The following is a 288,358-nucleotide window of genomic DNA, read 5'->3' as shown; positions in this document are numbered from 1 at the left end:
GTAGTTTAAAGGAAATCTGTCACCCTATTTTTGCCCCATAAGTTGCGGCCACCGCCATCAGGGGCTTATCTACAGCATTCTGTAATGCTATAGATAAGCCGCCGATGAAACCTGAAAGATAACACGTTAGATTATACTCCCCGGGGTGGGGCGGGTGTGGTGGGTGTCGCGGTCTCGTCCGGCACCTCCCATCTTCATACGATGATGTCCTCCGCCGTGCTTCTCCCTTGGCTCCTGCGCATGCGTACTTTATCTGCCCTGTTGAGGGCAAAGTAAAGTACTGCAGTGCGCAGGCGCCGGGAAAGGTCAGAGAGGTCCGGCGCCTGTGCACTGCAGTACTCTGCTCTGCCCTCAACAGGGCCGATAAAGTACGTGTGCGCAGGAGTAAAGGGAGAAGCAAGGAGGAGGACGTCATCATATGAAGATGGGAGGCACCGGACGGGATGGGGACACCCATCGGACTGGACTGAATGCCGGGGTGAGTATAATCTAACTCTTTTTTCTTATCTTTCAGGTTTCATTTGGGGCTTACCTACAGCATTACAGAATGCTGTAGATAAGCCCCTGATGGAGGTGGCTGCTTCCGCACCAATTTGCGGCCGGACTGCGCCTGTTGCTGATTGGTCGCGCCCGGCCAGCCGCAACCAATCAGCGACGCAGGATTTCCGCTACAGAGAGACAGACAGACAGAATTAAGGCCCCGTCACACATAGCGATCTCGCTAGCGAGATCGCTGTGTGTGACAGCGATCAGCGACCGGCCCCCCTGCCGGTATCACTGATCGCTGCAGGAAAGGCCAGGACTTTTATTTTGGTCGCTGGTCTCCCGCTGGCCACCACGCATCGCTGCGTGTGACAGGCGGGAGACCAGCGATCTGCTGGTAACTAATGTACACATCGGGTATCCAAGGGACGTGCGTCCCTTAGATACCCGATGTGTACGTTAGTTACCAGTGCGCTGATGCAGGGAGCTGGTAACTAACGTACACATCGGGTATCTAGGGACGCACGTCCCTTGGATACCTGATGTGTACGTTAGTTACCAGCTTCCTGCATCAGCGCGCTGTTACTAATGTGCACAGCGACGCTGGGCGTCGCTGTGCTGATCGCTGGTGAAGCTGTCTGTTTGACAGCTCACCAGCGATCACATAGTGATTCACAAGCGATCCTGACACATTGATATCGTTGTCAGGGTCGCTGGGGAGTCGCTATGTGTGACTCCAGCCTTAGACGATTATATAGTAGATTATTTTCAGACACTTCCAACGCCTTGACAGATAAGGGGGGTGGTACCTCTATAGGGAAATGTGTTTTCATAGTAAAGACTGCACCGAAACATGAAAGACCATGCAGGAAAAATTTTGCTGCAAATTTCTAGCAGAATGTAAAGCAATAGTCATGAGCGAATGTGCTCGGATGACGTCTGTTAGACAGCCTCAACACATGCTGGGATTGCCTGTTTGTTACTGAATTCCCACATGGGTTCAGGCTGTCTAACAGCAGCAAACCATGAAGCCACAGGAACTCAAGCATAATATACAAGCACGCCCATATAACACCTGAGCATGCTTGAATAAGACATTATCTGAGCACTTTCGCTCATCAATATAAAACAGCTAAAATGGGTTGTAAACTTTGACGATACAGTCAAAATATGCATAAAATTTATCAAACATCATGAACCTGTGTAATCAGGCACATTTGAAAAAATCTAGTATATGCTCCATTATGATACTACAAAAGTGTGTATGAATTTTCTTGCGCAAAATCAAGTTTTCAATAATTGTTTACAGGCTGTAATGTCAATGACTATAGCGCATATCAGAGCTGCAGCCGATCATCAAGCTCAGGTGATGATCAGGTCTTGATCAAAGTGTTTGGCCCCCATAAATTAATAAAGGTTATACTCACCTCCAAGGCTGGTGCAGTTGATGCGGTGCCAGCACTTGCTCTCCCGGGGATCCTGTCTGGTTGTTGTGACATGTGACGCCAGCGCCCAATCTGCACTGGCGTCATTGTCCCTACCTTTGGACAATTCAAACATGAAGATGTCCAGGCTGCAGCTGATCTCGGACTTGCTCTTCATGTTCAGTTCGATAGGAGGTGGGGACAGTGACACCGGCGCTGATTGGGCACTGGTGTCACAACAACAGCACAGGAGCCCAGGGAGAGCAAGTGCCTACACCGTGGGAATGGTGCAAGCATGGGAGGTGAGTATCAGATTTATTATTTTATGGGAGCCAAGAGAGTGGTATGACAAGAAGTTGTCAAAGTAGTGGACAACTTCTTTAATGACCAGGCCAATTTTTTTTTAAAATCTGACCAGCGGCTCTTTATGAGGTAATAACTATGGAATGCTTCAACGGATCCCATTGATTCCGAGATTGTCTTTTTGTGACATATTGAACTTCATGATAGTGGTAACATTTGTTCGTTATGACTTGTAAAAATGTTAAAATTTGGCATTTTTCAAACTTTTCATTTTTATATCCTTAAACCAGAGTGTTATGTCACACAAAATAATATATAACATTTACCACATTTCTACTTTATGAAACATAATTTTTTTTTGCGACAAGGGTTAAAAGTTGATCAGCAATTTCTAATTTTTCCAACAAAATTTACAAATTCATTTATTTAGGTACCACATGACATTTAAAGTGACTACAAGGGGCCTATGTGACAGAAAATACCCCAAAGTGACACCATTCTAAAAACTGCACATCTCGAAGTCCTCAAAACCACATTCAATAAATTTATTAACTTTTTAGGTGTTTCAGAGGAGCTAAAGCAATGTGGAAGGAAAAAATGAACATTTTACTCTTTCACAAAAATTTTACTTTCCACTTTCCCGTCCCTTACCACACACCTTAAGCATTTCCTAATCACTAGATCTCTGGAACTCAAGTTTATTTTTAATTGATAAAAAATTGGCCACCTGCAGCAGGCAAAGCGTTATTTTTTTTAATTTAATGACACCAAAATGTAACACAAAGCACGTAGTACTTTATGGATAACAAATTGAGTCAAGAAAAAATTTTGAAAGCTTTTTTGGAGTGTTACATACCAACGAAATGTGACACACAGTACCTAACACTCTATGAGTGTTATATGCCACCAAAATGTAACACAAAGCATGTAATACTCTATGGATGACAAATTGAATACATAAAAAGTATGTTTTTTTTCAAGTGTTATATGCCACCAAAATGTAACATAAACCACGTCATAGTCTATGGATAAATTCAATCCACAAAATTTTTTGAACTCTTTTTCGGAGTGTTATATACAGCGTCGGACTGGCCCACCGGGGAACCGGTGGATTCTCCGGTGGGCCCTGGCATCTGGTGGGCCCTGGCACCTGCTGGCATACAGGGCCAGCAGTTGCCTAGGGCCCCCACTGCTCCAGGGGCCCCCAGCCAGTGGTGTGTCGCACACCATGCAGCTGCTATGGGGGCCCCTGCCAGCGGAGCAGCAGCGGGTGTCAGGAGGCAGGAGCCCCTGTCCCCGCTGCTAAAGAGAAATGAATATTCACTGCGAAGCAGTGAATATCATTTCAGGTCTCCACCCCCAGAGGCCCCGCCCCCCAGCCCAGTAAGCCGCTCTGCAGACTACAGATGTAAATCAGGGCCGGCGCCGCCCTCAGTCCCCTCTGCTCCTGACTCACAGCCAGTGCGCGATGACATCACTACATCGCGCACCCGCTGTGTGTCTGGCAGAGAGGGCAGCTCCTGACACTGAAGCCGGGATCAGCGTGGGCGCGAGGAGGAGAGGTGAGTATTGTGTTTTGTTTTTTTTTTATATCTCTCTCGCTCTCTCTATCTGTCTCTCTCTATCTATCTATCTCTATATCTCTATATATCTCTATATATCTCTCTCTCTATCTCTCTAATATCTATCTTTCTATCTCTATCTATTATCTATATCTATCTATCTCTATATCTATCTCTATCTATTATCTATATCTATCTATCTCTATATCTATCTCTATCTATCGCTCTATCTTTATATCTATCTTTCTATCTCTACATCTATCTCTATATCTTTCTATATATATCTCTATATCTATTATGTCTATCTACCTATCTCTATATCTATCTATCTTACTCTATCTATCTCTATATCTATTATCTCTATATTTATTATCTATCTAGCTACCATCTATATCTATCTATCTTTATCTATATATATCTCTATCTAATATCTATATCTATCTCTATACCTATCTATCTATTTATCTATCCGTTATCTATCTCTATATCTTTTCTCTGTATCTATCTATCTCTATATCTATATCTCTCGCTATCTATCGCTCTATCTCTATATCTATATCTATCTCTATATCTATCTTTATATCTATATATCTATCTCTATATCTATCTCTATATCTATATCTATTTCTCTCTATATCTATCTCTATAGCTATCTATCTATATATCTCTATCTATCTCTATATCTATCTCTCTGTATATCTATCTATCTTTCTATCTCTATATCTATATATCTATCTTTCTCTATCTATTTATCTCTATATCTTTTCTCTGTATCTATCTCTCTCTATATCTATATCTATCTATCTATCTCTATATATATCTATTATCTCTATATCTATATCTATTTCTCTCTATATCTCTCTCTATATCTATCTATCTATTTATCTCTATCTCTATATCTATCTCTCTGTATATCTATCTATCTTTCTATCTCTATATCTATCTCTATATCTATCTATCTTTATCTATCTATCTCTATCTATTATATATATATCTATCTCTGTATATCTATCTTTCTATCTCTACATCTATCTCTATATCTATCTTTCTATCTATCTCTATATCTATCTATATCTATATCTATCTATTATGTCTATCTATCTAGCTATCTCTATTATCTATATCTACCTATCTCTATATCTTTCTATCTTACTCTATCTCTATATCTATCTGTTATCTCTATATTTATTATCTATCTTTATCTATCTGTCTCTATCTATTATCTATATCTATATCTATCTCTCTATCTATTTATCGATCTCTGTATCTATCTCTCTCTATATCTATCTCTCTCTATCTACCGCTCTCTCTGTCTCTATCTATCTTTATATCTATATCTATCTATTATCTCTATATCTATCTACCTATCTATCTCTATATCTATCTCTATATCTATATCTGTTTCTCTCTATATCTATCTCTATATCTCTCTCTCTATAGCTATCTATATATTATCTCTATATCTATCTAATCTATATATTATCTCTATATCTATCTATCTATCTATCTATCTCTATATCTATCTATCTATCTCTATATCTGTTATCTCTATATCCATATCTATCTCTATATCTATCTCTATATCTATCTTTCTATCTAACACTATATCTCTATATCTATCTCTATATCTCATTATCTATCTCTATCTCCATCTCTCTCTTTATCTATCTATCTATTGATCTATCCATCCATCTCTATATCTATCTATTATATCTATCTATTATCTCTATTATCTATATCTATCTATCCATCTATCTATCTAGCTATCTCTATCTATCTTTCTAACTCTATATCTATCTATCTCTATACATATCTCTATATCTAGCTATTATCTCTATATCTATCTCTATATCTATCTTTCTATATCTATCTGTCTCTATATCTATCTCTATATCTATCTATCTCTATATCTATTATCTCTATATCTATCTATCTCTATATATATCTCTATATCTATTTTTATTTATAGCCATCTATCTATATATATTTATCTCTATATCTATATATGTCTATATTATTATTATTATTATTATTATTATTATTATTATTATTATTATTATTATTATTATATCTGTATATCTCTATCTATTATCTATCTCTATCTATATATCTATCTATCTCTATATCTTTCTATCTATAGCTATCTATCTCTATATCTATCTATCTATCTATCTATCCATTATCTATTTTCTATCTATCTCTATATCTATCTACCTATCGATCTATCTATCTATCTTTCTTTCTATATCTATCTTTATATCTATCTCTATCTATCTCTATCTATCTCTATGAATCTTTCTATCTATATCTATCCATTATCTACTTTCTATCCATTATCTACTATCTATCTCTATATCTATCTATTTCTACATCTATCTTTCTATCTATATCTATCTAACTCTATATCTATATATCTATATAGCATTATACCCTATGATGGGGCAGCGTTATACCCTATGAGGGGGGCAGCATTATACCCTATGAGGGGGCAGCATTATACCCTATGAGGGGGCAGCATTATACCCTATGAGGAGGGCAGCATTATTCCCTATGAGGGGGTGCATTATTCCCTGTGAGGGGGGCAGTATTATACCCTATGAGGGGGGCAGTATTATACCCTATGAGGGGGCAGCATTATTCCCTATGAGGGGGTGCATTATTCCCTATGAGGGGGTGCATTATACCCTATGACCTATGAGGGGGGCAGTATTATACCCTATGAGGGGGGCAGTATTATACCCTATGAGGGGGGCAGTATTATACCCTATGAGGGGGGCAGTATTATACCCTATGAGGGGGTGCATTATACCCTATGAGGGGGTGCATTATACCCTATGAGGGGGTGCATTATTCCCTATGAGGGGGGCAGTATTATACCCTATGAGGGGGCAGTATTATACCCTATGAGGGGGGCAGTATTATATTCTATGAGATGGCTGCATTATACTATGTGAGGGGGCTGCTTTATATTCTATGAGGGGGCTACCCCAACTCCTGCTACATAATTAAGACATGTACAACCTTATATTATACCCGGATATTAGCATGTTTTACCGCATAATTGGTGGTCTGGTATTTAACTCTATGCAGCTACATAGTGGGCCCCAAGAATGATTTTCTCTGGTGGACCCAAGGTGTTCCAGTCCGACGCTGGTTATATACCACCAAAATGTAAAACAAAACATGTAATACTCTATTGATGAAAGCACAAGATTAGCCCTTTGAAGGACTGTTAGTCTGATGGTTCATTATCAGCACCAGTATTAACACTAGAGGACTCTGATTAGTTAAACAGGGCACACACGGGTCTGGATAACTGCTCTCTACCTCCGATGAAAACTGTCCCTGTGCAATGGCGTCAGTGAGCCAAGCAAGGTGGCACCTGTCCTTTTATAACCTCTAATGAGGTAATGCGCCCAGCCAATCACAGTAATGCCACTACCAAGATGACTATGGCATTGCAGTGACTGGCAGGCAATCCCTGTACGCTTATTGGCTGTGTAACAGACGCCAAACATGCAGGGCAGGGATTCAAGCTTCAACTCCTAGCATCAGCCAATGCTCGTTGAGTGCAGAGCACATTTGTGCACCCACACACGTCAGTGATATCCGAGTATCACCGAGCATGTTTGCTCATCCCTATCTAACACCATTATATAATTCTCAGTATTTATAGTGAATTTCAAGATTTGTAAGCTACTCATGCCATAGGCACTAATGGAGGTCTATACCATCAGGGACGCAGGATTTTCACTTTGCGCTGATAAAAAGCTAGATGGTCCCTCTCCCCTCAAGTCTGCAGGACATCAAAACAAGGTGTAACCCTTGCACCATTCTATATCTAGTGCAGACTTGGTACAGCCCCTCTACTAGGTTGTAAAAATGGCACGTACTCCAAGTGCACATGGATTTCTCTTGAATTTCTAAATCTTTTGATGTTATTATATACTGTAGAAAGTGGCAAATCCACAATCTTTGCAGTTTTGTGTTGATAAACATTTTGCTGAAATTGTTCCACAATTTTTAGATGCCATTGTTCATAGATTAGGGAACCTCTAACCATCTTTGCCTCTTTGCCTCTCTACCATGGTCTTTTTATAGAAACTTGGAAATGGAAGTGGATATAAAACCCGTGCTGCTGAGGGTCCATAACACAATGGGAGACCAAATGTGGTATGGATGCAGTTTTATTTGTTAACACGTTTCAAGGTGATCACATCTCTTCATCAGGACAAACCACAATGATCATAATAAAAAATAAAACCATACCGCATCTGTATTTTGGATCCTCGGCAGCATGTGTTTTCTCTCCACTTCCATCTCCAAGTTTGTATACTGTCTGTTTTGGTGGATCTGCAGCATCCACCTTTGCATAAAAGCGAACAAAAGTGTTGTGACTTTTACAACCCCTCCAGGTGACAAATCCTATTATACGCTTTTCTTTGTAATCCAGATTCTTACCCTTTTGCACTATGTGTCATTAATTATGGTTTTTGTGAACCTGTCCTGTCTGAACCTGTACTTGCATTATTTACCAGTGATTCAGAAATTGTCTTGCCTAAACCCTGAGTCTGAAGTGGTTGGTGATCCTGTTCTGTCTGATCCAGCTCTGATATCTGTTCTACCAGTTATCTGAATCCTATCTTGCCTGTGACTCCGAGTTCGTGACTGCCATCCTGACCCTTGGGGTCAGCTGCCTCAGTTCCAGGGACTGCCCTAGAGAGGGAATAGGCGGCTACCTGCCACTCAAACCTAACTCTACCATCTAGTGAAAACCTGGTAGCCGCTTAGCCATGCCCCTCTATGGTAAGCCTGGCCTGTGGCTCAGTGTGTCCTGTCCACATTCCACCAGCATGACATATGGTAAACTCTTGGTAGGATGAAACTTGCAGTTAGGTGGGAGGGTGCTTGATGCAAGAATACTGATTGGGAGTAGAGTAGGAACCTTTAGATCTAGATATACTGTCTATAAGGAACAACAGCACAAGGTTTTAGTGTGCTGTCTATGGGGAAATATTGTCTCATAATACCACTAATTAGGGGCTATGCGTCTCACTATTGTTGTATGGAGAGGTGTCGGATGTAGCTCATAGCCATCTCTCAGAGCTGAATGTGCCACTCAAGTCAAGAGAGTTGAGGACCAAAGGAATAGGTAATCAAGAGATCATAGGTTCAAGTCCCCCTAAAAGCACTAATAAAAAAAAAATTTAAATACACAACCCCCAAAAACATTTGGGATGCTATATAAAATGTAAAGAAAACAAGAATGCAATTATTTTGAAATCTCTTATAGCCATATTTAATTCATAAGAGAACATAAAACACAAATCAGACGTTGAAAGTTGGACAATTGAAAAAATTAACTCATTTAGAAATTAATGGCAGCAACACATCTCAAAAAGTTGGGACAGGGTTAAGAAAAGGCTTTAAAAGTGTTACTAATAAAAACAGCAGGTGGGTCATTTTTCAACTAAGTCGCATGAATGTGTATAAAAGACCATGTGGTTATATAAGGAGTTCAGTTTTTGACAGATTCAATCTTATGCAGAGGGTGTACATAATTCTAGAGACAGTGGAAAGACAATCACTGGTATTTTGCAGTAATGCAGGGGTGATATAAGGAGATTAAGTACATAATTTGGAGTCGTCAGCATATAGATGGTACTGAAAACCGAATCTACTGATTGTATGACCAATAGGGGCAGTTTATAATGTGAGAAGGAGGGGACCTAGAACTGGACCTTGAGGAACCCTAACAGTAAAGGGAAAAGGAGAGGAAGAGGAGCCAGCAAAAGATACAGTGGAAGAGCAGTCAGAGAGGTAGGAGGAGAACCAGGAGAGAACAGTGTCATTGTGGTGATCCACAGTGTTGAATGCTGCATAGAGATCCAGGGTAAAATGCAGGGAGTAGTAGCCATTAGATTTAGCTGTTAGTAGCTCATTAGACACTTTAGTGAGGGAAGTTTCAGTAGAGTTTCAAAGAGCGTAAACCAGAGAGTAAAGGGTCTTTCTTTCCCTCCATGGACTATTACCATATTTAGTGATCCATTGATTAGATTCTCAACATATTCCTTCAAAGAAATGTCTAAGAAACCCATCATGTCATGCTAAAAAAGGGTTTTCACTAAGGGGGTGCAAATCTATTTGATGCTAAATAAATTTGTGTAGAACTGATTAATGTAGCTCACCCCAAGGGTATATCTTCATGATGTGTTAATGACTTGAATATGGCATGTCCATTATGTAAATCTGATATTTGTGTGTGTTTCTCTTTTCACTTCTTGCTAATGTTTTGTTTTAATGTTTTTTTACTTGCTAAAACCCACAAAAAAATATTAGTAAAAAAAAAATTGCTTTGCTTGAAATGCCAAAAATGTGTGCCACCATTTTACACATTGCAGAAGATTGCATCAGCCAGAGGGAGGCTAATGTGACCTGGAGAGAAGCTAGGTGGGCTTCCCCATAATACCTTTCAGTTATCTCATCACATGATATAACAGCCAATCAGGAGAGATTATCATAGTCTGTATAAAAGTTGAGGCAGGGAATAGAGAAGTCATTTTGTGGTGAATCTGGATAGTGACTGGACATCAAAGCTTACAACTAAGCCATAGAGAGATACAACTTGAATATACGTTGTTCCCTATAGAGACATGTTGCCTAGATAGGATACTACTCCATACATTCAATTAAGAAACAGAATACAGCATTCTTAAAGCTTCAAGGAATATTTTAGTTTTAATGAGAATTGCAATCAAAAGAAATTAGTGAGTAGTGACGTTTCGGTCAACAAGTCCTTCTTCAGGCATATTGCAATCAGCAATGGGGAATAGCGCTATGCTATGGTATAGGGATCTGCATTGGGACCGACTGTCAGTCAGGGTCGAGGGCACAGTTTCAACAGCCGCTCTGTATACATAGAGTGGTGACTCAACAAGCACTTGTGCTGCCCCCATGACTGAAACCGAATGCTGCCAGGGAGAATAAAGTTCATTTTCTGGTGACAGGTCCCCTTTAAGCAGTTGCTGGTGGCCACAAATATGGTAGAAAATAAAAAAAATCCATCTCTGTCACTACCTTACAAAGTGTTCATATCACAAACTACTGATTGTTTTTGCTCACTTGTAATATTAATCTAATTTGAAATACATATAAGCCACGCTAATACTGCAGCCTGTTCTGGCTGTTTTTTGGGCATACTGTGTACCTAGCATGCCTTGTTTAGTCCTTTTTTTGAGAAGAATGTAGATAGCTGCACTAAAAAAACACAAAAGAGAATAAAAAAAATTCAGATGTTTAACCCCTTAGTGAGAGAGCCATTTTGCAACTTAATGACCAGGCCAATTTATACAATTCTGACCACTGTCACTTTATGAGGTTAAAACTCTGGAATGCTTTAACGGATCCCGCTGATTCTGAGACTTTTTTTTTGTGACATATTTTACTTCATGTTAGTGGTAACATTTCTTCTACATGACTTGTGTTTAGTTATGAAAAAAATGGAAATATGGCGAAAATGTAGAAAATTTTGCAATTTTCAAACTTTAAATTTTTATGCCATAAATCAGAGAGAAAAGTCACATAAATTTCTTAATAAATAACATTTCCCACATGTCTACTTTACATCAGCACAATTTTGGAAACAATTTTTTTATGTTAGGAAGTTATAAGGGTTAAAAGTTGACCAGCGATTTCTCATTTTTACAACAAAATTTACAAAACCAATTTTTTTAGGGACCACATCATATTTAAAGTCATTTTGAGGGGTGTACATGACAGAAAATACCCAAAAGTGACACCATTCTAAAAACTGGACCCCTCAAGGTGCTCAAAAAACACATTCAAGAAGTTTATTAACCCTCTACGTGCTTTACAGGAACTAAAGCAATGTGGATGGAAAAAATTAACTTTTTTTTTTGCAAAAAATTTACTTCAGAACCAATTTTTTTATTTTCACAAACGTTAAAAGATAAAATAAACCACCAAGTTTGTTGTGCAACAAGAGAATAAAAAAAATTCAGATGTTTAACCCCTTAGTGAGAGAGCCATTTTGCAACTTAATGACCAGGCCAATTTATACAATTCTGACCACTGTCACTTTATGAGGTTAAAACTCTGGAATGCTTTAACGGATCCCGCTGATTCTGAGACTTTTTTTTTGTGACATATTTTACTTCATGTTAGTGGTAACATTTCTTCTACATGACTTGTGTTTAGTTATGAAAAAAATGGAAATATGGCGAAAATTTAGAAAATTTTGCAATTTTCAAACTTTAAATTTTTATGCCATAAATCAGAGAGAAAAGTCACATAAATTTCTTAATAAATAACATTTCCCACATGTCTACTTTACATCAGCACAATTTTGGAAACAATTTTTTTATGTTAGGAAGTTATAAGGGTTAAAAGTTGACCAGCGATTTCTCATTTTTACAACAAAATTTACAAAACCAATTTTTTTAGGGACCACATCATATTTAAAGTCATTTTGAGGGGTGTACATGACAGAAAATACCCAAAAGTGACACCATTCTAAAAACTGGACCCCTCAAGGTGCTCAAAAACCACATTCAAGAAGTTTATTAACCCTCTACGTGCTTTACAGGAACTAAAGCAATGTGGATGGAAAAAATTAACCTTTTTTTTGCAAAAAATTTACTTCAGAACCAATTTTTTTATTTTCACAAACGTTAAAAGATAAAATAAACCACCAAGTTTGTTGTGCAATTTCTCCTGAATACACTGATACCCCATATGTGGGGGTAAACCACTCTTTGGGCGCACGGCAGAGCTCACAAGGGAAGGAGCGTATTTAGACTTTTTCAAAGCAGAATTGGCTGGAATTGAGATCGGACGCCATGTTGCGTTTGGCGAGCCCCTGTGCTTCAGAGAAGTTTATAATGCAGAGCCGTGAAAATAAAAAATCATTTTTCCCTCAAAAATGATCTTTTCGCCCCCTATTTTTTATTTTTACAAGGATAACAGGAGAAATTAGACACCCAAAGTTGTTGTGCAATTTGTCCTGAGTACGCCCATACACTACATGTGGCTGGAATTGAGATTGGACACCATGTTGCATTTGGAGAGCCCCCTGATGTGCCTAAACAGTGAAAAAAAACACAAGTGACACCATTTTGGAAACTAGACCCCTTAAGGAACTTATCTAGATGTGTGGTGAGCACTTTGAACCCCCAAGTGCTTCACAGAAGTTTATAACGCAGAGCAGTGAAAATAAAAAATCATTTTTTTCCTCAAAAATTATTTTTTAGCGCTCTATTTTTTATTTTCCCAAGGATAACCGGAGAAATTGGACCACAAAGTTGTTGTGCAATTTGCCCTGAGTACTCTAATACCCTAAATGTGGGGGGAAATCACTGTTTGGGCGCATGGGAGAGCTCGGAAGTGTAGGAGCGCCGTTTTGGAATGCAGACTTTGATAGAATGTTCTGCGGGCTTCATGTTGCATTTGCAGAGCCCCTGATGTGCCTAAACAGAAGAAACCCCAACACAAGTGATCCCATTTTGGAAACTAGACCCCCCAAGTAGCTTATCTAGATGTGTTGTGAGCACTTTGAACACCCAAGTGCTTCACAGAAGTTTATAACGCAGAGCTGTGAAAATAAAAAATCTTTTTTCCACAAAAGTGATTTTTTTTAGCCCCCAATTTTTTAACTTTCCCAAGGGTAACAGGAGAAATTAGACTGCAAAAGTTGGTGTGCAATTTGTCCTGAGTACGTTGATGCCCCATATGTTGGGGTAAACCACTGATTGGGCACACGTCTGGGGTTGGAAAGGAGGGAGCACCATTTTACTTTTTGAGCGCAAAATTAGCTGGAATCAATGGTGACGCCATGTCGCGTTTGGAGACCCCCTGATGTGCCTAAATAGTGGAAAACCCTCACTTCTAGCTCCAACCCTAACCCCAACACACCCTTAAACCCTCTTCCCAACCCTAACCCTAATTCCAACCCTAACCCTAATTCTAACCCTATCTCCAACCCTAACCCTACTGGAAAAATGAAAATAAATATATTTTCTTTAATTCATTATATTTACCTAACTAAGGGGGTGATAATTTTTTTATTTTGATCACTGTGATAGGGTTTATCACAGTGATCAAAATGTACATTGACTGAATGAATGGAATCTGCCGGCTGGCAGATTCGGCGGGCACACTGCACATGCGTCCGCCATTTTCTTCCCAGACCAAGATGGCAGTGCTCACCAGAGAAGGCAGGAGGGCCCGAGGACCACCGGGAGGTACCGGAGGGGGATCGGGGACCCTATTTCTCTCACCTCTGATGTGCGATCACGTAAGAGGAGAAAGTGAAAGCAAAATTGCGGCTTTTTTTTTTGCAGTCGCCGTTATACGGTTAAGGCTGGAGTCACACACAACCATAAAAAAAGGTCCCATTTTAACGGTCCGAAATCGCACAATGGTATCTTAACCAATGATCCGTTTTTGATGCGATTTTTCTTAATTGATGCGATTTTAATCGCATGTAAGGATCCGTTTTACATCCGTCTGGCGAGATTTTCTCGCAGGGTAGCTAAATAGACATATAATGGAGCCCAATGACAGGTTTTCCCACACAAAGAATGAATAGATCTAGACACACACACATATATATATATATATATATATTTTATACATGTCATAGAGACACATTAATATATATATTACAAATTCATACAGTTCATCATAGCAGATTAGCCGCAGAAACATTTGCCGGCTTTTGTATAATTATTCTCCTGGCCGACATGAAATGACACATGGTTTACATATAGTTAACCATTTAATTTCATTTTTTTTTGTTAACTATATGTAAACCATGTGTCATTTCATGTCGGCCAGGAGAATAATTATACAAAAGCCGGCAAATGTTTCTGCGGCTAATCTGCTATGATGAACTGTATGAATTTGTAATATATATATTAATGTGTCTCTATGACATGTATAAAATACATATATATATATATATATATATATATGTGTCTAGATCTATTCATTCTTTATTTAACTGGTCTCTGTGATGTTACTGTATTGGAAGAATTGCTGGCTTTTGCTACAGGACACCGGGTGCGATTTTTTTGCAAGTCACACATCTGGTCTGTTTAGTCCCATTTTTTCTCGCCCCCATAGACTTGTATTGTCGAATCCGATCCGAAAATCGGTGACAATCGTAGCATGCTGCGATTGTCTCGGTCCGAGGATCGGATCTGATCAAAAATCGCATGAAGGGAGCTGCCCCATAGAATAACATTGGGACGAATGCAATGCGATTTTTTTATCACATTGCATTCATCCGATTTATTCGCCAGTGTGACCCCGACCTAATAACGGCGATCGCAAAGGCGGGGTCGGTGAAAATCGACCTGAATCATGTTCTCTGGGGTCTTGGCTACCCCCGGCAGCTGAGACCTAGGAGAAAATCCAACTCTGGGATGGCCTTAATTGTACTGACCTGGAAAACCATGTTTCTAGGTCATTTTTTTATCATATAATGAATGCTGTAAAAAGCAAAGCCCAAAAAGCAATGACAGAATAGCATTTTTTATTCACCATTTCATTCTGTTAGAATTTTTTTCACATTTTTTAGTACATTACATAAAAATTGATGGTATTGTTTAAAAATTGAAAAAATCAAGCACTCATATGGCTTTTTCGATGGAAAATGAAAAAAATTATGCCTGTATACCTGTAAAGAAAATCTAGACAATTTTCAAGCTCGCTTGCCTAGTTCTATATATTGGTTTAACCATTGCCGTCAGCTGTCGTTTACACTCTATGGAGTGGACTCATTAGCTGAGCCCACTTCGTATAGCGTTATTTCTAGCTGTGTTACATATCTGGCACCCAGCAGTAACTGTTGCAGTCAGAGGTAGCTCTAATCATATAAGTTTTACCACTTTAAAGGGGTTGTCCGGGCTTTTCACATAATGTCAGTGCATATCTGGGCTGCCGAATGATGACAATAAGTAATTTACCTTCTGTCACCAGTTTGCAGGGTTTTCTAGATATCAGTCTGTTGCTTCTGAGCAAAACGTCCAAGGGGGGGTGTTCTGGCATTAAAATGAGAACTGGTCGTTTCCTCCTACTCTACTAAAAACCTGCCCTCTATAGCAACAACCCCACCCTCCATAACAACAGGCCCTCCCCGTCCACATGAACAAGCCCTCCTTACACAGTAACAAATCCTCCCCCTCTAGCAGCCTCAGTGCAGAGAGCAGAACCACCCAACTGCTCCCCCCCAGACACACACTGAACAGTGATCTATGGAAAGTGAAACTGTAGTGAGGAGGGAAAATCGTAGTAGAGTAGTAGAGTAGGAGGAAACGACCAGTTCTCATTTCAATGCCAGAACACCCCCCCCTTGGCCGTTCTGCTCAGAAGCAACAGACTGATATCTAGAAAACCCTGCAAACTGGTGACAGAAAGTAAATTACTTATTGTCACCATTCTGCAGCCCAGATATGCACTGAGATTATGTGAAAAGCCTGGACAACCCCTTTAATGCAAAGTCAAGTATGACAGCAGCATTTAAACAGCTCCCGACATTGCCATTGTCACTATGGAGCCCATCAAGATCCCGCTCAACATACGAAATGTTGAGGGGTTGCCATGATAGCTGGAGGCTTTCTGACATACTCTGTGTTTGCAGTGGTGTAACCCCGATGAAGCCCAGCATATGGCTGGGCTTCATGTGAGACGAATAATTATACAATCCACTGCAGTACTGTAGAATTGCAATATATTTTAAAGGTAATCAAGAGATCATGGCTTCAAGTCTGATAAGGGGATTACTACAAAGTATTTCTTTATATTTTTACAAAATATTATTTAACACAAAATATACACAGGTTTAACTCGGTCAACTCAGCATGCAAAACCACAAACCCTCACAGAGGTCTACTGAAGAGGAACAAAGGGAGAATTTAAAAAAAAATCTACAGATCTTAGAAAATGGAGCCATAGACCAACACATTAATGTTAGTTACTTTTCTCTCTTCTTTTTTTTTTTGGCAGATTTCTGAACATAAGGGGCGTACAGAAAAATGGTATTAATAAAAACCTTCATTCAGCAATCAAAAACAAGCCCTCACAGAGCTCCATTGATGGGAAAATACAAAAAGTTACAGATCTGAATAATTCAGCCATCATCAGCCGGGAAAGATGCGGGCTCGGCATGCGAGCCTGCATCAAAGTTAGAGACACAAAATATGACATAAATGTACGTCATATGTCGTGAACGGATTAATACAATACTTCTATTACCTGTTCTGTACAGATGACTTTCAGAAGTTATATAATTGTTATTACAGGCAGGATTACAATTACAGATAACACAGGATCCACCGTAATGGTCACAGCAGTACCATCCACTGAGCCACCATGCCACCACTGCACGGTGGCTCAGTGGATAGCACGGCAGCCTTGCAGCGCTGGGGTCCTGGGTTCAAATCCCACCAAGGATAACATCTGCAAGGAGTTTGTATGTTCTCCCTGTGTTTGCAGAAGCTTGGGCAAGATAATCATCTAAAGGATATAAAATAAAAAATCTACAAAAAAAAAACAGATTAAAAAAAGAATATAGTTCACAATCAGGATTTAATGATTAAAATTAGTATAGGTGAGACGTATTTTTTAAGCAATACAAACCACTAACTTCTTTCTACAAAGGACCTAGAAAGTGCAAGCATCAGCAATTCTGCATTCTCATTCAGTCATACACAATAGCATTCATTATTTTCTATATTTATATATATTTTATGTTTGTTTCCATTTTTATTTTAACTGTTTCATCTCATTCCAGAAAATGCCTGAGTATCAGCTAACATACAGTACCAGAAACACTTTCACCAAATTCTGCTGTTGCCTTAAAACAAAGACTTTACTTATTGACGGAAACAACAACAGATCAATAATGTGACACAAAAAGGTTTCCCAAAAAAGTTTTAATTTGGAAAACTAGTTCACACCTCTCTCTAGCAGATGGTGGCGGAAAATGGGATTTTGCAGCATGACGGTTTGGAAACTTTATTCAAAAGTGTCAGAGCACCCTCTAGTGGTAGCCCAAACAAATAGTAGGACAGGTCGATTTTTAATCCCTTGAAGAATATAATAGATCACATTAAAATCTCCATTAGATACATGCATTCCTGTAAGGTTCCAATGCCGTCTCTTCTATTTTATCACACTCTTGCCAAAAATTAGTAACAAAATTACTGTAGTAAAATGGTAATATGCTTTTTCCTCCCCATCATAAAATATACTTATTGGAATGCAATTTCTGAACAAGTAACTATTCTAAATTTCTGTATGTACACTTTTTCACTACACTATGCATTTAAAGAGGTTGTCTTCTTTCAGAAAACTTTTCCTGATCTCCACAGTTCCTTGTTAAAAAAAAAAAAAAAAAGCTGGGCTTTACTCAACCTCCCTGGGTCCAATGCTTGTGTCTCTGAGCAGTGGTAACAACACATTGACATTACTGCATAGAATCAGTGAGCTCAGACGATCTGCCAGCACAAAGCCGATGAGCACACTGATTGGCTGCAGCACAGTCAGCAAAACATCACTGCTGCAGTCAAAAAGCAGATATATCGGTGCACACAGTCTGCCATAGTCACCAGCAGTGCGAGTCCTGTTTACACAGGATGCTGCACTGCTCAGCACCATGATTATTTGCACTGTGTGTTTTGCTTGTTCATCTGACGACTGGCAGCCTGTTTGCACTGCAAGATAACTGTTCAATGATCATTTTTGGGAATGCTTGTTAACGAATATCTTTCAATGTAAAAACAGAATTAGAGGGAATTTTTCAGCAGGTTTTTGCTATGTAATCTGAAGACAGCAGGAGAAACAGGCTTAAACACAGATTTCAACGATGAGTCACTTATCAGGCTGTGTGCTGTTGTTTACTCACAATCACATGGTTATTATCATTGCACTGACTAGCTTTCTGAACGCTGCTACTTGCAAAATCTAACAACTCTGATTGCGTAATAACTGCTGCACCCAGCAAACTAAGTCATACATCACTCGAATCAGGGTTTTCTTTCCTACATTATGCCAGTCTCAGATGAGGTAGCAAAAACCTGGTGACAGATTCTCTTTAAATGAAAGCTAACACAATCAGGACAACTCTCTGCCACTGCATTGGCACAGCGGGTTCTACTGAGGTTCCACTATTGTCAGTCCTCTGCTTTGTTATTGCTCCATGTCTGCAGCTTAGTTCACTGTTTTACTCAATACAGGGGACCACTACCTCTCACATGTAGTATGAATCACACACTAATTTACTTCCTTCCTTTAAGAAAGAAATATCTAGTGGCAATTAATACTTCAGACATACATTCAATGCATTGGGTTACAAGCCAAACCAATATGGAGAAGCAACAAACATCTAATATATATTTACCTTTTAATGTCTTCACATCCTGTGTCCGTCCAGATGTGTCTGGATCCCAGAATTCCAAGCGGCGGAAGTTCGCCGACTGCCATATTGGGACACACGGTACCACAGCGGAACACCGTCACACCACACACACACACTATATGCCATATGCACCACCCACACTCACTGTATACGCCAGGTCAAAGAAGAGATGACATGAGAGGAGAAGACAGCAGATGGGGGAGAGAGAAAGCGCACAGGGGTGAGACCGACAGAGCACAGGGGGAGACAGCTCTAACGGGACCGCACATGAGGGAAGAACACAGCACAGGAAGGAGAGAGACAGCAGACAAGGGGGATAGCACATGGGGTAGACAGGTCAAAGAAGAAAGCACAGACGGGAGAAGTCAGCACATGGGGAAAAAGAGAGAGTGGACAGGTGGGTGAGCACATGGGGGGGAGAGATTCTCAATGCTGCAAAGCCTGCTCCCACTGTGACATTACCGCCCTCCGGATGCGGTAGCATCGGGCCTCCATCTTATAGTTATATAAACACATAGCAGCTAACGGTACTGACAATGGATCACATGTCAAGTCAATTGGACCTAAACAGAAAAATTTTGTAGCTTCGATTATAATGTAAAGTGACCAAGAGCAGTAGTCATGACCAAGCTGCTTTCCCGTTACGCTCTGGCACTTTACAAGAAACCAGTGTCCTAGTGCCAGCGAGCTGTTAAGTTTGGAGTGCATTACACTCACTTGTAGGCCGCAGGCCTCCGTGGTTTCCACATCATGAAGTCTCCTGCATCCCTGTACTCTCCTGGCCTTTCCTTCAGTTTCTGCACCACACTGCTGTAGCCCACTATCATTCTGTCTTGCTGCTTCCCTATCCTGCTGCTGCAGATGGCTGGGCTCCTAATGTCTTAGAACGTTGCGTGGTTACTGCTATGATTCTGGACACTTAAGGCTATGTGCACACGTTGCGGATTCTGCTGCATTTCCACAGCGGTTTTGGCCCTGCGGAAACGCAGCAGTTCCGCTGACATGGTACAGTACAATGAAAGCCTATGGGTTTTCAAAATTGCTGTGCTCACGCTGCGGTTTTTTCAGCACGGTTTTGCTGCGGTTTACAAACCGCAGCATGTCAATTGTTTGGGCGGTTTCCGCAGTGGTTTCACACCTTTAACATAGTAGAGGTGTGAAACCGCAGGGCAAAACCGCAGACCAAACCGCAGGAAAACCGCAGGTCATTTTACCTGCGGTTTTACCTGCGTTTCCACACAGAAAAACCCACAGCGTAATCCGCAACGTGTGCACATAGCCTAAGTCCATGCTATATTCCTGGGCACTGAAGCCCGTGCAGGCAGTTTTGATACCGTGGCCCGTCTGTCCCTTATGATGAAGTTCTCCCTCTCTTAGCTACAGATGACTCCTACATTAACTATTTACTCTGTGAAACTCCTGTGCTAATTTCCTACCATACTATGTACACTGCTATACCTAGAATTATAATGTACCCCATCTTGTGGCCATAAACGGGTACTACTTACTAAACACTTACACTACTACTGTAAATATGTACAAAGCAGCAACAGTAAATACTTACAACATGGGACATATTAAAAAAGCACAAATCAGCAATTATATACATTACATTAAACAGAGTATACGGTACCGGGGTGAGCAAGAAAGCAAGGACATAATATATCCCCTTACACAAGCATATCGTTGCCACCAGAGTTCGGAAGGCCTGCTGACCAGCCCAGAGAGGGGACCTTTAGCAGAAGAAGATGGAGAAGATGTGAAGGACAGAGAGGAGTCGTCTCCATATTTCTTAGGCTGGTTTCACATTAGCGTTTCTGTGAGCAGTGTATGAGCTGCATAGATCCGCATGCGTCATGCGTACATATCTTTGACATGTTGTACGCAGGGACATGCGTTTGCATGCATTCACATGCGGATGTGTACGCATGTGTCGATTCGCAGTGTGCGGTGAACGCAGCATGTTGCATTTTTTGAGGAGTCAATTATACGCAGCCATGCGCATGCGGATGATTGCGGATTGAGTGCGTCAAAACAACACATTACTACCTATGGAAATGCATTTTTACGCAAGGACATGCGTACGCATACGTTCTGAACGAATGCGTAGTTCAGACTGAACATGTCCAGGAATTGGTTTCAGCCACTCCTAAAACAAAGGGGTATAAAAGGGGGTGAGGACAGCCCAGCCTTCAACTTCAACTTCCACCATGCATCTGAGTGCAACAGCCCAGCCTTCAGCTTCCACCACGCAGCCGAGTTCAGCACCCCAGGAACAGGAAAAAAAAATGCAGAGGAACCAGTGAAACGAAGGCCAGGAAAAGAAAAGTAGCGAAGAAACATTACCCACCCTCACCTCTGAATGTGTCTTTGTTTTCAAGTCTGTCCACACCTTCCCTTGGTTCTCTCCCACCCAAATGTGTCAATCCCTTCCAACTTGTATTCCACTCCTAATGTGTCCTCTTCCCCCAATGTGCCAATGTTTCTGACCCAATCCTCTAATTGACTGCCACTTCCCCTGTAAAAACTTCCCTAACCACTCCTAGCCTACCTACCGACATCCCCAGGTCCACAATGTAACTCACTTCCGCAGACCCTGAAAGTAAATTCCATTATTTTTCTATATTTTAATTTATTTGTTAAATTTCAAATTGTTTTTATTTTTGTTATTAAAAATTCTTTTGTTTCACAATACCTGTCTCCCTGTGTTTTCTTTATCTCTTTATTTAAACATGTGTCCATTGTTGACTGAAGTATTAACGGGTGTTACAGTCAAGGTGTTTATTATTAAAGTTACAGTTAAAGTGTTAGTATTAAAATCAGGTACATAACATTACAGGTACAGTTTACTTAGCGGCTTAAACCATTTTGTCTTGCCATGCCAAACGTCCAATATCCGAAACAAAGTAGGCAGCAAATTTATCCCTCATTTGGGCAACTTCCACTGTAGTCCTCAGAGTGTGATCTTGGTAATTCTGCAATGTGGTATTAACAGGTTCCTCAAGTTCTAAGTTGGGTCACTCTTTTGCCAGGATGTAATTGTGCATAACAACACATGCTTTCACAACCTCATCAATTGTCTCAATTTTTAGATTTATGGCTGTACCCAAAATGTGCCATTTAGATACCAGCAATCCAAAGGCACACTCCACAGTTCTTCGTGCCCTTGTCAGTCGGTAGTTGTAAATCCTTTTGGTGTAATTCAAGTCCTGACTTGGGTACGGTTTTATGAGGTTGGCACACATTTGAAATGTCTCATCCTCAACCACAACAAACAGCATTGGCGGTCCTTCAGTGTTCATAAGAGGTCGTGGCTGTGGAAAATTGAAATCTTTACTATACAAACGTTGGCCCATAACTGAGTTTTTGAAAGTATGGGAGCTATTTCCTCGCCCAAATGAGCCAACGTCCATGGCGACAAATCGACAGTCAGCATCTACAATCGCTATGAGAACAATGGAAAAGTATTTTTTGTAATTGAAATACTCGGATCCGCTTCTATTTGGTTTCATAATCCGAATGTGTTTGCCGTTCACAGCCCCCAAACAGTTTGGAAAATTGCAAATGTCTAGAAATTTTGCAGCATTTTACAGCCAGAGTTCAGTTGTGGGTTGAGGGAGGAATTCTTCATGCAGAACGACACGGCAGGTGTCTCCAACAATCCCAGAAAGGGTGGACACTCCAATCCAGAATTGAAAATGTAGAGATGATACAATAAAGTCTCACTTGTAGTCAGGAATCTGCCGAACAGACAATGGGAACAGAAAATGGGAAAAAAATAAGTGCATGGGTTTTCAAACAATAATACTAACAACATGTGTTTGTTTTTCAAAATTACATACCTCAGGGTCACCAACAGACGTTCCTCTGCAGTAATTGCTCGACGTTGTGTCCCCTGCCTGGTGAAGGATCCTCTGACATGTTGCAGTAAGTCATGGAAGCTCTGCTCCAACATCCTCGTATAGTCGAAAAAATTTTGTACGAGTGGTAGACTCCATGGGTCTCCCGGACTTCAATAATGGGTGTTGCCAATAGTGACGACGGCGTCTTCTTCGTCTTTCTCTTCTTTCTTCTTCACAAGCCACAGCAAAGGCGACAGCCAATTTCAATTGCAAATCAAGATTAATAAGGAAGCTCTCTCTCTCTTGCAGCTGGATACAGCAGCAATAGACGAGAATTTCATCAGTGCAGTGTCTCTATATATACAGTGGGGAAAAAAAGTATTTAGTCAGTCAGCAATAGTGCAAGTTCCACCACTTAAAAAGATGAGAGGCGTCTGTAATTTACATCATAGGTAGACCTCAACTATGGGAGACAAACTGAGAAAAAAAAATCCAGAAAATCACATTGTCTGTTTTTTTTTCATTTTATTTGCATATTATGGTGGAAAATAAGTATTTGGTCAGAAACAAAATTTCATCTCAATACTTTGTGATATATCCTTTGTTGGCAATGACAGAGGTCAAACGTTTTCTGTAAGTCTTCACAAGGTTGCCACACACTGTTGTTGGTATGTTGGCCCATTCCTCCATGCAGATCTCCTCTAGAGCAGTGATGTTTTTGGCTTTTCGCTTGGCAACACGGACTTTCAACTCCCTCCAAAGGTTTTCTATAGGGTTGAGATCTGGAGACTGGCTAGGCCACTCCAGGACCTTGAAATGCTTCTTACGAAGCCACTCCTTCGTTGCCCTGGCGGTGTGCTTTGGATCATTGTCATGTTGAAAGACCCAGCCACGTTTCATCTTCAATGCCCTTGCTGATGGAAGGAGGTTTGCACTCAAAATCTCACGATACATGGCCCCATTCATTCTTTCATGTACCCGGATCAGTCGTCCTGGCCCCTTTGCAGAGAAACAGCACCAAAGCATGATGTTTCCACCACCATGCTTTACAGTAGGTATGGTGTTTGATGGATGCTACTCAGTATTCTTTTTCCTCCAAACACGACAAGTTGTGTTTCTACCAAACAGTTCCAGTTTGGTTTCATCAGACCATAGGACATTCTCCCAAAACTCCTCTGGATCATCCAAATGCTCTCTAGCAAACTTCAGACGGGCCCGGACAAGTACAGGCTTAAGCAGTGGGACACGCCTGGCACTGCAGGATCTGAGTCCATGGTGGCGTAGTGTGTTACTTATGGTAGGCCTTGTTACATTGGTCCCAGCTCTCTGCAGTTCATTCACTAGGTCCCCCCGCGTGGTTCTGGGATTTTTGCTCACCGTTCTTGTGATCATTCTGACCCCACGGGGTGGGATTTTGCGTGGAGCACCAGGTCGAGGGAGATTATCAGTGGTCTTGTATGTCTTCCATTTTCTAATTATTGCTCCCACAGTTGATTTCTTCACTCCAAGCTGGTTGACTATTGCAGATTCAGTCTTCCCAGCCTGGTGCAGGGCTACAATTTTGTTTCTGGTGTCCTTTGACAGCTCTTTGGTCTTCACCATAGTGGAGTTTGGAGTCAGACTGTTTGAGGGTGTGCACAGGTGTCTTTTTATACTGATAACAAGTTTAAACAGGTGCCATTACTACAGGTAATGAGTGGAGGAAAGAGGAGACTCTTAAAGAAGAAGTTACAGGTCTGTGAGAGCCAGAAATCTTGATTGCTTGTTTCTGACCAAATACTTATTTTCCACCATAATATGCAAATAAAATGGAAAAAAAAACAGACAATGTGATTTTCTGGATTTTTTTTTCTCAGTTTGTCTCCCATAGTTGAGGTCTACCTATGATGTAAATTACAGACGCCTCTCATCTTTTTAAGTGGTGGAACTTGCACTATTGCTGACTGACTAAATACTTTTTTTCCCCACTGTATTAGAAATCCCATGAGACACGCCCATTGGGTGTCTGGTGTCAAGGAAACTCTACTGGAAAAGCATTGGAAATATCAAATGCATGCGCAAAAACAACGCAAACGCATGCATACGCACCTTTTTTTGCCATCATGCGTAAGATGATGCGGATAAACGCTGCGTAAACATGTGCTTGCATGCGTTTTTGCATGCATTTGCGCATGCTGATGATACGCTGTGCACAGAGATGCTAATGTGAACTTAGCCTTAGAGAAGGAAGAGGATCCGTGAGGACAATAGAGTCGGAAACTGAAGATCCCTTGTTGTGCTCGTTGCACTCTTGACCAGAGCAGTCTTGAAGCTTCTGGTAGGTCGCGTTTCAGCAAGTTTAAGACCCAAGCACATCCGGGACTCCCTTGTTGATTACCCGTGGACGGCTAACGTTGTTTGTTTTACCCCCTTGCTGGATTGCACGACTGCAGCTGCGAGATGGGTTGCACACCTATCACTGAGGACTGTGCCCAACCCCAGAAAAGGCCTTTGCCCCAAAAGGACTGTGTGCTTACTGCATAGGCAGAGCTGTGCCGTTAAAGGACTGTGTCCCTGGTCCTAAGGACTATTGTTGGGGGGAGTTGGGAAGGATAACCTGATGAGCTATGACAGGTTGAAAGAAAGGAACCATGGACTGTGCTATGCAAGATCCTGTTGTGAAAGGCTTAAGGAGGTTGTACACTACTTTTTGATTGAACACCTATCCTTAGGATAGGCCATTAATGTCTGATCGCCCGGGATCCGACACCCAGCACCCCTGCCGATCAGCTGTTATTGGTGTCTGTGGAGCACACACTTGCAGAGCTGGCCGTCTTCTGGTAGTGGCTGAGGGTTGGTACTGCACATCTGCCTCCTATTCGTTTCAATAGAAGACGGATGTATAGTGCCTTGCAGGGGTGGAATAAGAGTAGCCAGGGCGTGACCCCCCAAGTACCTGATATATTTTGTGACATGTCATATGATCCCCTGATAGATCATGTAATAGGTCATGTGAGTAACACGCAGGTGCTCTAGGGCACATCCACACATAGGAAATGTCAGAGAATTTTTCCTTTATTTGCAGCACTATAAATAACATAGAACTATACAAAATAGAGCGGGGTGGGAGATTAATTTTCTCAAGGGGCTACATGACTATTGTGGAAGCTGAACCTATAGGCTAAAATTAATTCTGCTCAATATTAATATAAAAAAATAATTATTAATAATTGTATAACTTTATATTGAACAGAATTAAGTATGACAACATCCCCCTATACACAGTATGACTCACGACATAGCCCCCTACACTGCGTTCCAAATTATTATGCAAATTGGATTTAAGTGTCATAAAGATGTAATTTTTTGTTTTTCAAATAAACTCATAGATGGTATTGTGTATCAGGGCTCTTTGGATCACTGAAATCAATCTCAAACGCCTATGATAATTAGTTTACCAGGTGAGCCCAATTAAAGGAAAACTACTTAAGAATGATGTTCCACATTATTACGCAGGTCACAGGTTTCAAGGAATTTAGGAAAGAAAAAGGATCTCTCTGCTGCTGAAAAGCATCAAATAGTGCAATGCCTTGGTCAAGACATGAAAACATTAGATATTTCCCAAAAACTTAAATGTGATCATCGTACTGTTAAGAGATTTGTGGCTGATTCTGAGCACAGACATGTTTGTGCTGATAAAGGCAGAATGAGGAAGGTTTCTGCCAGGCAAGTTCATCGGATTAAGAGAGCAGCTGCTAAAAAGCCATTACAAACCAGCAAACAGATATTTAAAGCTGCTGGTGCCTCTGGAGTCCCTCGAACCTCAAGGTCTAGGATCCTTCAAAGGCTGCAGTGGTGCATAAACCTACTATGTGGCCACCCCTAAACAGTGTTCACAAGCAGAAGCTGTTGCAGTGGGCCCAGACATACATGAAGACTAATTTTCAAACAGTCTTGTTTACTGATGAGTGTCAAGCAACCCTGGATGGTCCAGATGGATGGAGTAGTGGATGGTTGGTGGATGGCCACTATGTCCCAACAAGGCTGCGACGTCTGGAAGCAGGTTGAGGAGTCATGTTTTGGGCCGGAATCATGGGGAAACAGCTGGTAGGGCCCTTTAAGGTTCCTGAAGGTTTGAAATTGACCTCTGCAAAGTATATAGTTTCTGAATGACAACTTTCTTCCATGGTATAAAAAGCAGAAATGTGCCTTCAGGATCAAAATCATCTTCATGCATGACAATGCACCATCTCATGCTGCAAAGAATACCTCTGAGTCATTGACTGCTCTGGGCATAAAAGGAGATAAACTAATGGTGTGGCCACCATCTTCCACTGACCTCAACCCTATAGAGAACCTTTGGAGTATCATCAAGCAAAAGATCTATGAGGCTGGGAGGCCGGTCACATCAGAACAGCAGCTCTGGGAGGCTATTCTGACTTCATGCAAAGAAATACAAGCAGAAACTCTCCAAAAACTCACAAGTTTAACGGATGCAAGAATTGTGAAGGTGACATCAAAGAAGGGTTCCTATGTTAACATGTAACTGGGCCTGTTAGGATGTTTTTGAGTTAAATAGCTTTTTTGTTCAGTGAATCTGACCTCCTAATGCTGCAAATTCCAGAAATGAGCATTTTCAGTTCTTTAAAACATATCAAATGTTTAGAAATTTTACTGTGCTTAATAATCAGAGAAAAATATCATTTGCATAATAATTTGGAACACAGTGTATATACAATATGAGCTCCCACACAGCCTCCTCAATCAACAACCAAAGCAATCTATATGGTAGCTATACATGTAAACTGTAACAAAAAATCCTTAAAAAATGATCTTTTAGTTATTTTAAAAACCCAATACATAAAGACATAAATACACACCTGTTTACATGGAAAACCAGTGATTTTAAAATAAAGAGCAGAATTGAGGGGAGACAGAGACTATTTTTGCCCTTTACAATTCCCTTCCTGACAGTGGAGGTTGGCACCCTAAGTTGAAACGATATGGAGCCCCTGCTCTTCGACGATGGACCCTATGTAGCCCTAGCACTACTCTGACTGACCAGGCATCCTCAATAGGTGATCAGATAATATGTAATGAAACTATATACTGTAAATATATACAATATTGATACTAGAGGCTGAGGAGTACATACTGTATATTATATATATATATACATATAGTAGTGCGGCACTGTTCACACCGTGCGGTAAATAAGGCGGTGACCCAGTAAAGTTCAAAGCAAATGTCTTTAATGACCAAAAAACTCACAAATGAAAAGCAAACGGTATCCTCCGGATCGCAGCCGGGGTGTCATAACTGTCCGTATCCAAGACCGGTTGCCATGGACGACTGCACCACCATGTCACGCTGAGGGGCACCAGGCGTGCTGCTTGTCTTCGCTCTGTGTTCACTTCACACAAGCCAGATATTGCTGAGCCATCTTCTCTGCAGCTTGTACACAAAACAGTGACATGCTCAAACCTTTTCTGCAGGTTTTTTTTAAAATGGAATCTGTGGCCATGAGCCACTTATAAGACTTGGCTGGAGGGAGTGAACAGCACCACTACCATCCTGTAGTTCACGCCACAAATAAAAGACCATGCTAGGTTTTATTAAATCTGCCTTGTCAAATAGTTTGTGACCTTACTTTTATTCTGCACTGCAACCACAGCTATGGCTGTGACTGCAGTGCATGCCAGCGGCTCAATATGCTTCTCTGCTAATCCTGGGGGATACATACCAACCCTCTCATATAATTCCCCTCACTGCCTCACATACCCCTACCCTGTTCAAACTTGTGGGGTTGAACATTTGTCACCATACAGGGTGCCTGTGGCAGGGCATCCGCATTTCCCTGCGACTTCTTCACCCGATGTTCCACCGAAAAACTAAAATTTTGTAGGGACAGGAACCATCTGGTGACCCGAGCATTCCTCTCCTTCCCATTCTCATCCAGATGATGGGTGAATGATCTATTATCAAACGAAACGGTCGCCCAAGCAAAGAGTAGCGTAGGGACTCCAAGGCCCACTTAATCACCAAGCACTCCGTCTCCACTACACTATAATTTCTCACTGCTGGGGTAAGTTTCCTGCTAAGGTAGGTGACTGGATGTTCATCCCCATTCACCTCTTGTGACAGTATCGCTCCTAGGCCTACCTCTGAGGCATCTGTTTGCAGGACAAAGGTTTTCCTGAAATTGGGGCTGATGAGGACCAGCTGTACACAGAACGCCAACGTAATGGACTGGAACGCTTCCTCCACTTGAGGGTTCCACCATACCATAACCAACTTCATAACTAGAGTTGAGCGACTTTTGGTTTTTTAGGGTCGAGTTTCGTTTCGTGAAACCCGACTTTTCCAAAAGTCGGGTCGCGCAAGATCGTCCGATTATAGGGAAAAGTCGGGGTCGTCCCGAAACACGAAACCCAATCTAAGTCAATGGGGAATAAAAGTCGGCAGTGAGTGGAGGACAGGAAACACACCTACAGTGCCCATTTGAATGCCAAAAGCATCAATTCTTCTTACTTAAGCTTGTCAACCTTAATTAACTTCATAATACAAGTTACGCACTGAAAAATGGGGGTTATTTGGCTAAAGTTGTGGGGGGGGAGGGCTGGCTCCAGGTTTTTATGTGCCCTGGGTGAAAGAGCGCCCCTTTAACACATACCACAACTCATCATGCTCCGATACGGCAGAGAAATAGCGGTATAGTACAATGAAAAATACTTCACTTTTTACATCTCATGACAAGGCCCATCTATTTCTCCATACAGAATCATTGGTCCCATATAATGTTTGAAACAGTATATGATGAGCTCCACATAATGCTACAGTATATGTTGGTCCCCATGGATGAAGCTCCACTGTCTTATGGGCCCAAATAATGCTCCAAACATAATGGGCCCCATTTCTAATGCTCTAGTGTATAATGGGCCCTGTAAATGCTGCTCCAGTGTCTGATGTCCACCTTTGGAATGTTCCAGTGTATGGTGGGCCCCATCTATCATTCTCCAGAGTACAGTGCTCCCCAAAAATTGCTGTCCCAACATTGAAAACAATCAAATAAGTCTCCTCGCTAGGGAATCCCTGTACTAGTCTGGACTCCTCGTCGTCCCCATCTTCCATCTCACTGCACAGTATTTCAACCTTGCAAGTGCTGTGATCCTGAGCAAGCAGGGGGGGCCCACTCGTTGGCGACGGCACTGGCACAGGGCCTCTGATAGTACGGTGGTGTGTCTGATGGCAGGTGGGCCGAACCTGCACTTTCATCTGCAGCTTCCTCTTTGTCACCGTGTAAGATGGAACTGTATATGGGAAGGGTAACCTGAGTTTCATCAGGGTCAGATTCAGGCCGTGTAGCGTGCGAGGGGAATGTAGTGGTCTGGGTCAATGTACCAGCAGATTCATCGAGCAGTGGCTGGGCATCAGTGCACTTGTGTCGCCCCCAGGAGTACGGTCGCCACAGTGGCATTACCTTCTTCCTAGGGAGTGTGATGTCATGCTTGGGAGCAACGAACGATCTCTCTAGCAGGTTAACTGATTGGGCGGCGTTATTCCCACGAGTCATGACCCTCCAAACAGTGTTCATGAAGGCAAAGTGTTTGTTTTACGTGGGCAGTATGGTTGCAAAGCTGAACCTTAAAGGAATGTCCAGAAGGGCACCACCAGGAGTGGAGCCTACGGTTAAATTCGACTCCACCTGGGAAACCTCAACCATGCCAGCTACAGAACAGATGCACACATTGCAAGCTTAATTCCGTTAACGAACGAGACTCCGTCATGCCCCGCGGTCCGAGTCCGGCTTACTAGAGGGACACGTGAGGCTCTGGCACATGAGATTGGCCAATAACTGGTGTGTCATGCCCTTACATGTCCGTGGCTGCATGTGCGCTACACTGAAAAGGCCAGCGTTTGTCGCTTACAGGTGCAGATAACCCGCTGAACAACGTTAGTGATGGGGATCACTGATTACAATTATTACCCGCGAACAATTATTTCCCAGTAAGTGCAGGTCAACCGCAGTTCCGGAATTAGGCCTAACCGTCATTCCTGAAAAAATGAAAAACTTACGTATGCAAACCACAGGTGCTGTAGCTTGCTTAACAGCTCGCCAGCCGTTCTCATGCCCAGTATGGATTACACGTGATTGCACAAAGGTGAGAAAGGGTACCGTATCCCCAGATAACATGTATGGATAGTGTACACATTCAAATATATGTCTATACATCAGGAGGCAGGCTCAGACGGTGTTAGGCCCAGTATGGATTGCACGTGATTGCACAAAGGTTAGAAAGGGTACCGTATCCCCAGATAACATGTATGGATAGCGTACACATTCAAAATATATGTCTATACATCAGGAGACAGGCTCAGACGGTGTTAGGCCCAGTATGGATTGCACGTGATTGCACAAAGGTGAGAAAGGGTACCGTATCCCCAGATAACATGTATGGATAGCGTACACATTCAAAATATATGTCTATACATCAGGAGGCAGGCTCAGACGGTGTTAGGCCCAGTATGGATTGCACGTGATTGCACAAAGGTTAGAAAGGGTACCGTATCCCCAGATAACATGTATGGATAGCGTACACATTCAAAATATATGTCTATACATCAGGAGGCAGGCTCAGACGGTGTTAGGCCCAGTATGGATTGCACGTGATTGCACAAAGGTGAGAAAGGGTACCGTATCCCCAGATAACATGTATGGATAGCGTACACATTCAAAATATATGTCTATACATCAGGAGGCAGGCTCAAACGGTGTCAGGCACAGTATGGATTTGACGGCCCAGACTACACAGCGGAGGAGCAGGGAGAGGTAAAGATTGCAAATGCTGGGGCCCTGCCCAAGCAAGGGGGGCCCACTCGTGGGCGTCGGTACTGGCACTGGGCCCCTCATAGTACGGCGGTGTGTCTGACGGCGGGTGTGCACCACCACCGTCAGAGACACTTGATTGCACTATGAGGGACCCTGTGCCAGTGCCCGCGCCCAAGAGTCGGCCTACCCACCTGTCCAGGGCAACAGCACTCGCACGGTGTCGTGCGCTAGGTGGTGACCCCGGCCATGAGGGGGGGGAGGCAGCACAGTTAGGGAGTTTTAGAAAGTGGCATATGTTGATGTTGGACATTCAGCTGATGCAAAAGGTGAAATAGGTCGTCCCAGGAAGAGGTGGACCAAAGCAAGCCATTTTTCTGTCACCCTATGTGTCATCAGGGGAAGGTGGGACAAAATCCTTGGAAACCCATGCATGGTTCATTTTAATGAAGGTTAGATCATCCACATTTTGGGTTGACAGACGGGTCCTTTTTTCTGTCAGGATTGATCCAGCTGCACTGAAGACTCTTTCCGATAGCACACTTGCAGCTGGGCAAGCGAGCTCCTGTAAGGCATATTGTGCCAATTCAGGCCAGGTGTCCAGTTTAGCGGCCCAATAGTCAAAGGGGAATGACCTGTGTGGGAGAACATCGATATGGGAGGAAAAGTAGTTTGTAACCATAGTTGACAACTGCTGTCTCCTGTCACTTTCCATCGATGCAGTATTACCAGTTGTGTGAGCGGTACTTGAAAAATCAGTCCACAACATTGTCATGAAACCCCTGTCTCCAACGCCACTTCTGCTGTGTGCACCACGAACACCTCTGCCAAGCTGCCCCTGGCCCGTACGGCTCGTGTGAGAACCATCACCGCTGCTGTGTGCTGGGAATGCCTCAAGCAACCGATTTACCAGAGTTGCTTGTTTATTAGCCAATATTAGGTCAAGGTTCTCCTGTGGCATGATGTTTTGTAATTTGCCTTTATAGCGTGGATCCAGGATGCTGGCCAACCAGTAGTCGTCATCGTTCATCATTTTGGCAATGCGGGGGTCCCTTTTTAGGATCTGCAAGGCATAATCTGACATGTGGGCCAATGTTCCCGGTGTCAATGATGCACTGCGAGTGCTGGTTGGAGGAGCACTTTCTGGCAAATCCACATCCCTCCAGTCACGCACAAACCCTGTACCAGACCTTGCCACGCCAACATTTTCACTTGCCCCACGAGATGCATCCTCCTCCCCTAAGTAATCATCCCCATCATCCTCCTCCTCCTCTTCTTCCTCCACCTCGTCCAGGAGAGGTCCCTGAGCAGACAATGGCTGAATGTCATCAAGGAATTCCTCCTCCTCTTCCTCCTCATCAACATTGGCTGCAGAAGCCTGCTCCTTAAGGTGCGTCAAAGTTTGCATGAGCAGACGCATAAGTGGGATGCTCATGCTTAGGATGGCGTCGTCTGCGCTTACCAGCCGTGTGCATTCCTCAAAACACTGAAGGACTTTACAGAGGTCTTTCAGCTTCGACCACTGCACACCTGTCAACTCCATGTCTGCTCTCAAAGTGCCTGGCCGTGTATCCTCCCACAAATGCGTTATGGCCTGCCTCTGCTCGCACAGCCGCTCCACCATGTGCAGGGTGGAGTTCCACCTTGTTGCAATGTCGATAATGAGGCGGTGGTTGGGAAGGTGGAGCAATCGCTGCAGCTTCTGCATACGAACGGAGTGTACAGGCGACCGGCGGATGTGCGCGCACAGTCTTCGCACCTTCTGGAGCAGGGCTGTTAACTCCGGATAATTTTTGAGGAAGCACTGCACCACCAGGTTCAAGGTGTGAGCCAAGCAAGGTATGTGGCTGAGTTTTGAAAGGGCTATGGCTGCCACAAAATTACGGCCGTTATCACTAACTACCTTGCCTGCCTCAAGATGTACACTGCCCAGCCATGACTCAGTTTGTCGCTGAAAGTACTCGGCCAGCGCCTCGGCGGTGTGTCTGTCGCCCAAACACATCATCTGCAACACAGCCTGCTGACGCTTTCCACTAGCTGCTCGATAGGGGGACACATCGTGTGCAACAGTGGCAGCTGCAGATGGAGTGCTCGTACGACTGCGCTGTGGACGAGCTTTCACTTCTGGAGGAGGAGGAGGAAGGTCGAACGCCTACAGCCAACTGTTTCCTATACCGTGGGCTAGGCAGCACTGTCCCACCACCGCTGTCCCCTGTATCCACCACATTAACCCAGTGCGCAGTGATGGACACGTAACGGCCCTGGCCATGCCGACTGGACCATGCATCAGTTGTGAGGTGCACCTTTCCGCTCACTGACTGCTTGAGTGCATGGACAATGCGGTCTTTCACATGATGGTGGAGGGCTGGGATGGCTTTGCGAGAGAAGTGGCGACTGGGTAGGTCATAGCGTGGTACTGCATAGGCCATGAGTTCGCGGAAAGCTGCGCTTTCCACCAACCGAAAGGGCATCATCTCAAACGAGATTAGTTTGGCAATGTGGGCGTTCAAACCCAGTGTACGCGGATGAGAGACTGAGTACTTTCTTGACCTACTCATAGTGTCTGGGAGGGTGAGCTGGACTTGAGAGCTGCATATGGTGGAAGTAGCGGTGGACAGGGCGGACTGAGAGAGGGTTGATGATGGTGATGGAGTTGTTGTTCTTTCTGATGGCCTAGAATCAGTCTTTCGTTGATATAACAGTGGGATTCCCTGACTGCTGTGGCATTGCAACGACACCTCAACATTTGCTGCTGTGCTAACCGGTGGGCTTACAGTGGGGGAAACAATGTAGCGTTGCTGACTACCTTCGTTGTGATCAGTTGCACATGTGGCACTTGAGGTTTGGTGTTGTGTCCACGCTTGCAAGTGCATGCTGGTTAAATGTCTAAGCATGCAACTGGTATTCAAATTTTTCAGATTTTTCCCTCGGCTAAAGGTCTTTGCGCACTTCTTACAGATAACCTTGGCCTGATCATGAGGATTTTGTTCAAAAAAGTGCCACACTGCACTCTTCCTACTTTGGCAGACATTTTGCGGCCTAGCACGCTGTGATTTTTTGACCCTCTGGACAAGCTGTCCAGCAACTCTTTTGATGTTTGGAACCTGTCTTTGGAGTGCTCCGGGCCTGCCAGATAACAGCTGTTGCGATGTCGATGTCTGCTGTGGATGCTCCTCATCTGAGCTATTGGAAGCAGCACCCTCTTCCCCCAATGGATGCCAATCTGGGTCAACAACTGGGTCATCCATCACCTCCTCTTCTATGTCATGTGCACCTTCCTCTGTGTCACCGTGTATGGTGGTATAGTGTGCGGGAAGGGGCACCTGAGTCTCATCAGGGTCAGAATCTGGCTCTGTACACTGCGAGGACAATGTAGTGCTCTGAGTGAATGTACCAGCAGAATCATCCATCAGCGGCTGTGCATCAGTGCACTCCATGTCAGATTCATCTTGGCCTGGGTAATTCACCATTTCACTTGATAATCCAGGCATGGTATGTGAAAACAGCTCCGTGGAGTAATCAGTAGTATGGCCTGTGTCATCCTTCAATCTTGGTTGGTGTGAAGGACACAAGGAAAGGTGTGGTTCATGAACATGAGCCTCCAATGACGACTCAGTGCTTTTACTTTTTACAACTGAAGAAGAGGAGGCAATAGAGCTGGAGGCTGAGTCAGCAATGTAAGACAAAACTTTTTCCTGATGCTATGGCTTTAAAAGCGGTTTGCCAACTCCTAGAAAACTAAGCGTTCGAGGCCTTATGTAGCCAGACGATGACGCAGGCTCAATACCTCCTGCATTCGGTCCTATTTTGCTCTTGCCACTACCATCAGATCCACCACCAACACCATCATTACCAGCTGCCAACCCCCGCCCAATTCCACGGCCTCTTCCACCAGCCTTCCTCATTTTTGGTAGAAATGTAGACAAAATCCAACAAACTATATAGTAATGTAAAACAAGGTACAAGGTGTCTATAGGACAGGGGAGATTTTGAATTTCTGCAGACACTTGTGGACACTGGACACTTTTGGATTGTGTGAGGCCCACTGAGTATCTGAGCGCTCTGTCACAGGCTCGATGGCAGAGCTGTGACCAAAGTGACTAGAGGATAAGGGAGATTTTTAATTTCTGCACACACTTGTGGACACTGGACACTTTTGGATTGTGTGAGGCCCACTGAGTATCTGAGCGCTCTGTCACAGGCTCGATGGCAGAGCTGTGACCAAAGTGACTAGAGGATAAGGGAGATTTTTAATTTCTGCACACACTTGTGGACACTGGACACTTTTGTATTGGGTGAGGCCCACTGAATATCTGAGCGCTATGTCACAGGCAGAAATTGGCTAGTGTATCACAAACTACAAGGTGTATGTAGAAATGGGCAGAATTGGAATCTCCCTAGAGTGCAGGTCTGTAAGAACGGAACATGTCCTCGACTTATTCTCACAGAGTGACTCACTGATAGCTTCACTGTGGCTGTGATAACAGCCGTTACACGGTACTGTGTGAGGAGCGTACACCGCTGTATGGTGTGAAAAAATGCACGCTCAGTACCTCAGCAGGACAAAAAAAAAAAATTGTGATTGCTTTTAAAAAAGCAGTTTGCGGAGCAGTGGGTAAACAGCAATGCAGGAATGTCAGGAAGCCTTAGAAGGCAGCCCAACAACCAACACCACTGATACACCACTATATAGCCTCCCCTTGCACTGCACAGTGACTGGTGTGTTGTACAGGCAAAATCGCTAGCAGCAGAAGCAGTTTTTTTTTCTTCTTCTCAGCAGGACAAAAAAAAAAATTGGGATTGCTTTTAAAAAAGCAGTTTGCGGAGCAGTGGGTAAACAGCAATGCAGGAATGTCAGGAAGCCTTAGAAGGCAGCCCAACAACCAACACCACTGATACACCACTATATAGCCTCCCCTTGCACTGCACAGTGACTGGTGTGTTGTACAGGCAAAATCGCTAGCAGCAGAAGCAATTTTTTTTTCTTCTTCCCTGCCTAACGCTCTCCCTACAGAATCAGCAGCAACCTCTCCCTATGCTAAGATCGGCAGAAGTAAGATGGCGGTCGGCGTGCACGCCCTTTTATACCCCCTGTGACGCCCACCAAAGCAAGCCAATCACTTGCATGCCCTTCTGAAAGATGGTGGTGACCCGTGCCTATGTCATCACGTTGCCCACAGTGTCCGTGGATCCTGATTGGCTGAAGAAGAGCACAAAACAAACTTTTGAAACGCGACTTTGGCGCGTAAGTCGCCGACCTCATCCTAGGGTCGGGTTTCGTTTCATGAAACCCGACTTTGCCAAAAGTCGGCGACTTTTGAATTTTTTCAACCCGTTTCAACACCTGGGGTGTTGATCTCCCAGTAAAATTAGGTATAAACCGGTTGGAGTACCCAATGATGCTGAAGAACGAGCTCATCTGTTTTGTACTTACAGGCCTTGGCCATTTTTGAATTGCCTCCATGTTGTTTATTTAGGGTTTGATAACCCCGCCGCCAATCAAGTACCCTAAGTACCGGGTTTCCATGAGTCCTATCACACATTTTCTTGGGATTGCTGTTAACCCCACAACTCTGAGTAAATCCAACACTGCTTGTACCTAAGACAGGTGAGTATGCCAATGGCTACCGAAGATGACGATATCATCCAAATATGCCGACACGTACTTCTGATGAGGCTGTAACATTATGTCCATCAACCTCAGAAATGTAGCCAGAACCCCATGTAATCCAAAAGGCAAGACAACATAGTGATAGAGCCCCCTGATGTAACAAAAGCGGTCTTTTCTTTTTCCAATTTTGTCAGTGGCACCTGCCAGTACCCTTTGGTAAGATCAAGCGTGGTGAAGTACTGGGCTTCCCCCGGTCTCTCAATTAGCTCGTCCACCCGGGGCATCGGATAGAGGTCAAATTTAGACATCTCAATCAATTTCCAAAAGTCATTAAAAAATCGTATGACCCGTCTGGCTTTGGAATTAGTACAATGGGGCTAGCCCACTCACTCCGGGATTCCTCAATGACTCCTAATTGGAGCATTTGCTTTACTTTGGCAGTGATGGCTTGCATCCAGGCTTCTGGCACTCGATAGTTTCATCCGTACCCTTACTCGAGGCTCGGTGACAATGTCATGTCGGATCACCGAGGTCCGGCCGGGCAGTTCTGAGATTATGTCCGCATTCCACTGCACCAAAAAACGAGCCTCCCAGCCCTGCCGTTTTGTGAAAGCATCATTTATCTTAACCTCACCCCCGGCCACGTCCTTGGCTGTAGACAAACGGTTGCCCTATGGTACAAGCGGAGTCGCCTCTGTAGCGGAACACTCCCGGTCTTTCCAGGCTTTTATCAGGTTCACATGATACAGTTGTTTCGGTTTTCTCTTTCCAGGTTGGTACACTCTGTAATTCACTTCCTCCACCTTTTGCCTTACCTCATATGGTCCCTGCCACTTGGCCATGAGTTTACTCTCTGCTGTGGGCACTAACACCTGATCTCCTTCAATAAAGGACGTTACTGTTGCTCTTTAATTATATGTGCGACTCTGTACTGCTTGGTCATCCATTAGGTGCTCTTTTACTATGAGCATGACTGCCGCAATCAGGTCCAGCATACTTGCCACATGCTCAATTACAATCTTATGTGGAGTTGGAGCCTGTTCTTATGTCTCCTTAGGTACGTCCAGCAACCCCCTAGGATGCCTGCCCGTCAATAGCTCAAATAGAGAGAAGACCGTGGAAGCCTGTGGTACCTCACGGATAGTGAACATGAAATAGGGTAGAAAATGTCCCAATCCCTCCCATCCTTGGAGACCACCTTTTTGAGCATAGATTTAAGAGTTATTAACTCTTTCCACCAAACCATCGGTCTGTGCGTGGTAGACCGATGTACGCAACTGTTTAATCCGGAGAAGCTAACATAGCTCCCATGTCACCATGGACATAAAAGGAGTCCCCTGATCTGTTAGGATCACCATTGGTAGCCCAAGGCAGCAGAACATTGAAAACAGCTCGGGGGCGATAAGTTTTGCCAAAGTGGTATTGCCTCTGGGAAATGAGTGGCATAATCCACTACAACCAGAATATGTTGGTGGCCACGGGCGGACTTGACTTTGGCCCCACCAAATCCATTGCTATCTGCTCAAATGGTATCTCTAAAATGGGTAGAAAAACCAATGGACTCAGAAATTTTCAGTGGGTGTGGTGAGTTGACACTCGGGATATGACTCACAATACCTCTGCGCCTCAGCATAAATCTTAGGCCAAGAGAACTGCTTCAGAATACACTCTTGGGTTTTCTTTACCTCTAAGTACCCCCCAGCATGTGAGTGAGCCATCTCTAGCCCTGCCTGATGGTACGTCTGGGGCACTACGAGCTGTTCCACCACTTCATCCCGGATTTTATCAACCCTATATAACAAATCCTGGTTGACAGACATGCGGGGGAAAACCGCCTCTGCACCCGGTTGCTGAGCCACCCCATTTATTTCTACCACTCTTTCTCATGCCCTGTCAGAGTGGGATCCTGGAACTGAGCTGTCCTAAACCAGGGGAAACTTCCAGCTTGGCGATCGCCAGGGTCTCCTCGACCTCTTCTGCCAATACTCTAGGTCAGTGTTCCCCAACTCCAGTCCTCAAGAGCCACCAACAGGTCAGGTTGTAAGGATTTCCTTAGTATCGACCAGGTGGTGGACTTATTGCCTGTGCAGGTGAGCAGATCTCACCTGTGCAATTTTAAGGGAAATCCTGAAAACATGACCTGTTGGTGGCTCTTGAGGACTGGAGTTGGGGAACACTGCTCTAGGTTATACGATGTACTGGTGTAATGCAGTTTAATTTTGGGTTCTCCTGTTGAACTTTACACAGGAGGACTAAGATAGCAGGCCTCTAACTTCCCACAAACGCCCTTTTAATTAAAGGGACACTCTATATTTTCTTGTTGTTGTTCCCTTCGTTAGCCATCATTAATGTATACTTGCTCATCACTGCCTTTTGTCGTTACCATCACTGCTCTGGTCATCCCCTGCATCATATGACCACAAGAGTGACCAGACAGCTCACACAGCGTTTTCTGCATGGACCAGAAGTCACTAACTTAATGCAAGTCTATGCGCTGACACGCTCATAGGCTTACATTAAAGGGAACCTGTCACCCCCCCAGGCGTTTTTAAGTAAAAGAGCCACCTTGTGCAGCACTAATGCTGCATTCTGTCAAGGTGGCTCTTTTATTTAGCGTCCCTTCCACCGGCAAAATAATCGTTTTTAAATTTGGTCAGACATACCTGATATTTGTCAGGGGGGCAGGGCTTTCCCCCCTGGACACATAGCCTCGCATACATCAGTCATGTCCAGCTTTTGAATTTGGCGCCGCCTCCTCAGCGTTCATTTCTTTTTCTCGCACCTGCGCTGTAATATTCTTACAGTGGTGCAGCAGGACCTGTGATGACATCAGCACCATATGACCAGTAGGGGCGGAGCTCAGCAAGCAGTGGTGCCAGCAGGGCCTGTGATGACGTCAGCACCATGTGACCAGTAGGGGTGGGGCTCAGCAGAGCAGTGGGTGCCAGCAGGACCTGTGATGACGGCAGCACCAGCCCCAGTAGGGGCGGAACTAAGCGGTGCAGCAGGCACAAGAAAAAGAAATGAACACTGAGGAAGCGGCGCCAAATTCAAAAGCTGGACATGACTAACGTATGTGAGGCTATGTGTCCAGGGGGGAAAGCCCTGACCCCCTGACAAATATCAGGTATGTCTGACCAATTTTAAAAACGATTATTTTGGCGGTGGAAGGGACGCTAAATAAAAGAGCCACCTTGACAGAATGCAGTATTAGTGCTGTACAAGGTGGCTCTTTTACTTAAAAAAGCCTGCGAGGGGTGATAGGTTCCCTTTAGCCCCTTCCCGACATCCGACGGTATATCCCGTCCATGGGACCTGGGCCCCTATGCCCATGGACGGGATAGTACGTCGGGCGCGATCAGCGGCGCCCACGTGGTGAGCGCCGCTGATCGCGGCCGGGTGTCAGCTGATTATCACAGCTGACACCCGGCACAATGTGTCAGGGGCGGTCACGGACCGCCCCCGACACGTTAACCCCTTGCACACCGCGATCAAACATGATCGGGTGTACCGGGAGTTAAAGGGAAGCATCGGCAGGGAGGGGGCTCCCTCCGTGCTTCCCTGAGCCCCCCACGGCAGCGCAATGTGCAGCGCTGCTGCGGGGGACTCCTTTCCTCCAGGCCCCCGAATCCAAGATGGCGACGGGGGCCTTCGGGGGCCTGAGGAAGCTGGCTTCCTCAGTGCCTGCAAAGCGCAGGCATGAGGAAGCCTTCTGCAGTGCCTGTGTCAGATCGCTGATCTGTCACAGGACAGTGATGTCCCACCTGGGACTATTTAATAAAGTAAAAAAAAAAATAAAAAAAAGTGTAAAAATAATTAAAAAAAAAATCGCCAAATAAATTAGAAAAAAAAAAAAAATATTCCCCCAATAAATCCATTTTTTGGAAATAATAAAAAAAAAAACCAATAAAAGTACACATATTAGGTATCGCCGCGTCCGTAACGACCCGCCCTATAAAACTGTCCCATTAGTTAACCCCTTTAGCGAACCCCTTAAAAAATAAAAATAAAAAACGAAGCAAAAAATAATGATTTATTATCATACTGCCAAACAAAAAGTGTAATAACGCGCGATCAAAAAGACGCATATAAATATCCATGGTACCGCTGAAAACGTCATCTTGTCCCGCAAAAAACGAGCCGCCACACAGCATCATCAGCGAAAACATTTAAAAGTTATAGCTCGCAGAATAAAGCGATGCAAAAATAATTATTTTTTATATAAAATAGTTTTCATTGCATAAAACCGACAAAAACATAAAAAAAGACCTAAATGAGGTATCGCTGTAACCGTACTGACCCGAAGAATAAAACCGCTTTATCAATTTTACCGCACACGGAACGGTGTAAACGCACCCCCCCAAAAGAAATTCATGAAACTCTGGTTTTTCTTCATTCTGCGTCCCAAAAATCGGAATAAAAAGCGATCAAAAAGTTTCACGTGCCCGAAAATGGTACCAATAAAAACGTCAACTCATCCCGCAAAAAATAAGACCTCACATGACCCGGTGGGTCAAAATACGGAAAAATTATAGCTCTCAATATGTGGTGATGCAAAAACTATTTTTACAATAAAAAGCGTCTTTTAGCGTGCGACAGCTGCCAAAAATAAAAACCGCCATAAATAGTAAATCAAACCCCCCGTTATCACCCCCTTAGTTAGGGAAAAATAATAAAATAAAAAAAATGTATTTATTTCCATTTTTCCATTAGGGTTAGGGCTAGGGGTGTGTTGGGGTAGGGTTAGGGCTAGGGCTAGGGTTAGGGCTAGGGTTAGGGCTAGGGGCATGTTGGGGTTCGGGTTGGAGTTAGAATTGGGGGTTTCCACTGTTTGGGCACATCAGGGGCTCTCCAAATGCAACATGGCGTCTGATCTCAATTCCAGCCAATTCTGAGTTGAAAAAGTCAAATGGTGCTCCTTCCCTTCCAAGCTCTGCCATGCGCCCAAACAGTGTTTTACCCCCACATGTAGGGTATCAGCCTACTCAGGACAAATTGCAAAACAATTTTTGGGGTCCAATTTCTCCTGTTACCCTTAGGAAAATAAAAAATTGGGGGCAAAAAATATCATTTTTGTGGAAAAAAATGATTTTTTTATTTTCACGTCCGAGTGTTATAAACTTCTGTGAAGCACTTGGGGGTTCAAAGTGCTCACCACACATCTAGATAAGTTCCGTGGGGGGTCTAGTGTCCAAAATGGGGTCACTTGTGGGGAGTTTCAATAGTTTAGGTACATCAGGGGCTCTCCAAACGCACATGACACCCACAGACCATTCCATCAAAGTCTGCATTCCAAAACGTCACTACTTCCCTTCCGAGCCCCGACGTGTGCCCATACAGTAGTTTTCTCCCACATATGGGGTATCAGCATACTCAGGACAAATTGGACAACAACTTTTAAGGTCCAATTTCTCCTGGTACCCTTGGGAAAATAAAAAAATGGTGACTAAAAGATCATGTTTGTGGAAAAAATACGAATTTTTTATTTTCACTCCCGGGCGTTATAAACTTCTGTGAAGCACTGGGGGGGTCAAAGTGCTCACCACACATCTAGATAAGTTCCTTAGGGGGTCTAGTTTCCAAAATGGTGTCATTTGTGGGGGGTTTCCACTGTTTTGGTACATCAGGAGTTTTCCAAACGCGACATGGTGTCCGATCTCAATTCCAGCCAAAAACCTCAAATGGCGCTGCTTCCCTTCCGAGCTCTGCCATGCGCCCAAATAGTGGTTTACCCCCACATGTGGGGTATCAGCGTACTCAGAACAAATTGCACAATAACTTTTAGGGTCCTGTTACCCTTGGGAAAATAAAAATTGGGGTGAAAAGATCATTTTTGTGGAAAAAATATGATTTTTTAATTGTACCGCTGTACGTTATAAACTTTTGTAAAGCCCTTGTGGGTTCAAAGTTCTCACCACATATCTAGATAAGTTCCTTGGGGGGTCTAGTTTCCAAAATGGGGTCACTTGTAGGGGGTTTCCACTGTTTAGGTACATCAGGGACTCTCCAAACGTGACATGGCGTCCGATCTGAATTCCAGACAATTTTGCATTGAAAAAGTCAAACGGCGCTCGTTCCATTCTGAGCTCTGCCATGCGCTGAAACAGTCGTTCCCCCCCACATATCAGGTATCTGCGTACTCAGGACAAATTGCACAATAACTTTTGCAGTCCAATTTCTCCTGTTACCCTTGGTAAAATAAAAAAAATTGAACCTGAATTATTTTTTTTATGAAAAAAAGTTAGATGTTCATTTTTTTTTAAATATTCAAAAAAATTCCTGTGACGCACCTAAAGGGTTAATAAACTTCTTGAATGTGGTTTTGAGCACCTTAAGGGGTGCAGTTTTTAGAATGGTGTCACTTTTGGGTATTTTCTATCATATAGACCCCTCAAAGTGGCTTCAAATGTGATGTGGTTCTAAAAATAAAATGGTGTTGTAAAAATTAGAAATCGCTGGTCAACTTTTAACCCTTATAACTTCCTAACAAAAAAAAAATTTGGTTCCAAGATTGTGCTGATGTAAAGTAAACATGTGGGAAATGTTAGTTATCAAGTTTTTTGTGTGCCGTATCTCTGTGATTTAAGGGCATAAAAATTCAAAATTGGAAAATTGCGAAATTTTCAAAATTTTCGCCAAATTTCCGTTTTTCTCACAAATAAACGCAAGTTATTTGAATGAAATTTTACCACTAACATGAAGTACAATATGTCACGAGAAAACAATGTCAGAATAACCGGGATCCATGGAAGCGTTCCAGAGTTATGACCTCATAAAGGTACAGTGGTTAGAATTGTAAAAATTGGCCCGGTCATGAACGTGCAAACCACCCTTGGGGGTGAAGGGGTTAAGAAAGGAACGGTTCAGTATGTGATCTAGGAAGTCAGAGCTGCGGTCACATGATGCAGGAGAGGACCAGAGCAGCGCTGGAAACGTTAGAAGACAGCAATGAATAAGTATTGTAATGCACACACTGTAACACATTATTGATCGCTATCGAAGGGAATAATAAAAAGACATGTGCTGGATTACTCCTTTTAGAAAAGAGTGGGCAGCTTCAGACTGGTGGTATTTTTAAATAATTATTATCAAAAGTTGGGTCCAAACTTCTGGGCTATGAGATCCCAGCATACAGACTGGGATCACACAACCCTTGCGGTCGCTCTTGCAGTGAAAGCGTTATATCTCACGTGTCACAGCGCTGTTACATCCTTAGCTAAGATACTACCAAATGGGACCATCATTAAAGCAGAATGGTAACTGCTTTGTATAAAATGTGGTAGCATTAGATCAGTGAGAAGAGCGAGATCTTTAGACAATACGTGAAATCTTGGGCTTTCAGTGTGAGAGAAGCCACAGACGGTTGTGGGGTCGGGTTATGTCAAGTGATATTAAGGACACGTGTGTGAATAACATATTTATAAGAACCACCAGTCTGGGGCTGCCCACTCTTTTACTAAATTAAAAGGGCAGCCCCAGATTGGTGACAGAAACTGTTTTACAGCTGCTGTCAGTAATTAACAGTGGCATCTGAACGGTTAACAGTAGCGACTGGAGCTAGCCCTGGTTGACGTTGTAACAAGCAGATTGCATCTGTATAAGGCTAGTTTCACATTTGCGTTTAAGGCCGCAGCGACGGCCTGCGCACGGCCGCCACTAAGCCCCGCCCCTGCCGCACCTCCTCCGGTAGCTCCACCTACAGGCGCATGACGCTGCATGCGTCCTGCGTCCCCTATCTTTAGCACTGGGGATGCAGGCCGTGCGCAGGTATGCGTTTGGCGGCGCATGCGTCCTTTTGACGATGCGCCGACCAGCGCCCAACGCAACCTGTTGCAATTTGGTGCGGTCAGCGCACCGTCAAAAGGACGCATGCGCCGCCAAACGCATACCTGCGCACGGCCTGAGTCCCCAGTGCTAAAGATAGGGGACGCATGCAGCGCCATGCGACCGTAGGCGGAGCTACCGGAGGAGGCACGGCAGGGGCGGGGCTTAGCAGCGGCCGTGCGCAGGCCGTCGCTGCAGCCTTAAACGCAAATTTGAAACTAGCCTAACACAGTCGGCATCTGCTGCATACACAGCACTCTTAAGTCCACTCAATACATCCGAGCAACCAGTGCTGTGGAGTTGGAGTCATTGTCCATTTTGGTGGAGTTAGAGTCGGTATAAAATGGACTCCGACTCCTAAAATATGTAATAAGTTGGTTACAGTAGTACAATGCAGTCTGTTTTCTTAAGAATTTGGGAAAGTTATGAAACGTCCTATAAATGTCTGTTCTGATCCTAATCTAAGGATCTCGGCTTTTAGTTGAGATGAATCTGTGCTGCATTTTTATGTACCGTATTTTTTCGGACCATAAGACGCACTTTTTTTCCTCCAAATTTGGGAAGAAAGTGTGGGGTGCGTTTTATGGTCCGAATGTAACATGTGGGGAGGGGCAGCGGTGGAGTGGGATCGCACTCGCAGGAGGCAGGAAAGTGTCACCGCTGCAGGAATCCGGCGCTGGGGAAACCACGTGGTCTCAATGCTTAAAGTGAAGGAATATTCTTTAGCCACGTCCCCGCCCACTTGTCAGCGCTGAGCAGTGGGCGGCGAGCAGCAAATGAATATTCCTTCACTTAAACAGTGGACCCAAATGGTTTCTCCTGCGCCAGATTCCTGCAGTGGCTGGGGAGATCGTATATCCGGTGGATAAGGTGGGAGGAGCAGGGTGCCACAGGAGAGATCGCCGTGCTGATGCTGAGTGCTCTCATATAGGACCTGTGTGAGGTAATGTAGAGGGCGGGTTGGAGGATCACATGACAGCACAGAGGCCTCCCTCTTCATTATGTCATTCATCACAAGTCCTGCAGACACTGCACTAGAAACAATGCAGCTTACATGACCTGTGGTGAGGCAACAAGAGGGAGGGCTCTGTGTGGTCATGTGATGCTCCAGCCCTTCCTTACCTCACCACTGGTCCCGTCAGCTGTAGAGAGAGAGAGACTTTGGGTTTTCTAGCATGGCTGGCTGCAGGACCTGCACTGAGCACAGTCTGTGCAAGTAAGAATTAATTAAAAGTTTAGTAATAAGGGTAAGTGCACATGTAGTTTTTTGGTTATGCCGATTTTTATGAAAAATCTGCAGGTAAATCCGCAGGACTTGTCCTGCGGTTTGTCTGTGGATTAGCCAGCGGTTTTACCCTGCAGTTTCAAACCTCATAATGATGTGTGAAACCGCAGCAGAAACCGCACAAAGAATTGACATGCTGCGGATTGTAACCCACAGCAAATCCGCAGCATGTGCACAGAGTTTTTTTCCCCATAGGAAATAAAGGTACTGTACAACGCAGCAGAATCTGCCTGCGTACCTGCAGAGCCAAAACCGCTGCGGATCTGCAGCAGAATCCGCAGCGTGTGCACATACCCTTTCACATAAAAATGCACTCTGCCACTCCTGTGGTGAACTAACAGCATGCCATAGGATCTGCAGGACATGCTGGGAGTTATAGTTCTCCCATGAGATCTTAAAGCAACACGCCAGTGATATTTTGCAGTGCTGGAGTGGTGCTTTAAATATAAGCCCTGTGCCCCCGCTCTTATACTCATCCTTCAGCGTCTTCATATAGTACTTTAGACACCACACTGGCCCCTCAGCACCATCTTCTACCCGTAGCTTCCAACATAATAACATACTATTATATATAATAACACCACCACATATAATAGTATGTTATTTATGTTATTAAATATTTTACCACATTTGTTGCTTCAAATATTTTTTTCCCTACTTTCCACCTCTAAAACCTGGGTGCGTCTTATAGTCTGGTGTATCTTATAGTCTGAAAAATACAGCACATACTCAGTAGTGAGGCAGTGCTGTGGAGTTCAAGTCTGTGGTCAGGGACATTTGAGGAGTTTGGAGTCAGGGAGTTTGAGGAGTGGGAGGTTTGGCTTACCGATTCCACAGCCCTGCGAGCAACAACCTGTCACAAAAATGTACATCACAGGTTATTCAGGGGTTAAAGAAGCACTCTCAGGAAAATATAGATTTCTTAGCCCCTTAGTATTATGTATATTGTGTTCATACACTTAACGATCTCTATGTTCTTCAGATATCAGCACCATTCTGGGTCTCTTCTCTATCTTGCTACCACATTTCAGATTAGCCCAATCTTACACCATCTTCTGTGAGGACCAGATGTTCATTTTCTCACTGCAATCTTATAAGATGTGCATAGAGGATCTCATAGGGTAACAATGAAAAAGCAGCTTACAGTCAACACAAAGAACGCTGTGTTAGCCGGCTAGTCTGAATAGCGGTCAGGTGATGAAGAGGAGGATTATGATGTCGCTGATACCATGAAGAGAAGTTAGAAAAAAAGTTGCTTCATCACTAGTAGCCCTATGGCCATAACTTCATACCTACCATTCTATCCAGTAGCGTAGCTATCGGGGGGCAGAGAGTGCATGCTGATATTGTTAAGCTCCGCAGCAGGTCATGGAGACACAATCTCACTGCACTATCATTGTCTGTTCTCTAAACCCAGGGGCAGGCAGGGCCAAGGGGCATATGCCCCCTAGGACGCTGAGTCCCGCCACTGTACCTGTATGCTGCCTCCAGCATACAGCAGATACACCCACATTGCACGCTGTGTGGTTGTGTCTGCTGAACAGACGTCAGTTCTCATGGCGCTTCTTCTTCCCTACAGAGAGGAGCAGGACAGGAGACAGCATGGCTCTAAGTAACAGCTCAGCCTGCTGCTTGTACACATGGCCGGAGGTGCCTATACAAAGGGCCAGAGATGCCTGTACCCAGTGCCGGAGGTGCCTGTACCCAGTGCCGGAGGTGCCTGTACCCAGTGCCGGAGGTGCCTTTACCAAGGGCCAGAGGTTTTTGTTCAGTCAAATTGGGGTGCAGAGTGTACATTAATAAGAAAAAAAATGAACTTTTTGAATTTACCAAATGGCTGCAATGAAACAAAGAGTGAAAAATTTAAAGGGGTCTGAATACTTTCCGTACCCACTGTATACAGTATATATCTTGTAATGTAGTCCTGCAACCGGGGTCAGGGTCCTTTCCGTCCAGTGTCTGTGTTATCTTATATCACTAAATCCATGGTTACAAGCATGAAAATCCCATTCTAAAGCCTTTTATTAGTGACTTTGAAAACTTAGGTAAGAAAGTGAAAGAACTGGGAACGCAAGTGGTCTTCTCTTCCATCCTCCCAGTGGATGGCAATGGAACAAGGAGGTGGAATAAGATTCTGCAGGGGAACAACTGGCTACGTCGATAGTGCTGTCAGCAAGGATTTGGATTTCTGGATCACAGCGTGAATTACCTATACGATGGACTACTTGCTAGTGATGGGGTGCACCTTACAAAGACTGGAAAACATGTATTTGGATGTTGCCTTGCTACACTCATCAGGAGAGCTTTAAACTAGAACAATGTGGGAAGGGAAGCAAAAGGACAGAAAAAGCCATACACCTGACAAATGCTATTGAGAACTCTGCTACAAGTGGAAAGGAAGAACAAAGACAAAAGAATCTAATTAATAAAAATATTGGAGAAAGAGAAACCAATCACAAACTAAAATGTTTCTATATACTAATGCACAAAGCATGGGCAACAAACAAGGAAAATTGGAACTACTAACGCAGGAAAAGAAATATGATGTCATTGGAATCACTGAAACTTGGTGGGACAATACACATGAATGGAATGCAAGGCTAGACGGATACAACTTATTTGCTAGAAACAGACTTGATAAACGAGGAGGAGGTGTCGCATTCTATGTTAGAAACGCGTGTATCCAAGCTCTCTCCACTTCCTGCCGCCTCCAGCTCAAAAATATTTCCAGAACCTGTCCCTTCATCAACCCTCACTCTACTAATATGCTTGTGCATGCCCTCATCATCTCCCGTCTCGACTACTGCAACATCCTTTTCTGTGGCCTCCCTGCAAACACCCTCGCACCTCTCCAGTCCATCCTTAACTCTGCTGCCCGACTAATTCATCTCTCTCCTTGCTACTCCTTTGCTTCTCCCCTCTGCAAATCTCTTCACTGGCTTCCACTCCCTCAGCATATCCAATTCAAATTACTAATACTGACCTACAAGGCCATCTATAACCTGTCTCCTTCATATATCTCTGAATTAATCTCCCGATATCTTCCCTCGCGTAATCTCCGATCCTCCCAAGACCTCCTTCTCTCCTCCACACTTATTCGCTCCTCACCCAACCGCCTCCAAGACTTCTCCCGAATAGCCCCCATCCTCTGGAATTCTTTGCCCCAACACGTCCGACTATCAACCACACTCGGATCCTTCAAATGGAACCTGAAAACCCATCTCTTCAAGAAAGCCTACAGCCTGCAATGATCCCCACTGCCCACTCACCACTACTGAAGCCACCGCCTCACCATCACTGGAGCTGCTGCAACCCCCCAACCTACTGTCTCCTTCCCCACCATCCTGTAGTATGTAAGCCTGAAAGGGCAGGGTCCTCGCTCCCCTCTATATCAGTCTGTGATTGTTAGTTTGTTTACTGTAAGTGATATCTGTAATTTGTATGTAACCACTTCTCATGTACAGCACCATGGAATCAATGGCGCTATATGCGGTAAATAAATATTATTAATAATAATAATAATAATAATAATAATAGTATATCTGCACAAAGATTGAAGCTTCAGAGACTGGGAGTTCCATGGAAACTGTTTGGGTAAGAATACAAGGACAAAACAATGGAAAGGACACCATTGTAGGCATTTACTACAGGCCACCTGTGCAAGCAGAAGATATGGATGAACTCTTTATGCATCAAATGGCCGATTTCTCCAAAAAATATGACATAGTTTTCATGGGAGATTTCAACTATCCTGACATTTGTTGGGAATCGCTCTCAGGCAAAACTAACAGGTCAAGGAAATTCTTATCCTCTTTTGCTGACAACTTTATCTTCCAAAAGGTAGGGGATCTGCTACCTTGGATCTAATCCTTATAAATAGGGAGGAAATGGTTGAGGAGGTAAAAGTGGCTGGGATCCTAGGAGGTAGCGACCATGCTATTTTAGAATTTTGGATAACTAGAGAAGGAAGACCTGTGAAGACTCAGACGTCAAGGTTAGATTTCAGAGAGGCAGATTTTAAGGGATTCAGAAAGAGAATTGGAGGGATCCAATTGCTTGATATCCTTAAGGACAAAATTGTCCAGGAAGGATGGGAAATCTTGAAAAATGAAATTCTCAAAGCACAATTGTTAACAATTCCGAAAAGAGGGAAGAATAGGAAGCATTTAAGGAAACCAGGATGGATGAACACAGAACTTAAGCACATGCTAAAAAGGAAGAAAGAAATGTTTATAAAATGGAAAGAGGGAGGCATATCTAAAGAAGCATATAATGCTGTCTGCAGAACTTGCAGGGCACAAATCAGATTACTAAAGCTGACAATGAATTGAGGCTTGCAAGAGACGTCAAAAGCAATATTAAAGGATTTTGGGGATATGTCAAAAGTAAAAGAAAAGTCAAAGATGCTATAAGATTTTTACAGGATGAAAATGATGAAATGGTAAGACAGGATGTTGAGAAGGCCGAACTTTTAAATTCCTATTTTGCATCTGTTTTCTTTCAGAAAGGAAATGTAACATCAACTGTTCTTCACTGTCCTATTAAGGGAATAGAAGAATCCAGAATATCTCTAAACAGAAAGATAGTGAGGAAACACTTAGCTAACCTAAATGAATTCAAGTCTCCAGGTCCAGATGAATCACACCCCAGAGTACTGAAGGAGATAGAAGAAATTTTTGAACCCCTCTCCATAATCTTTGAAAATTCTCGGAGAACAGGAGAAGTCCCAGAAGACTGGAGAAGAGCAAATGTTGTTCCTATCTTCAAAAAGGGGAAGAAGGTGGACCCAGGCAACTATAGGCCGGTGAGTCTGACTTCTATACCAGTAAAGATCTTTGAACAAATTATTAAGCAACATGTAAGAATCTGGATAAGAATGAAGTGATTAAACAGAGTCAGCATGGGTTTGAAACTAATAAGTCATGTCAGACTAACTTAATTTCCTTCTATGACAGAATCACTGATTGGGTGGATCAGGGAAATGCTGTAGATATAGTATATCTTGACTTCAGCAAAGCATTTGACAAAGTATCTCACACAATCCTTATTGAAAAAATGGCTAAGTATGGAATGGACAAGGCAACTGTTAGGTGGATTCATAACTGGCTTAGTGATCGGACCCAACGAGTGGTCGTAAATGGCTACACATCCAGTTGGAAAAATGTCTCAAGTGGGGTACCACAGGGCTCTGTCCTGGGCCCTGTATTGTTCAACATCTTTATCAACGATTTAGATGAAGGAATTGAGGGTAAACTGATTAAATTTGCTGATGACACAAAGCTAGGAGGGATAGCTAATACTAGAGAAGAGAGAGAGAGGATTCAAAAAGATATAAATAAACTGGAACAGTGGGCAGCAACTAACAGAATGATTTTTAACAGGGAAAAATACAAAGTGCTACATCTGGGCAATGAAAATGTAAAAAGCATATACAGAATGTGAGGAATAGGACTAAGCAACAGCACATGTGAAAAAGACTTGGGTATACTAATAGATTACAGACTGAATATGAGTCAACAGTGTGATGCAGCAGCAAAAAAGGCAAATGCAATTCTAGGATGTATTAACAGAAGCATACAGTCTAGATCACGTGAAGTCATTATTGCCCTCTACTCCTCTTTGGTCAGACCTCATCTGGAATACTGTGTCCAGTTTTGGGCGCCACATTTTAAAAAAGACCAACAAACTGGAGCAAGTTCAGAAAAGAGCGACCAGAATGGTGACCGGTCTGCAAACCCTGTCTTATGAGAAAAGGTTGCAGGACTTGGGAATGTTTAGCTTGCAGAAGAGAAGACTGAGAGGAGACTTAATAGCTGTCTACAAATATCTCAAGGGCTGTCACATTGTAGAAGGATCATCTTTATTCTCATTTGCACAAGGAAAGACTAGAAGCAATGGGATGAAACTGAATGGGAGGAGATACAGACTAGATATTAGTAAAAACTTTTTGACAGAGTGATCAATAAGTGGAACAGGCTGCCACGAGAGGTGGTGAGTTCTCCTTCAATAGAAGTCTTCAAACAGAGGCTGGACAGATATCTGTCTGGGATGATTTAGCGAATCCTGCTTAGAGCAGGGGGTTGGACCAGATGGCCCAGGAGGTCCCTTCCAATGCTACGATTCAATGATTAAAAAAAAAATCTCCACAAAGTTGAGGATAAACAGATATAATAAAGAGCCAAATGGAAGAAAGTAGAAATAGCCATTAGGTGCGTATAGACAATCACATATGGGTGCAGGTCCCCGAACATATACTTGGTCTGGACAACAAGACCCCCAAAGGGAGAGAAGGGAAAAAGAGAAGACGTACAAGGGGGTGCACTTTCTTCTTTACATGTGTAATATTTTACCCCCCCCCTCTTTCTTCTGGTTCCCTCTTTCTTTTCGTTCCCCTTTTTTATGGTCATGTCCAGACAAGAATATTCCTTTTAGGGTTACCTGGATACATTCAGGGAGCTATACCCATATGCTGGACTCTATACACATTTACTGGCTAATTTTATTTTCTGCAAGTTGCAGCGCACAGAAAGGGGCAGAGACCAGAATCCAAGGCGTGGGAGCTAATGTGGGTGCCACTACACATCATGGGTCCATTATAAAGTGTGGGTGCTAATGCGGGCGCCAGGGGCGTAACTAGAACTGATTGGGCCCCTGTGATACCTATGTGATATGTATGGTGTGTGCATGAAGAAGATAGGTGTCCAGATTCCAGATTAGGTGATCACGGGTCTTATTATTCCTGTTTGCATTTAATTCAGCACAGTTTAAGATGGCTGAAGTGGTTGACCGCAACATGACCTGATAAAAGCATGGGGGTTTCGGTGAAAAAAAAACAATTATACAGCGCCTGCGTGACTTGAGCTGATTACAAGCTCAAGAATTAACCACGCAGGCGCCAAGCAGATAGCTGAAAGGGTTGACCGCTACATGACCTGATAAGAGCATGGAGGTTTCGGTGGGAGACAACTGTACAGTGCCTGTATGACATGAGCTGATTATGAACTCAAGAATTAATCATGCAGGCGACAAACGTAAACATGTTATATGAGTATTACTTACAAAAAGTGTACTGCGCATGACTGAACTGATATCTGATCGTAAACAGCATATAACAAAGGGGGTTCTCACTGGTGAGCAGGGACATTCCAGGAGATTTTATGGACGCATAACTTCTGTGATGATGTGCTGCTGGATATTTCCTCCTCACCAGTCGAGTCCCCCGATGGAGGAGTGATGCTGCAATATCTGGTAATATATATTGATGCTTACTTTCTCTATGTTATAGATGATGATGATGATCATGTGATGTTAGACTAGTGCTGCTATAATTCATGTGCCTATAATACATATATATTGGACTATTATATTAATAAACTATAAATTGTTTTACCGATATAAAGACCTAGTAGTCTTCTTGCCTAATTAGGATATTAGTGAGCGCTACGTACGTAAGGGGCTTGCCCCTCTTAAGGTGAAAACTCGGTAAGACAGCCCCATAGCAAACTTTTAAACGGGGCCCCCTCAAAGACACACCCCTCCAGGAACAACATTTCCCAGAGGTCCACGCGGCAGGCAGCTCTGCAGAGAGCTAATAGACAGTGAGGGCTCAGGGAAGGGGCGGGACTGAACTAGTCTGAAGCAATACACTCTGTGACTGGCTGCAGGCAGGGAGGCGGGCCCTATATGTGCTTCGCTCCGCACAGCAGGCACAGAAATGCAGCGTAGGCTGCGAAATCATAGTGTACATTTTTTTCCGCCGGGGCCCCGGATCCCCTACACCAGTGGTCCCCAACCTTTTTTGCACCAGGGACCGACTTCAAGCAAGACCATTCTTCCATGGCCCGGCAGGGCGGGGATGGAGGTGTGACAGGGGCGGGGCTTTGGTCATAAGAGGGCGGGGCTATGAACGCGGTTGTAGTTTAGCAGTGCATACTTATCATTTAATTATAACATTTATAATGTGACTCAACTCACCATAGGTTTTGAATGAGTGGTAGCACCTGGCTTGTTTGTTTCTCTGTTTCAGTGGGAGCACTGGGCTACTTCTACTGATGACCATCACTGCTAATGATGATTGGAACCTACAAGGAAATAGAGCATTGAGCACTTAAGAAAAATTGTACTGGAGTACTGTACATGCTGATTATTTTCTAATCATCAGAAAATGTATGTGTGGTTCCCCCGTCCTGTCCAGCTCTGTGTGGCTTCCCCTGTTGTATGCATGGCTCCCCTGTCCCATCTTTGTATACATGCCTCTGCTCCCACTCTCCCATCCTGTATACATGGCTCTGCTCCCATCCTGTATACATGGCTCTGCTCCCACCCTGTATACATGGCTCTGCTTCCACTCTCCTATCCTGTATAAATGGCTCTGCTCCCACCCTCCCATCCTGTATACATGTCTCTGCTCCCACTCTCCCATCCTGTATACATGTCTCTGCTCCCATCCTCCCATCCTTGTATACATGGCTCTGCTCCCACTCTCCCATCCTGTATACATGGCTCTGCTCCCATCCTGTATACATGGCTCTGCACCCACCCTCCCATCCTGTATACATGTCTCTGCTCCCACTCTCCCATCCTGTATACATGTCTCTGCTCCCATCCTCCCATCCTTGTATACATGGCTCCGCTCCCACCCTCCCATCATGTATACATGGCTCTGCTCCCACCCTCCCATCCTGTATACATGGCTCTGCTCCCACCCTCCCATCCTGTATACATGGCTCTGCTCCCACTCTCCCATCCTGTATACATGGCTCTGCTCCCTCTCTCCCATCCTGTATACATGGCTCTGCTCCCTCTCTCCCATCCTGTATACATGGCTCTGCTCCCACCCTCCCATCCTGTATACATGGCTCTGCTCCCACTCTCCCATCCTGTATACATGGCTCTGCTCCCACTCTCCCATCCTGTATACATGGCTCTGCTCCCACCCTCCCATCCTGTATACATGGCTCTGCTCCCATCCTTGTATACATGGCTCTGCTCCCACCCTCCCATCCTGTATACATGGCTCTGCTCCCATCCTTGTATACATGGCTCCGCTCCCACCCTCCCATCCTGTATACATGGCTCTGCTCCCATTCTGTATACATGGCTCTGCTCCCACTCTCCCATCCTCTATACATGGCTCTGCTCCCACTCTCCCATCCTGTATACATGGCTCTGCTCCTACTCTCCCATCCTGTATACATGGCTCTGCTCCCACTCTCCCATCCTGTATACATGGCTCTAATACTCTCCCATCCTGTATACATGGCTCTGCTCCCACCCTCCCATCCTGTATACATGGCTCCCCAGTCCCATCCTGTATGCATGGCTCCCCTGTCCCATCCTGTATGCATGGCTCCGCTCCCACCCTCCCTCCCTTGTATATATGGCTCTGCTTCCACTCTCCCTCCCTTGTATATATGGCTCTGCTTCCACTCTCCCTCCCTTGTATATATGGCTCTGCTCCCACTCTCCCTCCCTTGTATTGTATATATGGCTCTGCTCCCACTCTCCCTCCCTTGTATATATGGCTCTGCTCCCACTCTCCCTCCCTTGTATATATGGCTCTGCTCCCACTCTCCCTCCCTTGTATATATGGCTCTGCTCCCACTCTCCCTCCCTTGTATATATGGCTCTGCTCCCACTCTCCCTCCCTTGTATATATGGCTCTGCTCCCACTCTCCCTCCCTTGTATATATGGCTCTGCTCCCACTCTCCCTCCCTTGTATATATGGCTCCGCTCCCACTCTCCCTCCCTTGTATATATGGCTCTGCTCCCACTCTCCCTCCCTTGTATATATGGCCCCGCTCCCACTCTCCCTCCCTTTTATGTATGGCTCTGATTCCACTCTCCCTCCCTTGTATATATGGCTCCGCTCCCACTCTCCCTCCCTTGTATATATGGCTCTGCTTCCACTCTCCCGGCCTCCCTTGTATATATGGCTCCGCTCCCACTCTCCCTCCCTTGTATATATGGCTCCGCTCGGCTCCCCCATCTTCCCCCATCATACTTACCCTCACGTCGCTGATCTTCCCTCCCGTCGCTGAACTTCCCTCATTGCATCTCGCGGCACTTCAGCTTCTTCCTGTGCGGAGTGGTCACGTGCTACCGCTCATTAAGGTGCATGAATATGGACGCCTATGGGAGAGGAGTGGCGTCCATATTCATGACCTTAAATGAGCGGTACACTTGACAGCTCAGCGCTGGAATCTGGATGAAGCCACCGTGCCGACAGGGACCGCTATGCAGGGTGAGTATCAGCTGCTACACAGCCGCTGGCTCCCCTTGTGTCCGCGGACTGGCAAGAGCACTGCGACGGCCCGGTGCTGGGCCACGGACCGGTGGTTGGGGTAATTAAATTGCACTACCGGGAAGGGGTGAACCTAGCCTCTCTGCTGCCTGAGGCGAACAGCAAAATGACGCCGCCCCCCCCCCCCCCACACACAAAGTAAATTCTCATATCCTGTAAAACTGAGTACAGAAGTGGACATTTTGATTTAGATAAATAGAAAGAAAAGGTGTCCAAACACAAGGATGTCAGCGGCATCACACGCACATAGAAGAACAACACAGAAGTATCCAGAACAAGGGTCATTAATGGCAATGGTAGGCCTGGCACAGGGCCGGACTGGGACAAAAATGCAGCCCTGCCACACAAATCCCACCAGCCCACAAACTATAACACTCCTCACCCAGATCAGTGAATTTTTGCTATACTTTGCTGTCCCCTCATCACTCTCTTTAAGGAGTTATTTGAAGAGCCACATGTGAATTGCACCACAGTGTGTATGATTGACCACAGCTCCATTTACATGGTGCTCTTCAAAGCTATGTTTCCCAGGATCATGGGGGTCCCAGCGGTCAGATCCACAACAAACAGAGTCATCCCCTATCCCCACATAATGCTCCATACAGTACTATGTGCCCCGTACATTACTTTGTACAGTATAATGGGCCCCATATAATGCTCCATACAGCATAATGGGCCCCATATATTACTTTGTACAGTATAATTGGCCCCATATATTACTTTGTACAGTATAATGGGCCCCATATAATGCTCCATACAGTATAATGGGCCCCATATATTACTTCATACAGTATAATGGGCACCATATATTACTTCATACAGTATAATGGGCACCATGTATTACTTCATACAGTATAATGGGCACCATATATTACTTCATACAGTATAATAGTCCCCATATATTACTTCATACAGCATAATGGGCACCATATATTACTTCATACAGTATAATGGGCCCCATATAATTCTTCTCCCCAAACCCCGCTGCTCTGGTCTCCGTGTATTCTGATCCTCCGCACTGCTTGGCACAGGGACATCTTTAACTTTACGCATATAATTGTTCACTTGGACTGATAGTAATAGTGATTTGTTTGTACTCTGTTGTCTGGGGCTGGCCTACTTTATGGGGGTGCGCAGGGCATATGAGAGTAAAAAGTATGAGAGGCTCAATATGACCAGTGACACCTAGTTTCCTACCCCTCTTATTCTACTGGTACTGAGGAAAAGAAAGAAAGAACAGAGAGAAAATAAAACAGAGAGAAAGAAAGAACAAAGAAAGAGGGGAAAGAAAGAAAGACGAGAGAGAGAAAGAAAGAAGGGAAATAAAGAAAGAAACAAAGAAAGAAAGAAGAAAGAAGGGAAGAAACAGAGAGAGAAAGAAAGAACCAAGAGAGAGAAAAAAAAGATTAGAGATAAAGAAACAGAGAAAGATACTATAAAGATACTATAGCAGCCCGGCTCCCACTGTAGTGCCCACCTGAGCCTCCCGATGCAGGACATATCATGATCCGATTACATGGCCGGCAACCCCGAGTCCAAGGCGATCCTGCTGTCCGCGCTGTTGGAGGAGGACACGGTGATGGATCTGAAACATTCCCTGAAGTGCCTCCATGGTTCCGTCACAATCTCCTCCCGAAATTACCTAATTTCCGTTCAGCTTCTAGCACATCACTTCCGGTTGAACGTCACGTGCGAATTTTAAAGTACTCCACGGGGGTCCGCCGTGTACTCCTGTGTCCGCGGGAAAAGTAAGCTCCCAGCCGGGGCAGTGGGACAGAATCTCTCTCAAAATCGGGACTGTCCCGCTGGGAGGTATGTCTGCTCCCCACCATACACCTTGTACACGTATGGCTCTGCACACATCATAAACACACGGTTCCGCTTTTAATGCCTCGCACACACACAGCTCCGCTCTGTACACCTCGCACACACACGGCTCCACTCAGTACACACATGGCTCCACTCCGTAAACCTCGTACACATGCGGCTCTGCTCCGTACACCTTGTACACACGTTGCCACGCTCCGTAAACCTTGTACACATGCGGCTTTGCTCCATACACCTTGTACACTTGCAGTTCCGCTCCGTACTCCTCGCACACACGCGGCTCTGTACACCTCACACATGTGCGACTCTGCTCCGTACACCTCGTGCACGTGCGGCTCTGCTCCTTACACCTCGCACATGCGCTGCTCAGCTCCGTACACATCTCTGCTCTGTACACGTGCGGCTTCGTTCCGTGCACCTCGTACACGTGCTGCTCCGCTCCATGCACCTCGTACACGTGCGGCTCCGCTCCGTACACCTCGTACACACGCACGGCTCCGCTCCGAACACACGCACGGCTCCGCTCTGTACACCTCGTACACACGCGGCTCTGCTCCTTACACAGGGCCGGGCTGAGACCAAAAAGCAGCCTTGACATAAAAAATTCACCAGCCCACATACAATGAATGTCCTCACCCAAATCGTAGAACACTGGCAGGTTGTGCCAACTTTTGCTTTAGCTCACACACACACACACACACACACACGTATCACACAGCTCACACAAGTAGTTCACACACAGCTCACACGTATCACACACAGCTTACATGTATCACACACACAGCTCACACGTATCACACACCGCTCACACCACTCACACGTATCGCACACAACACAGCTCACATGTATCGCACACACAGCTCACATGTATCACACACCACAGTTCACACATATTGCACACACACAGCTCACACGTATCACACACACACACAGCTCACACGTATCACACACACAGCTCACACCTCACACCTATCGCACACACACCCAGCTCACACGTATCACACACACACACACAGCTCACATGTATCGCACACACACACACAGCTCGCACGTATCACACACACAGCTCGCACGTATCACACACCCAGCTCACACGTATCACACACCCAGCTCACACGTATCACACACACACACAGCTCACACGTATCGCACACACAGCTCACACGTATCGCACACACAGCTCACACGTATCGCACACACAGCTCACACGTATCACACCTCACACATCGCACACACACTGCTCACACGTATCACACACACAGCTCACACGTATTGCACACACACACAGCTCACACGTATCGTATGCACACACACACAGCTCACACGTATCACACACACAGCTCACACCTCACACATATCGCACACACACCCAGCTCACACGTATCACACACACACACACAGCTCACATGTATCGCACACACACACACAGATCGCACGTATCACACACACAGCTCGCACGTATCACACACCCAGCTCGCACGTATCACACACCCAGCTCATACGTATCACACACACACAGCTCACACGTATCGCACACACAGCTCACACGTATCGCACACACAGCTCACACGTATCGCACACACAGCTCACACGTATCACACACAGCTCACACGTATCACACCTCACACATATCGCACACACACAGCTCACACGTATCACACACACAGCTCACACGTATTGCACACACACACAGCTCACACGTATCGTATGCACACACACACAGCTCACACGTATAACACAGAACTCACACGTATCACACACACAGCTCGCACCTCACACGTATCACACACAAACAGCTCACACGTATCACACACAGCTCACGCGTATTGCACACACACACACACAGCTCACATGTATCACACACACAGCTCACGCGTATCACACACACACCCAGCTCACTCGTATCACACACAGATCACACGTATCACACACACACAGCTCACACGTATCGCATGCACACACACACAGCTCACACGTATCGCACACACACACAGCTCACACATATCACACACAGCTCACACATATTGCACACACACACCCAGCTCACACGTATCACACACCCAGCTCACACGTATCACACACACACAGCTCACACGTATCACACAGTTAACATGTATCACACAGCCAGCTCACATGCATCACACACACACAGCTCACACGTATCACACACACACACACAGCTCACACGTATCACACACACAGCTCACACGTATGACACACCCAGCTCACACATATCACACACCCAGCTCACACGTATCACACACAACTCACACGTATCACACACCCAGCTCACACGTATCACACACCCAGCTCACACGTATCACACACACACCCAGCTCACACGTATCAAACACCCAGCTCACACGTATCACACACCCAGCTCACACGTATCACACACCCAGCTCACACGTATGACACACAGCTCACACGTATGACACACAGCTCACACGTATCACACACACAGCTCACACGTATCACATGCACACACACCCAGCTCACACGTATCACACACCCAGCTCACACATATCACACACTTAGCTCACACGTATCACACACTTAGCTCACACGTATCACACACACACTCAGTTCACACGTATCACACACCCAGCTCACACGTATCACACACCCAGCTCACATGTATCACACACACAGCTCACACATATGACACACAGCTCACACGTATCACACACACACGTATCACACACACAGCTCACACGTATCGTATGCACACACACCCAGCTCACACGTATCACACACCCAGCTCACACATATCACACACCCAGCTCACACATATCACACACCCAGCTCACACGTATCACACACTTAGCTCACACGTATCACACACCCAGCTCACACATATCACACACCCAGCTCACACGTATCACACACCCAGCTCACACGTATCACACACCCAGCTCACACGTATCACACACCCAGCTCACACGTATCACACACCCAGCTCACACGTATCACACACACAGCTCACACGTATCGCATGCACACACACACAGCTCACACGTATCACACACGCACACAGCTCACACGTATCATACACCCAGCTCACATGTATCACACACCCAGCTCACACGTATGACACACACACACAGCTCACACGTATCACACACACAGCTCACACGTATCACACACACAGCTCACACGTATCGCATGCACACACACAGCTCACACTATCACACACACAGTTCACACGTATCGCATGCACACACACAGCTCACACTATCACACACACACACAGCTCACACGTATCACACACACACAGCTCACACGTATCACACACCCAGCTCACACGTATCGCACACCCAGCTCACACGTATCACATACCCAGCTCACACGTATCACACACAGCTCACACGTATCGCATGCACACACAGCTCACACGTATCACACACCCAGCTCACTCGTATCACACACACAGCTCACACGTATCACACACACACAGCTCACATGTATCGGCTGCTACCCCGGTAGTTATGCCCCTGGCGGGCGCCATTATACAGCCTGGACGCTAATGCGAGGGCCATTATCTAGCATGGAAGCTAATACGAGGGCCATTATACCACCTGGGAGCTAATGTGGGACCATTATACAGTCTGGGAGCTAATGTGGGGGCCATTATATAGCATGGGAGCTAATGCAGGGCCATTGTACAGCATGGGAGCTAATGCGGGGCCAATATACAGCATGGGAGCTAATGCGGGGCCAATATACAGCATGGGAGCTAATGCGGGGCCAATATACAGCATGGGAGCTAATGCAGGGCCATTGTACAGCATGGGAGCTAATGCGGGGCCATTATACAGCATGGGAGCTAATGCGGGGCCATTATACAGCATGGGAGCTAATGCGGGGCCATTATACAGCATGGGAGATAATGCGGGGCCAATATGCAGAATGGGAGCTAATGCGGGGCCAATATGCAGAATGGGAGCTAATGCGGGGCCAATATACAGCATGGGAGCTAATGCAGGGGCCATTATACAGCCTGGGAGCTAATGCGGGGGCCATTATACAGCAAGAGAGCTGATGCGAGGACCATTATACAGCAAGAGAGCTGATGCGAGGACCATTATACAGCCTGGGAGCTAATGCGGGGCCATTATACAGCATGGGAGCTAATGAGGGGCCAATATGCAGAATGGGAGCTAATGCGGGGACAATATGCAGAATGGGAGCTAATGCGGGGCCAATATGCAACATGGGAGCTAATGCGGGGCCAATATACAGCATGGGAGCTAATGCGGGGCCATTATACAGCATGGGAGCTAATGCAGGGCCAATATGCAGCATGGGAGCTAATGCGGGGCCATTATACAGCATGGGAGATAATGCGGGGCCATTATACAGCATGGGAGCTAATGCGGGGCCAATATGCAGCCTGGGAGCTAATGCGGGGCCATTATACAGCATGGGAGCTAATGCGGGGCCATTATACAGCATGGGAGCTAATGCGGGGCCAATATGCAGCATGGGAGCTAATGCGGGGCCAATATGCAACATGGGAGCTAATGCGGGGCCAATATACAGCATGGGAGCTAATGCGGGGCCATTATACAGCATGGGAGCTAATGCGGGGCCAATATGCAGCATGGGAGCTAATGCGGGGCCATTATACAGCATGGGAGATAATGCGGGGCCAATATGCAGAATGGGAGCTAATGCGGGGCCAATATGCAGCATGGGAGCTAATGCGGGGCCAATATACAGCATGGGAGCTAATGCGGGGCCAATATACAGCCTGGGAGCTAATGCAGGGGCCATTATACAGCCTGGGAGCTAATGCGGGGGCCATTATACAGCAAGAGAGCTGATGCGAGGACCATTATACAGCAAGAGAGCTGATGCGAGGACCATTATACAGCCTGGGAGCTAATGCAGGGCCATTATACAGCATGGGAGCTAATGAGGGGCCATTATACAGCATGGGAGCTGATGTGAGGACCATTATACAGCAAGAGAGCTGACGCGAGGACCACTATACAGCAAGAGAGCTGACGCGAGGACCATTATATGGCATGACAGTTAATGCAAGGACCATTATACAGCAAGAGAGCTGATGCGAGGACCATTATACAGCATGACCGCTAATGCGAGGGCTATTATACAGCATGGGAGCTGATGCGAGGACCATTATACAGTTTGAAGGATACTGTGGAGGCCATCATACAGTGTGGGGGCTACTGTGGGGACCATTAAAGTGTGAGGGCACAAAAGGGGCATTATTCCTATGTAAGGGCCACAGTAGTGGCATCATTATGTGGGGAAGTATGAGGAGCATTGCTTTTGTACCACTCAGCAGGTGCAGTAAAAGGGACACACAAGGCAGCAGTGGCTCAGTATTGGGGTACTAGCAGGATGAGGAGTTTGGCAGGTTGGGGATAGATTGGGACGATGCTGGAAATGTGAGACGTCAACTTTGTCTTTGTTGTAATCTTTACAGCTGAGTTCTGGCTGAAGGAGTCGTCATATCAGTTTAAACCAGATGGAAAAGAGGGGAAAGTGAACGATTCCATCAGAAAGAACGTCCTCTGTAGGTCACTATCTGTAACTGTGATCTTATATGTTCAGCAGCACTGTATCTACCACTATATGGTCACAGTATGTCAGTAGTGTTGGGCTTTGAATTCATTATCAGTTACAGTAGGATCATCTGCTGAGGTTCCCCTAGACCCATAATTAACCCCTTCCTGACATGCGACGTACTATCCCGTCCACGGTACCCGGGCCCGTATGACCGTGGACGGGATAGTACGTCTACCACGATCAGCGGCGCCCACGTGGTGAGCGCCGCTGATCGCGGCCGGGTGTCAACTGATTATCACAGCTGACACCCGGCACTATGTGTCAGGGGCGGTCACGGACCGCCCCCGACACGTTAACCCCTTGCACACCGCGATCAAACATGATCGCGGTGTACCGGGAGTTAAAGGGAAGCATCGGCAGGGAGGGGGCTCCCTCCGTGCTTCCCTGAGCCCCCAACGGCAGCGCAATGTGCAGCGCTGCTGCCGGGGGCTCCTATCCTCCAGGCCCCCGAATCCAAGATGGCGACGGGGGCCTTCGGGGACCTGAGGAAGCTGGCTTCCTCAGTGCCTGCAAAGCGCAGGCAAGAGGAAGTCTTCTTCAATGCCTGTGACAGATCAGCGATCTGTCACAGGACAGTGATGTCCCACCTGGGACTATGTAATAAAGTAAAAAAAAATTAAAAAAAAATCTAAAAATAAATTTAAAAAAATCGCCAAATAAATTAGAAAAAAAAAAAAAAATATTCCCTCAATAAATCCATTTTTTTGAAATAATAAAAAAAAAACCCAATAAAAGTACACATATTAGGTATCGCCGCGTCCGTAATGACCCGCCCTATAAAACTGTCCCATTAGTTAACCCTTTTAGCGAACCCCTTAAAAAATAAAAATAAAAAACAAAGCAAAAAATAATGATTTATTATCATACCGCCAAACAAAAAGTGTAATAACGCGCGATCAAAAAGACGCATATAAATATCCATGGTACCGCTGAAAACGTCATCTTGTCCCGCAAAAAACAAGCCGCCACACAGCATCATCAGCGAAAAAATAAAAAAGTTATAGCTCACAGAATAAAGCGATGCAAAAATAATTATTTTTTATATAAAATAGTTTTCATTGCATAAAACCGACAAAAACATAAAAAAACGACCTAAATGAGGTATCGCTGTAACCGTACTGACCCGAAGAATAAAACCGCTTTATCAATTTTACCGCACGCGGAACGGTATAAACGCACCCCCCCAAAAGAAATTCATGAAACGCTGGTTTTTGTTCATTCTGCGTCCCAAAAATAGGAATAAAAAGCGAACAAAAAATGTCACGTGCCCGAAAATGGTACCAATAAAAACGTCAACTCGTCCCGCAAAAAATAAGACCTCACATGACTCAGTGGGTCAAAATACGGAAAAATTATAGCTCTCAAAATGTGGTGATGCAAAAACTATTTTACAATAAAAAGCGTCTTTTAGCGTGTGACAGCCGCCAAACATAAAAACCGCCATAAATAGTAAGTCAAACCCCCCGTTATCACCCCCTTAGTTAGGGAAAAATAATAAAACTAAAAAAAAGTATTTATCTCCATTTTCCCGTTAGGGTAAGGCTGTGTGCACACGCTGCGGATTAGGTGCGGATTCTGTAAAATCCGCAGGTGAAACCGCAGGTCAAAAGATTGCTCTGCGGTTTTGTCCTGCGGTTTTTCATCTCCTCAATAGAGGAGATGGCAAACCGCAGGAGAAAACGCAGATAATCCGCGCGGAAAATTCCGCACCGTCTGCACTGCGGTTTTTGATTCCCATAGGGAATCATGGTACTGTACACCGCAGCAGAAACTGCTGCGGGTCCGCAGCAGCCAAAACCGCTGCGGAACCGCAGCAAAATCCGCAGCGTGTGCACACAGCCTTAGGGTTAGGGCTAGGGTTAGGGCTCAGATTAGGGTTAGGGGTGTGTTGGGGTTAGGGTTGGAGTTATAATTGGGGGTTTCCACTGTTTGGGCACATCAGGGGCTCTCCAAATGCAACATGGCGTCTGATCTCAATTCCAGCCAATTCTGAGTTGAAAAAGTCAAATGGTGCTCCTTCCCTTCCAAGCTCTGCCATGCGCCCAAACAGTGTTTTACCCCCACATGTAGGGTATCAGCCTACTCAGGACAAATTGCAAAACAATTTTTGGGGTCCAATTTCTCCTGTTATCCTTAGGAAAATAAAAAATTGGGGGCAAAAATATCATTTTTGTGGAAAAAAATAATTTTTTAATTTTCACGTCCGAGTGTTATAAACTTCTGTGAAACACTTGGGGGTTCAAAGTGCTCACCACACATCTAGATAAGTTCCGTGGGGGGTCTAGTGTCCAAAATGGGGTCACTTGTGGGGAGTTTCAATAGTTTAGGTACATCAGGGGCTCTCCAAACGCACATGACACCCGCAGACCATTCCATCAAAGTCTGCATTCCAAAACGTCACTGCTTCCCTTCCGAGCCCCGACGTGTGTCCATACAGTAGTTTTCTCCCACATATGGGGTGTCAGCGTACTCAGGCCAAATTGGACAACAACTTTTGGGGGTCCAATTTCTCCTGTTACCCTTGGGAAAATGAAAAAATTGGGGACTAATTGATCATGTTTCTGGAAACAATACGATTTTTTTATTTTCATGCCCTGGCATTATAAACTTCAGTGAAGCCCTTGGGGGTTCAAAGTGCTCACCTCACATCTAGATAAGTTCCTTAGTGGGTCTAGTTTTCAAAATGGGGTCATTTGTGGGGGGTTTCCACTGTTTAGGTACATTAGGGGCTCTCCAAAGGCAACATGACACCCGCAGACCATTCCATCAAAGTCTGCATTCCAAAACGTCACTACTTCCCTTCCGAGCCCCGACGTGTGCCCATACAGTAGTTTTCTCCCACATATGGGGTATCAGCATACTCAGGACAAATTGGACAACAATTTCTCCTGGTACCCTTGGGAAAATAAAAAAATGGTGACTAAAAGATCATGTTTGTGGAAAAAACACGAATTATTTATTTTCACGCCCGGGCATTATAAACTTCTGTGAAGCACTGGGGGGGGTCAAAGTGCTCACCACACATCTAGATAAGTTCCTTAGGGGGTCTAGTTTCCAAAATGGTGTCATTTGTGGGGGATTTCCACTGTTTTGGTACATCAGGGGTTTTCCAAACGCGACATGGTGTCCGATCTCAATTCCAGCCAAAAACGTCAAATGGCGCTGCTTCCCTTCCGAGCTCTGCCATGCGCCCAAATAGTGGTTTACCCCCACATGTGGGGTATCAGCGTACTCAGGACAAATTGCACAATAACTTTTAGGGTCCTGTTACCCTTGGAAAAATAAGAATTGAGGGTGAAAAGATCATTTTTGTGGAAAAAATATGATTTTTTAATTGTATGGCTTTATGTTATAAACTTCTGTGAAGCCCATGGGGGTTCAAAGTTCTCACCACACATCTAGATAAGTTCCTTAGGGGGTCTAGTTTCCAAAATGGTGTCATTTGTGGGGGGTTTCCACTGTTTTGGTACATCAGGGGTTTTCCAAACGCGACATGGTGTCCGATCTCAATTCCAGCCAAAAACGTCAAATGGCGCTGCTTCCCTTCTGAGCTCTGCCATGCGCCCAAATAGTGGTTTACCCCCACATGTGGGGTATCAGCGTACTCAGGACAAATTGTACAATAACTTTTAGGGTCCTGTTACCCTTGGGAAAATAAAAATTGGGGTGAAAAGATCATTTTTGTGGAAAAAATATGATTTTTTAATTGTACCGCTGTACGTTATAAACTTCTGTAAAGCCCTTGTGGGTTCAAAGTTCTCACCACATATCTAGATAAGTTCCTTGGGGGGTCTAGTTTCCAAAATGGGGTCACTTGTAGGGGGTTTCCACTGTTTAGGTACATCAGGGACACTCCAAACGTGACATGGCGTCCGATCTGAATTCCAGCCAATTTTGCATTGAAAAAGTCAAACGGCGCTCCTTCCATTCTGAGCTCTGCCATGCGCCGAAACAGTCGTTCCCCCCCACAAATCAGGTATCAGCGTACTCAGGACAAATTGCACAATAACTTTTGCAGTCCAATTTCTCCTGTTACCCTTGGTAAAATAAAAAAAATTGAACCTGAAGTATTTTTTTTGTGAAAAAAGTTAGATGTTCATTTCTTTTTAAATATTCAAAAAAATTCCTGTGACGCACCTAATGGGTTAATAAACTTCTTGAATGTGGTTTTGAGCACCTTAAGGGGTTCAGTTTTTAGAATGGTGTCACTTTTGGGTATTTTCTATCATATAGACCCCTCAAAGTGGCTTCAAATGTGATGTGGTCCTAAAAATAAAATGGTGTTGTAAAAATGAGAAATCGCTGGTCAACTTTTAACCCTTATAACTTCCTAACAAAAAAAAATTTTGGTTCCAAAATTGTGCTGATGTAAAGTAAACATGTGGGAAATGTTACTTATCAAGTTTTTTGTGTGCCGTATCTCTGTGATTTAAGGGCATAAAAATTCAAAGTTGGAAAATTGTGAAATTTTCAAAATTTTTGCCAAATTTTCATTTTTTTCACAAATAAACGCAAGTTATTTGAATGAAATTTTACCACTAACATGAAGTACAATATGTCACGAGAAAACAAATGTCAGAATCACCAGGATCAATGGAAGCGTTCCATAGTTATGACCTCATAAAGGTACAGTGGTCAGAATTGTAAACGTGCAAACCACCCTTGGGGTTGAAGGGGTTAAAATGTGTCATCATAGCTGTAATCTCAAGGGTTAGGGCCCCCCCCAAACTACGCCTGACTCTATCCCACTCAGGCTATCCATCCCACTTTTTTCCATCCCCTTCAACTCACAGCCCCATGTAAATAACATCCCATTTTTAGTCTCTTCAAAGAGACAGCCCCTTGTAAATAACATACTAGCTCTCCTTTGAACATATAATCCCACATAACTATATATAATCCCTTCCATACAGTCCCATGTAAAATAAAATGATCCATTTTCAACCCCAATATGCAGCCCCATGTAAACTACCATTCTTTTCTGACCCCTCCAACATACAGTTCCATGTAAACCATTATTCTCCCTTTCTGACCCCTCCAACATAAGTGCAAAGAAAAAACATAAGTCCCCCTTTTCAGCCCCTTCCATGCAAGGCCTCATTTAAACGTCAGCATTTGGTCAGTATTTTGCATCAGTGTTTGTATGCCAAAGCCAGGAGTGGAGAGATTAACTATATCTGAAACATTGACACTTGTTCCGTGTTTTTGAGACACTCCCGGTTTTGGCACGCAAATACTGACGAAATACTGATCAAAAATACTTATGTGTGAATGAGGCCTAACATATTTTCTCCCTTAGGCCGGAGTCACACTGGCGAGGAATACGGGAGAGTGAGAGGCGTTAAAAGCACGCATTAGACACGGACCAATGATTCTCTATAGGGTCCCTCGCACCAGCCGTATATTTCTCATCCGTATTCTACGCTCCGTGCCACTCGCAGCATGCTGCGATTATCAGCGTACTACGGCCGTAGTACGCCAATGCAAGTCTATGGGTGCGCAAAAAATACGGATTACACACGGACCACACATGTGGCCTGCGAGAAATACGCACCAGGTGTCTTTTAGAAACCCTGTCATAGGGCTCCATTATGTCCATTTTGAAAGCCTGCGAGAAAATCTCGCCATACGGATGCCATACGGATGCTGACATGCGCAAAATACGCGACCACACCTTGATTACGGATGACATACGGAGCACTATTTAGTGTGACCCCAGCCTTAGCTCAAACTCCAGCACACAGCCCCATGTAAAACAAAATAATTGCCCCCTCCAGCCAAGCCCCAAGGACTGAACCCGCTCCGCTCTCGGCAGCACAGTGTACAGTCAGTGAGTGAGCGCACACACTCTGCGTAGCGCACACACTCTGCGTAGCGCACACTCTGCACACTCTGACTCTGTCTGCTCTGCAGCTTCCTGGTCTGAGGTAGGCTGAGCTGTACACAGTACGGAGAGGCCCCGCCCCTTCCCGTGACGTCATCACTAACAGGCGACTCTTCACTAGACTGGACGGTGATGGTGGCCGCTGTGTGGTGAGGAGCGCGTCTTATCATGAATAAGGACCTGGTGCGGCAGAGCCTCAGCTACCACGGCCCCACTCTGCTCTCACTGGTAAAGAGTGAGCAGCATGACCACGCCGGCTTCAGGCAGCTGCTGGGAGAGCTGTGCAAGTGGCCGCAGTACAGGTAATGCACGTAGCGGTGGGTTTACAGACAAGCAGTGGCAGGCTAGGGGCATATATACGGTGTGTATGTATACATATAGACAAGCAGAGGCAGGCTAGGGGCATATACGGTGTGTATATATACATATAGACAAGCAGAGGCAGCCTAGGGCCATATATACGGTGTGTATGTATACATATAGACAAGCAGAGGCAGGCTAGGGGCATATACGGTGTGTATGTATACATATAGACAAGCAGAGGCAGCCTAGGGCCATATATACGGCATGTATGTATACATGTAGACAAGCAGAGGCAGGCTAGGGGCATATATACAGCGTGTATGTATACATATAGACAAGCAGAGGCAGCCTAGGGGCATATACGGTGTGTATGTATACATATAGACAAGCAGAGGCAGCCTAGGGGCATATACGGTGTGTATGTACACATATGGACAAGCAGAGGCAGCCTAGGGGCATATACGGTGTGTATGTATACATATGGACAAGCAGAGGCAGCCTAGGGGCATATACGGTGTGTATGTATACATATAGACAAGCAGAGGCAGGCTAGGGGCATATACGGTGTGTATGTATACATATAGACAAGCAGAGGCAGGCTAGGGGCATATACGGTGTGTATGTATACATGTAGACAAGCAGAGGCAGCCTAGGGGCATATATACAGCGTGTATGTATACATATAGACAAGCAGAGGCAGCCTAGGGGCATATACGGTGTGTATGTATACATATAGACAAGCAGAGGCAGCCTAGGGGCATATACGGTGTGTATGTATACATATAGACAAGCAGAGGCAGGCTAGGGGCATATACGGTGTGTATGTATACATATGGACAAGCAGAGGCAGCCTAGGGGCATATACGGTGTGTATGTATACATATGGACAAGCAGAGGCAGCCTAGGGGCATATATACGGCGTGTATGTATACATATAGACAAGCAGAGGCAGGCTAGGGGCATATACGGTGTGTATGTATACATATAGACAAGCAGAGGCAGCCTAGGGGCATATATACGGCGTGTATGTATACATATGGACAAGCAGAGGCAGCCTAGGGGCATATATACGGCGTGTATGTATACATATGGACAAGCAGAGGCAGCCTAGGGGCATATATACGGCGTGTATGTATACATATGGACAAGCAGAGGCAGCCTAGGAGCATATATACGGCGTGTATGTACACATATGGACAAGCAGAGGCAGCCTAGGGGCATATATACGGCGTGTATGTATACATATGGACAAGCAGAGGCAGCCTAGGGGCATATATACGGCGTGTATGTATACATATGGACAAGCAGAGGCAGCCTAGGGGCATATATACGGCGTGTATGTACACATATGGACAAGCAGAGGCAGCCTAGGGGCATATATACGGCGTGTATGTATACATATGGACAAGCAGAGGCAGCCTAGGGGCATATATACGGCGTGTATGTATACATATGGACAAGCAGAGGCAGCCTAGGGGCATATATACGGCGTGTATGTATACATATGGACAAGCAGAGGCAGCCTAGGGGCATATATACGGCGTGTATGTATACATATGGACAAGCAGAGGCAGCCTAGGGGCATATATACGGCGTGTATGTATACATATGGACAAGCAGAGGCAGCCTAGGGGCGTGTGTGGTGTGTATGCATACATATGGACAAGCAGAGGCAGCCTAGGGGCGTGTGTGGTGTGTATGCATATGGACAAGTGCAAAAAGTACAGCAAAACCTGATGCCTGTGTTTTTTTTTTTTTTGTTTTTTTTTGTTAGCGTTTTTTCAACACCCATTAATTTCAATAGGTGAAAAACGCTGAAAGAACTGACATGAGGACAAAAAAAACAAGCTGTGTGCATGAAATTTCATAGACTTGGCTGGTACTGTAAAACGCAGGTATAATTTTCCTAATGCGGTGTGAACATAGCCTAATACTGCATGAAAGTTATTGACTCAGAGCCTTTTGGTTGCATTTGTCTTTTTCCACTGTCTCAGGCTGCTTTCACACTTGCGTTGTTTTTGCGCATAAATGCGCATGCGTTTTTTCCTATACTTAACATGGGTGTGCATTGTCATGCGTTTGTACGCGTTTGTATGCACATGCGTTTTTTTGTAGTGTGTGCCCGGGCGCACAAAATGCATCCTGTTGCAGTTGTTTGTGCGTCCGACCTGTCTCAAAAAAACGCATGCGCACGCAATGCGCACGACATTCACCCAATAACCCATTAAAGTCTATGGGAGAGCTGACGTGCACAAAAAAACGTGCAAAAAAACAGAAAATGCATTAAAAACCGCATGATGCGCGTTTGCACTGCACATGCAGCGCAAATAAACGCAAGTGTGAAAGTACCCTCAGTCAGTGTTTTGGTAACTGTGTACACAGTGTAGTCTGCAGCGTCAGGATTATGGGCTTCTGGGATTTCTTATGGCTATCATTACTGCACTCACAGAAGCCGTGACGTGAGCACGACCTTGGCTATCTGTACAATTACACTGACACATCGCTGTAGACTTCTTTCTCCTACGCCTCATTGAGGGACACAGACAGTGGGTGTTATGCTGCTGCCACTAGGAGGACACTAAGTAAACCAGAAAAAAAAAAGTTAGCTCCTCCCCTGCAGTATACACTCTCTCGCTGGCTGGGATTTCTCCAGTTCTTTGCTTAGTGTTTGTAGGAGGCACTTGGGTCTGGTTTCAGACCCCACCGTTTTTATTTTATTTTTGAATTTTCTGTAAATTGTTATTTTTTAATTAACGGAGTGAAGGGGGCGACGGTTCCTTTCTACGGCCCGCTCTCCCCCGAACCAACAACAGGCAAGCACGTGGAGTAACCCTTCACGTACACTTTCCTGCGACGAATGGGGCTGATTCCTCTGACGAAGGTTCCCTTACGGTACTCCACGGATACGAGGGCTAGCGCAAAAGGAACGAAGCACATTAGTGCATGGAGAAGGACTATAGCAGCGCTTTCCAATGCCCTGAATCAGCCCCACAGCTCTCCATCCCCCTACCACAGGGTGGATCGATTGAGCAGTACCCCTTTAAGACCTCCTCCAGCTCTGCTGCATCGCCCGGAGGATGAGACCCTGCAGCTGGAAGAACGTGGAGCGCGACCTGCCTGAGCTCAGGAGTCGAGGTATGGGGGCGGGTCCATGCCCCCGGGAGAAGCGCTGACTTGGCATCTGGGTAGGCCAGAAATGTATCCCCCGGCTTTTCCGACCTACTAGGCCGCAATTTGAATGGCGCCGCCCACTAGCCCCGCCCCTGACGCCTACCATGGGTAGGCCAAAAATTTTGTCCCCTGCTTTTCTGGCCTACTAGGCCGCAATTTCACTAGCACCACCGGCGCTAATGTCGCTGCCCCCTCCTCTTGGCGCCTCTCGACTCTTACGAGACGTGCAATTGTAATCTCGGGGGCCATGTCCTTTTCCATCAGCGGCCATTAACCCCTTCAGGAGCGCTAGGCCTGCTCTGGATAGCCGGATACCGGGTGACACCACAGGACCACCGCTATTCCTCCCAGGGGGGACACAAACAGGACCGGGTAAGCTGCATCTGCCCTCAGATTAAAGCTTAACCCCTTCCCGGCACATTCCCTGCAGCTGCAGAAGAACTCTGCTGTTAACCCTTTCAGGAGCGCCTTGCCTCCATCTCAGGAGGCTATACGGGCGGTTAATAAGCACACCGTTCACAGTGAGCACGACTCTGAATTCGAATCTGACTCGTCAGCCCCTCAGAGACCCCCATCTGATCAGGAGTCGCTTGATTCTCTTATAGAATCAGTCAACAGGATTCTGAAGTTGGATGAGGAAAATATTCCCGCTCCAGCACACGCTATCTCATTTAAGTAGACCAACCGTGTGCGTAGGTTGTTTACCAGCCATCCAGAAACATAGGGACTGGCTACATCAATGGTTCTCAGGGCAACAGTCTACTCGGGCTAAATACCCTATTGATACAGACCTAATGAAGGCTTGGTTACAGTCCCCTCCGGTGGACCCTCCTGTATCGCGTCTTGCTTTAAAAAACGCTCCTATCTGTTTCTGAGGATTCCTCAGTCAGAAACACCTCCGATCGTCAAATTGACTATCTTGCCTTCTTTCGCGGCAATTTGGGTCTCTAAGGCAATGGCCGTTTGGGCAGAAGTCTTAATTGCTTCCCTCCAGGGCACCATCCTTCCTCCGGAGGCAACCACTGACGCCAGGCAGATAATTCTCGCAGCTGACTTTGTAGTTGACGCTTCTAGTAATGCCGCCAACTGCACGGCTCAAACTGCCGCTAATCCGACCTCCATTACGAGAGCCCTATGGCTGGTGGGCGGATGCCACATTTGAAAGAGCATTGTCTTCTCTCCCCTTTCAAACGGGTCGTCCCTTTGGAGAGAAACTGGACCAGCTCTTCTGATACTACCGGAAGGAAAAAGTAAATTCCTTCCTCAACACGGGCTGTTCGGCCGTTTCGCAACCAACAGCCGACGTGTCTTCAATCTTCTCGCCACAATTCCGGTTGGTCCTCCTCTACTTTTTCTTCCAGATCAGGTCGGTCCCCGCGAGGAGACAGAGGCTCCCAGGTCGCATACAGACCTAACCGCTCTTGGAAACCCAGGTCTAGGGCTTCTGGATTTAAGGGAGCCAGATCTCATACATCTACCCAATTTCTTGTTGCGGTTTCCGGCAGACACCGTCAAAGTTGGCGGCCGCCTACTTTCCTTCAGCCACACTTGCCTCACAACAAGGTTCCTCGGTTCATTGCCAGAGCGCGCGATCCATGCGCCATCAGAGTGGACGCCTTAGTTCTGCCATGGCACCGGTTTCGGTTCCCGTACATCTTCCCCCTCTTTCCTTGCTTCCGAGGGTCATCAAGAAGATCAGAGCGGAGGGGAGTACCAATGATCCTAGTCGTGCCAGATTGTCCGCGCTGAGCATGGTATACAGAACCAATACAACTGGTCGCTGACGTCTCCTGGCGATTTCCAGATCGCATGGATCTCCTTTCGCAGGGCCCGAGTTTCCACCAGATCTCCGGGTTCCTGTCTTTGACGGCGTGGCCGTTGAACCCTGGTTTTTACCACAGGCTCTGTTCTCTCACAATGTGATTTCCGCCATGATTAGTGCTAGCAAGCCTGTGTCCATGCGCATCTATCACTGCACCTGGAAAACCTTCTTTTCACGGTGCAAGGATCATGGTCGATCACCTCTGGTGTTTTTTCATTCCGGCCATATTGGATTTCCTTCAATCTGAATTAAAATCAAGTCTCGCGCTTAGCTCGCTCAAGGGCCAAATTTCGACCTTGTCAGTACTTTTGCAACGCATAATTGCCACCAAACTTCAGGTCAAGACGTTCATTCTAGGAGTTTCCCAGGTGGCGCCTCCTTATAGAAGGCCATTGGGATCATGGTTCCTTAAGCTGGTTCTTGGGGCCTTACAGGAGGCTCCTTTTGAACTGCTGCAGGATGTGTCACTGCACGTCCTCTCTTGGAAGGTGGTTTTCTACTGGCGATTGCGTCAGATGCGTTTCGAAATTGGCAGCCCTGTCCTGCCGTTCTCCGTTTTTGAATTTTCATCAGGAAAAGGTAGTTCTCAGGACGTCGCCGTCCTTCCTGTCCAAGGTAGTCTCCTCTTTCCATCTCGACGAGAAAATTTTGTTTTGCCTTTTTGTCCGGCACCAGTCCATCGCATTCAGAAGGCCCTCCACACCCTGGATGTGGTTAGGCCGCTGAGACTGTATATCTCGCAGACAGCTTCCTTCCATAAGTCAGATGCCCTGTTCATGCTTTCAGAGGGGCTTAGGAAGGGTCTAGCAGCGTCAAAAGCATGCTTGCCAAGTGCATTCGCTTGGTGATTCATGAATCCTTCTGTGTCAGGAACGCGCCTGTCCCGGCGGTGATTAAGGCGCACTCTACCCGGTCAGTGGGCGCCTCTTCGGCCATTTGGCACCAGGCCTCGACAGAACAGGTCTGCAAGGCTGCGACTTGGTCCAGCCTGCATACCTTTACAAGCATTGCCTAATTCATTCTCAGGCCTCTGCGGATGTAGCTCTCGGCAGATGCAATCGGCAGTACCTCAGTGGTACATGGGGTATTAGCAGATGTATGCTCCCCACCCAGGGACTGCTGTTATGAACGGGTCGCCGAGGAGGAAATAAAACAACACAAGCTAAGTCTCAGAAAACCAAAGAGGTTGGTAACTATGCAGACTGGAGACTCCTGATCCTAACACGCAACTAGCAGCAGTCGTGGAGTGTTCCTACGGTGGTCCTAGACGCCTCATCACAACCGGAGAGCTAAATAAGCCTAAAGCAGGAAAAGAGGAAAACTAACTGCCCCAGAGCAGACCCCAAAGGAAAGACAGCCTCCCACATGTATTGACGGTGAAACAAGATGAAAACACAAACAAAGGCAGGAAAATAGGCTGAGCAAACGATGGGGCCAAACTAACTAGAAAGGAAAGGAAAGACACTGTCTGCAATCTGCCAAAAACCCTACCAAAATGTCCAACACAACTGATAGCAAAATTAACCCTGAAGTCACTAGACTTCTCCCACTATATCAGCACTCTGAAATATTCTGAGACAGAGTAAAAAGAGGCCAATCTAATAAGGGACAAAAAAAAAAGTCAATTTGGCAAATACAGATCAATAACAGTGGAAATTCAGCACAGCCCTGCCGGGCTGTCTGACCACACAAAAAACTGAATTGACCAACACGAGCAAGTGTGAACATTAGCAAAAACAAACTTAACTTGAGAAGACTGGAACAGAGCTGAGTCCAAGACCTGAGAAGCAGACTGAACCACCAGCACCAGGATAGGGCGTCGGCTGTCTTATATCCAGTCTGATACTCCAGAGATCCAATCGTTATCTTCCTCACCAGGTGGCAGATCACTACCAATTAAACCAACCTCACTACCTCCTGTCACCACCAGAGGGAGAACGCAAGGAGAACTCTCAACTGGTGGAGCAGAAAATGAGCTCATAACAGACTGCTTTAGGACGTCCCACGGTCTCTGTGTCCCCCAATGAGGCGTGGGTGTTATGCTGCTGCCACTAGGAGGACACTAAGTAAACCAGAAAAAAAAAAGTTAGCTCTTCCCCTGCAGTATACACCCTCTCGCTGGCTGGGATTTCTCCAGTTCGGTGAAAAAAGCAGTAGGAGCATAAACAGTCAACAATAACCATAACTAAGTCAAAGCCTAAGAATGCTACAGTGAGCCAATAGGCTAAACAGGGTGGGTGCTGTGTCCCCCAATGATTGGCTCGGAGAAAAGGATTTTACGGTGAGTACACAAAAATCCCTATTTTCATTTTATTTTCTGGCAGGAAAGAGAGGAATCTCGACACCATTGAAATTCAGCAGTTCATTGCCAGGAAAGCAGATCTGCTCTTTGCCCTATCATGGAAGTCTAATGTCCGGGAGAATGCAGAGTCACATGAATCGACGGAAGGTATGCTAACATTTAATGTCTGATGAAACTGCTTTGTTTTCTTTTAGCCTCTTGGTATTGAACGTCTTGGTACAGGTTAGTCATATGATGTTATTAAAGATGTTACCCCATCAATAATCTATCACTTATCCGCTGCATTAGAAATGTATGATTGGCATGAGTCCAAGTGCTGAGACCCCCACCGATCCCTAAAAATTGGGGTTCTGTTACCACTGTTCACGTCATGGTCTCTGGGAGTTGAGGTCACCTTGCTTACGTCCATGCTCATAGCACCTTAGTATAGGTCATCAGTGTCTGATCGGTCGGGATCTGACACCGCCACCTCCGCCGATCAGCTGTTATCAGTGTCGGTGGCGGCCCCTGCCACCAGCTGGTAGCACCAGTGGATCTGGCAGTCTTCTGGTAGAGGGCGAGACAGGGTACTACATATCCGCCTACTATTCAAATTGATAGGAGATGGATGTGTAGTGCCCTGTGGGGGCCACTGCCAAATTATGACCAGCTACACAATATTTCCAGCCAACGGCGGCTGACACCGATAACAGCTGATCGGTGGGGATGGTGGGTGTTGTACCCCGACCGATCAGGCATTGATCACTTATCCTAAAGATTGGTCATCAATGCTAACGTAGTGGGCAACCTTGTTAATCTGCATGGTATTTTTGTATTGTAGGTTGCTATGCAGTCATGCCCCCTTTGGAGCAATTCATGGAGGTCCCTAGCAGTCAGAAAAGGGAGTTGTTTTGCAGAGATGTTGAGCGCGGTGATGTCGTTATTGGAAGAATTACTTCGATTCGTGACTTTGGATTTTTCATGGTGCTGATCTCAATGGGCAGTGGCATATTGAGAGCTCTCGAGTCATTAGAGATAAGTGTAGGTATTTAGGCTGCTTCAAATTGGGTTCATGATCCGGAGGCGGTGGCCAGTAAAGTACTTTAATATTTATTATTTCTTTTCTTAATCAGGCTTTGTGTCCTATTAGAGATGTGCCTTCCCAAAGTAACCATGGTGATCCTTTGTCATATTACCAAATTGGAGACCTAATTCAAGGTAACGTCATAATGTTTACTTCATGTAGAAAATAACTCACAATTCCATTTATAAACACAGTGACGCTTTCACATCGAAATGTATCATGAGAATCCATCCTATCGTAATTTTAAAGGGAACCTATCACTAGGTTTTTCCCATATAATGTACATCCACCATCATTAGGGACATTTTTACAGCATACTAGAATGCTGTAAAAAAAAAAAAAGTCCCCAATGCAGTCTGCAGATCCAAAAAAGAGATTTTATACCACTTACAGACGGGGCGGTCTGTTCCGATGGGCTTCTCAGGTTTTAATCCGGAGCCTCCTCTCTTTTTGTGATTGCTGTCCTCCTTCCCTGCTTCACGTGAATGATCCATCTTATGTCATGCATACAGTATCCTCCATCACGCTCATGAGCAGGAGTACTTCTCTCTTCTCTGCAAAGAGCAAAGCACAGTACTGTAGTTCACATGTGCCGGCTTTACTTTCATGTCATTGGTCCTCTTTGACGTTACCGCTCTACAGTACTTTGCTGCGCCATCAGCAGGGCACAGAAACATTTTTTTTTTTTCTAAACACATCCAATTGTAGAATTTTTTATTCCAAGATCTATTGATTAAAATGTAGTTGCTCTAGGACCAGGGGATATCTGGGACTTAGTTAAAAAAAATGTATTTAAGCACTAGGTAGTTGCTAACTACCTGCCTGTTGTATTTGGCGCTGTTCCTCTCAAGCACAGATGAGTCACCGATGGCTCCTGCCAGCAGTTCAGTTGCTATTGCTGACATTGTGTCATCTAGGCAGAAGCTGCTTTTTTGCCCTGCTCTGTTCACATGGCTGGACTGCCGATGTCATGCTGATTAACAGCCAGGTCCCTGCTGCATAACTGAGGGAGTCAACTGTCAATCAGCATAATGTCAGCAGTCACACCCCATTGACAGAGCAGCCCAGAGGAAGCAGAGCTGTTCTGTTGAAAGGGAGCAGCTGAATCGCCAGCAGGAGCGGTTTGTGACCGCTCTGTGCCGATGAAGCATGGTGCAGAGAACAACAGGCAGGGTAGTTAGCAACTACCAACTCTGGAACGGCACCTACTTGGGAGTGTGTTTTTTTTTTTTTGTTTTTTTTTTTTTTCCCTACATCATTTGAGTTGTTCAGCTAGTGTTTTCTTAAGCTTTTTGTTAATTAACTGGATAACAGTCATCTTGTGCAGGGGCCCCAACCTGTAGCTCGGGAGCCACATGTGGCTCATGGTCTCATAAATTGTGGCTCCCGGCTGTCTGCCAGCTTGTTGCATTAGCTCCAGGCCTAGCAAACAGGTATGAGGAGCACATCTCAAAATGGTAAATTTTGTGAATAGCCACGCACAGAAGAGCAGATCTGGATCCACATTTACTGATCTTGGGGTTTTAGAGTTAATTATGTATGGTTGGCTGGAAACAGGATGAAACTACCTGTCAAAGGAGGTGCTTGAAGCTGGGTGTGGGTTGGGAGAATGCTGAATGGGGGGTATTGTGGGAACCTCTGGATCTTTGGTATACTGTTCGGGATGATTTCAGTGGAATAGCTTTGGTTATCATTATACCCGTAGTTGGGGGCTTTGTCTGTCACTACTGTTTGTGTATGGAGCTGCGTGTCGCCTCGAGACCCTGCGGTCGGAGTTGCGTGTGGCCCTAAAAGTCAGAAAGTTTGGGGACCACTGGCCTAGAGGTTACAGTAGCATTTACTGAACAGCCCCAGAATGAGTGACTGGGGAAGGGGCATAAGGACATTGTGCTTTGTGTAAGTCAATGCATCCATTTTGCTGTGTGAGTTTACCTAACCCGCATCACAGGAGCTGTCAGATGTTCTGGCATCTGATAGACAATGAGCTCCTGCTTATATCGTGTTCTTAGATGTCATTTCATTTATGTCAATCTCTTTTAGCTGCTGTAAAGGACATTGACCGTTACCATGAAAAGATCACTCTGTCCTTGCATAAGTCTTCACTTCCAAGTCATCTGTCTCATCTAAAGCTTGGAGTAATCAGCTCAGAAGATATGCCTGAATACTATAAGTATGATTAAAGAAATCTCTCAGATATTATTTTATTAATAGAAATGTACTGCTTTTGTTAAACTTTCATTGGCATAATTGGGTCTGGCAGGTTTCCATCAGACATTAATGTATTTTTTACTGCAGTTCCTCATTTTGTGGTTCTATGCTTTCCATCAAAAATATGGTTTCATGTTTTATAACAGACCCCATTTCAAGCTAATGAACACCATGAGGAGTTGCTGGAATCCACTTGAAAACTGATGTCACATAACTGTTGTCAGTTCTAAAGGAATGTCGGGACTCTAGTATGAACCGAGACTAAAGCAGATCTTGCACTTCTCGTCATAACCGATAGGTCTGCAGTCTAACACAGTGACTGCAGACTTATGAACCCCTCCCAGCGCACGCAGTGTGCGCTGAGAGGATTCGCTGATTTCTGATACGGGACTGGAGGGTATGTATGAGCGCTATGTACTCCAGGCCAGAGCCTGTCTAGTGGGTGTGGCCTCGCTCCATACACTTGCATTAAACGAGGCCGCACCCTGTCTAGTGGCGCGGCTGACCAGTGGGCGTGGCAGACTAGAGAGCCCGGCCTCGCTCAATACAGGTGTATGAAAGGGAGGCCACGCCCCCACTGGCCGGGAGTTTGTATAATGCATCACGGCTCAAAAAACAGGGAATTCCGGCAGTGCACAGTGTGGGCACTGGGGCGATTCATAAGTCTGCAATCACATAATGACTGCAGACTTATCGATTTCGGACTGGACAACCCCTTTAAGTACAGGTCCTTCTCTTGTGGTAGTGACATGGCTTTTGTGAAGCCGACTCAAGGGGAAGTCTGTATTTCTTCCTCTACACAGGGTTTTTCCAAGGTGTTCGTTGTTTTTTTTTTTCTGTGCAAATGTTTTAGGTAAATTTGGAAAAAATGCTGTAAAATAACACAAGTGCTAATAGTTCATTTTTATCAATTAACAAAATGCTAAGTAAATAAACAAGATATTAAATCGATATTTGGTGTGTCCACCCTTTGCATTCAAAACCTCATCAGAGCATTAATTCTTCTAGAAATAGTTTTGGAAGATCAGCAGGGAGGTTGTTCCAAACATCTTGGAGAAGTCACTGGAAATGGTTTTCACTTCACAGGTGTTCCCTGTCAGGTTTATTAAGTGGGATTTCTTGCCTTCTAAATGGGGTTGGGACCATCAGTTGTGTTGTGCCAAAGTCTGGTGGATACACAGCTAATAGTCCTACTGAATAGACTGTTAGCTGCTTTTTTCTTGCCATAATACAAATTCTAAGAAAAACGAGTGGCCATCATTACTTTAAGAAATGAAGGTCAGTCAGTCTGAAAAATTGGGAAAACTTTGAAAGTGTCCCCAAGTGCAGTGGCAAAAACCATCAAGCGCTACAAAGATCCTGGCTCACATGAGGACCCCCCCAGGAAAGGAAGACCAAGAGTCATACCTCTGCTGCATAGGATAAGTTCATCCGAGTCACCAGCCTCAGAAATCGCAGGTTACCAGCAACTCGGTTTAGTGACCAGGTCAATGCCACACAGAGTTCTAGCTGCAGACACATCTCTACAACAACTGTTAAGAGGAGACTTTGTGCAGCAGGCCTTCATGGTAAGATAGCTGCTAGGAAACCCAATGCTAAGGATAGACAACAAGCCGAAGAGACTTGTTTGGGCTAAAGAACACAAGGAATGGACATTAGACCAGTGGAAATCTGTGCTTTTGGTCTGGAGTCCAAATTTGAGATCTTTGGTTCCAACCACCGTGTCTTTGTGCGAAGCAGAAAAGGTGAATGGATGGACTCTACATGCCTGGTACCCACCGTGAAGCATGGAGGAGGAGGTGTGATGGTGTGGGGGTGCTTTGCTGTTGACACTGTTGGGGATTTATTCAAAATTGATGGCATACTGAACCATCATGGCTACCACAGCATCTTACAGCGGCATGCTATTCCATCCGGTTTGCGTTTAGTTGGACCATCATTTATTTTTCAACATGCCAATGACCCCAAACACACCTCCAGGCTGTGTAAGGGCTATTTGACCAAGAAGGAGAGTGATGGGGTGCTACGCCAGATGACCTGGCCTCCAGAGTCACCAGACCTGAACCCAAACGAGATGGTTTGGGGTGAGCTGGACCGCAGAGTGAAGACAAAAGGGCCAACAAGTGCTAAGCATCTCTGGGAACTCCTTCAAGACTGTTGGAAGACCATTTCTGGTGACTACCTCTTGAAACTCATCAAGAGAATAATAACCTACTCAAAAATATGAACAGACCAAAAAAGTCCAGTTAGATAAAGACTTAAAAATTTTTATTTAATTACACAATAAAAGGGAAACCAAGCAAATAGACATAGTACAATACCATAATTTATCATAGTAAGGAGATAATTATGTAATTAGCACATGGGCCATAAGTAACTGTGATCATAAAAAAATCCATGAACAATATAAAGTGCATATAGTAGACAGACTTAAAGTCTGTATACCCAAATAAAGTGCATAGAAAATATAATAGGATCATAAATACCCATGGTAAGTGGCTCAATGTGTATCCAGCTCCCTCCAACGTACGTTTCGCCTACCGTGGCTTTCTCAAGGAGAACCATTTCCGGTGACTACCTCCTTGAAGCTCATCAAGAGAATGCCAAGAGTGTGCAAAGCAAAGGGTGGCTACTTTGAAGAAGCTAGAATATAAGACATATTTTCAGTTGTTTCACACTTTTTTGTTAATTATATAATTCCACGTGTTAATTCATAGTTTTGATGCCTTCAGAGTGAATCTACAATTTTCATAGTCATGAAAATAATGAAAACTCTTTGAATGAGAAGGTGTGTCCAAACTTTTGGTCTGTACTGTATGTCTAATGGATATACAGAGGAAATCTTGCCCATTTTAGTTTTTTTGGAATGACAAATACATGAATGTAAATAAATTGACATCCACAAAAAAATCCAAATTCAGTTTCCCTTTTTCTAGCTTGGAACCATTAAAAAGGATGCAATGTTGAATTCTTTATTTTTCTTCAGCTCTCCACCTTGGCTGTTAGAGGGTAAGGGGCTCCATGGAACAGCCAATTGTGGGGTTTGCTGTCATAGTTGTTCAAGTAGATCTTTGTTTTTCCCATAAAAATGCAGACCTGAAATTTTATGAAAAGCTCAACAATCAATCTCTGTGCCGTCATATGGTAAAAAACTGGATTGCACAGCCTTCCTGTATTGATGGATGTATATTAACTACTGGATGAATTTTGTTTCCATGAAGACACAGTACTGCCTTCTCCAGCAGCAACACTTATGAAAAGGTCCTGCGGCAATCTGTGGCGTTTTCCAACCCATCTACTGTTGAATTCCTCCTAAGTACTCTTGGAATTGATGAATCTAAGCCACCATCTTTAATACGAGGCCTTCAGAGGTAATCGATGAAAAACAGTGGTAGAGCAGCTCGCCAGATAGGGGCAGCCGCACATGTACAAAACTGAAGGGAGAAACCATCCAGCGGAAATAGGGGTTTTCTTTTAAATGTAAAATTGGCATTTATTCAAGTATAAAAAAAAGCTCCAAAAATCCAGGCAATGTAGTATAAAATACTGTTAACAGGACCTACTAGTTTTGACAATGTCAGACCATGAGGATTGTTGAAACTAGTTAGTAGGTCCTGATAACAGTATCTTATACTACATTGCCTGGGTTTTTGGAAGTTTTTTATACTTAAATAAATGCCAAGTTTTACTTTTAAAAGAGAACCTCTATTCAGCTCGATCGTTTCTCCCTTCACTTCAGAGGTAATGTTACGTAACAAAAACAAGCTGTGAAATAATTCCATGAGTTACAGAAGATGCTGCTGCATATTCACTCGTGTCACATTTACTAGTGCAGACAAAGGAGAAGGGAAAAGCAATGTAGGGGTGCATAGCTATAGATAGCAAAGTCATTCTTTATTGGAACACCATATAACTCCATAGTTTAAAAACAATAAACTGCGTCCGCATAAATACACATGTATGAGCAATAATGGGTACTGTGGTACAGTGCCTTGCAAAAGTATTCAACCCCCCCTGGAACTTTTCAACCTTTTCCCACATATCATGCTTCAAACAAAGATACCAAATGTAAATTTTTGGTGAAGAATCAACAACAAGTGGAACACAATTGTGAAGTTGAACGAAATGTATTGGTTATTTTAAATTTTTGAAACTTTTCAGTTTTTGAATTTCCACAAAAATTTAAAATATCAATATATTTCGTTCAACTTCACAATTGTGTCCCACTTGTTGCTGATTCTTCACCATAAAATTTATATTTGGTATCTTTGTATGAAGTATGATATGTGGGAAAAGGTTGAAAAGTTCCAGGGGGACGAATACTTTCGCAAGGCACTGTATCTGCATGGAAAGCTGGAAGGGGGAGAGAGCCCCCACGTGTATCGCTGCAATACAAGCAGCTTCTTCAGGAGGAAAGAAGAAGCAGCTGCTTGTGTTGCAGTAATACGCGTGGGGGTTCTCTCCCCTTCCAGCTATTCATGTTGTTGGCATTTATGGGTCTGGTTTTCATTATTTAATATCAATATTCATTACAGTCGTACATGTCTTTTCACCTTTGTAGGATATCTTCATCCTCTGACCATATTAATTGTGGTTATTTTTTGACTGTCTATTCTAGTTTGTGTTTGGACCTTTTGGTACCATTACAGTGTATGATACATGTGGACATAGGTTTTTCTATTTTTATTTTCATTTGCACTCTTTAGCATCTCAGGAGTTTGAGATGGTTGTGCACATTATCCTTGGAGCATTCAGTTCTTCTTGAGATACCTATACCTGTGGGATTGACCAGTATGGTCTGGATTTATACCTAGTTGTTACATAGGCTTATAATAAACTATGTGCCACAGCGCCTATTACTGTGCATATGTGTATTTTTCTCTGCTGATGGACGGAGATTTTTTGATTTATTTTGTGTTCAATAAAAATATAATTTTCTGTCTATAGCTGTGCACCGTCTTCTGCATTGTGTTGCTGTTCTCACTTTGTATCGGTTGCGTTTCTTGCAGTGGTAGCGCACTATTATTTATTGTGGCTGTGCATCTACCTCAGTGGCCATAAACGCTTACTAATGCAATGATCGTATGAAAAGACACCACAATTGATAGATCACTCCTGTCGCATGGTTTTCCAACCATAAAGCAGACAGCGTCCCCTTTATCTTTATTTATTCCAGCTCTTCTTTTGCTTATGTATTTTTCAGTGTGACATTAATGCCATATTCACACATTTTTAAACTGCCTCATATCCTATCATTTGAGCTTTACTATGTTTGCCATCAAATCTTTTCCGCTACGCAGTATTTTCAGCCATTTTGTACATTTCTGCTGTACCTTTTCAAGTGCATGTACACATACATGTGATGGATTTATAGTGCAAAGAGGTTTTAAAGGGTTACTACTAGTGATAAGTGAGTGTGCTCGGTTAAGGTGTTATCCGAGCATGCTCGGTGCGAATAAAGTATCTTCGGCGTGCTCGAATACTATCCATGCATGTGTTGTGGCTGTTGCACAGGTGCGAGACATGCAACCATGGTGACTCGAACATAGTATTCGGGGAAGCCGAAAACAATGTATTCACACACGGGCATTATGGGATTACACCATAGCTGAGCACACTAGTTATTGCCATCTTCAAAGTTGATTATAATTGGAAAGTATTTGTAAAAACAATTCACTGATCAATAAAATTTCGGCCTCTGGCAAGAAATTAAAAGAAAAACAAAAAACATTTTTCTTTCCACAGGGAGAATTTTTGTGAACAAGATTATGCCCCTTCTTTAAGAAGAAAGCAGTCCTCCTCATGGGCATTAAAGTGGTAAGCTTGTTTTTGTAGGCTGCTAAAATATGATTTCTGTTAAATATTAAAATTTATGAATGACTATTTTTTATAGTGTGAAGATGGGAGTTGATTACTTCAAGCTGGGACGCCATGTTGATGCCATGAATGAATACAACAAAGCTTTGGAAATTGATCCCAAAAATGTTGAAGCTCTGGTAGCACGAGGTGCCTTGTGAGTATCTCTTACCTGCAATATCCTAATGATAACGTGTACAAGAAGGTAATATTGGGGAGTAATGAAGATCTATGTAATGTCTGATATTTTTGACATTTGTTTATCCAGTGTTAATCATAGATGAAGTTGTTATATAGTTTGAAATACATTTGTATCAATCTGTACGCGTCCTTGCAGTAGAGATATCTGCCCCGCTCAACTCTCAATGTGGAAGTGAGCAGCGCAGGACTTATGGCTTGTTATCAAAACTGCATCAACCGACAAAGTAAGGAGATGCATCTCTGGAATCGGGGTCTTTGCCCCTATATCATGCTGCTCCTAGATGTGGTAGCAAAAACCTGTCACCATTTCCTGGTGTGACGAGCTTCCTTTTACCTACACTGGTGTATCAGTCATTGGCCTCAGCTGAACTACCTTACGGTATGACGAAACCTCAGAGTGGGGCTACAAGAGACGGAGCGCTTTCTACCATGATCTCCTGAACCTGGATATGCAGAAAACGGGTGAAAACGGCTGTAAATGGAGGGGGGGGGAGAGATTATTTTTATTTGAATACACCATTATACTGGGATTAATGTAGGAAAAAATTCAGGTGCTTCTTTAACCCCTTCCAGACATCTTCTAGTATATGTACAGAACATGACAAGTTCGGGTGTGTGGAGCTGGCTCAGGAGCTGAACCATCGCCGCACTGTAAATTCTGATGGTGCACAATTTTGGGTGCCCATCAAGCATTTAAGGCATGCTGATGGGTTTCTATGCCTTCTGGGCCTGCTGAAGGCCCCCAAAGCAGCCTTGTTGCTGTGAAGCCCAAGTCTCGTATAGGACAAAGTGGCAAGGACTTGAGGTGCCACAGACTTGCTGATGAAATGTAATGTGCTTCTATTAATTTTTTTTACTATTTTTATTATTTTTCCTAGATATGCTACAAAAGGCAGCTTAAATAAAGCAATTGATGATTTTGAAATTGCCTTAGAAACCTGCCCAACTCATAAGAATGCAAGAAAATACCTTTGCCAAACACTCGTGGAGAGAGGTGGCCAGTAAGTCTATTTCATACAGGATTGCTTTGTCTTGTGATCGTTTACCATCTGTAAAGGACGTCTTTCCTCCTAACTACTTGTATTCTTCAGTCTCAAGCGTAAAACGGCTAACTTATATGTTTATTAATATAACTATTTTCCCAGTTGTAATCTGTCCATTCATTCTGAAATCTTGCACAGAGTACCCATCTCTATTGGGCTGTGTGCCCAGAATGAGGTTTTGAAACGGAATATCTTTGCTATGCAAAGAATGCAGCATCTTACAGTTTCAGCAAAGTAGATGGTATTAAAATCTCACACCCATTGCTTTTTTGCTTTTTTTTACTCAGCGTAAACTGACCCGCAGTGCGTGTTTGAAATCCGCAACATGTAATTTTCTCTTGCTGGTACGCCAAGTGTTATGCACGGATTTTCACCATAGAATTGCATTAGAGGCAGAAAATCCGCAGGTTAGGCTAGCTTCAGACTAGCGTTTTTGCCCGCAGTGCACGGCGCTGCTAAGCCTCGCCCCCCTCCGGTCATCTCCGCCTAGTGTCGCACATCGCTGCATGCGATCTGCACACCCTATCTTTAGCATGGGGTGCACTGGCCGTGCGCTAGTAGGATTTTGCGTGCGCTGCGCCCTTTTGACTGTGCGCCGAACGCACCATGTTGCATTTTGGTGCGCTCGGAGCTAGTCTGAAGCTAGCTTTAAAAACGCAGTGCACTTTTAGTCCATTTCTACTGCAGAAACACATTAAAAATGCATGTAAGCTACACATGACTGTGCCAATAATGTTTTGCCAAAGCCTAATACCAGTGTCAAAAACGCAGTGAAAAACCGCAAGTAACATAATTTTACTTGAGTACAAAAATGCTTCAGAAATTCTGCAGCATCAAAAATTCACCCAAAGCTCACAGTGGGAACGTAGCATTAAGATCTGTTTACACAGACTGTCCGATTGGCTCTAAATGATTAGCGGTCGTTTAATAGCCTAAATACACAGGCAGACCCTTGTTAAGGCGTGCACTGAGCGATCAGTAATAGATTCTTCTGTGCACTTAGGCTTTCACTGTTCTCTACAGCATACGTCCTGTTAACACTGAACAATGTGCTGTCGAACGATAACGTTTAAGCTTGCGTAAAAATCACTTCAGCCGATGAACTAGCATTTTGTTAGTTCATCGGGTAATCGGCAGCCTGTTTATACTGAAAGATCACTGGGAAACAAGTGTTCATACGATCGCTTGCTCCCTGTAATCTTTCATTGTTAATGCAGCTTATGTCTGTTTTGTTGAAACTAACATGGTGACCTGATTGCAGGCTGGAGGAGGATGATAAACTACTGAATGCGGAAAGTTACTACAATAAGGCTTTAACCATTGACCAATCCTTCATGGAGGCTGAGGAGGCTCTGAACAAAGTGCGCCAATGTATACAGGTGATTCTTTATTTTCTCAATATGCTATGAGCTGGGACAAATAAGCAGCATGCTATTATATATATATATAGATATTGTTGGGCTCTAGTGATGAGCGCGTATACTCGTTGCTCGGGTGATCTCCGAGTATTTTGTAGAGATTTAGTTTCTGTCACCGCAGCTGCATGATTTGTGGCTGCTAGCCAGCCTGAATACATGTGGGGATTGTCTGTCTGGAATTCCCACATGTATTCAGGCTGTCTAGCAGTCACAAATCATGCAGCTGCGGCGACAGAAACTAAATCTCCGAGCACATCCAAATACTCGGACATCACCTGAGCATGCTCAGGAAAACCCGAGCAACCAGCATACTCGCTCATCACTACTGGGCTCCTATAAATACTTCAATACAAATTGCTTTCTCTCCATATATTATACTAAAGAGTTTCTCCAGCCATAAACAAATGAGAATAGCTTAGAATATTTAAAAAAAATTAATCATACTTTCCAAATTCCTGCTGCTCCGATTTTTCCACACTTCAGTCCCGCAACAGTCTCTGTACATGCCTGCAGCCGATCATGTGCAATCTGCCCTCGTGACCGCTGCAGCCAATGAGTCGCTGTAGCTCAGAGATCGGTGTGCCAACATCATGTGGTTAGCCTTCAAGTTATCAGCTATATGAATGTACAGAGACTGTCAGGGGTCAGTAAGGTGCGTAGGACTACATCATCATTATTATTATTATTTGCATACAAGAATACCAGTAAATCTCAAATACCCATAATATTTGGCGACTCAATATATGCTGCAAACAAGGAGAAACAAAGTATATGTTGCCAAAAAAATTCAAAAGAAAAATATCTATCAAAAAATATTAATTTTAATAAATTACCAACAATTGTACAATGGTTATATAATCTCACAAAATTCAAATGGGCATATTTTCAGGTCATGTGACAAACTCCAAGGTTTAATAAAATGACCAAAGGATACAGGACCAGACTACATAATGACACATGTATCAGTAAAAAGAATCATTAAATGTAGATCATACATCATTCAAAAAACGTGCCAAGCAATATAGAGAAAGTAAATGAATAAGAATACCCAGTACTAAAACTGCATAGTATGCTTAAATCAATATACCGCTAGTAAACATCTTATACTGGTGTATATGGGCAAATAAACATAAGTTGGTGCTATAATTAACTCCTATCCACATCATATTATTCCTTTACATAAGTGTAACAATATGCATTGTAAGAGTATGTGATTAATGAATAATTACCCATAAAGTGTATAAGAAGTCCCGTTCGGGCCCAGGTCAAATACCCCGACCGATACATGTGTCATTATGTAGTCTGGTCCTATATCCTTTGGTCATTTTATTAACCCTTGTAGTTTGTCACATGACCTGAAAATATGCCCATTTGAATTTTGTAAGATTATATAACCATTGTACAATTGTTGGTAATTTATTAAAATTAATATTTTTTGATATTTTTCTTTTGAGTTTTTTTGGCAACATATACTCTGTTTCTCGTTCGCCTTATTGGGGGACACAGAGACCATGGGTGTATGCTGCTGCCACTAGGAGGCTGACACTATGCACAAAAAAGGTTAGCTCCTCCTCCGCAGTGTACACCCCACTCTGTTTCTCCTTGTTTGCATTATTATTATTATTATTATTATTATTAATTTACATTTTAATATGCTCAGGATTTTTTTTCTTAAAAAAAACTTATGGAGGATCAATAAATGATTCGACTTCAGCTCTGCATTCCTTGAGAGCCATAGTTGGAATTCTGTTTATAATAAACCATTAACTGCTGTCTGTATACTATGGATGCGTTGCTTATATTTGCATTATTTTCAGAGACTTATTTTTTTGGGGGAGGGGGAGCTCGTGACTATGATCAGTTGACTGGAGGAATAATGGGGTAATGTAGGTAAACTGGGCCTTCACACATCAGATCAGTGGCTCTCCAAATGAGTCACCATAAGGCGTCAGATCACTTATTAGCCACTTAATTAGTTATTTCCCTCTTGTATACTGTGTCCTGTAATACTGATGATGTGTCTCTGTGTCTCCTCCTGCCTTGAACTCTTGGTGCTGTGGCTGTGAATATCCATCACTTCTCCTACTGCTTTGAAAATGGATTAATTCCTAAACTACCACTAAAATGGACTCGGGTCAATGTCAACTGGTTTGTATGAACACATACTCACTTACTTCTATGTTACTGATTACCATTTTGGGCTATGTACCTCCGTGTTTTGATGGCTGTGCTAATAACGCCTTGACTTGAATTTCATACTTTGTGAATTTGATGCCCATGTATATTGTGATTTATGGCAAACTATACGTAATGGGTTTAATGTGGACATTGCTATTTTTCCACTTTTTATGCCCATTGATCCTTTGTATAAATTTTGGATCTTCTAAAACTATACATATGGCTTATTGTCATATATAATGTGGGTGGTGGGTCTTCTGACTCTTATCAAATGTGTTATAACAATGTCTCTTTGATAACTTGATAAAAAGAAATCTTTCGAAAAAAGAGAGAAACATGAAGAAAAGGAAGAAAAAGCTAAAGAAAAGAAAACCGAAACCAGTGCAGAGAAATTGAGGAAACTTCTAAAAGAAGAGAAAAGGTACAGATATTCCCATCATCTTTTAGGGATTCTGATAAACCATCTTTATTGCCTGTATTTAATGCAGCTGTTGAGTATTAAAGTGCTTCTAGCCTCTGTAGGTTTACACCCTTCCTGATCTCTGCCTTACATGTACAATATATGTCAGGTGTGGGTGTAGGGAGCTTGGTGCCGGAGCTGAGCCCACACCATATCCTGCAGATGCCGCATTGTTACACACAGCATCTGCCTTATTCGCTGAGATTGGATGTTAAAGAAAATTTAACATTTAAATAACCACTCCCTATTTTTCACAGTTTAAAAATTAAACCAATTCGGAGTTGACACACACCTGTAAAAGTTTGATACATACATATACATACCGTATATATTTTGTTTAACCTGCATGATAAACTCTCTAAAGAAAACGAAAAGAGTGAATTTTAAGTCGGCGCACTCTCCCCAAAAAAATCCAGTGAAAAGTGATCAAAACGTATTGCTTACAACAAAGATGGTATCAATATAAACTTCAGCTCTTCACAAAAAAAAAAAAAGCCCTCTCTCGGTTCAATTGAATGAAAATTATAAGCTGCTGGTTTCAGAAAATGTACTTTTTTTTTTTTTTCACATATAAAAACGAAAGAAAAAAATCAAGTTTTGCATCACTAATTGTACGGACCTGGAGAATCATGTTGACTGGTAATTTTTGCCACTCGAACGGGAAGGGGTTACCGAACTTTGTAATATACCACATTTTTCACATTATAGGACATACCTTAAGATACACCCATAGTTGGCACACCATGAAATGTGGAATATTTCCTACGAATTAGAACTTCCCGGGCATTGTAAATAAGTGGAGGGGTCAGTATCACTAATATTAATAGAAATGGGCAGTAAAAGAACTACATACAGTATATACTCGTGTATAAGTCGACCCCCTTAATTTTGCCACAAAAAACTGGGAAAATTTGTTGACTTGTGTATAAGCCTAGGGTGGAAAATGCAGCAGCTGCTGATAAATTTCAAAAATAAAAATAGATACCAGAAAAAGTAATTGAGACATCAGTAGGTTAAATGTTTTTGAATAGCCATATTGAATCAGGAGCCCCATATAATGCTCCATACAGTTCATGATGAGCCCCAAAAGATTCTCCATACAAAATACGCCCCATATAATGCTGCACAAAGGTTAATAATGGCCCCATAAGATGCTCCATACAATAATATGCCCTGGCCCCATAAGATGCTCCATTGAATATGCCCCCATATGCTGCCCCCATAAGATGCTCCATTGAATATGGGTCCACGTACTGCCCCCATAAGATGCTCTATTGAATATGCCCCCATATGCTGCCCCCTATACGATGGTCCTTTGAATATACCCCCATAAGATGCTCCATTGAATATGTCCCCATATGCTGCCCCCATAAGATGCTCCATTGAATATGCCCCCATTTGCTGCCCCCATATATTGCTGCCGCCACTGCAGGTATTATCAAAAAAAAACCATACACCTCTTGTCCCTGGGGGCCAGGAGTCGGGTCCTGAGCAGGCGGACACCGGAGCGCTATCTGGGACAGGTGTCGCAGCTGGCTCAGGACCTGGCACCTAAGATATTCACCTGTCCCGGTTCCAACGCTGCTCGCCGCTGTCTTCCTGCCGGGTCCCTCTGTCTGTGACTGTTCAGGCAGAGGGCGCACACTGACTACGTCATCGCGCCCTCTGCTGCCTGAATGTCACTGACAGAGGGAACCGGCGAGCAGCATTGGAACCGGGACAGGTGAATATAGCATATACTTTATTAGGACTCCCATGACAGCACCACGAGAGAGGGGATCCGCCCTTTAGGAACAGGAAACCTACAGATACAAAAGGTCGGCACCTCTCCCACGCATCAGTTGGTTTCCTGTTCCTGAGGGGATGGGATCCTACAGAAGACCGGATCCCAGGACCGGCCGGCCGATACAGGTAGCGAGGGGGTCTCCTACCTCGGCCTGGTGCGGAACTCCTGGAAGACGCCACGGTGGCCCAGGATGGGTGGCACGGCGGTGGCGGATGCAGCAGGGAGCGGCGTCCGGAGGAGGTCCGTCTCCAGGGTAAGACCGCTGCCGGTGAGTATGCCCCCCCGGGGGCTCCCGGCTCCTGCGGCGCAAGTGCGGTGGTAACGGGGCCGGCGCGGCTGCAGGGTGCTGGGACCGGGGAGCGCTGCATTCCGGAGTGCCCGGGCGTCCCGCGTGACTTCCGGTCACGTCGGGGTCGCGGTGACGTCAGGGGGCGGAGGAGGCGCTTCCGGGTCGGAGGCGCTACTGCGCAGGCGCGAGAATCCAAGATGGCGGCGCCCATCGTAAACGCCGATAAGCGTCGGCTCTCCGGCCGGGTGCGACGCCAGCTGGAGAAGGGAGCCCTATTAAGGGGGGAGGGGCGCGGCAGGAATACTGCTGTCCGGAGGAGGGGTATATAGGCAGGACCCTGGCAGGGTGCCTTGCCTTGGCCGCCACATTATTGCGAGCAATAATGGAAAGCGAGCAGCAGCAGCAAAGGCGGCAGCAGCGACAAGCATCACTACCGCCCATGGATGACCTTCGGCAGGGCAGGCAGAAAAAGAGAGTCCCGTGACAGTAAGGAACGTGCGGGACGAAGTGACCAGTCCACTCATAAAAGCTCCTCTAGGCAGACAGGAGCGTCGGCTGAGAAGAATCCCCCTCATTCTCCGGGGAAGAAGGCTACAAGTAAATCTAAACACAGGGAATGCGCACTCTGCGCATGCCCATTACCAGACTCGTTTCCCAAGAAATTGTGCCCCCCCTGTATTCAGCAGACAGTGGCGGAAGAGTCGCCCGCGGTAGCGGCGAGTTTAAGGGACATAGTCAGGGCAGAAATGAAAGAGACCCTAAAATCCTTGTCCCAGCCAGAAAGTCTAAGGGGCGGGGTCCCGGTGGAGTCCGATTCCTCGGCAGAATGGAGGAGAAGTAGAGACTCCCAGGCGTCATCTCCCTCGTCCTCCTCAGGAGAAGAGGACTCTGGGCAGTTTTGTTTGCCACTTGACCAGGTAGATAAGCTGGTCAAAGCAGTCAGAGGGACAATGCAAGTGGAGGAGCCTAAGCCCCAGTTATCCATGCAGGATGTCATGTTCGGGGGGCTGGAGCAGAGGAAGCGTAGAGTCTTCCCATTAAATCAGAAAATCCAGGATCTGATCCACAGAGAGTGAAAAAAACCGGATAGAAGAGGGTCGCTACCACCAGCCCTCAAACGCAGATATCCCTTCGACGATCCGACAGTGAGTACTTGGGACAAAGCCCCCAAATTAGATGCAGCTATTGCGAAGGCATCGAAAAAATCCTCGCTACCCTTTGAGGACATGGGATCCCTTAAAGATCCCCTAGACAGGAAGGAAGATACCTTCCTTAAGAATGCCTGGGAAATGGCGGCCTTGTCCTTAAGACCAGCAGTGGCATCAACATGCACGGCCAGGTACATGATGGTCTGGTTGGACCAGTTGGAGTCACAATTAAAACGGTACGTCGAGGCAAACAATTCTTGGGGCTCTACCAACAATCCAAGAGGGAGCAGCATTCCTAGCAGATGCCTCAGCGGATGCAGTAAGAATGGCCGCCAGGGCAGCAGGTCTCTCTAATGCGGCTCGTAGAGCCCTGTGGCTAAAGTGCTGGCAGGGAGACATTCAGTCCAGAGCAAAGCTCTGTGCTATTCCGTGTGAAGGTGAATATTTGTTCGGCGCAGTCCTGGACGAACTGCTTGAGAAGGCTGGGGACGACAAGAAAAAATTCCCAAATCTCTGGTCTGCGTCCTACCGACGTCCATTTGGTAGGAGATTCGGTCAGGGGAGAAGGCGCAATTCTTCGCCTATTAGAGACCGTCCCAGATGGGAAGATAGAAGGAGAAGAGGTACGGGCTACATGTTCAGACGCTCGTCGAGAGATCAAAAGAGACAGAATCAATGACTAGTAATTCCCGTGAGGGGTAGACTGTCATCCTTCCTCCCGGCATGGTTACAGATTACAAATAGTGACTGGGTGCGCAAGGTAATATCCACCGGGCTTAGATTGGAGTTTACCCAGGTCCCGCGGGATACCTTTAAATCCACTCCTTTAAGATCTTCACCCCTTGAACAAGCAGCGTTAGAAGCGGAGGTCTTGAGCCTTTGCCAGAAAAACGTCCTGATAGAGGTTCCAGAATCTGAAAAAGGAAGAGGGTTCTACTCTCCTTTATTCCTAATTCAAAAACCTGATAAAACATTTAGGACTATTATCTATTATTAATTTACGTTTCCTTAATCAGTTTTTGGTTAATCGTACTTTTAAGATGGAGTCCATCAATACAACAATAAAAATATTGTTTAAAGGGTGTTTTATGGCAGTCATAGATTTGAAAGATGCGTACTATCATGTGCCAATCCATGCAGATTTCCAGCAGTACCTGAGAGTGGCGGTTTCAGTAGACGGCACAGTCCGTCATTATCAGTATAGAGCCCTTCCCTTTGGTCTCTCAGCAGCACCCCGGGTATTTACGAAAATAGTGGCGGAGGTTATGGCTCATTTACGGGAAGTGGACATCTTAATTGTTCCATATTTAGATGATTTTTTGATTGTGGGAAAATCGGTGGGCCATTGTATATCCCAGATAGAGCTAAATCCAGGTTAGAAAACCTCGGATGGATATTAAACTACGAGAAATCCCGACTCCAGCCCTTAAAGATACAGAAGTTTCTAGGCTTACTATTAAATTCAGAAACTCAGCAGTGTCTATTGCCATTAGATAAATTACAAAAGATACAGCAGCAGGTTCTTCGGGCGATTGATAATCTTTCTATGACCCTCAGACAGGCCATGTCCCTGTTAGGCTCTCTAACCTCATGCATCCCAGCAGTCAGGTGGGCACAATTCCATACTAAAGCCCTTCAGAAGGACGTCCTGGTTTATAGCAGGGCCTTGAAAGGCTCCTTACAGGGTCGAGTGTTGCTAAGCCCCTCAGCTGTAACATCGCTTAGATGGTGGCTCGATGACGAGAACCTAGCCTCAGGGGTGCCCTGGATAACGCAGATAACCCGTATTATATCCACAGACGCTGGTCCCTTCGGTTGGGGGGCCCATATGGGGGACATAGTGGTACAGGGACATTGGATGAGATTTCATCATCCGAATCCCAATCAGAGAGCTATTGGCGATAGAGCGGGCAGTCAAAAAACTCATTATGTACCTACAGGGCCATCACGTGAGGATACTATCGGACAACCAGGTAGCGGTAGCATATGTCAACCACCAAGGTGGAACCCGCTCCGACGCCCTGATGCGGATAACAGAACGTCTCCTTCAGATAGCAGAGGAAAGTTTTCTATCTTTAACGGCCCTCCACATCAGAGGAAAGGACAACGTGAAGGCAGACTTTCTAAGCTGCAAGGCTCTAAAGCAAGGAGAATGGGCTTTGAACAGGGATATTTACCACCAGATTGTCCGCAGATGGGGTCAGCCAGAGGTAGACCTCTTTGCCACCAGAGAAAACAGGAAAGAAGAATCGTTCTGCTCTCTGAACCCCAGAGAAAATCCACTGGCAGTGGATGCCCTCCTGATAAGATGGAACTTTTCTCTGGCATACGCCTTCCCACCATTAAATCTTCTACCTCTGGTAGTAAGGAAGATCAGGGAAGATCGGGCAAGAGTCATATTGCCCCCTTTTGGCCCAGGAGGACCTGGTTCGCATGGTTGAGGACCATGTCGGTATGCGATCCCTGGGTACTGCCAGACCTTCCGCATCTCCTCTACCAGGGGCCAGTCAGCCACCCGCAAGTAGCGGGACTCCATTTGACGGCGTGGTGTTTGAGAGGACACTATTAAAGCATAGAGGGTTCTCCAAGAATTTAATTGATACCCTCCTAAAAAGCAGAAAACTGACTACCACTAACATCTATGCTAGGACCTGGAAGCGATTCCTGTCCACCTTTCAGTTTGATGTCAGAGACGGAATTCCCACAAAACATATTCTGGAGTTTCTCCAGAAGGGTCTCGAATTGGGTCTCTGCACAAGTACATTAAAAGTACAGGTTTCAGCCTTAGGAGCCTTGTTTGCATGTGATATTGCCAATAACTATTGGGTAGCAAGGTTCATTAAAGCGGCGGCTAGATCGAGACCCATACACAAAGACAGATGTGTACCTTGGGACTTAAACTTAGTCCTTACAGCCATGACAGAAAGTCCGTTTGAACCTTTGGATTCTGCCTCATTAAAGATTATATCTCTTAAGGCAGCATTTCTGGTAGCGATAACATCCGCACGTAGAGTGAGCGACATACAGGCACTTTCCAGATTGCCCCCTTACACAGAGTTCTTACAGGATAGAGTGATCCTAAGGCCAGATCCAGCATACCTTCCCAAGGTAGCATCACTATTTCACAGGACACGAGATAGTTCTGCCTGCCTTCCTTCCTCCCTAATCCGACCAACCTTAAGGAGCAGAAACTTCAGGCATTAGATATTAGGAGATGCTTACTTAAATATTTAGCAGCCACAGATCCTTGGAAGAAGGAGAATGCATTATTCCTATCCTTCCAAGGTCCCAGGAAAGGTTGTAGGGTATCGAAACGCACATTAGCAAGGTGGATTAGGGAGGCTATTTCTCTTGCCTACACAGCAGGTGGAGGTCCGGCTCCGCAGAACCTGAGGGCGCATTCCACTCGTGCCATGGCATCATCTTGGGCAGAAAGATCCGCAGTGTCAATTGATCAGATATGTAAGGCGGCCACCTGGTCATCTCCTTCCACCTTTTTTAACCACTATCGGTTAGACATGGGTGCCTCCTCAGACCTCACTTTTGGTGCTGCAGGCTGTAGTCCCTCCCTAAATTAATTTTACATCTCTGTAATTCTCTCGTGGTGCTGTCATGGAAGTCCGAATAAAGTGTTAAGTTACGTACCGGTAACGGTATTTTTCGGAGGCCCATGACAGCACCCTTAGTTCCCTCCCTTGTTCACATATAGGGGTGCACTCCTTTAGAAGATTGTCCACAATTTACGGTATAAGGGAGATGGTACAAAATATTTCTGGTAAATAGGGTAGATAGGTTGTATATATTATATGTTGTGTACTAACCATGGTAGCCTCTCAAGCTCTGTAATCCAATTGATGCGTGGGAAAGGTGCCGCCCTTTTGTATCTGTAGGTTTCCTGGGCCTCCGAAAAATACCGTTACCGGTACGTAACTTAATACTTTCCTTCCCCTGGCGCATCTCTGCAGCCCTGTTCTCCCACGGTCTCCCTTCCTTCAGCGGTCACGTGGTACCGCTCATTAAAGTCATAAATATGCGCATATTCATGCCTTTAATGAGCGGTACCATGTGACCGCTGTAGGAAGGGAGACCATAGAACAAGCAGGGGGGCTGCAGAGACGCGCCGGGGGGGTCAGAATGATGTGACATCCCTCCCCCACTTACCCCCTGGCTATATGACTCGCATATAAGCCGAGAGGGGGGACTTTCAGCCCAAAAAAATGGGCTGAAAATCTCGGCTTATAAACGAGTATATACGGTAATCAAAACACGCGCTCGGCTTAATTACGACTGCTTGGCTAAACTACCATGGTTTGATGTTTCTACAAGGCTTGTGACTCATCACGTGACCTGAAAAATCCTTCTGCTGCTTAGGTGAAAGGTCCTTCTGCTACCCCAGACATGCAGCATTTGTGCAGGTCCCAGTAGCTTTCCTGCCTGAACCGATCATATAGTTTAGTGTCCAGCAGGACGAGAGAGGACAGTCCTCTGTGATTGTGAAGGGGGCTATGCCAGCAGGCTCTTCAGAGGAAACTCTCCAAAGTAGAAGACGCAAACTCTTAATAGCAAGATTTTTTTTTTTTTTCTTGCTAAAACATGTGTTTTGTAGTCCAAAAAAATTTGGTCTGAAGAGCAGATCTCTAGATTTGGTGAAAGAGACCTCAATGAGTGCCATTTGTGTTTAATATGCAGCAGTGTAAACTACTTATCCTTGACCATGAGATCTACAGTCATGGCCAAAAGTTTTGAGAATGACACAAATATTAATTTTTACAAAGTCTACTGCTTCATTTTTTCTAATGGCAATTTGCATATACTCCAGCATGTTATAAAGAGTGATCAGCTTAACAGCAATTACTTGCAAAGTCAGTATTTGCCTAGAAAATGAACTATATCCCCCAAAACACATTTCAACATCATTGCAGCACTACCTTAAAAGGATCAGCTAACATCATTTCAGTGATTGATCCATTAACACAGTTGTGGGTGTTGATGAGGACAGGGCTGGAGATCAATCTGTCATGATCAAGTAAGAATGACACCACTGGACACTAAAAAAGGAGGCTGGTGCTTGGCATCATTGTTTCTCTTCTGTTAACCATGGTTATCTCTAAAGAAACACGTGCAGTCATCATTGCACTGCACAAAAATGGCCTAACAGGGAAGAGTATCGCAGCTAGAATGATTGCACCTCAGTCAACAATCTATCGCATCATCAAGAACTTCAAGGAGAGAGGTTCCCTTGTTGCCAAAAAGGCTCCAGGGCGCCCAAGAAAGACCAGTAAGCGCCAGGACCGTCTCTTAAAAGTGTTTCAGCTGTGGGATCGGGCTACCAGCAGTGCAGAGCTTGCTCAGGAATGGCAGCAGGCAGGTGTGAGTGCATCTGCACGCATTGTGAGGTGGAGACTCTTGGAGCAAGGCCTGGTCTCAAGGAGGGCAGCAAAGAAGCCACTTCTCTCCAGGAAAAACATCCTGGACAGACTGATATTCTGCAAGAGGTACAGGGAGTGGACTGCTGAGGACTGGGGTAAAGTCATTTTCTCTGATGAATCCCCTTTTCGATTGTTTGGGACATCTGGAAAACTGCTTATTCGGAGAAGACCAGGTGAGCGCTACCACCAGTCTTGTCTCATGCCAACTGTCAAGCATCCTGAAACCATTCATGTGTGGGGTTGCTTCTCAGCCAAGGGAATGGGCTCTCTCTCAGTCTTGTCTAAAAACACAGCCATGAATAAAGAATGGTACCAGAATGTCCTCCAAGAGCAACTTCTCCCAACCGTCTAAGAGCAGTTTGGCGATCAACAATGCCTATTTCAACATGATGGAGCACCTTGCCATAAAGCAAAGGTGATAACTAAATGGCTCAGGGAACAAAACACAGAGATTTTGGGACCATGGCCTGGAAACTCCCCAGATCTTAATCCCATTGAGAACTTGTGGTCAATCATCAAGAGACGGGTGGACAAACAAAAACCTTCAAATTCAGACAAGATAAAAGCATTGATTTTCCAAGAATGGACTGCTATCAGTCAGGATTTGATCCAGAAGTTGATTGTGAGCATGCCAGGGAGAATTGCTGAGGTCCTGAAGAAGAAGGGTCAACACTGCAAATATTGACTTGCTGCATTAACTCATTCTAACTGTCAATATAACCTTTTGTTACTCATAATATGATTGCAATTATATTTCTGTATGTGATAAAAACATCTGACAAACACACATAAAAACCAGAGGCCAGCAGATCATGTGAAAATATAATATTCGTGTCATTCTCAAAACTTTTGGCCATGACTGTACAGTACTGTGCAAAACTTTTAGGTAGATATGGGAAAAAATGCTGCAAAGAATGCTTTTAAAGATAAGCCATTAACACTATGCAAATTGGATTCACAAAGGAGAAATCTAAACCAAATCAATATTTGGTGTCACCATCCCTTGCCTTCAAAATGGCATCATTTCTTCCAGGTACACGTTCACAAAGTCAGGGATTTTGTAGAATTATATTGAAACGTACGAGTAACCAATTATACTAGGCAGGTGATAATTTTCACTTTCCTAGGTTAAACCAGTCAGAAACCGTTATACAGGATGCTTAAATCTGTGAGGAACAGCCAAACTCTGCTGCAAAGAAGAGGTTGTGGAAGGTAGTTTCATGTTCCAAGTCATACACACTGACAACAAGGCACTGCAACAGCTGTCTCTCCCCTGCAAAAACTTTAAAGGGGTTTTCACTACTTGGACAACACTTTCTCAATTTGTATGTTTCCCCCATTTTCACAATACTTAGGCTGGTTTTATACCTACCACATTTTTTGCGATCTGTTATTGCTGTCCGTTTTTGCAGACTGTATCGCCACATTTTTTGTGGTGGACCGCAATAACGGGCTGCAAAAAAATGTTTGCGGATCGCTTTTCTTACAATACTACGGAAATAGTATTGGAAAAAAAAACAGCGTACCGGAAGTAACGGCGCACAGCAAAAACAAACTTGCATTTGGTTTTTCGGCCCCATTGATTTACAATGGGGGCCGTGTCCATACACCGTGTAAAAGATCGAGCAAGCTCAAGCTTTTATCACAGCCGCAAAAACTGCTCTCACGGTCGTACGGCACACTATTTTTAATTTTTTCTGGCCGATTTTTGCGGCCCCATTGAAGGCTATTGGGGCCGCAAAATCGGCCCGCAAAAATATGGTACGTGTATAACCAGCCTTATACTCGTCTACAGTGTCTGTGCCATTCCAGAGCTGTCGGTACTCTCTCATGGTGATCACATAACAGTTTGATGTCAAGCCCATGGCTAATCAGTGGCTGCTTCACTTTCACAGTCTTCAGACATCTTGCTTAAATCCGGAGGAAATTAGTGCTGCTGCACTGTCTTCCTCCTGATATGTGATACATCCAAATGCGTGGAGAGCAAAGTGGACGATAATTAGAGTAGGGTTCACGTGATATCACACTTTAAGCGATCTCAGGGAGGGACTGTGCCGACACTGCTGGAATGGCAATGGATTTAATGTGTTATTTTAAAAGTGGAAAACTTATGAATTCACAAAGGAGTTGTCCATGTAGAGGACAACCCCTTTAAAGCAGACAGTTCAAGACGGTACTGTTCAATGTTGCCTATTTCTTGGTGCTTCTTCAAAAGAGCTTGAAGACCATAGATGCAGTGATCGGCCAAGGAAACTTTGCACAAGATCCTTTCCTTTTGAAGACAGAAGATGGCCAGCAGTGCCATTAGCTCAGAACTGGCAACAATCGGTAGGATGGGTGCCCATATACTGTTAGAAGTCTGGATAGAAGTGGTCTTCATGGAAGAATTGCGGCCAAAAAGCCAGAACTTTTTGACATGAAAATGGATCAAAGCAAGTCAACTATGCACAAAAACATAGGAAGTGGTGTGCAGAAAACTCCAATGGGCTAGAGAATAATACAATACATAGTGTCTGCAGGCAACAGTGAAGCATGGTGGAGGATCTTTGCAAGTTTGTTGCTGCATTTCAGCAAAAGGAGTTGGGATTTGGTCAGCATTATGTGGTCTCAGTGCTAAGCATTACAGGCAGATACTTGTCTATCATGCATTATCATCAGGGAGGTGTCTGATGGCTTCCAAATTTGTTCCACTGTAGAACATTGACCCCAAACATACAGCCAATGCCATTAAGATCTGTCTTAAGTATAAAGGAGGAGTCCTTGAAGAGATTATATGACCTCACAGATCCCTAATCGCAACCTTAAAAACTGCAAGAGTACCTATAACAATTGATGATTTGAAATCAAAGAATGGTCATACCAAATATTTTGTTTTAGATTTCTTTAATTCACTTCAGGTAGTTTATTTTTTATCAATTAATAAAAACTGTTGTGTGGTTTTTTTTTTTTTTTTTTTTATATATCCTTAACCCCCAAGGGTGGTTTGCACGTTCATGACCGGGCCAATTTTTACAATTCTGACCGCTGTCCCTTTATTTGGTAATAACTCTGGAACGCTTCCATGGATCCCGGTCATTCTGACATTGTTTTCTCATGACATATTGTACTTCATGTTAGTGATAAAATTTCTTTGATATAACTTGCATTTATTTGTGGAGAAAACAGAAATTTGGCGAAAATTTCGCAGTTTTCCAACTTTGAATTTTCATGCCTTTAAATCGCAGTGATATGGCACATAAAATGCTTAAGTAACATTTCCCACATGTTTACTTTACATCAGCACAATTTTAGAACCAAATTTTTTTTTTTTGTTAGGAAGTTAAGGGTTAAAAGTTAACCAGCGATTTCTCATTTTTACAACACTTTTTTTTTTTTTTTTTATTGGGACCACATCACATTTGAAGTCACTTTGAGGGGTCTATATAATAGAAAATACCCAAAAGTGACACCATTCTAAAAACTGCACCCCACAAGCTGCTCAAAACCACATTCAAGAAGTTTACTAACCCTTCAGGTGCTTCACAGGAATTTTTTGAATGTTAAAAAAAATGAACATTTAACTTTTTTTTTCACAAAAAAATTACTTCAGGTCCAATTTTTTTTTTTTTTTTTACTAAGGGTAACAGGAGAAATTAGACCCCAAAAGTTATTGTGCAATTTGTTCGGAGTACGCTGATACCCCATATGTGGGAGGGGGGACCACTGTTTCGGCGCATGGCAGAGCACGGAAGGGAAGGAGCGCCGTTTGACTTTTTCCACCGCAAAATTGGCTGGAATTGACATCAGACGCCATGTCGGTTTGGAGAGCCCCTGATGTGCCTGAACAGTGCCCCCCCCCCCCTTCCCAGTTGTTGTGCAATCTGTCCTGAGTATGCGGATACCCCATATGTGGGGGGTAAACCATTTGTTTGGGCACATGGCAGAAATTGGAAGGGAAGATTTGACCTTTTCAACGCAGAATTGGCTGGAATTGAGATCAGACGCCATGTCGTGTTTCGAGAGCCCCTGATGTGCCTAAACAGTGGAAACCCTCCCTATTCTAACTCCAACCCAACACACCCCAACCCTAATGGGAAAATGGAAATACATTTTTTTTTAACTTTATTTTTTCCTAACTAAGGGGGTGATAAAGGGGGTTTGATTTACTAGTTATAGCGGGTTTTTATGTTTGGCAGCTGTCACACGCTAAAAGACGCTTTTTATTGCAAAAAGTTTTTGCATCACCATATTTTGACAGCTATAATTTTTCCATATTTTGGCCCACAGTCATGTGATGTCTTTTGCAGGAGTTGACGTTTTTATTGGTACCATTTTTGGGCACATGACATTTTTTGATCGCTTTTTATTCTGATTTTTGGGACGCAGAATGAACAAAAACTAGCAATTCATTCATTTTTTTTTTTTTTTTTTTTTGGGGGGGGGGGCGTTTACACCGTTCCACGTGGGGTAAAATTGATAAAGCACTTTTATTCTTCGGGTCAGTACGATTACAGCGATATCTCATTTATATCTTCTTTTGGGGCGCTTTTATACAGTAAAAACTATTTTGTATAAAAAAAAAAAAAAAAATGTTTGCATCGCTTTATTCTGTGAACTATAACTTTTTTATTTTTTCACTGAAGATGCTTTATGGCGGCTCGTTTTTGTGGAACAGCAGTACCATGTTTTTTTATATCTGTCTTTTTGATCGCGTGTTATTGCACTTTTTGATGATAGATAAAGGCAAAAAAACAATGCTTTATTTTTTTTTTTTTGTAAGGGGACCACTAAAGGGGTTAACTAGTGGGACAGTTTTATAGGGCGGGTCGTTACGGATGCAGTGATGTTAAATGTGTACTTTTTATTATTTTTTTTTCTTTACATAAAGAAATGAGTTTATTGGGGAATATTTGTTTTCTTTAGGAATTTTTTTAAAGTTATTTTTACACGTTTTTTTTTTTTTTTTTTTAGATTACACAGTGATGTCCCACCCTGGGACAAAGTCAGATCGCTGATCTGACCATTTTGCACAGCATTGTGTCAGATCAGCGATCTGACAGGCCGTATAGGAGGGGTTCTCAGCGCCTGCTCTCAGCAGGCACGGAGAAGCCACCTCCATGCAGGACCCCGTGGCCATCTTGGATCCGGGGGCCTGCAGGAAGGAGGCCCTCGGAACAATGCGATCACAACGTGTTGTTCTGAGGGTCTCAGGGAAGCACGCAGAGAGGGGGCTCCCTATGCCACCGGAACACTGCGATCATGTTTGATTGCAGTGTGTCGGGGGTAACCATGCGATTATGTTGCAGCGCAGGTGCCACGGCCAGCACCTGCCGGCAAAAGCTTTCTTTTTCTTTCTTTTTTTTTTCTTCTTTACTCAGTATGTGATGGTATTCATTATGCAAACTAGGGGGCAGGTCAGTGAGGGATCTGTAACCTGTCAGCAGTCTGCATTATGAATATCTAATCAGAGCACACATACATGAACCTGCCTTAGGGCACTAGAATATCATTAACACAAAACTGAAAATAAAGATTAAGAAACAACCACAAGACGGATTTCATCACCAGGTATCACTGTGTTCAGTATTAACAGCGCCGACCTGACACTGTGTAGATTACGAGGCACAATCCTGCTGACAGGTTCCTTAAAGCAATTCCACTGTCAGGTTTCAGCTGTATCTGAAAAATGTCTCTACTAAATTGTTTGTCAATTACTATTTATGATAGAAAGAAGAAACGCAAAAAATCTTCATCTTCCTCATCGAGCACTTCATCTTCAGAGAGCTCTTCATCTTCTTCTAGCTATAAAAAACATAAGAAAAAGAGGAGTAGAAAGCATTCTGTTTCTTCAAGCCGCTCACGAAGGCATTCATCTAGTATACCAGCTCGTGAAGATGAACAGCTTACCCCACCCGCAGACACTTCGGCCTCTTTTCTCAAACAAGATGATCGCAGAATATATGACAGCTGGGATGGACCTCACAGAAAATCAATTGAGTTTAAAACCAGGAATCGATCCCTGTCTTCTTCGTCTTTGGAGTTAATAGATCCTGCTGGAGGTAGGTCTGAAGATTCAAGAGATTCTTACAGTAGTGCAAAAACTCATGCGAGCGGTAGCACATCAAAAAGTGCAGCTTCAGCCAGTAAGTATAGACCTAGTAGAAGAGATTCTACAGCATCGAGCAGCACAAGAGCAGAGGTGAAATACAGAGATGAGCCTAAAGACCGTCACAACGACAGCAAAACATCTTTCAGCCGGAAGTCTGAATCCTATCAAAGGAAATATTCCACGTCTGACTGTGGAGCCAATGAAAGAAAGCCTTCTGGTGGTGGTGGTAGATCATATGAACAGTCTCTCCAAAGGAGTGCAAAAACGTCCAACAAAGAGGCCCCAAACGGTAACACAGCCACCAGTAAGGATTTACCTGGAAACCTACTAAATATTCTCAACCAAATTGCTGAGTTTGAGAAGGAAAAAGGGGGTCAAACAAAAATGTAACTAAAATGTTCTCCCTGTGCTAAAACGGGCCTTTATTCTGAAGCAGAAATCTACTTTATGGGTTTATAATGGAACAATTCAGATTTGTTATATCTACATTTTCTTGATTTATGGAAAAACTGTTTTTTTTGTACAAAGACACTGCCTGTACTGTAGGTATTCTTTATCTGTGATGCTCTGCCTTCATTATGCATCTGTGCACAAAGCTGCTTTACATGGATAGAAGTGGAATAAGTTGCAGCATAACCCAGATTTGAGCTGCTGAGTTATTGACAACCATTGAAAAACTACATGATCGTCTAACTGCCTTTTGTATCTTTTGTGCATTCCCTGTTGTCATCAGACAGTACAAAGGTGTGAATCGAATGTGCATCCTATGTGGTGCAGTATTGTTTCACACATGTCTTAATAAACTCGTCCTGCTTATCTATACATGTTGAAGGTGTTTGTCATCTTGTCTATATACTGGTCATGCAGTCTTATACAGGACAGTTGCAGAGTCCATGGTTCCTACTAGGTGGGTAGAACTGCCGAGATGCATGTGGGGCTGGGGTTCTGGTCCCTAACGGAGCAGAACCTGCTCATTGATTTCCTATATTGGTAATCAGTCTTAACCTGGTCAGCCATTGAGAAGTGACAGTGCCACAAAATGATAAAAGTATTGAACTACATGATGGACTTTTAATTTTGAGGCAGATCTCGCTAAAGCTTATATTAGAGGGAATATGTCAGCAGGTTTTGCTATGTAATCTGAAAGCAGCATAATCTAAGGGCAGGGAACCTGTAGGTTCAATTCAGTATGGTCAGTGTTTTATCAGCAGGAAATGATCATCTCAGGACTAGGTGTGCCACATAGTCCATCTAATCTATGTAACCCCGCCCCCCTCCACTGATTGGCAGCTTGCTAACAATGTACAGTAATCGCAGCAAGCGGCCAATTGGTAGTGTGGGTGGGAATATACACAGCTAAGCATTCTGACCACTGCTACATCTACAGCAGAGAAAGCGTTTTTTTTTTTTTTTCAGAACTAAGCAGTCCAGTAAGTGCTCCATTGCTCCCAGATTCCGTAGCAAAACCTGCTGACAGATTCCCTTTTAACTTGCAACAAGGAAGCACTTAAACTGTTATAAATGAGAACCTGTCGGCATGATTTAGCAATGTCAGGACAACACTGGTGTGACATTTTAAAAAATGAGGCCGGTCACTCACAAAGCAGTGTCTTGTCATACAGACTCTAGAGGCAGGCAGAGGGGCAGGAGCGAAGACCCTACCCGTAGTCCTGCCCCAGTGCACCTAAAGCTAATTACGTGAAAACTTCAAATGCAGATTAAAGAACAACTACAGAGTGGATTTCTTCACTATAGGAGTCCATTTACTCTGTATACCAGTGCCGTTATGGCTATGCCTTTACTGTACGTTGCTAAATCATGCTGACAGCTTCTCTTTAAAACCTTCACAAGCATGTTGAATTTTACATTTTCCTGACTATATAATCAGCTGTAATCGGAGGTGACGTTTCATAGTAATACAACACCTTCTCAATTGTTAGTTACCCAGAAGAATGAAGTTAGTTAATGGAAGCAGAAAGCAATGTAATTAGCTAGTGCACAATGGATTTATTCAATGGCTGTCCTTGTTTTAGCTGCTTGTTTGACCGCTTTTATAATTTAGTGTGAAATTGAGTCTTGAGTATTTTGCTTCTCCCTATAATACCGCCGCCGCATTGTGACTATAACTTTAAAGCCACAAGACTGTTACTTTTCTAATCCAAAATGATGACAAATTGGGGAAAAATAGAGAATCTGGAAAAAAAAAACTAATTGGCCTATGCCACAGTACACAAATCAATAAGATCAAGCAATCTGGAAACTACGGTCCATGTTTTCCATAGCGCTGCTACTTTGGGCTTCTTTGGGTGCTTCCTCTGCTTGATGACTTGGAGCTGCGAGCTGTTGATGTGCTGGATGGCGGAGAGGCTATAGGAAGACCAAGTTGGACTACGTTTACTCTCGATGATGGAAGTGAGCTTGTTGAAACTCTTGAAGTTGATCTGCAAATGTAGTAAATAAGTATACGGACATTATCAGTGTTTGTTATGAATGGTTCAAAGTATTAAATCACACTTAAAGGGCCTCATCAAAAATGTACAGTTCCTTGCGAAAGTATTCAGCTCCCTGGAACTTTTTAACCTTTTCCCACATATCATGCTTCAAACATAAAGATACCAAATGTAAATTTTTGGTGAAGAATCAACAACAAGTGGACCACAATTGTGAAGATGAATGAAATTTAATGGTTATTTTCAATTTTTGTGGAAATTCAAAAACTGAAAAGTGGGGGTGTGCAATAATATTCGGCCCCTTTACTTTCAGTGCAGCAAACTCGCTCCAGAAGTTCATTGTGGATCTCTGAATGATCCAATGTTGTCCTAAATGACTGACTAATGATGATAAATATCCACCTGTGTGTAATCAAGTCTCCGTATAAATTCACCTGCTCTGTGATAGTCTCAGGGTTCTGTTGGAAGCACAGAAAGCATCATGAAGACCAAGGAACACAACAGGCAGGTCCGTGATACTGTTGTCGAGAAGTTCAAAGCCGGATTTGGATACAAAATGATTTCCAAAACTTTAAACATCCCAAGGAGCACTGTGCAAGCGATCATATTGAAATGGAAGGCGTATCATACCACTGCAAATCTACCAAGACCCGGCCGCCGTCCCTCTAAACTTTCATCTCAAACAAGGAGAAGACTGATTAGAGATGCAGCCAAGAGGCCCGTGATCACTCTGGATGAACTGCAGAGATCTACAGCTGAGGTGGGACAGTCTGTCCATAGGACATCAATCAGTCGTACACTGCACAAATCTGGCCTTTATGAAAGAGTGGCAAGAAGAAAGCCATTTATCAAAGATATCCATAAAAAGTGTTTAAAGTTTGCAACAAGCCACCTGGGAGACACCCCAAACATGTGGAAGAAGGTGCTCTGGTCAGATGAAACCAAAATTGAACTTTTTGGCCTCAGTACCAAACGATATGTTTGGTGTAAAGGCAACACAGCTCATCACCCTGAACACACCATCACCACTGTCAAACATGGTGGTGGCAGCATCATGGTTTTGGGCCTGCTTTTCTTCAGCAGGGATAGGGAAGATAGTTAAAATTGATGGGAAGATGGTTGGAGTCTGCAAAAGACCTGAGACTGGGACGAAGATTTGTCTTCCAACAAGACAATGATCCCAAACATAAAGCAAAATCTACAATGGAATGGTTCACAAATAAACGTATCCAGGTGTTAGAATGGCCAAGTCAAAGTCCAGACCTGAATCCAATCGAGAATCTGTGGAAAGAGCTGAAAACTGCTGTTAACAAACCTATGTCCATCAAACCTCACTGAGCTTGAGCTGTTTGCCAAGGAAGAATAGAATGATCAAGAATTTCAGTCTCATGATGTAGAAAACTGATAGAAACATACCCCAAGCGACTTACAAATGTAATCGCAGCAAAAGGTGGCGCAACAAAGTATTAAGTTAAAGGGGCCGAATAATATTGCACACCCCACTTTCCAGTTTTTGAATTTCAACAAAAATTTAAAATAACCATTAAATTTCGTTCAACTTCACAATTGTGTTCCACTTGTTGTTGATTCTTCACCAAAAATTTACAGTTGGTATCTTTATGTTTTGAAGCATGATATGTGCGAAAAGGTTGAAAAGTTCCAGGGAGCCGAATACTTTCGCAACGCACTGTATAAAAGTGCTCGTAAACAATTTGACCATTTACCTCTTCATAAAAATCTGCTTTGCTCTGAAACAGGCATTTTTAATTGTATATTGTACTCCTTTTAACCTAGGTTACCAGCCACTTGTTAGTCTGAGATATGGCCAGTTTCCTAGGCAAGCAGTGTGACAAACTCTTTCCAATAAAGCTTGTAACCGCCCATATCCATACATGATGTTGGCAATGGAGATTTGACTGATGCATTACTCAAAATACTTAGATGAATTAGTTTCACAATATTTAACTATTTTGATACTAATGCTGATTTCAGTCTTCTCGGTAGTCTATGGGAAGCTCACAAGGCTGTTTCTTATTAGAGGGCATTGCGCCTCTAGGTTTGACAATCAGATTATATACAACAAATGGCCTCAATCATCTCGGTTATGCACTTTAGAAGGACTTGCCCTACTAGATCCGAAAATGCATAAAGTTGAGGTTTAAACCTTTATAGACATAGGACGCATGAAAACGGCATCAAGGCCCACACCATCCGACAACTTGGGGAACGTACAGAGACTCTACATGTAAATAGAAAAAAATGATGATGACTTTGTACATTACCGCACTGCTATTTCACAAGCGTTTAGGGATTATTCTCAATTTCTTATGCCTTAAATACACTGCCCAGGATGCTGTATCGCCTATCTTAATGCCATTATACAAAAGGAGTTATTTAAAGATTTTCCAAAAGGAAAAACAAAAGGCCAAGATGGGCTCTCGCACTTATAATCCAGACGTTTAATTTTTAACTCCTCCCTCTAAGAATCTTTTTAGTACCACCTTGATTGATGCACTTATTGCTTCCTCAATGTTAATTACTCATCCCATGGATTGTGCTAACTAATGGCAGATTGCTCTTCCCAAGTCAGACTAAGATATTCAATTTGATTTATTTTACTCACTTATACAGTGCCATTAGTTCCACTGCACAAACCTTATCGGCACCGTACTCATTGGGACTCACAATCCAGATTCACTATAAGTATGGAATTTCTTTGGGAGTAAACTAGGAAACCCACACAAACACAGGGAGAACATACAAACTCCTTGTAGATGTTCTTGATGGGATTTGAACCCAGGTCCCCAGCACTGCAGTGTTGACCGTTGAGCCACCGTGCTGCCTAACACGACATTTGCTGTAACTATACATCATGATCAGGCAGGTGGTCCCCAAAAAAATTATACACTAACGTCATAGCCACATAAGCATTGTCCTCACAATCGCCGCTTGGAGTTCAGCTTATGGGATAGGCTGAGCTGGAATGGTGCCTGCACTGCTCAAGGCTGTTTAACTCCCTAAATGCTACAATCGATAAATTAAAAAAAAAATGCTACAATCGATAGCGATCGCAGCATTTAGAGTGCTAGGAGAGGGAGGGCTGTTGATTGGTAGTTATGGCAACTGGAGGTCAAATGATGACCTCTGGGTATGCCAGCTAGGATGACCAGGAGCAAGGTCTAAAAGACGTTCTGCTAGTGTCAAACTGACTGGTATAATGCATTGCAGTACACATGTATTGCAGTGCATTATACCAGTGATCAGAGTAGTAAGTTAAAGGGAATCTGTCACCCTTTTTTTCGGCTTGCAGCTGCCGGCATAGACATCGGGGGCTTATGTACAGCATTCTGTAATGCTGTAGATAAGCTTCCGATGTAACCTGGAAGATAAGAAAAACATGTTATATTATACTCACCGGGGTGGGTGGGCGTTGCGGTCCGGTCCGACGCCTCCCTTCATGCGATGGCGTCCTCTTCGACCGTCCTGTACAGTCATGGCCAAAAGTTTTGAGAATGACACAAATATTATATTTTCACATGATCTGCTGGCCTCTGGTTTTTATGTGTGTTTGTCAGATGTTTTTATCACATACAGAAATATAATTGCAATCATATTATGAGTATCAAAAGGTTATATTGACAGAATGAGTTAATGCAGCAAGTCAATATTTGCAGTGTTGACTCTTCTTCTTCAGGACCTCAGCAATTCTCCCTGGCATGCTCACAATCAACTTCTGGATCAAATCCTGACTGATAGCAGTCCATTCTTGCAAAATCAATGCTTTTATTTTGTCTGAATTTGAAGGTTTTTGTTTGTCCACCTGTCTCTTGATGATTGACCACAAGTTCTCAATGGGATTAAGATCTGGGGAGTTTCCAGGCCATGGTCCCAAAATCTGTTTTGTTCCCTGAGCCATTTAGTTATCACCTTTTTCTTTATGGCAAGGTGCTCCATCATGTTGAAAAAGGCATTGTTGATCGTCAAACTGCTCTTGGACGGTTGGGAGAAGTTGCTCTTGGAGGACATTCTGGTACCATTCTTTATTCATGGCTGTGTTTTTAGGCAAGACTGAGAGAGAGCCCATTCCCTTGGCTGAGAAGCAACCCCACACATGAATGGTTTCAGGATGCTTGACAGTTGGCATGAGACAAGACTGGTGGTAGCGCTCACCTGGTCTCCGAATAAGCCGTTTTCCAGATGTCCCAAACAATCGAAAAGGGGATTCATCAGAGAAAATGACTTTACCCCAGTCCTCAGCAGTCCACTCCCTGTACCTCTTGCAGAATATCAGTCTGTCCAGGATGTTTTTCCTGGAGAGAAGTGGCTTCTTTGCTGCCCTCCTTGAGACCAGGCCTTGCTCCAAGAGTCTCCGCCTCACAGTGTGTGCAGATGCACTCACACCTGCCTGCTGCCATTCCTGAGCAAGCTCTGCACTGCTGGTAGCCCGATCCCACAGCTGAAACACTTTTAAGAGACGGTCCTGGCGCTTGCTGGTCTTTCTTGGGCGCCCTGGAGCCTTTTTGGCAACAAGGGAACCTCTCGCCTTGAAGTTCTTGATGATGCGATAGATTGTTGACTGAGGTGCAATCTTTCTAGCTGCGATACTCTTCCCTGTTAGGCCATTTTTGTGCAGTGCAATGATGACTGCACGTGTTTCTTTAGAGATAACCATGGTTAACAGAAGAGAAACAATGATGCCAAGCACCAGCCTCCTTTTTTAGTGTCTAGTGGTGTCATTCTTACTTGATCATGACAGATTGATCTCCAGCCCTGTCCTCATCAACACCCACACCTGTGTTAATGGAGCAATCACTGAAACGATGTTAACTGGTCCTTTTAAGGCAGGGCTGCAATGATGTTGAAATGTGTTTTGGGGAATAAAGTTCATTTTCTAGGCAAATATTGACTTTGCAAGCAATTGCTGTTAAGCTGATCAATCTTTATAACATTCTGGAGTATATGCAAATTGCCATTAGAAAAAACGAAGCAGTAGACTTTGTAAAAATTAATGTGTCATTCTCAAAACTTTTGGCCATGACTGTAATGGCTGCGGCGCAAGCGCACCTCTCTGCCCTGTTGAGGGCAGAGCAGAATTCTGCAGTGCGCAGGTGCCAGACCTCTCCAGACGCCTGCGCACTGCAGGACTCTGCTCTGCCCTCAACAGGGCAGAGCAGTGCGCCTGCGCCGCAGCCATTACAGGACGGGAGAAGAGGACGTCATCGCATGAAGAAGGGAGGCGTCGGACCGGACCGCCCACCCCGGTGAGTATAGTATAACGTGTTATTCTTATCTTTCAGGTTACATGGGAGGCTTATCCTACAGCATTACAGAATGCTGTAGATAAGCCCCCGATGTCTAAGCCGGCAGCTGCAAGCCGAAAAAAAGGGTGACAGATTCCCTTTAAAATACCATAGATGCACTCAGTAAAAAAGGTTAAAATTATAAAAATAATGTATTAAACATATACCAATAAAGGCTTATATTTACGTGTTAACAAAAAAAATGTACACCTATTTGGGATCGTCGCATACAGAACCCGACCTATAAACCTAATGCTAGTTAACCCATCCAGTGAACTCTGTAAAAAAAAAAAAAAAAAAATGCTTTTTAAACATATAACCAAACACAAAGTGGAGTAAAATGCAATGTAAAACTTGGATGGAAATAAAGATGTAGCTGAAAATGTCATCTTCTGCAAAAAAAGAAGCTGCCATACAGCTCCATCAGCTGAGAAATAAAGAAGCTATAGCTCTCCAAATATAGCGATGCAAAAGTAGTTTTTTTCTATAAAATTGTTTTTGTTGTGTAAAAGCAGCAAAATAAAAAAAAAATTATATAGATGTGATATCGCTGTAATTGAACTAACCCAAAGATTAAAGCCTTTTTATCACACGATCGGCAGACAAAAACAAAAATAATTCTTGAATTGCTGTTTTTTTGTTCATTCTGCCACCCAAAAAGCGGAATAGAAAGCAATCAAAAATGATGTGCCTGAAAATGGTACTAATAAAAACCATCAACTCGTACTGTAATATACAAGCCGTCACATGACTGTCAGAAGAAACAGAAAAATTATAGAAAAAAGAAAAAGTTCATCAGCTCACCCATATTTGCTGTAGTTCCAAGTGCCTGATCCTGCACAGACTGGGCTGAGCAGCCTCAGGAGAGATAATCAGAAAACAGGTGAATCCAGCAGGATCCACAGGAAATTTTTATCACTTAAAAAATAACTTTTATTATCATAACCATGATCAAGACCTAGAGTCGAAACGCGTTGTATTATGCTGCTATATGTGTTGTGCTGCTAGTGCTATTTTTGCATTGAACATCATATTTGTTAATAATTTTATGATCAATAAAAGTTATTTTTTTAAGTGATCAAGATTTCCTGTGGAATTCACCTGTTTTCAGAAAAATTATAGCCATCAAAATATGGTGATTTGATTTCCAAAAAGATAGTAGCCACACATAAAAAATACATAAATGTGGTAACATTGTAATTGTAGTGACCTGAAGAATAAGCAATTTTATCACTTATACCGCACAGTGAACAGCGTAAAAAATATATAAAACCAATTCTTGACCTGCTGTTGATTTTATTTATTCTGACTCCCAAAGATCACTAATAAAAAAGGGAGCGAACATGAGCAGGACCTGTTGTAAGGGATAATTTGAGCAAGTGCTGAAACGCCAAGGGGCCACTAACCTCAAAGGGTTATGCACCCCGGCATAACCCTGGTACGAGAGCGAGAGAAGAGATTGTGTGTGACGATTCCTTCAGGTCCGGGCGTGAAGGTCCGTGCATGGCTGCTCATGGATATGCCAGAAACACGCTGTGACCACGTGATGGCAGGTTCCTCTAGTGTGTCTAAACATTTTGTGTGATAGTGGTGCATCATAAAGATCCGTAATTTTTGAGTTTAATCATGATTGATCATGTTCCCGATAATGTTTCTGATCGTTTGGGAAGTCTTATTAAGAGGGGAAAGTTATTGGATCTTTAAATTAGGTACTCTGACCCCTGAGGGTTTTAATTTGACTATAGATAAGGTCAGTTATTAATACATTTGAGCTATTATATTTTATATTTTCACTATCTCTTATATCTAATTTTTTGCGCTTGTTTTATTTATTTTTATCATTTGTTTTTGAGTCTTGCTCTTCATGAATGATGTGTTTGTGTTTAACCCCTTCACCCCCAAGGGTGGTTTGCACGTTCATGACCGGGCCAATTTTTACAATTCTGACCACTGTCCCTTTATGAGGTAATAACTCTGAAACGCTTCCATGGATCCCGGTGATTCTGACATTTTCTCGTGACATATTGTACTTCATGTTAGTGGTAAAATTTAATTCATATAACTTAAGTTTATTTGTGAAAAAAACGGAAATTTGGCGAAAATTTTGAAAATTTCGCAATTTTTCAACTTTGAATTTTTATGCCCTTAAATCACAGATACGGCACACAAAAAACTTAAGTAACATTTCCCACATGTTTACTTTACATCAGCACAATTTTGGAACCAAAATTTTTTTTTTTGTTAGTAAGTTATAAGGGTTAAAGTTGACCAGCGATTTCTCATTTTTACAACACCATTCTATTTTTACGGACCACATCACATTTGAAGCCTCTTTGAGGGGTCTATATGATAGAAAATACCCAGAAGTGACACCATTCTAAAAACTGCACCCCTCAAGGAGCTCAAAACCACATTTGAATATTTAAAAAAAAAAATGAACATTTAACTTTTTTTCACAAAAAAATAATTCCGGTTCAATTTTTTTTTTTTTATTTTACCAAGGGTAAAAGGAGAAATTGGACTGGAAAAGTTATTGTGCAATTTGTCCTGAGTACGCTGATATGTGGGGGGGAACGACTGTTTCGGCGCATGGCAGAGCTCAGAAGGGAAGGTGCGCCGTTTGACTTTTTCAATGCAAAATTGGCTGGAATTCTGATCGGACGCCATGTCACGTTTGGAGAGCCCCTGATGTACCTAAACAGTGGAAACCCCCACAAGTGACCCCATTTTGGAAACTAGACCCCCCAAGGAACTTATCTAGATATGTGGTGAGAACTTTGAACCCACAAGGGCTTCACATAAGTTTATAACGTACAGCGGTACAATTAAAAAATCATTTTTGCCACAAAAATGATCTTTTCACCCCCAATTTTTATTTTCCCGAGGGTAACAGGACCCTAAAAGTTATTGTGCAATTTGTCCTGAGTACGCTGATACCCCACATGTGGGGGTAAACCACTATTTGGGCGCATGGCAGAGCTCGGAAGGGAAACAGCGCCATTTGACGTTTTTGGCTGGAATTGAGATCGGACACCATGTCGCGTTTGGAAAGCCCGATGTACCTAAACAGTGGAATCCCCCAAGTGACCCCATTTTGGAAACTAGAACCCCCAAGGAACTTATCTAGATGTGTGGTGAGCACTTTGCACTCCCCCAGTGCTTCACAGAAGTTTAGAACGCCCAGGCGTGAAAATAAAAAAATCGTATTTTTTTCAAAAACATGATCATTTAGTCCCCATTTTTTTTTATTTTCCCAAGGGTACCAGGAGACCCCAAAAGTTGTTGTCCAATTTGTCCTGAGTACACTGATACCCCATATGTGGGAGAAAACTGTATGGGCCCACGTCGGGGCTCGGAAGGGAAGTAGTGACGTTTTGGAATGCAGACTTTGATGGAATGCTCTGCGGGTGTCATGTTGCCTTTTGAGAGCCCCTAATGTACCTAAACAGTGGAAACTCCCCACAAGTGACCCCATTTTGGAAACTATACCCACCAAGGAACTTATCTAGATGTGTGGTGAGCACTTTGAACCCTCAAGGGCTTCACAGAAGTTTATAACGCCCGGGCGTGAAAATAAAATCATTTTTTCCCACAAAAATGATATTTTTTGCCCCAATTTTTTATTTTCCTACGGGCAACAGGAGAAATAGGACCCCAAAAGTTGTTTTGCAATTTGTCCTGAGTAGGCTGATACCCCATATGTGGGGGTAAAACACTGTTTGGGCGCATGGCAGAGCTTGGAAGGGAAGGAGCACCATTTGACCTTTTTCAACGCAGAATTGGCTGGAATTGAGATCCGATGCCATGCTGCATTTGGAGAGCACCTGATGTGCCCAAACAGTGGAAACCCCCCAATTCTAACTCCAACCCTAGCCCCAAAACATACCCCCTAACCCTAATCTCAGCCCTAACCCTAATGGGAAAATGGAAATAAATACATGTTTTTAATTTTATTATTTTTCCCTAACTAAGGAGGTGATAACGGGGGGGTTTGATTTACTATTTATGGCGGTTTTTATTTTTGGCATCTGTCACACGCTAAAAGACGCTTTTTATTGTAAAAATAGTTTTTGCATCACCACATAGAGAGCTATAATTTTTCCGTATTTTGACCCACTGAGTCATGTGAGGTCTTATTTTTTGCGGGAAGAGTTGACGTTTTTATTGGTATCCTGTTCGGGCACGTGACATTTTTTGATCGCTCTTTATTCCGATTTTTGGGACGCAGAATGAACAAAATCCAGCGTTTCATGAATTGAATTTCTTTTGGGGGTGCGTTTACACCATTCCGCGTGCGGTAAAATTGATAAAGCTGTTTTATTCTTCGGGTCAGTACGGTTACAGCGATACCTCATTTGTCATTTTTTTTATGTTTTGGCGCTTTTATGCAATAAAAACAATTTTATATAAAAAAATTATTTTTGCATCGCTTTATTCTGCGAGCTATAACTTTTTAATTTTTTTCTCTGATGATGCTGTGTGGTGGCTCGTTTTTTGCGGGACAAAATTACGTTTTCAGCGGTACCATGGATATTTATATGCGTCTTTTTGATCGCGCGTTATTGCACTTTTTGTTCGGCGGTATGATAAATAATTTTTTGCTTCGTTTTTTTATTTTTAAAGGGGTTCGCTAAAGGGGTTAACTAATGGGACAGTTTTATAGGGTGGGTCGTTACGGACGCGGCGATACCAAATATGTGTTCTTTTGTTTTGTTTTTTTTGTTTTTTTTCAAAAAAATCAATTTATTAGGTAATATTTTTTTTTAATTTAGCAATTTTTTTTAAAATTATTTTTACACTTTTTTTTTTTTTTAACTTTATTAGGTTGTCCCGGGGGGACATCACTGTCCTGTGACAGATCGCTGATCTGTCACATCACAGATCACTGTGACAGATCAGCAATCTGTCACAGGCAGTGCAGAAGGCTTCCTCATGCCTGCGCTTTGCAGGCACTGAGGAAGCCAGCTCCCTGCGGCCCCCAAAGGTCCCCGTCGCCATCTTGGATCCGGGGGCCTGCAGGGAAAGAGCCCCCCGCAGCAGCACTGCACATTGCGCTCCTGTGGGGGGCTCAGGGAAGCACGGAGGGAGCCCCCTCCCTGCCGATGCTTCCCTTTAACCCCCGGTACATCGTGATCGTGTTTGATCACGGTGTGCAAGGGGTTAACGTGTCGGGGGCGGTCCGTGACCGCCTGACACATAGTGCCGGTTGTCAGCTGTGATAATCAGCTGACACCCGGCCGCGATCAGCGGTGCTCACCATGTGGGCGCCGCTTTTCGCGCTAGACGTACTATCCCGTCCATGGGCATAGGGTCCCGGGTCCCATGGACGGGATAGTACGTCTGATGTCAGAAAGGGGTTAATGTTTACCCCTTCTCTCCTTCCCCCTATAAATGTCGTTTCTTGTTTGTATTGTTATGCCACCAGATGAAGACAGCAATCCGCTGTTGAAATGCGTTGTGGATTAATAAAGGTCTGTGCCATTTTAATTTTTGCCTCATCTCCCTCTGGCCTTAGCGCTCCTTAACCCCTTCATGACCCAGCCTATTTTGACCTTAATGACCTGGCCATTTTTTGCGTTTCTGACCAGTGTCCCTTTATGAGGTAATAACTCAGGAACGCATCCTAGCGATTCTGAGATTGTTTTTTCGTGACATATTGGGCTTCATGTTAGTGGTAAATTGAGGTCGATAATTTTTGCGTTTGTGTGAAAAAAATGGAAATTTGGTAATTTTTCAAATTTTGAATTTTTATTCTGTTAAACCAGAGAGTTATGTGACACAAAATAGTTAATAAATAACATTTCCCACATGTCTACTTTACATCAGCACAATTTTGGAAACAAAATTTTTTTTTGTTAGTAAGTTATAAGGGTTAAAAGTTGACCATCGATTTTCTCATTTTTACAACAAAATTTACAAAACCATTTTTTTAGGGACCACCTCACATTTGAAGTCACTTTGAGGGGTCTATATGGCAGAAAATACCCAAAAGTGACACCATTCTAAAAACTGCACCCCCTCAAGCTTCTCAAAACTACATTCAAGAAGATTATTAACCCTTCAGGTACTTCACAGGGACTAAAGCAACATGGAAGGAAAAAATGGACTTTTTAATTTTTCAAACACATTTTCTTTTAGCATCATTTTTTTTCATTTTCACATGGGTAATAGGATAAGATGGATCCTAAAATTTGTTGGGAAATTTCTCCTGAGTACACCAATACCTCATATGTGGTCATAAACCACTGTTTGGGCGCACGGCAGGGCTCAGAAGGGAAGGAGCGCCATTTGACTTTTTGAATGGAAAATATGCTGGAATATTTAGCGTTGCCATGTCGCATTTGGAGAGTCCCTGTGTGCCTAAACATTGGTGCTCCCCCACAAGTAACCCCATTTTGGAAACTAGACCCTCCAGGGAACTTATCTAGATGCATAGTGAGTACTTTGAACCCCCAGGTGCTTCACAAATTGATCCTTAAAAAAAAAAGTACTTTTTTTTTCATAAAAATTTTCTTTTAGACTCGTTTTTTCATTTTCACATGGGCAACAGGGTAAAATGTAGCATAATATTTCTTGGGCAATTTCTCCTGAGTACACCGATGCCTCATATGTGGTCATAAACCACTGTTTGGACGCACGGCAGGGCCCGGAAGAGAAGGAGCACCATTTGACTTTTTGAATGGAAAATTAGCTCCAATCGTTAGCGGACACCATGTCGCGTTTGGAGAGCCCATGTGTGCCTAAACATTGGAACTCCCCCACAAGTGACCCCATTTTGGAAACTAGACCCCCGAAGGAACTTATCTAGATGTGTGGTGAGCACTTTGAACCCCCAAGTGCTTCACAGAAGATATTGCAGTGCAGAGAAAATAAAAATATATTTTTTTTCCTCAAAAAGGATATTTTTAGCCCGCTATTTTTTATTTTCACAAGGCTAACAGGAGAAATTGGACCCCAAAAGTTGTTGTCCAGTTTGTCCTGAGTATGCTGGTACCCCATATGTGGGGGTAAACCACTGTTTGGGCGCACAGCAGGGCTCAGAAGGGAAGGAGTGCCATTTGACTCTTTGAATGAAAAATTAGCTCCAATCGTTAGCGGACACCATGTCGTGTTTGCAGAGCCCCTGTGTCCCTAACTTTGGAGCTCCCCCACAAATGCCCCCATTTTTGAAACTAGACCCCCCAAGGAACTTATCTAGATGCATAGTGAGCACTTTGAACCCTCAGGTGCTTCACAGAAGTTTATAACGCAGAGCCGTGAAAATAAAAATATTTTTTTTCTCAAAAAATGATTTTTTTTAGTCCGCTAATTTTTATTTTCACAATGGCAACAGAAGAAATTGGACTTCTAAAGTTGTTGTCCAGTTTCTCCTGACTACGCTGGTACCCCATATGTGGGGAGGACCACTGTTTGGGCACACGTCGGGGCTCGGAAGGGAAGTAATGACGTTTTGAAATGTCGACTTGATGGAATGGTCTGCGGGCGTCGTTACGTTTGCAGAGCCCCTGATGTGCCTAAACAGTAGAAACCCCCCACAAGTGACCCAATTTTGGAAACTAGACCACCCAAGAAACTAATCTAGATGTGTGGTGAGCAATTTGAACCCCCAAATTCTTCACAGAAGTTTATAATGCAAAGGCATGAAAATAAAAAATATTTTTTTTTCCTCAAATGATTTTTTTAGCCCACAATTTTTTATTTTCACTAGGGTAACAGTTTGTCCTGAGTATGCTGGTACCCCATGTGTGGGGGGGGACCACTGTTTGGGCACACGTTGGGGCTCGGAAGGGAAGTAGTGATGTTTTAAAATGCCGATTTCATGGAATGGTCTGCAGGCGTCATGTTACGTTTGCAGAGCCCCTGATGTGCCTAAACAGTAGAAACCCCCCACAAGTGACCCAATTTTGGAAAATAGACCCCCCCAAGGAACTTATCTAGATGTCTGGTGAGCACTTCGAACCCCCAAGTGATTCACAGAAGTTTATAATGCAGAGCCAGGAAAATAAAAAAAAAAGCATTTTTTTTCCACAAAAATAATTATTTTAGCCCCCAATTTTTTATTTTCCCAAGGGTAACAGGAGAAATTAGACCCCAAAAGTTGTTGTGCAATTTTTCCTGATTACGCTGATACCCCATACGTGGGGTTAAACCACTGTTTGGGCACATGTCGGGGCTCGGAATGGAGGGAGGCACTGTTTGACTTTTTAAACGCAAAATTGGCTGGAATAAATGGTGGTGCCATGTCGCGTTTGGAGACCCCCTGATGTGCCTAAACAGTGGAAACCCCTCAATTCTAACTCCAACCCTAACCCCAACACACTCCTAACCCTAATCCCAACCCACCCCTAACCCTAATCTTAACCCTAATTCCAGCCCTAACCCTAATGGAAAAATAAAAATATTTTCTTTATTTTATTATATGTCCCTACCTATGGGGGTGATAAAGGGGGGGTTTATTTACTTTTTTTTATTTTTTTTATTTTGATCACTGTGAGAGTTGCAGCATCGGCCATGGACCGATTGTAATATTTCACCAAATTTAATTGGTGAAATATTACAATCGTACTGCGCATGTGCCCGCCATTTTCAAAGATGGCAGCGCCCATGCAGGAGGGACGGCAGGACACCGGGAGCCAGAGCGGGACGTGACAGGTACCAGGGAGGGTGAGGGGGGATCGGACTGCGGGGAGGATCGGAGGGAAGGAGAGGGGGGGCAGATCGTGACAGCAGCGGCCCACTGCTGCTGTCAGTCCATGGCGGGGGCCGATCGCCCCTGCCAGCCGGTGTGGGGGGGTTAAATTAGTATCTCCAGCCATGTCCGATGCTACTGCAGCATCGGCCATGGCTGGATTGTAATATTTAATCAAATTTCATTGATGAAATATTATCGCTGATTGGCTGTTGAAAGTGAAACAGCCAATCAGAGCGGCCGTAGCCACGTGGGAGCTAAGCCACTCCACCGTGGTGAAGCATAAAGGGTCCTTTGGGTCCGGGTCAGGTGACCTTTCATTGACCCCGGTCACCCGACCCGCAGGAGCACTATTTATAGCATGACGCCTACGAGGGCGTCATGGGTCATTTGGGCAAGACTTTTCATGATGCCTACGTAGGCGTCATGGGTCAGGAAGGGGTTAAAGACGTGTTATCTTTCTATTTCCCAAACATCACTAGTAAGACTCGGCACATTTATCCTGTGTGTACACTGGAGTTTCCATGTAAATGTCTGAAATACGTTATTCAGACAGAAGCCCTGGCAGAACATTCCCAATAATGAGGCAGATGGAGACACTTTGGACTCTGGCCTATGATCCGGTGTTGTCCATCTTTTTAAGAATCCTTTTAGGCGTTCCCAAAAGTGCGTTAAGCCATAGTTTTGTGTACGTCTGTAAAGGACACCGCTGAACAGAGGCCAGACTGAGTCTAAAGAAATCCAAAAAATAAGGAAAAAAGCAGCACACTCTGTTTACAGTAACATAAAAAAACCTAAGGCTGGTTTCACACTAGCATTTTTAAGCACTGCGCCTTGTGCTCTATAATGCGCTTGCGCACGTCTTCCCTATATTTAACATGTGCGCGCATTGTTTAGCGCATGTAAGCGTTCATCAGCGATTCTCGTGCGCTGTGTTTTTTCCAGGTATGCGCCCAGTCGCGGCAGACGCTACATGTTGCATTTTTTGTTCCGACCGCCCCAAAAATTGCATATGCACGCGCGGGATGCGCAAAAACCTAATATTAAAAGCTATGGGAGCGCTGACAATCGCATTGCTCAGTGCACGTCAACGCTTATCACAACATGCCTTTTTGGAGTAAGCAATGTCTAGACACTGGTAAAAACCACCCCCTAGAAGAGCAACATTGTTTGGGATGAGTTTAGAAAAGGAAGGGGTCTGCCTGCACTGTACCACAACTCTACAGACAGCCTGGAGAGCAGACAGACAGGAAAAAAAACACTGAATTTTGGCGCTTCATCAGCCATGTGAGTATTCTTCATCTAAATGTATGCCTGTCTTGTCAAGTTTATTTTGTTCTAATGGTTTTTTTTTTTTTTTTTATTATCAAGAATGTCTTCCTGTGGATCAAATTATTATTATTATATATATAATTTTTTTTTTTTTCACACACAATTCAAAGACTAATGTTTTCTCCTTCGCCTCATTGGGGGACACAGATACTGTGGGTGTATGCTTCTGCCGCTAGGAGGCTGACACTAAGTGGAAAAAAATAGGTTAGCTCCTCCTCCGCCGTATACACCCTCGCCCCTATTGCGGGCGGAAATCAGTTTGGTGCCAAAGCAGTAGGAAGACAACAAAATCAGCCTTAATACAGGTACAACATGTCCAAAAACACCACTCATATCAAATTAGTAAATGCATATACATTTAAACAAACAAGAGCCAACTGGCTAATAGGGTGGGTGCGGTGTCCCCCAATGAGCGTCTCGGAGAAAAGGATTTTACGGTGAGTTATCACAAAAATACATGTTTCTCCTTCGCCTCATTGGGGGACACAGATACTATGGGACGTCCTAAAGCAGTCCCTGGGTGGGAGATTGACTCACCGATCCAAGCTACATGCACCTCTTGTGTAAAGGTGCGCCACCGCTGCTTGGAGATTCCTTCTACCCAGGCTCGCATCCGCCGAGGCCTGAGCATGGATATTATAATGTTTGGCCAATGTGTGCAGGCTGGACCAGGTTGCTGCCTTTCAAACCTGTTCCATCGAAGCCTGGTGCCGAAGCGCCCAAGAGGCGCCCACTGCCCGGGTAGAGTGCGCTTTGATCCCTGCTGGAATCGGCGTGCTTCTAATGCAGTAGGACTCCTGAATAGTCAAACGAATCCATCTGGCTATGGTCGACTGAGGCAGCGAGTCCCTTCCTGCGCCCTTCGGGGAGCACGAACCGCGTGTCCGTCTGACGAAAGGGTGCCGTCTGCGACACGTACCTCCGGAGGGCGCTTACCAGGTCTTACGTGTGAAGAGCCTTTTCCACACGGTGCACCAGTGCTGGACAAAAATTAAAGGCAAAACAACATCTTCATTAATGTGAAAAGAGGACACGACTTTCGGCAGAAAAGGAGGGGCTGGTCTGAGGACCACCTTATCCTTATGGAAAGTGAGGAACGGAGCTCGGCAGGATAGAACTGCCAGCTCTGAAACCCACCTGATGGAAGTGATGGCCACAAGGAATACCACTTTCCAAGAAAAGGTACCTCAAAGAGATATCCTGAAGCGGTTCAAATGGAGCTTCCTGCAGAACACTTGGGACCATGTTAATGTCCCAGGCGTCCATAGGCGCCTTATAGGGAGGTACCAAGGGGGAGACTCCCTGAATGAAAAGTCTTCACCTGCAAATTGGTAGCAATTCTGCGCTGGAACAGGACAGATAAGGCCGATATTTGTCTCCTGAGGGAACTTGGGGCAAAGCCCGAGTCTAAGCCCGACTGGAGAAAAGCCAAGATGTTGGGGGATCGAGAATCTCAGCGGAGAAACACCGCGGCCTCGACACCAAGCAAAGAACACCTTCCAGGTGTGGTGGTAAATTCGTGCTGAAGCAGGCTTCCGGGCGTTAATCATTGTAGCGACCACCTCGCTCCCGAACCCTGCCTGGGTTAGAATCCAAGATTCAACGGCCATACCGTCAAACACAGGGTCCCTGAGTTCGGGTGGCAAATCGGCCCTTGAGACATTAATTCTGGGCGCTCTGGCAGGCGCCAAGGAACATCGGCGAGCAGCTGCATTAGATCTCCGTACCACGCTCGACGGGGCCAGTCTGGGGCCAGCAGAATCGCCGAAACCCCTTCCGTCTTGATCTTTTTGATGACTCTCAGAAGTAGTGGCAGTGAGGGAAATAGATACGAGAGGCGAAACTGGTTCCATGGCAGAACCAACGCGTCCACCACGAATGCCTGCGGGTCCCTGGCCCGAGTGACATAGGTGGGCACCTTGGCATTCACTCTGGAAGCCATCAGGTCCACATCCGGAGCTCCCCACAGTTGACAAAGCTGCTAAAAAACTTCGGGATGTTGAGACCTCTCTCCGGATGCAAGACCCTGCCGGCTGAGAAAGTCTGCCGCCCAATTTTCCACGCCAGGGATGTGGACAGCCAAAATCACCGAGTGGTTTGCTTTGTTTTTATAGGTTCCACAGAGGGATGAAGACATCTACCTGGACAATGAACACCTGATACAACTTGTCCAGGAGTGTGTCCCTTTGTGGGACAGCCGTGACCAGCTGCACAAGGACAATGTGGTGACCCGGAGGCTATGGAATGAGGTGGCCGCAGCGTTGATGGATGACTGGGACAGCGCCCCTGCAACCTCCAAAAAGGCGTTTCGAAGTATTTACCTGCTCTGTGATGGTGCACTGACTATTGACATTGATTCTGTTGTGTTTCTTGATAGAATTTATCTATCTGTAAACACAACCGTAATATCAGGATCAACAGTGAACGCTTTGGTTATTGTACAGCTGAATTGTGCTGCATTGAATGTTTTTACTGATGGTACCTGTGTTTACTCATAGAATATATCAATGTGTAAACACAACAGTAAGGCTGAGTTCACACGTTGCATTTTTTTCGCGTTTCCGCGGCGGTTTTAACCGCGCGATTTTGCCGCGAAAACGCGAAAAATAAGCATCCCATGCATTCCTATGGGATTCCGCAATGCTGTGCTAATGCTGCGGTTTTTACCGCGGCGGAATCGCTTCGCGGTAAAAACCGCAGCATGCTCATTAATTTGCGGAATCGCGGCGATCCCGCACCCATAGGAATGCATTGTTACGCTTACTTCCCGCATGTGGCTGTGCACACCATGCGGAAAGTAAGCAGAACAATTGCGGATGGTACCCACGGTCCGGAGGAGAGGAGACTGTCCTCCGGGCTGTGGGCACCATATCCCTGTAAAAAATAGAATTTAAAATAAAAAATATTGTTATTCTCACCCTCCGACGTCCCGCGCAGCCTTCCTGCTTCTCTTCACGCTCCGGTCCCAGTAGTCCTTTGCGAAAATGCTCGCGATGACGTCCGTTCTCGCGGGATCGCGAAGTCTCGCGGTCATTCGCGCGACGTCATCGCGAATTACCGCGAGACGTCGCGATCCCGCGAGAACTGACGTCATCGCGGGCATTTTCGCAAAGGATTACTGGGAACGGATGCGCGGGAAGTCGGAGGGTGAGAATAACACCGTTTTTTTTTTTTTTACATTCTATCTTTTACTACTGATGCTGCATAGGCGGCCTCAGTAGTAAAAAGTTGGTCACACTCGTCAATCTGTCAATCAGTTCTCCAAGCGATGCTACAGATCGCTTGGAAAATGCTAGCATTCTGCAAGCTAATTACGCTTGCAAAATGCTAGTTTTTCCGCGGGAAAATCGCGGGAATTTAAAATGCGATTTTCCCGCGGACTGGAATTCCGGAATTCTCGCGGTAATTTCCGCGAGAGTTCCGGTACGTGTGCACTTAGCCTAATATCAGGATCAACAGTGAATGCTTTGGGTATTGTATAGCTCAATTATGCTGCATTGACTGTTTTTACTGATGCTACCGATGTGTTTACTCATAGATATATTCTACTACTGTAATTCTCCAATGAATGAAGGCGGAAACTCCCTCGACTTTGTCTTCTCTCGGCTTTGTGCAGTGGATGATTTTGCAAACTCCCCTCTCCCGCTCTCTGACCACAACCTTCTTTCATTCTCTATCAAGAACTGCCAGGCTGCTCAGGTCACCCCCACTGTCCATATTTATAGAAACATACAGGCCATTAACCCCTTCACCCCCAAGGGTGGTTTGCACGTTCATGACCGGGCCAATTTTTACAATTCTGACCACTGTACCTTTATAAGGTCATAACTCTGGAACGCTTCCATGGATCCCGGTGATTCTGACAATGTTTTCTCGTGACATATTGTATTTCATGTTAGTGGTAAAATTTCATTCAAATAACTTGCGTTTATTTGTGAGAAAAACGGAAATTTGGCGAGTTTTGAAAATTTCGCAATTTTCCAACTTTGAATTTTTATGCCCTTAAATCACAGAGATATGGCACCCAAAAAACTTGATAACTAACATTTCCCACATGTTTACTTAACATCAGCACAATTTTGGAACCAAAATTTTTTTTTGTTAGGACGTTATAAGGGTTAAAAGTTGACCAGCGATTTCTCATTTTTACAACACCATTTTATTTTTACGGACCACATCACATTTGAAGCCACTTTGAGGGGTCTATATGATAGAAAATACCCAAAAGTGACACCATTCTAAAAACTGCACCCCTTAAGGTGTTCAAAATCACATTCAAGAAGTTTATTAACCCTTTAGGTGCGTCACAGGAATTTTTTTGAATATTTAAAAAAAAAATGAACATCTAACTTTTTTTCACAAAAAAAGTACTTCAGGTTCAATTTTTTTTATTTTACCAAGGGTAACAGGAGAAATTGGACTGCAAAAGTTATTGTGCAATTTGTCCTGAGTACGCTGATACCTGATATGTGGGGGGGAACGACTGTTTCGGCGCATGGCAGAGCTCAGAATGGAAGGAGCGCCGTTTGACTTTTTCAATGCAAAATTGTCTGGAATTCAGATCGGACGCCATGTCACGTTTGGAGAGTCCCTGATGTACCTAAACAGTGGAAACCCCCCTACAAGTGACCCCATTTTGGAAACTAGACCCCCCAAGGAACTTATCTAGATATGTGGTGAGAACTTTGAACCCACAAGGGCTTTACAGAAGTTTATAACGTACAGCGGTACAATTAAAAAATCATATTTTTTCCACAAAAATGATCGTTTCACCCCAATTTTTATTTTCCCAAGGGTAACAGGACACTAAAAGTTATTGTGCAATTTGTCCTGAGTACGCTGATACCCCACATGTGGGGGTAAACCACTATTTGGGCGCATGGCAGAGCTCGGAAGGGAAGCAGCGCCATTTGACGTTTTTGGCTGGAATTGAGATCGGACACCATGTCGCGATTGGAAAACCCCTGATGTACCTAAACAGTGGAAACCCCCCACAAATGACACCAGTTTGTAAACTAGACCCCCCAAGGAACTTCTCTAGATGTGTGGTGAGCACTTTGAACCCCCCAGTGCTTCACAGAAGTTTATAACGCCCGGGCGTGAAAATAAAAAATTCGTATTTTTTCCACAAACATGATCTTTTAGTCACCGTTTTTTTTATTTTCCCAAGGGTACCAGGAGAAATTGGACCCCAAAAGTTGTTCAATTTGTCCTGAGTATGCTGACACCCCATATGTGGGAGAAAACTACTGTATGGACACACGTCGGGGCTCGGAAGGGAAGCAGTGAGGTTTTAGAATGCAGACTTTGATGGAATGGTCTGCGGGTGTCATGTGCGTTTGGAAAGCCCCTGATGTACCTAAACTATTGAAACTCCCCACAAGTGACCCCATTTTGGACACTAGACCCCCCCACGGAACTTATCTAGATGTGTGGTGAGCACTTTGAACCCCCAAGTGCTTCACAGAAGTTTATAACGCTCGGACGTGAAAATAAAAAAAATCATTTTTTCCACAAAAATGATATTTTTGCCCCCAATTTTTTATTTTCCTAAGGGTAACAGGAGAAATTGGACCCCAAAAATTGTTTTGCAATTTGTCCTGAGTAGGCTGATACCCTACATGTGGGGGTAAAACACTGTTTTGTCAGAGCTTGGAAGGGAAGGAGCACCATTTGACTTTTTCAACTCAGAATTGGCTGGAATTGAAATCAGACGCCATGTTGCATTTGGAGAGCCACTGATGTGCCCAAACAGTGGAAACCCCCAATTCTAACTCCAACCCGAGCCCCAACACACCCCTAACCGTAATCTCAGCCCTAACCCTAGCCCTAACCCTACCCTAACCCTAACCGTAATGGAAAAATGGAAATAAATACATTTTTTTTATTTTATTATTTTTCCCTAACTAAGGGGGTGATAACGGGGGGTTTGATTTACTATTTATGGCGGTTTTTATGTTTGGCGGCTGTCGCACGCTAAAAGACGCTTTTTATTGTAAAAATAGTTTTTGCATCACCACATATTGAGAGCTATAATTTTTCCGTATTTTGACCCACCGAGTCATGTGAGGTCTTATTTTTTGCGGGACGAGTTGACGTTTTTATTGGTACCATTTTCGGGCACGTGACATTTTTTGATCGCTTTTTATTCCGATTTATGGGACGCAGAATGAACAAAAACCAGCGTTTCATGAATTTCTTTTGGGGGGTGCGTTTACACCGTTCCGCGTGCGGTAAAATTGATAAAGCGGTTTTATTCTTCGGGTCAGTACGGTTACAGCGATACCTCATTTAGGTCGTTTTTTTATGTTTTGGCGCTTTTATGCAATGAAAACTATTTTATATAAAAAATAATTATTTTTGCATCGCTTTATTCTGCGAGCTATAACTTTTTTATTTTTTCGCTGATGATGCTGTGTGGCGGCTCGTTTTTTGCGGGACAAGATGACGTTTTCAGCGGTACCATGGATATTTATATGCGTCTTTTTGATCGCGCGTTTACACTTTTTGTTTGGCGGTATGATAATCATTATTTATTCGGACTCCCATGACAGCACCACGAGAGAGGGGATCCGCCCTTTAGGAACAGGAAACCTACAGATACAAAAAGGGCGGCACCTCTCCCACGCATCAGTTGGTTTCCTGTTCCTGAAGGGACGGGATCCTACAGAAGACCAGGATCCCAGGCCGGCCGGCCGATACAGGTAGCGGGGGGGTCTCCTACCTCGGCCTGGTGCGGATCCCTGGAAGACGCCACGGTGGCCCAGGATGGGTAGCACGGCGGTGGCGTAGTCAGCAGGGAGCGGCGTCCGGAGGATGTCCGACTCCAGAATAAAGGCCGCCGCCGGTGAGTATGTTTCCCCCCGGGGGCCCCGGATCCGGCGGCGCTGGTGCGGTGGCCGGCCCGCTGCGGGGGACGCTGCGACCGGGGAGCGCGGCATCCCGAAGCTCCCGGGCGTCCCGCGTGACTTCCGGTCGGGCGGGGTCGCGGTGACGTCAGGGGGCGGCCGGAGGAGGTGCTTCCGGGTCGGCGGCGCCACTGCGCATGCGCGAGAAAAACAAGATGGCGGCGCCCATCGCAAACGTCGATGAGCGTCGGCTCTCCGGCCCCGTGCGGCGCCAGCTGGGGAAGGAGCCCTATTAGGGGGGGAGGGGCGCGGCACGCATACTGCTGTCCGGAGGAGGGGTATATAGGCAGGACCCGGGCAGGGTGCCTTGCCTTGGCCACATTATTGCGAGCAGTAATGGAGAGCGAGCAGGAGCGGCAGCGGCGGCAGCAGCAACGACGGCAGCAGCGACAAACATCTCTGCCGCCCCTGGATGACCTTCGGCAGGTCAAGCAGAAAAAGAAAGAGTCACGTGACAGTGAACGTGCGGGACGAAATGACCAGTCCAGCCATAAAAGCTCCTCTAAGCAGACAGGAGCATCGTCTGAGAAGAATCCCCCTCATCCTCCGGTACTTGATAGTGGCACTGGTAAGTGATCTTCGTGAAAGTTCACTCAGTGACTGGGCCCCCCTTCTGTGCTTTATTCTAGGGGAAGAAGGCTTCAGGTAAAACTAAACACAGGGAATGCGCACTCTGTGCATGCCCATTACCGGACTCATGCCCCAAAAGATTGTGCCCCCCCTGTATTCAGCAGACAGTGGCGGAAGAGTCGCCCGCGGTAGCAGCGAGTTTGAGAGACATTGTTAGGGCAGAAATGAAGGAGTCACTGTCCCAGCCGGAAACTATAAAGGGCGGGGTCCCGGTGGAGTCCGATTCCTCGGCAGAATGGAGGAGAAGTAGAGACTCCCAGGCTTCATCTCCCTCGTCCTCCTCAGGAGAAGAGGACTCTGGGCGGTTTTGTCTGCCTCTTGACCGGGTAGACAAGCTGGTCAAAGCAGTCAGAGGGACAATGGAAGTAGAGGAGCCTAAGCCCCAATTATCCATGCAGGATGTCATGTTCAGGGGGCTGGAGCAGAGGAAGCATAGAGTCTTCCCGTTAAATCAGAAGATCCAGGATCTAATCCACAGAGAGTGGAAAAAAAACGGATAAAAGAGGGTCGCTACCACCAGCCCTCAAACGCAGATATCCCTTCGACGATCCGGCAGTAAATACTTGGGACAAGGCCCCCAAATTAGATGCGGCCATTGCAAAGGCATCGAAAAGATCCTCGCTGCCCTTTGAGGACATGGGATCCCTTAAAGATCCCCTAGACAGGAAGGCAGACACCTTCCTTAAGAATACTTGGGAGATGGCAGCCGGTTCCTTAAGACCAGCAGTGGCGTCAACATGCACAGCCAGGTCCATGATGGTCTGGTTGGACCAGTTGGAGTCACAATTAAAACAGGGTACGTCAAGACAAACAATTCTTGGGGCCCTACCAACAATCCAAGAGGGAGCAGCCTTCCTAGCAGATGCCTCGGCGGATGCAGTAAGAATGGCAGCCAGAGCAGCAGGTCTCTCTAATGCGGCTCGTAGAGCCCTGTGGCTAAAGTGCTGGCAGGGAGACATTCAGACCAGGGCGAAGCTTTGTACTATTCCGTGTGAGGGGGAATATTTGTTCGGCGCAGTCCTGGACGAACTGCTTGAGAAGGCTGGGGACGACAAGAAAAAATTCCCAAATCTCTGGCCTACATCCTACCGATGCCCATTTGGTAGAAGGAGATTCCGTCTGGGGAGAAGGCCCAATTCTTCGCCTACTAGAGACCGTCCCAGATGGGAAGATAGAAGGAGAAGAGGTACGGGCTACATGTTTAGACGCTCGTCTAGAGATCAAAAGAGACAGAATCAATGACTAGCAATTCCCGTGGGAGGTAGACTATCATCCTTCCTTCCGGCATGGTCACAGATTACAAATAGTGACTGGGTGCGCAATGTAATATCCACCGGGCTTAGATTGGAGTTTACCCAGGTCCCGCGGGATACCTTTAAATCCACTCCTTTAAGATCTTCACCCCTTGAACAAGCAGCTTTAGAAGCGGAGGTATTGAGCCTATGCCAGAAAAACGTCTTGATAGAGGTTCCGGAAGCTGAGAGAGGAAGAGGGTTCTACTCTCCCTTATTCCTGATCCAAAAACCTGATAAGACATTTAGAACGATCATTAACTTACGTTTCCTTAATACATTTTTGGTGAACTGTACTTTTAAGATGGAGTCCATCAATACGACAATAAAAATATTGTTTAAAGGGTGTTTTATGGCAGTCATAGATTTGAAAGATGCGTACTATCATGTACCTATCCATGCAGACTTCCAGCAGTTCCTGAGGGTGGCGGTTTCAATAGACGGCACAGTCCGTCATTATCAATATAGAGCCCTTCCCTTTGGTCTCTCAGCAGCGCCCCGGGTATTTACAAAGATAGTGGCCGAAGTGATGGCGCATTTACGGGAGGTGGACATCCTGATTGTTCCATATTTGGATGATTTTTTAATTGTAGGAAAATCAGGGGGCCATTGTACATCCCAGATAGAGCTAAGTCCAGGTTAGAAAATCTCGGATGGATATTAAACTACGAGAAATCCCGACTCCAGCCCTCAAAAATACAAAAGTTTCTAGGCTTACTATTAAATTCAGAAACTCAGCAGTGTCTGTTGCCATTGGATAAAATGCAAAAGATACAGCAGCAGGTTCTTCGGGCGGTTGATAATCCTTCTATGACCCTCAGACAGGCCATGTCCCTGTTGGGATCTCTAACCTCATGCATCCCAGCAGTTAGGTGGGCACAATTCCATACTAGAGCCCTTCAGAAGGATTTAATAGCAGGGCCTTAAGACACTCCCTACAAGGTCAACTGTTGCTAAGCCCCTCGACTGTCACATCGCTTAGATGGTGGCTCGATGATGAGAACCTAGCCTCAGGGGTGCCCTGGATAACGCAGATAACCCGTGTTATAACCACAGACGCTAGTCCCTTCGGTTGGGGGGCCCATATGGGGGACATAGTGGTACAGGGACAGTGGGATTCGGATACGGAGATCTCATCCAACCAAAGAGAGCTATTGGCGATAGAGCAGGCAGTCAAAAAACTCATTATGTACCTACAGGGCCATCACGTGAGGATACTCTCGGACAACCAGGTAGCGGTAGCATATATCAACCACCAAGGTGGAACCCGCTCCGACGCCCTGATGCGGACAACAGAACGTCTCCTTCAAATAGCAGAGGGAAGTTTTCTATCTTTGACGGCGCTCCACATCAGAGGAAAAGACAACGTAAAGGCAGACTTTCTAAGCCGCAAGGCTCTAAAGCAAGGAGAATGGGCTTTGAACAGGGATATTTACCACCAGATTGTCCGCAGATGGGGTCGGCCAGAGGTAGACCTCTTTGCCACCAGAGAAAACAGAAAAGAAAAATCGTTCTGCTCTCTGAATCCCAGGGAAAATCCACTAGCAGTGGACGCCCTCCTGATAAGATGGAACTTTTCTCTGGCATACGCCTTCCCGCCATTAAATCTTCTACCTCTGGTAGTAAGGAAGATCAGGGAAGATCGGGCAAGAGTCATATTAATTGCCCCCTTTTGGCCCAGGAGGACCTGGTTTGCATGGTTGAGGACCATGTCTGTATGCGATCCCTGGGTGCTGCCGAACCTTCCGGATCTCCTCTACCAGGGGCCAGTCAGCCACCCACAAGTAGCGAGACTCCATTTGACGGCGTGGTCTTTGAAAGGTCACTGTTAGAGGATAGAGGGTTCTCCAAGAAGTTAATTGATACCCTCCTAAAAAGCAGGAAATTGACTACCACTAACATTTATGCTAGGACCTGGAGCGATTCCTGTCCACCTTTCAGTTTGACGCCAGAGACGGAATTCCCACGAAACATATTCTGGAATTTCTCCAGAAGGGTCTCGAATTGGGTCTCTCCACAAGTACATTAAAAGTACAAGTTTCAGCCTTAGGGGCCTTGTTTGCATGTGATATTGCCAATAACTATTGGGTAGCAAGGTTCATCAAAGCAGCGGCTAGATCGAGACCCATACACAAAGACAGATGTGTACCTTGGGACTTAAATTTAGTCCTTACGGCCTTGACAGAAAAACCATTTGAACCTCTGGATTCGGCCTCATTAAAGATTATATCTCTTAAGGCAGCTTTTCTAGTGGCGATAACATCCGCACGTAGAGTGAGCGACATACAGGCACTTTCCAGATTGCCCCCTTACACAGAGTTCTTACAGGATAGAGTAATCCTAAGGCCAGATCCAGCATACCTTCCCAAGGTAGCATCACAATTTCACAGGACACAAGAGATAGTTCTGCCTTCCTTCCTCCCTAATCCGACCAACCCTAAGGAGCAAAAACTTCAGGCATTAGATATTAGGAGATGCTTACTTAAATATTTAGCAGCCACGGATCCTTGGAAGAAGGAGAATGCATTATTCCTATCCTTCCAAGGTCCCAGGAAAGGTTGTAGGGTATCGAAACGCACATTAGCAAGGTGGATTAGGGAGGCTATCTCTCTTGCCTACACAGCAGGTGGAGGTCCGGCTCCGCAGAACCTGAGGGCGCATTCCACTCGTGCCATGGCATCATCTTGGGCAGAAAGATCTGGAGTGTCAATTGATCAGATATGTAAGGCGGCCACCTGGTCATCTCCTTCCACCTTTTTTAACCACTATCGATTAGATATGGGTGCCTCTTCAGATCTCACCTTCGGGCTAAGGGTGCTGCAGGCTGTAGTCCCGCCCTAAATTAGTTTACATCTCTAATTCTCTCGTGGTGCTGTCATGGGAGTCCGAATAAAGTATTAAGTTACGTACCGGTAACGGTATTTTTCGGAAGCCCATGACAGCACCCTTAGTTCCCTCCCTTGTTCACATATAGGGGTGCACTCCTTTAGAAGATTGTCCACAATTTACGGTATGTGGGAGATGGTGTAAAAAAATATATATATATTTCTGCTATATAGGGTAGATAGGTTGTATATATTATATGTTGTGTACTAACCATGGTAGCCTCTCAAGCTCTGTAAACCAACTGATGCGTGGGAGAGGTGCCGCCCTTTTTGTATCTGTAGGTTTCCTGTTCCTAAAGGGCGGATCCCCTCTCTCGTGGTGCTGTCATGGGCTTCCGAAAAATACCGTTACCGGTACGTAACTTAATACTTTTTTGCTTCGTTTTTTATTTTTATTTTTTAAGGGGTTCGCTAAAGGGGTTAACTAATGGGACAGTTTTATAGGGCGGGTCGTTACGGACGCGGCAATACCTAATATGTGTACTTTTATTGTTTTTTTTTATTTTCAAAAAATGGATTTATTTGGGGCAATTTTTTTTTTTTTTTTTTGTAATTTATTTGGCGATTTTTTTTTTTTTAAATTTTAACTTTTTTTTATTTTTTTTTTACTTTATTAAATAGTCCCAGGTGGGACATCACTGTTCTGTGACAGATCGCTGATCTGTCACATCACAGATCACTGTGACAGATCAGCGATCTGTCACAGGCAGTGCACAAGGCTTCCTCATGCCTGCGCTTTGCAGGCACTGAGGAAGCCAGCTTCCTGCAGGCCCCCGTCGCCATCTTGGATTCGGGGGCCTGCAGGAAAGGAGCCCCCGGCAGCAGCGCTGCACATTGCGCTGCCGTGGGGGGCTCAGGGAAGCACTGAGGGAGCCCCCTCCCTGCCGATGCTTCCCTTTAACCCCGGTACACCGCGATCATGTTTGATCGCGGTGTGCAAGGGGTTAACGTGTCGGGGGCGGTCCGTGACCGCCCCTGACACATTGTGCCGGGTGTCAGCTGTGATAATCAGCTGACACCCGGCTGCGCTCAGCGGCGCTCACAACGTGGGCGCCGCTGATCGCGGTAGACGTACTATCCCGTCCATGGGCATAGGGGCCCGGGTCCCATGGACGGGATAGTACGTCTGATGTCAGGAAGGGGTTAACACCCAGAAAAACTTCTGAAGATCTTGCAGTCTTCATTGGCCCCTATCTCCGCCCTCTCATGTCCTGATTCTGCATTGAAGCATTACAATGAAACACTTCAAAGTGTCCTGGATGAAGTTGCACCTCCTATACATAGAACACCACAACACAGACGGCGACAACCCTGGCACACCCTGCAAACACGTTTCCTGCAGCGGTGCTCCAGGTGCGCCGAATATCTGTGGAGAAAATCCAACTTACCCGAAGACTTCATCCATTCTAAGTTTATGCTTCGAGCATACAACACTGCCCTTCACCTCTCAAAACAAACCTATTTTAACACCCTCATCACCTCACTGTCCAATAACTCTAAACGTCTCTTTGACACTTTTCATTCTCTACTCAACCCAAGAGTACAGGCCCCAACCACGAAGCTTCGAGCTGACGATCTGGCCAATTACTTCAAAGAAAAAATTGACCAGATCAGATAGGAAATTATCTCCCAATCACCTCATACCATGCACTGTCCTCCCTCCCCCACTGCATCTAGCTCACTCTCTGATTTTGAACCAGTCACAGAAGAAGTAAGCAGGCTCCTTGCATCTTCTCGCCCAACCACTTGCACCAGTGACCCATTTCCATCACATCTACTTCAGCCCCTTTCCCCTGCTATCACCCCTCACCTAACTAAAATATTTAACCTCTCTCTCTCTCTCTCTTCTGGTATCTTTCCCTCCTCATTTAAGCATGCCGTCATACATCCACTACTTAAAAAACCATCCCTCGACCAAAACTGTGCCGCTAACTATAGACCTGTCTCTAATCTTCCCTTCATATCTAAACTCCTGGAACGCCTGGTCCACTCCTGTCTTATCCGCTATCTCTGATAACTCTCTTCTCGACCCTCTCCAATCCGGTTTCCGCTCTTTACACTCTACTGAAACTGCCCTCACTAAAGTCTCTATTGATCTACTAACAGCTAAATCAAATGGTCATTACTCCATGCTAATTCTCTAGGATCTCTCTGCAGCATTTGACACTGTGGATCATCTGCTCCTCCTCACTATGCTCCATTCCATTGGCCTCAAGGACACTGTTCTCTTGGTTCTCCTCCTATATCTCTGACCGCTCCTTTACTGTATCTTTTGCTGGCTCCTCCTCCTCATCTTCCCCTTACTGTTGGGGTTCCTCAAGGATCAGTCCTAGGCCCCCTCCTCTTCTCTTAGTTTGACCAATTGGGGCAGTATACAATCAGTAGATTTGTTTTCCAGTACCATTTCTATGCTGACGACACCCAATTTTACGCTTCTCTTGACATCAAGCCAGCCTTTCTAGAAAACACCGGCGATTGTCTAAACGCTGTGTCTAACATCATGTCCTCACTATATCTGAAACTGAACCTCTCAAAGACTGTACTCCTTGTGTTTCCTCCCGCTACTAATGTACCTATACCCGACATTGCCATTTCCGTGTGTGGTTCCACTATTACTCCCCAGCAACATGCCCGCTGTCTTGGTGTCATACTTGACTCCGAGCTTTGCTTTGTCCCCCATATACGATCACTGGCTCGCTCTTGTTATCTGCACTTCAAAAATATTTCTAGAATTCGACCTTTTCTTACTTTTGACTCCGCAAAAACTCTTACTGTTTCTCTTATTCATTCTGGTCTCGACTATTGTAACTCTCTTCTAATCGGTCTCCCTCTTACCAAACTCTCCCCCCTCCAATCTTTCTTGAATGCTGCTGCCAGGATCATATTCCTCGCCAATCGTTACACCGATGCCTCTACCTTGTGCCAGTCACTACACTGGCTACCCATCCACTCCAGAATCCAGTACAAACTTATTAGCCTCACCCACTAAGCTCTTCATGCCTCAGCACCACCCTACATCTCCTCCCTTGTTTCAGTATACCACCCTACCCACGCCCTCCGTTCTGCTGATGACCTGAGGTTAGCATCCTCAATCGGAACCTCCCACTCCCATCTCCAAGACTATACACGTGCTGCGCCATTTCTTTGGAATGCACTTCCCAGGTCAATACGATTAGTCCCCAATCCCCACTTTTTTAAGCGTGCCCTGAAAACTCATTTATTCAGACTGGCCTACCGCTTCAACACATTAACCTAATCTATCCCTATGTGGCACAGCCAAAAGTTTTTACCATAACCAGGTTCCCCACATCATGTTCCCACATGCTTTATGCATCCATTAGCCCTCTGCGTCTGTACTGTTACACACTTATGGCTGGTCCATACAATCAGGGCAACTGTTACCACCCACCTTTCGTGTCTCCCTTTTTTTCCTCATAGATTTTAAGCTTGCGAGCAGGGCCCTCATTCCTCTTGGTATCTGTTATGATCTATGTGATTATTGTTATGCTGTAATGTCTAATGTCTGTACAAGTCCCCTCTGAAATGTAAAGTGCTGCGGAATATGTCGGCGCTATAGAAATAAAATGTATTATTTATTATGTGTAAACACACCAGTAATATCAGGATCAACAGTGAACGCTTTGGGTATTGTATTGATGAATATATATTGCATCATACTATTTTTTTTTTTTTTGTTTTGTTTTGTTTCACAACAGTGAACAAAGTCAGAACCCGATAGCGCTCGATGAAGGACCGCTTCAACACTGATGGTCATGCTGAGGGACAGGTTCGCAGTGGGTCATCGGCAAGGATCAGAACCAAATACCAGTACCATCGCAATTTGGAGTTCCTGAGACCGCTCCTTGCCACCAGAGCGTATTTTTTTTTTTTTTACTTATTTTATTTGGTGGTTATCAATGCTTTTCTCTTCCACAGCTAATGCTTCATGTCAATGCATTACAGTAATTTCTTTTTTTTTTTTTTTCTTTCAACAGCACCTGGAGCAGCAACCTGTCCCTGGAGCGGACCTTCATCGATCGACCTCGGACCCATCCCAGCCATCCGACAGCCAGGAAGCACCTTGCAGGTCAGCCACACAGACAGCTGGTGACCAGGAAGCTGGCCAATCAGGTGTTCCCCTGTCCCAGGTCTCTGCCACTGGTTATGCGGGCACTACCCGCCAGCTGCAGAGGTCCTTGGACAGGCCTGTCTTGCCCAAGTTCATGCACTTGAGTGAGGCCTTTCATGCCAGCCTCAAGTCGCTGTCAGACAGAGTTGAAAGCAGTTTTTCCCTCGTGGAAAAAGGTTTTAACCAAATGGAACACCGCTTCAACTCTGTTGAACAGCGCCTTGACCGTCTGGAGGCCGACCTCAACAGACCAGCGCACCATTTTTTTAGTAAAATCGAACGGGCATGGCGGAACACCTTAGTCCTGAGCAACAGCTGAGTGTGTTGCAGGCCTGCAACACTGCTTACTTGCAGGCTATGCAGCAGAATCAGTACGTGCAGCAGTCAGTGGTGTCATTCCCACCTGTGCCACCACTGACTCGCTTCACCACAGTACCGACTTCTGCTGCATACCATTGCACGGCCACCTCTATGCAAAAACTTGATAGCCACCATTACAGCACCACAGTCTGAGTGCTGCTGGTCACCTCACCGCCACCACCATGGCAAGCGCTGCTCCTGTTTGGAGCACCGCCACCAGCCACACGCCTGCTTGGAACACTGGCACTGTGACCACTACTCCGACGTGGAACAGCCCTGCCGCCAACCCTTCCGACATGTTAGCCCTGCCTCCACCACCCCACAAACATGGACCAGCACTGCCGCCACCAGTCCTCCTGTAAGGATGAGCACTGCCACCGCCACCACTGAGCAGCAGCCGCCTCAGCAGCACCCACAACAGCAGCAGCAGTCACAGCCATGGCAACAGCAGCAAAAACATCCGCAGCAACAGCAGCCACAACTGCAGCAAACAGGGGACCCCCATTCAATATTTTCTCCAACTTTGATGCCTGCACAGGATTCACGGCAGGCATTGGGCACAAGGAGGGTCAGGCAGTCCAAGCGACCAAAAAAGGGCCGAAAACTGTCAGTGTTCCGCCCCCTCTCCTCATAGTTTGTCTACCTCCCTTTCCATCAGTGACCTCCCTTCCCCCACCACTTTTGTAGCCCCTTCACCTACAACACCTGCGTCCACTGTTAGTCTGTCGTCGGTACTGCAGACCCCAAACGTGATACCTAGTTCTCCCAAACGAGGGAAAAAATAATTTATTTTTTTTTTCTTTAAAATAAAAGTGAAATTATGGTTTCCCATAATAATGTTTCATTAATGTCTTTATCGCCGACTACACACACTGCGCCGTACACACACAGCGCCATATACTGTTTCTTTGGCCACTCATATCTCCACTACACATGTTTCTTGTGTGGTTCAAGGACATATGTGTTGTCAACAAAACAAACATAACTTGTATGTTCACCACCATTCTCTGCAGTTTGACAAACTTGCAAAGACTAAATAGAGGATGGTGTTGAGTGCAAGGCATATCTATTGTCACCTTGGCAGGTATGATAAAAACTGACTTGAGGATGGTCTGTTCTTCCATCCTCCTTTTTGTGATACCAGCCCAGGAATTTGTAGATATACCTTGTAATTAACCACACCCTCTATTCAGTGTGTGTTGAATAAACTGAGGAAATGATGGGTAAAATACACATCATATGTACAATACCCAGGCCTAGTATAATCAATATATATCAAAACTGGGCTGCTGAATACACATATGATTTGTAACCTGCAGCATCGCTTCAGTGTGAATATATTTCATGCAGACTGTAGCGATGATGCATTTTAACTTGTGTATTTACCTTGCCAGATGTGATAACATTCAGAAGTCAGAATGCTTGTTTTTGGGCATCCTCACTTGACCATGACACTAGGCCTGGGGATTGTAGAAGTTGTATAAACGTTATTTTCCAGGACGTCCACCTGACAGCACCATGGAGGACGTCCTCCTCCTCCTTACAGGGACAGGAAAGCACACGAGAGGTTAAAAGGTCATGTCCCACCCCCTTTCCCTCAGTGTTTTTCCTGTCCCTGCACGGAGGGACACACGAGAGCTTACCGGAGGGGCTCAGGGGATCGTGCAGCCAGTCCAATCCTTCCCCTGTCAAGAGGTCCCGGGGCCGAAACTCCCCGATGGGGAGTCCCTCGGCTCCAAAGGCCAGGAGCAGGACGACGCTCCTGGAGGGAGCCGTTCCTCCCCGTGGGGGGCTCTCGGCTCCAGGACGGGTCGGCTCCCCGTAGGCGGCTGGCAGAGCGGGCACCGACAGAAGAGGGCACAATCGGGGCTGCCAGGCGGGCCGGGCCCCGCGGCGGGCCGAGTACCCGCAGGACGGCGCCGACGGGCCTCCAGCGGAACGCCATAGCAGGCGGGGCTCCCTGCAGGCGGCGGCACCGGGGAAACGAGCGCGGTCGCGCGCAGAAGCCCGGCAGGAAATGGAGGCGCGGCTTACCAGCGTCACATCCGGTGACGTCAGACCCCGGTTTCAAATCCAGGGCGCACGCGCTCCTGGACCACAGTGCTCTCCAGAGTCGCCACAGGTCGTTCTAGGCTGTGTGACTGCATTGGTCGAGCCTGGAGCAGGATGGAAGGCAACGCTGCAGCTGGTGGAGGGGTAAGTGCGCATAGCGCAGACCACCCTCCCCACCCATCCCCACAGCCCAGATCTGATTAGGTGCCCCTTATGTTATTAGGAAAAGGGAATCCCGGCAGAGTCCCCCTCGGGGAAGGACCCGGCAAAAGCCACCTCCAAATCGGTCAGATGTCCGGTGTGCAGAGCAAAGCTGCCAGACACCTATAGCAAGACCCTATGCGGTCCCTGTACCTCCAGGGTCATAGGCGAGGAACGGCCATCTCTCCTTTCCGAAATGAGGTCGCTGATAAGGGAAGAGATTCAGGCCTCTACAGCCCGGCGTCAGTCCCCCAGCCTTGGGCCAAGTCGCAAGCGTCCAAGGTGGGAACCAGACCCAGTATCAGAAGCGAGCCCTAGCGAGGAATCCGATTTCCGGGACTCAGACCAGGAGGAAGAAGGCGAGATCCTGGGGGATAGACAGGATCAGAGCAGGAAGTACCTATTCAGACTGGAGGATACGGACGAGCTGGTACACGCGGTCAGAAATACCATGCAGATAGAATAAGTCCCTAAGCCACAGTCCAGACAGGACTTAATGTTTGGAGGACTGGTGTCCCGCAAACAGGTGGTGTTCCCTGTAAGCGAACACATCAAAGCAATGATCCAGGAGGAGTGGAAGGAAGCAGAGCGTCGGTTGACACTTTCCCGAGACTTTAAAAATAGACTGCCCTTCGATCCCGAGGAAACTCGGGCGTGGGAAGAAGTCCCTAAAATCGACGTCCCAGTCGCCAAGGTTACTAAAAAGACGGCTATCCCATCCGAGGACTCATCAGGTCTTCGAGACCCGATGGATAGAAAGGCGGACGTCTTATTAAAAAGAGCATGGGAGTCGTCGGCGGCCCTGATTAGAGCCAACATAGCAGCCACCTCGGTGGCCAGGTCTATGTTCTTGTGGTTGGGGCAGTTGGAGGAACACCTAACCAACAAGACCCCGAGGTCAGAGATACTAGCATCTCTTCCTCTCTTGAAATCAGCCACGGCGTCCCTGTCAGATACGTCGGCGGAATCAGTAAGGTTTGCGGCCAGAAACAGCTCCCTCTCTAATGCGGCCCGGAGAGCAGTCTGGCTTAGATCCTGGTCGGGGGATAACCCTTCTAAAGCAAAGCTATGTGCCATCCCTTTCTCGGGCCTGAGGGTGTTTGGTCCAGCCCTTGATAATATCCTTGAGCTGGTGTCCGATAAGAATAAGGGATTCCCGGAAGGAAAACCCAGGCGGCCCCAGTCCTTTCAGAGAGGCTCCTTCAGAGGACAGACGGAGTTTAGGGGTCGGGCGAGGTCTAATAGAAGCTCCTACAAAGGCTCCTTCAGCCAAAGTGGGAGGAACAGAGGTCCCCCATTTGCATCAACATCTAGATCGAGGAGACAATGACGCCATAGGCATTGGGGGGAGACTTCGCCACTTTGCAGCAAACTGGTCCCGAGTCACCAACAATCAGTGGGTCCTCAGAACCATCAGGGAAGGCTACAGGATAGAGCTCTTTTCTCCTCCCCCCGACAGATATATTGCCCCCACCGTCGTCCGGGAGGACTCCGCAATGTGGTCGGATCTTCAGGACATGTTAGTTTCAGGGGTCATAATACCAGTTTCACCGTCAGAAAGAGGGAGAGGGCACTACTCTTCCCTGTTTGCAATCACAAAGAAATCCGGCGAGGCCCGCACCATCATAAACCTGAAGCCACTAAATACTTGGGTCAGATACAGGAGGTTCCGGATGGAATCAATCCGATCCGCAATTCCCCTAATAGACAGGGACGCAGTTATGTGCACCCTAGACCTAAAAAAGGCATACTATCAGGTTCCTATCCATCCCTCATCCCAAAGCCTACTAAGGTTCGCGATCAGCTTACCAGCCCGGACCTGCCATTTCCAGTTCCAGGGTCTTCCATTCGGGTTGGCCTCAGCTCCCAGGATCTTTACGAAACTGGTGGTAGAGGTGGTGGCCTACCTGAGGGATCAGGGTATCGTGATTGTTCCGTACCTGGACGACTTCTTACTGGTGGCAAGATCCAAAGAAGCACTCATCCGAGACAGGATCCGAACAACTACCGTAATGGAGTTCCTGGGCTGGGTGATCAACTGGGAGAAGTCGGACCTCACACCAGACACCAGAAAGGTATTCCTGGGAGTCCTCCTAGACTCAGCCGACAGAATATCCTGGCTACCCGAGCAGAAGCAGAAGACCATTCAGGCCAGAACCAGAGGCCTGTTGAAGCGTCAATGCTCCATAAGAGAAGCAATGGAGGTCCTGGGCCTCATGACGGCCTGCATCCAGTGCGTCCGATGGGCCCAATTCCACTCGCGATTGTTACAAAGAGAAATCCTTGTGAGGTGGGACAGGAGTCAGGCGTCGCTAGACAAACCCCTAAGGCTCTCAGGGCGAGTAAAGGAGTCCCTTCGCTGGTGGTCACAGTCCAGGAACCTTCAGGTGGGCGTGCATTGGGCAACCTCTCCATACGTGGTAGTCACCACAGACGCAAGTGCGTGGGGATGGGGAGCCCACATAGAAGGGAAGATCTTCCAGGGGAAGTGGCCAGCAAGCATCAAGGCCAGATCCTCCAATTTCAAGGAACTCTTCGCGGTCTGGAAAGCGTTGCGGAGAAACCGGTCGGTACTAAAGAGTCGTCATGTCCGCATATTATCCGACAATACAACGACGGTGGCATTCCTGAAACACCAGGGAGGAACCAGACATCAACCACTACAGGCACTGGCGGAAAAGATATTCACGTGGGCAGAACGAACAGTCCGATCCGTGACCGCGGTACATCTAGAGGGTTCCCAAAACGAAGTGGCAGACTACCTGAGCAGACAACAGATCCACCCGACAGAGTGGGAATTGAACGTAGAAATCTTCGACCAGCTTTGTCAGCGCTGGGGGACCCCCAGTATAGATCTCTTCGCAAGCCGGAAGAACTCGAAGGTTCCCAGATTCTACTCCCTAAATCCGATGGACCACCCAGAAGGCGTAGACGCCCTGAGTCAGACTTGGGGAGAATCCCTCTCTTATGCGTTCCCACCACTGGCCCTCATACCGGCAGTGCTCAGGAAGATACGCGAGGACCACGCAAGAGTGATATTGATAGTGCCATACTGGCCGAGGAGAAGCTGGTTTCCCCTTCTAGGAGCCATGGCAGTAGAAGATCCAGTCGAACTGCCCCTGTGGGAAAACATCATCCACCAGGGCCCGATCCACCACCCGGACCCAGCAAGACTCCATCTATCGGCTTGGATCCTGAGAGGGACATCCTGAAGGCAAAAGGATTGTCGGAGCAGGTCATATCCACCCTACAGGCCAGTAGGAAGCCGGTGACGTCGGCAATTTATCGGAAGATATGGAAAAGATTCTGTCTGGAGGGTGGCAGGTCCGAGCTCGTGGCAGGCAGCCCTGATCTCCCTAACGTACTAGGGTTCCTGCAGGCAGGTTTTAATAGAGGCCTCAAGCCCAGCACTCTAAAAGTCCAGGTTTCAGCCTTGAGCGCCTTCTTCGATTACCAGTTAGCTGCACATCCCTGGGTGATAAGGTTTATTAAAGCCACACAGCGCCTGCGCCCCACTATTAGGCAGCTCACCCCGCCATGGGACCTGGGCCTGGTACTTCGGTTCCTCTGCTCGGACACTTTCGCCATTAGTGAGAAGATAGCCATCCCTGCTCTCACTGGTAAAATGGCCTTCCTAGTAGCCATTACCACGGCCAAAAGAATAGGGGAGATCCAGGCCCTATCCACTAAGGACCCATACCTCCAGATAAGAGAGGACCGTATAATCCTAAGGTTAGACCCGGCATTTACCCCGAAGGTAGCCTCTACAAGAAATCTGAACCAGGAGGTAGTGTTACCCTATTTCTGTGATAATCCCCGAAATGAGAAGGAGCGGCGGCTCCACTCGCTAGACGTGAGGCGCGCAGTTATAGAATACCTAGAGGCCACCAATAGTTGGCGAGTCGACCCGAACTTGTTCGTACTCTTTGGAGGTAGGAATAAAGGGAAGAAGGCCTCTAAGGCGTCCATCGCGCGTTGGATTACCTCAGTAATCTCGGATGCCTACCAAGCTGAAGGCGCCAGCCCGCCAGATTCCTTAAAAGCCCACTCTACGAGGGCGGTATCGGCCTCATGGGCCGAGTGGGCGGGGGCGTCAGTTGATCAGATCTGTCGAGTGGCAACCTGGGCTAGTCTTAATACATTCTGCAAACACTACAAACTAGATGTGTTAGCTGGTCAACAGACCGCATTTGGGAGAAAAGTTCTCCAGGCGGTAATCCCACCCTGAGGAGGTGCTTTGGTACTCTCCATGGTGCTGTCAGGTGGACGTCCTGGAAAATAGGTATTAGACCTACCGGTAATGATGTTTCCAGAAGTCCATCCTGACAGCACGGGTAGTTCCCTCCCTGTTATGTTATACTACGTTGTATTATGATTTGTCATATGCTGTAATATGATTGTTTCATTAAACTGTTACTAGCATCACCCACCTTGTGGTACTTGTTAAATCACTGAGGGAAAGGGGGTGGGACATGACCTTTTAACCTCTCGTGTGCTTTCCTGTCACTGTAAGGAGGAGGAGGACGTCCTCCATGGTGCTGTCAGGATGGACTCCTGGAAACATCATTACCGGTAGGTCTAATACCTATTATCTGTCCAGTCTCAGTTGGAACTCAAACCACAGTGCTGATCCTACAAATAATATTTATAGTCACATGGTCAGGCGTTCCATAAAAAATGACACATGCTAGTGAATAGCCAACTCACAATTTTTAACTTCAGTTCATGTGACCCAAATATTATTTGTATTATACACTGTCGCTGCAAATGAACACACACTTTTGACTTGATAAAGGACATACAAATAGGGTGTGTCTAGTCACCTACTCAGAAGTAAATTCATGATGCACAAAACAGCATCATGAATTCACAAGAATACTTGTGGACAGTTGTATATTGTATTGCAATATAAAAAGAACTAGTGCACTCGGTACAGGTATCAAGACAGGTTTATTTACAGAAAACACAATAAAAGTTTTTTACACCATTTGCTCTTGCCATTCCACTCGGCCTACATCTGAGATGAAGTAGGCCGCAAATTGGTCCCTCATTTGGCCAACTTCAACAGATGACCTGAGAGGGTGCTGAGTGAATTCAGGCAATGGGATTGAAGCTGGTTCATCTAGTTCAAAGTTAGGGTTCTCTTTAGACATCACAAAATTATGGAGAACCACACAGGCCTTCACCACCTCATCAACAGTTTCCAGTTTAAGATTAATGGCTGTGGCGAGAATACGCCATCTGGAGACAAGTATACCAAAGGCACACTCTACAGTTCTTCTGGCCCTGGTCAGCCTGTAATTAAAGATTTTTTTGGTGTGGTCCAAGTTCCGGCTGGAGTAGGGTTTCAGCAAGTTTTGGCACATCTGGAATGCCTCATCCCCAACCCTTACAAAGGGCTGTGGTGGAGCTTCGGTGTAGGGAAGAGGTCGTGGCATGGGGAAATTAAATCGGTTGCCATACAACCTGCAGCCCATGTCCGAGTTCTTAAAAGCCTGGGAGTCATTCCCACGGCCAAATGCACAAATGTCCACTGCTACAAACTTACAGTCTGCATCAGAAATGGCCATGGTACTGTAGTGAATTACTTTTTGTGATTATAGTACTCCGAGCCTGTTCTTTTGGGTTTGATTATCCGGATGTGTTTCCCATCAACAGCTCCCAAACAGTTGGGGAAATTGCAGACTGTCCAGAATTTGTCAGCAATTTCTATCCACTTTTCCACGGTGGGCAGGGGCATATATTCTGGACAAAGAACATTCCACATAGCCCGGCAGGTGTCCAAAACAATTCCCGACAAGGTGGAGATTCCAATCCGGAACTGAAAGTGTAGTGAAGATAGGGTCTCTCCAGTTGCAAGGAATCTGATAAACGGACAAATAAAGATAATTATAATATTGCTGTAAATGGTTATTTGAAACCATAAAAGTAAACTAAGTTATTACATTGCCGACCCAGAAATATGCATGCTATGGAATATTACATGGTAGAACAAAAAAAATTATGCTGGCATGCCTTTGTAAATATCATTATATACTGTAAAGTCACCAGGAGCCATTCCTCAGGAGGAATCGCATGATGGAGCTGTGTGTCCTGTCTCCGGATGGCATCTTGGACACGACCAAGCAAATACATGAAGCTTTGTTGGGACATCCGTGTATAGTCCATAAATTTCTCTGGGTTTGCCTTGAGCTCGCTGTAGAGAGTGGTACGCTCCATGGCTCTCACGGAGTTCAACAATTGGATGTATCCACAAACGCCGCCGCTGCAGTCTTCGCTGTCTCTCTCCCTTTGTTCATGGCAAGCTACTGCATAAGCCTGAGCCATCCTGATGTCCAGATCCAAGTTGAAGTGAAAACTCTTCCAGCACAGATCCATGTCGTCAAGATAAAAGCAAGCTATGTGAATACTTTAGCTGTAAACAGGGTCTATATAAAGAATTCCCATAACACACGCCCACTGCTGTCCAATTGGTGTAGTCTGATGCACTAATTAGTCATGGATTTTCCTCCTGTGATTGTGCCTTCATGCGCAAAAAAAAGGCAAACACTTTACAACGCATACAAATGCTGCGTTTTTTTCAATTTATGCGCACGATGATGCGAAAATATAAAGCAGCGTTTGTATGCGATTTTGTCACGCGTTTGATGTGCGCACCAAACGCAGCGCAGAAAAACGCTAGTGTGAAACTAGCCTAAGTCCTTTATTTTAGAAAAGCATACATGGACCCGTGGAAGCATGTTTAACGCGAAACGGCCGTAGTACTGTTTCTTGTCTGCATGCCTGCACTTATCCTGCCCTCATAAACTTTGTCCATGTATGCTCTTCTAAAATAAAGGACTTAGGGTTTTAATGATACGGTAAACGGAGTGTGGTGCTATTTTCCTTATTTTTTGGATTTCCTCGTGTGCTTCTTCAAGTAAGCGCCTTCACTACTGTGCTTTCACCCTGCAAAGTGTTGCTGACACCCACTCCACCAGTAAGTAGACTGTTTTAGTGCCATTCTATTTTTTGCCTGTTGAGTCTAAAGAAACTCTGCTGCTTCATTATAGTAAATGGATATTTTGGGGGTTTCATCTGACTTCCATCATTTGGAGATTTAGATGGAAACCCCGATGTAAGTGCTCAGCAGAGAACAGAGGATAAATGTGATCCAAACTGTGGGACAAATGGAGCGCTATTTGATTACTAATCCTATAGTGATATTGTAAAGACACAGAATAAAACAAACACGGTTCCTTTTTTAATTTAAAAATAAACTGGTTCCAGTGAGTTGAGGTGATGCAATGTGCATCACTATCATGTTTTTTTTTCATTAAAAACGGCTCTGTAATGATGTCCAAACAGCACTTTTTAAAGTTATATTGCACCTGCTACTTTAGTCATAGAGGTGTGCTTCATTTTGTGTTCAGTCACAGGCGTTGCCGCCCACTCGATTTGATGTCCCTAGTTGTGCCCACATCATTGGAATCTCGCGCTTGTGCTGTGTGGCGTGTGGAGCGGGCAGCCGCGCTTGCGCAGTGTGTAACTGGCCACGGTTGCATAATGTCTATCGTGGAGCCGTGTATCCTCTGTGATGTGACTAATGCTGAAAGTCCTTTTTCTCACTACCAGTTATTAACTCCAGCAGGTCTCTCCGTTGTAGGACTGAGGTCTCATTTAATGTTACTATTTGATGTTAGCACTATTGTGACTGGTATTCATGGTCCAAACCTCTGTGTTACTTTAATTTGTATATTAGGGCGGCGGACCTTCCCCCAAGGCAATAATAGAATGGTATATTGCTTATCGCGTTTCTGCCTTTGCAGATGCATGCACTTAATGGTTTGCTGGAGCCCTAGTGCAGGTTTACAACATAAATGGGAGGGGTTTCATTGGTTCATAGTTGGTAGAGGAGGGGGGGTTGGAATGCTTCTGCATCAAAATTTGGATACTTTTAAAAATGGCTAGCTCACAAGGGTTATCATCATTCATGGGCATTCTTAAAGATAAGTACTATGATTTATTTTATTTCTTGGAATAGTTGTGGGTTGAGCAACAATTCCATTAGGGAGAAACTAATAACAATGTAGTTCAGGATGCTATGAAGGCCTTTATAAGGGGGATACTGACCATAGATTAAACCGATAAAATATAGTTCATGAAAAACAGGTGTTCAATTGGAATGTAAGGCTTGAGAAACCGAAACATTGTTTACCTAGGATAATAACCCAGTGAATAAAATGTTTTGGAAAGAGGCCGAGAAAGAACTAAGATTATTTCAAATAGAACAAGTTGGCAACTTATTGGCCAAAATGGCCCAAGCCCAGAAAGAGAAAGGGGAGAACTAGCACCCAAACTCCTGCAATTTTACAGACTTCACATAGTTTTTATACCAATTTGTATTCGTCCAGGGCGAAGTACTCAGGAGAAGAACTAGCAGACTACCTAACCAGGATTAAACTTCCACCTTTGGGAGAAGGTGATAGAGATTTTTTAGAATTGCTGATTTCCCTGGAGGAGATTCAACGAGTAGTAGGGGAAACGGCAAATGATAAAGGCCCTATGTCTGACTGTCTCCCAGTAGAGATTTTTAAAATATTTGTGGAGGAGCTTTTACCACACTATTTGAAAATGGTTATTATGCGTTCTCCTAGCGGACAATCCCAAGATCATAATGTAAGACTATAATAGTTGTCTTACCCAAGGATAGGAAAGCTATGGAATTACCGGAATCATACAGAACCATTTTACTGCTAACATATGATGTCAAGATTCTTGCAAAAATCCTGGCAAATAGGTTGTGCTCTGTGATAACGTCGGTATTACATCAGGATGGCTTCATGCCATCTAAGTTGACTGCCATTAACCTTCGAAGTCTGTTTTTGAATTTATAAGCAGAGCAGCCTGATACCAAGAATAAAGCGGTTCTCTCCTTTTGATAGTGTGGATGGAAATATATACGGGCAGTGCTAAGGGAAATGGCATTTGGGCCTAATTTTATCAAACGGGAAGTGCTACTGGACAAGACCCCCGGCAGCTAGATTAACAGCTAATGGGGATATGTCAAAGAGTTTAATAATCTGTTTAGGGGAACAAGGCATGACTGTCCTCTATTGCCCCTGCTTTTCCCTATTGCAATAGAACATTTAGCCTGTATTGTTAGACAACGGGATTTAAATATGGTGGCAAAGAGTAACAGATGGCCTTAAAATGCAGTTGACTTATTTGTTTACATCTTGAATATCTCTCGCCCATTAATAATGGGGTAGAGATATTCAGGTTTGGGGTCTTTTAAAGCCTAAATATAAATTGGTCGAACTCTGCTTTGTTCCCAATGGATAGTAATGTACATCTTCGACCAAATGAATCTTTAGAAAGCATGGTGGTGCAAAAGTTCAAATACCTAGGCATTTGTTACCAGCAAGGTTAATGACCACATATCTTTAAACCTGAATCCTCTGATAGTTAAAGAGAATCTGTCACCCATATTTAGTAATATCATGTAAGGATATCACCCAATTGTGCGTCGCATAAGGATTCTATTAGGATTTTTTATTCCCCCCGACCCTGCAACTTTGAGGCATAAATACCTTTTTTATCTTGTTGGGGATGTATGCAAATCCCCGTGGTGTGGTCTGATGGGCGTGGCTTAGTCGCCTTCTTCCCCCCCCCCTCCTCCTCAGCTTGCTGAACGTAATCTTCATCTGTGAATATCACAGATAACGTTGGTTTCCGCGCTTGCGCATTGTAAAGGCCTCCGGCGCCTGCGCAGTATGTTTTGCCCAACTATCGGAGAAGCATATAATCGCTACTGCGTGTGCGCCGGTATTTTCCAGCGCGGTCTATGCCCCGGAAGTCTTAACATGCAGGACACACTTCCGGGGCATAGACCGCGCTGGAAAATACCGGCGCATGTGCAGTACCGATTATATGCTTCGCCCACAGTTGGGCAAAGCATACTGCTCAGGCCTTTACATTGCGCAAGCGCGGAAACCAACATTATCTGTGATATTCACAGATTAAGATTACGTTCAGGAAGCCGAGGGGGGGGGGCGACTAAGCCACGCCCATCGGACCGGACTGCGGCAATTTGCATACATCCCCAACAAGATAAAAAAGGTATTTATGCCTCAAAGGTGCGGGGTCAGGGGGAATAAAAATTCCTAATAGAATCCTTATGGGATGCACAATTGGGTGACATCTTTACATGATATCACTAAATATGGGTGACAGATTCCCTTTAAGTCAAGAAATAAAGTGGGAGCATGGAGGAAACAAACCTCATTAAAATGTGCCTCATGACCTCTGTACTCTACTCTATGCCTTACATAATTCTCCTGTTTGGATCCCAAAGCCCTGGTTTAAAAAAAATGCCTGTCTTCTGAGACCTGGTCTGGAAAAAAGGTGTCGCTAGAATAAAGCTGATAAAATTACAGTTGTCCAAGGATCAAGGCGGTTTAGCCCTTCCTAACACTCGGGGATATTTTCTGGACTATAAGCTACAATGTAACGAGAAATGGGCATTGGAGAAGACTATAGATTCAGGGGCGGTGGTACTTAAATGCTTGGTGGGAGGGAATAATACTTTGGAAGTCCTAGAGTCAAACATGCTCCAAGACAAATCCAGTAAAGTCCCGACGCTTGCTTTTATACATAAATTGTGGTGGACCTGTTAAAAGCTGCGGTATATGGAGGCCTATTCTAAATATACTCCTATATGGAATAATCCAGGCTTGCGGGAGCTCTGTCATCAGGAATGGTTTTGAGAATGGAGGAAACAAGGGCTGAAATATTTATATCATTTATACTTGGATGGACACTTCTATGCGTTAGTTCATCTAAAACAGATGTTCTAGTTGTGAAACTCTTGATTTCTACAAATATCTACAGTTAAGGCAAATTATAAGAGCTCAGGAAAATATATGCGATCTTATATTTCTTACAATGTGCTTCTGGACTATGTTGTACAAGCAAAAGCAACTACATGCCTGATTTCATGAATGTTCAAATCTTTGCTATCCAATATTTTACAATATTTTAGGGTATCCAATGGAAATGTGCCCTATATCACTTTCTCCTGGAAGGAAAGGAAAGGAATATTGGAATCCCATGGAAAGGTGTCTATTAATGTTGTGCACTGAAAATCCCAATTATTTCTTATTTATAGAGCATATAGAACTCCAAAAATTATGCTAAAAATGAACCTCAGATTGGATGACTAATATCCAAGATGTAGTGAAGAAGGGGCATATTTGGTCCATAAGTTCTGGTCATGTGCTAGACTTCTGGTAAGGAGTATGCATATTGTATACTTGCAGTCACGTTCTCATTCCCAGCACTGACAATGGAGAATCCTCACTGCTTGCCGTGCATGTTCTGGAGGGATTCACAAGTCTGGTGTCACATAGAGTAACTGCAATCTTGTAATTTCAGATCAGGCCACCCCTTTAAACCATCATCAATTCACTATGTGTGCAATCACAGAACATATCTTGGATCCCAAGTATTCTCTAAGTGAATGAGTCAACTGCTTGATTGTATTCACACTCCCACCTGTGTTTCGATAGAATGCGCACAGAAATACAAGTGGTAAGGTCTTCCACCTGACTTAGAAATACTGGGTAGATGCTGTAATGGTGACAGTGTGTTGTAACACAAGATCGTCATAAGAAAAGATTCTTCCCATGAAGCTTCATCGTAAAGACCTGTCCCACTTCTATCTTATTTTGTAATGGCTCCGAAGGGAGGCACTGTGTGGGTAAATGAAATACTTGACGATCCCGTTTCCAGACATTATATTGGGAGTGTGAATACAATATGCAAGTTAACTCATTCACTTGGAGAGAAGACTGTATCATCTTAGGAAAGTTTGGTGATTGCGTGCATTATAATGTATTGATATTTTTTTTTTTTTAAGGATAGGCAACAAGTCCTGGGACACAGGGCAAATGACCATTTTTGCCATGAGTGGCTCTGGATTTCATTTCGTATAAGCAGTCACTAAAAAGTAGGGCGACTGCAAAAGGTAAAGCTGCTAAATAACACTGAGAAATTGATCTACTGACCAGTGAACCTGTTCTGCAAACTGGTACAAAAGAAGCTTGGGCACAGAAGATAAGTCTCCCTTCATCTGAAGGGGGGGGGGGGGGAGACTCGTAAAAGTTAGTTCCCAGTGTCTCCCGAGAGAGCTGGTGGATCAGTTCCACTAGTTTTCCCTGAAGAGCTTCATAAAGATTACGGCACTTAAAACCCTTATTATCCAAGCAGATGCATAAACTAGCCTAAGAGAAGAGTGCACTGCCTTTAATAGAGCATCTGTCAAGGGATTTGATGCAGAGGTATCTAGCAGACTGCAGAAGATGCCTGCATCTGTCATGCGTATGACAGTTGTCTTGGCTAGACAAGCGACTGGACTATTCAGGGACTTATACCACTTAGGCCATGTGCACACATTGAGTATTTGGTGTGTTTTTAACCCCAGAATTTGTAAGCCAAAACCAGGAGTGGAACGGTCAGAGGAAAAGCATAATAGAAACGTTTGCACCATTTTTGCATTTTTTCACCCATTCCTGATTTTGGCTTACAAATACTGGGGTAAAAAAAATCACCAAATACTCAGTGTGCATGTGGCCTTAGAGAGAAACTCCTATGGGAAAGAGAATATACAGTGGGTACGGAAAGTATTCCGACCCCTTTAAATTTTTCACTTTTTTATTTCATTGCAGCCATTTGATAAATTCAAAACAGCTCATTTTTTCTCACTAATGCACACTCTACACCCCATCTTAACTGAAAAAAAGAAGAAATGTAGACATTTTTGCAAATTAAAAAAAAGAAAAACAAATATCATATGGTCATAAGCATTCAGACCCTTTGCTCAGACACTCATATTTAAGTCACATACTGTCCATTTCCTTGTGATCCTCCTTGAGATGGTTCTACTCCTTCATTAGAGTCCAGCTGTGTTTAATTAAACTGATAGGACTTGATTTGTAAAGGCACACACCTGTCTACATAAGACCTCACAGCTCACAGTGCATGTCGGACAAAATGAAAATCATGAGGTCAAAGGAACTGGCCAAGCAGCTCAGAGACAGAATTGTGGCAAGGCACATATCTGGCCAAGGCTACAAAAGAATTTCTGCAGTACTCAGGGCTCCTAAGAGCACAGTGGCCTCCATAATCCTTAAATGGAGGGCATCTGGAAACATCAGAAGTCTTCCTAGACCTGGCCATCCAGCCAAACTGAGCAATTGTCAGAGAAGAGCCTTGGTGAGAGAGGTAAAGAAGCACCCCAAGATCACTGCGGCTGAGCTCCACAGATGTAGTAGGTAGATGGGAGAAAGTTCCACAAAGTCGACTATCACTGCAGCCCTCCACCAGTAGGGCCTTTATGGCAGAGTAGCCCAATGGAAGCCTCTCCTCAGTGCCAGACATATGAAAGCCCACATAGTTTGCTAAAAAAACACATGAAGGACTCCCAGACTATGAGAAATAAGATTCTCAGGTCTGATCAGACGAAGATAGAACTTTTTGTTGATAATTCTAAGCAGTATGTCTGGAGAACACCAGGCACTGCTCATCACCTGCCCAATACAATCCCAACAGTGAAACATGGTGGTGGCAGCATCATGCTATGGGGGTGTTTTTCAGCTACAGGGACAGGATAACTGGTAGCAATTGAAGGAAACATGAATGCGGGCAAGTACAGAGATATCCTGGATGAAAACCTCTTCCAGAGTGTTGTGGACCTCAGACTTGGCCGAAGGTTCACCTTCCAACAAGACAATGACACTAACTACACAGCTAAAATAACAAAGGAGTGGCTTCAGAGCAACTCTGTGACCATTCTTGACTGGCCCAGCCAGAGCCCTGACCTAAACCCAATTGAGCATCTCTGGAGAGACCTGAAAATGGCTGCCCACCAACATTCACTATCCAGCCTGATGGAACTGGAGAGGATCTGCAAGGAAGAATGGCAGAGGATCCCCGAATTCAGGTGTGAAAAACTTGTTGCACCATTCCCAATAAGACTCATGGCTGTACTAGCTCAAAAGGGTGCTTCTACTCAATACTGAGCAAAGGGTCTGAATAATTATGACAATGTAATATTTCAGTTTTTCTTTTATAATAAATTTGCAAAAATTTCTACATTCCTGTTTTTTCAGTCAAAATGGGGTGCAGAGTGTAGATTAATGAGAAAGAAATGAACTTTTTTGAATTTACCAAATGGCTGCAATGAAACAGAGTGAAAAATTTAAAGGGGTAAGAATACTTTCCATACCCACTGTAAACTTTTTATATTATTGCTTCTGTTCTTTTGAGACTCAAATTCTGTGCAGGGAGGAAAAGACTTAAAGAAGTACTCCTGATTAGTAATGCTTATCCAGCATTTTATTCCTCTATCAAATCCATGATGCATGACCCAGCAGCATCAGTGATCATCACCAGTTACAGCCAGCACCATTTCTGTCTGCTGGGATGACATTGTGTTTATATTTAGTTTGAGTATACTGACAAGAAAACTGCACTGCAAATCTTCAGTTTATCAGCATGGAAAGAGCCATATAGTCATCATAATTATCTGTGATAGTAGCTTCTGTCTAACTTCTCCACTCCCTCTGAAGAACTTCAGTGGTACATTTAATGCAGTTTCATCATACAGGTAATTCTAGTGACCCCCTCAGCGAATAAATAAGTCATTCCTGGGGTAGGCGGGGGCCATTACATGACATCACATAACCTGAGGAGAAGTATAGATAGAATTTTCAGATTGCAAGGAACGCCTATATAAAGTAATATGAGAGGAATAATATGTGCTGGGCAGCAAGTTACATGATTAAGAACAAAAATTAAACAAAAAACTACTACTACTATAAAGTGAACAATTGGGTCAGTGAAATTACAACCTATCTTGGCTGGGGGAAGACTGTTTCCTTGATCAGGGAAGTGTTGCTACCGTAGTTGTGCCAAAATGATGTCCACAATACAAGACAACATAGTGGACTTAGGTGGTGAAATATCAGATTCTTATTTGGACACAAACAGGCACTCACACACCACCGGTAGAGGTGAGAAGGACGTGAACTATGGTTGACCTTGATCCTGTCCTAGGCCATGCCTTGTGGTTGCTGACTGAAAAGAATCTGAGTTAGGTACTGTCACACTTAGCGATGTACCAGCGATCCTGACCAGCGATATGACGCGGTCAGGATCGCTGGTACATCGCTAAGTGGTCGCTAGTGAGCTGCCACACAGGCAGATCTCACTAGCGACATCGCTGGGGACGGGGGTCGCTACTTACCTGTCACACCAGGCGATCCTGCGTCCTCCCGCCCGGCTCCACGCTCGTCGTCACAGCAGGAAGTGCCGCAGGAAGATGACGACGAGAAACAGTCCTGAACGTTCTCACGCGATCAGCGATAAGCAGCGGGCGAGCGGGTTGTAGGTAAGTATCACACACATAGCGATATCGCTAGCACGTCACTAGTTATAGCGATATTGCTAGCGATATCTCTTAGTGTGACAGGCCCTTTAGCAAAGCTTTTCAGGAGGCTTATCATGGAGTGGGACACATTGCTTAGGTCACTCACTGCCCCAAAGAGGGAGGAGTGCATTATTGTTCAGCATTTTCTACATGAGTTATGAGTTGTGGAAACCACTTTACTCATCTGAAGTCTACATAGCAATAGAAAAGTTATATAGTCCAAAAAAGAGCAAAGTGACATTTTCCTTTAAACTTAAAGACCACTTCAAATACCCCTTTCCTAATTCTGGCTTGAGAATGAAGGTAGTGTGCTGTGTAATTTGATTTGAGCTCTGCCTCTGCAAACCACTTGAAAAAGTGGATTAAAGTGTTGAACAATTTTGTAATGCAGAGGTGAAGAGGGCCTCCGCGCACTACAGGGGGCAACATCTGGATGAGGTGGGCCATCAAGAGCTAGGTCTATCTAGATAATGCTTTGGATGTTCACTGCTAAACGTTAAAAATGTAAATGCTGCAAAATGCTGTGTATGAATCCAGACTTAATAGGATTGCCTACTACACGGACAACCCCTTCTTAAATGCAAGATTGCCGTATATAAAATAAAAAGACCATATATTTACCTCTGATGCCAGCGCTAACTTGACATTCTTGTATGCGAGTGCCATAGACTTGTAGTGGACAACTCCTTTAAGTTGATTTGAGGCTATAGTGCTGTCCTACCCAATACTACAAAGATATAGATCATAAAGTAACCACTGATTAACTGTTTACTTACCGGACAGATGATATTGAACTTTGTCCAGAACCTGATCTTGAGCTTCCTGGTGTTGAAGTCCCGGATGGTATTTGTAATCCAAACTAAAACAAAGCATTGTAAATGTAAATTAACTTTTAGAGAGCTGTTTTATACATTTCTCTAAAAAAAAATGGGCAGATTTATTTTGCTTGCTTACATCCTTGACAACCCCTCTACCCCTCTAAATATTCTGGTTAACTAATAAAAGGCAACTTGTAAATAATGTAATTTATTGATTGCATGTTTGATTGCTTTTAGGCCACGTACACACGTTCAGTATTTGGTCAGCATTTCACATCCATACAGTATTTATAAGCCAAAACCAGGAGTGGGTGATAATACAGAATTGGTGACGTGTTTCTGTTCTACTTTTCCTCTGATTTGTTCCCTCCTGGATTTGGGTTACAAATACTGATTTCACATACCAAATACTGAAGGTGTGAATTTGGCTTTAAACTGGTGTGAATAACCTAAAATGTGTTGTGTTGGCTGAACCAGCTAACCAAATATGACAGTGTCTGACTTTTCATGCATGATTGATGCTGAGGAAAGAAAAATTAGATTGCTGAATTTCAACATGCCTGATCCTTTCTTTTCAAGGATGATAAGCCGCTGTCAGGAGTTGTCAGCAGCTGTCGCCATTTTCCCCAATCAAAATACAAGCATGCTTGAATAAACGTAGACCGCAATCTGAAGTGTTAAGGCAACTTAAAAAGCTACATTTTTTACCTGAAGAAGACCTTACACAAAATGACGTACATGTACATCAGTGCTGGGGTCACCCTATGAGGATGGGCTCAGTAACTGACCTGCTCTACACATGATGGATGCTGCAATGTTACATCTACTGTATCTTATCAACAGCCGGAGCTGAGCTGCAATCGATGCTGTTAAGAATTTAAGTGACACTGTCAGTCTCTGACGGTGGCAATTAAATGGAGCGGTTGCCAGAGCACATACACTGGCTTCTATCAGACCGCCTCCACACAATTGCGGGGTACTGCTGAATGTCCTTGTCGCTAACATCTTGGTACTCCAAACTGGGCTTTACATGACACTGCAATTTTCACTTTATTATATGCAGGCATTGTAAAATATAGTATAAGCCATCATATGATCCATCATATGATCCATCATATGATCACAGGTTCAAATCCTCTAGAGGCTAAAAAATAAAATAAAAGATTAAAAAAAGTTTTTTAAAGTATAAAATGTAAAATTCTACAAATTCGCACCACTGCTGCGTTCGTAAAAGTCTGGTCTATCAAAATAAAAAAAATATATCACACGGTAAACACCATATTTTTGGTCATCACATTTCCCTAAAAAATCCAATAAAACCCGATCAAAATCTTGTGCGCGCCCCAAGTTTGTATCAATTAAACTGTCATCTCGCCAAGCAAAAAAACAAGCTGTCGTTTCCAGTATGTGTGAAATGGATGGTATTATTCGAAAGTGCAACTAGTCCCAAAAAAATAAGTCCTCGTATGGCTATGTCGAACGAAAAATAATAAAATTATGGCTATTGGAAGAAGGGGAAGGAGAATAGCAAATGTCAAAATGAAAAATTGGCTTTGGAGGCAAGGGGCTAAAAGAATATTGAGATTTGAATTTGCAACTATACAGGGGAGATGAATGACATTGGGCTGTGCCATTTATTAAAGTCATATCTGCATGAGAAATTATTGATTTGTTGAAAAATTATTGATCTGATGGGAAGGGCACTGGCCAAGGGACTTTTCCCTGCACAGTAATTGTATTATATAGACCAGTGATGGCGAACCTTTTAGAGACAGAGTGCCTAAACTGCAATCCAAAACTCACTTATTTATTGCAAAGTTCCAACATGGCAAATTAACCTGAATACTGAGGTTTTAGATTAGAAAAACAACTTGTACATTAGCACACTATAGAGTCTATTGCAAAAAGCTTGTAAGCACTGCACTCCAAGCCTAAGATACTAGCCACAATTGCAGTCGAGGTCTGTTCTTGAGAATGGAGTGGATTTTTAATCAAAAGTTAAACCTCTTTGCAATTGTAACCCTTTATCATGATGAGAATAACTCTTAAAGACAGGGATGTCAAACTCACAGAGGGCCAAAGTTAAATGCTTGTACAAAGTCACGGGCCAACCTTGACATTTGTTAAGGAAAAAGTCATCAATTATAGAATTTTTTTATCAAATAAAATGAATAACTTTTGGAATTATAGAGGAATATGTGAAAGCAGTAAAAAGCATATGGCCTAATGACCTAATTTAAATATTTAATAACAAAGGATAAAAAAAAACTTGTTTGCATCACACATTTTCTGTTTTATTCAAAAGTGCTCCCCCCACAGTGAATTCCTCCACATGCATAGTATGATGACCCTACTGTACCCCCCTCTCAATTTCCCCCGCAAAGAATGCCGTCCCATCAAAGTATGATTTTCCAACTGTAATCCCCACACAGCTCTCCATACAGTATAATGGGCACAAAAAGTCCTCCATACAGTATAATGGCTCCATATAGATCTCCATAAAGTATAATGGCTCCACATAGTCCTCCATACCGTGTAATGGGCCCCACACAGTCCTCCATACAGTATAATGGCCCCACATAGTCCTCCATACAGTACAATGGCTGGCTCCACATAGTCCTACATACAGTGTAATGGGCTCCACATAGTCCTCCATACAGTGTAATGGTCTGACATAGTGCTCCATACAGTATAATAGCCTGACATAGTGCTCCAGAGTTTAATGGCCCATCATAGTGCTCCATACAATATAATGACCCCACATGATGCTCCATACAGTATAATGGCCCTGTTTGGTGCTCCATACTGTATAATGGCCCCGTTTGGTGCTCCATACTGTACGCTATCTCCTCAGCCCGCCCCGTCCACTCCCACTGTGTGACGCCAGTGCAGACCGGCGTTGTGGTTGCCTCGGTGACGGAGCGCGTCATTTCCGGGCAGCGGACACGACTTCCGGTAACGCCGCTATTTGCAGCGTCCGGGCACACTATATAAGGATGCCGGTGTACATACTGGCTAGGCCCCTTGAAGAAGGCAGGTCCAAAACACGCGTCGGGGCGGACGCGCTATCCAGACACTGGAGCACCTCCTGACCGCCACTGCCGGTAATTATTATAGTATGGACGTTGTTCCTTGTGTGCATATAGTGGCCACCTTTTGGTGGTAATATAGGCAGCATTATAGGTGATTAGTCAGGATGAGTGGCTGCATTTAGGCATCACGCTATAAATGTTTACTGTTATGAAGTGACAATGTCTACTAATTATAATGGCTATTTTTTAGCGGTGGATACTTAATACAATAGACATCTATAATATGGGCTCTATATATTATGTTGCAGTATGTGAGGATATAGTATACAACCTCAGTGGTGAAATCTGTGATAATGAAGTTTGGTATATGGTAATTATAATGTTATTGTCAATTACTGATTCCCTTTGAGGTTGATCTACTATTTTGAACAAAATTACCATTTTTAGATAGCCATATAATTGGAGTCATATAGCAGCTTATATTTTCCAGGTGCTGGATGTGTGCGTCTTTTTTAGGTGTGTAATCACAATATACATATGTGTATGTCTACTTCCCCTTATTCCCCTAATTGGTGATGTGTAGTATTTTATCTATGGTTCTAAACAATAAAGTCTTTTTCATATTAGTAAAAAAAAGCCTTTTAATCATCTTTTTCTTTGTGGATATGTTATGTATTTGATGATAGGCGTTATTAATCTGAGTGGATACATGGGGACTATAATTAATTATATACAATAATTGTTACCATGTGTCCTAGTCATACTTGGCATATTTGTCTCTTTATGGGAGGCAACTGCCGATGTCTTGCTGAATGACAACCGGCTTCCTGCTATCTAACTTCTGGGGCCGGTTGTCAATCAGCATGATGTCGACAGTCACAGCCAATCAACAGAGCAGCCTGGAAGAGGAAGAGCTGCTCTGTTGTCATGGAGATTATAGGGTTAATCTGCAGGTAAATAGCACTAAACGCTGCCTGGCCGCATTATTCAAACTTTGACTACTCAGAGAAAATGAATTTATTTACTCCTGAGAGATGCCGGCTTTCAGTCATGGGGGCATGCAGAGAGATTAGTCACCTCTCAACTACACTGTGTTACAAATTATTATGCAAAAAGAGTTTAGGAGTGATAAGGTTAGAATTTTTTTGTTTGTCATTTAAACTCATTGATGGTGATGTGTGTCAGGGCTCTTTATATCACTGAAAGCAATTGCAGATACCTGTGCAAATTAGTTTGGCAGGTGTGTCCAAATAAAGGCAAGACTACTTAAGAAGGCTGTTCCACATTATTAAGCAGCCTACATTTTTTGCCAAAATGGGAAAGAAAAAGGATGTGTCGGCTGCTGAGAAGCAACAAATTGTGGAGTATTTAGGTCAAGGCATGACTACAATCAACATTGCCAAGACACTTCATTGTGATCATCGCACAATCAAGAAGTATGTAGCTGATTCCCAGCACACGTGTGCGTGCTGTAAAGGAAAAATTGAGGACTCTTTCCAACAGGCAATTGCGTCAGGTTAAAAGAGCAGCTGCAAAAATGCCTTGTCATTGCAGCAGACAAGTTTTTGAAGCTGCTGGTGCCTCCAACGTCCCCCGAACAACAAGATGCAGGGTCCTTCAGAGGTTTGCAGGTGTGCGTAAGCCATCCTGTCGACCACCTCTATCCACTGCACACAAGCAGAAACGGCTCCAGTGGGCCAAACGATACATGAAGACTGACTTCCAAACTGTTTTGCTCACTGATGAGTGCCATGCAACGCTCGATGGTCCAGATGGATGGAGTGGAGGATGGCTGGTTGATGGACACCCTATGAAAACACGGCTAAGGCGCCAACAAGGAGGTGGAGTAATGTTTTGGGATGGAATCATGGGGAGAGAGATTGTCGGCCCCTTTAGGATCCCTGAAAGGGTAAATATGAACTCCATAATCTATGTGGAGTTTCTAAAACAGCACTTCCTGCCATGGTTCAAGAGGAAGAACCGTGCTTTCTGCAGCAAGATCATTTTCATGCATGATTATGCACCGTCTCATGCTGCAAAATAACACATCTGCATCTCTGGCTGCTATGGGCATAAAAGAGGACAAACTTATGGTGTGGCCACCATCTTCCCCTGACCTCAACTCCAATGAGAACCTCTGGAGCATCATCAAAAGGAGCGTCTATGATGGCGGGAGGCAGTTCACATCTAAGTAACAGCTCTGGGAGGGTATTCTGTCCACATGCAAAACAATTGAAGCACAAACCATCCAAAAACTGACAAATTCAATGGACGAGAGAGTTCAGAAGCTTCTTTCGAACAAGGGGTCCTATGTGCAAATGTAACATCACCTAGAATAAAGTTTTGACTTGAAAACTGTTTGATTTCAATTTGTAATAAGCTGATAATGCTTATAATTTCACAATTGACCATTTTTTTGTTCAAAATAAAAAGGTTGAAAACTCTGCTGTGCATAATAATTTAGATCATGCATTTTGAGTGTTTCTTATTTTTAAAAATATACTGTTTTCATAGGCAGTTTGTTCAAAAATATTGAAATTAGACTAGAATATTAGATGACTGGAAAATAACTGACTGCAATTCATATAGGTAATTTAGAGAAAATATTTTTTGCATAATAATTTGGAACACAGTGTATACTGTGAGCGGCGGATGTAAGCACGCCCGGGCACTTTGATACCTGGTTCTGCAGCACAACTGAGCTGAGCGAGCTGTCAACAACTTTTAGTACAGTTGTCAGTCAGAATTGCAATGCTATTTACTTGCAAATTAACATAACTGCATGTAAATTATGTTTTCCAAGGTGATAGGTTCCTTTAATTAGGTGACATTTCTGTTTGATAGACATGATAATGCATAGTAATTTTGCAACAATCTACTGACCTGTTGAAAGTACATCTGTAATGGTTCAGTGAGCTTAGGGTGTTCATCCATTGTTTGGGCCAACATCTTATTGATGGATTTGTTGAAGTCTCGCAGCTCACGAATATTAATGTCACATTCATCTTGGGTTTCTCCTTTGCTTCTCTTTGCAGAACGGATTTCTTTTACCAGCTTTGAACACTAATGGAAATAATAAAATATTTTGCCAACACCGTAAATTGGCCTAGGGAACCTTTTTTTTGTTTACATAGACTCATTCCTGCTGCTTAAGCTTGGAAGTGTGTATACACACACAGCCGAAAGTGTTTTCACCCTTGAAATTGTTCCAGAAATGAAGTATTTCTCTCAGAAATTCCAGAAAATTTTTGCAATACCCATGTTTATGTCCTTTGTGTGTATTGGAACAATAAAAAAAAAGCTTAAAAGGCAAATTGGAAATCATTTCACACAAAACACCAAATATAGTCTGGACAAAATTGTTGTCACCTTTCCAAAAATATGGGTAAACAACTTTGTTTCAAGCATGTGATGCTCGCTTAAACTCACGTGTGGCAAGTAACTGGTGTGGCAATATGAAAATTACATCTGAAACCAGATAACAAGAGAAGTTGACTCAATCTTTGCATTGTGTGTCTGTGTGCCACACTAGGCATGGAGAACAGAAAGAGAAGAGAACTATCTGTTGACATTTAAATGAACTGAAACGCTATGGCAGGAGACCAAGGAGGACCCCACTGCTCACACAGAGACATAAAAAAGCTAGACTGTAGTCCTTCTGGGAAACCATCTTGTGGACAGGTGAGACCAAGATAGAACTTTTTGGTAAAGCACATCAGTCAACGGTTTACCGAAAATAAGAAAAAATGATGATCAAACGGCCCCAATAATAGCCAAAATAATTTTTGGAGAAAACAGAAGTAGGAGAAGAGAGGTTTATACACACATGCGAAAACAAGGGTGCACATACCAAAGAAAAAATCATCAGCATATAAATATGCCAGACAACCCAATTATAAATTTACATGAGTTCATGCACCATGGCACAGCACAAGTCTGTATGTAAGAGAGATGTATATCAGTGCCCAGGGTTAGCCGTGTAACTGCATTGTAAGTCTATCAAGTATTAGTTAAAGCAATAAATGACTTGGAGCTTGTACTGATTTTTTATATCAAAGTTCCTGAATGGTCTTGCATCCACCCAGACGCGTGTTTCAGCACAGTCATAGTCAGGGTCATGCACATTTATTATTGGGTTGCCTGACATATTTATATGTTAATAATTTTTTTGGGGTATGTGTGTCCTTCTTTCTCCACGTGTGTATATACCCCTCTTCTTCTGATTTCTCAATAAATGTTTGCATTTTGACTATCCTTGGGGACATTTTATCGCCCTTTTTTCTTCTTTTTGGGCTTGTCTCATAGAACAAATCGTTAAAACAAATTTAAAGAGTCCAATTAGGGGGGTGTGGCTATGTAGCGGCGGCGAAAGGAAGCACTGAGAGAGAGCTCCTGGAATCCTGAAGATATCCGTTCAGTGGACCCTCACCACCGCGATTTACCTGCCTGTCTCTGGACACTCCTAGACCCCCGTGAGAGAGCGCTCCTGGGCTTTTGTGTGCTGGCGGCAGTAAAAAGCTGGGGCGGCCGGCGGGCCTGCATGAGGAGCGGCCATCTTTGGAAGCACATGCTCTGCCTGTGAGAGACGCGGTGCTGGTCCCCATTGCTGCAGCACTGATGGGCGGTGAGCACATATCCTGAAAGAACTGTGGAGGACAAGCAGTGAATGCCCTAAAAGATTGGGCCCCGCGTTCCTCCTCGCTACGTCACCTAGCCTGCCAGTGCTATTACTTTAAGGGCCTGGGTCCCTTCCTGGCTGCTGTCCTTGTGGGGTGCTGTGGTCTTCTCCCCCCCCCTCCCCTGGTTATAAGGGCCCTTGTTTGCTGCTTGGAGCCGGAAATCCTCTCCCTACGTGGCCCTACAGATCTGTGTCACCTTTGGGGCTCTGCTACGCCTATAATAGAGGACTCCAGAGTGCACTGTTCTCAATATCCGGCTGTGCCATATTGCTGTTAAAATGAGTCACTCTAAGGGATCAGGAGCAGCTGAAAGACTGAAAGAGTATGCTAGAATAGATCATTCTGATGTTTTAAGACCCCTTAAAAATAACCCCTCACAGGCTCAGCGTAAAAGCCGCTCTTCTGGAGGCGAGGAGGAGAGTGAGCAAGAGGAATTAACCCTTAAACAGGCGTCTGAACAATTGATGCAGGCCATCTCCTTAACCAGGACATCTCTGAATGGGAAGATAGAGGACGTGTACACTGAGGTGGGGCATCTCCGACAAGATATGCAAGCCATGAGAGGCCATATTACGGGTATCCCAGGTAGAAGATACCATCACACCTATGGAAGCCAAATTAACGAAAGTGGCAGGCTCTATGATGCATGGAGGCAAAAAGCAGATGACCTGGAGAAAAGAATGCATTGGAATAATATCTGAGTTATTAGGCTCCCGGAATGCTCGGAGGGTCAACACCCGGAGTAATTTCTGCAAGATTGGCCCAAAACCACTCTGGGAGACGAATTCTCCCCAACATTTGCGGTGGAGCGGGCCCACAGAGTCCTCACTAGGCCTCTTCCTCCTGAAGCCCCACCTAGACCTTTTCTGGCACGTCTCTTTAACTGCAGGGACAGGGATGTGGCTGTGCGATTGGCACGGCAAAAAACCCCCATCAAGTTCAACAACGCCACGATCTCGATTTTCCCAGACTTCTCCATGGAACTTCAGAAACAACGGGCACAGTTCATGGAGGTCAAAAGGAGTCATAGAATCATAGAATCGTAGAGTTGGAAGGGACCTCCTGGGCCATCTGGTCCAACCCCCTGCTCAAAGCAGGATTCGCTAAATCATCCCAGTCAGATGTCTGTCCAGCCTCTGTTTGAAGACTTCCATTGAAGGAGAACTCACCACTTCTCGTGGCAGCCTGTTCCACTCATTGATCACTCTAACTGTCAAAAAGTTTTTTCTAATATCTAATCTGTGTCTCCTCCCATTCAGTTTCATCCCATTGCTTCTAGTCCTTCCTTGTGCAAATGAGAATAAAGATGATCCTTCTACAATGTGACAGCCCTTTAGATATTTGTAGACAGCTATTAAGTCTCCTCTCAGTCTTCTCTTTTGCAAACTAAACATTCCCAAATCCTGCAACCTTTCCTCATAAGACAGGGTTTGCAGACCGGTCACCATTCTGGTCGCTCTTTTCTGAACTTGCTCCAGTTTGTTGATGTCTTTTTTAAAATGTGGTGCCCAAAACTGGACACAATATTCCAGATGAGGTCTGACCAAAGAGGAGTAGAGGGAAATAATGACTTCACGTGATCTATACTGTATGCTTCTGTTAATACATCCTAGAATTGCATTTGCCTTTTTTGCTGCTGCATCACACTGTTGACTCATATTCAGTCTGTGATCTATTAGTATACCCAAGTCTTTTTCACATGTGCTGTCACTTAGCCCTATTCCTCCCATTCTGTATATGCTTTTTTCATTTTTATTGCCCAGATGTAGTACTTTGCATTTCTCCCTGTTAAAAACCATTCTGTTAGTTGCTGCCCACTTCTCCAGCTTATTTATATCTTTTTGAATCCTCTCTCTCTTCTCTAGTATTAGCTATCCCTCCTAGCTTTGTGTCATCAGCAAATTTAATCAGTTTACCCTCAATTCCTTCATCTAAATCGTTGATAAAGACGTTGAACAATATAGGGCCCAGGACAGAGCCCTGTGGTACCCCACTTGAGACATTCTTCCAACTGGATGTGCAGCCATTTACGACCACTCTTTGGGTCCGATCACTAAGCCAGTTATGAATCCACCTAACAGTTGCCTTGTCCATTCCATACTTAGTCATTTTTTCAATAAGGATTGTATGAGAGACTTTGTCAAATGCTTTGCTGAAGTCAAGATATACTATATCTACAGCATTTCCTTGATCCACCCAATCAGTGATTCTGTCATAGAAGGAAATTAAGTTAGTCTGACATGACTTATTAGTTACAAACCCATGCTGACTCTGTTTAATCACTTCATTCTTATCCAGGTACTGACATACATGTTGTTTAATAATTTGTTCAAAGATCTTTCCTGGTATAGAAGTCAGACTCACCGGCCTATAGTTGCCTGGGTCCACCTTCTTCCCCTTTTTGAAGATAGGAACAACATTTGCTCTTCTCCAGTCTTCTGGCACTTCTGTTCTCCAAGAATTTTCAAAGATTATGGAGAAGGGTTCAAAAATTTCTTCTGCTATCTCCTTCAGTACTCTGGGGTGTAATTCATCTGGACCTGGAGACTTGAATTCATTTAGGTTAGCAAAGTGTTTCCTCACTATCTTTCTGTTTATATATATATCCTGGATTCTTCTATTCCCTTAATAGGACAGTGAAGAACAGTTGATGTTACATTTCCTTTCTGAGAGAAAACAGATGCAAAATAGGAATTTAAAAGTTTAGCCTTCTCAACATCCTGTCTTACCATTTCATCATTTTCATCCTGTAAAAATCCTATAGCATCTTTGACTTTTCTTTTACTTTTGAAATATCCCCAAAATCCTTTATTATTGCTTTTGACATCTCTTGCAAGCCTCAATTCATTTTCAGCTTTAAATAATCTGATTTGTGCCCTGCAGGTTCTGCAGACAGCATTATATTCTTCTTTAGATATGCCTCCCTCTTTCCATTTTATAAACATTTTTTTCTTCCTTTTTAGCATGTGCTTAAGTTCTGTGTTCATCCATCCTGGTTTCCTTAAATGCTTCCTATTCTTCCCTCTTTTCGGAAATGTTAACAACTGTGCTTTGAGAATTTCATTTTTCAAGATTTCCCATCCTTCCTGGACATTTTTGTCTTTAATGATATCCAGCCATTGGATCCCTCCAATTCTCTTTCTGAATCCCTTAAAATCTGCCTTTCTGAAATCTAACCTTGACGTCTGAGTCTTCACAGGTCTTCCGCCTCTAGTTATCCAAAATTCTAAAATAGCATGGTCGCTACCTCCTAGGGTCCCAGCCACTTTTACCTCCTCTCCGGGAGAGGAACGCTATGTACTCGATGATTTATCCGGCCCGGCTTCAGGTGGTCCATGAGGGTTCCACCTTGTTTTTTACGGATCCAGTGGAGGCGACTGAGTGGCTACGGTCCCACAAAGGGTCTGCCGCAAAGGAATCCTAGTGCATATATTGCTAGCCCGTATCTTTGCATTAATGTTCTGATTAGAGCTCTATCCGCAAGCGTCCAATTACCTACAATAACGGACACAGTGCTCAGTGATGGTATCCCCTTGTTTGCTTAATGATGGGAGTATAAGACTTTGCTACCATATTGTTTGTTGTTTATTTACTTTGTTTTTCTCTATAGTGGTTTTATGTGTTTTTTAGGTAGGATTCGCAGCCAACGACAATTTTCATCTTTAGGTGATGTCTCTAAATTTTACCTGGGTAATGTTATGCCCCATATTCAGCGGAGTAAAACATGGGGTCTGAGTTGATATGTATGACATGGAATGTGAGGGGTATAAAAACTCCCCGGAAAAAGATTAAGGTTTTATCGCAGGTCAGACATTATCACCCTCACATTGTGGCCTTGGTGGACAAGCACCTGACCAGGGATACAGTTTGGTGCGTGCAGAAACCTTGGGTACAATGGTCTGTTCATGCATTCCACACTAGCTACTCGAGAGGGGTTTTACTGTTCGTACATAGAGACGTTAGATGGGAAGCCAGGGAGACTCTGAGGGATCCTGAAGGTCACCTTGTTTTTGTGCATGCACTGATAAATACCAGGGAATATGTAATCCTATGTGTCTATAACCCCCTCCGGCTAGTATGTCCCTTCTTCAGAAGGCAATGAGTTTTGCCCTGGATTATCCAGATGCGGATGTTATTTGTATGTTTGTATGGGAGATTTCAATATGGTTATGAACAACTGTCTTGATAAATTGAGATTGGATGATGGGGAATGACTGGGGGGGCCTCTTTGCTGACTACAACTTCGCTGTCAATGTTTATGGGGGAGGGCGGGTGGCTGGATTTGTGGAGGATGCGTCTCCCTGAGTTAAGAGAATATACCTGTCACTCGTCCACTAAATGCTCTCTGTCGCGCATAGATTATATATATTTGGTTCCAGCGGTCTGGCGATGTGGGTGGATAACATAGAGCATGGGGGATCTCAGATCATAGCCCGGTCATGATTAAACTTAAATATGGACAATTAAACAATGGGATAGTTTGGAAGTTGAATCCTTTCTGGTTAAAGTTAATAGTGTCCCCTGATAGAATTATCGATCAGTTGCATTGTTTCATCGCGTCTCTTCCGGAACCTCAAGATATTCATTTATTTTGGGATGCCCTTAAGGCATATTTGAGGGGTTGTCTGTCCTCCACGATCTCTTATATTAAGCGGGTAACCTCAAGGGAGGATGAGGAAATGGAGCGACGATTGAAAGACTCAGAGGCTACATATATATGTAACCAAACTAGTGGCAATAGGATTGAGTGGTTGGCTGCCCAGTGGTTATACGCCCAGCATATAGACACTAAATCTAAGCGTGAACTATTCTTCACCCGTCAATCTTATTTTGAACTGGGAAACCAGGCAAGTAAGTTTTTGGCCTATTTGGTGCGCCAACACAATACCTCCAATACAATACTGCAGATTTGTAAGGCGGATGGTTTACTGGTGTCTTTGACCGAGGAGATACTTGGTTGTTTTTACTACTACAGGTCATTATATGAATCTAAAAGTGACTTTGATAATTTGGGGTGCTTGGACTATTTGTCAGATGTGACATTCCCTACATTAGATACCGAACAGCGAGCCCTTATGGACACTGCGTTCACCGCGAAAGAGATAGAAAATGCTATAACGGACATGGCTTCTGGGAAGGCCCCTGGACCAGATGGGTTCCCCATTGAATTGTATAGAAAATACAGGGATATACTGATACCACTTCTGCTGAAGGTATTTCGGGGAATTTGGGAAGGGAAGTCTTTGCCTGATTCTTTTTATGAGGGTAATATCATAATGCTTAGGAAGGAGGGAAAGGACCCCCTGGAATGTGGATCTTACTGTCCTATTTCAATAGTAAATGTGGACTATAAAATTTTTACCAAGATCCTAGCTACCAGGCTGAATTCAATTATATTGAACCTTGTACATCCTGATTAAGCGGGTTTCATGCCTGGTAAGAGCACTTCCATTAATATCAGACGGGTCCAGTCAATAGTCCAATATAGCTCCCTAATACCCGACAACAAATGGGTGTTGGCATCGTTAGATGCCGCCAAGGCTTTTGACTCTCTTGAGTGGCCTTTCCTCTCCGCATGCTTGCAAAGATATGGCTTTGGTGATAAATTTATAAAATGGATCAAAATGTTATATATGAAACCCAAAGCCCGTATCATAGTAAATAACTCTATATCTGAGTCTTTTCCATTACATAGGGGGACTCATCAAGGTTGCCCTCTTTCCCCCGCCCTCTTCACTCTTGCAATTGAGGCACTGGCAATACGTATAAGGTCTTCCCCTGGCATTAAGGGAATAGATGTAGCGGGTCGGGTGGACGCTATAGGTCTATATGCTGACGATATGGTGATATTCATGGATGAAGTGGAAGAAACTTTGCTGCAAGTGATAGCCCTTATAGATGGATTCAGCAAATATTCAGGCTTATATATAAATTGAGAGAAATCGGCTCTGGTATCCCTTTCTCATGCCCCGATGCCGCAGCTAGAGGCTCTCTCCTCACTGTCTATTGTATCTAATTTTAAATATCTGGGTGTCTACATATCCCATGATAGTGCGTTTGATTCACAACTTAATATCCACCCACTGCTGGAACTAGTTAAAGTTAAATTTGCATCCTGGAGCAAACTTCCGTTGTCTGTAGCCGGACGCATTAACCTGATTAAAATGATATTACTTCCCAAGCTTAGCTATTCCCTTCAGCATAGTGCTGTGATGGTGCCCAAATCCTTTTTTGTGACTCTCAACTCCCAGATCACGTCTTTCATATGGGGGAAAACTAGGCCCAAACTTAAATTGGCCATCTTACAAAGACCTAAAAAGGGAGGTGGAGCGGCACTACCAGATTTTTTCCTGTATTATTTGGCTGGGCAAGCTAAAGCTTTAAGTAAATGAATGCCGGGTAGCTACATTCCCAATTCTGAAAGTCACCTGCTTCATGCTGCACAGACTGATAGCCCATTGGGTTTCCTTGAGTTAGAGAAGACTAATACCCCTCGCGTCTGCTGCCCTTGCTCCGATTGGCACGATTAACATGGAGACAAATCAAGAAAGTGACTGGGTTTAAATTGCTAAACCACCCGTCCACCGATTTTTGGATTCAGCATGACGTCTCTTCGATGGGAGACTTATATGACCAAGGGATCTTAAAGTCTTTTGAACAATTACAGGTCACGCATGATATCCCAAGATCCCAATTTTTCCGCTATTTACAACTGAGATCAGCTCTTCAATCGCATGTGAGATGTAAGGGTGTAGGCCGTACTATTTCATCTCTACCTCCGATAGGAATCCTTAAATCGCAGGGCCCTCAGGGTCTCATCTACTCTTTATACACATACATGCTGTCAGTGGGAGCAGAATCAGCCACAAATTCTATCAAGAGAAAGTGGGAACGGCTCATCCCTAATACGCAAGAAGAAGAGTGGGAGGGGGTTTTGGAATCTCCGATTGGAGTATCACCATCTATTAACAATAGAATGATACAATTATATATAATCAATCGTACTTGACTCTGACACGACTTTTTAGGATGGGTCGGTTCCAATCATCAGAATGTTTACGGTGCCACTGTCCAGATGCAGATTTTATTCATATGGTATGGCAGTGTCCTACTGTCCTACATTACTGGAAAGAGGTGACATCATTACTGGCATCCCTAGTACAAGCCCCAGTTCCTCTACAGCCACTGGTCTGCTTGTTCGGGGTATGGGATGAGGAGATCTGGGATCGATATAATGGGATCTTCCTGCGTGAGACATTATTTATGGCACGGAAGGTACTGGCACTACGGTGGATGGGAACTTGATGTCCCTCCCTTAGAATTTGGATTGACTTGGTGAATTCGATTGTTCCATACGAGAGCACGTTATACCAAAATATGGGATGCCCGGGTAAATTTGAAAAGATTTGGGGGAGGTGGAACTCCTCTCATCTTACGCTGCAAGGTTGAGACATCACATACAAGATAATATGCTGTAGGATACTAGGCTGCGAAATAGTAGATTGTTATGAATGAGTCAAATCCGGAGGAGAAAACAAAAATACAAGCCAAGTCCAGAAAACCGGAGAGGTTGGCAGCTATCGGATTGCAGACCCCTGATCCCATTCACCACAACTAACAGCAGCCGTGGGGGGCTCCCACAGTGCCCTAGACTCCTCGTCACAGCCGGAGAACTACACAAGCCCAAAGAAGGAAAGGAGAAATCTAAACTGCCCGAGAGCAGACCCCAAAGCAACAGACAGCCCCCAACATGCACTGCCGGTGAAAAACAGATGAAAACACAGACAGAAAGACAGACCGAGCAAACGATGGGGCCCAACCAACCAGACAGGACAGGACAGAAAAGACGCTGGCCGCAATCCGCAAAAAACCCTACAAAAATGTCCCAACCGTCTGACAGGAAAAAAGGCCCCGAAGTCGCTAGACTTCAAAATCACTATATCAGCACTCAGGTACACTCTGAAAACAGAGCAAAGAGATCAACTGATCAGAGACAAAAATGGAATTCAGCCAGTCCCAACCAGGACTGGCTGAATACAAACACTAAGGAAACCAGACAAAATCTCATGGAATAATAGCAGGGCAAAACTTAGCTTTTAGTAGACAGGAACTAAAACTGGATGCCAGAGCTCAGAGCAGAAAGGATCACCAGCAAACCCTGCAGGGCGTCGGCTGCCTTATATCCACTCAGAAATTCCAGATGTCCAATCACACTCCGCCTGTTCAGATAACAGGTTCTTCCCATCCAAATCAACTTCACTACCTCTCTTCACCAGCAGAGGGAGTTCATCAGACATCAAAGGTGAAGGGGAAAATAAACTCACAACAGTAGATATTAGTTGATGTAGTGGTAGTTGTAGTATAGTTTAGGAATTTCTGATTAGATTTCATTATCCGAATAATATGTTAAAGGCTTGTGGGATTTGATCGATATACATGTTTTATAATGTATAGCCAACTGTCCTTTGCGCATGCTTGGAAGGTTATGTACATGCTACCTTGTATTTTTAAAAACAAAGTGTGCAATTTTTCGGCTCAATATTTTATAATGAATGAAAACATGTATGCTCTGTAAAAAAATGCTTATTATCATAGGCCAATTGTATGTTGTACATCTTTTATGTCCTGAAGTTCAATAAACGAATTTAAAAAAAAAAAAAAAAAAAATCCAATTAGAAAATTTGCATTTTATACATAGATATACGACCCTCCAACTTTTCCAGTTAAAATATAAAATCTTCTTATACGCCATGTGTCATCTTATACGCTGGGTGCGGAGCAATCTGCATATGGTGGGGGAGTGGTCCCGATGACCAAGGGAGGGGGAGTCTCACAGGGAAGGTGTAACTGGAGTTATCCCTCTTTTACCTCATTTGTGGCAGCGGTGCTATCTGCGGCTCAGTGCTGGGAGTCGGCGGCGGCTCCTCTTTGTGTAGCGTGGGGGCTCTGTGCTGGGGGTCGGCGGCAGCTCTTTGTGCAGCTGGGGGGCGGCGGTGGCTCTTTGTCCAGCGTCGGTGCTCAGCCGGCATTTCCCCAAAACCTGGAGACCCCCGGCAGCTCCATTGCTGCGATGCGGTGGCCTCCGGGAAAATGGCCGCTGGGGGCGGTGCATGCTCAGATTCAGATCTCGTCCCAAGATCTCGGGAGACAAGATCTGAATCTGAGCTTGCGCGGGCTCCAGCGGCCATTTTCCCAGAGGCCACCGCAGCACAGAGCCCCCATGCTACACAAAGAGGAGCCGCCGCCGCCCCCCAGCACAGAGCCGCCGCCCCCCTAGCACATAGACCCGCAGATATCATCCCCCTTTTACCTCATTGCTGGCAGCAGTGCTAACTCCACTTACACCTTCCCTGTGAGACACCCCCTCCCTTTGTCATCGGGACCACTCCCCCACCATATGCAGATTGGTTTGCACCCGGCGTATAAGACAACCACCGACTTTTAAGAAGATTTTAAGGGGTTAAAAGGTCGGCTTATACGCCGGAAAATACGGTAATTATACAATTTGTTATATATTGTATCCTATACATGCTACATTTTCCTATGAGTAATTTTTGTTTACCGAAAATATAATGACTCCTACAAAGAAAAGAATGCAGTACCTACAGTCAAATATGGTTGAGGTTCAAAGATGTTTTGGGGTTGTTTTGCTGCCTTGACTGTGTACAAGGCATCATGAAAGCTGAAGATTTCCAAAGGATTTTGGGTCGCAATGTAGTGCCCAGTGTCAAAAAGCTGGGTTTGATTCCTAGGTCATGGGTCTTCCAACCGGAAAATCACCCCAAACATGCTTCAAGAAGCACCCAGAAATGGATGGAAACAAAGTGCTGGAGAATTCTGAAGTGGCCAGAAATGCGGCCAGATCTGAATTACTGTAGCGAGATCTTAAAATTGCTGTTGGGAGAAGGCACCCTTCAAACATGAGACCTGGAGCAGTTTGCAAAAGAAGTGGTTCAAAATTCCAGCTGAAAGGTGTAAGAAGCTTGTGAATGGTTATAGGAAGCAATTGATAAGTTATTTATTCCAAAGGGCGTGCAACTAAATATTAAGTTGAGGGTGCCAACAATTTTGTCCAGCCTATTTTGGGGGTTTTGTGTAAATTGATGTAAATTTGCCTTTTTTCATCCGTTTCGTTTTGTGTTGTACCAATGCACACAAAGGAATTAAATGTGTATAACAAAACGTGTGATTGCAAGCGGAGAAATACTTCCTTTTCTGGAACAATTTCAAGAGTACCAACACTTTCAGCCATGACTGTGTGTGTGTGTGTGTGTGTGTGTGTGTATGTATATATATATATATATATGTATATATATATATATAATATACTTTTATCATAATGTACTACAGACAAAACGTTCTTATAGGTGTAGCTGCATATATCCATCCCGTTTCTTTGCATAGTATTTAATTACATAGACATACAGAGCAAGTTATATATACACCATATTTTTCAGACTATAAGACGCACCTTTTCCCCCCAAATTTGAGGGGAAAAAGGGGGTGCGTCTTATACTTCAGATGTAGCTTACCGGGTGATACTGCAGGCCCTGGGATGGGAGGAGGGGATGTCCACAGGTGCGAGGCTCTGAGTCACAGGCTGGTTGGAGGGAGTGCTCAGCGTTGCAGGAGCTCTGCCGACATTTTGTGAATGTCTGTAGTCCGGAACTTCCATGCTTTCAATGCAGTGGATTCCAGGAAAATGGCGCATCGCATGCACAGATTGAAAACTCGGGAGCAGCCCCACCCCCATCTACAAGCCTGGGATGGGACTCTCAGCATCACCATGCAGCGTTGCACCGCCGAACACCTCCCCACCCCCACCCCACCGGTAAGCTGAATTCGGACTGTTAATATGGACCCCAATTTGCCGCATTGTTTTTTGTTTTTTTTTACTTATTTTCCTCCTGAAAATTTGGGGTGCGTCTTATGGTCAGGTGCGTCTTTATAGTCCAAAAAATACGGTGCGTATATAAATTGCTTTGTATGTCTATGTAATTATATACTATGCAAAGAAACGAGATAGATATATGCATATACACCTCTAAAAGTGTTACGTCTATAGTATGTTTTGATAAGTATGGCCACCTGTGACAGAGACAAATAGACATCTTTCAGATGGGATCAAAATAGTAATTAAAATAAAGAACACATTTCCTTGTGCCCAGGCCTCAAATTCACTAAGGGAAAGTGGTATCTAGCAATTCTCAGTTCTAATTGAAACAGTCTTGGAAAGAGATGGGTGGTGTGAGGAGCTGGCCAATGGCTAAAGACTATTGGACCAATGGACGTAGAACAGAGTCCACAGCTCAATGGGATACAGACTTTTTCCAGCGCAGAGCACTGGAATGTCTTAATGTATAAGATAGAAAAGCATGAGTGGTTGGCAATTCCTAAAGTATCAAATGAATACTCAGGTTGTATGTATAGTGTGGCTGCAACTCCAGGGTACATATTTCCCAAAAAGTGGGCCTGCAAGAGAACTACCAGAGGAAACATAAAGTGTCAGGTAGGTTGGTAGTGGGACCTGTATTTCCCTCTTTTTCCAGTATGAGATTTTCATTTATTCCCAAAAAATTTATTACTTCTATGTGTTTGTGTGAGTTTCCTTACACATTCAAAAAACACACTCATATGGAATTTAGATTGTAAGGCCCAATGGGGACAGAGATAGTAATGCCTGTAAAGCACTGCATAATATGTTGGTTATATGAGTAGAGATGTGCATGCTCCAACTCGAATTCAGTGTACTGTACTCTGCTTTCTCTGGAATCCACATAAACAATGAATGGAGCGGAAGCCAAGAATTTATATTTGCTTATTCCATTCCATTTAGGACGGCGCTGCTGAGCCCGCTCTCTGAATAGCTGATGGTTTCGCTGCTGGGGCATTAAATTATTTTTTTAAATAACTCTTTAGAGTCTGCAAATAGTCAGAGAGCCAAAAAGCTGTAATTGCCTTAATTATTAAACTTGTATTTAGGTGAGGTAATCTGCTGATGCTCAGTTAGTGGCGAGAAGGCCAAAGTGTTTATGATTATATTTGGTACTGGGATTTATTTTAATATATGACCATTGTATTGTGTTCTCAGCCTGTTCTCTTTAATGACTGAGCACTATGCAGCATAATTTGTCATTAAATTTAGGACTGTACATATACAGTGGGGAAACCACCATGGTTACTTACCGGTAGCCGGTTTTTCCGGAACCCATGACAGCACACCTGAGAAAGGGATCCGCCCCGCCAGGACAGGAACCTACTGAGACATAAGGGGCGGCACCTCTCCCCCGCTTCAGTTGGTTACAGAGCATTGAGAGGATTTCCCGGTTAGTTACATGTTTAATCCAACACCACATCACTCATAAGCACCCTAATAACTGCACACCCATATGGTGAAAAGGGGGGGAATATACGGGTGCTGTCATGGGTTCCGGAAAAACCGGCTACCGGTAAGTAACCATGGTGGTTTTCCCTTCACCCATAACAGCACACCTGAGAGATTTTTGGAGACTACGAAACACCTTAGGGAGGGACCACCGCTTGCAGCACCCTTCTACCAAAGGTTAAGTCAGCAGAGGAGGATAGATTTAATCTATAGTGCTTAAAGAAGGTGGAAGGTGAGGCCCATGTAGCGGCCTTACAAATCTGTTCAATTGATACCTCTGCCTTTTCAGCCCAGGAGGTCGCTACGGCTCTGGTGGAATGAGCCTTGATGCCGTCAGGAATCGGGATACCACTAGCTGAGTAGGCTACACTAATGGCCTCCCTACTCCAACTAGCAATAGTCCCTTTCGAAACCCCATAGCCTTTCCTGGCACCCTGAAAAGCTACGAATCAGGACTGGGACCTCCTCCACTGGCTAGTGACAGATATGTATTCTAATAGAGCTCTCAACATCCAAACTATGGAATTTTTCCTCCCCCAAATTTTTTGGATTCTCGCAGAAGGATGGGAGGACAATCTCCTGACCCTGATGGAAATCTGATGCTACCTTAGGCAGATAAGCCGGGTCTGTTCTCACCACCCTATCCTGAAAAACTTGTGTATAAGGTGGATTTACCGAGAATGCCTGTAAGTCGCTTATTCTGCGGGCTGACGTAAGGGCCACTAAAATGATTGTGTTTAAGGTCAGAAACTTTAGGGGTAGCTGGTGTAACGGCTCATACGGTTCATTTGTAAGGGCTTCTAGCACTAGGTTTAAATCCCAGGGGGCTATTCTGCGTATTGGGATAGGCCTAGCTCTATGGCAGGATTTAATGACTCTGGCTACCCATCTATTTGATGCCAATTTGCAGTTGTAGAGCGCCCCTAGTGCAGACACCTGAACTTTAAGCGTGTTCACCGCTAACTCCATCTGCAACCCCGATTGTAAGAACTCCAGGATGGCACTAATCGGGGGTTCTTTTTCTAACGGCTTACCTAGGAACTGTAGGAACTTATTCCATGTTCTGCCGTAGATGTTAGTCGTCACTGGTTTCCTACTCTTTAGAAGGGTGGCCACCAACCCGGGGGAGAACCCTCTATTCGTTAAAAGCGACCTTTCAAATTCTACGCCGTCAGATGGAATCCTTTGACCTGAGCGTGGAATATTGGGCCCTGAGCTAGTAGGTCTGGGATTTCTGGCAGAACCCATGGATCGGAGAGGGACATTCTTTGTAGTTGAGAAAACCAGGGCCTTTTCGGCCAAAACGGGGCTATTAGAATCACCCTGGCTTGATCGTTTCTGATCTTCCTGACAACTGTTGGGATCAGAGCCACTGGGGGGGAACGCATAAGCTAGCCTGAAGTTCCACTGGATGTGCAATGAGTCCACTGCCCATGGCTTTTCTCTCGGGTTTAGAGAGGAAAAACCTTTCTGTTTGCCTGTTGTGCTTGTTGGCAAAGAGGTCTATTACTGGTTTCCCCCAAAGCTGCGTTATTTTTTGAAAAATGGACCGATTTAGCGCCCATTCTCCTTGCCTCAGGGTATTGCGACTCAGAAAATCTGCCTCTATGTTTTCTGCCCCTTTTATGTGTAAGGCTGTCAAGGAGTGTAGGTGTTCCTCTGCTCTGCTCAGAATGTCGCTCGCCGCTTTCATTAGGGAGTGTGATCTTGTCCCCCCTTGGTGGTTGATGTATGCCACTGTTACCCTGTTGTCTGACATGATGCGTACATTGCGACCCTGGAGTAGTGGAATGAAGTGACTTAGAGCCTTGTTCACTGCCCACTGTTCTCTTAGGATGGAAGATGCCTCCATTTCTTGAGGTGTCCAGGAGCCCTGGCCTATGAGGCCCCTTAGGTGTGCCCCCCACCCCGAGGAGCTTGCATCTGTTAAAATCACATCTGTCGTCTGTCTGTCCCACGGTATTCCTGAGCTCAGATTTGTACCGTCCAGCCACCAGTTGAGAGAGTCTCTGGTTTTTACGGAAAGCTCCAGCTTTCCTTCTAAACGCTCTCTTAGCGATCTTTGAGCTTATAATATCTCCCCCTGGAGTTGTCGGGTGTGAAATTGAGCCCACCTGACCGCCGGAATTCAGGACGTTAGGGTACCTAGTAGGGACATTGCCCTTCTTAATGTCATACATGGTTGGTTTCGGGCCGCCAAGGCCAGATTCTTTACCTTCTCTATTTTGGACTCTGGGAGCAGACACGCCTGCCTTTCTGAATCCAGTATAAATCCCAGGAAGGTCTGTTTTTTTAGGGGTTGTAATTTTGATTTTTTGAAATTGATTATCCACCATAATTCGTGTCGGTCACCCGGCTCAACTGCGCCGTGCAGTGGTCCTCTGATCTGCCCACTTTAAGGAAATTGTCCAAGTATGGTATTATGACCGTATCGTGAATCCGGAGAAAGGCTGTCACCTCCGCTATGACCTTGGTGAAAACGCTCAGGGCTATGGATATGCCAAATGGAAGAGCTCTGAACTGGAAATGCCTCAGTACGCCTTGGATATAAAGCACTACCCTCAAGTATTTTTGGTAATCTGGATGGATAGGGATGTGATAATATGCATCCTTTAAGTCGACTACGGCCATAAAACAATCTTGATGTAGTAGCTTCACGGCCGTAGCCAGTGACTCCATCTTGAAGGTCTGGTTTCTTATCCATCGATTGAGCCGTCTGAGATTTATAATCGTCCTGAATGATTGATCCTGGTTTTTTTATCAGAAAAAGGGGTGAATAGAACCCCCTTCCTTCCTGTGTGTGTGGGACCTCATAAAGTACCCGCTTGTCTATCAGGCTCAGGATCTCTGCTCTAAGGCCAACTGTTCTTCGGTCACCTTCCTGATGGGTGTAATGACAACCACGGGTTTTGGTTGGCGAATAAAGGGGATTCTCAGGCCTTCTCTTAAGATGCCCAGGATCCAGGTATTGGAGGAGATCTTTTCCCAGGCCTGGAAAAAGAATGCCAATCTCCCCCCCCCCACTGGAATACTGGCGTCATTGTGGCGATTTCTTTGAGGTGGAGGTGCTTCCACCAAACATAAATCCCGACTCTTTTTTCCTTTTATCCTCCCATCTTCTCCTGTCAGCGGGAGGACGCCCCCTATTGAATCTTCCCCTCCGAAAGGGCTGTCTCCTCTGTTCCATCGGGAACCTGGGGAAACCTTTTTCCTATCGCTTGCTTTCTCCAGGATATCGTCCAAGTTCTTGCCGAATAAGAACCGACCATCGCAGGGGAGAGAGCACAATTTAGCTTTAGACTGTAGGTCACCCGGGCAGCCCTTAAGCCATAACGCGCATCTGGCAGCTTTTGATAGTCCCGCTGCCCTAGCTGTCAACCTCATAGAGTCCGCCGAGGTATCTGCCAAAAAAGCTGCTGCCCCGTGCAAGAGATACATATCTGCTAAAATTTTTTCTCTTGGGACCTTTGATGCCAGCTTCTCTTCTAACTGCTGCAGCCAGATCATGAGGGAGCGTGCCGTGCAGGTGCCTGCTATCGCCGGCTTTAATTCTCCTGCTGTCGCTTCCCACGCGTGCCTCAAATATGAGTCCGCCTTTTTGTCCAGCGGGTCTCTAAGAACCCCTGAGACTTCCAAGGGCAGGGCCGACTTTTTGGAAGACCTGGATACTGCTCCATCTATTTTTGGGACTTTGTCCCATATCTCCGCATCCTTGTGCTCAAAGGGGTATCGTCTCTTAGAAGTGGAGGGAAGAGCCCCTGATTTTTCGGGTTTCCTCCTCTCTCAATAAGCGCCTGGATCTTCTCGTTCACTGGAAAGGTCCGCTTTTTCCTCTCTTGAAGCCCCCCCAAACATGACATCCTCTAGGGTTTTAGCCGCCCTTTCTTCCTGTAGGCCCATTGTGGTTCTAATGGCCTTTAGGAGAGCATCTGTGTCTTCTACAGGGAAACATGGCTTACCCCCCGTGTCACTGTCTGAGGAGGATGCCTGTTCCGCCTGAGACGAGGCTGATGAAGAATCTGAGGGAGAACTAGGGGGATTCTTCCTACTTTTCTTCCCTTTTTTCAATAGGGTCTTAACTGAACCCTCCATTTTTGACCTGAGGGCGGATATCAAATTGGCTACGAAACTAGGTGCTTCCTCCGCCATGGTCCGCTGAATGCAAGAGGCACAGAGATCTTTCTGCCAGTCTCTTGCTAGGGGAGTTTTACATATAGCACAGACCCTATTGTTCTTCTTGCTTCCTGCTTTTTTGGCCTTTCCTACAGGGTAAAGCATACAACAGAGAATCCCTATTAACATAAATGCTAGCATTCACGAAGATCACTCACCACCCGTGATCAAGGGTACTGGACTCGGATTATATGCAGCCTCTGCCGGTGGTGTCTCCTCCCCTCCCCCCTGTGACCGCCGGCCGACCGTTTCAGAAAAGCCGGCCGGCGTCGCAACCGGCGCCATGACACCGTCGCCCTGTGCTGACGTCAGCCGGCGCACCCAAAATCCATAGCGCCGCTGACGTCAGCGGCCGGAAGGAGCCAGCGTCTCTCCCCTGCCACGGGGATCGAGATGCGGCATGCGCGAGGGGAGGGTGGCGCGGTGGGGGCTCCCCGGAGCCACCGGGATCCCATCCGCGCCCACACGAACCCGGAGCCCAGAGGAACACCGGGGACTGTGCTTCCAGGACCCAACGACCGGCGCTACAGGTAAGTTACCCGTTCTTCCCGTGCCGAGACGGGCCTGGGTCCCTTTCTTTCTTTTTTTTTTTCTTCTTTCTTCGCCCATGACAGGCACCGCCACAGTGGGATTCATTCCAGGACAGGAACCCAACTGAAGCGGGGGAGAGGTGCCGCCTCTTATGTCTCAGTAGGTTCCTGTCCTGGCGGGGCAGATCCCTCTCTCAGGTGTGCTGTCATGGGTGAAGGGAAAAAAAAGTATCTAGTCAGCCACCAATTGTACAAGTTCTCCCACTTAAAAAGATTAGAGCGTCCTGTAATTGACATCATAGGTAGACCACAACTATGAGAGTTAAAATGAGAAAAAAAATCCAGAAAATCACCTTGTCTGCTTTGGCAACATTTATTTTGCAAATTATGGTGGAAAATAAGTATTTGGTCACCTAAAAACATGCAAGATTTCTGGCTCTCATAGGCCTGTAACTACTTCTTTAAGAGGCTCCTCTGTCCTCCACTCATTATCTGTAGTAATGTCACCTGTTTGAACTTATTATCAGTATAAAAGACACCTGTCCACAACCTCAAACAGTCACACTCCAAACTCCACTGTGGTGAAGCCCAAAGAGCTGTCAAAGGACACCAGAAACAAAATTATAGCCCTGCACCAGGCTGGGAAGACTGAATCTGCAATAGGCAAGCAGCTTGGTGTGATGAAGTCAACTGTTGGAGCAATAATAAGAAAATGTAAGACATACAAGACCACTGATAATCTCCCTCGATCTGGGGCTCCACGCAAGATCTCACCTCGTGGGGTCAGAATGATCACAAAAACGGTGAGCAAAGATCCCAGAACCTATTTAGATTGTCTCACCTAATCCTTCCCCCTTTCATCTTTCTGTAGTCTGGGAGCGCAATGAGTGATTGCTGCATCTTTTAGCCTTGCCTGTTTCTCTTTGTGTCTTTGTTAGAGCAGGACAAGAATTACTGCTACCCCATGCACTAGTCAGGGTGTTCTCAGGACGAGACAGGGATAGGAATGTGATCGCTGCACAAGGTGGAAAAAAAACTTCTAGAGACGCTATGGAGCTTAGGGTTGCGCAGGACAAGTTTCAGGGCTTCCCCCTTTCATCTTTCAATAGTGGCAGAGCTCTCCTACCCTTCAGTCTCGTCGTGCACTGTCTTGCTTCTGGCAGAAGCTTTACAATATATCTCTAGTCATAACTAGCGTCAGATTATGTGTCATAGTGCACATTACTCAGTCATTATATATTGTTTGGTGGTTAGAAGGTGTCAAGCTAAAACTCCAGGCAAACTAAGTTGTCTGATATGATATCTAATTCACAGTCGTGGGTAGTACATGATTTAGTCCTATCCTGCTTTTGGAATCAGGCCCAGCATCAGACATAACACTGTATTTGGCCTGCAGCGTCCCTTTTATGGATGTCGCAGAGAAGCTACGTTGTATGTTTGTTGCCTATATAGTGAAGGTGAGTCAAAGGTGGTGCTTTCCTATTAAAGGTAATGAGTGTGCTACAAAAAGGTGCATTCAATACCTTCAATTAGCAAATTGCTGCAATTACATTCTTTTGAAACTGGCTTGTCAATGGAGCATTAAGTAATCCTTTTATATGGAGTCGTGTCTAAGTTTTACTTGGGAAGATAAAGGTGTTTTCTAAAGATTTGATGTAAAGTTACCAAGGTAAAAGATTACACGTTGAAGCTTTTGTGAACAGAAAAATCACTTGAAACAAAACCGATCCTTGTAAGAAATCGGCTCTGTTCTGTACAGAGTATAAGCCATGTTTCTCCTGCACAATTGTGGACATTAACCTGTTTTATGACTCTCTCCAACTTGTTCTTTTGATCCTCCATCTCTTTGTGAAGCTGTGTAATGCAGGGAAGCATATCATTCACCTTCTCCTGGTATGACAATTCCTCTTTCATCATGCTATCAAAAGTGTTTTTCATAATCTGGAATAAAGTAACAGTTTCTTTCTAAATCATATAGAGCCTGTTGTTATGGTTTTCAAAGTCTGGTTTGTCTTTCAACATTAAGAAGACATTTTATCAGCAAGTGGGTCTGTACGGCTGGATACAGCGCTAATGGGTAATGACAATGGGTAGCATTTATCACGCTTCATATTAGTATATTTCTGCCTTCTCACATGTGACCACTTGACAAGTAAGATTGCCCTACATTTGCTGGGAAGTTTAGGATGAACAGAAAAAAGTTAACTATTATGTGTTTAACTATTGTATAGACAAAGTACTACATAAATGTATAACTGTGAGGAAGATCAATACTAATTCTGCTCACATCTAAAGGTGGCCATACACATTTGGCTAAAGTAGATTAAAATGGACATGTTCAATGAAAATTCTCCTCAGTTGTGTGAAATTTCAGAACATAATTGTCTAGAAAGTAGGCAGTCTTTTCAACCGCTTCGAGGTGATTTTTCATTATTACACTTTCGTTTTTATGTCCTTTTCATTCAAAAACGCTTTAATTTTTCCCACTGATAAAGCGTATGACCATGTTTATGCACGTTTTTGCGGGACTAGTTGTAGTTTTAAATGACACCATGCATTTTACCACTAGTTGCATTTGAAAACGGGAAAACAATTCCAAATGTAGTGAAATTTAAAAAAAAAAAAAACAGCAATTCTGCAGGGTTTATTTTGTTGTATTAATTGTATGGTAAAAAAAAAAACCTGGCAAAAGGATTCTACAGGTTAGCACAGTGCAAAAAAGTCTTGCATGTGTTGCCATTTTCCAAGACATGTAACATTTTAATTTCTTCATCAGTGAAACTGTGCGAAGGCTTGTTTATAGCCTGGCGAGCTGACATTTTTATTAATACTGACTTGGGATAGATATGACGTTTTTATCCTTTTTTATTGTATCTTTTTGCCTGTATGATGAATGCTCAGCTCCTGAGCCTGTATCAAAGACTGGGACCAGACATTGAAAGTAACAGTATGTCTGTCGGTAAGGGGTTAAAATGTTCTGCCAATAGTCCTAGTTCAAATTCAATGTTTTCCTGAAAAAAAAACATCCCCAGGACTTCCCCAAAAAAGAAAATTTGGACCAGTTTCATTGAAACTGAATGGACAATTTGAAAAACTAATTATCAATATAGAGCAAAATGTATTCATTCATTTGTTCAACTTTTGTGTAACCAGCAACCTAGTTATATTAACCTGTGTATTGCCACCTTTAGTGTCATGTCTACTTGTCTTGGAATTCTGTATATTACAAGCATTCTCACCTTTGCACTGGCTCCCTTTCTAAAATATATACATTTTAGATTTCTGTGCACGAGCTGACCATCTGATGTCTATAGGGGCTTCCCGACTCTCCAACGAAAGATGTCTTGAAATGTTGACTCAAATCTTACCTGCGTGTCTTCCTGGATCTCCTTTATTTGTCTCCTCTTGTACCTATATTTTTCCTCAGCTGCTTTCTTTTGCTCTTCTAGTTGCATTTTTTCTTCATACTCCTCACCTACGATTCAATGGTTACTGTCCTTTCAACAAACTCGACTTAAATCAATAGTGCAAATAAAAATAAGAAACATTATAATACATCAGAAAATCTACTTCTTTCTCCACTTATCAGTCACTTCTTCCCGTCCTCTCTATTCTCCTGCACTCATCAACCACTCTGAAAAACAGCTCAAATCTGTCTTGGTAAAAACAAGATCGAGAATCAGCACAGTGAGGTGTGGGGTTACACCTCCTATTGTAAATTATGGAGAAGGAAGGGAGAAATGAGGAGAACTCAGCACAGTGAAACACAGGTGGACTTGTGCTGCAGCTTTGGGAAACTGCTATACATCAGTGCAGTGCTGGATTCCCAGCTACACAGCTCAGTACTGCTGTATAATATCCTCCATGCTAATGTAAATTGTGTTCCATGCTGTTGCTGCTTCAAAATATGTGCTACGATGAAAGAGCAGGAATCTGTTTCTGTGTGCTGTGAATAGGAGACATCATACTAAGTAGACTCTTCCCAATAGATCAGAGTGAACTGAAAATTAGAGATAGGTCATACTGGTGAAAACTGGGAAACTGATGAAAAAGAATACAAGACATATAATGGTGTTTTATTCTAATGCGCACACATGTCAGCTTATTTTGAAAAGTTGTCTAAAATTACAGATACGCTTTAAGTTTATCATGTATATGGTAAGTAGAGTTGAGCGAATATCTTCGGTTCCCTGCTTATTCGGCAAGCGATAGCGCTTGCCTAATAAGTAGCAGAGGGAGCCCGGCTTCCTGGATTGCGCAGGCTGATCAGCTGATCGCCGCCGCAGCTGCATATGTTGCGGCTGTGTCACTGTCACAGCACATGCATGGAGGGCCCAACACACAGGCTCTCCATGCATGTGCTGTGACAGTGACACAGCCGCGACGCATGCAGCGGTGATCAGCTGTTCAGCCGGCGAGATCCACAATGCTGGGTTCCCGCTGTAGTTTATTCGGCAAACGCTATAGCTTGCCAAACAAGCAAGGAACTGAAGATATTCGCTCAACTCTTAAAACAAAAATAAACCTTCATATAGCTTTATGAAGGTGTGCATAGAGATTAAGTTTCACATAATGTAATAAAAGGCTTACTTGTTTCAGTCACTTTGTGGAATGATTTCCTATAGGAATTGTTACAGCCATTTATGACTTGGAGGGTGTTTTCTAAAGCATTGATTTCCTTTTCAGCCTTGCGAATTTTAGCATCCAGCTCGTCACCATTTCGCTGAAGTTCTTCTTTTTCTTGTGCAGCCTTAAAACCACATCATATTAAGTAAACAATATTATTCACACAAATTATTCACAAGAATTGTTGCTAGGAGCCTTGTTTCTGTAAAGACTAACTCAACTTTAAAGCATTTTTTGTTTTTATATTTTGCAAGAACTTTAATTCAGTAAAAAGAGCCCAAAGAAGTGCACGGGAGACAGGAATGCACAGATCCTTCCTGAGCATGCACACAAAGTGGAGAACGGATTCGTTAGAAATATTCTTAAAAACCACTGAAAGTTTAGTTACTCTATAAAAGTTCTAAGAAACATTTTACATTATAATGGATACTGATCTGGTTCCACTAAACACATTATATGGGCCTTAGGATCGTCCCTTTACTCCTTCCAAGGGCTGCACATTATGATTGCTGACCTGCTTTTCCTAGTTTGCAGATCAGAGGTGACCACACATACAGCAGGTAGTCACTGTCCATTATTGTCTATGGGAAGGACTGCACATGTGTGGTCATGTCACACCTGCAAGCATGGGACACAAAACTCCAGTTCTTGGTATTATTGCTGCTGATGCCAACAAGTTCGCAGCTTGAAACTTAAAATATTTCAAATCTGGGACTCGTTGGTCTGAGCATGATCTCCTATGACACAAACACAGACAGAAGAGAGGGATAAGCCTCCACAGAAACAGCACAGGAGGCTTCGTTACCTTTATGATATAATACGCCTGTGACTTCTCCTCTTCACCCTCTGGTGGCATCATTGCAACAGTAATTATTTCAAATCTTTTTCTCATTTTATCAACTTTTGCAAGTCTCTCATGAAGTTCTTGGCTGTAGAGAGATGCAAATTTTTTCCTTTAAACTAAGTGATAAATAATCACACAAATGTAAACTGATTACGATACGTTCACAGGTCACGCTCCATGTTGACCACACACACACTACGGTTAATCCAGTAACACTGAATGTGATTTGTTAGAGCCCTCTCCTTCGCATTCTCTTTAGTAAAATTGTAATTGTTCAATTTTAATAAAGCAAGGGTTAAACACATCAGCATTCCTTAAATGCGTCCTTAGAGGGGTACTTATTAAACATGGTTCCCGTTTGAAACAAATGAAAAATAGGGAAATTATGGACTTCACTGACAAAATACTAACCCTGGAAGCGATGCATAAGACCGGTCTGGAGGCGGGGATGCAGACTGACCTGATCAAATATAGAGATGACCTGAGGTCTCTGCTAAACGAGATGTCTCGTCATCATAGAAATCGCTTTAAAAGCATACTATACAGCCAAGCTAACAAGTGCGGACGCCTGCTGGCCAGATTTCTGCACCCACGCTGCCAGACCACATACATCCCATCTTTCCAGCGGCATCGTGGTCCAATAACATCGAACCCAACGGAAATCCTTGATATAATGCGACGTTATTATCATACATTGTACAATATTAACGGAGATAGCCCCCCTCATTCGCCTCTGGACCCCCAACCACAAATAGAATCTTACATACATGATACCGCCCTCCCGACACTAGCCACGGACTTAACGACACCATTGGAAACTGACTTTATGACTGAAGAGATTGACGAAGTCATTCAGAACACCCCAGCAGGTAAAAGTCCGAGACCGGACAGCTTTTCCCCTCATTTCTACAAGATGTTCCGAGAGGAACTTAAACCCATTATGACGTCGGTCTTTAATTCCATCGTGAGTGACTCCCCGTTTGTCCCACAATCCTTAGAGGCTTTTATTACAGTAATACCGAAGCCAGGGAAAGACCCCACGGTGGCAACTAAATATCACCCAATATCCCTCATCAACATCGACGTAAAACTCTACGCGAAAATTTTGGCTAACCGGTTGGCACCCCTCCTGCCTTTAGTTGTTCACTCAGACCAAGTGGGATTTGTGCGGGGGAGAAAGGCGAGAGATGGCAAAGGCAAGACCCTCATCTTGACAGCACATGCCAAATTAAAGCACAAACCGCTGGCTTTGCTGTCGATCGACCCGGAGAAGGCCCTTGACCGTGTACGCTGGGGTTTCATGTTTTCGGCCTTACGACAGATGGGCCTGGGGAACCGTTTCCTACAAAGGGTTGCGGCTTTATACTCCGGTCCTTCTGCAAGGGTTAGAATTAACGGTGCAATGTCAGATCCTATAGCCATTGGGAACGGCACACGACAAGGTTGCCCTCTATCGCCCCTTTTATACACGGTAGATATGGAACATTTGGCAGTGGCGATTAGAAAGAACCCCAGTGTGGACGGTCTATGGGTAGACCGCGCTCATTATAAGGACTCTCTTTATGCTGATGACCTCCTGCTGTACGTATCCCAGCCACACACTACCCTCCCGTCATTGATGGCCGAGTTTCAAAAATATGGCGCAGTCAGCAATTTTAAAATCAATTTTCAAAAAACTGAAGCCCTCAATATATCCTTAGGACAGGCAGAACTTGTGAGGACCATGGGGAATTTCCCCTTTCGTTGGAAATCCGGAGCTATCCAATATCTGGGTGTCCAAATTCCCACTGACATGACTGACCTTTACAAACTAAACTATTTGCCCCTCTTAGAATCGACCCTGAAACGTTTGAGAGAATACGGACGAAAGAACATCTCGTGGTTTGGCAGAATGAATTCATTTAAGATGGATATTCTTCCTAGGTTTTTATACCTGTTCCAGGCGGTCCCGATTGTACCACCAAAGGCGTTCTACCAGACCATTAGATCTGCACTGACCCGTTTTATTTGGCAGACCTCTAAGCCCCATCTGAAGTATACCATTCTGACCACCCCCAAGTCCAGAGGTGGTGCGGGCCTCCCTGACCTAGAACTCTACCATCAGGCCTCCATGCTTGTACGTCTATTCGACTGGAAATTCGGCCACCGTTCCAAACAATGGGTTCAACTGGAACAGCCATCCTTTAACCCCTTTCTGTCATGTGACGCACTATCCAGTCCATGTGCCCTGGGACTTAATTCCCAGGGGCGGGATAGTACGTCACAGCTGACACCCGGCACAATGTGTCAGGGGTGGTCACGGACCGCCCCCGACACGTTAACCCCTTGCACATCGCGATCAAACATGATCGCGGTGTACAGGGGGTTAAAGGGAAGCATCGGCAGGAAGGGGGCTCCCTCCGTGCTTCCCTGAGCCCCCAACAGCAGCGCAATGTGCAGCGCTGCTGCGGGGGCCTCCATCCCTGCAGGTCCCTGAATCTAAGATGGCGATGGGGGCCTGTAGGGAGCTGGCTTCCTCATGCCTGCAAAGCGTAGGCAAGGAGGAAGCCTTGTGCAGTGCCTGTGACAGATCGCTGATCTGTCACAGTGATCTGTGATGTGACAGATCAGCGATCTGTCACATGACAGTGATGTCCCCCCTGGGACATTGTAATAAAGTTAAAAAAAAGTGTAAAAATAATTTAAAAAAAAAATCGCTAAATAAATAAATTAAAAAAAAAATATTCCCTAATAAATTCATTTTTTGGAAATAAAAAAAACCAAAAACAATAAAAGTACACATATTTGGTATCGCCGCGTCCGTAACGACCCGCCCTATAAAACTGTCCCATTAGTTAACCCCTTTAGAGAACCCCTTAAAAAATAAAAAACGAAGCAAAAAATTATGATTTATTATCATACCGCCGAACAAAAAGTGCAATAATGCGCGATCAAAAAGACGCATATAAATATCCATGGTACCGCTGAAAACGTCATCTTGTCCTGCAAAAAACGAGCTGCCACGCAGCATCATTAGAGAAAAAATAGAAAAGTTATAGCTCGCAGAATAAAGCGATGCAAAAATAATTATTTTTTATATAAAATTGTTTTCATAGCATAAAAGCGCCAAAACATAAAAAAAGACTTAAATGAGGTATCGCTGTAACCATACTGACCCGAAGAATAAAAACGCGTTATCAATTTTACCGAAGGCGGAACGGTGTAAACGCACCCCCCAAAAGAAATTCATGAAACGCTGGGTTTGTTCATTCCCAAAAATCGGAATAAAAAGCAATCAAAAGATGTCACATGCCCGAAAATAACACCAATAAAAACGTCAACTCATCCCGCAAAAAATAAGACCTCACATGACTCTGTCGGTCAAAATATGGAAAAATTATAGCTCTGAATATGTGGTGATGCAAAAACTATTTTTACAATAAAAAGCGTCTTTTAGCATGCGACAGCTGCCAAAAATAAAAACCCGCAATAATTAGTAAATCAAACCCCCAGTTATCACCCCCTTAGTTAGGGAAAAATAATAAAATTAAAAGAAAATGTATTTATTTCCATTTTACCGCTAGGGCTAGGGTTATGGATAGGGCTAGGGTTAGGGCTAGGGCTGAGATTAGGGTTAGGGGTGTGTTGGGGTTAGGGTTGGAGTTAGAATTGGGGGGTTTCCACTGTTTGGGCACATCAGGTGCTCTCCAAATGCAACATGGCGTCTGATCTCAATTCCAGCCAATTCTGCGTTGAAAAAGTCAAATGGTGCTCCTTCCCTTCCAAGCTCTGCCATGCGCCCAAACAGTGTTTTACCCCCACATATAGGGTATCAGCCTTCTCAGGAAAAATTGCAAAACAACATTTGGGGTCCAATTTCTCCTGTTACCCTTAGGAAAATAAAAAAATTGGGGGCAAAAATATCATTTTTGTGGCAAAAATGATTTTTTATTTTCACGCCCGGGCGTTATAAACTTCTGTGAAGCACTTGGGGGTTTAGAGTGCTCACCACACATCTAGATAAGTTCCTTAGGGGGTCTAGTTTCCAAAATGGGGTCACTTGTGGGGGGTTTCCACTGTTTAGGTACATCAGGGGCTCTCCAAAAGCAACATGACACCCGCAGACCATTCCATCAAAGTCTGAATTCCAAAATGTCACTACTTCCCTTCCGAGCCCTGACATGTGCCCATACAGTAGTTTTCTCCCACATATGGGGTATCAGCCTACTCAGAACAAATTGGACAACAACTTTTGGGGTCCAATTTCTCCTGGTACCCTTGGGAAAATAAAAAAATTGGTGACTAAAAGATCATGATTGTGGAAAAAATACGATTTTTTTATTTTCACGCTCTGGCGTTATAAACTTCTGTGATAAGTTCCTTGGGGGGGTCTAGTTTCCAAAATGGTGTCATTTGTGGGGGGTTTTCACTGTTTTGGTACATCAGGGGCTTTCCAAACACGACATGGTGTCCGATCTCAATTCCAGCCAAAAACGTCAAATGTCGCTGCTTCCCTTCCGAGCTCTGCCAATGCGCCCAAATAGTGGTTTACCCCCACATGTGGGGTATCAGCGTACTCAGGACAAATTGCACAATAACTTTTAGGGTCCTGTTACCCTTGGAAAAATCAGAATTGAGGGTGAAAAGATCATTTTTGTGGAAAGAATATGATTTTTTAATTGTACGGCTGTACGTTATAAACTTCTGTGAAGCCCTTGGGGGTTCAAAGTTCTCACCACACATCTAGATAAGTTCCTTGGGGGGTCTAGTTTCCAAAATGGTGTCATTTGTGGGGGGTTTCCACTGTTTTGGTACACCAGGGGTTTTCCAATCGCGACATGGTGTCCAATCTCAATTCCAGCCAAAAAAGTCAAATGGCGCTGCTTCCCTTCTGAGCTTTGCCATGCGCCCAAATAATCGTTTACACCCACATATGGGGTATCAGCGTACTCAGGACAAAATGCACAATAACTTTTAGGGTCCTGTTACCCTTGGGAAAATAAAAATTGGGGGTGAAAAGATCATTTTTGTGGAAAAAACAGGATTTTTTAATTGTACCGCTGTACGTTATAAACTTCTGTGAAGCCCTTGTGGGTTCAAAGTTCTCACCACATATCTAGATAAGTTCCTTGAGGGGTTTAGTTTCCAAAATGGGGTCAATTGGGGGAGGTTTCCACTGTTTAGGTACATCAGGGGCTCTCCAAACGTGACATGGCGTCCGATCTGAATTCCAGCCAATTTTGCATTGAAAAAGTCAAACGGCGTTCCTTCCCTTCTGAGTTCTGCCATGCGCCGAAACAGTGGTTCCCCCCCACATATCAGGTATCAGCGTACTCAGGACAAACTGCACAATAACTTTTGCAGTCCAATTTCTCCTGTTACCCTTGGTAAAATAAAAAAACTTGAACCTGAAGTATTTTTTTTGTGAAAAAAAGTTAAATGTTCATTTTTTTTTAAAAATATTCAAAAAATTCCTGTGACGCACCTAAAGGGTTAATAAACTTCTTGAATGTGGTTTTGAGCACCTTAAGGGGTGCAGTTTTTAGAATGGTGTCACTTTTGGGCATTTTCTATCATATAGACCCCTCAAAGTGGCTTCAAATGTGATGTGGTCCATAAAAATAAAATGGTGTTGCAAAAATGAGAAATCGCTGGTCAACTTTTAACCCTTATAACTTCCTAACAAAAAAAAATTTTGGTTCCAAAATGTGCTGATGTAAGGTAAACATGTGGGAAATGTTACTTATTAAGTTTTTTGTGTGCCGTATCTCTGTGATTTAAGGGCATAAAAATTAAAAGTTGGAAAATTGCGAAATTTTCAAAATTTTCGGCAAATTTCCATTTTTTTCACAAATAAACGCAAGTTATATGAATGAAATTTTACCACTAGCATGAAGTACAATATGTCACGAGAAAACAATGTCAGAATCACTGGGATCCATGGAAGCGTTTCAGAGTTATTACCTCATAAAGGGACAGTGGTCAGAATTGTAAAAATTGGCCCGGTCATGAACGTGCACACCAAGCTTGGGGGTTAAGGGGTTAACATCCCTCTACGGCACCTTCCATGGATCCAACATTATGACTTTTCCGCAGACGACTCTGGGGGTTCCACGGGTTTCTTGACGCGAGAAACACTACAGCTCTGGAACCGTTTGAAAATTAAAAAGAAATTGATCAGCGCCCTGAACCCGTTGACACCAATTTTTGGAAACCCAGATTTCCCTCCTGGTCGTCACAGAGTCCAATTTTTGGGTTGGCATATTAGTACTGACCTACGCCTGGGACAGGTTGTGCTGGGAGGGGACATTCCATCTTTGGAAACCTTACGGGAACAGTTTCCCACTAAGGCGCTCTCCTGGTTGGAATACAACCAACTGAGGTCGTTTGTCCGGGAACATATAGTTGATCGCACTTCTCGCCCCCCATGACACGGTTGGAAAATTTACTTCAGCAGTAGGACCCTCACTCTCATCTGATCTTTCTTTTATATAAGGAATTCCACACTGGTGACCCGGAGGTGACCCCGAGTTACATCCGAGCGTGGGAAGAGGAGATGGGCTATAAATTTTCTGCTGAGGTTCTTGATAAAGCTTACTTCTTCACACACAAACTGTCCCCGGCTGGGGGCGCACAGGAGAAAAATTTTAAAATATTGACCAGATGGTACCTATACCCTGTCAGACTGAAGTCCATTTTCCCGTTAGTAGACGACACCTGTTGGCGGTGTGGAACCGAAAGAGGCATATTATTCCATATATGGCGGCAGTGCCCCGCTATACGACCCTTCTGGAAGAAAGTGTTCTCGGCTTATCATAGAATTTCTGGAAATTATGTTCCCCCCTTCCCGCAAATTGCCATCCTTTTGATCCTTCCGGGACCCATATCCACTCAGAAACGGAGCCTTCTCCGGTTCTGCATCACCGTGGCATGCAAGGTAATTCCATGCCATTGGCGCACTGCGGCGCTGCCAACTATGGCAGAATGGGTATCGGAATTCGCAGACATCTTCCGTATGGAAGAACTGATGGCTGAAATGGAAGGGGACAACACCCACTTAATTCGTGTGTGGCAACCTTGGATCATGTTCAAGGAAACTACCGAACTATCTCAACTGGTAGAGGAGGCTTCATAGGGGTCGGCGCGAAGCTCCGGCGTCCGCTTCCCCTTTTGTTCCTACCCCCTCTCAGGTTTCAAATACATGGTGATAAACCTACTACCCCTACTCTTCCCACCTTACCCTCCTTCGTGCTCTTTCTCCCCCTTTCTTGTCTCTTTCCTTCTTCTTCTTCTGAAGTACACCTCTGTTGATACCTGTAAAGATGTTGCTATGACTGTTTCCAACTATTGTTTTCTAGTGTTTGACCATTACATACTACTACTGTACCAGATGATAATTGGGGATGAATGACACCTCTCCAGTCTGTTTATTTGAACATAAGTAATCTATAACGAATGTTTATATAGTTGAGTTTTGCAAGTCTACAGCGCCAATTACTTGGACTGATTCCTGTACACGGAAGTGCATATGAACCCTATACCAATACTCATCCCACTGGGACGTTATGAGCCACTGCCTCAGAAGATGCTACGGACTTATACAAGGCTGACTATACTGCGACCTTGTACGGTATGGTGTACAATGTTTGATGACTTGTATGTTATTTTTGTTTTTTTGGTTTTCAATAAAAACAGATTCAACATAAACACACAGATACCTTATAGTCTGTCTTTCCTGGTCTGCAAGTCGTAGCTGAGATTTCAGCATCTCTTTGTGTATAGCAATCTCTTGTGTTCGCTCTTCCATAGCCGTCTGCAAATTCAACTTGCGCTTTTCCAAAGAGAACACATCATCAGCTTTGTTATGTAGCATGTCCCTCAGGCGCTTGATTTCCAGCTTAAGGATATTGTCGTCAACCATTAAATCCTACAAATTGTAACAGAAACACACAGGAAAATCAGTTTTAAATTATACAAAAAAAATAGTGGGGCTTAAAAGGAGGCTATAATCAACAACAGCCTAAAAGATTTTCTATAATCTATGCCACAGATTACCACCAATTTGTATCCATAACTGGTGAACATTTCGGCTTGTGGTGCAAGGACCTCCCAAAAATGTGCTAAATTTATTAAGAAGTGACTGTTACGGATCTGCAACACAGGACTAGGGCAGAAGGGGGAAAACTGACCCTGTACTATGACCAGGCTCTTACCCTACGATGAAGTGGGCGACCCATTCCTTGAGAATAGACCCATCGACGATCCTAGGTTAATCTCAAGCAAAGATCTATAGATTTCGGGAGGGGGGTCCCTGAAAGATCTAAGGACTGGGCACAAAAACAGGTCACCTCCTAATAGAAAACACAGAGAAGGCTGCAGAAAACAACGGAATACAAAAACAAAGACTAGCAGAACCAGAGGTCCCAGCGCTGCACAAATTACACACACGGAAGGCAAAGCAAAGCTCCAAGCCAGAACTCAAGCAGATTAACTCTGTTGTCCAGCAAGGACTGGGAGGCAGGTGCTGGGTTATAAAGAGTGATACCATCACCTGACTCAAGACAAACCCAGCACCAGAGGAAAAAGACCAGCAGCCAGAACACTACAAGAAAATGGCGGATCGTCAAACTAAACAAATTCTAACAGTGACACTCTTAATGGACTCCCTTTTAAGTTGTTTGGTGGAAATACAGCCTATATTAATGAACTACTGTAGGTCTGACATAGAGGCGGCCTATTAATTAGAAAAGGCACCAGGAATGAGACATATAGTAGTAGGACTTTCACTCTTCTCTGGTCTGGCAACCATGGAGTAATGACAATGCCGCTGGAAAAGGGTCCTGCAAATCTTCTGACACAACTCTACTTCAGTGCCAAAAAACCTACTGCTTATTACTGCTTATGGATATTTTTGTCAGGATGGTACTGAGATAATGAATTACCTGTTTGGAAGTCCTGAGTTTTTTTAATGCTTTATCGGACATACTATTGAACAGTTTCAGTTCTTCCATTTTGCTGATAAGGTTCTCCTTCTCCTGACCAGTCTTTTCAAGCTCTCGTTTGATATTACGAACATCTCCCTGTTTATAAGCAAATGTCAATTAGAAAAATAGGTAAAAAAGATAAATGCAACAGATTACATGAAACTAGGAAAAAATGCTGCCAGTCCCATTAAAGCTGTAAATACATGGATGTCAATGTGTTAATTGCTAGCATCTATCTATTTAGGACATCTCTTACCTGAAGCTTCTTGTGCTGAGAATTTAAGATATTAAGGGCAGCTTTACGCTCATCAAACGTTTTACTGAGACCAGATACTTTCATTTCCAGCGCATGCTTTTCATCTGTGTTGACTTCTCCTTTCAGTCTTGCTAGTCTGCGCTCCAGTTGTTGTATCTGGAAATCCTGGACATCAAAGTAGCCAGAGGAAGCAAACCAAAAATATGTATCACAAGCAAGTAATAACTACATTGTTTTGTAGCCATGTACATAACATTGTGCTAACACTGTATAACTTCCTTTTCAGCCACCTCATTTTCTTTGGAAACAATCCTGTTTCCCAAATAATTAATTAAATTCTAGATGCATCCTTCCCAGGGGCTGTACAGCAACTTACAGACATTAGTTACCATTGAACACGCACCTACAGTAGATCTTTATCAGATCACTCTTTCCGGGTACAGGTGGACCCTTTAAGGACCAGGCACTCTTCGGGCTGGAAACTTAATCCATTTTGGCTCAAACATATTAATTGTGATAATGTAAGGGGGAAATTGGTGGAATTCTATGACGCTAATCTAGGTTACATTACTGTAGTTTGGGATTCCATGAAGGGGTATTTAAGGGGCATGCCAATAGGTGAAATAAAGAAAGTGAAGTCTAACTCCCGGAAAAAGGGATTGGCATTGGAAGGAAAGGTGCAGGAGACTGAAATAATAATTATTCAAAATAGAAACCTTGATAATACGAGGCTGTAAAAAGAGGGCCAAAAGCAACTACGATCATTTCAGGTCAGACAAGTATGTTTCTAAGCCAGGAATGCTATTAGTAGGAGGAGACCACTGGTCGTTTATTAGCCAAACTGGCACAAGCTCTAAAGGAAAGTTCCTTTATTTACCAACTAAGGGATTTGGAGGGGAATGTTAACACACAAACCTCTGAAATGCTGCAGACTCTGCATTTCTTTTATTCAGACCCTTACTCTTCTAGGGTCAATTACAGGGTCACCTCTCGAAATATCTAGGTGGGATTGGCCCACAGTTTTTAGGGGATGGAGATAGGGAATTTCTAGACAGGCCGATATTAGAGGAAGTTCAGCAGGCGGTGGAGAAAATGGCAAATGACTGCCTCCCAATAGAAATTTATATGCTTTTTGAGGAGGAACTATTACAACAATACTTAGAAATGATAAATAAAGCTCCCACGATCTTTATATAAATCAATAATTGTTGTCCTTCCTAAAGAGGGAAAAGAGAAGACTCATAGTGATCCATATCGCTGTTAACCTTGAATGTTAAGATCCAGGCAAAAATTTTAGCAAAAAGGCTGAGTATGCTCATTACCTCGTTAGTTCGCCTTGATTAGGCTGGTTTCATGCCTTCTAAATCAACAACCATTAACTTGCACAGGTTGTTCTTAAATATACAGGTTTCGCAAGATGACCCTGGCAGTGGGCCATTCTCTCATTCTGCTGTGTTAGATACTTTACAGGGTCCCAACTGCTAGGAAAAGGGCCAATGGGGATATTTGTGATAGTTTTAAACTTTACAGGAGTACAAGACAAAGGTGCCCACTGTCGCCGCTACCTTTTGCAATCGCAATAGAACCTTTAGCATGTATTATCAGAGGGTTTTAAATATGGCAATAATGAGGAAAGAATTGCTTTGTATGTCAACAACTTGTTATTATTTGTTAATAATTCTATTTTGGTTCCATTTATAATGGAAACAATAGAGACATTTGGGTCATTTTCTAGCCTAAATATAAAATGGTCAAAAACTGTTCTATTTCCTCTGGATAATAGGGAGTGTGTTGGTTATGGATAATATATCAAATGTCTCAGTGGTTCAGAAATTCTATTATCTTGGTATCCACATTACAAGGAAGATGCAGGATTATATTTCCCTATATTTGGACCATTTGGTGATTAAGCTGAAGCTTAAAATATGTGCTTGGGGACAATTACCTTTGTCTGGTCTGGGTAAAACAAATCTCATTAAAATGTGCCATATGCTATGTATCCTACATACACTGCACAACTCCCTCTCTTGGATTTCCAAATTTTGGTTCAGGAAAATGCACAACAACTTTAGAGAACTGGGAAGGAAGAGAGGAACCCCAAAAATTAAACTTGAAAAGCTACAGCTACCCAGAGATCAGGGGGGATTAGCGCTGCCGCATTCATGTGGTACATCAATTTCAGCATTTTAGAGGATGGACTCTGGAGGAAACAAAGGAAGTATGGGAAGCTAGTGTTAAAAAAAATTTTTGGGAGGTGACAACTTGCTGGAACTCTCGGAATCCCATAAACTTAGCGCCAACTTAAGATGCTACCACTTTAATCCTGATACATGAAATCTGATGGAACTGTGAAAAGGGGGGGCATGCGAGGTTTCTCCAAATACACTCCTATTTGGAATAACCCTGGCTTGAGGGAATTACACCATTTGGAGGGGTATGAGAAATGAAAAAGACAGGGTTTGAAATATCCGTACCAATCATATCTTGATGGTCATTTTTGTTATTTTGAATATCTGAAACAGGAGTTTAATTTTAGTAATTCTGATTTCGTCAAATACTTATAACTAAGGCAACCAATAAGATCCCAGAAAGCTATCTCTGTTCTCACCATCTCATCCAATGGACTTCTACACTTTGTGGTACAAACTATAACGACTAAAGGCATTATTTCTTTATTGTATGACACACTGTTATTGAAAATTTTGGGTGATCCTATGACACTAATTAAAGCTGATTTGGGTATATCTCTTTACTGGAATGGGATGATATTTTGGAATCAACAGGGAAGGTTTCGATCAACACGACCCAACGAACATCTCAAGTGTTTCTTATCCACAGAGTTTATAGAACTCCAAAGGTATTGTGCAGAATGGGTCTTAGAAATGATGATGGCTGTCCACACTGTGGAGTGGAGGGGGCAGGCTTAATACATATGTTTTGGTCATGCTTGCCATTAACTGAGTTATGAGACAGGGTTGGTAGACTAATTATAGAGGTTTATCATATTCAAATCCCACGAAGTCCTAAATCCTGTATCTTGAGTCTGGAGGGGGATACTGGAGATTCCTCCCCAATTCAGTTGGCCCTATCCAAAATATTATATCACACTAGGAAATCTATTACCAAAAATTCATGAAGTATAGATGAAGTATCAAAATGTCTGAATAAAGTGTACCACACACGAGTAGAGAAGGTCCCGGAAGATTTCATTTGTCAGCTCTTGACAGATGGTGGGGCATTAAACGGTCTGAAGGGCATTACCCCATACACATAATGGCCATCTCAGGTATTAAAGGCTGTCTTCCATTCATCTCCTTGATGAATACAGATCAGGTTGTATGCCTTAGATGGATAAATTGGGGGTCGAGCAGCATGAAAGAGAACTAAACATCTCTTGTGGCACTTCTGGCCCCAACGGAGTATTTCTCTGGATCTCCAATCCAAGACTGGTTCATGTTTTCACAGCCATGGCAGACCTAGAAGCAGAGGGTGAGACAGGCCCGACAGCACGTAGATATTAACCTTCTCCGAGTGTAGTTTTCTTACTCTGAGTTCTACAGGCTCGGTCACGAATAGGATGGTTTCAGAAAAGGATTTTCTGACCACTGAAGAAGCCAACAACAGATCGGGAAGATGTTGGATCAGAATCTGATATCATTCCACTATGGCCTTTTGAATGAGGTTTCCGGCGGAACTGGAGTCCGACGTATGCCGACTTGATAAAATAGATCCTGCCACAGGACACGGATATTAATAGTCAGTGATGGAGAGGAGTGATTTTCTCCCAGGGTGACCTCTCCAACAAACCCTAGGCACAGGCATTTCTGGGCAGGAGCGGATTACATGCTCAAGATTGCCACAGCAGAAGCAGCTTCCATCAGAGCGGTAGACCTCCTGATGATGCTTGGTTGACTTTTACTGCATGACAGGTCTTTGAAAAGTAGGAGGCAGGCGTACAGGTCTTTCTCGCAGTTCATCTTCCTGGAACACTCCTGAAATCTGATGTCTCTCCATGTTGCTAGAGATACCAGGTCATCTAGTGAGGTGAGAATATCACGACAGGCCAGCTCATCCTTGATTCGCCAACACAGGCCTTCCCAGATGTGGCTACCAGAGCCTCATTATTCCAGGCAAGTTCTGACGACAGGGTGCGGAAACATAATGCGTACTGGTCCACTAAGAGGTTTTCCTGGTCCAGTTGGAGAGAAGATGCTTCTGATAATGCCCAACGGGTTCGTCAAAGACCTTCCGGAAGGCCTCAAAAAAGGACTGAAGGTTTGACACTAAAGGATCCCCTCTCTCCCATAGGTGGTTAAGCCACGCCAAAGCCTTACCAGTGTGGTGGGACATAATGAAGGCTGAAGGCCACGTTGGCCTGATCTTAGATGAACTGATGAGCCAAGAGTTTGAAGTGTAGCATGCACGGACTAATGAACCCCGCCATAGAGCAGGTTCACCCAGTCTGTCTGAAGGAGCAGACAGACTGGGTCCGAAGCCAAGTACGTAGCTGGCAGACTGTTGAGTCTCATTCAATACTGTTGCAACTTGGGCAGATGTGGATATGGAAAGTTGTCAGTATGTCTAGACGTGTGTTAACTGTCCACAGTTAGGATAGAATTTTGTCCTGTTGGTCTTTCTGGCGGGATACCTCCAGGTACAAGTCAGAGATGAAGGAAGCCTGAGAGCCAGCGGATTCCACGGCCTGTGCAAACTGTAGTGGACTAGGTGGTGGAGCCACTGTGCTGTGATCCGAGGAGAGCCTGGAGGGGCATGAATAGCTGTCTCACTAAGTCCGACCTCGAGTGCACGGTGGCATACGATACCATGATCCAAGGAGGGACAAGGGAGGCGGGACCAGGTGCTATACCAGGATTGACCTCGAATGAATGGCAGCCGACCTCCGAGGGACAGGATGCAGGAACGGAATGGAATGATAGACAGGCAGGCATTCGGGCATGGCTGATAGACAGTCAAGCAGTCGGGCAAGCTGAAGACAAGCAGGCGAGCACAGCTGATTGGCAGGCGGGAACGGCTTATAGACAAGCAGGCGGGCACGGCTGATAGGCAGGCAGGTATACTGGAATATGAATAATGAGACCTGAAAAGTAGCAAATGTGTTTGTTAGACACAATGTTGCACAGGCAACTGCATGCAGGTGGTGGTACCTTATATAGTACTTGTCTCTCAGCCATTGGCTGGGGACACTTTAGGATGGCGTGTGCAGCCCCTTTAAGAAGGGGGGGAACACGAAAGCCCTAAGCACAGTACCCGGGGAAACGTACGCAGTGAGGTTACAATATGTCATATTTCACTGCATATTTTAAAAGGTCTGGCAGAGCAACAACCTGAATCCAGTCATGAGAAGGGAATGCGGTATCGTTGAGGTTGTGTGGAACATCCTGACGGTCTCTGCCCTGAGAAGCTTAAACTCTAAAACCTTGGGCCAGTAGGAGAGGCTGCCCTTGGCAAGAGTACTTCCTCTCCACTAAAGTCTATGACTGTTTCTGTGCCTTGTGGGAGCTTCGGTTCAGCAGATGTATTAAAGCTGCAAGCCATACGGAGTCAGTGTGTGGTTCCTGTTCAACAGCTCCAGAATTCAGTGAGGGTGTTGTCTGGTGATGGCCGAGCCCTACTTCAGAGCAGTCTAGTCTTGCAGGGACAACTACAGCTCCAAGTCGGAGCATTATACATGGAGTGGATCGTCTTCCACATGCTGTCTGGTATGCCCACAGGTCATTCAGAGCCGAAAACTTTATTGCCCGATCTGGTCTGGAAACCCAACGTGGTGCTTCGTTTGGAACAACCAAATCATGAGAGGTGTCTGGTTCTCATACGTCATGGTCAGTCAGTAGCGTCGTCATCTTCTCCACCTGATCTGTGAGTCATCGAGTCATGGTGTGCTGACATAACTGAAGAAAGGGAAGCGGTGATGTTCTCTCCACACATCTCTAACAATTGTGATCAGTTTCCAGGAACATCCCTGCCTCTAGGATATCTTTCTCTGGACAACTGGCAGAAGATGGATCCTGTGAGGGTGCCTTCAGTTTCTTTGTGGCCGGCAGAGAAAGATGTCAAAATGGAAGCTTTCAAATCTCTGTTTTCCACCAACCAGGAGGAAGAGGTCCATATTGTTGTATCTTCAGTGGTGGGAGCTGTTTTTGTCAGGTACAGAGACATTTGGCAGATCATTCTGACGGGCTTAAAGAGGAGGGTGTGTAAGGGGGATACTGTAACATCCCTTCCGGCATCACTGCATGGCTTCCCATCTCCCATCTTACTGACCACTCTGGGCCATGCTGTGAGTTTTGTCCTCTGCCGGCTCTATGCTGTGAATCTCATGTCCTTGCTTGCTGCATACTTCCTGGCTGTATGCTTAGGGCAGCGCCGTCTCCGGCACTTCCTGAGTCTTATAGAGACAGTGTGCACACCCCTAATTTGGCCCCAGCCTATTGCCAAGAGGTATCGGCCACTTAAGGCATCTCCACCCATAGTGAGATGCCTGAGCAACAAACTCTGTCTTTACTTTGCTACCAAGTTACCAGGTCCTATCCTGTTTCTGCCTACCTGGGGGCTGCATACCCAGGCCCGTTTTTGTGCTCTTAGCGTCTTGTTTCTGCCTTCCTGGGGGCTGCATTCCTAGGCCTGTAACCTTCGTCCTGTACCTGTTCCCGTGTCCATTCTTGTCTGTACTAAGTCCGTTTCTTGTACCTGTTCATATCCTTGCCTGTTTCCTTCCCTACTCAGCTGTGTGTAGCCTTGTGTCTATTCCTTCTGCTCTGCTCCCCGCTCTGCACCCTTCGGCTCTGCTCTGCTCTCCACTCTGCGGCTCTGCTCCGCACCACGCAGCTCTGCTCTCCGCATCTTGTGGTTCTGCTCCGCTCCCATTCCGCACCTTGTGGTGCTGTTCTGCTCTTGTTCCGCATCCTGAGGGTCTTTGTCCTTCTAGTCTGAACTGGTTCCTAACAGTCCCTGTCCCTCCAGTCTGAACTGGTTCCTACCTGTTCTGTATAGTCCTCGTACCTGCCCTATCTTTTACGGTTCTGGTTCTTCCAGTCTGATCCGTGCCCACCTGCCTGCCAGAGTGCCAGCCGTGCCCGCCAGAGTACCAGTCGTGCCCATCTGTACTTGCCCGCACCTGTCATTAGTGTTCTGTCCCCAGTGGGATCAGCTGTTACAATCAGTCACCACCCTGGAGTGGTACCTGGCAGCTACCTACAAGCCTGACCTCACCACTAGAGGCTCCAGTGAACACCAATGTAGCTGCTTAGTCACACCCCTCCAGGGTAGTCTGGTTTGTGGCACAGTGGGGCCACAATCCGCACTCTCGCCATCCAGTCAGGGCGCGAGTGTTACATCTACAAGTGGCAAAGAGACGGCTGATGCCAAGTACTCCCATAAATATGGGTTGCACAGTACACACAGTGGTTTTATGGCACAGATTTGTGATGCAGAGTACAAACAGCGTCTTTTTGGCAGTTCTTTATACAAGCCGGGTCATGTAGTTCGCTGGCCAATTACAGCTATGCAAATACTTGGCATGGATGGCTGTGATGGTTCCAGAAATGCCCAAAATCTAAAAGCTCATTGATTGGCTGAGCTGCAGTCTTTCAACAAGCTTTCTTAGACTGGAGAACCTGAACAGGAAACCAGACGTACATTAAAAAACCTGTGTTCAGGGTTAAGTACCTGACACTAGGCGTCCAGCGTGAACCCCAAACCTTACCGTTCGGGTTCGCTCAACCCTACATGAACTACTATATACAGTTGAAACCAGAAGTTTACATACACTATATAAAAAGACACATATGCATGATTTTCTCAATATCTGACATGAAAGCAAAATAAACCTTTTCCGTTTTAGGTCAATTAGGATTACCATAGCTATTAATATTTGCCAAATGCCAGAATAATGAGAGAGAGAGAATGTTTTAAGGCATTTTTATTACTTACTGCAAAGTCAAAAGTTTACATACGCTAAGATTACTATGCCTTTAAACAATTCTGGACTGCCCATATGATGTCATGTGTTTAGAAGCTTCTGTTTTTTTTGGCAACATCTGAGTTAATTAGAGACACACCTGTGGATGTATTTTAATGCACACCTGAAACACACTGCTTCTTTGTGAAGCATCATGGGAAAGTCTCAATAAATCAGCCAAGATATCAGGAAGAGAACTGTGGAATTGCATAAGTCTGGCTCATTCTTGTGTATAATCTCGAGATACCTGGAGGTGCCTCATTCATCTGAACAAACAATTATATGCAAGTACAAACAAGATAGGAATGTCCAACCATCATACTGTCATGCCGGCGCCGCCTGTCAGACCGGCGCTGGCGCTCCCTGTCATGCCGGCGCCGGCTGTCAGGTCGGTACCGGCACGCACTGTCAGGCCGGGCCCCGCTCCCCCTGCTGCTGCTCCCAGGATCTCCTCCCGTCTCCCCGCTCCTGCCGCCGCGCTGCGTCCTCAGCCTTCCATTAAGCAGCCCGGGGGATCCAGCATTCTAATCCTCCTCCCTGTCTTGCTCCTGTCCTGGGCATGCACCTTAGACCGCGGGCGCGCGCTCCTCTCTCCCCTTAACTCCTTCTGCACCATCCCGGTGGAGCGATCTCCAATCAAGCTCCAGCACAGGGTATATCAGGCGGCTCCTACCTCATGGAGGCACCTGATTATCGTGTGCATCCTGTACGGTACTCTGGCCCCGTCCTGACGCTCTCTGACTTCAGTCTCCTGACTCCGGTCGTTCCTGACTCCCGTCGCTCCTGACTCCGGTCACTCCTGACTCCGGTCACTCGTGATTCCGGTCACTCGTGATTCCGGTCGCCCTGCCTCCGGTTGCCCCTGATCCCTGCTTGGTGTGACCGCCAGCTTAGTTCCCTGCACCTCCACATCTGTATTCCTTTCCGCCTGTCTTAGCCTCCGCCTTGCTAGCCTCATATCCCCAGGCCTGGTTAGGCAATCTCGTTCACACGGAGCCGTCCCTCTTGGTATCAGCTGTTGCGGAATTCGACTCCCTCTGGCCTGCTCCTAACGGTCCCTGTAAAGGGGTCGGCACCACCTGGTCACCTCGCCCCTGGGAGCATCAGTGCCGTGACCCAGAGGGTCAACTCTCGCCACTCACCACACATACCACTCGGGAAGGAGACGGGTTCTGTGTCCCAGAGATGAACGTGCTTTCGTCCGACATGTGCATATCAACCCAAGGACAAAAGCAAAAGACCTTGTGAAGATGATGGCGGAAGCGGGTACAGTTGTATCAATATCCAAAGTGAAACAAGTACTGTGTCAACATGGGCTGAAAAGCCACTATGCCAGGAAGAAGCCATTACTCCAAAAGAAACATAAAAAGACAGATTAATGTTTGCAAATGCACACAGGAACAAAGACCTTAATTTTTGGAGACATGTCCTGTGGTCTGATGAAACTAAAATTGAACTTTTTGGGCATAATGACCATCATTATGTTTGGAGGAAAAAGGGAGAAGCTTGGAAGCCTAAGAACACCATCCCAACTGTGAAACACGGGGGTGGCAGCATCATGTTGTGGGGTTGTTTTGCTGCAGGAGGGACTGGTGCACTTCACAAAATAGATGGTATCTTGAGAAAAGAAGATTATGTGGCAATACTGATACATCATCTGAAGACATCAGCCAGGAAGTTAAAGCTTGTGTGGAAATGGGTCTTCCAAAAGGACAATGGCTCGAAGCATACTGCCAAAATTGTAATAAAGTGGCTTAAGGATAACAAAGTCAATGTCAATCCTAATGAAAATTTATGGGCACAACTGAAAAGGCAGGTGTGAGCATGGAGACCTACAAATCTAGATCAGTTACACCAGGTTTGTCAGGAGGAATGGGCCCAAATTCTGAAAAGTTATTGTGAGAAGCTTGTGGAAGGATATCCCAAATGTTTACCCCAAGTCATTCAGGGCAATGTTACCAAATACTAATGAAATGTATGTAAACTTTTGACTTTGCAGTAACTAATAAAAATGCCTTAAAACATTCTCTCTCTCATTATTCTGGCATTTGGCAAATATTAATAATTATGGTAATCCTAATTGAACTAAAAAGGGAAAGGTTTATTCTGATTTCATGTCAGATATTTTTTATATAGTGTATGCAAACTTCTGGTTTCAACTGTATCTATTATACCATAGATTCTATTTATACCCAGCATCAGGGGTTAAAAGATCACAGTCAGAAGACATGCAAAGGCGACAGTTCCCCAAGGTGTTGGGGGCGAACATAGAAGCAGGCAGCGCTTAGCTCTCAGTGTACAGCCTCTGACTACTTTTTCAGCTCTGTGCCAGTCACCTCTATGTGTGTGTCGGCAGCGAGCATCTGCACTCCAGAGATTGAGTGTGATGTAGCTGGTCTTTTATACTAAAGTTTTATAATTTTTTTCCTTTTTTGTGCAGAATAATGAGTAGAACTGCAGTTGGGAGGGGACGTAAATGTTGAGGAACAAATGGGTAGAGGGGAAGTTGGCAATAAGTTGTACTGCAGAAAAACAAGCAGGGGCCCAGTCAAAAAGTTTCTTCTGGAGCCCCTGGTAATCCATTTACACCACTGCCCCACACATAACTAAAACAAAAAAAAACTAACTATTCCTAATTTGCAAAAACAAAAGGGGATTTCTTAGTGTCAAAATAGATAAATGGAAAAAAAACGTAGATCTCACCCACGCTGCTGTAACAATAACGATCCAGGCAAATAGATGATGAACGATGGTTATTTATTTCTCATTTCTCAATGCGTTTCGAAGTCAGAGCAACTTCTTCCTCAGGAGATGTACAGATCTCCCGAGGAAGAAGTCGCTCTGACTTTGAAACGCGTTGAGAAATGAGAAATAAATAACATCGTTCATCATCTATTTGCCTGGATCGTTATTGTTACAGCAGCGCAGGTGATATCCACGTTTTTTCCATTTATCTGCATTGAACCTGTCAGTGACCTGACTTGTGGATCTGCGGCAGCTGTTAACTTTGATAAAGCTGGAGTCACACATAGCGACTTACCAGCGATCCCGACAACGATATCAACGTGTCAGGATCGCTGGTAAGTCGCTATGTGATCGCTGGTGAGCTGTCAAACAGACAGCTTCACCAGCGATCAGCACAGCGATGCCGAGCGCCCGGCATCGCTGTGTTTGTTAGCGCTGATGCCATATCCCTGTAAAAAAATAGAATTAAAATAAAAAATATTGTTATTCTCACCTTCCGACGTCCCGCGCAGCCATCCTGCCTCTCTCCACGCTCCGGTCCCAGTAATCCTTTGCGAGAAAGACCGCGAGAATGTCACAGTCTCGCGGCAGCGCAACGTCTCGTGGTCATTCGTGCAAAGGATCACTGGGACCGGGAGCGTGGAGAGAGGTGGGATGGCTGCGCGGGACGTCGGAAGGTGAGAATAACAATATTTTTTATTTTTTTATTATTTTTTACAGCTGATCGCTGGTCTCCCGCCTGTCACACGCAGCGATGCGTGCTGGCCAGCGGGAGACCAGCGACGAAAAATATGTCCAGAGGTTTCTTGCAGCGATCAGCGATACCGGCAGGGGGGCCGGTTGCTGATCGCTGTCACACACAGTGATCTCGCTGGTGAGATCGCTGTTGTGTCACAAAAGTTGTGACTCAGCAGCGATATCGCTAGCGAGATTGTTATGTGTGACTCCCGCTTAAGTCATATACGCCTGAACGTTGTGAAAATTAGGTGAGTGCAAACTAAGGTTTAAATATATATCACCACCAGATAAGACCCTATTTGCACTTTCTCTCTCCTAGTGTTTTTGTGTTACTGTCAAAGTAGTGAGACTAACAAACAATCCAATTTTTGGAGACAAGGAATTTTTTTTACCTAAAATAAGGATTTCAGCTTTTGCTTCATTGAGATTTTACCTTCCATTGGATTAAAGCCGCAGGATAATATGCTCTAAAGTAACTGGGCATATGCCTAAAAAGCTGTTTACAACCAAGAGAAGACTTTATGAATGTAAATCCTCTAGGATTAGATCAAGATAAAAACTACTACTAATAATAAGTTTATTAATATAGCACCAATATACAGCACTTAACCACTGGTAACAGAAAAGAACAGAAAGGACATATTACACTTTGCTGAAAAACACAACTCCTACACACATTGATAATCTCCTTACACAGGACCATAATTGCTTTATGTTACTCCACTTGGTACTGTGAATATGGAATATCACCTACCATCACCTACCATCGAAACCTTCAAAAAGAGCCTGAAGACCCACCTCTTCCGACAAGCCTATAACCTGCAGTAACCACCGATCGACCAAACCGCTGCACGACCAGCTCTACCCTCGCCTACTGTATTATCACCCATCCCTTGAAGATTGTGAGCCCTCGCGGGCAGGGTCCTCTCTCCTCCTGTACCAGTTATGACTTGTATTGTTTAAGATTATTGTACTTGTTTTTATGTATACCCCCCTCACATGTAAAGCGCCATGGAATAAATGGCGCTATAACAATAAATAATAATAATAATAATAATATCATAATATATGTTACTTATGTTATTTTTCATCTAAAGAGAACCTTTCAGGAGGATTTAGCCCTATAAACTAAAGGCATGGCAATGAAGGCACTGTGATGCTGATTAATATGAAACCTGATGTGAAGAGGTCCGCTCAGTGGTTGCTTAATTCTCACCATATGAAGTTTTCATTAAATTATGTCGTGTGCTTCGGGGCGGGATGTGGGGGCAGAATTTTCTCATTCTCCACCTCCCAAACAAGCCTCCTCTGCTTCTTCTGCAGGTCACTGATTATTCCTTTTTAAAATTCCACACCACCGCCACCATCATCTTTTTTTTTTGGGAGGCGCGTGATCAGTAGGAGCTGGCGCCCTATGTGCAGGACTTCAATACTATAGCACCGGAGGCGACGCATGTACAGATCTAAATTTCGTCCTGGTTCTGGGTCCCACAGCGCATGCACCGCCCAAACAAAGATGATGACGGCGGCACAACATTTTAAAAAAGAGGCAGGTGACCTGAACAAGAAGCGGAGGAGGCTGGTGGGGGGAGGGGGGGCAGAAAACCAGAAGACCCTGCTGCCACATCCCGCTCCCAAGCACGCAGAAGCACACAAGACATCATTTTATGAAAAATTCATAAGCCGAGTATTAAACAACCACTGAGAAGATCCCTTCACATCAGATATCATATTAATCAGCATGACAATGTCATTATTGCCATGCCTTTAGTGTATAGGGCTCAATCCTGCTGACCGGTTCTCTTTAAAATAAGAAACTGAAGGAAGAAAATTGTACTTTATAGTTCAACCCCTTTCATATATAAGATAAAATACCACATCTTACATCAGGTGCATGGAGCAAGTGCAAGAACTGAGCCACACCATACATAGAAAGTTATGCTATACAGTGGCTAACAGTAGTGACCAGAGCGAGCTCCGATCACTGATTTTTCTTACCATTTAGATGGCACTTTACATCAACGACAGTGGCATTTATTCAGACTGGTTGCTGGTAAGCACATTAACTACCACACTCCCTACGACACAGTTGTGGGATACCGATGAGTTGCCGCTGCAGCTGATGGCCTACTGAAGGCATCAGTTTTCTGCCTATCTTTGGTCTCCTTCCCATTGCTGGACTTCATAGGCTTGTTCTATACACTGCAATATCCCAGTATATAGTATACATGATGGTCCTCTAAAGGGCCTGTAACTAGGCTTCGAAGGGCTATCAAGATGACAACCATGATGGCCTTCAGTAGACCCCCAGATGCCTTGCCAAACCATCAATACTGTGTACTGTGTCCAAATCAGCGAGCCACCTGGATCAAAGGCTGCTGTCAGAGATTGACAGAAACATTAAAAAAGTTAAATATCGGGAATTAAAAAGCCAGCTACCAACTGGAGTGGAATGGGCTCCACTCCAAACACCCATACCCGAATTATGTCACACGTTGGATATTGCAAATGCCGGAAAAAATCATTGCTACACGAGGTGGAAAAAATAATGTGTTGCCCAAATTCAATATTTTTAGATTTATATTTTAATAGTGAATTACGATTTCTATTATCCGCAATTTTTTTGGCTCTATTTATGAACCATTGTGAGTAATTCCTCATGGACGAGTATGAAGAGCATGACTTTCCCTGGAATAGTCAGACAAACTAGAGCACTTGCGCTTTATGGGAATAAATTCCCCTATAGGGATGTTTTTTGTAACATGGCTGCGATGACAAGTCTGGGCATGAAGGATGGTATTTCCCACTGTGGATTTACGAAAAGTAGTAGTGTGAATTGATTTATCTGATTAACTACCACATAAACATAAATCCAGAAAACTGATTGTGTCAGCATAGTGGGAAAAAGTAAAAGATAAATTTAAACAATTTGAGTTAAAGTAACAACTGAGGTCAGATATGGACGCCACATCGCCAGACCAAACAATGCCTACTATACCACGACTAAGGATACCATGTGTATCTGAAACATGTCAGATTGGAATCGCTCCTGTCCATGTGTGTTCTGTACATACTTTTTAAGGAAGAGAGCACAACACAAAGAACACATATTGACCATAAGTCCCAAAATTGTATATGTGCACTTATATATGAATCTACTGTATATACTATTTTTACTAATTTCTTAGGCACTTTATGAAAGAACGTTTTTTATCACTTATTTGCTGTGCACTATTTTTAGTGATATAAACTTTTTAGCACCATTTTACTGTACTTGTATGCCCTTATAAATTGGATAGTATTGCCCACTTGTGTATACATATATATTAGAAGATTCTGTATTAACACTGACGCTTTGCTATTTTAAATACCTTTATTTTTACCTTGTGATAAATAATAAAATGTACAATTTTATTCTTGTGACTTATGGTCAATATGTGTTCTTTGTGTTTTGCTCTGTTCAGTGATTTGGCTATCCTATTAGTTATAATTGTATAGTCTATGGGTGTACCAGCAGTGGATACCACTTGGTCACGAAATATCACTGTGTGATTGCTGGTCCTCCCTTGTTTTCCTTTTTATGTGTGGTAGCTTTTAAGGATGAGAAAAGCTCATTTTTTGCTCACCTGAATGATGGACACCCCTTCCTTTGCTGCAGCTACTGAATATAATTACACTTCTCAACATTGAAATTACACCAAGGAGGAAATGCCATGAAATTAGGGAATCTTCAGGATGGATATACACGTTAATGGTATGCAAATTATCAAAAAATGGAAATATAATTTTCAAAAACTCTCTATCTAATCAGTATTGTGCATGAGCACCACATGCAAAAACACACATGATTAGATGCCTCGACTGCTACCAATGAGACCTTAATGGTTGTCTGAGGATTGTTCTGCCACTTTGAATGCACATGAGCACACAAGTCAAATTCAAAGGGATCTGCCAGCAGCAGATTTTGATGATCTGTGCGCCCCAGTGCATTCAGTGTGGCAGAACATTCCTCAGACAACCATTTCACTGATAGAAGCCCAGGTATGTAAAGGGGCATATTTCTGTGTGTGACACTCATTCTCAAAACTGAATAAATAAATGTTTTGCTATTTTTATTTTCATATTTTTCATCATTTGCACATCAATAACATGTCTATCCATCCTGTGATATCCATAATTCCATGACTTTTCCTTTTCGGTGTTGCAATTTCAATGTTGAGGAGTGTAATTACATTTAGAATTATGTCATCTTATTTAATTAATTTTGAGGCTGTGAAAATAGAATGAATTTGTAGAAAATTGCTCTAATTCCTAAATGGTTTTTGCAAAACCCCTTGACTTAAAACTCGCCACATTTCAATTATATTTTGAGTCCTTTTTTTCTCAATTCCATTGTACTGATGTATAGAGGGTAAATTATACAGGTGCTTCTCACTAAATTGGAATATCATCAAAAAGTCTATTTCAGTTCTTCAGTACAAAAAGTGAAACTCTCATATTTATATAGAGCCATTACAGAGTGATCTATTTCAAGTGTTTATATCTGTTCATGTTGATGATTATGGCTTACAGCCAATGAAAACCCAAATGTCATTATCTCAGTAAATTAGAATACTTTATAACACCAGCTTGAAAAAATGATTTTAAAATCCAAAATGTTGGCCCACTGAAATGTATGTTCAGTAAATACACTCAATACTTGGTCAGGGCTCCTTTTACATCAATTACTGCATCAACGTGGCGTGGCATAAAGGCGATCAGGCTGTAGCATTGCGGAGGTGTTATGGAAGCCCAGGTTGCTTTGACAGCAGCCTTCAGCTTGTCTGCATTGTTGGGTTTGGTGTCTCTCATCTTCCTCTTGACAATACCTCATAGATTCTCTATGGGGTTAAGGTCGGGCGAGTTTGCTGGCCAATCAAGCACAGTGATACTGTTGTTTTAAACCAGGAATTGGTACTTTTGGCAGTGTGGACAGGGGCCATGTCCTGCTGGAGAATTACATTTCCATCTCCAAAAAGCTTGTCGGCAGGGGGAAGCATGAAGTGTTCTAAAATTTCCTGGTAGACGGCGGTCTTGACTTTGATCTTGATTAAACACAGTGGACCTCCAGCAGCAGTCCACTCCCTGTGAATCTCCCCCAAATTTTTGAATGGCCTTTTCTTAACAATCCTTTCAACGCTGCGGTGATCCCGGTTGCTTGTGCACCTTTTTCTACCACACTTTTTCCTTCCACTAAACTTAACACTAATATGCTTAGATACAGCACTCTGTGAACAGCCAACTTCTTTAGCAATGGCCTTTTGTGGCTTAAATTCCGTGTGAAGTGTGACAATGACTGACTTCTAGACATCTTTCAAGTCAGTAGCCTTCCCCATGATTGTGGAGCCTACTGAAAAAGACTAAGAGACCTTTTGAAACGCTTAGGAAGCCTTTGCAGGTACTTTTTGTCAATTATTCGAATTTACTGAGATAATGTCTTTTGGGTTTTCATTGGCTGTAAGCCACAATCATCAACATTAACAGAAATAAACACTTGAAATAGATCACGCTGTTTGTAATGACTCTATATAATATATAAGATTCACTTTTTGTATTGAAGAACTGAAATCAGTTAACTTTTTGATGATATTCTAATTTAGTCAGAAGCACTTGTATATACAGTGGGGGGAATAAGTATTTGATCCCTTGCTGATTTTGTAAGTTTGTCCACTGACAAAGACATAAACAATCGATAATTTTAAGGGTAGGTTAATGTTAACATTGAGAGATAGAATATCAAAAATAAAATCCAGAAAATCACATTGTATAAATTATATAAATTTATTTGTATTTTGAAGTGAGAAATAAGTATTTGATCCCCTACCAACCATTAAGATTTCTGGCTCCTACAGAGCAGTTAGACGCTCCTAATCAACTTGATAACTGCATTAAAGACAGCTGTCTTACATAGTCACATTCATAAAAGACTCCTGTCCACAGACTCAATTAATTAGTCAGACTCCAACATCTACAACATGGGCAAGACCAAAGAGCTTTATAAGGATGTCAGGGACAAGATTATAGACCTGCACAAAGCTGGAATGGGCTACAAAACCAGAAGTAAGACGCTGGGTGAGAAGGAGACAACTGGTGATGCAATAGTAAGAAAATGGAAGAAATACAAAAATAACCATCAATCGACATTGATCTGGGGCACCATGCAAAATCTCACCTCGTGAGGGTATCCTTGATCATGAGGAAGGTGAGAGATTAGCCTAAAACTACACAGTGGGAACTTGTTAATGATCTCAAGGCAGCTGGGACCATAGTCACAAAGAAAACCATTGGTAACACATTATGCTGTAAAGGTTTAAAATCCTGCAAGTGCCCACAAGGTCCCCCTGCTTAAGAAGGCACATGTGCAGGCCTGTCTGAAGTTTGCCAATGAACACCTGGATGATTCTGTGAGTGATTGGGAGAAGATGCTGTGGTCAAGTGAGGCAAAAATTGATCTCTTTGGCATTAACTCAACTCGCCGTGTTTAGAGGAAAAGAAATGCTGTCTATGACCCAAAGAACACCGTCCCCACTGTCAACCATGGAGGTGGAAACATTATGTTTTGGGGGTGTTTCTCCGCTAAGGGCACAGGACTACTTCACCGCATCAATAGGAGAATGAATGGAGCCATATACCATAAATTCCTCAGTGCCAACCTACTTCCCTCTGCCAGGACATTAAAAATGGGTCATCCAGCAAGATAATGACCCAAAACATACTGCTAAATCTTGTTTGCCAGAGGGATCAAATACTTATTTCTCACTGCAAAATGCAAATAAATTTCTATAATTTATACAATGTGATTTTCTGGATTTTATTTTTGATATTCTATCTCTCAATGTTAAAATTAACCTACCCTTAAAACCTTAAGCCCCAAGGGTGGTTTGCACGTTCATGACTGGGCCAATTTTTACAATTCTGACCACTGTCCTTTATGAGATAATAACTCTGGAACGCTTCCATGGATCCCGGTGACATATTGAACGTCATGTTAGTGGTAAAATTTCATTCCAATAACTTGCGTTTATTTGTGAAAAAAACAGAAATTTGGCGAATATTTAGAAAAGTTTGCAATTTTCCAACTTTGACTTTTTATGCCCTTAAATCACAGAGATATGGCACACAAAAAACTAAGTAAGTAACATTTCACATATGTTTACTTTACATCAGCACAATTTTGGAACCAAAATTTTTTTTTTAGGAAGTTATAAGGGTTAAAAGTTGACCAACAATTTCTCATTTTTGCAACACCAGTTTATTTTTACGGACCACATCACATTTGAAGTCACTTTGAGGTGTCTATGATAGAAAATACCCAAAAGTGACACCATTCTAAAATCTGCACCCCTCAAGGTGCTCAAAACCACGTTCAAGAGGTTTATTAACCCTTCAGGTGCTTCACAGGAATTTTTTGAATGTTTAAAAAAAATGAACATTTAACTTTTTTTTCACAAAAAAAATTACTTCAGGTCCAATTTTTTTTATTTTACCAAGGGTAACAGGAGAAATTGGACTGCAAAAGTTATTGTGCAATTTGTCCTGAGTACGCTGATACCTGATATGTGGGGGGAACCACTGTTTCGGCGCATGGCAGAGCTCAGAAGGGAAGGAGCGCCGTTTGACTTTTTCAATGCACAATTGGCTGGAATTCAGATCCGACGCCATGTCACGTTTGGAGAGCCCCTGATGTACCTAAACAGTGGAAACCCCCCACAAATGACACCATTTTGGAAACTAGACCCCCAAGGAACTTATATAGATGTGTGGTGAGAACTTTGAACCCCCAAGGGCTTCACAGAAGTTTATGACGTACAGCCGTACAATTAAAAAAATCACATTTTTTCCACAAAAATCTTTTCACCACCAATTTTTATTTTTCCAAGGGTAACAGGACCCTAAAAGTTATTGTGCAATTTGTCCTGAGTACGCTGATACCCCACATGTGCGGGTAAACCACTATTTGGGCGCATGGCAGAGCTCGGAAGGGAAGCAGCGCCATTTGACTTTTTTGCCTGTAATTGGGATTGGACACCATGCCGCGTTTGGAAAGCCCCGGATGTGCCTAAACAGTGGAAACCCCCCACAAATGACACCATTTTGGAAACTAGACCCCCCCCAACGAACTTATCTAGATGTGTGGTGAGTACTTTGAACCCCCAAGGGCTTCACACAAGTTTATAACGCCCGGGCGTGAAAATAAAAAAATCATTTTTTCCACAAACATGATCTTTTACTCCCCATTTTTTTTATTTTCCCAAGGGTAACAGGAGAAAATGGACTCCAAAAGTTGTTGTCCAATTTGTCCTGATTACGCTGATACCCCATAAGTGGGAGAAAACTACTGTATGGGCACACGTCGGGGCTCGGAAGGGAAGTAGTGACGTTTTGGAATGCAGACTTTGATGGAATGGTCTGCGGGTGTCATGTTGCCTTTGGAGAGCCCCTGATGTACCTAAACAGTGTAAACCCCACACAAATGACCCCATTTTGGAAACTAGACCCCCTAAGGAACTTATCTAGATGTGTGTTGAGCACTTTGAACCCCCCAGTGCTTCACAGAAGTTTATAATGTCCGGGCGTGAAAATAAAAAAATCATATTTTTTTCCACAAAAATGATATTTTTGCCCACAATTTTTTATTTCCCTAAGGGTAACAGGAGAAATTGGACCCCAAAAGTTGTTTTGAAATTTGTCCTGAGTAGGATGATACCCCATATGTGGGGATAAAACACTGTTTGGGCGCATGGCAGAGCTTGGAAGGGAAGGAGCACCATTTGACTTTTTCAATGCAGAATTGGCTAGAATTGAGATCAGACGCCATGTTGCGTTTGGAGGGCACCTGATGTGCCCAAACAGTGGAAACCCCCAATTCTAACTCCAACCCTAACCCCAATCCACCCCTAACCCTAATCTCAGCCCTAACCCTAGCCCTAACCCTAACGGGAAAATGGAAATAAATACATTTTTGTAATTTTATTATTTTTCCCTAACTAAAGGGGTGATAACAGGGGGTTTGATTTACTATTTATGACGGGTTTTTATGTTTGGCAGCGGTCATACGCTAAAAGACGCTTTTCATTGTTAAAAATAGTTTTTGCATCACCACATTTTGAGAGCTATAATTTTTCCATATTTTGACCCACCGAGTCATGTGAGGTCTTATTTTTTGCGGGACGAGTTGACGTTTTTATTGGTACCATTTTCAGGCACGTGACATCTTTTGATCGCTTTTTATTCCGATTTTTGGGACGCAGAATGAACAAAAAACAGCATTTCAAGAATTTCTTTTGCGTTTACACCGTTCCGCGTGCGGTAATTGATAAGGCGTTTTATTCTTCAGGTCAGTATGGTTACAACGATACCTCAGTTATGTCATTTTTTTATGTTTTGGCGCTTTTATGCAATGAAAACAATTTTATATAAAAAATAATTATTTTTGCATCGCTTTATTCTGCGAGCTATAACTTTTTTATTTTTTTGCTGATGATGCTGTGTGGCAGCTCGTTTTTTGCGAGACAAGATGACGTTTTCAGCGGTACCATGGTTATTTATATCTGTCTTTTTGATCGCGCGTTATTGCACTTTTTGTTCGGCGGTATGATAATAAAGCATTATTTTTTTATTTGTTTTTTATTTTTATTTTTTAAGGGGTTCGCTAAAGGGGTTAACTAATGGGACAGTTTTATAGGGCAGGTCGTTATGGATGTGGCGATACTAAATATGTGTACTTTTATTGTTTTTTTTTTATTTCCAAAAAATGAATTTATTAGGGAATTTTTTTTTTATTTTTTTAAATTTATTTAGCGATTTTTTTTTTTATAAATTATTTTTACACTTTTTTTTTAACTTTATTATACTGTCCTAGGGGGGACATAACTGTCATGTGTGAGAGCGCTGATCTGACATATCACAGATCGCTATGACAGATCAGCGATCTCATACAGGCGCTGCACAGGCATTCCTCATGCCAGCGCTTTGCAGGCATGAGGAAGCCGGCTCCCTGCAGGCCCCCGCCGACATATTGGATCCGGGGACCCGCAGGGAAGGAGGCCCCCAGCGCAGCACAGCACAGCACATGCTGGGGGTCTCAGGGAAGCACGGAGGGAGCCCCCTCCCTGCCGATGCTTCTCTGAACCCCCGGTACACTGCGATTGTGTTTGATCGCAGTGTGCAAGGGGATAACGTGTCGGGGGCGGTCTTTGACTGCCCCTGACACATAGTGCTGGGTGTCAGCTGTGATAATCAGCTGACACCCTGCGAGAGCCGCTGATCGCTATGACGTACTAGCCCGTCCTTGGGAATTAAGTCCCAGGGCATCTGGACGGGATAGTACATCATATGGCAGAAAGGGGTTAAAATTATCGACTGTTCAGTGGCCAAACTTACAAAATCAGCAAGGGATCAAATACTTATTTCCCCCACTGTAGTTATGGTCATGTATACGTCTATGTGTGTATATCTATCTATCTATCTATATAGATATACACAGATACACGAATACTAAAGGAGACGTTAATTACTGTAATCCAACTAATACATTGTTCTTAGTCGTGATTTCTGACCCTTTGTTATCCTTCAGATGCTTGGTTATATTCTTGCAAAGCTTTTTCCTGGCTGTCTTTCTATATTTGAAAATATTTCAATTCCAATAAAATGTCCTGCATGTGGCTAGCTATTCTTAATCACAGCAATGGTATTTAAGGGATTTAATGGCTGAAAAGCAGCATGCATCTGTACCTGATTGTAAATGATCCCCTGCTGCTTTAAAGCATGCAGGTCAAGTTTCTGCAGCTGACTATTAAGGTTTCTCAGCGAGGCTTGGCTTCCATTAATTTCTGATATCATGTGCTTTTCTTTTGTCTTGTGCTCATGCAGCTCCTGTGATTTCTTGAAATGTTGCTCTCTTATCTGTTGGAGCTGGGCTTCAAGATCCTGGGGAGATAAATGACAATATTATGATGGCTGAAAAAGACATTTCAGTCTTATTCATATAAGGTCTGCCTTAAGGAGGAAGTGGCATTTAATTGATCGCATTTTAGATTTATAATTTAATGCACAAATGTTGTCTGCGTCGCTGTTATGTCACAATCGGATGCAAACCAAGAGATCTGTATAAGTGACTAACTGCAATATAACAGGCACCAGAAATGACATTCCACCTTACTGTGAGCGAACCACTGAGCTCAGCAGTTGTGTGACAGCCGGCGTCATAATCCCACTCCATATACCAGCACCCAGCAATGCGACATAATAGTATGTGACAAGTTGGGAAAGAGTTAGTTTTGCACTCACGCAACTACTTCCACAAATTTACATTCTTTTATGGTCCAACACTAAGCGCAGGTTCACACGGGCGTCAATTCTCTCATCTGAGAGAATCGGGCTGATTATGCCAAGAACACTGTTCAAACTCTGACCAGAGTGCCAGCATATAGTGATCCCATTCTCCAGGATGAGAAAATAGAAGCACAACGTGAGTAGAGGATGGAGAACAAAATGTCTCCATCTTCTCCACTGGGTTAGTGCACCGACATTGGACAGCGCTCATATGTCATCTGAGTGCAGTCGCACTTTTTGACTTGCGTGGCTGAGTGTGATCAAAAATCGAATTACACTCTGACGTGTGTGCGTCCCTATAAAATAACATTGGTCCAAGTGCAATCTGATGTTTTGTAGGATCGCACTCAGACAGAAAATACAGTGGTGTGAGCGAGCCCTAAAGGGAACCTTCCGTGTTGTCAACCATCTGTAGAAAAGGAAATGGGAGTATTATAGCAATGTGCTAACATTCTCCATGCACCCCTCCATTATGCTGCCTTTACAGGGATGATTAGGATCTGTCTTGAAAAACTACAGGACTGTAAATACCACCTGAGATATGTTGATGGCGCCACACAAAACCAATGTCCAAGAGACGGGGGTGGCGCTAACTGTTACACATGCTTACAGACAGATGTCCTATTAACATATTGGGACAGATATTTCAGAAGCCATCATTCTTACCTTCTGTGGAAGGGCATGCCATAGTCAGGACTACTCTAACTGAAAAGAATCCTTTTTAATACTGATATATAAATGTCTTTTTTCCACAAGTCACAAATATTACCTGGTCCTTTGTATAGTCATTCAGAAAAAAAAAACAATCATGTGCCAGTTCTTTGTGTTGACCATACATAACAAGATCACCTCCAATGTACGTATATGTTTTCCATGTATTTATTTTCTAACAAGTCTGATTTTTGTAACCTCCCATCATTATCCTACGTAATAATCTAGTCACCACTTTTGTACCATTATCAGTTGACCTAAACAACCTACAATTTTGTTTGCTTTTGCAGCTGCTGCCTGACATTGAGTGCTGCTGCTCATCTTACTTGTAACCGGAGCAGCCAAACCCATCTCCTGTTCTGTAATCCCCAGTATATTTCCATTTATTGCATATGCAGTAATACGATTACTCCGGCCTAGGTGCATTACTCTACACTTACCAACATGAAATTTTATCCTGCCATGTTTCCCTCGATTATGTTTCTTTGTAAATTTTTTCTTTTGCCCTAGCATTGTACAGCTGGCCACGCTCATTAGATGTATATAGTCTGTACCTGTCAATTTGGTGGGTCTGGCCAACCATCTAATGTGTACAGGGAGCCTGCCAAGTTTTCCTTGATGAAGATAAAGATACAAGGATTCGGGATCCCCAACTGCCCGCTCCTTTTGATACCGATGCGTACTCCAAACAAGCATGAGCATAGAGGGTGAGGGTGGCCTCATGTTTGATGTCATCCTAAATATTCTGTTAGTTCCTACCAATACTAAGTGAACATGGAAGTATACAGTTAAAACTTGTTAGTGCTTGTAATTGGGGCCATGTCAGCAGCTCAGCACAACACTCTTAGGTACAGTTAGCGGAAACTCACCTTTATTGTTTTCTCCTGTTCCTTTAGCATGTCCTCTACACGCTGAGCTCTTTCCTCCATACTCAGAGCCGAGTCTGTGACAAGCTTCAATTTTTCAGACAAACCTTCATTGTATTCTTTAGCCTGACTTAATCTAAAAATATAATTCCAATTATGCAATCAATTCTCAGCCCCATTCATTCCATATTATAACTGAGAGGTAAGGGCCGTCACCTCTGAAACCCCAACATGAAATGAGAAGTAGGAACTACCTGCCTGTTAGTGCTTAGGCTCATTTTTTTTCTTACAAAGTCCCAGATAACCCCTTTAATGAAAAGTAATTATGATCAATATCTATATATAATTGCCTTAAATTGTTTGTCATCCACTTCCGTCTGGATGTCCCCGAATCCCACAATCCACTGCGCTGCACCAGAAGTATGCCGACCGCCATTTTGGTACACCCAAGTGATGCCGCCCGGATCCAGGACGCAACTGCGATCCCAATCGCCCCTAGGATCCCAGCTGCTGCTCGGATCCAGGCCACCGCTGCGATCCCAACCGCCTCTGGGATCCCAGCTGCCGCTCGGATCCAGGCTGCCGCTGTGATGCAGACCGGTGCTGGGATCCCGGCCGCTGCTTGGATACCAACCACCGCTGGGATCCCAGCCGCCACTGGGGTCCAGGCCGCTGCTGCGATCATGAGGCTGAGGGGTGTAACGAAGGGGTAGAACAAGAGGTGTGTAAGAAAGAGGGCATAATGAGAGGGTATAATGAGAGGGTGTAATGAGAGGGGAGTAATGAGAGGGATGCCGCCGCCAGACCCCCGCCAGGACCCACTGCCTGACTACACGCGCAGGATCCCGCCGCTGCCTAACAACCCACCTCCATGCAGTCACAGCCGGCAGGAAAGACCGCGGCTTGAGGCCTGTGCTGGAGATTAGGTCTCCAGCACAGACCGCAAAATGTCTTTCCTGCCGGTTGTGACTGCATGGAAGTGGGTGGGCCGCCGCCCCCAGTGCCACAAAGCTACCCCCATCATGAGGTTATTGCCCTCCCGATGCGATAGCATCGGGCACACATCTAGTTATATTATATTTATTAAAACTACACGTTAAATATTCTTACACGCTGGGCATTTCTGCAACATAATTAGTGTATACAGTACCTTTCATCCTTTTTCCGAACTTCTTTTTTCAGGTTGTTAACTTGAACCCTCATAACCTCTAATTCAGTCGCTGTCCTATCAACCGTCCCTTTAAGTGTGTCCAGCTATATATAAAGATACATGTCATAAATACAACATGGTACATAACAGTTACCCCAGTAAGGCCGGGATCACACTTGCGATTTAAACGGCCGAGTCTCGCATGGTAATACACGGCGCTGCCGCCGGGACTCAGGAGCGGGGCGTGCGGCCGCATAGCAATACATAGAGCTGCACGCCCCGCTCCTGAGTCCCGGCGGCAGCGCCGTGTATTACCATGCGAGACTCGGCCGTTTAAATCGCAAGTGTGATCCCGGCCTAATAAACATATTACAATATATGTCAATGTTCTTAATGGACCTTGCTTTTAATATGCTACATTTTGGAGCTTATGCTTTTGCCCACCCTTCTTCCAAGTTGTTCCTTTGAATAACACCATATATTTTACCATTCTATATGTTGCAAAACTTGGAAAAAAAAAATCAAAGTGCAGTAAAATTGCGACCTTACAACTCGACTCTCCAAGTATAATTTGGGTGAGACCAAACATGTAAAGTTTTTTTTTTTTCTACTTAATTAATGAAAAAAAATGGACTTTTGTGACACCAGTTAATTTCTGATTTTTCCATGACAGCCCATCAGCCCCCCCATAACTGCATCGTAAGTAGAGCAATGGAAGTAGTGCATGTGAGCACTGGTATTCACTCAGTTTACTGTAAATACCTGTCAGTGATTGACAGCAACATTGAAATGGCTAAACAGCAGCAATCAGCGCTTGCTCCGGTCATAAATGTTACAGCAAAATGCCTGCTGAGTGTCACAGCTGGCATCACACTGTATGGTGTGCTCTTACCTCCTGAGCTCACTCCATACACCGGCATCCAACATATCAAGCAACTGATATGATGCCAAAGGGTTAAATAAGTATTTTGGCAATTTAAATTTAAAATATTACTATCCATACATGACTTATTTTCCCAATATCCTCCTGCAGCCCCAATTTCGATCCATGAAGTCAGTCATGAGGCTACGCAGACAAAAACATGAGCTTATGGTCGGATCGGAAGTCAGTGGATCGTGAATATACAAAAAAGAATACAGCAGCCACTGTAAGTGCTAAGATGTATGCACACATTGAATATACGGAATGTGCATTACTAATATATGGAATATACTTTTAAATAAAGGTATTTAGAGAACATGTTGGTCAATTAATGTGAGCCCGCCATCCACAACAACACATATCATTCTTCACTGGGATACTAAACCTAATCTGTATGGTGGCTCAGTGGTTAGCACTGTTGCTTTGCAGCGCTGCATCCTGAGTTCAAATCCCCACCAAGGACAACATCTGTAAGGAGTTTGTATGTTCTCCCCGTGTTTGCGTGGGTTTCCTCTGGGTACTCTGGTATCTTCCCACATTCCAAAGTCATATTGATAGGGAGTTTAGATTGTGAGCCCCATCGGGGACAGTGATGATAATGTCTGTAAAGAGCTGTGGAATTAATGGTGCTATATTAGTGAGTGAAATAAATAGATAAATAAAATGTATCAAACATTTTCTAGGTATATTCTATACAGTCCAGATTCCATATACTCAATGATTGGCATACATATGAGCACTTTCAGGCTGCTGTATTCTTTTGTTTGTATATTATGCAGCCATAGCAGCTTGCACCTGTTCACACTCGCTTTACTCTGTTCACATGACATGAATCACTTCTGCTCAGCCAAAATGTGACGTCATTTCACCGTTAGAACCTCCATAGTCCTGGCAGTGTACAGACACATCATGCGACTTCGCCCTATAAAATCACAACTTAGAAGAAAGGAAATGACACAGCGTGAGGCTGCATAATTACTACACTCCTCCTGCTTTATTCAAGACTGAAATAGAAGTCAAACATGGTGGGCTAAAGATAAGGAATCAACTCTTGAAGAATAAAGCCCCCGTTACACATAGCGATATCGCTAGCAATATCGCTGTAACATCACCGATTTTGTGATGTAGCAGCAATATTGCTAGCGATATCGCTATGTGTGATACTTACCTCCAACTGGCTCCCCGCTGTCTGTCGCTGATCGCGCGAGAACGTCCTGGACCATTCCTCGTCGTCAGCTTCCTGCTGGGCTTCCTGTGGCGCCGAGAAGCGACGCGTGGACGTGGGCGGGAGGACGTAAGGATCGCCTCGTCTGACAGGTAAGTAGCGACCCCTGACCCCTGCAATGTCGCTGGTGAGATCTGCCTGTGTGGCAGCTCACTAGCGACCACTTAGCGATGCACCAGCGATCCATGTCGTTGTCGGGATCGCTGGTGCATCGCTAAGTGTAACGGTACCCTAACAGGAGGCAATTGCGTCTTATTTGTTTACCTTTTTAAATGGCTATTACTAATGGCATTATGTTGCTATTAAAAAAAAAGGTTTGGTTGCAGCTCCATTCAATGTAGTGGCTATTACCGAGTAAATGCAAGAGAACAGGAGCTGATCTGCAGCACCCGGCAGCTGCCACTACACATTAAATGGGGCTGTGCAGTGCAGATTTGTTACAAATGTGTACAAATGGGCTGCTCTCAAAGCTAAGGCTGTGTGCACACGCTGCGGATTTTGCTGCGGTTCCGCAGCGGTTTTGGCCGCTGCGGACCCGCAGCAGTTTCTGATGCGGTGTACAGTACCATGATTCCCTATGGGAATCAAAAACCGCAGTGCAGACGGTGCGGAATTTTCCGGGCGGATTATCTGCGGTTTTCAATCCGCAGAAAGAATTGACATGTCAATTCTTTCTGCGGATTCCCCTGCGGTTTGCCATCTCCTCCATTGAGGAGATGAAAAACCGCAGGGCAAAACCGCAGAGCAATCCGCAGGTAAAACTGCAGGTATTTTGACCTGCGGTTTCACCTGCGGATTTTACAAAATCCGCGCGGATGAATCCGCACCTAATCCGCAGCGTGTGCACACAGCCTTAAAACATCAGAATAATGGGGGTATCAGGAGCTGGTCCCCCACTGATTTGATATTGATGACCTATTCAACATCATATGTTAATGTTTAGCATTTCTTTAGTATTAGCATCTGATTAAACAGTCTATAATCTACAAACTATGTGGCAGAATATTAAAACTTTAGAAACCTTAATGATTTTGACAAGTACCCCGACACCGCTTCAGAAAATCATTTATGCGGGTATCATATTATCGTCCTGCCAGATTCGTTTGCTTAATTCCTGATTGCTTTTTTCAACCACATGATCTGCAGACATTTCAGAGTTTAGGCTAGGTTCACATTAGCGTTTGAGTCCGCTGTGCATCATAAGCATGCGCAAACACATGCAAAAACGCATGCAAAACACATGTTTACGCAGCGTTTTTTATGGACTTCATCTTACGCATGACGGAAAAGAAACACTGTGTGTGCATGCGTTTGTATGCGTTTGCGATGTTTATGCGCATGCGGTCGATATGACACCAGACAAAAGTGGGCATGTCTCATGGGATTTCTATTCAGATTTTGAAGAATGCATGCGTACACGTCCTTGCGTTTCAATGCGTTCCCATAGACAGTAATGCGTTTTTTGACGCACTCATCCGCATGCGCATGTCTGCGCATATTTTACGGATTTTTGACGCCTCAAAAAATGCAACATGTTGCGTTCACCGCGCCCCGTCGCACACCGCGAAATGACACATGCGTACGGAAAAGCAAGCGAAAGCATGCAAACGCATGTCCCTGCATACACCATGTTCAATATATGTACGTATGACGCATGCGGATCAAACGCTGCGCGCGCAGACGCAAATGTGTAACCAGCCTTATGCATATCAGAGGGTTTCACCAATTTGCCATCTTTCCTAGCAGAACCAGGGCCATGAGTTTACATGTTACTAACTCATCACTCATGTGCTTGATAATGAAGAACATTTCTTTTCCACCATACCTCATCTTGTAGCTGACTTTGACTATTCTCCTGCTCCTGGTAGTCCTGCCTCAGTTTGGCAGCCTTTCTTTCAGCACTTGAAATCTTCTTTTCATATTCCTTATTATTCTCTATTTCGCTGTTCAAAAACTGGATTTTCTCTTTTATAATATTTTCTCTTTCTCGCAATTCTCGTTTCACCTGGGCCAGTTGCTAGGATAAAAATAACAGAATATCTCGCATATCACATCAATTGTTGTGTTGTTCACAATCCTTAGTAAAAAAAGAAAGAAGTTTAAGGCTGGACACTTGTCATCTAATATTCACCTAATTACGATTGTGGCCAAACTATTAATAAATAAGATTACGGTCACGATTCCGCCTATCGGTGTGTGAATAACTGTTCTGCAGTCAAATATAGGGCAGGGGCATGCTGAGCTGTCAGTATGGTGATGGACAGTTCAGCTGTCCAATCGGGAGCTGGGGCGTGCTGAGATGTCAGTGTCTTGAGTGACCGTTTAGCCGTGCAAACAGGGCCAGGATGTTCTGGGGCTTCCTTCATGAGTCTCCTCTTCGGAGTAATTACCTGGCTATTTAGACAGCTCTCTGCCTTAAATTTCTGCCAATTGTAGCTTTGCTCAAGTGGTGTGTGTTAGCTCTGTGCTCCTAGTCTTGTATTCTGATCTTTGCTTCTCGATCTTGGATTTGCCTTAGACCATTTCGTTTGCCTAGCCCTTTTGTCATGATCCGCTAGCTTCTTGCAATTCTGACCTCGGACTGTTTCCGGACTAAACCTTTGTCACACTGCTCTGTCTATGATGTACCTCCTGGGTTTTGACCTCAGACCTCTTGGCTACCCAGACTCACGGCTTGACTGTGAATAGTGACTAGTGTCACAATAACATTCTAGATAAGCACATTTAAAGAGAGAGTACTTGGGATTTTATACAGCAAACTAATGGCATGTATGTAAAGGTGCGGTGATGCTGAGTAAATCCTTACCTTGCTTGTAGAAATCTATTTTGCTGTTTTAGACAAATCCATAATTGAAATTGTATGGTAACGAGTTGCAAGTGGAGTGGAGTGGGCCCTGCACTTACAGCTCTCCTGCTTTACTCCCTATAACTCACCCGCTGGTTCAGTCACTGCTCTGGGAAAGCAGAGTGGCAGCTGTAATCGCGCCTGACAGCTGGTCCTAATGCAAAGCCAGTGTCAATCAGGTCCGGGGGCGCAGTTACAGCCGCCACTCTGTATACTCAGCGGTGACTGAAACCAGAAAAAATGCAGGGGGGATAAAGTTCATTTTCTATCCACAGCGTTGGGCTACGTCCAAGCGGTAGGCAGGTTAGTAACGCATATCTGCAGGCTAATAGCATTTTTTTCTGGTGACGGATTCCTTTTAAACAAGAAGACTAACCACTTATTAGTTGTAGAATATACTTTTTCTCAACAGTGATTTTTATTGATTTTCAAAACCTTAAGTCACACATACAAAACTACGTTTACAATTTTCTAACAGGACTTAGCAAAACGGGGCCTGGTCAACAGTCATACAATAAAGTTGGTGTGATGTACGGCAAACATCTGGAATACATTGTAACTGGCATAGATCTAATTTTCTGGCTTGCAGAAATCCTAAAGATGTGTCTTTTGAAGAAAACTCGAGCACCTTACTCCAATAAGCTATACTGCAAGAGTGGCATATAAAACATCAGACTAAATAAAGTCTCCCCATAGAGTTCATATATGAATGTGGAAGCTGCTCTATAAAATGAAATCATGTCAGCACTTCATCTAGTCATTTTGTCTTACTTAACAGGGAACTGGACTTTCAAGCAACTATTCAAAATACGCTTTCTTTATTTGAGGCATAACATTATTTCTGGCCACAATATTACTTACATCATGCATGCATCATACATCATATTACTTACATCTTGCATATTCCCCAGTTTTCCCCTCTGCAGACTCTTAACTTTCGATTGAGCTTGTGAAAGAAGAGACTACCTGCCATGATGCCTCCCATGCACAGCGCAAAAGACAGAGATGGATACCTGCATTCATTCCTTACTTAGTACACAGACAGAAGCAGAATAATGGGACTTATTATAGTACTAAACAAGCTAGCTGTGAATCCAGCTCTGGAGGTGAGGTAAAGGACTTGTTAGAAAGCTCAGCATGAGCTTTCTTGTCTATCCCTGCTTTTTTTCCCACTCTGCTCCTCACTCTTCGGCCGGGATAACACATGCGAGAAACATGGCCAAATCTCGCATGTTAATACCCGGCACTTGGGAGCAGAGCGTGCGGCCACATAGCAATACATGCAGCTGAACACTCCGCTCCTGAGTGTCGGCGGCAGTGCCGGGTATTAACATGCAAGACTCGACCTTGTTTCTCGCATATGTGATCCCGGCCTCCTTCTCTCCTTCCCTATTCATAGAGTATAATATGTGGTATAGCCTGACAGCTCACTGTGCTTTGTCTTGGGAAAGACAAGAGTAGGGTTATTTTACCAAACTAGAAAGTTAGTTCCGGAAGCAGATGGGAGAAGAAGTGGCTCATAAATGGAGGAAAAAATGTGTCTAATAAGATATATTACAAAGTTTATTATACTCTTGATTTATGCAAATTTTGCTTAAAGTACAGTTCCTATTTATGTAGATACAGTATACTCAGGAGTGACCTTGCATCCTTCATCAATTCAAATTAAAATCAACTGTTTGTTTGCCTACCTTATATTGGCTTATATTCCAAAATACCTGGCACATAATTATGTGATCAGCTGAATTAGAATAAAAGTTACTACAGGAGTGAAATGACTCGCTTACCAGTGCACACTGGTCAATTTCTCTGTCTCTCTTCTGCATCTGATAAATGGTGTTTTCCCACTGTTGAATCAGCTGTTGTCGCTCGGAGTGGGCCTTGCGGAAATCCTCAGCTGCTTTGTCCAGTTCAATCTGTAAGACACATCTATCTGTGCAGCATCTCACATTTACCGTAATATTACTTGTATAACCATATTAAGACATAAAGCAATACATATTTACAGACAAAAAAAAAGGAATTTCTAATGTTATAAGAATTGTTCATATATCTGGTTCACGTCTATGTTTTTAAATTCCGTCTTTGTGATTTTAATTCTACTCATACAACAGAAAGATAGAATATACAGTATATGGTCTCCCTACTAATAATGGGGTGGGATATTGGGAGATTCTTGTGTAAATACAAACCTGTGTGGTGATCGTCTCTGTCAGCTCATTGTCCAAAAGTTTGCGTTTGTGGTTGGACTCCACGGTCAGTCTTTCAACCTGCAGTGACAAATCCTATGGCAAGAAATAAGAGTTACATTATAGATACATACAGAATATATACATGGGGTTCCAATGAAAGTGAATAGTGCTGTTCTGCAATTCCCTAATTCCCAGCACAGCCAGTTATGAGGAGCCGCAGCCCTAAACCGGAATGGGAGGGCCGACTGTCCGGTGTCCCACCAGTCGCTTAGTGATGGCACAGTGACTATATAAAATGACTTACTTTAATTTTTCCTTCATCCTTCTGCGCATACTTCTGAATGGCAACAGTATCTTCATCTTTACGAGCAGATTCTTCAAGCCAGGCCTCCAGAGCTTGCTGGTCCCAATTAAATTGACACTTCAAGTTTTCTAGTTTTTGCGAAGCCTTGAATATGTTATTCTAAATGAAATAAAAGATGCAAAGAATAGATGGGTGTCTCTTAACAATACTGAACTGTGATTCTTTACTGTCAAGGTTAATCTAGATTTAATTAATAGCTTTTCAACCCCTTCGGAACAGGACAATTTAAATTTTTTTCATTTAAAAAAAAAATAAAGTGTCACCAATTTTGGAGACTTGTAACATTTTTATTTTTCTGTTGATTGAGTAACAGTTTGAAGGGAATCTGTCACCTATTTTTTCGTATATAAGATGCAGCCACCTCCATCAGGGGCTTATCTACAGCATTCTGTAATGCTATAGATAAGCCCCCGTTGTAACCTGAAAGAGAAGAAAAACGAGTTATATTATACTCACCCAGGGGCGGTCTGGTCTTGGTCCAATGAGTGTCGCGGTCCGGCGCCTCCCATCTTCTAGAGATGATGTTCTCTTCTTTGCTTCCCGTCGCGGGTCCGGAGCAGGCGTACTGCTCTGCCCTGTTGAGGGCAGAGCAGAATACTGCAGTGCGCAGGCGCCGGGAAAGGTCAGAGAAGTCCAGCACCTGCGCATTGCAGTACTTTACTCTGCCCTCAACAGGGCAGAGCAGTACGCCTGCGCCGGAGCCGCAACGGGAAGCAAAGAAGAGGATGTCACCTCTAGAAGATGAGAGGTGCCGGAAAGGACCGCGACATCCATCGGACCCGGACCGCCCCTGGGTGAGTATAATATAACTCGTTTTTCTTCTATTTCAGGTTACATCGGGGGCTTATCTACAGCATTACAGATTGCTGTAGATAAGCCCCTGATGGCGGTGGCCGTATCTTATATATGAAAACATAGGTGACAGATTCCCTTTAAAGGCTTATTTTTGTGTGCCGATCTGATATTTTTATTGACACTATTTTGGGGTACACTCAACATATTGGTCATTGTTATTGCTTTTTTTGGGGTACTGCAATGACTGATAAAAATGCATATGTTTTAAATTACATTCTGTATTGACAGAGACTGGACTTTCATAGACTAGGTGATACCAATTACAGTAGATACAAAAAGTTTACACACCCCTGTTGAAGTGCCAGGTTTTGTCATGTGAAAATATCACACCAAGAAGAATCATTTTAGAACCTTTTTCCAGCTTTAATGTCACCTATAATCTGTACAATTCAATTGAAAAACAAACTGAAATCTTTTTGGGTGGAAAAAGAAAAATAAAGAACTAGAGTGAAGTGGTTGCATAAAGGTGCACACCACTAAACTAATACTTTGTTGAAGTACCCTTTGAATTTATAACAGCATTCAGTCTTTTTTGTTAGGAGTTTATCGCATTAGAATTGGCCATCTTTGTCCACTCCAGCAGTGCTCCAAATTCGTCAGACTAAAAGTTAATTTCCTGTGTAAAGCACCCTCTTCAGGTCAGCCACAGATTTTCAATTGGATTCAGGTCTGGGCTTTGATGGGCCATTAAAAACTCTGATCTTCTGTCAAAGCCATTCTTTTGTGGAATTGCAGATAGGCTTAGGGTGGTTGTGGTGCTGAAATATGATATTATTCTTTTTAGAAGAGCCTGAAGGTTTTGATGCAAAATTGGCTGTTTGGAACTTTTCATAATTCCCTTCACCTTGGCTAAAGCTCCATTTCCAAATTACAAAAACCAGCCCAAAAGCTTCATGCTGCCTCCACCATTCTTCATTGTGAGTATGTTGTTCTTTGGGTAATGCCCAGTGTTGGCTTTCAGCCAAACATACCTTTTGAAAATATGCCCATATTTAACCTTGGTCTCACTAGATCATAATGCACTTTTTTATATGCTTTAGGCAGGCTCGATGTAGATTTTGGCAAAACATAGCCAAGCATGGAGTTTTTCTTTGTAAGAAAACGCTTTAATCTTGCTATTCTACCCCACAGGACAGACTTATGAAGAAAAGCGAACATTGTTGTCACATGCAGTATACAGAAATTCTTAATATTTGCCAACTGCCAAAATAATGAGAGAGAACTTTTTAAGGCATTTTTATTACTTACTGCAACATCTAAATTTACTTACATTTTATTAGTATTTGGTACCATTACCCTTCACCTGAATGACTTGGGTCAAACATTTGGGATATCCTTCCACAAGCTTCTCACAATAGTTAGTCGGAATTTGGGCCTATTCCTCCTGACTAAACTGGTGTAACTGATCTAGATTTGTAGGTCGCCTTGCTCGCACCTGCCTTTTCAGCTTTCCCCATAAATTTTCAATAGGATTGAGATCAGGGCTTTGCGATGGCGACTCCAAAACATTGACTTTGTTATCTTTAAGCCACTTTGTTACCATTTCGGCAATATGTTTCTGGTCATTGTCTATTTGGAAGACCCATTTCTGCCCAAGCTTTGACTTCCTGGCTGATGTCTTGAGATGTCGCTTTAGTATTGCCACAATCTTCTTTTCTCATGATGCCATCTATTTTGTGAAGTGCACCAGCAAAACAACATGATGCTGCCACCCCTTTTGGAGTAATGGCTTCTTCCTTTCAGCCCATGCTGATACAGTACTCATTTCACTGTGGATATTGACACAATCTTACCAGCTTCCACCATAATCTTCACAAGTTCTTTTGCTTTTGTCCTTGGGTTGATATGCACATGTCCGACGAAGGCACGTTCACCTCTGGGACACAGAACCTGTCTCCTTCCTGAGCGGTATGATGGCTGGACATTCCCATCTTTTATGCACTTGCTTATAATTGTTTGTACAGATGAACGAGGCACCTTCAGGTATCTTGAAATTGTACCTAAGGATGATCCAGACTTGTGCAAGTCCACCATTCTCTTCCTGATATCTTGGCTGATTTCTTACTTTCCCAAGTTGCTACACAAATAAATAATCTTTATTTTTATATAGCGCCAACATATTCCGCAGCGCTTTACAGTTATGCGCACATCATCGCTGTCCCCGATGGGGCTCACAACCTATATTTCCTATCAGTATGTCTTTGGAGTGTGGGAGAAAACTGGAGTACCCTGAGGAAACCCACACAAACACAGGGAGAACAGACAAACTCCTTGCAGATGTTGTCCTTGGTGGGATTTGAACCCAGGACTCCAGCGCTGCAGTGCTAACCACTGAACAACTGCGCTGCCCTTCCTCTTCCACTTATACAGACATGTCCACTGCCTCCTCCACTTGACTTTGTTCATCCTGGTTTAAGATTATTATTTTTTCTCTGTTTAGCATAGGGACAGGACGAAGTTGTAGTGAAGGACAGTACTAGGTTTTGCGTGAGCGAGGTTTTCGAAAAATACAGTATACTGTAGTGCTAACCACTGAGCCACCGTGCTGCCCGCAAAGAATGTGTGTTTCAGGTGTGCATTAAAATACATCCAAAGGTGTGTCAGAAGCTTCCCAACACATGATAGCATCAAATGTGCAGTCCAGAATTGTAATCTTAGTATACGTAAACCTTTGACTGTGCAGGAAGTAATAAAAATGCCTTAAAACGTTCTCTCTCTCATTATTCTGGCATTTGACAAATATTAATTATGGTAATCCTAATTGACCTAAAATTTTCTTTTGATGAATTTATAAGTCTTACATTTCGATTAGATTGTAAACTTGCGAGCAGGGCCCTCATTCCTCTTGATATCTGTTATGACCTATGTGATTACTGTTATGCTGTTATGTCTATCGTCTGTACAAGTCCCCTCTAAAATGTAAAGTGCTGCGGATATGTCGGCACTATATAAATAAAATTATTATTATTATTATGATTACCAATATTTCCAGTTTGTCTGATGAAGATCTTAAAGGGGTCCACTACCTGGACAACCCATTTTTAAATAAAAATAACAGTAACACACCTCAGGCACCAGCACAATTCCAGCGATTTTGGAGCCGGGTCCCCCAGACCGTGTGAAATTATTATGCCACGTGAGCTATGCACCCAGTAAGCGGCAGCTATTTGTCTGCTGTGCTCTTCTTTCGCTTGTCCAAGGTTCTTACGAAAGAAGTGAGGCATCAGCAGGGCACACATGGTATAACAATGTGGCGTGAGACCCAGTGCCGATATCGCTGGAATGGCACAGAAGCAGAAGGTGAGTACATGTCAATTTATTTTACAAGGGGAACTACCTCATTTAAAAAGCGGTTAGCCAGACAGTGGACAACCCTTTTAAGAACCGAAATGTCACATGGTTACAAAATTAGACACCTTACACATCAAAATTAAATATTAATACGAAATCTACCACTGCTTTTTAATATTTCTATCTTCCAGTTCATCCCAAATTTACCAGAAATACAAGTTTATTGGATTCTTCATAAAAAGAAATTCATTGTATTTGTACCCAATTAATACATATAGACAGTATATATATATATATATGATGCTTTTTTATTGTTTTGGACTTTCCTTTTTCTAATTTAAATATACTTATTCCATTATTGAAAGATATGAAACCCAAATGTAACAAATTCAAACACCCACTATGTTCCATTCTTATAATACCTTCATTTATATTAGTCTGCTATATACGGTACATACTAAAAACGATGTCCATGGCTGAGGAAAACTTCTGTACTTACAATGAATGCATAACCCTGTGGAAAGAAAAATAAATATACAAAAATGACCCTTACTTCTTGACTATTTTTCTTTTCTCTCAAGGATACCAGCTCATTTTCAAGACGATGGATTTCTTGCGTAAGACGCCCAATCTCCCTTTCTGATAGAGTCTTAAAATGTTCTTCACTTTCAATTTCTTTTTCTCTAGCTCTGCAAACAGACTGGAAGAAGAGTTATAATAAAGACCCCCGTCTGTGTTATTGGCCAAACAACACACATTTTGCAAAAAAAACACGGTGAAAGAGACAAAGCATTTTGTATCAATGTTTTGTCAATGTGGCGCTGCTTCCCGCATCTCACAAAGCAGCGCTGCCATCACTGCTCACATAAGGCTTCACGGTTTCTTCTACAAAACAAAAACTTGCTCTCAGCAACTTAATAGGATCAAAGTAGAAAAAAACTGCAGTAAATGACCAAAATTAAGATTTAAAGTATCAGTGGGGTAGCAAAATTTGTTTATGAGACAGATGATGGTTGTGAGATGTCCCAGATTAATTTAGGTGGATATCAAGTTTAGAGAAAAATTGTGGGCAATGCAATTTCTGTACTAGTCTGTATTTATAATAAAAGTACTGTTTTTATAATGATGTGACACCTAGAAGATATTTTCAAGTTAAATGATGACCACAGGTCACAATATTACCTGTATAAGTGTCATAGATGATGTGGCGGCAGTGGTACCTTTTTTTTTTTTTTTTTTTTTTTAAAGCCTCAGGCGTATTACCACTCATGAGACTTCTGCACAGTCTTAGGCTAGTATTTAAATCGGGTGGCTATTGCCCTTTTTGAAACACATCCACAAGAGGAAAGACTTTCCACTGCTGCATGACCTACCACTTCACTCACCCCAGCCCCTCCTCTGTTCTCTGCTTCAGTAACCCGACCCCTAATCTGCTCTCCCTTCAGTCACTCAAGCCCCTTCATCACTCTCCTGCTTTCCACTTCACTCAATTGGCCCCTCCTCAGGTCTCTTGCTCTCCTCTTCAATCACTTAGACTTGCTCAGTTCTCCACTTCCCCGGTCTCTTCTCCACTCTCCTGCTCCCTGCTTCAGTCACCCCGGTCCCTCCTCCACACTCCTGCTCTTCGCTTCAACCACTCTGGTCCCTCCTTCACTCTCCTGCTCTTCCCTTCAATCACCCCGGTCCCTCCATCACTCTCCTGCTCTTCACTTCAGTCACCAGGTTCCCTCCTCCACGCTCCTGCTCTTCGCTTCAGCCACTCTGGTCCCTCCTCCACTCTCCTGCTCTTCACTTCAGTCACCCCGGTCCCTCCTCCATTCTCCTGCTCTTTGCTTCAGTCACCCCGGTCCCTCTTCCACTCACCTGCTCTCTGCTTCAGTGACCCTGTTCCCTCCTCCACGCTCCAGCTCTTCGCTTCGGCCACTCTGGTACCTCCTTCACTCTCCTGCTCTTCCCTTCAATCACCCCGGTCCCTCCTCCACTCTCCAGCTCTTCGCTTCAGTCACCCCGTTCCCTCCTCCATGCTCCTGCTCTACGCTTCAGCCACTCTGGTCCCTCCTCCACTCTCCTACTCTTCCCTTCAATCACCCCGGTTCCTCCTCCACTCTCCTGCTCTTTGCTAAAGCCACCACGGTCCTTGCTCCACTCTCCTGCTCTTCGCTTCAGCCACCCCAGTCCCTCCTAATCTCTCCGGCTCTTGGCTTCAGCTACCACGGTCCCTCCACCACACTCCTGCTCTTCACTTCAGTCACCCTGCTCTCTCCTCCACTCCTCTGCACTTTGCTTCAGTCACCCTGTTCCCTCCTCCACTTTCTTGCTCTTCGCTTCAGTCACCCCGGTCTCTCCTCCACTCCAGACTCATGTATAAGGGGCTTCAAAATGCATTTCCCCTGCTATAACAAAACTTTAGGGCCAGTGATTGGCTGCAGCATTCAAGTACACTGTAGTAATGATGTCGCCACTGCTAACATGGGGGATTGGACCTTAAGAAGACTTTGTGTGCACATACCCTTTGACAGGCTGACCTGGGCCATTACATTATTATTGATTGGCTACAAGCAAAAACAACCAGCACACAGACAAAAAATGCTTACCTGCCCAGGCCACAGAACAAATGCACTAACAAGGTGCAGCGTCATTAATAGGTTCAGCCAGATGCTTTGCATTTTCTGTGTGAATATTGCCACATACAGATTATATTTTTTGTGCATTATAAGGCTATGTGTACACGCTGCGGTTTTTGCTGCGGTTCCGCTGCGGTTTTGGCCCTGCGGAACCGCAGCAGTTCCGCAGACATGGTACAGTACCATGTAACCCTATGGGTTTTGAAAACCGCAGTGCTCACGCTGCGTTTTTTTCCGCGCTGTTTTGCTGCGGTTTATAAACCGCAGCATGTCAATTGTTTCTGCGGATTCGGCTGCGGTTTCACACCTTTAACATAGTAGAGGTGTGAAACCGCAGGGCAAAACTGCAGGCCAAACCGCAGGTCACTTTACCTGAGGTTCCGCGGGGGAAAACCCGCAGGTGATTACGCAGTGTGTGCACACAGCCTAACACCAAGCAGCCATTTCCTGATTGCAGGCTGGCTGCCTCATCAGGTATTTTTGTACCTGTGCCATCTTATTGGGTCCACTGCATCTTGTTAGTGCATTTGTTCTGTGGCCTGGGCAGGTAAGCATCCTTTGCATGTGTGCTGGTTATTTTTGTCTAACTTAGTCTTTTTTGGTGTTTTTATTGGCTACATGCAAACTGATCGATGATTTCTTTATAGCTTATCATAGAGGTCGAATGCAATTCAATGAGCACAGAATGATTGGTAATATGCTTGTTCTGTGCATACAGGACATCCTGCTTTCGGGTCCTGTCTACACGATGATATGCTACCAAGAATCAAGCTTTCTAAACTGGCATAAAAATCATTTCACCAGTGAATGATGGGCTGTAAGGGTATGTGCACACGCTGCGGAATCCGCTGTGGATTCATCCGCGCAGATTTTGCAAAATCCGCAGGTCAAAAGACCTGCAGTTTATCTGCGGATTAGCCTGCGGTTTTGCCCTGCGGTTTCACCATCTCCACAATGGTGAAGATAGGAAACCGCTGCGGATTCCGCAAAAAGAATTGACATGTCAATACTTTCTGCGGTTTCAAAACCGCAGGAAAACCGCGCGGAAAAATCCGCACCGTCTACACAGCGGTTTTTTTTTTCCATTCATTTGAATGGTACTGTACACCGCAGCAGAATCTGCAGCGTGTGCACACACCCAAAAACTTCATAAAAAAATATGTTACATCTTGGTCCACAAGATACCCAATTCTTTCCATTTACTTGTTTCAAACTTGACAATCCTTAACCCCTTACTGACATGTGATGTACTGGTATGCCATATGCTGGCTCCCTGACTTTTATAAAATTATCTCAGCACAAGAAAAAAAATGTAACACATCCAACTTATTATTCCAAGATCTATTAATTAAAATGTACTTTGTGTGCAAACCCGTTTAAATAGTATGTCAACGTTATTTTTTTTGTGAATAATTTTTTCTAGTATGGGAAGTTTTGAAAGTTTTCAAAACATGTTATCAGGAGATTTATCTTCATTACTGTTAAAAAAAAATACATACAATTGGCTTCCAAACGCCTGCTTTTCTCCAGTCTATTTTTCTGCCTTTAGCTCTATTTGGAGTAGAGATGCTGAGTCTACGTAAGGGCATGCGCACACGTTAAAGGGGAGGTCGAGAGCTAAAAAATTTATTTTAATTCTAAATGCTCTGGCTCTAATCAGAAGGATCCGGCAAGAGAGCGCACTGTCAGTGCGCATTGTAAAATACCCAGTGTTTGTCCCCTGCTTTTCCTGTACGCCGGATGTTCTACTTAGAATGCGTACCGACAGTGCGCTCTCTTGCCGGCTGCTTACTTCTGATCAGAGATGGCGAACGCACTGTCACTGTATATATTGCGTAGTGATAACTGATGAGCATTGCTGAATTGCTTCAGGAGATTGTTTTGATAAGTACAATATATAGAGTAGGGGACAGGGCCTGACCCTTTCACTGCCAACATCTGTACTACTGTTACACTGCTCAGACATACTTACCCGGCCTCCGATCCCACGCCGTCTCTGCATACTCACCCGGCCTCCGCTCCCACGCCGCAGCCTCTCGCCACCCGACGACCACGGCGGTCACCTCTAACAAGCTCGCGGCCGACGCCATCTCTGCATGCAATGCGCATGCGCCATAGGCCGCGGCCACGCCTCCCTTCTGCTTCTTGTGCTCCGGATGTGCCCTGACCCGGAAGCACCTTCAGACCAATGGCAGACCAGACGGGGCCATATCAGGCCGCTTCCCCCTGAGGGAGGCGCCTGATCGTTGTGTTACCTTGCACACTGGGCCGTTTCCTCCTGTGCTCTCTGCAGCCTCTCGGTTCCGTCCGCGGTGTTTCCTGCAGCAGCCTCGCAGCCCTGTCACCCGTGTTCCCTGCAGTATTCTCCGTCCTACTCCATTCCTGCTCCAGCGTTCCTGTTCCTTCCTACTCCAGTCCTGTTCCTTCCATCCTACTCCAGTCCTGCTCCAGCGTTCCTGTTCCATCCTACTCCAGTCCTGTTCCTGTGTTCCTGTTCCATCGCACTCCAGGCCTGCTCCACTGTTCCTGTTCCATCCTACTCCAGTCCTGTCTCCGGTGTTCCTGCTCCATCCAGCTATCCACACTCCTACAGTCCTACTGCAGTCCTGTCTCCTGTCTTCCGCTCCAGCTATCTCTACACACTCCAGCCTTACAGTCTACACTTCTGTCCCGCACTCCTACTCCAGTCCATCCTGAGCCGCCCCTCTCGGTACCAGCTACCGTGGGCCTGCTCCTAACGGTCCCTGTATAGGGGTCGGTTCCACCTGGCAGCTCGCCCGGGGCCCCTCGGTGCCACGGTCCAGAGGGTCCACTCCTGGAGATTCCGGCTCCTGACCACCCACGCTAACAACTCTATATAAGTATGCTCTGATATCAATGCAGCTGACGGCAGGCAAATAAGTTGGGAAATGCAGGGGTTTCAAAGCCAGTTCTATGCATTTTTTACAGGCATGAAACTAATCCCCTACTAAAGTGATTTTCACAGTTTCATAACTTTCTATGGTGGACAAAATTATTTAAAAAAAGATTAAAAATTAGTGACTCATTAATCATAATTATACATATCAAACTCTGAGATCAAGAACTAGCAAGATAAAACTTTTAATGCATCAGAATAACAAAATAAAGCAGAAAAATTAAGTTTTATTGTTATTACAAATAGTTTCAGACCCCTAAGAGGCCACGTGCACACGTTCAGTATTAGTCAAAGTCAGGAGTGGAACAATCAGAGGAAAAGTATAATAGAAACATGTCACCACTTCTGGATTCATCACCCCCTCCGGGTTTTGGCTTACAAATACGGAGGTAAAATACTGACCAAATACTCAACATGTGAATGTGGCCTTGAGAAGTATGTGTCATTGTATCAAATTAAAAACAGACTTTGCAGCAAATAAGCCCCCTCATCACACATCCCAGTGTGCACAAGGCCAAACAGATGAAACACTTGTAAGGGTCCTTCCTACCACAAGGCTGGGGTCACACGAGTGTATCAAAAAATCGGTCCCATTCTCATCTAGAAAAGTGGGCCGATTTTTTCTTAATCACCATCCGTGTGTATTTCTACGCTCGTGTGAGCGAGCCCTTAAAGTGATGGCATATCACAGGTTTATTGGGGAAGTCTTCCCGCCGGGCCCACCCACTGATTATTGGAACGTAGAACTGGTCTCGTCAGTCTCAGGACCCACCAATCATAATGATGTGGATTATCATGGTGACATTTTATCATATTACCATATGGGAATACTCTTACAAGCCATTGATTTGCAGAATGTGCCATGCGCCATTACCTGGGTGTAGTTCAGCTCTTGTCTGACGTTCTTAAGGTGGTCCGCCATTGCTTGAATTCGATCTTCCATTTCTTTGATCAGGTTTAACAAATTCATCTTCTCCTTTTGTTTTCTTTGTAACTATAAGAAATATGATGTTATTGTCGCCTGCAGGGAGGAAAAGTGGGACACTGCTGTGTGTTAGTATGGTGGTTGGGAAACTCAGGCCTGGCTCACACATTCTGCGCATACTTTATTTGTTGGACACTTTTGTTTTTTCGCTTTGCAATATTCAGATTGACTCTTACAGGTAAGGCCTGTTTCACACATCCGTTTTTCCCCATCAGTAAAAATCCGCCGTTGTTTTTCCCCGGCCGGATCCGCATTCTCTCTCTCTCAAAACGTGGTCAGTAGCGGATTTTAACTGACTAAAAAAACTGATGTGTGAAACAGGCCTAAGAAAGATAAAGAATTTCTTCATGCCCCTCTTCCCTTATCAATCCGAAAATTAAGATGCCCCTAGTGTGACTTCTTGGCCTGTGTGAGCCCACCCCACAACATCTTAACCGGTTTTTCCAGGAATAACTTTTTGGACTCAATAGACTTCCCCTATGTAAAAATAACCAAATGAGCTTTACTGCACCCCCTCCACTGCTGCCTGGGTCTTTGCAGACTTCAGCTCTATGGGGACCAATGAACGATTGCCACAATGCAGTGTGAAAGCACCCTGACACAGTGATAGACAGTTCTGACCTTCCCTGGGAGCTGTTTTTTTCCTGTATGACGCTTATGATTGGTTAATGTTATACAAGGGGAAAAAATAAACACCCCAGAGAAAAATCTCTGCTGCTGGCCAATTGGTTGAAGGGGAAATCAACATATCAACCTTAGAAGCTAAACTCTCTACAACGGAGACAAGAAATAAAATAAGAAAAAGTGTTGTTTTATTCAGCTCTGCAGCCATTCTTCCAGTTTAGAAAGACCATGGGCAGGAGAATATAGGCAGCGCTTGCTCAAGACGTGGTTGGTTAAGTAAGCTCAAGCTGTTTTATTTTTTTACACTTGACAAGTCTGGGTCGTAAAATAAATCTGGAAAACCCCATTTAGGCTAGGGTCACACACATATACAGTGTAGCACACTGAGCACTGCAGTCTGTCAGAATCCCCAAAAAACATGATTCCAATGGCAACTCCAACCCAATGTAACTGCCAACAGAGCCCAACTACAGTCTATGAGATTGGAGAACGTGATGATTACGGGAGTCTGATCATTGGGACCCCAGCGATCCCGAGAACCCTGAAATCAAGGCTTGAATGGAGTGGATGTGCACATGCATGACCACCGCTCCATACATGGTTAATGGGATGACCCAAAATAGCCTCGTACAGAGCTTTGATTTCTCCACTATCTCACAGACAATGAATGGATCATAAGTGGAGCACGCTCATACTCACTTCATTCAAGACTGAGGCTCAGCAGCCCTGATCTCAGTATTGTTGTGTATCCTGGTGGTTGGACACCCAGCGATCAGCACATTATTGAAATCATATGGCTAGAGGATAACTGGATTTTTTTTTTTGACTAACCCTTTAAGACAGCTGTCAGCTGTATGCCCATTCACCTGGCGTCTATGCTTCCTACCTTTGAGGGTTCATTCATACGTCAGTTTTCACATACAAGTGTTACCCGTGCTTTTCACGGATAATACCTATGACAGTGTATGGGGCTATTCACATGTCTGTTTTGTTTTGAGGACTGAGTGATCAGGGCATAATCACTGAAATAAGTCCGATATTGATCCGAGTGTTCGATCAAACTGGGCAATTAATGTCTATTGGTCCGTTAAAAAAAATCAAACAGCACTCGGATGCCATCCATGTGCTGTGTGTTTTTTTCACTAACTGTGATGGACTGATGAAACTCTGCTTAAACTCTGAAGAAACTCAGTCCATTTTTCTGGCACATGAAATAAACTGGCATCTGAATGAGGCCTTATGGCTGCTCATGTGAGTGAATTCACAGGTAAGGCCTCTTTCACACATCAGGTTTTCGCCGTCAGGCGCGATCCGGCGCTTTTGACAGAAACCGGATCCGGCGAAATGCAATGCCGGATCCGTTTTCCCCCCCATTGACTTGCATTTGCGCCGGATCGCGCCGGATGGCCATGCGTTTCATCCGGTTTTCGCCGGATCCGGCAATGTGTCGCGATCCGGCGTCTGGAAAAAACGGTGACTGTAACGTTTTTTGTCTCCGTCGAAAAAGCCGGACACGCCGGATCCGGCGCGTCCGGCTTTTTCACACAATGAAAGCCTATGAGCGCCGCAATGCGCCGGATCCGGCAAAAGCCGGATCCGTCGGCCGGATCCGGTTTTTTGGTCTGAGCATGCTCAGTAGCTCTGCCCACAAGACATATATAAAAGCAAGACAGTGGGACCCACAGCCACACCCAACATGCCACCCAAGACAGCAACCAAGCGAAGCAGGAGAAGGCAGGAGACCACTGCAGCACCATCCGCACCACCACCACCCCAAATGGAGCAGCAAATAGAACATGCTGAGGAGGGGAGGCCAGCAGCAGATGAGAGATGGTAATTATCAAATAACCCATTCCTCCAAACTAGGGCTATTGAATATCAAGATATTCATTGGCCCTTTGTTTCTCTTTATTCAACAGCCGCCCAATAGATGCAGCAGCAGCAGCAATGGCAGCAGCTGGAACACCACCCACAGGCATGGAGTGTGGCCACCACAGCACATCATCTTCTGGGAGCCCTCCCTCGCATCGTCAGCGTTTGACGGTAAGTTTTTATTTCCAAAATCCATCTTCTCTGTAATATATGTCTATTCATTGCCTTTTATTTCAAAACAGGAATCACAAGATGAAGAGGAGCTCCCAGAAGAAGAAGGAAGGGGTGGACAGACACCTGGAGTGGGCTCACAATTCGTAAGTTTTTTGCATCAAACGCAGAAACACAACATCACACTACACACAACACATAGAAAACAATGTTCTGCAGACCACACACAGCAAACAAATGCCTACATCCAAAGACATAACATTTTTTGTTTTCTTCTCTAATCTTCCCAATCTGGTGCTTGGCCAAGAGGTCCTCGCAGTGCCTCCCAGGGTCGTCGGCGACAGCAACGCGGCGGTCACCAGCGTGTAAGTATAAATATTTTTGCTTTGTTTTTTTGCACTTTTTATTTCATTTCTTTTGTGGAGGCTAATTATGTTATTTTTGTCTTTTTCTTTAACAGCCTTCACAGCGTGCTCCCGACTCTGACGGTGAGGATGGAGGGATTGATGTGGACCGCCTCATCGATCTCGTCAGAGAAAGGGAGCCGCTCTGGAATATGGCTGACCGCCGCCACGCTGACCTGATCATTACCCGACGACTCTGGGAGGAAATCTGTTCGCTCCTTGTTGGCCGCTGGGAGGACCTCGAAGCTCGGGCCCAGATTAAAGAGCGTAAGTATATACAGTACCGGTTGCTTGATGTAAACCAGTGTTTCCCGAACTCCAGTCCTCGTGGTCCCCACGGATCATGTGTTCAGGATTTCTATTTACTATGGAAATCATGAAAACATGACCCCTGGGGACCATGAGGACTGGAGTTTGGGAAACACTGATGTTGTATACTAACCACTCCTTTCTCGTTTCAGGGAACAGAATTGTGAATCGATGGCGGTCTGTGAGAGATCGTTTCAAGAAGGAGTTCAATAAAGAGATGCGGGCCCCGAGTGGATCTGGAGGACGCAGGAGCAAGTACAAGTACGCAGAAGCCCTGTCGTTCCTCCGGGAAACAATGGTCACCAGAAGGTAAATATTACACACCACATGTGAAAAAAAATGTTATATGTAAAAAAATTTTTCAGCCAGGGCCATACCATGTCAGTATTTTAATTGTTTTTTTTTCTCTTTATTCCAGAGCACGGTGAGCAGCACTCGGGAGCCTGCACGATTGGACCCTTCTGAGGCGATCCCTGAGGAGACCGGCACCGAGGGACACTTCGACCGCCCCGGTACATCTGCACCTTCCCAGCCTTCCCACACATTCGACCCATCTGTCCCATCCACCAGCACAGGAGCATCGTGGCCGCCTACATTACATGAAGCTGCTGGTGAGGAGATCGCTTTCCCTTTACCCCACCCTTCAGCCCCTGCCACCTCTAGTACACCTGCGGGTACTGGGCGGCAGCGGCAGAGGGGTCAGGAAAAGACTTATGCGCCAGAGTTCTTGCATCTGAATGCATCTTTCCAGAACTGTCTAAAAGTCTTGTCAGAGCAAATATCCGCATGCTATCAGCAGATCAACTCCAGCATTCTGGAGGTGAAGACACTTCTGCAAACCATGCATTCAGAAGCAAGATCTTCGCCAAACCACACCTTTTTCAGGTCTGTTGTGGAGCGCATGGAAACGCTCTCTCCTGCCCAGCAGATGCATGTAATGCATTCATGCCACGCTGCTCTCCAGCAAGTTACCTCCCAACCTCCTTCTCCTCCCACCACAGTAGTTCCTCCACCTGCACCCCCTCCAGCCACTTTCCATCCTCCCCCTCCTATTACATCTACACCCCCTCCAGCCACTTTCCATCCTCCCCCTCCTATTACATCTACACCCCCTCCAGCCACTTTCCATCCTCCCCCTCCTATTACATACCATCCACCTCCAGCCACTTTCCATCCTCCCCCTCCTATTACATACCATCCACCTCCCCAGCACCATCCACCTCCCCAGCACCATCCACCTCCCCAGCACCATCCACCTCCCCAGCACCAGCAACCTCCCCAGCACCAGCAACCTCCCCAGCACCAGCAACCTCACCAGTACCAGCAACCTCACCAGTACCTGCAAACTCCCCAGTACCAGCAACCTCCCCAGTACCAGACATCTCCCCACTTCCAGCAACCTGCCCCGTACCAGACATCTCCCCACTTCCAGCAACCTGCCCCGTACCAGACATCTCCCCACTTCCAGCAACCTGCCCCGTACCAAACTCCTTCCCCCTTCCAGCAACCTGCCCCGTACCAGACATCTCCCCACTTCCAGCAACCTGCCCCGTACCAAACTCCTTCCCCATACAACTTGCCATCAACATCATCTGCTCCTACAGTCCCTGCCCAACCCTCCACTCCACCACCCACCACCTCTTCTGCTTCCCACATGTCCACCCATTCTGTAGTTTTTTCCACACCTTCACCTCTAACTGTTCCTTCCCCACCACGATCCCAGTCCTCTCTCCACACTCCCAGTGTCGAAGTGTCCCGCAGCCCCTACAGCAGTATTTCCACCACACACTACACAGAATTATAATGTGTGTATTTAAATAAAAATGACCAGTTTTATGGTTTCAGTTTTATAGTTTCAAAGTTTTATTAAACAAGTTTATTAAAATTTTAAAAAAGTTTACTAAAAAAAACATTTTTCAATAAAAGTTAAATTATTTTACACTGGTTGTCTGTCATTTCTTTCTGCGGCGAAAAAGGTTAAATACAGGGTATTTAAAAGGTGAAATGGTATTCAAAACTAGGTATATAACTGTGGGTAAATTTTAGCTTTTTGCCACAGTTGTGTTCCTGGTTGTGTTTGAAGCAAAGTATTTCACCTAAAAAGTTGTGTTTATTGTTGGTGATTTCCTAACAATGTACACAACTTTTGTTAAAAGGTGAAATACTTTGCATAAAACACAACCAGGTACACACCTGTGGCCTAAAGCTAAAAATAGAGACCATGACAAGATAGCCAACTTTGGTTGGCAAAGGTATATACTGTTGGTCCAGAAGGTACACAAGTTTGGTTAGGGCACAAATCTTTCACACTCTGTCATCCTGCCAGTGTACTCTGCCTTGAGGTGACATAAAGTATAGTGCAAAATTGTCCCTCATTGCTGAAACCGTCACAGAACTTCTAGTGGTAATGTCATGGTAATCTTGCAAGGTGGTTTCTTCAGAGGTGTCCTCAATGGAAATGGGTTCCTTGCAGATAACAAAATTGTGGAGTACCACGCACGCTTTGATCACCTCGTCCACAGTTTCTGTCTTGAGGTTGATCGCAGTCAATAGGACCCGCCATTTGGCTGTCAGAATACCAAAGGTACATTCAACCATTCTTCTTGCTCTTGTGAGGCGGTAATTAAAAATGCGTTTTGGTCTTGTCAATCCTCTGCTAGAGTACGGTTTCAAAAGGTGTTCTGACAGCTGGAAGGCTTCATCCCCTACACAGACAAATGGCATAGGTGGACCAGATGTTTGCGGCAGCGGTCTAGGTGGTGGGAACTGGAAGGTGTTTCCATACAGTTTACGCCCCATGGCAGACAGTTTGAAAACTTGAGAGTCATTGGAGCGGCCATAGGCCCCAATATCAACCGCAATAAATTTGTATTCCGCGTCAGCGATGGCCATGAGGACAATTGAAAAATATTTCTTGTAATTGAAATATTCCGATCCCGATCCAGCTGGCTTTACAATGCGGATATGTTTCCCGTCCACAGCGCCCAAGCAGTTGGGAAACTGACATATCTGTTGAAACTTGTCAGCAATTTCAATCCACCTCTCTGTTGTGGGCTCTGGTAAAAACTCTTCAGCTAAGGAGTCCCACAGTGCACGGCATGTGTACTTCACAATTCCAGATATGGTGGAAATCCCGAGTCTGTACTGGAAATGCAGTGACGAAAGGGATTCTCCAGTTGCAAGAAATCTGTGGGGAATTAAAAAACAATAAATTAGTTTTAAATCACAGCATTACATACCAAAACTGACCTATAACACTTGGAGATACAAATTACCACCAACAAGATTGCAGTGAAAGTGTGCTCTGATGCGATCATATCCAATAAATGTGGCTTACCTTAAAGTCACCATCAGACGCTCTGCGGGTGAAACAGAGAAGCGGCAATAGGTGTCCGCTTTTCTTATGAGGTGTGCAATGCGCTCCACCAAGTAATCAAAATTCTCCATTTTCATCCTAACATATCCAAAAAATTTATCCGGGTTTCGTCGAAGGTCCATGCATAGTGTAGAATAGACCCCACGCGTCATTCTCTTGGCTGTGATGGGGTGGATCCACAAACGTCGTCTACGATGCCTGATGCGCTGCTGTCTCGCTCTCTCCTTCTCCAGAACAATCACCCTCAAACGATTTGCCTCCGCTGTAAAATCCGCCAAATTCTTCAAAATATTTCCAATGACAACATCCATCTTCGCCAGTAACTTGCTCTTATCTCCAACCTGCACTTTCTCCTCTACAACCTGTCAAAGAAGGGCTGTAGGAACACGCTATATATAGTTTTCCAGTAGCCAATCCCGTTCGGAAGGCCACAAGGGTCAATTTTAAAAACCGGATCCGGCGTAATCCGTCGAAAAAACGGATAGAAAAACGGATGAACCGGATGAGACGGATCCGGTTTTGTCTGTCCAGAAAAAGACGGATCCGGCAGAAAACCGGATCCGTCACATCCGGTTTTAAGAAACATTTGCCGGATCCGGCGTTCCGGCACGACGCCGGATCGCGCCTGACGCCGAAAACCTGATGTGTGAAAGTAGCCTAAGAAGTAAGGAGGCCCCAGCCAGACACCTCAGAACAAAATGATCAGGTCTGCTGAAATCCATCTTGCTGACCCCTTTCTTCTCTGACAGTGAACACATGTGGAGTCACCTGCATTCAATAGACGGCAGCGGACATGTGCTGCGTCCAAAGCGCTGCTAATACTGATCGTCTGTTCATACCCTTAGAGATATTTAGTGCATATTCAGGCAATTTGTCAGGAGTTACAACCAAATCTCCTATACGCAGGTTACACAGAAGACTTAGGGCCCCGTCACACATAGCGACTCACCAGCGATCCCGACAACGATATGACCTATTCAGGATCGCCTGTGTGTCGCTACATGATCGCTGGTGAGCTGCCAAACAGGCAGATCTCAGCAGCGATCAGAACAGCAACATGCGGGCAACAAGCGATGCAGGTCGCTTAGAAACCCGATGTGTATGTTAGATATCAGCGCGCTGGTGCAGGGATCTGGTAACCAAGCTACACATCGGGTTTCTAAGTGCTGCGCGGCGCTTAGAAACCCGATGTTTACCTTGGTTACCAGCTCCCTGCACCAGCGCGCTGGTAACTAAGGTACACACAGGTTTCTAAGTGCCGCGTGGCACTTAGAAACCCGATGTTTACCTTGGTTACCAGCTCCAGCTCGCTGATCGCTGGTCTCCCGCCTGTCACACGCAGCGATGTGTGCTGGCCAGCAGGAGACCAGCAATCAAAAAAAATGTCCAGGGCTTTCAGCAACGATCAGCGATACCCGGCAGGGGGGCCGGTCACTGCTAAGTGTCACACACAGCGATCTCGCTAGCGCTGTGTGTGACGGGGGCTTAAGTACTGAGAACAAAGTAACAAATGAATTATAGCAAAGGAGTTGAATGAAATGATTACCAGTAAAAAAAATGCTTGCTGACATGGAATAGAGTGAACTCATGCACGATGGATCAATGTAGAAGTTGAATGAAATGATTACCAGTACAAAAGGCTAGGACGGCTTGCGATCATAGATGGAACAATGAATTTTGAATTTGATCACATATGCAAATTGCCTCTTCAGAGAGCAGGAAGACTAGAAATCTAGTCCTACATTTTGGAAACAGTAATCCTAAAAGTGAATATTGACCCTTTAACGCGTCTTAAGCCCCCGTCACACACAGCAATCTCGCTAGCGAGATCGCTGCTGAGTCACAAGTTTTGTGATGCAACAGCTATCTCACCAGCGAGATCGCTGTGTGTGACACAGAGATGCCACACATACAGATGGCACACACTGTCCGTCCTCACCTCATCCTCCAGCGCTTTATTCTCGGTATTGGCCACTGGTATAGCGAAGCCGTCGGCCCAGTGCAGCTCAGCCAGCACCTCCCGGCTCATTTTCCCCAGCAGCAGACACGACAGCACGGAGAGAAGGATACAAGGACGCGGCTGTGCTGCTGGAGCTCGGGCCTCTCCTCCAGCTGCAATGTGTTGTGCTCAGCGCCCCTAGCAACCGGCGCGGTATCCAGGAAGCAGGAGGTTGTCAGCGCCCCTAGCAACCGGCGCGGTCTCCAGGAAGACAGAGATGCCACACAGCGATCTGGTAACCAAGGTACACATCAGGTTTCTAAGCACCGCGCAGCACTTAGAAACCCGATGTGTACCTTGGTTACCAGCTCCCTGCATCAGTGCGCTGGTATAGCACTTCATAATATTAGATGGGGACAAGAAATATTGCACTGGAAACAAAGAACCAGCAAAACTTACCATAACAATCGTGCCATCCATACTTACCCCATAAGTAAGCAACTACTTTCATCCAGCTCAATAGCCATAACACAGGGAGAGCCCAAATCTATATCAGCAAAGTGATCGCTGTCATTGATCAAACATTTATTAGCCATGAATCTATCATATAATGGTCACTAGTACTTGTCACTGTCATAGTGGTATGACTCCTTGCCTATGATCTCCCCTGTAAGCACAATCATTATTACTGTATGTACATAAATAAGAAAAAAAGCAGAGATGAAGCTCGCCAGTCTACAGCTTTCCGATCTAGCAGCTCGCCGGTGTGGATGATGTGTGTAGTGTATATAAATCTCTATGTCCAAATATCTGCTGCGGTAGGGAGCACAGCCCACACACAGCAATTGCACACAGAGATGCCACACAGCGATGCCACACACAGATCGCACACAGAAATGGCACACAGAGATGCCACACAGCGATGACACACAGATCGCACACAGCAATGGCACATAAAGATGGCACACTGCGATGCCACACAGATCCCACACAGAAATGGCACATAGAGATGGCACACAGCGATGCCACACACAGATCGAACACAGCAATGGCACACAGAGATGCCACACAGCGATGACACACAGATCGCACACAGCAATGGCACATAAAGATGGCACACTGCGATGCCACACAGATCCCACACAGCAATGGCACACAGAGATGCCACACTGCGATGCCACACACAGATCGCACACAGCAATGGCACACAGAGATGCCACACAGCGATGACACACAGATCGCACACAGCAATGGCACATAGAGATGGCACACTGCGATGCCACACACAGATCGCACACAGCAATGGCACATAGAGATAGCACACAGCGATGCCACACACAGATCGCACACAGCAATGGCACACAGAGATGCCACACAGCGATGCCACACAGATCGCACACAGCAATGGCACAGAGATGGCACACAGCGATGACACACAGATCGCACACAGCAATGGCACATAGAGATGGCACACTGCGATGCCACACACAGATCGCACACAGCAATGGCACATAGAGATGGCACACAGCGATGCCACACAGATCGCACACAGCAATGGCACATAGAGATGGCACACTGCGATGCCACACACAGATCGCACACAGCAATGGCACATAGAGATGGCACACAGCGATGCCACACAGATCGCACACAGCAATGGCACACAGAGATGCCACACAGTGATGCCACACAGATCGCACACAGCAATGGCACAGAGATGGCACACAGCGATGCCACACACAGATCGCACACAGCAATGGCACATAGAGATGGCACACAGCGATGCCACACACAGATCGCACACAGCAATGGCACACAGAGATGCCACACAGTGATGCCACACAGATCGTACACAGCAGTGGCACAGAGATGGCACACAGCGATGACACACAGATCGCACACAGCAATGGCACATAGAGATGGCACACAGCGATGCCACACACAGATCGCACACAGAAATGGCACACAGAGATGCCACACAGCAATGACACACAGATCGCACACAGCAATGGCACATAGAGATGGCACACTGCGATGCCACACACAGATCGCACACAGCAATGGCACATAGAGATGGCACACTGCGATGCCACACACAGATCGCACACAGCAATGGCACGCAGAGATGCCACACAGCGATGACACACATATCGCACACAGCAATGGCACATAGAGATGGCACACAGCGATGGCACACAGATCGCACACAGCAATGGCACACAGAGATGGCACACAGCGATGGAACACAGAGATGCCACACAGCGATGACACACAGATCGCACACAGCAATGGCACATAGAGATGGCACACAGCAATGACACACAGATCGCACACAGCAATGGCACATAGAGATGGCACACTGCGATGCCACACACAGATCGCACACAGCAATGGCACACAGAGATGCCACACAGCAATGACACACAGATCGCACACAGCAATGGCACATAGAGATGGCACACTGCGATGCCACACACAGATCGCACACAGCAATGGCACACAGAGATGCCACACAGCGATGACACACAGATCGCACACAGCAATGGCACATAGAGATGGCACACAGCGATGCCACACACAGATCGCACACAGCAATGGCACATAGAGATGGCACACAGCGATGCCACACACAGATCACACAACGCAATGGCACAGAGAGATGGCACACAGCGATGCCACATACAGATCGCACACAGAGATGCCACACAGCGATGCCACACACAGATCGCACACAGCAATGGCACACAGAGATGCCACACAGCGATGCCACACACAGATCGCACACAGCAATGGCACACAGAGATGGCACACAGCGATGCCACACACAGATCGCACACAGCTATGCCACACAGCGATGGCACACAGAGATGCCACACAGCAATGGCACACAGAGATGGCACACAGCGATGCCACACACAGATCGCACACAGCGATGGCACACAGAGATGCCACACAGCGATGGCACACAGAGATGGCACACAGCAATGGCACACAGAGATGGCACACAGCGATGCCACACACAGATCGCACACAGCTATGCCACACAGCGATGGCACACAGAGATGCCACACAGCAATGGCACACAGAGATGGCACACAGCGATGCCACACACAGATCGCACACAGCGATGGCACACAGAGATGCCACACAGCGATGCCACACAGAGATGCCACACAGCATTGGCACACAGAGATGGCACACAGCGATGCCACACACAGATCGCACACAGCGATGGCACACAGATGCCACACAGCGATGCCACACATACAGATGGCACACAGAGATGGCACAGCGATGCCACACACAGATCGCACACAGCTATGGCACACAGAGATGCCACACAGCGATGCCACACACAGATCGCACACAGCGATGGCACACAGAGATGCCACAAAGCGATGGCACACAGAGATGGCACACAGCGATGCCACACAGCAATGGCACACAGAGATGCCACACAGCAATGGCACAAAGAGATGGCACACAGCGATGCCACACACAGATCGCACACAGCGATGGCACACAGAGATGCCACACAGCGATGCCACACATACAGATGGCACACAGAGATGGCACAGCGATGCCACACACAGATCGCACACAGCTATGGCACAAAGAGATTTCACACACAGATCGCACACAGCGATGGCACACAGAGATGCCACAAAGCGATGGCACACAGAGATGCCACACAGCAATGGCACAAAGAGATGGCACACAGCGATGCCACACACAGATCGCACACAGCAATGGCACATAGAGATGGCACACAGCGATGCCACACACAGATCGCACACAGCGATGCCACACACAGATCGCACACAGCAATGGCACATAGAGATGGCACACAGCGATGCCACACACAGATCGCACACAGCAATGGCACATAGAGATGGCACACAGCGATGCCACACACAGATCGCACACAGCAATGGCACATAGAGATGGCACACAGCGATGCCACACACAGATTGCACACAGCGATGCCACACACAGATCGCACACAGCAATGGCACATACAGATGGCACACACTGTCCGTCCTCACCTCATCCTCCAGCGCTTTATTCTCGGTATTGGCCACTGGTATAGCGAAGCCGTCGGCCCAGCGCAGCTCAGCCAGCACCTCCCGGCTCATTTTCCCCAGCAGCAGACACGACAGCACGGAGAGAAGGATACAAGGACGCGGCTGCGGTGCGGGAGCTCGGGCCTCTCCTCCGGCGGCAGTGTGTTGTGCTCAGCGCCCCTAGCAACCGGCGCGGTCTCCAGGAAGCGGGAGCTTGTCAGCGCCCCTAGCAACCGGCGCGGTCTCCAGGAAGCGGGAGCTTGTCAGCGGCCGCCGACCCCCCTGCACCCGCGGCTCCGGTCACACCTGGGGATTCCCAGCAGGACACTGCCGTGTGGTGGTCGCGGGGGGACAGTGCACATCACTGGGTATCTCCACATTCGGGGACCGCCTCTTATTAATTCTTATGGGGTTATTACATTATTTGTGTTATTAATGATTAATAATATTACATTATGGTTTATTAGTAGTGTTATACTTAATAATTACTGTGATTATTATCATTATTAATTATCAGTATATTATATTATTTTAGCTTTAATATTATTATTAATAATAATAATACTTTAACCCTTTCAAGATCTGGTGATTTTTCATTTTTGCTCTTTCATTTTTTCTTCTCCATCTTAAAGGAGCCAAAACGTATATATTTTTTCAGCGACCGTTTATCTTACCATATTATGTACTAAATAATGGGGCAAAAATCCAAATGGGGTGAAATGATATTTGGGGTATATACTTCCCTTTTATTGTACTTTTGGTATCAATGCTGTGATCCACAATGGACAATTCTGGGGTTCCAATATTTTTTTCTTTTCAGGGTATGTGCACACGTTGCGGATTCGTCTGCGGATTTTTCCGTGCGGAATCTACAGAATCCACAGGTCAAAATGTCTGCGTCTTACCTGCGGATTTCGACTGCGTATTTACACCTGCGGATTCCTAGAATGGAAGAGGTGTAAAAACGCTGCGGAATCCGCACAAAGAATTGAAATGCTGCGGAAAATAAACCGCTGCGTTTCCGCGCAGAATTTGTGCACAGCGGTTTTTGTTTTCCATAGGATAACATGGTACTGTACATCCCTTGGAAAACTGCTGCGGATCCGCAGGGCCAAATCCAAGGCGGGTCCACAGACGAATCCGCAACATGTGCATATACCCTCAGAGTTTAAACGTGCAATTTAAGTAATTTAATATTTTGATAGATCAGGCTTTTAGGGACACTGATATAACAAGTATGTTTATTTATTTTTTTAATTTATTTATTTTTGAACTTGTGAATAGGAAGACATTTAAAGTTTTAGATTTTTTTAAATAATTTTTAAAACATTTTTTATTTAAAATTTTGACTTTATTTCTTAGCCCCTTATCACACACGAACGCGCAATTGTTTGATCACTTATTCTATATACTGGATTACAACAGTACAACACAACGGCAATTGCCCATTTACATGCCCCTGTCAGTGATTGTCAACGGCATCTAAAAGGTTATGTAACGTGGCAGAGCGGTAGCCATGGGCGAGGTACTCATCTCTTGCACCCCGGCACGTGACATGAAGGTGTGTGTCCTGGCTGGGTGTGTGGACTAGTGCTGTGAGGGCGCTAACCCCTTGCAGGCCGCATGTTACCGATGCCTTGGATTGGTCAGGATAGATATTGAGCAGTTCAATGATGGAGACCATCAGTCAAAAATAAACTCTGTACTGAATGACAACTTGGTGGGGATTATGTACAACAAGCAGCAGCCACACAGCCTGATGAACACTTCCTTCACAATATGGAGTATTTTCACACACAGTCTCAGCTCTTTTCTCCTAACGCACTTGTTCTCTGCCTTCACTGTTTCACCTTCCTTCTCCACAACCCAGCTCAGTACTACAGCCCAGTTAGTGAGAGTTAGGGATGAGCGAGTAGTGAAGTTTTCGTACTCGCTATACTCGTACCGAGTATACCATAATACTCGGGTATTCGGTACGATTAGCGAGTCCAATGATATAGTCAATGGAAAATGCAAATAATTGTCTGCTGTACCCTACAAAGCAGTCTGGGGGCTGAGGAAAAGGCTAAAAAATATGTAAGGCTGAGTTCACACGTGGCGTTTTTTTCGCGTTTTGCGGCGGTTTTAACCGCGCGATTTGGCCGCGAAAACGCAAAAAATAAGCATCCCATGCATTCCTATGGGATTCCGCAATGCTGTGTTAATGCTGCGGTATTTACCGCGGCGGAATTGCTTTGCGGTAAAAAACGCAGCATGATCATTAATTTTGCGGAATCACGGCGATCCCGCACCCATGGAATGCATTGTTCTGCTTACTTTCCGCGTGTGGCTGTGCACACCATGCGAAAAGTAAGCAGAACATTTGCGGCTGGTACCCACGGTCCGGAGGACAGGAGACTGTCCTCCGGGCTTTGAGTACCATATCCCTGTAAAAAATAGAATTTAAAATAAGAAATATTGTTATTCTCACCTTCCGACGTCCTGCGCAGCCTTCCCGCCTCTCTCCACGCTCCCGGTCCCAGTAAGCCTTTGCGAGCGATGACGTCCGTTCTCGCGGGATCGCGTAGTCTCGCGGTCATTCGCACGACGTCATCGCGAATGACCGCGAGACGTCGCGATCCCGCGAGAACGGACGTCATCGCGGTAATTGTCGCAAAGGATTACTGGGACCGGGAGCATGGAGAGAGGCGGGAAGGCTGCGCGGGACGTTGGAAGGTGAGAATAACAATATTTTTTTTTATTATTATTATTTACATTCTATCTTTTACTATTGAGGCCGCATAGGCGGCCTCAATAGTAAAAAGTTGGTCACACTCGTCAAACACTATGTTTGACGAGTGTGACCATCCTGTCAATCAGTTCTCCAAGCGATGCTACAGATCGCTTGGAAAACGCTAGCAATTCTGCAAGCTAATTACGCTTGCAAAATGCTAGTTTTTCCGTGGGAAAATCGCGGGAATTTAAAATGCGATTTTCCAGCGGAATGGAATTCCGGAACTCTCGCGGTAATTTCCGCGAGAGTTCCGCTATGTGTGAACCCAGCCTAAATGTTAAAAAAATGTATGCTGTAAACAAATGTGTATAACATCGGGGCACCTGGTCAGGGGCTGCACGAGTGGTTTTACACCACTGCTTCACTAGAATGTACAAACACTATTTGAAGTCCTGTGGTTTTTTGCTGGGAGAGCGGGACTCGTACGCCACTTACGCAGTGCCAGTGATATATCAGAAGTGCCGTAAGAGTGAGTGATGATGGAGGCTATCTTCTGACAGCTAAGTGTGTAAGTGGTGTAAGCAGAGCAATCTGCCCTAGGGGCTGTGTGATGGTTAATGCAGGAAGAAGCCACCCATCATCATCATGACAAGGGATTCACAATTATAAAGCTTGAACTACTGTCCTTGTTGTTCCACTGCCACTGCCCAATGTGTAGCCATAGACATAGTGTCTTCAAAACATTAGCTCTAGGGGCTGTATCATGGTTGATGAAGAAAGCAAGGCAGGTCTGAAGAGCCAAACAATTATGATGAAGCTAGGACTACTAGCATAGAGGTTGCAGTGGCCTGTGTTCAGGCATAGCCATAGTGTCTCCAAAAATTAGCCCATGGGGCATGATACCATGGTTGATGAAGGAAGAAGGGTCTTTCACTTTCATCACTACTGCCTCCGATGGGAAATATTAATTAACGTAACATTGTTTTTAGCTTATTGACCATGAGGTACATGTGGGAGAAGCAGGATTTGAAAACGTGTAAGAAGAAGAAAAGGGGCTTGTATGGGAAGGGATGGACGTGATCACCAATTTAAAAAAAAATAACGTTTTGGGTGACTTTAGGTTGGGATACTGTCATCTGGAGGGCTTAAATTCTCTGTAGTCAACCGTGTGAGTGTATCTGTGATACTTGCCCCAGTAGCACTGAAAACACGCTTTGACATCACACTAGCAGCAGGGCAGGCCAGCACCTCCAAGGCATAGAAGGAGAGGTCAGGCTAACTATGCAGCTTGGATACCCAGTAATTAAACGGTACAGAAGCATCAGGAAGGACGCAGGTATGGTCACTTAGTCGTTGACCATCTTGTTCAACTTCTTCCTCCTTGACATTGCTACTGTTCGAGCTAGTCCTTGGTGATGAGCCAGTTTATTGAAGATGGCCCAGTTTGTGGACATTTTACCACCACCTCTTTTGGACCTGCTTGGCGTGTCTCTCCCCATTAATGCATGCTGTTGCACAGAGCTGGTATCTCTGCTAGCAGTGGTGTCTGAGGGTGCTGTTGCCATCAAAAGATCGACAACGGCCTTCTTGAAGGATTCCATTGTGAAACCCCTTGGTGACTGCAAAAGTAGCAAAGGAAATTTGTCCTTATACCGTGGGTCTAGAAAGGTGGACAACCAGTATAGGTTGATATTGAAAATGTGGATTACGCGAAGGTCTTGGCACAGACAGTCAGATATGAAGTGTGCCATGTGTGCCAAGCTGCAAAGAGGCAAATCTTCTGTGACCCCTGAAGGAGAAACAATACCCATCCTCTCCTAACACTGACTCTCCTCCTCCACCTCCTCCTCTCCAGCCCACCCATGCTGGACAGACATGAAGCTGGGGTAGGGATTCCCCTCTGTAGCATGAGGTGTCCCCTCGGTACCACTGAAAAGTCCTTTCCCTCCTCATTTTTATCATCATCTTTATCCCCCAATGTTACCTGATGATATTGGCTGGGCTGGGTAGGATCACCCATTGTGAAATCTTGCTCCATACCCAGCTGCTGGGCATGCAAAGATTCCATTTTTTGATTCTGCAGCGATTTTTTCAGCAGACATAGCATAGGGATGGTTACGCTGATAATAGCCTGATCACCGCTCACAAGCTTGGTGCAGTACTCAAAGTTATCAAGCACCTCACAAATATCAGTGATCCACACCAACTTGACAGTTATGTGTCTTGGCTGAGTGTCAGTGTGACGGTCATGCTGAGCTGATATTCAGCAAGTGCCCTCTGCTGCTCACTTACCCTTGCCAACATATGATATGTTGAGTTCCACCGTGTTGGCAGGTTGCAAATGAGTCTTTGGTTTGGCAAATTAAATTGCTTTTGAAGCACTGCAAGACCAGCAGCAGCGGTTTAGGAATGGCGGAAATGGGCGCAAATACAGCGCACCTTCTCAAGTAGGTGCAGCAAGTCAGGGTATGTTTTTAGAAATTTCTGCACCACTAGGTTCAGCACGTGAGCCATGCATGGCACATGTACCAGCTTCCTGAGCTTTAAAGCTGCCACCAGGTTACGCCCATTGTCGCAGACAACCAGACCTGGTTGGAGTTGCAGTGGGGAGAGCCACTGATCAGTCTGTTGTTTTAGTCCTTGCCACAGCTCTGCTGCAGTGTGTGGTGTTTCACCTAAGCAGATCAGCTTCAGCAGAGCGTTTTGCCCCTTGCTGATGCGCTGCTGCACAGCTCCCAACTTGGGAGTGATGTGGAGGGTAATTCAGCATAGGATGCAGAGGAGGAGGAGGAAGAGGGGAGACTGGACTATATGATGAGGCGGAAACCCTGATTGATGTTGGGCCCGCTATTCGTGGCGTGGGTAGGATATGTGTTGATGGTCCAGTTTGAGACTTTGTCCCACCCTCCAACAGGTTGAGCCAGTGTGCCGTGACAGAGATGTATCATCCCTGGCCACAAGTACTTGTCCACGTGTCTGTTGTAAGATGGACCTTCCCGGTTACGGCGTTGGTGAGAGCACGCTTTAGATTGTTTAAGACGTGCTGGTGTAACGCGGGGACAGTACACCGGGAAAAATAGTGCCGGCTGGCAACCGAGTATCGTGGGACACCCACAGCCAAAGGATCACGGAAAGACTGTGCCCCCACAAGCCTAAACAGCAACATCTCCACGGCAAACAACTTGGCAATGTGCGCCTTCCGTATTTGTGTTTGTGGGTGCGTGGCTTAGTATTTACGCCTCCTTTTATACATCTGGGGCACGGACAATTGTACGCTTTCCTGGGACAAACAAGTGGATGAGCTTGTTGTGGCCTGTGTCTGTGCAACCGCAGCTTGTGAGCAAGAGGTATGATGATCACCTGCTTCCTGCCCAGCAGATTGGAAAGGATGTATCACAGGCGACATGGCAGTGGTTTCATCCGCAGTCGCAGACACTGATTTGGTACCCTGTTGTTCAGCCCACTGACTAGGGTGCTTGGCTGCCATGTGTTTCTAGATACTGGTGGTGCTTTGGTTGCCTTTGCCCTGGCCTCTTCTCAGCTTCGTATGACAGATGCTACAGATGACAACATTTGGTTCAGAAGGACTATCGGAAAAAATTTTCCAGACAGCAGCTGAACGCACCCTTGCCTTGACTTGGGACACAGAGGGATTGCTCTTGGCAACAGTTGACACAGTTTGCACTCTGCTCAAACCAGTAGCCCTTAGTGCCTTTGTTGGTGCTATGTATCTGTGGCGCCCCCAGGATTATGGCCACCACAGTGGCTTTGCCTTCCTCCAGGGAGGGTAATGCCAGGCTTGGAAGCAGTGAAGGGTCTCTCTCGCAGTTAACCTATACATACAACACAGTTCCTCTCCAGGCCAGCAGGGGGGACTCTGAACCGGATTTGAAGGGGGAGGAGTGCTCTCTGAGGGCCAAGAGGAAGGAGTGGTCAGTTAGTGTGAGGAGGTCCACGTGTGCAGACGTGTGGAGAGAAACTGGAGGTTGAGCTGAGGAAAGAGGGCTCCCTCCCAGTGAGAGCGCATGAACTGGAGCCTGATCTCCACGGTTGTACGGATACTAATGGTCCTGCAACAGACACCAGAGTAGTAGGAGGCTGTAAATGCCCTACTCCCATCTAAGACTCGGAGGCACAACAGCACGGAGTGAGCCAAGAGAGGAATGGCGGCTACAGCTGTCTGCCATACGAGGAGTGCTAGTAGAAGAGAATTAGGAGGAACTTCAGTGTAACTCAGTACTAGGAGTACTTCATTCAAATAAGCGCTAAGAAGGAGACTGCACAGCCCATTTGCTGAGAGAGAATCCCAAGCTGCTTCCAGGCTAGCCTGCTCCGGTACCATCTGTAATCAGGACCCTGAACTGCATTTATCAAGTAAAGGTACAGAAATTGCACCCTTCTGTGTCTTTGTCTGCTTCCTACCCTTCCGGCACTGCTACATCCCCGTGCCAACCACATCTACATTGCCCTGGGACTACAGCTTCACCTGTGGGGAGCTTTTACATCTTTGCTGCACCATACCATCAGTCCCAGTGGATCTGCATGCAGCGTCGGCTTAACATCTCACTTGCCGAACACCACAGGTGGCGTCACGAACTATTCCATTAACTACATTCCACCATTCAAACTTCCCCTATTAATTGGGCGCCCAGGGCCACGGACCGGGTCACCGCTGCTGTGACACATCCCTCCGACACCGGCCCAGTACCGAGTACCCCACAGCCCTGGGAGGGCGACCCATAGCCACCTTCTTCCTCTGTGCTGCTGTGCTGGCTATGCGTGCCAATAGTCCAGGTCGGATCAGTGGTCTCATCATCGACCACCTCGTCTTCCATGTCATCCTCCTTCCGTGTTGATATTGGCAACTGGCCAGATGGCAACTGTGTGTCATCGCCATAAGCCTCCACCTCTTCACCCGGTATATCACGTGGATGAAAGTGGCTTTCTTCTGGCCATGGGGTTTCAAATATTTGGCTATCATCAACAGACGATACTGTGGTGCCCCCAGGAGTATGGCCGCCACAGTGGCTTTGCCTTCCTCCAGGGAGGGCATTGCCAGGCTTGGAAGCAGTGAAGGGTCTCTCTCGCACTTAACCTATACATGCAACACAGTTCCACTCCAGGCCAGCAGGGGGGACTCTGAACCGGGATTGAAGGGAGGAGTGCTCTCTGAGGGCCAAGAGGAAGGAGTGGTCAGTTAGTGTGAGGAGGGTGAAGTGTGCAGACGTGAGGGAGAAGCGCGGATATCGAGTGGAGAGGAAAGGCTCATCTCCAGTGAGAGCGCATGAACTGGAGCCTGGTCTCCACGGTTGTACGGATACTAATGGTCCTGCAACAGACACCAGAGGAGTAGGAGGCTGTAAATGCCCTACCCCCACCTAAGACTTGGAGGCACAACAGCACGGAGTGAGCCAAGAGAGGAATATTGGCTACAGCTGTCTGCCACACGAGAAGTGCTTATAGAAGAGAATTAGGAGGAACTTCAGTGTAACTCAGTACTAGGAGTACTTCACTCAAATAAGCGATAGGGAAGTAGACTGCACAGCCCATCTTCTGCGAGAGAATCCTGAGCTGCTTCCAGGCTAGCCTGCTCCGGTACCATTTGTAATCAGGACCCTGGACTGCATTTATCAAGTAAAGGTACAGAAATTGCACCCTGCTGTGTCTTTGTCTGCTTCCTACCCTTCCGGCACTGCTACACCCCCGTGCCAACCACATCTACACTGCCCTGGGACTACAGCTTCACCTGTGGGGGCTTTTACATCTTTGCCGCACCATGCCATCAGTCCCAGTGGATCTGCATGCAGCGTCGGCTTAACATCTCACTTGCCGAATACCACAGGTGGAGTCACGAACTATTCATTTAATAAACTACATTCCACCATTTCAATTCACCCATTACTTGGGCGCCCAGGGCCACGGACCGGGTCACCACTGCTGTGACACATCCCGCTGACACCGGCCCGGTACCGAGTACCCCACAGCCCTGGGAGGGCGACCCAATTTGGCATCACGAACAGGATTACGGAGCCCGGTACCCCCCGGGTCCTGTGTGCCAGAGACTGTTGTGTGCTATAGACTGTGTGCGAAATTGGTGCCATTGCCGCCATTATCCCGCTGATTGGCGCGCACGGGAAGAAAAGGAGCAGGCCTTCTTGGGCGGAGCCTGCCGCAGAGCGCGAAGAAGGGAAGTGCCGCGCGGGAAGAGAGGACAGCGCGCGAGAAGCGGAGGAGCTGAGGCCTACAGCTGGTAAGCCGCTCAACCCCGGGGCCTGGCAACCGTTAACTAGGGGGGAAGGAGAATGTCTCAGGCAAGCGCCAATGCAGCGGTGGACGCACCCACCAGCCCCTCAGCGCCGCAAGCTGCAGTGCCCAACGTGGCTGCGGCTCCAGTAGCGCCCGCCACAGCAGTCCCCATAATGCCGCTGTCTATGCCCTACCTCCCGGGAGCGGCCTGGCTACTGCAGTACTCGGGTGAGTCACATACCCTGAGTGAATTTAAAGAGAGATTGTGCAGTTTGTTTAAAGTATACCCTCTGTCTGAAAGCCAGAAAGTGAACATCCTTATTGGACAGCTAACGGGTGCAGCACAGAGAGAGGTGAAAGCCTGGCAGGACACTGACAAAGAGACAGTTAAAAAGATTCTAGCCAAGCTGAGAAGCACCTTTGACACCCGCACTGCAGCTGAAATCAAGATGCGATTGTTTGGATGTAAGCAGAGAACGCAGGACAGTATAAGGGACTATGCTCTTAACCTGCAGGAGGCGCTGTGAGCAGTTAAGCAAGCTGATCCTGACAGTGTGAAGGTGAAAGATAAACTGTTAAAGGAGCAGTTCATTGAAGGACTCCAACAAGTACCCACAGAGGACAGTTGCACATCATAACCCTGCAAAACCCTGATCTGGACTTTGCTGATTTTAAGGACAGGGCTATTCGGGTCCTGCAGGAATCAACTGACAGCCGTCCAGCGCCCCCTATGCGCCCAGCGATCAGCTACCATCAGGAAGCAACATCTTTTCCTTCCATCCCTGTGGAGGCTGATGCACAGACTCTGGATAAAGATCCAACTGAGGAGCTGCGTCTTCAGGTCCAGGAGTTGACCAGGGGTATGGCTGCACTTACAAAAACCGTGCAGTCCCTGCAGGTGTCCTCCAAAGAGAATATCCAGCTTGCTTCCAGTCCAGAGGATGTCCCATGGTTCCGGAAGAGGAGAACCCCGCCACTCCAAGGAAGGAACAACGACTGCTATGACCAGGACGGACGTCCCATCTGTCGTCGCTGCTACAAGGCAGGTCATCTTGCAAGATTTTGTCCTTTAAACGAGCAACCCCTGGGGCAGAGGGCCAACCCCCAGGAGTAGGACCACAAGGCCCAAGGAACTGGCGAGCCAAGTATGTGGGAGGGAGACCGGTCCTTCCTGTGGTGATTGATGGCATCCCCATGAACGCTTTGCTGGACACTGGCTCCCAGGTGACCACTATGCCCTATATCCTCTACAAGCGGTATTGGGCTGACTCTGAACTCACCCTGGCCCAACTGATGAACTTACAGTAGTTGCCAGTAATGGTCAGTCTTTACCACAAGTGGGATGTAAAGAAATCACTGTTAAAGTGGGGAGGGTGGAGTTAATATCTCAAGGTCTGATAGTTGTGGATATTGATCGACGTGAATGTAATCCCATGATGACTCTTGGTACAAATGTAATTGAAAATTGTCTTTCCGAGGTTATTGTCTTGTTGCAACAGGTGGCTGAGACTGCTGGTTCCAGTGAACAACGAGTCCTGCAGAAGTAGATCAAGGCCCTGATGCAAAGACAGCAGGTAGAACTCTCTGGTGGAGAAATTGGCAGCGTCAGAGTGAGTGATGCTTTTCCCATTGCAATACCCCCCAGATGTGAAATGTTGATTTGGTGTCGGGCAGCCATAAGCCTCAGAGGGAAGGATTACCAGGCATTGGTAGAGCCAGTATATTCTAATAGCAGGCCCACTGTCCTGACAGCCAGAGGTGTGGTTGATGTACGTAAAGGGAGATTACCTGTATGCCTTTTGAATTGTGGGGAGGAGGAGGCCACAATACCTCGGTACGCCACAGTTGCTAAGCTGCTCACTGTTAATAACAACTCTTTGCAGGCAGCAGAGCCCTTGGTCTCATCCGATCGGGTGGAGGACAATGGCTCTGTGAAGCAGATGGAGGAGTGGTGCCAGCAACTGCAGGTGGGGACTGACTCTACACCTTCATACCAGAAAAATGGGTTTTACAGAGTGACACAAGAATATGAGCGGGTATTCAGTAAACACTCACTAGATTTTGGGCAGGCAAAAGGGGTTCAACATCATATCCCCACTGGAGATCATCCACCCATTAAAGAAAGGTACCGGCCTATACCCCCAAAACAATACCAATGTGCAAAAGGGATGTTGAGAGAGACGAAGGAAGCAGGGGTTATCAGAGACAGTTGTAGCCCCTGGGCAGCTCCAATAGTTTTTGTAGAGAAGAAGGATGGTACCATGAGAATGTGTGTTGATTACAGAAAAATTAACAGCATTACACATAAAGATGCCTACCCATTACCCAGAATTGAAGAGTCATTAGCTGCACTTAAAACTGCTAACTACTTTTCCACCTTGGATCTCACTACTGGATATTGGCAGGTTCCCATGGCAGAGGCAGACAAGGAGAAAACAGCATTTACCACTCCAATGGGTCTCTGTGAGTTCAACTATATGCCATTTGGGCTCTGCACTGCCCCAGGAACATTTCAACGGCTGATGGAGTGCTGCCTTGGACACATGAACTTTGAGACAGTCCTGTTGTACCTTGTTGATGTTATTTTTTTATCCAAGACTTATGAAGACCATCTGGAGCACCTGGCTGAGGTGTTTGAAGCCTTGTCCAATTTTGGCGTAAAGGTGAAGCCTTCCAAATGCCACCTCCTGAAGCCCAAGGTACAGTACCTCGGTCATGTAGTGAGTGCAGAAGGTGTGGCACCAGATCCTGACAAAGTCACAGTCATCCGGGACTGGCCGAAGCCCAGCAACCTCCATGAAGTACGCCAATTCCTCGGGTTGGTAGGCTACTACCGAAGGTTCATCAAGGGCTTCACCGAAATAGCCACTCCTATGCAAAATCTTCTGGTGGGGCAGTCCAAGAAAGCCAAACAGAAGAATTCCACATTTGAATGGACTGAGGAGTTGGAGAGGTCCTTCACCCGACTGAAGATGGCTCTCACAGGAGATGAAGTTCTGGCCTACCCAGATTATCCAGATTATGACAAACCCTTTGTATTGTATACTGATGCCAGCAACGTGGGACTGGGAGCAGTACTGTCTGTCACAGGTACAGAATGGCAAAGAAAGGGTGATCTCCTACGCCAGCAGGAAGCTTCGTCCCACTGAAAGGAACCCTGACAACTATAGTTCCATCAAGCTGGAGTTCCTCGCCATAGTCTGGGATGTGACCGAAAGATTCAAGCATTACCTAGCTTCAGCCAAGTTTACCATTTTCACGGACAACAACCCGTTAACTCACTTGGACACTGCAAAACTAGGTGCACTGGAGCAGCGATGGATGGCTCAGCTGTCTAACTATGAGTTTACTATCAAATACCGAGCAGGGCACAAGAATGCCAATGCTGATGTGCTGTCTAGGATGCCTAATCTGCCAGATGCGGGAGAAGACCCTGAGGCTCTTGAAGAAGTAGAGTTACCTCCCTTCCACTGGCCAATCGCGACCCAACGTGCCCAAGGAGTGAGAAACAGACGGTCTGGCTTGAAAGAGGTCACCCTAAATCCATTGCCCCATCATGACTGGGCAGAAACTCAGGATAGTGACCCTGCAGTCCGCCTGGTGAAGGAGCTACTGTCACAAGCTGACTCACGCCCAGAGTCAGATGCTCCTGAAGAAACCCAGCAGTTGTGGAAGGAAAGAGGCCGGCTGTTCAACTATGAAGGAAAGCTGTGTCGGAGGAGTATCAATGCCCGCACTCATGAGCTGGTCTGGCAGGTAATAGTCCCAAAGAGAGAGGCATCAATGGTCTTGGAAGCATACCACAATGGAGCTGGACACTTTGGATCGAAGAAGTTGGAAGCATTGCTCCGGGAGAGATTCTACTGGGCTGGTATGAGGAAAGCCATTGAAAAGTGGTGCCGGGAGTGTGGACAATGTAACCTGCGCAGAAACGATCGAGACAGCCAGAGAGCTCCTCTGCAGCCAATAGTGACCATGCAGCCACTCGAGTTGGTTGCCCTGGATCATGTAAAGTTGGTCCCAAAGCGGTCGGGCTACATCTATGCTCTTATCATCATGGACCACTACTCAAGATTCCTGGTAGTTGTGCCTGTCAAAGATCAAACAGCCAGGACAGCAGCCAGAGCATTCCAACAGCACTTCTGTAGGCCACATGGATATCCTGAGCGAGTGCTTACAGATCAAGGTCCAGCCTTTGAGGCGGACGTGTTCCAGGAATTCTGTCGCTTGTATGGTTGTTAGAAGATCCGGACAACACCGTACCACCCACAGACCAATGGCATGTTTGAGAAGATGAACCAGGTTGTGATCGACCTGCTTAAGACCTTGCCCTTGGAAGAGAGGAATCTGTGGCCAGAAAAGTTGCCAGATCTGGTAGACCTCTACAATCACATTCCTGTGAATTCCACCAACTGCACTCCAGCCTACCTGATGAGAGTGAGGCCTGGTAAACTGCCTATTGATTTGGATATGGGAGTCCTGACACCTGAGGTGATGTCACCAGATGCTGACTGGGACACAGAGAGGCAGCAACAGTACAGAAGAGTACAAGACTGTGTGGAAAAAAGTCTAGCTCAGGCAAGACAAAAGCAAGAAAGGCACTACAATCAGCATGCACCTGTAGTTCCCTTGTCACCAGGAGAACAAGTCCTCAAGAGGAAAAGAAGACTGCATAAGCTGGATAACCAATGGGAAGCTGAACCCTACACCATTCTACCCTCAAACTTTGACAATACCAAGGTGTGCCTTATTAGTAAAGATGGAGGAGAAACCTTGGCAGCCGTATCCAGGGATCATTTGAAATTATGCCCTGACCAGTTAAGGGAAAGAATGGAAGAACAAGATAACGTCCAACCCATAGAAGAAGAAAAAGTCAGCACCATACTTGGAGAATTCCCTGCAAATTGGACTAAAGTAAATGATGCAATAGTGGTGCCAGTGTTGACCTTTCCCCAGCTGGTAGCACAGGAAGAAGTGACTCAAGAAAATCCTGAAGATCAGGAAAATCAGGCAGCAGAAGCCACACCAGCAGTGGAGCCGGAGAGTCCTCGCCCTGCCAGTGGTGACTCTGTTATACCCATGGTGAGACTAAGAGTTCGCAGACCATCTAGTATCCCTGTGCCATGCAGAACCACCAGTAGTGTATTCAGTACATTACACACTACACCAGTAGTTAGCCCCAGACAACCAGTGTTACGCAGGTCTACCCATACTACACAAGGTATACCACCCATCAGATATCGTATATAGCTACGTTTATGTGAATGTTGAAATTGTATATATATATATGTAATTGTTTTCAAGTTTTGTGCCAACAGGTAATCTGTAAGAGTTTCTTGAGTTTTCCAGTTTTTACCTTGTTTTATGGACACTGAACCACAGGACTTGTGTGGTCACCAATTTGTATATAGTTCATCATTTGCCCAGGAATGGACCATGGACATTGATGCTTGGACTTGTCATCATAGGACTGTTTTTGGAGCTTTTAGTTTTTGTACATTTTTCATTTTTCAAATCCTGTAACCTTCATACTGTTTACATGTTTATATGTTTGTCATATGTTTTGCATCAGCCCGGGAGTGCTGACTTGCACTAGGGGGGAATGTGGTGCCCCCAGGAGTATGGCCACCACAGTGGCTTTGTCTTCCTCCAGGGAGGGTAATGCCAGGCTTGGAAGCAGTGAAGGGTCTCGCACTTAGCCTATACATGCAACACAGTTCCACTCCAGGCCAGCAGGGGGGGACTCTGAACCGGGATTGAAGGGAGGAGTGCTCTCTGAGGGCCAAGAGGAAGGAGTGGTCAGTTAGTGTGAGGAGGGTGAAGTGTGTAGATGTGAGTGAGAAGTGCGGAGACTGAGCGGAGAGGAAAGGCTCATCTACAGTGAGAGCGCATGGACTGGAGCCTGGTCTCCACGGTTGTACGGATGCTAATGGTCCTGCAACAGACACCAGAGGAGTAGGAGGCTGTAAATGCCCTACCCCCACCTAAGACTCGGAGGCACAACAGCACGGAGTGAGCCAAGAGAGGAATAGCGGCTACAGCTGTCTGCCACACGAGGAGTGCTAGTAGAAGAGAATTAGGAGGAACTTCAGTGTAACTCAGTACTAGGAGTACTTCACTCAAATAAGCGCTAGGGAAGAAGACTGCACAGCCCATCTTCTGAGAGAGAATCCTGAGCTTCTTCCAGGCTAGCCTGCTCCGGTACCATCTGTAATCAGGACCCTGGACTGCATTTATCAAGTAAAGGTACAGAAATTGCATCCTGCTGTGTCTTTGTCTGCTTCCTACCCTTCCGGCACTGCTACACCCCCCGTGCCAACCACATCTACACTGCCCTGGGACTACAGCTTCACCTGTGGGGAGCTTTTACATCTTTGCTGCACCATACCATCAGTCCCAGTGGATCTCCATGCAGCGTCGGCTTAACATCTCACTTGCCGAATACCACAGGTGGCGTTACGAACTATTCATTTAATAAACTACATTCCACCATTTCAATTCACCCATTACTTGGGCGCCCAGGGCCACGGACCAGGTCACCGCTGCTGTGACACATCCCGCTGACACCGGCTCGGTACCGAGTACCCCACAGCCCTGGGAAGGCGACCCAATACCCCCTCACGTTCCTCTTCAATGTCGCTCGGCGAGAGGCCAGAGGCAACGAAAGGAAATAGATCAGATCCTCAGAGTGACCAAGGTAGGGGTCAAATGTTTCCTGTGACTCCTGACCGGGTGATGAACTAGGAACAGGTTGAGAATAGGATGACCCAGCGTTCTCTGTATGGACAGTAGACTATTTTGTCATGGACGATTGGGTGCTGCTAGAACATTTCATTGACGCCTTATCAGCCATCCAACACAGTATCTGCTCTTGTTCTTCTGGCTTCCAGATCCCTTTATGTTCCAGACCAGGAAATTTCGCCAGGAACCTAGATGCATCAACCTTCTTCGGACTCCCAGACTCTGTGCCTTGTTGGGCACCAATGACAACCCCACCACCCTGTCCCTTCACAACAGCCTTTTTAGGAATTTTGGATTTTTCTGCCATAGTTGCAGATGTTCAGAGGCAGATATTGGGGAACAAGGAGCAGTTAGTGCTTTGTGGAAAGTAGCACTACAGCCTAGTACTGCTTTGTGTTTTACCAACAGCACCGCAGCAGCACAAAAATATTGCCCTGAGGTTTAAGGTGAGATTACGCACACCAGTAGCCACACAAGACAGCGGTGCTAGCTGCTTGTCAGTTGTGCAGCACCGTGCATGCGTCCTATTCAATGTGAACACAGCACCGCAACAGCACAAAAAAACTGCCCTGCAGGGGTAAATGAGACCCCAAAAATAGCTGGGAAAACTGTCACTACTCAGTCCCTGACCTTATACTTTCAGCTCTGAAAAGAGCTTTTGCGTTTTACATAGGATTTCTGGATGATTTGCACAAAAAACACAACTCTCCCTAGCAGCTGCTCACACTCTCCCTACACTAGCTGTGTTCTGCATGCAATGTGCAGAAAATGGCGGCGGCAGGGCTTAGATAGAGCCAGGCTATGATGACTCATAGACTATGATGCTGGGCGGCCAGCCAATCATAGTAATGCCGCCCACAACCAAGAAGGCTGCGGCATTACTGTGATTGGCAAATACTGAGCGGGAGATCCGAGTAGGGCGAGGCGAGTAGTGAAATACTTGCTATGTTCCGAGTACTGCGAGTACTTCACTACTCGCCGAGTACCGAATACCCATGATTAGACTCGCTCATCCCTAGTGAGAGTCCTTTTCTGAACCCGTGGTTCCACGTCCTCTTACCCCTCAAGGGAACTATGTTGCCAGTATGATCGGTCCTTAGCTTCGATGCTACTGACACCTTTTTTCAACTCCCACTCAGGTCACTTTCTTTGTCTCACATTCTCTGTCTCATCCTGCCTTTTCTGAGGGTCATACTGTCCCAGGAACCATCTCCAGTCATTACTCTGTCCTTCGATAATTTCTCTCTTTACCTTTCTCTCTTTACACAGAATCACACTAACCACTGTCTTGGTCTCCTCTCACATTTGGACACCCACATCTTGCAGCACTGGTTATTGTTTAGACTTTAGGTCTGTTCTTGATGCATCTTGATTCTATCTGACATCCTAACAGGAAATTGTCTCTGTCCCTTCACCTAATCCCATCCCACTCTGGGCTAGTTCCAATAGTTAACTCTAACTCTCCTTGTGTAAGACAGACCTCATTTGCTCAGTATGTAGTCCACTCTATACACCCTGCTCGCGACCTTTGATGAAAATGTACATCACAGGTCATTAAGGAGTTAAGATCTTTAGTAGCACAAAAATATATCATACATACCAAAAACGATAAATGCTACAATTATTTTCTCAGATTAGTATTATCCAGCTGATAAAAATAAAATTGAAAGCACATAGAGCTACTCCAGATATTCAGTTGCAGCTGTATACGAGGGACTGCAGATACATCTTTGGTTTTACCTAGAAAGAAACGAGATATGAAGATGAAACATCTCCACTGATGTCAACACTCTTCTTACATCGGTATTCCAAGTTCTGTAAGCCTTGAAAAAAGAAGAATTTTGGTTGTGCCTCAAACGAGGCATCCGTAACAGCCATGGCATCAGAAATGGTGTGAAATTTAGTACCCTTGAGGTGTTTCTTCAGGTTTGGAAACAGATGATAGTCAGAAGGAGCTAGATCTGGTGAATAAGGTGAGCGGTCAACCAGATGGAAGGCCAGCTCTGCCAGTTTTGCCTTGGTCGCTTGTGCAGTGTGAGTGGAGGCATTGTCTTGCAAGAAGAAGATTCCTTTGGACAGCTTGCTGCGCCTTTTGGACTTTAGAGCTGCCTTCAATTGGTCCAAAAGTTCAATGTAATACTTTGCATTGATGGTGGAACCCTTTTGAAGGTAGTCCACTAACAGCACGCCCTCCTTATCCCAGAACACAGACTCCATCACCTTAGTGGCTGATTTTTACACCATCAACCTCTTTGAACTAGAACCACTGTGCCTCCACTCTTTTTACTGCTCTTGGTTTCAGGGTCATACAAATAAATCCAGGTCTCGTCCATAGTGACCAGCCGATCCAGGAAGTTCTTATCAGTTTGGAAATGCTGACAAACGGACTGAGAAGTTTTCACTCGCATGCTTTTCTGATCTGTTGTCAAACATTTGGTGACCCACTTTGCAGATAGCTTCTTCATGTCCAAATGTTCATGGATATACAGTATACACAAACACGTTCACGGAAAATCCCCATGTTGTCTGCTATTGCTTTAGCTGAAATTCGCCAATTCTCCAGTATGAGGTTGTGCACAGCATCAGAGATCTCTGGAACAACAACCACTCTCGGTCGTCCAGGACGTTCCTCATCGTTGGTGCTGAAGTGGCCCGTTTTAAATTTGGCAACCCAGTTCTTAACTGTAGAATATGAAGGGCATTGATCCCCCAATGTCTGCAACATATCACCATGAATATCCTTCGCGGACTTTCCTTGCAGAAACAAGAATTTTATCACTCCTCTGCTCTCATTTGCTGTGAATATCGCATTAGACTCCGCTATTTTGTTTTCCTGTGTGCGTAGAACACTGTTGCTATAAGCTAAAAACACAAAATTTTGAAAACATATATTAGACACATAAGGTCACTGCTGCAGTCTGTAAATCACTGAGAGCAGCGAAGAGTTGTTACTGGAGCAAGGATAGGCAAATACAGCTTTCTTGTTATTTTAAACAAGAGCAAGGCAATAGACTTTAAAAAATTATAAATGGGACCCTCTCTTACCCCATGGTGTACCCCATAGCGCTGTTTTATTTATGTATCTGCCATGAATATGCCTTTTGTGCACCATGATGGATATTTACATTGTGCTGATCACATGGTACAGCTTCTGTATCGGTGCGATTAGCTGGAGGAGCCCGTCTACTATATGTAAGGAGGTCAAGGGCCTCGCCCTGTAAATAGTAACATTATTGTGTATTGTCTGTGTGTTGTATGTATGTTGTGTGTGTGTTTGCATCCACACAACATTAGGTAGATAGTTGTAGTATTAGAAAAGGGCCACTAGATGAGGGCACTGAGCTCAACTAGTGAGAAGACTGTTAGGAGGGAACTGAGAGGAGTGGCTAGTGAGAGACAGAAAAGGAGATAGTTTTCCTTCATGAGTCAGTTGAGCCGGGGTAGCTGGACACGACAGAAGTGAACAGTAGAGTTGAGCGAAACGGGTCGAAAAAATTCAAAAGTCGCCGACTTTTGGCAAAGTCGGGTTTCATGAAACGAAACCCGACCCTAGGATGAGGTCGGCCACGAGGTCGGCGACTTACGCGCCAAAGTCGCGTTTCAAAAGTTTGTTTTGCGCTCTTTTTCAGCCAATCAGGATCCACGGACACTGTGGGCAACGTGATGACATAGGCACGGGTCACCACCATCTTTCAGAAGGGCATGCAAGTGATTGGCTTGCTTTGGTGGGCGTCACAGGGGGTATAAAAGGGCGTGCACGCCGACCGCCATCTTACTTCTGCCGATCTTAGTATAGGGAGAGGTTGCTGCTGATTCTGTAGGGAGAGCGTTAGGCAGGGAAGAAGACAAAAAAACTGCTTCTGCTGCTAGCGATTTGGCCTGCACAACACACAAGTCACTGTGTGTGCAGTGCAAGGGGAGGCTATATTGTGGTGTATCAGTGGTGTTGGTTGTTGGGCTGCCTTTTAAGGCTTCCTGACACGCTGGCATTGCTGTTTACCCACTGCTCCGCAAACTGCTTTTTTAAAAGCAATCCAATCTCCCTTATCCTCTCGTCACTTTGGTCACAGGCAGCTGTGCCATCGAGCGTGTCACATAGCGCTCAGATATCAGTGGGCCTCACACCATCCACAAGTGTCCAGTGTCCAAAAGTGTACGCAGAGATTCAAAATCTCCATTATCCTCTCGTCACTTTGGTCACAGGCAGCTGTGCCATCGAGCGTGTCACATAGCGCTCAGATATCAGTGGGCCTCACACCATCCACAAGTGTCCAGTGTCCAAAAGTGTACGCAGAGATTCAAAATCTCCATTATCCTCTCGTCACTTTGGTCACAGGCAGCTGTGCCATCGAGCGTGTCACATAGCGCTCAGATATCAGTGGGCCTCACACCATCCACAAGTGTCCAGTGTCCAAAAGTGTACGCAGAGATTCAAAATCTCCATTATCCTCTCGTCACTTTGGTCACAGGCAGCTGTGCCATCGAGCGTGTCACATAGCGCTCAGATATCAGTGGGCCTCACACAATCCACAAGTGTCCAGTGTCCAAAAGTGTACGCAGAGATTCAAAATCTCCATTATCCTCTCGTCACTTTGGTCACAGGCAGCTGTGCCATCGAGCATGTCACATAGCGCTCAGATATCAGTGGGCCTCACACCATCCACAAGTGTCCAGTGTCCAAAAGTGTACGCAGAGATTCAAAATCTCCATTATCCTCTCGTCACTTTGGTCACAGGCAGCTGTGCCATCGAGCGTGTCACATAGCGCTCAGATATCAGTGGGCCTCACACCATCCACAAGTGTCCAGTGTCCAAAAGTGTACGCAGAGATTCAAAATCTCCATTATCCTCTCGTCACTTTGGTCACAGGCAGCTGTGCCATCGAGCGTGTCACATAGCGCTCAGATATCAGTGGGCCTCACACCATCCACAAGTGTCCAGTGTCCAAAAGTGTACGCAGAGATTCAAAATCTCCATTATCCTCTCGTCACTTTGGTCACAGGCAGCTGTGCCATCGAGCGTGTCACATAGCGCTCAGATATCAGTGGGCCTCACACCATCCACAAGTGTCCAGTGTCCAAAAGTGTACGCAGAGATTCAAAATCTCCATTATCCTCTCGTCACTTTGGTCACAGGCAGCTGTGCCATCGAGCGTGTCACATAGCACTCAGATATCAGTGGGCCTCACACCATCCACAAGTGTCCAGTGTCCAAAAGTGTACGCAGAGATTCAAAATCTCCATTATCCTCTCGTCACTTTGGTCACAGGCAGCTGTGCCATCGAGCGTGTCACATAGCGCGCAGATATCAGTGGGCCTCACACCATCCACAAGTGTCCAGTGTCCAAAAGTGTACGCAGAGATTCAAAATCTCCATTATCCTCTCGTCACTTTGGTCACAGGCAGCTGTGCCATCGAGCGTGTCACATAGCGCTCAGATATCAGTGGGCCTCACACAATCCACAAGTGTCCAGTGTCCAAAAGTGTACGCAGAGATTCAAAATCTCCATTATCCTCTCATCACTTTGGTCACAGTCAGCTGTGCCATCGAGCGTGTCACATAGCGCTCAGATATCAGTGGGCCTCACACCATCCACAAGTGTCCAGTGTCCAAAAGTGTACGCAGAGATTCAAAATCTCCATTATCCTCTCGTCACTTTGGTCACAGGCAGCTGTGCCATCGAGCGTGTCACATAGCGCTCAGATATCAGTGGGCCTCACACCATCCACAAGTGTCCAGTGTCCAAAAGTGTACGCAGAGATTCAAAATCTCCATTATCCTCTCGTCACTTTGGTCACAGGCAGCTGTGCCATCGAGCGTGTCACATAGCACTCAGATATCAGTGGGCCTCACACAATCCACAAGTGTCCAGTGTCCAAAAGTGTACGCAGAGATTCAAAATCTCCATTATCCTCTCGTCACTTTGGTCACAGGCAGCTGTGCCATCGAGCGTGTCACATAGCGCTCAGATATCAGTGGGCCTCACACAATCCACAAGTGTCCAGTGTCCAAAAGTGTACGCAGAGATTCAAAATCTCCATTATCCTCTCGTCACTTTGGTCACAGGCAGCTGTGCCATCGAGCGTGTCACATAGCGCTCAGATATCAGTGGGCCTCACACAATCCACAAGTGTCCACTGTCCACAAGTGTGTGCAGAAATTCTAAAACTCCCCTGTCCTATAGACACCTTGTACCATGTTTTACATTACTATATAGTTTGTTGGATTTTTTCTACATTTCTACCAAAAATGAGGAAGGCTGGTGGAAGAGGCCGTGGAATTGGGCGGGGGTTGGCAGCTGGTAATGATGGTGTTGGTGGTGGATCTGATGGTAGTGGCAAGAGCAAAATAGGACCGAATGCAGGAGGTGCTGACCCTGCGTCATCGTCTGGCTACATAAGGCCTCGAACGCTTAGTTTTCTAGGAGTTGGCAAACCACTTTTAAAGGCAGAGCATCAGGAAAAAGTTTTGTCTTACATTGCTGACTCAGCCTCCAGCTCTATCGCCTCCTCTTCTTCAGTTGTAAAAAGTAAAAGCACTGAGTCGTCATTGGAGGCTCATGTTCATGAACCACACCTTTCCTTGTGTCCTTCACCCCAACCAAGATTGAAGGATGACGCAGGCCATACTACTGATTACTCCATGGAGCTGTTTTCACATACCATGCCTGGATAATCAAGTGAAATGGTGAATTACCCAGGCCAAGATGAATCTGACATGGAGTGCACTGATGCACAGCCGCTGATGGATGATTCTGCTGGTACATTCACTCAGAGCACTACATTGTCCTCGCAGTGTACAGAGCCAGATTCTGACCCTGATGAGACTCAGGTGCCCCTTCCCGCACACTATACCACCATACACGGTGACACAGAGGAAGGTGCACATGACATAGAAGAGGAGGTGATGGATGACCCAGTTGTTGACCCAGATTGGCATCCATTGGGGGAAGAGGGTGCTGCTTCCAATAGCTCAGATGAGGAGCATCCACAGCAGACATCGACATCGCAACAGCTGTTATCTGGCAGGCCCGGAGCACTCCAAAGACAGGTTCCAAACATCAAAAGAGTTGCTGGACAGCTTGTCCAGAGGGTCAAAAGATCACAGCGTGCTAGGCCGCAAAATGTCTGCCAAAGTAGGAAGAGTGCAGTGTGGCACTTTTTTGAACAAAATCCTCATGATCAGGCCAAGGTTATCTGTAAGAAGTGCGCAAAGACCTTTAGCCGAGGGAAAAATCTGAAAAATTTGAATACCAGTTGCATGCTTAGACATTTAACCAGCATGCACTTGCAAGCGTGGACACAACACCAAACCTCAAGTGCCACATGTGCAACTGATCACAACGAAGGTAGTCAGCAACGCTACATTGTTTCCCCCACTGTAAGCCCACCGGTTAGCACAGCAGCAAATGTTGAGGTGTCGTTGCAAGGCCACAGCAGTCAGGGAATCCCACTGTTATATCAACGAAATACTGATTCTAGGCCATCAGAAAGAACACCAACTCCATCACCATCATCAACCCTCTCTCAGTCCGCCCTGTCCACCGCTACTTCCACCATATGCAGCTCTCAAGTCCAGCTCACCCTCCCAGACACTATGAGTAGGTCAAGAAAGTACTCAGTCTCTCATCCGCGTACACTGGGTTTGAACGCCCACATTGCCAAACTAATCTCGTTTGAGATGATGCCCTTTCGGTTGGTGGAAAGCACAGCTTTCCGCGAACTCATGGCCTATGCAGTACCACGCTATGACCTACCCAGTCGCCACATCTTCTCTCGCAAAGCCATCCCAGCCCTCCACCATCATGTGAAAGACCGCATTGTCCATGCACTCAAGCAGTCAGTGAGCGGAAAGGTGCACCTCACAACTGATGCATGGTCCAGTCGGCATGGCCAGGGCCGTTACGTGTCCATCACTGCGCACTGGGTTAATGTGGTGGATGCAGGGTCCACAGGGGACATCGGTGGTGGGACAGTGCTGCCTAGCCCACGGTATAGGAAACAGTTGGCTGTAGGCGTTCGACCCTCCTCCTCCTCCTCCTCCAGAATTGAAAGCTCGTCCACAGAGCGCAGTCGTACGAGCACTCCATCTGCAGCTGCCACTGTTGCACACGATGTGTCCCCCTATCGAGCAGCTAGTGGAAAGCGTCAGCAGGCTGTGTTGCAGATGATGTGTTTGGGCGACAGACACACCGCCGAGGTGCTGGCCGAGTACTTGAAGCGACAAACTGAGTCATGGCTGGGCAGTGTACATCTTGAGGCAGGCAAGGTAGTGATAACGGCCATAATTTTGTGGCAGCCATAGCCCTTTCAAAACTCAGCCACATACCTTGCTTGGCTCACACCTTGAACCTGGTGGTGCAGTGCTTCCTCAAAAATTATCCGGGGTTAACAGCCCTGCTCCAGAAGGTGCGAAGACTGTGCGCGCACATCCGCCGGTCGCCTGTACACTCCGTTCGTATGCAGAAGCTGCAGCGATTGCTCCACCTTCCCAACCACCGCCTCATTATCGACATTGCAACAAGGTGGAACTCCACCCTGCACATGGTGGAGCGGCTGTGCGAGCAGAGGCAGGCCATAATGCATTTGTGGGAGGATACACGGCCAGGCACTTTGAGAGCAGACATGGAGTTGACAGCTGTGCAGTGGTCGAAGCTGAAAGACCTTTGTAAAGTCCTTCAGTGTTTTGAGGAATGCACACGGCTGGTAAGCGCAGACGACGCCATCCTAAGCATGAGCATCCCACTTATGCGTCTGCTCATGCAAACTTTGACGCACCTTAAGGAGCAGGCGTCTGCAGCCAATGTTGATGAGGAGGAAGAGGAGGAGGGAATCCTTGATGACATTCAGCCATTGTCTGCTCAGGGACCTCTCCTGGACGAGGTGGAGGAAGAAGAGGAGGAGGAGGAGGATGATGGGGATGATTACTTAGGGGAGGAGGATGCATCTCGTGGGGCAAGTGAAAATGTTGGCATGGCAAGGTCTGGTACAGGGTTTGTGCGTGACTGGAGGGATGTGGATTTGCCAGAAAGTGCTCCTCCACCCAGCACTCGCAGTGCATCATTGACACCGGGAACATTGGCCCACATGTCAGATTATGCCTTGCGGATCCTAAAAAGGGACCCCCGCATTGCCAAAATGATGAACGATGACGACTACTGGTTGGCCAGCATCCTGGATCCACGCTATAAAGGCAAATTACAAAACATCATGCCACACGAGAACCTTGACCTAATATTGGCTAATAAACAAGCAACTCTGGTAAATCGGTTGCTTGAGGCATTCCCAGCACACAGCAGCGGTGATGGTTCTCACAAGAGCCGTACGGGCCGGGGGCAGCTTGGCAGAGGTGTTCGTGGTGCACACAGCAGAAGTGGCGTTGGAGACAGGGGTTTCATGACAATGTTGTGGACTGATTTTTCAAATACCGCTCACACAACTGGTAATACTGCATCGATGGAAAGTGACAGGAGACAGCAGTTGTCAACTATGGTTACAAACTACTTTTCCTCCCATATCGATGTTCTCCCACACAGGTCATTCTCCTTTGACTATTGGGCCGCTAAACTGGACACCTGGCCTGAATTGGCCCAATATGCCTTACAGGAGCTCGCTTGCCCAGCTGCAAGTGTGCTATCGGAAAGAGTCTTCAGTGCAGCTGGATCAATCCTGACAGAAAAAAGGACCCGTCTGTCAACCCAAAATGTGGATGATCTAACCTTCATTAAAATGAACCACGCATGGGTTTCCAAGGATTTTGTCCCACCTTCCCCTGATGACACATAGGGTGACAGAAAAATGGCTTGCTTTGGTCCACCTCTTCCTGGTACTTCACCTATTTCGCCTTTTGCATCAGCTGAATGTCCAACATCAACATATGCCACTTTCTAAAACTCCATAACTGTGCTGCCTCCCCCCCCATGGCCGGGGTCACCACCTACCGCACGACACCGTGCGAGGGCCGTTGCCCTGGACAGGTGGGTAGGCCGACTCTTGGGCGCGGGCACTGGCACAGGGTCCCTCATAGTGCAATCAAGTGTCTCTGACGGTGGTGGTGCACACCCGCCGTCAGACACACCGCTGTACTATGAGGGGCCCAGTGCCAGTACCGACGCCCACGAGTGGGCCCCCCTTGCTTGGCCAGGGCCCCAGCATTTGCAATCTTTACCTCTCCCTGCTCCTCCGCTGTGTAATCTGGGCCGTCAAATCCATACTGTGCCTGACACCGTCTGAGCCTGCCTCCTGAGACATATATTTTGAATGTGTACGCTATCCATACATGTTATCCAGGGATACGGTACCCTTTCTAACCTTTGTGCAATGACGTGCAATCCATACTGGGCCTAACACCGTCTGAGCCTGCCTCATGCTGTATAGACATATATTTTGAATGTGTACGCTATCCATACATGTTATCCGGGGATACGGTACCCCTTCTAACCTTTGTGCAATGACGTGCAATCCATACTGGGCCTAACACCGTCTGAGCCTGCCTCATGCTGTATAGACATATATTTTGAATGTGTACGCTATCCATACATGTTATCCGGGGATACGGTACCCTTTCTAACCTTTGTGCAATGACGTGCAATCCATACTGGGCCTAACACCGTCTGAGCCTGCCTCATGCTGTATAGACATATATTTTGAATGTGTACGCTATCCATACATGTTATCCGGGGATACGGTACCCCTTCTAACCTTTGTGTAATGACGTGCAATCCATACTGGGCCTAACACCGTCTGAGCCTGCATCATGCTGTATAGACATATATTTTGAATGTGTACGCTATCCATACATGTTATCCGGGGATACGGTACCCTTTCTAACCTTTGTGCAATGACGTGCAATCCATACTGGGCCTAACACCGTCTGAGCCTGCCTCATGCTGTATAGACATATATTTTGAATGTGTACGCTATCCATACATGTTATCCGGGGATACGGTACCCTTTCTAACCTTTGTGCAATGACGTGCAATCCATACTGGGCCTAACACCGTCTGAGCCTGCCTCATGCTGTATAGACATATATTTTGAATGTGTACGCTATCCATACATGTTATCCGGGGATACGGTACCCTTTCTAACCTTTGTGCAATGACGTGCAATCCATACTGGGCCTAACACCGTCTGAGCCTGCCTCATGCTGTATAGACATATATCTTGAATGTGTACGCTATCCATACATGTTATCCGGGGATACGGTACCCTTTCTAACCTTTGTGCAATGACGTGCAATCCATACTGGGCCTAACACCGTCTGAGCCTGCCTCATGCTGTATAGACATATATTTTGAATGTGTACGCTATCCATACATGTTATCCGGGGATACGGTACCCCTTCTAACCTTTGTGCAATGACGTGCAATCCATACTGGGCCTAACACCGTCTGAGCCTGCCTCATGCTGTATAGACATATATTTTGAATGTGTACGCTATCCATACATGTTATCCGGGGATACGGTACCCTTTCTAACCTTTGTGCAATGACGTGCAATCCATACTGGGCCTAACACCGTCTGAGCCTGCCTCATGCTGTATAGACATATATTTTGAATGTGTACGCTATCCATACATGTTATCCGGGGATACGGTACCCCTTCTAACCTTTGTGCAATGACGTGCAATCCATACTGGGCCTAACACCGTCTGAGCCTGCCTCATGCTGTATAGACATATATTTTGAATGTGTACGCTATCCATACATGTTATCCGGGGACACGGTACCCTTTCTAACCTTTGTGCAATGACGTGCAATCCATACTGGGCCTAACACCGTCTGAGCCTGCCTCATGCTGTATAGACATATATTTTGAATGTGTATGCTATCCATACATGTTATCCGGGGATACGGTACCCTTTCTAACCTTTGTGCAATGACGTGCAATCCATACTGGGCCTAACACCGTCTGAGCCTGCCTCATGCTGTATAGACATATATTTTGAATGTGTACGCTATCCATACATGTTATCCGGGGATACGGTACCCTTTCTAACCTTTGTGCAATGACGTGCAATCCATACTGGGCCTAACACCGTCTGAGCCTGCCTCATGCTGTATAGACATATATTTTGAATGTGTACGCTATCCATACATGTTATCCAGGGATACGGTACCATTTCTAACCTTTGTGCAATCACGTGCAATCCATACTGGGCGTGAGAACGGCTGGCGAGCTGTTAAGCAAGCTACAGCACCTGTCCAGACAAGTACAGGGATTCCTTAGCGAGGAGACTTATTTGATTGTTTTCAATGTTGGGACAGCAATTTTTGGGGAGCACTATACTCTGGAGAATGATAGATGGGGCCCACCATACACTGGAACATTCCAAAGGTGGACATCAGACACTGGAGCAGCATTTACAGGGCCCATTATACACTAGAGCATTAGAAATGGGGCCCATTATGTTTGGAGCATTATTTGGGCCCATAAGACAGTGGAGCTTCATCCATGGGGACCAACATATACTGTAGCATTATGTGGAGCTCATCATATACTGTTTCAAACATTATATGGGACCAATGATTTTGTATGGAGAAATAGATGGGCCTCGTCATGAGATGTAAAAAGTGAGGTATTTTTCATTGAACTATACCGCTATTTCTCTGCCGTATCGGAGCATGATGAGTTGTGGTATGTGTTAAAGGGGCGCTCTTTCGCCCAGGGCACATGAAAACCTGGAGCCAGCCCTCCCCCCCACAAATTTAGCCAAATAACCCCCATTTTTCAGTGCGTAACTTGTATTATGAAGTTAATTAAGGTTGACAAGCTTAAGTAAGAAGAATTGATGCTTTTGGCATTCAAATGGGCACTGTAGGTGTGTTTCCTGTCCTCCTCTCACTGCCGACTTTTATTCCCCATTGACTTACATTGGGTTTCGTGTTTCGGGACGACCCCGACTTTTCCCTATAATCGGACGATCTTGCTCGACCCGACTTTTGGAAAAGTCGGGTTTCACGAAACGAAACGCGACCCTAAAAAACCAAAAGTCGCTCAACTCTAGTGAACAGTAAACAATTTCGTATCAAATGAAATTGTAGTCCTAATGATGCCCTTATGAATGAATTTGAATACGTTACAAATAAGTTGAAAAATAGAAGGTATCCGAATTGGACATTAAAAAGAGCACAAAAAATAGTACATACTAAAAAACGAGATTTAATTATGTTATCTAGCAGTACAAGAAAAAAATCAAGATATAGCAAATAAACCCTATGTTTGTTTTCAATATAGCCCGCAATTCTCTGACATGAAAAAAATTATCTATAATAATAAATGCCCTAACCAGCTTCCGGTTGTAACAACTTCCGTCCAGTTGTAACCGGTGACGTCACCACACACACGCACATGTTAACCCTCAACACACCACACCGCCTCAACACACACTCCTCTCACCTTTCACCTCCACTCATGTCCACTCACTCTTTCACTCCACATACGTTCCTTTCTCTCACTCCGTTTCTCATACACCGTCATTGTCGCTGCCCCAACATCTTCCTCCGCCGCCGCGATCCAGGATCCAGACGTTCTCCAGGCCGCCGACATGTTCTTGCGGGACGCCATCTTGGATTTCGTGAAATCCCGCGATATTCAAGATTGCGTCGCCGCAACAACATGTCGCTGGCGTGGACGACATTGGGATCCAAAAAGATGGCGTCGGCGAAATCTCGCGAGATTACGCCGACGCCATTTTGGATCCCGATGTCGCCCATGCCAGCGACATGTTGTTGCGGCGACGCCATCTTGAATATCGCGGGATTTCACGAAATCCAAGATGGCGTCCCGCAAGAACATGTCGCTGGCGTGGGCGACATCGGGATCCAAAATGGCGTCGGCGTAATCGCGAGATTTCGCCGACGCCATCTTTTTGGATCCCGATGTCGTCCACGCCAGCGACATGTTGTTGCGGCGACGCCATCTTGAATATCGCGGGATTTCACGAAATCCAAGATGGCGTCCCGCAAGAACATGTCGGCGGCCTGGAGAACGTCTGGATCCTGGATCGCGGCGGCGCAGGAAGATGTCGGGGCAGCGACGATGACGGTGTGAGTATGAGAAACGGAGTGAGAGAAAGGAACGTATGTGGAGTGAAAGAGTGAGTGGACATGAGTGGAGGTGAAAGGTGAGAGGAGTGTGTGTTGAGGCGGTGTGGTGTGTTGAGGGTTAACATGGCAAGAGGTGTTAACGACGTCGGCGAAATCTCGCGAGATTTCGCCAACGCCATCTTGCATTCGTGAAATTGCGTCATTTACCTCACGCCGACTTGCTGTGCGGACGTTTGGCATTGCCTGTACCACCATAACTACTGCTGCCTTGGTCCTATGCCTGTTTACTGCCGGTGTCTAATTACTGGACCAATTTGCCTGTACTGCCATAACTACTGCTGCCTTGCTCCTCTGCCGGTGTCTAATTACAGGGCTAATTTGCCTCTACCGCCATAACTACTGCTGCCTTGCTCCTCTGCCGGTGTCTAATTACAGGACCAATTTGCCTCTACCGCCATAACTACTGCTGCATTGCTCCTCTGCCGGTGTCTAATTACAGGGCCAATTTGCCTATACCGCCATAACTACTGCTGCCTTTGTCCTCTGCCGGTGTCTAATTACAGGGCCAATTTGCCTCTATCGCCATAACTACTGCTGCCTTGCTCCTCTGCCGGTGTCTAATTACAGGGCCAATTTGCCTCTACCGCCATAACTACTGCTGCCTTGCTCCTCTGCCAGTGTCTAATTACAGGGCCAATTTGCCTCTACCGCCATAACTACTGCTGCATTGCTCTTCTGCCGGTGTCTAATTACAGGGCCAATTTGCCTATACTGCCATAACTACTGCTGCCTTTGTCCTCTGCCGGTGTCTAATTACAGGGCCAATTTGCCTCTACCGCCATAACTACTGCTGCCTTGCTCCTCTGCCGGTGTCTAATTACAGGGCCAATTTGCCTCTACCGCCATAACTACTGCTGCCTTGCTCCTCTGCCGATGTCTAATTACAGGACCAATTTGCCTCTACCGCCATAACTACTGCTGCATTGCTCCTCTGCCGGTGTCTAATTACAGGGCCAATTTGCCTATACCGCCATAACTACTGCCTTTGTCCTCTGCCAGTGTCTAATTACAGGGCCAATTTGCCTATACTGCCATAACTACTGCTGCCTTTGTCCTCTGCCAGTGTCTAATTACAGGGCCAATTTGCCTCTATCGCCATAACTACTGCTGCTTTGGTCATCTGCCTGTTTACTGCCGGTGTCTAATTACAAGGCCAATTTGCCTCTACCGCCATAACTACTGCTGCCCTGCTCCTCTGCCGGTGTCTAATTACAGGGCTAATTTGCCTCTACCGCCATAACTACTGCTGCCTTGCTCCTCTGCCGGTGTCTAATTACAGGGCTAATTTGCCTCTACCGCCATAACTACTGCTGCCTTGCTCCTCTGCCGGTGTCTAATTACAGGGCTAATTTGCCTCTACCGCCATAACTACTGCTGCATTGCTCCTCTGCCGGTGTCTAATTACAGGGCCAATTTGCCTCTACCGCCATAACTACTGCTGCCTTGCTCCTCTGCCGGTGTCTAATTACAGGGCCAATTTGCCTGTACCGCCATAACTACTGCTGCCTTGCTCCTGTGCCGGTGTCTAATTACAGGATCAATTTGCCTCTACCGCCATAACTACTGCTGCATTTCTCCTCTGCTGGTGTCTAATTACAGGGCCAATTTGCCAATACCGCCATAACTACTGCTGCATTGCTCCTCTGCCGGTGTCTAATTACAGGGCCAATTTGCCTCTACCGCCATAAGTACTGCTGCCTTGCTCCTCTGACTGTTCACTGCCTGTGTCTAATTACAGGGCCAATTTGCCTCTACCGCCATAACTACTGCTGCCTTGCTCCTCTGCCGGTGTCTAATTACAGGGCCAATTTGCCTGTACCGCCATAACTACTGCTGCCTTGCTCCTGTGCCGGTGTCTAATTACAGGATCAATTTGCCTCTACCGCCATAACTACTGCTGCATTTCTCCTCTGCTGGTGTCTAATTACAGGGCCAATTTGCCAATACCGCCATAACTACTGCTGCATTGCTCCTCTGCCGGTGTCTAATTACAGGGCCAATTTGCCTCTACCGCCATAAGTACTGCTGCCTTGCTCCTCTGACTGTTCACTGCCTGTGTCTAATTACAGGGCCAATTTGCCTCTACCGCCATAACTACTGCTGCCTTGCTCCTCTGCCGGTGTCTAATTACAGGGCCAATTTGCCTCTACCGCCATAACTACTGCTGCCTTGCTCCTCTGCCGGTGTCTAATTACAGGGCCAATTTGCCTCTACCACCATAACTACTGCTGCCTTGCTCCTCTGCCGGTGTCTAACTACAGGGCCAATTTGCCACTACCACTTCATAACTACTGCTGGGCAATTACAGGGTCAATTAGTATCTGTTTACTCTACAATACTCCAGGACGCCTTCTTCACTGCCAGATAACTGCCAAATAGACTCCTTTACCTGTGCCAACATGAGTCATAACAAAAAGTATGCGAATGCCAGTGAAAGGAAAGCAGCTTTAGCACTACGACAAAAACAACGCCGTGCTAATGAGACTCCTGAGGAAAAACACCATCGCCTTGAGAAGATTAAGGCTTATAAACGCCGTCGCCTCACACACGAATCCCCTAACTCTAAATCCATAAGATTGGCTGAAGAAGCCTCTGCACGCCGTCACCGCCGACAACAGACGGCCTCTTCCTCATCATTATTATTAGACTCACAACAGGATGCTTCCACATCAGCATGTGGAACAATTTACTGCTACACTTCATCCCATATGCCATTCACTGACATAACTAATCAGCAATCTGTTTCTGCCCTATCAATACCACCTTTCAATACCGATGCACAGTATGCCAGTGAAAGGAAAGCAGCTTTAGCACTACGACAAAAACAACGCCGTGCTAATGAGACTCCTGAGGAAAAACAGCATCGACTTGACAAGATTAAGGCTTATAAACGCCGTCGTCTCACACACGAATCCCCTAACTCTAAATCTATTACATTGGCTGAAGAAGCCTCTACACGCCATCACCGCCAACAACAGATGGCTTCTTCCTCATCATTATTAGTAGACTCACAACAGGATGCTTCCACATCAGCATGTGGAATAAGTTA

At 44.9% G+C, this 288,358-nt stretch overlaps 3 protein-coding genes and 1 long non-coding RNA gene across 4 annotated transcripts; 3 read left to right on the top strand and 1 right to left on the bottom strand.

The window, feature by feature from the left end:
* Positions 1–70,229: 70,229 nt before the first annotated feature.
* On the top strand, positions 70,230–89,694 carry TTC14 (tetratricopeptide repeat domain 14). Its single transcript, XM_073578773.1, has 10 exons — positions 70,230–70,494; positions 77,813–77,937; positions 78,611–78,810; positions 78,903–78,987; positions 80,894–81,023; positions 84,283–84,432; positions 86,807–86,878; positions 86,955–87,074; positions 87,997–88,119; positions 89,423–89,694. The coding sequence occupies exons 1-10, from the start codon at positions 70,361–70,363 to the stop codon at positions 89,568–89,570; spliced, it is 1,287 nt and encodes a 428-aa protein (XP_073434874.1). The 5' UTR covers positions 70,230–70,360; the 3' UTR covers positions 89,571–89,694.
* A 1,286-nt stretch (positions 89,695–90,980) lies between these two features.
* Positions 90,981–107,779, top strand: LOC141092538 (tetratricopeptide repeat protein 14-like). The gene is made up of 3 exons (XM_073578774.1): positions 90,981–91,727; positions 92,069–92,178; positions 106,576–107,779. The coding sequence occupies exons 1-3, from the start codon at positions 91,704–91,706 to the stop codon at positions 107,345–107,347; spliced, it is 906 nt and encodes a 301-aa protein (XP_073434875.1). The 5' UTR covers positions 90,981–91,703; the 3' UTR covers positions 107,348–107,779.
* On the bottom strand, positions 104,229–251,601 carry CCDC39 (coiled-coil domain 39 molecular ruler complex subunit). Its single transcript, XM_073578772.1, has 20 exons — positions 251,437–251,601; positions 242,631–242,750; positions 236,769–236,915; positions 232,010–232,168; positions 231,706–231,798; positions 231,301–231,429; positions 228,494–228,685; positions 224,522–224,625; positions 223,375–223,507; positions 221,195–221,389; positions 198,961–199,125; positions 198,663–198,800; positions 197,439–197,647; positions 189,703–189,826; positions 188,862–189,021; positions 187,640–187,746; positions 186,072–186,212; positions 165,388–165,567; positions 159,431–159,513; positions 104,229–109,398 (listed from the first exon to the last, which is right to left on the bottom strand). Exons 1-20 carry the CDS (start codon positions 251,524–251,526, stop codon positions 109,245–109,247), a joined length of 2,823 nt encoding a protein of 940 aa, XP_073434873.1. The 5' UTR covers positions 251,527–251,601; the 3' UTR covers positions 104,229–109,244.
* Positions 129,863–141,769, top strand: LOC141092534 (uncharacterized). Its single transcript, XR_012232829.1, has 2 exons — positions 129,863–140,319; positions 140,439–141,769. It is a non-coding gene; the product is annotated as an uncharacterized lncRNA (long non-coding RNA).
* Positions 251,602–288,358: the final 36,757 nt, after the last annotated feature.

The sequence above is a fragment of the Dendrobates tinctorius genome, unplaced genomic scaffold, assembly GCF_039654945.1.
Source record: "Dendrobates tinctorius isolate UK_male_01 unplaced genomic scaffold, ASM3965494v1 ptg000060l, whole genome shotgun sequence".
Classification (NCBI taxonomy): domain Eukaryota; kingdom Metazoa; phylum Chordata; class Amphibia; order Anura; family Dendrobatidae; genus Dendrobates; species Dendrobates tinctorius.
The sequence above is the reverse complement of the archived record's forward strand: the minus strand, read 5'-3'. Positions and strand labels throughout refer to the sequence as shown.

Coding starts and splice junctions, on each gene's coding strand:
- LOC141092538 (XM_073578774.1), top strand. CDS start 91,704: ATGGACTCGGGTCAATGTCAACTG. Junction 91,728..92,068: donor ACTCGGGTCAATGTCAACTG/GTTTGTATGAAC, acceptor CTTGATAAAAAG/AAATCTTTCGAAAAAAGAGA. Junction 92,179..106,575: donor CTTCTAAAAGAAGAGAAAAG/GTACAGATATTC, acceptor TATTTATGATAG/AAAGAAGAAACGCAAAAAAT.
- TTC14 (XM_073578773.1), top strand. CDS start 70,361: ATGAATAAGGACCTGGTGCGGCAGAGCCTCAGCTACCACGGCCCCACT. Junction 77,938..78,610: donor GTCACATGAATCGACGGAAG/GTATGCTAACAT, acceptor TTTGTATTGTAG/GTTGCTATGCAGTCATGCCC. Junction 86,879..86,954: donor TCCTCATGGGCATTAAAGTG/GTAAGCTTGTTT, acceptor TATTTTTTATAG/TGTGAAGATGGGAGTTGATT.
- CCDC39 (XM_073578772.1), bottom strand. CDS start 251,526: ATGAGCCGGGAGGTGCTGGCTGAGCTGCACTGGGCCGACGGCTTCGCT. Junction 242,751..251,436: donor ATAAAGCGCTGGAGGATGAG/GTGAGGACGGAC, acceptor TATTTCTTATAG/TTACAAAGAAAACAAAAGGA. Junction 223,508..224,521: donor GTTCGGAAAAAGGATGAAAG/GTACTGTATACA, acceptor TTATATTTTTAG/ATTAAGTCAGGCTAAAGAAT.